Source organism: Aricia agestis, chromosome Z, assembly GCF_905147365.1.
Source record: "Aricia agestis chromosome Z, ilAriAges1.1, whole genome shotgun sequence".
In the NCBI taxonomy this organism is placed as follows: domain Eukaryota; kingdom Metazoa; phylum Arthropoda; class Insecta; order Lepidoptera; family Lycaenidae; genus Aricia; species Aricia agestis.
The window spans coordinates 4,276,676-4,565,033 of NC_056428.1; the positions used below are offsets into that span (position 1 = coordinate 4,276,676).

The 288,358-nt window shown below is 35.2% G+C and overlaps 19 protein-coding genes and 4 long non-coding RNA genes across 35 annotated transcripts; 11 read left to right on the plus strand and 12 right to left on the minus strand.

Moving 5' to 3' along the window:
• Window positions 1-6,900: 6,900 nt before the first annotated feature.
• Window positions 6,901-16,160, plus strand: LOC121738387 (opsin-3-like). The gene is made up of 8 exons (XM_042130399.1): window positions 6,901-7,040; window positions 8,606-8,797; window positions 11,037-11,252; window positions 11,794-11,924; window positions 13,078-13,217; window positions 13,885-14,078; window positions 15,111-15,212; window positions 15,798-16,160. Exons 1-8 carry the CDS (start codon window positions 6,991-6,993, stop codon window positions 15,901-15,903), a joined length of 1,131 nt encoding a protein of 376 aa, XP_041986333.1. The 5' UTR covers window positions 6,901-6,990; the 3' UTR covers window positions 15,904-16,160.
• A 3,151-nt stretch (window positions 16,161-19,311) lies between these two features.
• Window positions 19,312-35,711, plus strand: LOC121738386 (opsin-3-like). Its single transcript, XM_042130397.1, has 9 exons — window positions 19,312-19,470; window positions 19,721-19,912; window positions 24,051-24,266; window positions 24,979-25,109; window positions 26,826-26,965; window positions 30,460-30,567; window positions 31,333-31,415; window positions 34,093-34,194; window positions 34,981-35,711. Exons 1-9 carry the CDS (start codon window positions 19,421-19,423, stop codon window positions 35,093-35,095), a joined length of 1,137 nt encoding a protein of 378 aa, XP_041986331.1. The 5' UTR covers window positions 19,312-19,420; the 3' UTR covers window positions 35,096-35,711.
• Window positions 35,712-56,638: 20,927 nt separating this feature from the next.
• Window positions 56,639-58,532, minus strand: LOC121738388. Its single transcript, XM_042130400.1, has 3 exons — window positions 58,353-58,532; window positions 57,763-57,940; window positions 56,639-57,518 (listed from the first exon to the last, which is right to left on the minus strand). Exons 1-3 carry the CDS (start codon window positions 58,370-58,372, stop codon window positions 57,363-57,365), a joined length of 354 nt encoding a protein of 117 aa, XP_041986334.1. The 5' UTR covers window positions 58,373-58,532; the 3' UTR covers window positions 56,639-57,362.
• A 2,943-nt stretch (window positions 58,533-61,475) lies between these two features.
• On the plus strand, window positions 61,476-63,875 carry LOC121738383 (mucolipin-3-like). Its single transcript, XM_042130391.1, has one exon. It carries the CDS (start codon window positions 61,680-61,682, stop codon window positions 63,483-63,485), a length of 1,806 nt encoding a protein of 601 aa, XP_041986325.1. The 5' UTR covers window positions 61,476-61,679; the 3' UTR covers window positions 63,486-63,875.
• A 4,892-nt stretch (window positions 63,876-68,767) lies between these two features.
• On the minus strand, window positions 68,768-145,716 carry LOC121738384 (facilitated trehalose transporter Tret1). Of its 5 annotated transcripts, none has more exons than XM_042130395.1 (3): window positions 145,567-145,716; window positions 71,443-71,554; window positions 68,768-70,387 (listed from the first exon to the last, which is right to left on the minus strand). In XM_042130395.1, the coding sequence occupies exons 1-3, from the start codon at window positions 145,621-145,623 to the stop codon at window positions 69,021-69,023; spliced, it is 1,536 nt and encodes a 511-aa protein (XP_041986329.1). In that variant the 5' UTR covers window positions 145,624-145,716; the 3' UTR covers window positions 68,768-69,020. The 5 variants fall into 5 exon arrangements, with proteins under 5 accessions (XP_041986329.1, XP_041986327.1, XP_041986330.1 ...); XM_042130393.1 differs by lacking the exon at window positions 145,567-145,716 and adding an exon at window positions 134,619-134,908; XM_042130396.1 differs by lacking the exon at window positions 145,567-145,716 and adding an exon at window positions 89,745-89,950.
• LOC121738382 lies at window positions 75,665-78,960 on the plus strand. 3 transcript variants are annotated; one of them, XM_042130389.1, is made up of 5 exons: window positions 75,665-76,068; window positions 76,163-76,234; window positions 76,316-76,399; window positions 76,788-76,871; window positions 76,964-78,960. In XM_042130389.1, exons 1-5 carry the CDS (start codon window positions 75,978-75,980, stop codon window positions 78,823-78,825), a joined length of 2,193 nt encoding a protein of 730 aa, XP_041986323.1. In that variant the 5' UTR covers window positions 75,665-75,977; the 3' UTR covers window positions 78,826-78,960. The 3 variants fall into 3 exon arrangements, with proteins under 3 accessions (XP_041986323.1, XP_041986322.1, XP_041986324.1); XM_042130388.1 differs by having other exon boundaries at window positions 76,163-76,399; XM_042130390.1 differs by having other exon boundaries at window positions 76,163-76,399; window positions 76,788-77,046.
• A 10,481-nt stretch (window positions 145,717-156,197) lies between the features above and the next one.
• LOC121739482 lies at window positions 156,198-156,725 on the minus strand. The gene has a single exon (XM_042131969.1). The coding sequence runs from the start codon at window positions 156,723-156,725 to the stop codon at window positions 156,198-156,200; it is 528 nt and encodes a 175-aa protein (XP_041987903.1).
• A 6,677-nt stretch (window positions 156,726-163,402) lies between these two features.
• LOC121739086 (protein PF14_0175-like) lies at window positions 163,403-172,674 on the minus strand. Of its 2 annotated transcripts, XM_042131408.1 has the most exons (6): window positions 172,473-172,674; window positions 171,978-172,190; window positions 167,502-167,549; window positions 165,790-167,181; window positions 165,404-165,523; window positions 163,403-165,319 (listed from the first exon to the last, which is right to left on the minus strand). In XM_042131408.1, the coding sequence occupies exons 1-6, from the start codon at window positions 172,510-172,512 to the stop codon at window positions 164,325-164,327; spliced, it is 2,808 nt and encodes a 935-aa protein (XP_041987342.1). In that variant the 5' UTR covers window positions 172,513-172,674; the 3' UTR covers window positions 163,403-164,324. The 2 variants fall into 2 exon arrangements, with proteins under 2 accessions (XP_041987342.1, XP_041987341.1); XM_042131407.1 differs by having other exon boundaries at window positions 163,403-165,523.
• Window positions 172,675-175,691: 3,017 nt separating this feature from the next.
• Window positions 175,692-179,972, plus strand: LOC121739341. The gene is made up of 3 exons (XR_006037430.1): window positions 175,692-175,862; window positions 176,658-177,146; window positions 179,804-179,972. It is a non-coding gene; the product is annotated as an uncharacterized LOC121739341 (long non-coding RNA).
• Window positions 179,973-182,477: 2,505 nt separating this feature from the next.
• LOC121738703 lies at window positions 182,478-183,600 on the plus strand. Its single transcript, XR_006037324.1, has 2 exons — window positions 182,478-183,167; window positions 183,395-183,600. It is a non-coding gene; the product is annotated as an uncharacterized LOC121738703 (long non-coding RNA).
• Window positions 183,601-186,364: 2,764 nt separating this feature from the next.
• Window positions 186,365-187,613, minus strand: LOC121738697. Of its 3 annotated transcripts, none has more exons than XM_042130915.1 (2): window positions 186,604-187,613; window positions 186,365-186,512 (listed from the first exon to the last, which is right to left on the minus strand). In XM_042130915.1, exons 1-2 carry the CDS (start codon window positions 187,583-187,585, stop codon window positions 186,439-186,441), a joined length of 1,056 nt encoding a protein of 351 aa, XP_041986849.1. In that variant the 5' UTR covers window positions 187,586-187,613; the 3' UTR covers window positions 186,365-186,438. The 3 variants fall into 3 exon arrangements, with proteins under 3 accessions (XP_041986849.1, XP_041986850.1, XP_041986851.1); XM_042130916.1 differs by having other exon boundaries at window positions 186,680-187,601; XM_042130917.1 differs by having other exon boundaries at window positions 186,895-187,599.
• Window positions 187,614-189,058: 1,445 nt separating this feature from the next.
• Window positions 189,059-190,840, minus strand: LOC121738698. The gene has a single exon (XM_042130918.1). It carries the CDS (start codon window positions 190,759-190,761, stop codon window positions 189,709-189,711), a length of 1,053 nt encoding a protein of 350 aa, XP_041986852.1. The 5' UTR covers window positions 190,762-190,840; the 3' UTR covers window positions 189,059-189,708.
• A 6,271-nt stretch (window positions 190,841-197,111) lies between these two features.
• On the plus strand, window positions 197,112-211,881 carry LOC121738701 (protein FAM166B-like). Of its 2 annotated transcripts, none has more exons than XM_042130920.1 (5): window positions 197,112-197,222; window positions 209,318-209,419; window positions 209,717-209,860; window positions 210,476-210,684; window positions 210,865-211,881. In XM_042130920.1, the coding sequence occupies exons 1-5, from the start codon at window positions 197,170-197,172 to the stop codon at window positions 211,095-211,097; spliced, it is 741 nt and encodes a 246-aa protein (XP_041986854.1). In that variant the 5' UTR covers window positions 197,112-197,169; the 3' UTR covers window positions 211,098-211,881. The 2 variants fall into 2 exon arrangements, with proteins under 2 accessions (XP_041986854.1, XP_041986855.1); XM_042130921.1 differs by having other exon boundaries at window positions 210,476-210,672.
• On the plus strand, window positions 205,648-206,543 carry LOC121738702. The gene is made up of 3 exons (XM_042130923.1): window positions 205,648-205,776; window positions 205,849-205,950; window positions 206,312-206,543. Exons 1-3 carry the CDS (start codon window positions 205,692-205,694, stop codon window positions 206,527-206,529), a joined length of 405 nt encoding a protein of 134 aa, XP_041986857.1. The 5' UTR covers window positions 205,648-205,691; the 3' UTR covers window positions 206,530-206,543.
• Window positions 211,882-214,151: 2,270 nt separating the features above from the next.
• On the minus strand, window positions 214,152-220,338 carry LOC121738700 (RAB6-interacting golgin). The gene is made up of 4 exons (XM_042130919.1): window positions 220,137-220,338; window positions 219,564-220,035; window positions 217,435-217,575; window positions 214,152-214,500 (listed from the first exon to the last, which is right to left on the minus strand). The coding sequence occupies exons 1-4, from the start codon at window positions 220,207-220,209 to the stop codon at window positions 214,227-214,229; spliced, it is 960 nt and encodes a 319-aa protein (XP_041986853.1). The 5' UTR covers window positions 220,210-220,338; the 3' UTR covers window positions 214,152-214,226.
• Window positions 220,339-227,594: 7,256 nt separating this feature from the next.
• LOC121739268 lies at window positions 227,595-230,154 on the minus strand. The gene is made up of 4 exons (XR_006037418.1): window positions 230,025-230,154; window positions 229,375-229,601; window positions 229,091-229,250; window positions 227,595-228,281 (listed from the first exon to the last, which is right to left on the minus strand). It is a non-coding gene; the product is annotated as an uncharacterized LOC121739268 (long non-coding RNA).
• Window positions 230,155-230,388: 234 nt separating this feature from the next.
• LOC121739269 lies at window positions 230,389-231,783 on the minus strand. The gene is made up of 3 exons (XR_006037419.1): window positions 231,734-231,783; window positions 230,625-230,822; window positions 230,389-230,453 (listed from the first exon to the last, which is right to left on the minus strand). It is a non-coding gene; the product is annotated as an uncharacterized LOC121739269 (long non-coding RNA).
• Window positions 231,784-236,753: 4,970 nt separating this feature from the next.
• On the minus strand, window positions 236,754-262,573 carry LOC121739263 (eukaryotic translation initiation factor 3 subunit L). Of its 2 annotated transcripts, XM_042131627.1 has the most exons (12): window positions 262,430-262,573; window positions 262,092-262,187; window positions 261,817-261,981; window positions 260,984-261,207; window positions 257,908-258,040; window positions 256,566-256,706; window positions 255,583-255,870; window positions 252,795-252,980; window positions 250,745-250,978; window positions 250,337-250,478; window positions 243,727-243,732; window positions 236,754-236,764 (listed from the first exon to the last, which is right to left on the minus strand). In XM_042131627.1, the coding sequence occupies exons 1-10, from the start codon at window positions 262,454-262,456 to the stop codon at window positions 250,344-250,346; spliced, it is 1,629 nt and encodes a 542-aa protein (XP_041987561.1). In that variant the 5' UTR covers window positions 262,457-262,573; the 3' UTR covers window positions 236,754-236,764; window positions 243,727-243,732; window positions 250,337-250,343. The 2 variants fall into 2 exon arrangements, with proteins under 2 accessions (XP_041987561.1, XP_041987560.1); XM_042131626.1 differs by lacking the exons at window positions 236,754-236,764; window positions 243,727-243,732 and having other exon boundaries at window positions 250,112-250,478.
• On the plus strand, window positions 244,757-250,115 carry LOC121739262 (pentatricopeptide repeat-containing protein 1, mitochondrial). The gene is made up of 4 exons (XM_042131625.1): window positions 244,757-246,277; window positions 246,366-246,535; window positions 246,981-247,152; window positions 249,858-250,115. The coding sequence occupies exons 1-4, from the start codon at window positions 244,796-244,798 to the stop codon at window positions 250,095-250,097; spliced, it is 2,064 nt and encodes a 687-aa protein (XP_041987559.1). The 5' UTR covers window positions 244,757-244,795; the 3' UTR covers window positions 250,098-250,115.
• A 632-nt stretch (window positions 262,574-263,205) lies between the features above and the next one.
• On the plus strand, window positions 263,206-263,929 carry LOC121739267 (thioredoxin, mitochondrial-like). Its single transcript, XM_042131633.1, has 2 exons — window positions 263,206-263,467; window positions 263,583-263,929. Exons 1-2 carry the CDS (start codon window positions 263,286-263,288, stop codon window positions 263,845-263,847), a joined length of 447 nt encoding a protein of 148 aa, XP_041987567.1. The 5' UTR covers window positions 263,206-263,285; the 3' UTR covers window positions 263,848-263,929.
• On the minus strand, window positions 263,918-264,656 carry LOC121739266 (uncharacterized protein C7orf50 homolog). The gene has a single exon (XM_042131632.1). The coding sequence runs from the start codon at window positions 264,605-264,607 to the stop codon at window positions 263,936-263,938; it is 672 nt and encodes a 223-aa protein (XP_041987566.1). The 5' UTR covers window positions 264,608-264,656; the 3' UTR covers window positions 263,918-263,935.
• A 3,823-nt stretch (window positions 264,657-268,479) lies between these two features.
• On the minus strand, window positions 268,480-271,998 carry LOC121739264. The gene is made up of 8 exons (XM_042131628.1): window positions 271,964-271,998; window positions 271,547-271,910; window positions 270,706-270,840; window positions 269,759-269,839; window positions 269,277-269,664; window positions 269,145-269,199; window positions 268,667-269,056; window positions 268,480-268,565 (listed from the first exon to the last, which is right to left on the minus strand). The coding sequence occupies exons 2-7, from the start codon at window positions 271,836-271,838 to the stop codon at window positions 268,904-268,906; spliced, it is 1,104 nt and encodes a 367-aa protein (XP_041987562.1). The 5' UTR covers window positions 271,839-271,910; window positions 271,964-271,998; the 3' UTR covers window positions 268,480-268,565; window positions 268,667-268,903.
• A 3,395-nt stretch (window positions 271,999-275,393) lies between these two features.
• Window positions 275,394-286,888, plus strand: LOC121739265 (ABC transporter F family member 4-like). Of its 2 annotated transcripts, none has more exons than XM_042131630.1 (5): window positions 275,394-275,753; window positions 275,917-276,390; window positions 276,721-276,858; window positions 284,442-284,532; window positions 284,772-286,888. In XM_042131630.1, exons 1-5 carry the CDS (start codon window positions 275,547-275,549, stop codon window positions 284,831-284,833), a joined length of 972 nt encoding a protein of 323 aa, XP_041987564.1. In that variant the 5' UTR covers window positions 275,394-275,546; the 3' UTR covers window positions 284,834-286,888. The 2 variants fall into 2 exon arrangements, with proteins under 2 accessions (XP_041987564.1, XP_041987565.1); XM_042131631.1 differs by having other exon boundaries at window positions 275,395-275,741.
• The last annotated feature ends 1,470 nt before the right edge of the window (window positions 286,889-288,358 follow it).

The following is a 288,358-nucleotide window of genomic DNA, read 5'->3' on the forward strand; positions in this document are numbered from 1 at the left end:
GTTGGATTAGACATAAAGAGAGGGATCGGCCTTAGTTTAATTTTCGGTTCCCCGTTTTGTCCGCGGGCTAGTAATTGTTGGGTTTGCTCTAGGGTCGGCTGTGTTACAATTTCGGTTGAAACTGCCCGTTGTATTTCTGTGTGTGCCTGTGATTGTGTTGGCGCATGTATTTCTCCTGGCCTGTGGGTTGATGTGAAGTGTGTCTGTGTGGACGTTGGGGTTTGTGATCGTGTGCGTTGTGTTTGATTTCGTGTGTGTTGTGTTGATGTGTTTGTTATTACTCGCCTTGGTGTATAGTTTAATTTGTTGTGGCCTGTGTATAACGTTGAGCCATTTGCTGTGGCTGCACTGGAGACAACTTTGCTAATGAATACCATCAACGGTTCTCTGGTGGCTTTTTCCTCCATGATGGTAGGGAGGGTTGCCTGACTTAGCTCCATTTCCAGTTGTATTTCTAAGTCAGACCTGTTACTACCAAACCTTGGGCATTCAATGAGCAGGTGGAATATTGTCTCGTCCTTTACGGGGTCACAAATGCAGGAGGGGCTGTCTTTAAGGTGGAAACGATACAAGTATGCTGCGAATCCTCCATGACCGGTCATGGCTTGCACGTGTGTAGGCGTTATTGTAACGTGCCTTAGTATTTCCCACGCCTTTTTAACAGTGGGGAAAAAAACTTTTGTGACCGATCCGGTTGAGGAGGATTGGTATCTTTCCTGCCACTTAACTGTTGTCCCCTCCCTTATTTTTCTCCGTATATAGGACATTGGCACTCTGTTGTAATCTGAGGCCGTGTTTATGGTAAGTGCAGCCTTTTTTGCCAGTTCATCCGCTCTTTCGTTTCCTGGAGTACCCGCGTGCGCTTTTAGCCAGAATAGCCGCACTTTTCTGCCTTCCTCTGTTATAGCTCTTAGGTCTTTCTTCATTTCGATCGCAAGTGGGTGAGTCACCAAAGGATTTCTCAGCATGTTTAGTGACGATCTGGAGTCACTCATGATGTTAATTAAGCTTTCCTTTGATGTCCTTGCCAATTGGATCGCTCTATAGAGTGCATAGATCTCAGATTGGAAGACTGTATTGTGCGGTTCTAGGTGGAAAGTGGAGTGTCTGGTTTCCCGGCCGTTATTCCACCACGTTAGAGCAGCTCCGGTTTTCCCCTCTATTTTACTTCCATCCGTGTATATTTGGGGGCCGGTTATTTGGTGTTCCTCGGTGGGGCTTACGTCTTCCAGGCATTCGTACTCAGTTATGATGAGTTGCGATGGATGTGGGTTTTGAAGTGGTCCCACTTTAGCTTCCACTTTCCTGTTTGGTGGTAGGTATTCTTGTGAGTACCCTTTTTTTATTTTAAATAGGGTTGCCGCTTCCTGGATTCTCAGGTCTAGGGGCAACAGGCCGGATAAGATTAGTGCCGAGGTCAGAGATACCGTACGGTACGACTTACAGATTTTTTGGGCGAAACCTCTTTGCAGTGCATTCAGTTGTTTTTTTATATACAACTTTTCTACCGCAGGGGCCCACGCACATGCTGCGTAAAGCACGATTGGTTCGACCACTGACACATATATGGTTCTGATTATCTCCTTGTTTAAACCCCAGTTTATCCTCGCTGCACACGCCAGCTGTTTGTATATGTCAGCTGCTTTCCTGCAGGTTTTGGATACGTGCGCAGCGAAGGTCATTTTGTTGTCTATAGTTAGGCCCAATAGCTTGATCTCATTTACTAATTGGATTCTAACGTCAGCCATGTGAATGTTGGGGGTGTCATATTTTCGTTTATTTGTTATTAACATCGCGTTGGTCTTTTGCGGTGCAAAACGAAGTTTGTTTTCCAGCCCCCATTCCGAAACAATTGCCAAGATGTTGTTAGCTATTTGTTCAATGGTTTGACTGTTATCACCTGAGATAACCAGCACCACATCATCCGCAAAGGCCTGTACATGTATGCCCATTCTTGCAAGAGTTTGCAGCAGCGAGTCGAGTATGAGGTTCCAGAACGTCGGGCCTGCTATTGAACCTTGTACACAGCCTTTCGTTGTCCCTCTCTCGCTCGTTGCTCCAGCATAATTCACTCTGATCTTTCTGTTTTGAAGGTACGACCTAATAAGGCCGTAGATGTTTTTAGGGCAACCCTTTTTTATTAGTTGAACATTTAGAGCTGGCCACCACGCATTATCGAAGGCACCCTCTATGTCCAGTGAAATCATCAGCACTATCTTTTTAGCTTTTACTTCTGCTTTGATGTGTTCCACTAGGTCGTAAAGGGCGTCCTCGGTTCCGCGTTGGGGTGTGAAACCATACTGGTTTTTATGTAGTGTAGGTAGGAGACGCCATTGTAATCTGGTGACGAAGAGTTTCTCTATGATTTTACCCAGTACCGAGAGCAGGCCGATTGGTCTGTAGGACTTGGGATGGGTGTAGTCCTCTTTGCCTGGCTTCCGGAGTATGCATACATGGGCTGCTTTCCATTGTTCTGGGAAGTATTTTAAGTCTAGGCATTTATTAGCTATTGCCAGGAACAGCTTCCCATCACTTTTTATAGCAGCTGTGCATATGTCTGCCGTTAATCCATCCTGACCTGGAGCTTTCTTTGGATTTTGTCCTTGCAGGATCAATTCCAGCTCCGGCATCGTGAAAGGTGGATCGTCGTCAGACAGGCCTTCAATTTTCTCCGGATCTGACTTGACCATGATGTTTCTGAGCCTTTTATGGTGTTCTTGGTCGGTTTCGACAGAGTCCTCAGGGTAAAATGTGCTTGCGAGAAGGTCCGCTGATTGCTGTGGGTTGAGCGTATTTCCTACGCTGTCCCTAAGCAGCGTCGGTTCTTGCCTTTTCGCTGTTCCCCTCAGTACTCTGTAGATCCCATCCCACATGCTCTCGCGGTCTTGGGTTGAGCAGAATTCTTTCCAACTTTCTGTGGCTGCATTTGCTGCTGCCCTGTTGTACTCGTCCTTTGTTTTGAGATAATCCTCAATTACAAAGGACCTTCGGCTCGGTGCAGCGTTTCGAATTCTTCTCTTTTTTCTTAGAGTTTCCTTTTTTAGCTCTTCTAGGGTAGGTGACCACCAGGGTGGTGTTGTTTTGTGTTTTTTTCTGTTTAGTCTTGGGATGGTGCTTTCGCATACATCGTGGATGGTACTGATGTAGATAGCTATGATCTCTTCCAAATCTTGTGGGTTACTTATTTCCGACACTGTTTGGGGTGTGATAGATTTTTGGAACAATGTGTCCTTAAGCTGGGTTCTAAATTCTGACCAACGTGCTTTCTTGGTATTATAGATTCGGGTCGACGTTAGCTTAATTGGTTCTAGCTCTTTATCGAGCCGTATCTTGAAAGCTATAGCATTATGGTCAGAGGAAGTTAAACTTCTGTCAACTTTCCAGTCACTTATCCTTTCAAGAAGTGGCGGACTACAAACGGTCACGTCTACTACGCTTTCGTACAGCATGCCACCTCTATAGGTTTCAAATGTCGGCGTTTTCCCGGTATTAAGGATTTGGAAGTCCATCTCGTTCAGAAATGCACTGTATTCTTGTCCCCGGCGGTTTTCTATTCTGCTTCCCCACCATTGACTCCAAGCGTTGACGTCTCCTCCTATTATGATGTTTTGTGTGAGCAGTTTTGGGCAGATGTCTTTTATTTGTTGTAAATATGGGTCGATGTTTTGATCAGGCTCTAAGTAGATGGACAGCACTCCTATTCTGGTGTTTCCAGCTTTAATTGTGATGGCTGCAATATTTTCGGTAACCAATTGAGAGTCGTGGGTGATTTCCACAAAGTCACCGAAGATAATTATTGCGGCCTTCACCGGCTTTTGGCGATTCAAGGTGCACTGGATTATTTGCGTGCCTGGGTGATCCTTCATTACACCTGTATTCCCAACGTATGGTTCTTGGACAAGTGCAATTGAGGTTTCTTTTTCCTGTGCCGCCTTAAACAGTTCGGCTGTTGCCAGTTTGGAGCGTTGGAGGTTCGCCTGGATGATATTGAGCGAATTTTTCTGCCCATCTTTTCTATTAGAATATTTTGACCCATTTTCCTCTTCGTTGCCCTTAGCAGTAAGATACTCGCGACCTTGCTATCCTGTCCCACTTTTGTCGCTCCTGGCATTCTTCGCTGAATGCAGTGTGTGTCAGGTCTTCTCCTCCCTTTTTCACATTTTTGCAATTTATGCATGTGGGTGGTTTGCCCTTGTTTTTCTCCGGGCATTCGCGTCCGGAATGATTACCGCTGCAGTACCCGCAAGCGGATTCCTCTGCTTTGCAGAGGGTCTTTGTATGGCCATATCCCAGGCATCGTGTGCACTGAACCAACGGTGATTGATCCACGATGGTGCTGCGCCCGAAGCCCAGATGGACTTTTTCCACCTGCATAAACCGACCATAAAGTTTAGGGGAAAGTTCTATGACCGGGTGTGATTCATGAGGATTGCGTGCTCGCTTTCTGTATCTTACTGTGACTGTTTCCCTTGAAAGGTCGATGTCCTTTAGAAGATGTTTATTCTGCGCAATTAAGAGGTCTTCGATCTCCTTATTCGAGTGTGAATGCAAGACATTACGGATGCAGACCAACGGGTTGTTCGGTTTTGGTTCCTGTACCGTTAGACCTTCTCGGACTTTGACTTTGTCTCGGACCAGATTCAAATCTTCTCTGCTTGCACAGCTGATAACGATATAGGTACTATATTTGTCTTACACCTTATTATCAACCTAGTATCAGATATGCAAGTGTTAAATCTATTTTATATTATACTTATAAAAATATTTATACAGCGGAAATCTTAAACAAGGTTTTGTCACTTAAAATCAAAGAAGATGAATCAAATAGGGATTGTGTAAATATTAATTTATTATTATTAAAGGACAGTGTTGCCAGACGGCCAACTCGGTTTCTCCCCAAGTCTTCCCCGAAATCCCCCCAAAATTCGAGATTTCAAGAAAAATCCCCCCACAAATTATAAAAGAAAATTTTTGTTCATTATAAATGGGAATTTCACAAATGGATACGATGAATGTACACTATTTCTGCAATAGCGTCCAATCTTTACAGAATCAGCATCTTCGCGAGCTCCTTGATCATTTTTATGGTTCCGTAAGTCGTAACCAAAGGGTGAAAACGGAACCATAGTACTTAGATTTCGCCGTCTGTTCCCAAACTTTTTCCTCCAACAATCCCCCCAAAAAATTGTTCCCCCAATTTTCCCCCCATCACCTAAAAAAAACCCCAAATTTGGGGGGATTCCCCCCAATCTGGCATCACTGTTAAAGGAGTTCAAATACAAACTTTTGATGAAAGATAAAAACGATATTATAATTTCAGACTTTTATTTGGCAAACCAATAACAATTAGAAACTGCATTGCAAGATGCAACTATGGGAAATTGCCTGGGATATCTCAGACAGAGAGCGGTCAAGGGTTTAGTGTTCTTTGTGTTGTATTATGTTGTAGAATGCCTCCCGTGTGAGTATCTCTATATACTCACACAGGAGGAGTTCTGAATGTGTCAGAATTGCTCCTCAGTCACACACTGACTGCTCCAACGCAAATGCTTCAACGCGTGACCACTCTGTCTGATATTTGTATTAGTGTACACTAATACAAATATCAGACAGAGTGGTCACACACACAGAAAATAATGTTATTAATTGATCCAATTAGAGGAAGTATTCGGTATCAAGTTCTACTTAATACGTGTGACTGAACAACAATTGCTTCCAAACATTTTTTTCTTGTTTGCAATAAAAAGAAAAGATATTATGGTGAAAAAAAATTGAAAATCGGTGAACCTTTACTAGTATATTTGTTTCTCTCCCGACTCTTACCTCGTAAAGCTATTTTAAGAAGATAATATAGACTTTGAGTACAGAAAATAAGAGTTTTTATCCTAGAAAAATGTACGGTTGCCATGCGATAAACAAATTTGGGTATAACAAAGTTGTCGGCTACATCTAGTTTATGTGATAATCGCGATGATTGCCAAAACTCCATAAAACATCTCGCAATTTTGTTACAAATTGTAATCATATTCTGGTAGTAGGCGGCGCCGATCCGTCGAAATGAAATAATCTTATATTGCATAACTTTAATAGCGGGCTTTCAGCGCGGCGACCGAATCAAGAAATTCCGTAACGAAAAAAACCTAACACCCTAAGATAAATTGTTATGCTATTATTATAAATTGTTCGCTTCACATTGTGTGCACAATTACAAGATTTAAATATTATGTGCATTAAAAATGTATAAGCCGATTATATTTTAATACTTGACGATTCATAATACTTCCCAGCTCACCGCAATTGCGTACGGGCGCCACACCGCGGGTGCGTTTCTTCAATAGCAGATGAGCATCATGAAATAAAACCATCAAAATGAAAAAAAATCATCAAAATTTTATCGCTGACTTAACATTCGCTTAGATAAGTCTATAAAATGGTAAATGACATCAAAATAATTATTTTCTGAAAAAAAAAAAGTGAGATAGAATCTTTTTCTTTAAGCACAAACTAAGCACTAAACGAAATAAGTACATTTTAACTATCAAAAGTAATATTATATCGCATTTGAGGAGCTGAATATAATTCTAACGAACGTACTCTTGTAGCAAGTGCTACGAAGGTGCTACGAATATTTTTTCAAAGAAAAAATGGCTAACGACGTTTTTTTCTTTGTTTTTTTTTGTGAATACGTAAAACTCAACTGGTCACAGATCAAAGACTGCGAATGCAATTTTTTTTTTTTGCCTTTGCTGGTGTTCACTTCAGTACTATCGGTAATACATACGGCTTATTGTAATTACGGTACCCTAAAAAACAATCAAATTAAACGATCACCGATTGAGTTGGCTGGCTTTATTAAATTAAAGAATTAAGTGGCACGCAAAGAACGATATAAAGGTGTGTACGCCCTCCGCTCTGGCAAGTGAGAAGCGACGTGTGTCGGACTACTCACTTCGTTTTTATTTTTTAAATATAAATGTATATACAGTGACTATGGCGTTCAACCTGACCGACGACTTCGGCCCTGTGGCCGCACTTAAGATGTTTGTATACTTTTGTGTGCTTTTTGTTGTGTGTTTTATGTAGATTTTTGTGGTAAAGGCGTTAGATACACGTTTTTAAAAGTTTTTTTTTTTTTTTTTTTTGTCATATTTTTGTAGATTAATTAAAGTAACTAAGAGAAAAGATATTTGATTTTTAAATAAGTACTAATTTTAACCAAAACTTGTTATTAAAAAAACGTTTAGAAAATAGGAGCCAACATACTTCACAGAATAAATTTATTTTACTTGCTAGAAAACATTCACCTACATAGTGATTTCCTATTGCTTGCAGTGGCATTGTGATTCATGATGGGTATTTAATCTAAATTGCTGTAACGTACAGGTCTGAGAATATTTATTATATACCTATACCGTGGGAGAGCCATGCTTCGGCACAAATGGGCTGGCTCGACCGGAGAAATACCACGGACTCACAGAAAACCGGCGTGAAACAGCCCTTGCGCTGTGTTTCGCCGTGAGTGAGTTTGCCGGAGGCCCAATCCTTACCCTTTTCCCTTCACTACCCTCCCCTATTTCCTTCCCAACTCTCCCCTATTCCCTTCCTTACCCTTCCCTACCCTATTACCCTATTCCCTCTTAAAAGGCTGGCAACGCACCTGCAGCTCTTCTGATGATGCGAGTGTCCATGGGCGACGGAAGTTGCTTTCCATCAGGTGACCCGTTTGTTCGTTTGCCCCGTTATTTCATAAAAACAAATTTGGGTCAAAAATTAATATTATGAAAAAAGTAACTTTTTAATTAAATGCAGTTGAATAAACTAAAATATCAACATTTACTTACATCTTCAACTCCAATTACCAATTCACTTCTTAAGGAATCGAAGATCGAGTAACAAAAGTCATATTTATCATCTTTGTAAAGTAACTTATATTTAACTAGTTTTTTATCTTTAAATCTCGCATAAATCTCTAAACTAGGTCGATGGGTCCAATAGTCTAGAATAGAAATATGTCAGGGGCTTATCTACTGAAAAAATAGATACAGATTTCGATATAAAAGCTGAAAAGACCTTGAATGCATCGTGTATTATGTTGATTAAAAAGTTTTTAAAATATTTTTATACCTTATTTTTTTTTTTAATTGTTTATTAGTATAGTTGTTGTATAGTTTCCTTGTATGATAAAAAATATTTGGACAGATAAGGACAAAACTTTGTGTAACTTTAACGTACTTATACATACATGGTACTTGGTGTAACTTATGCAAAAAGGAGTTTTGTATTATCTCTCTTAATGTCGAACTCAGAGATTTTTACCGATTACGTAACTCAAATTTAATGAATAGGTATATTAACATAAGGTCGATGAATTTTCTTTCAAACTCATCATTAAATAAAAGTTAAGTAGTGATTAAATGTCTATGAGTGCAGCCGTACCTTGTATCTATCTCTCACTTAAAAGAATACAACGCACGCAACGCACCTACACCTCTAATGTTGCGAGTGTCCATGGGCGACGGTAGTTGCTTTTCTAGGGTGATCCGTTTGCTCGTTTGCCCCCTTATTTTATAAAAAAAACGTCCCTAACATTAATATTTGTTACCAGGGTATCAGACGAAGCGGAGGAGCACATGCTCGGCTGGAACGTGCCGGAGGAATACCAGTACTTCGTCCACGACCACTGGCGCGCCTACCCGGCTGTCAGCAAGTGGTGGCACTACGGACTGGCATTCATATACACCATACTCATGTTCTGTTCCTGTTTGGGGAACGGAATAGTTATCTGGATTTTTAGCACGTAAGTATATTTGTCAAACTTCTCGATAAAATGTGAAAATTGGAATCAAGAACGTAATAATTAGTGAAGGCGGCAAAGCTGAAGTGGGATTGGGCGGGATAGGTAAGCCACATGTATTCCGACCGGTGGGCTCTCAACAGAGTGGACACCGGAAGATGGACGCCGCCGCCGTGAGGCTGGCCAGCAGGGGGCCGGTGGCGCGGGAGCGAGCACAATGGAAGACCTTCGGCCTTTGCGCAGCAGTCGAACAGCTTAAGCTAGAAAAAGAAAAAAGCTAGTTGAAACCACGTAGTTTTTAGTATTCCGTCCATAGCAAAGTAATTGTTCGTAGCACACAACATTCTTTGTAGCATTTCTTAGCGATGCTACGCTACGGTATGCTACGCACGTATACAACGAATAATTATTCTTGAATGCGTGCTACGTATGTATATTTTGTATGCTGTATACAACAAATATAATAATTATATACCCTTGTTGGCCAAATAGTCGAAACAAAATACACTTACAACGCCATTATAAATTGTAAAAAACCCTAATAAAAATAGAAAAGCGTATAAAAAATCAGATTTGTAAAACAAAACCTACACGGAAGGGCTATGTATAAATATCAACCAACATCTAGTAAACTGTTAAAGGCTTAAATGGCTATTACTGCGCCTTGGCAAGGTGTTAAAGAATGTCTTAGTTCATGGGCGACAGAAGACTGCGTAAAAGATTATATAAAGAGGTGAAGTCCAGGCGTTAAGTACACCTTCTTGACATACTCGTAAATAAAAATAAATAACGTTACGTGCATATTTATGTACTATCAGAGAAGTCGATTCCAAGGCAGATGGCAACTTGTGGTCAAGTCGTTCAACACTTGTTGATGGAATGTGCCAAGTATCGGGCCCAAAGATTGTCTCTTTTTGAAAAAAATAATTTTAACCTTTATGCGATGGGGCTCGTGCAGTACATTCTTTCTGAGCCAACTTCCGAATAAGCCTATTAGTTTTTCCGTATTTTTGCCAATATCGACTATACAGTGTAAATTTAAATATAAGTGTAAATTTAAGTAAAGGGTATAATGGGATTGACATATCTTCGGATAAAAATCCCTATTTAATTATAAATAAAAAAAGGCAGACGGCGGACCTAAGTAATAATATTTTGGTCGCATTATGCCAAACCCAGGAGACAGATCACGATTAATATTGAATTGATATAAGCCGACCAAACGAAGTAGGTCTGCCTAGGAATCAACTTCTCTGATAGTACATATTTACACACACGTACACACACAATAAGAAACATGTTTCTCATGTTTTACACCACGTACAAAATAATGGCGAAGAAAATGCGATTTATTATTTAATAATTTTCTACCGAGTACGGCAAAGCCTATGGGATAATGATTTTAGCAATCAAAAAAATGCTAATCCGTTTTTAATGAGTATTATATCAATAGATTCTTATTATCTCGGTTACTTAGCCAAATTTGCGTAATCGGATTATAAACGCTTAACATTTTATCTTTATCTTTGTTTGAACGGTGCTATGATCGTTGTTTTATCGTGAGAGAAGATGCAATTAAAGTTAAACGTCCATTTCTATGAAATTCCGTGACTCTTGTTTTTCATACAATATCATTGGTAGTAATGTTAATACTGTAACGCCTCCGTGGTCTGGTGGTACAGAGCGCGGCTATTGACTCGGAGGTCGTGGGTTCGATTCCCGCGTTGGAAACATGTTATTTCCAAGTTTGGTTAGGACAATGCAGGCTGATCACCTGATTGTCTGACAAGTAAGATGAGAGATGTAAAAAGTCGGTCCTGCGCCTGATCTTTCGCCGGTCGTGTCGGTCTGCCGTCCCACTGGGTTATGAGAGTAAAAGGAATAGAGAGTGCTCTTGTGTACTGCGCACACACTTGGGCACTATAAAATTACTCCTGCGTAGCTGGCCTGGTTTCAATGAAACCGGCTACCGTCACCGAAACCGGTGTGGGAGCTATTATTATTATTATTAGTACAGTGTAATGTCTAAACGCTCATTAGATTTCAATAAATAACATATCAGTACACTTGTATATAAACACTTCGTACAATTTTGGCAGTTGGATTATAAACACTATTTCAAAGGTAGACGTACTACCTGTTTTTATCGTCCAAACCGAGGCACCAAACTTACAAAACATAACCAATTTCCACGTCTCATTACAATATTATGACTATAACTTACAACTTTCTATCTTTTCAGATCAAAATCGTTGCGGAGTCCAAGCAACTTCTTCGTCATAAACCTGGCGATATTCGACACTCTCATGATGTTTGAGATGCCGATGCTGATAGTCAACTCCTTCTACCAGACCATGCTGGGCTACCAACTCAGCTGTGATATATACGCGGCGTTTGGCGCGATGTCCGGCATAGGAGGAGCTATGCAGAACGCGATCATAGCTTTTGATAGATACAAGTAAGTACTGAGTATATTGAAGGTTGATATAACTGCACCGTAGCATCTGCATCCATAAATCTATATAAGCAGTATACCCAAGCTGCTTATTGATGCTGTCGACAAACGCCAAAAAAGATCCATATTTTGGTTCTTCACTGTTGACTTCTCCCAAAACAGCAGGCTACCCACCTCAACTGCGATATAATATATAATATGCGGCATTCAGGAGCTATGCAGAACGCGATTAACTTTTGATAGATATATAAGTAAGTACATAGATAAGGATCTAATTTTACCTTAGCATATTATGTGGATGATGGGTATGTCGCTTATAGAAAAAGAAAAAAAAATGAGCTTTATCGAAGGTCAGATAGACCTTCAGAACTAGATACCTCCTAAAATTACCACGACCAAAACTCCATAGTTGCTGGTCATTCTTACCTTTATAGGGTTCAACAGCTTTTATAAAATGACGAAAATCTGACAGTCGCTGGATCTTAGGCCATAATCATTTCATGTCCTCATTGCGCCCATTATTGATTTGCACCACTTTGTTTAGGACCATATCGAGTCCTTTGGACGGACGTATCACGAACGTGCAGGCGATGATCCTGATCGTGTTCACGTGGATCTGGACGCTGCCTTTCACCTTTCTGCCGTTTTTCCGGGTCTGGGGACGATTCATACCAGGTGAGAAGTCTCAAATAGATTCTCTTTTTAGGAGAAACAAACCGAGAGAATGGTTGATCTTAATACTCGTATGGATACTAATTACATTCCATTAGTAACTAATCCATCTGGTAACGTGTAACTTGTACCTGATACCTAGACAAAACTAGAAAACTAGAAGTAATAAAACCAAAACAACCGAAAATATACTTAAACATGAATCAAACCGCCATATTCCTAAGGTGATTATAATATTTTAGGAGCTTAGCATTAACACCTCATAAGCGTATGCCCAATTATTATATTAACACAAATTAACACATCATTTTAGGTGTTGATTATTTGGTGTCAGATTACTAATGATTTGCCGTAACTACGTGATACAATCCAATTAGGTTCATAACGTAGTGTTTGATTGGTTTGGCCTTATTAATCAATTTGGCGTGAAAATAATTATTTACTTACGCGTTCTTTTTTAGGGGTTCCGTACACTAATGGAAAAAACGGGTTGGCCAATTACTAAAATACTAAAATTGGTCTGTCTGGCTGTATGTCACGAGGTTGTACGATGGCGACTAAATTGAAATTATGCGTCACAAATTTGAATTCATGTATGTTGCTTCTATAACAATCATTACTAAGAATGAAAATTTAAGGCGGTTCAGGTCCCAGCCTGAAATTTTGGGGGAGGACGGGAAACACAAGAGATTTTAAGGAAATCATGAATAGTAGAATAATTAATAAAAATTGTTTTATTTCTGAATTGGTTTTAAGAAAATGTTTTCAGAATGTTGATACTACTGGTGCCTACCACCGATTCGAGAACTAAACTAACCCAGCGAGAAGAACCGGCGTAAGAAACTCGCACGGCCACTTTTTTACCAAAGAAAGTGAGATAAAAATATTATTTTAAAATAAAAGTTACAATTCTGTAAAGGCAAAATTTATAATTCTGTGAAGGCGCAATTATAGCTATGTCTAGATATATAATGATAAGAGTCTTTATCTAGAGATTTTACGGAGGCTCTGCCATGCCGGCTCGGAGACAGATATCATTATTCATTACCCGACAACGGCAAAGCAGAAAGAGGCTTATGATTTTGACCTGGATTGGATAACCTAGCTTTCGGCAGGTTTTCCAATCCACTCAAACTTCCTCTTCCTCTATCCACAGAGGGTTTCCTGACGACGTGCTCGTTCGACTACCTGACGGAGGACACGGACACGAAGGTGTTCGTGATGTGCATCTTCCTCTGGAGCTACGTCACGCCCATGACATTCCTCTGCTTCTTCTACTCTAAACTCTTCAACGCCGTAAGTTTTGAAATTAAATAAATTGACATTGCATCTGTAAAGTAAAAAATATGTACGTATTAGTGGAAATTGCTGTTAGTTAAGGCGTTTGTAGCGATATCGATTTTTCTCAGCAATGACTAAAGCTAAGAAATTAAAGTTCATTGTCAGTATTCATCATGTGTGTCTTTGAATTACCCATAGCATAACACGATTGGTCAACTTTCATAACACAGAAAAAGGACAGAAAAAGGGATTCTAATTATGCCAACAGAGGAGAGTGATTTAAGCTTCCAAAATTTGTACATAGATTAATTCAAGTATACACTATAATTTGCCCATAGCTTATATGAAATATATCTATGGTTTTTAAACTACGCGACAAAAACCTTTTTGTCGCTTACGCCCTTTCCATTTTTTGCAAACATATCCAATACGGTCTTTTACTTCAACGCGGCGTCACCTTAAATGTTGTATTATAAATGCGACAGTCGAATTCGGATAAAAATTATTATCCGGGAAAAGTATCATAATTTTCATTGCAGCTAAGTGTACGGTTACAATTAATTAGAACACAATAAAATTGCATTTGGACAGTAGACACTTCTAAAACATACGTTTGACATTAGTCGATTTCGGTTTCAGCAGAGTAGCTGCTACATTTTTAATCCCATGACTTTCCTACAAGGTCCGAGCGCACGAGAGGATGCTGCGAGAACAGGCCAAGAAGATGAACGTGAAATCCCTGGCCTCGAACAAGGACGATGCCGGAACTAGCGTGGAGATCCGCATCGCCAAGGTCGCCTTCACCATATTCTTCCTCTTCGTGTGCTCCTGGACGCCTTACGCCTTTGTAACTATGACCGGAGCTTTTGGAGACAAGTGAGTGGAATAAAGGCCCATGGCTTAGCATAACAATAGAAACGGGAGAGAATGGACATACTGACAAATTTTTGTGACAAAAGGGTGGATTACCTTTGTTAATCTGACAATTTTCTATTCTTCCGTAGAAAGAAAACTGTTTCTCTGGTGACTATGCTAAGCCTGCTTTTTTTAAGTTATCTTAAGCAGAGAACGGGATAGAAAAAACGGAGGTATTGCAGCTTACCCTGTCTATTCATTGTGTTGAGATGGGAAGCTCATTGGAAATCGATATGTTATTTAATATTATGTGTCCTTTATATGGAATTCAATGTTAAAGTAGCAGCGCTGAAAGAGCAAAATTTTTAGTGTTTTGTATAGGCTAGCGCCCTGGCGTCATGGATAGCCTATGTAAATTTAGAAAAAAGTTACTCTTTCAGCGCTGCTACTTTTACAATGCACTCTATACACTGATACTCAAATACACCCTAAATTATTCTCATTTAGTTTCGTTACCAGCGTTAAGGGCTACGTCAAGAGAGCGTTCCTAAAGATCCAGTAGTTTATAATAAAAGTTCAGAGCATAATAAGTTTTGACGTCTTGTCTATACAAGAGATATTGTGTTCTGAACTTTAGGTTAGGTAAAAGCTCCTGGTTTCCTCCAAGACGTTGTCTATGTGGGCGGTATGACGCGGTTTTCTAGAAAACGGTAATTGACACCGTTCTCTAGGAAACCACGCCATATTGCTTAAATGGGCAACGTTCTAGTGACGTCATTTGCCGCGGTATTGCGGCCGCTGCATGAGGACGCCGTTTTTGGAGGAAACCAGAGCTTAAGTAAAGATCGGGGTAGAAAGAACGGTCCGTGATCTAAAGATAATATAGTAGATATTTATATAGTAGATGAGCCTAATAAGTTTAAAGGACTTGTCTGTATGACCTAATTGTGCTCTGTACCTATCTTTGCCACTTAAGTTATCATAACCAGACAACAGGGTAGAAAAGCAGTTAGTACCCACCTTGTTTATCCATATTCTGTTTGTTTTTCTTAGGGGAATTTTAACACCAGTGGCTACCATGGTACCGGCGGTCGCGGCGAAGATCGTATCATGCATAGATCCCTGGGTATACGCGATTAACCATCCTAGATACAGGTAATATAATAATATTAATTCAAAATATTATTAAATCAAGATAAGGCACAATTAAAAATGTAATTGATTACTGTTATAGTTCTTGCAAACTACGAGCGCGCGTAGCCTTTATTTGTAGTTGTTAATGTAACATTACATACATAGACATTTTCGTTAGTGTGCGGACCTGACGGAGCAGTCAGTAGCGAGCGAGCCATGTACGCGTGCATAGATATGGTCAGTGGTCACTCACACAACTAAGGGCGCCGCGTGCTCGTAGATTGCAAGATCTGTACGTGTGTTTCCCCCTCCTCATCCTATTGTTGGCCCATTATTGACCAATGCGATTAGGAACATGTTCGTTTATGATTTCTCTCTATCGGCGGATTCTGTGTACTTCGCAATCATGATTATGTACACTATGGCCCAACATGAAAAAAGACTTAAAGAAAAATTTAATACAACCTTTCAAGCTGGATTACACTATCAAAACACAACCCATCTTACAACACCGGACAAAAATGTTCATTGTTCAATCGTTAGATATTAAATGTTTTTTTGTTTTATTACTAATAGCTCCTTAAATCCTCACATTTCTTGTTCCAGGGCTGAGCTAGAGAAGCGCGTGTCCTGGCTGGGTGTGAAAGAGCCCAGCCCCGACACGGTCTCCCAGTCCAGCACAGCGACCTCGCAGGTCCCCCAGGAAGCGTAATTACCACTAACGAAGACGGACACACACAACGGACCATAGTCTATATTTTATTATGAGCATGTAAAAAAAAGAAAAAAAAAGAAAAAAAAATTGATATATTGAAAACGACTGAGGCGCGACCACGGAACGATCTGCCCTCGCTCACGGAGATGATGACGAGATTTTGACTTTTTTATTTTTACTTCGAGCAAATTTGAGAAAATAACAAAAAAATCTGAGACTTTGTAAACAAACTCTTAATATAATTTTGATGAGTATCAATATGTTTTATTATTTATCATTTTCTTTATATGGCTTTTCGTTTAATTTTCGTCTTATACAATAAATTGAGGCTTAACTAATTTAAATGCTACACTGGATGGTGCTCTGAAGTTGACCTTTAATTTATGGAAAAATACCTCGTTGTTGACGACACTTTGAGAATGGGCATTGTCCAAAAAAAATCACATGTACTTTTTATATTTTTTCGTTAAAATAGGGTATTTTAAGAATATAAATTAAATAATTTTGAAATTCATTGGCCAGTTTTTTCTCAATCAATTTTTAAAGTTTTGCTCTGACGTCATCATCGGCGGTCAATAATTGACCTCTGCAGTATGTTTTTTCCTTTCAATCTTATTTATAATGGCTGGTTCGTCAAATGCAAGTTCTGATTATGTGAAAGCTGATACGAGAAGCTTACCAAAAGTTCGAAACGTAATGTTGGTCGAATTTATTGCTAATTTAACGCCATTGAAGGTCAAACAAAGGTTAAACATATTTGTTCAAAAATATAAGTAACTAATGGGTATTTTTTTCGTTTATATACAGAAAAACGGTCACTGACCTTATTCCTCGAAATGTTTTTGTAATGAGCAAAAATAAAAAAAAAATGGACAATCCCCATTCATGAGACAGAAAATCCACATTTTGATATACTTATATCTATTTTCAAATAAATACACAAGGACAAGCAAACAACACGCGTTTACTACTACATACATTTTAATGATATTATTGTCAAAAACGCGCGTTAGCACGTACGTGTACGTCTGAATAAAATGTAACTTCATTACCAGACGTCTTGTTAAATACTAAACATAACTTTACGAAATGATTGCCAACGATGGCCACTCAAAAACAGCCTAAGCTTTGCCTTTACAACCTACACATAATTTGTCAAATATCGGCCATTCCGGCCACGTCCGCTGAGAATTTAGGGTTGCCACCCGTACTTTATTATAAAGTATTGTACGTTATTTCAGGCAATTGTACTTTGTACTTTACGAAAATAATAAAGTACGCAAAAATACTTTATTTCAAACTAGATGACCCGATGAACCTCTTATCACCTATCTCCCAACATAAACCCTCCCTGGGCTTCGACGAATGTTTCAAAACCAAAATAAGCCAAAGCGGTTCAGCCGTTCTCGAGTTTTAAAGAAACTAATAAAGTACAGAATTGATTTTTATTTATGCTTACTGATAATTTTATAAATTGTACTTTATTTTTATACTGTGTACGTTTTTTTTCTCACCTAAAGTAGCCGATGTACTTTATTTGCAAAAAAAAAAGGTGGCAACCCTAGCTGAGATCGACCTCAATCTATGACGTAACGAGCTTGACTTATTACTCTCGCGACGTAGTTTCAACATAATATTTTTACCTTTAACAAGGTCTTATAATATAACGATATAGAGTTTAATATCCCGTGGCAAAGTCACTCGCGACGCCAACGTTCGAACTTATTTTACTCCTGACCGTATCTTATGTCGATAACATTAGGATCAATATCCCGTAATAATAATATAACTTCAGGATGTAAATACGATCCATCCACGTAATTAGGTTGTTACGCTCGGAATATTCTGGAATATTTAATACAAATACTAATAAGTGGCGATAATGATGATTGATAGACTTGCATATTATTATAAGCTTCGTTTTACTCAAATACATATATTGTAAATGGGTAAGTGTGTCTGTCTGTCTATTACATCCTCGCCCTTAAACTTATGAATCGATTTGTCCGAAAGGACAAACCGGCGTGGTTGTATGTATTTCGGACGATCGTCCGAACCCGAAAGGACATAGGATAGTTGGAAGTTTCGAAAAAAATACGATCACTTTAGGTATAAATATTTTGAAAATCTATAGACTTCTTTACTAAGGAAACAACTATAATAGGTCTACCAGGATCTGATGGCAAATTTGGATGGCATATTTACAAAAAATATCCTATGAAACATATTCATCCAATGGGATGAATATGTTTCATCAAAATATTTTATTTCAATTATCCCGGTATTGCTAGAGTCTTTCACTTCACTTTTTGATCAGATCCTGGTAATATCCTATAGCAACTTTCCTACGGTTGAGTCACTATAGTATTATACAGTATCGTGTATATTATTTAAACTTTTAATAAACTTTTCTGATTAAAACAAACTATGCGTCAAAAGATTCGTTAATGTACTGTACGTTAAACAGCGCATGTAACAAAATATGATACAATATTATGCTTTGTAGTCTTTGAATTAATTAATAAGTAATAAGTATGTCTTACTTGCAAAAGTTGGGACCACTTAAGTATAAATATTGAAAAGTGCAGATTTTATATAACATTCTTTTTAAATTACAAAATACATATTCAAAATAGAACTCACCAAAACTCCAAAGCGTCGATAGAGTAAACATTTTTCCAGTTACCTGCGGCGTAGGAATCAACTTGTCTTTTCAGAAATCAGCTTTTCATAAACTCTTTCTACATTTCTTCTCAGTTACCTTTAGTTTTTCTGCTACTTTTTTTCTTTTTGCAATAAAAAACTGAATAAAAGTATTAAGTACTGAAAACCTGGTTCCTTGGAACGGCGGAGTGGTTGTATTGCAAATAGTGAGGAATTAAGAATCACAGTTTCATAATTTAATAAATTTTCCAAGCCCGAATCGGTCTGTACGAGAGGTTCCGCAGATTATTTTTTCTTAGTTACTAAAATTAATATTGACTTTATGCTGGATGAATGGTAAGTAATTTCTCCAGATCCGATTGTAATATATTTTGTATAAGGCAATTAAAATTACTAAGCCGATTTTTATAAGATCAGTATAGAACTATAAACAGCAAACCACAGCGCAGAACATAGGCTTTTGACTGTCGGAAAATGTACGATTTTCGCATAATTTTATTATTTCCCGATCAAGAAGCGAAAATAAACTAATATCATAATATAATAATTTATAATTTACCTACTAAATTTAGTTCAATGTCATTTTCTGCGGAATTCTAATCAATAACTCGATTAATAATTCAATTTGTGCAGCTTATTACAATTTATTATGATATTTTTATTGAATTATAATATTAATAATCATGCAATGCTTTGTATATAATGGTACAACTGGTACCAAGTTGGTACAAGTGAGAAGCGACCGCCTACGTCGTACTACTCACTTCGTCAAAGTGAAATCAACTTTATTCCAATGTAATAGTGGTGGTTTTTGAGTAGGCGCATAATTACCACTATTAAGAATTAGGCAATGGATAATTCTACAGGGAACATTGGGCCTATGGCCTACGCGTTTCAGATGTAAGTTGAAAAAGTAAAACCTCTTGAGTAGTGTCGAAAGTGTTTTTTTTTTTTTTGCTGAGACGAAACAAAGCTTAGTGTTAGTCAGACTTGTACACAACCGTACCATTTATTAGTATAGGGCGAGATGGATGGGAGCCTCTCTTTCATATTTATTTTATTTTTACATGACAAAACATCCAACTTGAGTACGGAATCCTAAAAATATGAATTTGAGATAAATTTAACACACGAACATATTGTCTTCTAGGGTCGAAGAAGAAACTAAAGAGAACATTCTAGGCTACAACTACCCAGAAGAATACCAGTTCATGGTGCAAGACCACTGGAGGAGCTACCCGGCCATCAACAAGTACTGGCATTACAGTCTGGCACTCATCTACACTATTCTCTTCATTGCCAGCATCACTGGCAATGGCATCGTTATATGGATTTTTAGCACGTGAGTATAGCTCTTATATTGATGGTTATTTACATAGATACAGTAGATGGCGCAAGCTGCTAGGCAGACTGGATTAGACTTTAGAACATCATTAAATACAGCTTAATACATATCGTTTTTGGCATCTGAACTGCCCCGGGATAGGATGGGCCGACGAGATGAAAACTTTAAAGCCGAAATTTAAATTAAGAACATAAACTACGTAGTTTCTGGTCTTAATTTAAACTTCGGATCCTGTCAGCCCACAGTGCCCCGGGACCTGTTCAGATGCCGAAAACGCTATTAGATGCTAAGTATGTTCGGTGTTCAATAATACAGTGCTCCCAGTTCATTGATATTAGCATATATACGTGGGAGAGCCATGCTTCGGCACGAATGGGCCGGCTCGACCGGAGAAATACCACGTTCTCTCAGAAAGCCGGCGTGAAACAGCGCTTGCGCTGTGTTTCGCCGAGTGAGTGAGTTTACCGGAGGCCCAATCCCCTACCCTATTTCCTTCCCTACCCTCCCCTATTACCCTATTCCATCTTAAAAGGCCGGCAACGCACCTGCAGCTCTTCTGATGCTGCGAGTGTCCATGGGCGACGGAAGTTGCTTTCCATCAGGTGACCCGTATGCTCGTTTGCCCCCCTATTTCATAAAAAAAATATATCAATTTAAATCAGGAATAAAATTGTTGAATAATACCTAACTATGCTAAATAGTCGTATCAGCTTTTTTAGAACTATGACTAAAGAATTTTATTTTCACTTACCAAGATTTCTAGGCTTATAAGCATGTCTATTTCTAAAGTTTATTTTAATAGAAATCTGAGAATTTCCAGTTGTCATTACTAAAGAACTAGCTATGAAATTAATATCTTAAACCACCCAAACAAAAAATCGAATGTCCAAAATAAGCGATGTCTGAGTGCCCTTTATGTGAGTGAGTGGGAGTGTAATCAGGTGGAATGAGTGGATCGAGAGCTTCCCGTCACTTGGTGATTTAATTAACTTCTAAACCACCCGATGGTTTAGGAAAAGGCCAGAGTTGCTGATATTCTGACAAAATTTTTCAAGATATTATGCCTAATCCACTGAAAGGATTAAATTGCCTAAGATATTTTCAAAATTGGGAATGTTATTAATAATACGATAATACGATAAAATGTTCGATTGTACCATCTAGGAAGTTGATTCCTATGCAATTAGTCGAATATGTCAATTCAATGTTAATTGTGATCTGTCAGCTGGGTTTGACGTAACGCGACCAAACTACTTAGGTCCCTGATTTGCGTTGGAATCAACTTATCTGATAGTACTACCAGAGAAATTGATTCCTAGGCAGGCAGTAGTTTGGTCGCGTTACATCAAACCCAGCCGACAGATCACAATTAACATTGAATTGACATGATCCGACCAAATGACGTTGGTCTGTTTTCTCGATGGGTCAACTGCCTAGGAATCAATTTCGATGGTGCATTACATTATATTACCTAAGTATATTATTTCAAGGGGCTTGAAATCTACCAAACTGTAGTAGATACTAAACACAACTTACCTTAGTTATCTACCTCATTCACTCGGTGAAATTCAATAAAATCAATTGTTTCGGGTTTATGTGAGAACATGTATATACCATTCGTGCAAGCATTATACTCTCACATTATTTCTGGTTAATCTACAAAGACATTATTAGACGATACTTACGATATTAAGAATTCTTTTAAACTTTAGTCGCTATACCTAATTCTATTGTCAAATTAGTTTCTTTCCTCTCCGAAACTCTGGAATTGTTTATATTTATCGCCATATCTAAACAGCTCGTCGCTAAGTGTCAGCGGCAAACTTCGCCGCTTACTTGAAAAACGTTTTCAATGTTCATCGCAGTTCGCCGCTCGTTCTGTAAAAACTTCCCGCCAACTTCGTATTTGTGTCGACAACTTTGTTCAAGTGGATCATCCGATGATATAAAAATATATTGCGTGAATTATTTCGAAACGTTATTAATTATGGTGGAGGAAGTTAATTCCTAGGCAGTTGACGGACCTACGTTATGTGGTCGGCTTACGTCAATTCAATGTTAGCTGTGATCGGTCGTATGGGTTTGAAACAAGTTTGAAATTACTTAGTCTCCCATCTGCATAGAAATCAACTTCTCTGATAGTAGTAGTTCAATGTTGTTCGTAATCTATCGGCTGGATTTGACATAACACGACCAAATTATATTGTACGAGCTGTTGCCCGCGGCTTTGCTCGCGTTAAGAAGTATTATTATTATATACAAACTTTTATCCCCTATTTGAACCCCTTGGGGTTGGAATTTATCAAAATCCTTTCTTAGCGGATGCCTACGCCATAACATCTACCTGCATGCCAAATTTCAGCCCGATCCGCCCAGTGGTTTGGGCTGTGCGTTGATAGATCACTATGTCAATCAGTCAGTCACCTTTGAGTTTTATATATATAGATAGGACCGCAAGGGGAAAAAAAAAGAAGGAAATACGCAATCAACATCTCTGATAATACAAGTGGTAATACAAGTGAAATGTAAAGAAATTATGTAGGGTAAAGAAGGTATGGTACGTGTTTTCACGTTTAGACCAAGTTTAGGCCATAATTCCTTTCTTGTGCTTAGATTATTATCATAACATCTTGACTTATCTTATACTGTTAAACGTATTTAAAAGAGAAGAAAGAAAATAAGTTTTTAAAAGGACCAATTTTACTTACATTTTGGGGATTCAGCAGTTTATAAAAATAATGAAATGATACGATAGAGAGATATTAGATTAACTATCAACAGTATTTTCTTAGAGAACACTACCCTTAGTTTCGATAAAACGTAAATGTAAAATAATAATTTCTTAAAATATTAACGGATTCACTAAAAGCCATCTAAAAGCTTAAACTCAAAATTATTATTCGTGTAAATTGCGCGTTCCATTTTTAAATCCGGAGCGTTACAAAATTTGATTGTGGAATTATTTAAATATTCCAACGTTGATCGCGAAGGAATTTCAGGAAGAATTTATCTGTTCGCGGAAACTTGAAACTATGTCATGGTCCGTTTTTATCTCGGAAATATATAAAGAATATAATTATATTAAGATTACCTACAAAAATATTAATATAATTAAATAATTATTGTTATTATACCACTATTTAGTAATACCTAGGGTACCTAAGTATATAAATTTATCTTTGTCATTTGTTTAGAAATACTAGTAATGCCAATAACTTATAATGAAATTAACTGTAAACTCTAAAAGTTCCAATAATAAAATCGGCGTTTTACCCTATTACTGCGCGTTTGGTGAATAAAAATATTAAATTTACTTACCACGAAAAATAAAACTGAATTAATGCGGAAATGATCGAAGATCTAAAATTTAAATTTGAATAATTGGAACTTCGTAATTCTTCAGTTTTTTTTTATTATTTAATGTCGGCTATGATCATATTCTGAATACGCTGTTTCAGTTTTTGTACCTCGAAATACCTATTTCAGAAATTGTTATTTACTATTTAGTAATAAGGCCGCTTTTTACAATCTGGTTATTTAATACCTATATGTGTGTTTAACTATGTTTCTGCACAATAAAGTTCATTCGAAGAAATTGATTCAGAGGCACTTGACGGACATGCGTAATTTGATCATGTCAAACCTTACCGACAGATCACAGCTAAGGCCGTGTTCAGACGACACGCGACCGCCCCGCCCACGCCACGCGCTTCTGCACCCGCGTCAAACTCGCTTTGAAATTTGTTGATCTTATTTGAGTCTTTAGGCACATCAATAGATCTCAAATTGCATTTATTGAATTCCACCCGCGTACGCCACGCGCCCGCCCCGCACCCGCCTCGCGCTCACCCTGCATACGCGCTGCACATGCCTTGCGCCCGCGCTGTGGCTATTCTACTGAACGAAGTAGTCCAGTCACTAGTAGTTTATGCGTGCGCTGGAGGTGCGCGAGGCGTGCGCGTGGCAAGCGCGGGTGTAATGCGGGCACTACGCGTGTGCGGGTCCTGCGCGTTGTCGACGCGTGTCATCTGAACGCGGCCTAACACTGAATTGACATAATTCGACCACGTGACGTAAGTCCCTCAACTGCCTATGAGTTAATTTCTTCGATGGGACATTTCATTCATTCGTTCAGGTCCAAAGCCCTGCGTAGCCCCAGCAATATGTTCGTGATCAACCTGGCGGTGTTTGACGTGATGATGATGCTGGAGATGCCGATCTTCGTGTTAAACTCGTACCACCACCACATCATCGGGTACCAGGCGGTGTGTAACGTGTACGCGATCCTCGGCTCTATATCAGGCTTCGGGGGCGCCATCACGAATGCGGTAATCGCGTACGATAGATACAAGTGAGTTTTTTTTTTGTTTTAGCTGAACGGAAAATTACATTTTTTAAATTGTGAAGTCGGTCAAAAAGTTGAAGATTCTAATCTGTAACTTTTTGACCGACTTCCAAAAAAGAGGGTATAATGTGTTCGGCTGTAGTTAGAACGAAGTTATTAATCACGCGTTAGGCGTAAAGGAGGCTAGACAGAACGATATTTAAACTCGACACTTTTTTATTAGTACCTGCATGGTAGGGGCAGAAGGCGTTGATAGTATTCCTGGTATATATATATATATATATATAGTTAGTATTCCTGGGCGTCAATAGATGGGTTTTTTATTTAATTTTTTTGAGTGTATAATATTGTGTATACAGGTTTTTTGAACATAAGAAATAACTTCGTTCCATTCGGGTGTCCCGTGACACCTCTCAAGTTTTTTATTTGTTTATTATCAAATTGTTTAGTATCGAACACTTAATGCGACAGACGTAGATATTATATCTTTAATCTTCTTGTTTTATATTATTATTATAAAGGTGTTTACGAATCTGTGGCGCTAAGATATCAACATCTATTAAGTTCTTATAATATAATTATTGACCTACTATGTTACATTTTTTCATATTTTTTATTTATTTTTATTTTATTATATTTAGTCAAAGGTTAATATAAACTTTATTAACCTTCGACTCGCCCAAACGCTTATAATATGAATGCTTACCTGTCTATTCAGAACCATCTCATGTCCCCTCGACGGTCGTGTGACGAAGTCGCAGGCGCTGGCGCTGATAGTGATGACGTGGGTGTGGTCGCTGCCCTTCACTATACTACCCGCCATCCAAGTGTGGGGCAAGTTCGTGCCAGGTAATATACGACCTAAGAACTGAGACGATAGGTGTTATTATTGTTTGATTAGTGACCTGCTCTTGCGCCGCACGCTCTTCTATGTGAATGTGAATAAGCCATTCTCACACACTCTCTCGTTCTTCGTAATAAATAAGCCAACATGATTATTTGAATATTAATAATAATACCCCCTACATTGATTTCATTGAAACCAGGCCTGCGACGCAAGAGTAAATTTATAGTGCCCAATTGTGTGCGCACTGCGCAGTACACAAGGGCACTCTCTATTTCTTTGCAATTAGTAAGTACTAAATAAGCAATAAACAAAACTGGCACAAGTAATAATATTACGGTAATAATAAATATTAAATAACTAGCTGTCCCGGTGAACTTCGTGTCACTTTAAAACCTTCCCTGGACTTCTACGAATATTTTAAGACTAAAAAGTGTTGTTTTTAGACTTCAGGAAATTAATTTATTTTTTAGAATTTTTCTCTCCGTAAGAACCATCCTCGTACTTCAAGGAATATTTTAAAAAAAGAATTAGCGAAATCGGTCCAACCGTTCTCGAGTTTTGCGCTTAGCAACACATTCAGCGACTCATTTTTATATTATAGACTAGCTGTCCCGGTGAACTTCGTATCACAGGTCACTTTATAACCTTCCCTGGACTACGAATATTTCAAGACTAAAATCAGCCCAATCCGTTCAGCCGTTCTCGAGTTTTGCGCTTAGCAACACATTCAGCGACTCCCGTCGCTGTCCCGGTGAACTTCGTATCACAGGTCACTTTATAACCTTCCCTGGACTTCTACGAATATTTCAAGACTAAAATCAGCCCAATCCGTTCAGCCGTTCTCGAGTTTTGCGCTTAGCAACACATTCAGCTACTCATTTTTATATTATAAGATAATACTTTCGTAGCACTTCGTAGCATCTCTACGCCGTAGTCGTAGGCGCCTACGATTTGTGCTACGATTACTATGGCATTGCGTCGTAGTTGCTATGTAGTTTACATTCTCTTTGATCGTATTTGCCACAACTTGAGATACGCTGTTGATGCCATAAATAATCCCCGAAAAAATCCCGGAATATTTGGCATCAGGTGCCACAAATATTCCGAGTAATTATAATAAGAAACTAGAATCTAGATAGAACGCTCGCAACTCGTTTGCGTCGAAATTCGTTTATCGTGGATAAACTATACATTTTCGGCAATAAAAACTTTCCTATGTCCTTTCCTCTCAACATATATTTTTTTATGAAATAAGGGGGCATTCGAGCAAACGAGTCACCTGATGGAAAGCAACTACCGTCACCCATGGACACTCGCGACATCAGAAGAGCTGCAGGTGCGTTGCCGGCCTTTTAAAAGGAAATACGGATAATATAAACAAGGATGGGGAATAGTAGTATAATATAAACTAGCTATTTGATCGAGCTTTGCTCGGTATTCGATAAAACACGAATAAAATGACATTTTCTGAAAATGATTCCTAGCTAGATCGATTTATCGCCCCCGAAACCCTACTATATTAAATTTTATTTTAAATATATACTAAATTTCGGGAAAATCGTTGGAGCCGATTCCGAGATTCCAATTATATATATATACAAGATTTGCTCGTTTAAGGATATAAGATAAGTATGGGGTGCACTAAATGCACTTACGCGTGGAACATAGTTAACTTCTTCGAGGCGACTTCTGACAAGAACTCGTACTCATTATTCCAGAGGGTTTCCTGACGACGTGCTCCTTCGACTACCTGACCGAGGACTATGCCACGCGGATGTTCGTGCTGGTGTGCTGCATATGGAACTACTTCCTCCCAGTCTTCATACTGTGCTACTACTACGCGCTGCTGTTTGGCGCTGTGAGTATGTCACCTGTGGTACAGAGAATTATTGTTAAATAAATTCTGTTAGGGCGGGAAAAATATATCTACACTCATACACACTACAATCTGGGGAACGAATAGAACCTCTTGACGAAGGAGAAACATATAAATATTTAGGTTACCATCAGTCTCAACAAATTCTATCTAAAGATACTAAATGTAAATTAAAACAAAACTTTCAACATCGGCTTAACACAATACTGAAATCTAAGTTATACTCTAGAAATATGATAAAAGCCATAAACACATTTGCTATCCCAATATTGACCTATTCTTTTGGCATAATTAACTGGAACAAAACAGAACTCATAGGAATACAAAGAAAAATTAATACAACGATGACCAAGTACCGTAAACACCATCCAAGATCATGCATACAGAGACTGACGTTGCCAAGAAAAGATGGTGGAAGAGGCATCATTGATATTGTAAACCTACATAACAGACAGATCTTAAATTTAAAGCAGTATTTCTTAACTAGATCAGAACTTTCTACAATACATAAAGCAATAGTTACAAATGATAATAATTTTACACCTCTCAATTTACAGGATTTACATAGCAACAAACATAAAATAACTGATGATAAAACCAAACTTTCCGAATGGGCTAAAAAAGCTCTCCATGGTAGACATCTGCACGACCTTTGCCAAACCAATGTGGACAAGGAAGCATCGAACACGTGGCTGAGTCGTGGAGATCTCTTCCCGGAGACTGAAGGATTTATAATTGCAATACAAGACCAAACAATAGAAACAAGGAACTACCAACGATACATTACTAAGACCCTTACGACAGACAGTTGCAGAAAATGCCATAGTTGCCCGGAAACCATCCAACACATTACAGGAGCTTGCAGAACAATCGTACAGACTGACTATAAACACCGACATGACCAAGTTGCAAGTATAATGCATCAGAGCCTCGCCCAACAACGAAATTTTATTGCTGACCTAGAACCATATTACAAATATAAGCCTCAAACTATACTAGATAATGCCGCCACCAAAATCTATTTTGACCGAACTATACTTACTGACAGAACTATACATTACAACAGACCAGATATTACAGTAGTAGATAAAATAAACAAAACTGCATATCTTATCGACATAGCCATACCTAACACTCATAACTTACAAAGTACAATAGCTGAAAAATTCACAAAATATATTGAACTTAAAGACGAAATAGCCCGCCTCTGGAACCTGCAAAAGGTAACAATAGTACCAATAGTATTATCTACTACAGGTGTAATCCCTATTCAGCTATTTAAGTCTCTTGATACCCTTCAACTACCCCATAATTTAGTCTATTTAATGCAAAAAGCTGTAATATTAAACACTTGTCGTATAGTAAGAAAGTTTTTACAAACAGATGATGAGCTAACAACATTACATACTCCACAAACACAACCAAATTCACACATTCATACATCACACATAATATCACAACCTGATCATACAGCACATCACCCTTCGCCTGACACACCTTCGTCCATTCATACTAACAATTTAAATATTTAATTTTTAAGTACTTACCTGGTATGTACTTGGCTTCGGCCCGTACATACTAGTTTGCCGGTGAGAACCGAGAGATTTAGAATTAAAACATAATAATAATAATAATAGCTCCCACACCGGTGTCGGTGACGGTGGCCGGTTTCATTGAAACCAGGCCAGCTACGCAGGAGTAATTTTATAGTGCCCAAGTGTGTGCGCACTACACAAGAGCACTCTCTATTCCTTTACTCTCATAACCCAGTGTGACGGCAGACCGACACGACCGGCGAGAGATCAGGCGCAGGACCGACTTTTTACATGCCCATCCGACGCATGGATCATCTTACTTGTCAGACAATCAGGTAATCAGCCTGCATTGTCCTAACCAAACTTGGAAATAACATGTTTCCAACGCGGGAATCGAACCCACGACCTCCCGAGTCAAGAGCCGCGCTCTATACCACTAGACCACGGAGGCGTTGAACTAAAGCAATATTGTTAATAGTTTGACCATTTTAATCTTTGTCATAGTATTAAGTTTTGAAAAATGTACTGCTACATCTTGCTGTCTTTCAAATAGTTAATTTGTATGTCATATGGCACCGTGATTCGTAAATTCCCAAATGGATAAATCGTATATAATTTCATTGCTAATATCAACTAAAGGCTGTCTCGATACTCAAATTAAGTGCCACTTAATCTGAGTAGCCTTTAGGTATATTAAAACACCTACTATTGGATTTCATCTCATATCTAACGGGAGCTCTCATTTGCAGGCCGCGCTCAAAGCATCCCCTAATCTCACAATCCGCTTACCCGCTTACATTTTTACCCCAAAAATTTCCCCGACAACTTCAGAAAATATGTGCCTTTGGTGTGTTTTAATTGTTCTCTTAAAGATTTTTTTACGTAAGATTTAGTGTAGTGTAGTACACATTTTACTTTCTTCTTAGCTTTTTTTGTTGGTAAACATATTATAATTATTTATTATACTGGTAGTAAGAGTAAGTAGATCTTAACTTTAAACTTGCTTGATTTTCTCTTTCAAAATCCGTCCGGCGTCCAGTATAGTTTCGGAGTAAAATTTATTACAAACAATGTTAAACAAAGAAATAGTTCCTTTTTAAACTTAGTGTTTAGTGTTTCCGTACGTCCTGCTTAGTACCGATTTACTAGACAGACCTTTAAGGAAAGTTTAAAATTCCATTTCCTTTTAATTCAGTGGATTAATGTTTAGTTAAATCACTGACTGGAACAGACGTTTCACAAGGGACTCGGCCTCAGGACAAAAAACGTCCAAAAAGAATTATAGGGGCGATCCAGACTTAACTAAAGTGTATTTAAAAAACAGATTTGGATGGGACTAAGGATTTGGTATTCTGTATTCAAATCATAAACAAAAAGTCGTTTTTAAGGTTCCGTAGCCAAAGGGTAAAAACGGGACCCCATTACTAAGATTTCGTTGTCTGTCCGTCTGTCTGTCTGTCGGTCTGTCTCCAGGCTGTGTCTCAGGAACCGCTTTAACTAGACTTTCGAAGTTTTCAGATTGTGTATTGTCTGTTGCCGCTATAACAACAAATACTAAAAACAAAATAAAATTAATATTTAAAGGGGGCTCCCATACAAAAAATACAATTTTTGGTCTATTTGTGTCCTATAACGGTACGGAACCCTTCCTGCGCTAGTCCGACTTACACTTTGCCGATTATTTCTATCTGTAATTTCCATTAAAAGCGAAGATTTTACCTTCTTATTATTGGTTAGCTGTATAACAACCGTCTTGACCAAAATACGAAAGGTGTGTAGAAAAAAATCTGCTCTTGGGCAAGCTTAGAACAATTACTATGATAGGCCCCGCTAATTAATTTTCAGTAGCCAATCAAATCATCAAATCGCCCAATTCACTGTAAGAATTTTGAAACACACACTATATTAAATTAAAACCTATAAAGTATTATTTTTGGCCAGGTCCGCACTCACGAGAAGATGCTTCGCGAGCAGGCCAAGAAGATGAACGTCAAGTCACTCTCGAACAAGGACGACGGCGGCGCCAGCGTTGAGATACGGATAGCCAAGGTTCGCTGAGAGTCATCTATGTAAATCAGCTCTGGATTTATGTACAGGCCGTATAGGCCATAGCCTATAGGCGGCAGGCGGCGTCCTAGGTGGGTGGCAGTGTCCTACGATGGCGGTAGAGTTCGTACATGGGGTGGCGAAATTAAAGTGGCCTATTACCACAGTATAGCAATATTATATGTCATATTGCTATACTGTGCTATTACTCATTAAAAATATAAATCCGGCTGATGTGACATTAGAATCATTACTAATCTATGATATTCTATTAATAAAACATCATTGTTACTAATATTATAACCTAGCCCACAACGTCGTTGCGCTAAAAATCATTTATCGGGAACCGTACATTTTGTCGGAATAAAAGTATCTTATATCCTTTCCCGGGATTCAAAGGTTACAGACAGACGGACAGGCAGACAGACTGACAATAACAGACACACTTTCGCATTTGTAATATTAGTATGGCTGAAGCTAACGCAGTTGTTCATAGTTAATGAAGCAGGCAAAACTAGGATAATTTTTTCCAGAATCTGAAGCATTAGGACTCCTATCTATCTATCCTAACTATCCTCCAGACTTATAATATCTATCTACAGTGTGATAACATAGGCGACAATGCTTTAAACGTGCAGGTAAAGGAGGACTGTCAAAAATTGCGTTTTTACATTAGGGCGGCGTTAATTCCTTTTTTCCTAAAGCCTTGTCGCACTATACTGATATTACCAATGGAGATGGATATACTTAACAATTTTTATTTCCTAGGTCGCGTTTACCATTTTCTTCCTGTTTGTGTGCGCGTGGACGCCGTACGCCTTCGTCACACTGGTCGGGGCTTTTGGTGACAGGTAAAATCATTTTACGATTCTTTTACATTTTCCACGTAAATATAATATAATACCTATTAAAAATAATAATAATATATAATATTATTTATTAAATCTATATATATAAAAATGGATTTTCAAATGTGTTAGTCGCGCTAAAACTCGAAAACGGCTGAACGGATTGGGCTGATTTTAGTCTTAAAATATTCGTAGAATTCCAGGGAAGGTTTTAAAGTGACACGAAGTTCACCGGGACAGCTAGTATTATATATATTTTATTATAATATATTTATTTAATACTATATTTTATTAATAATATCATAGAGGAATAAATATAATAACATATAATAAAATATAGTAATGTTTTAGTTAAATAAAAATCAATATTTACAAAACATAATATTTTTTTTAATAAAATAAGGGGGCAAACGAGCAAACGGGTCACCTGATGGAAAGCAACTTCCGTCGCCCATGGACACTCGTAGCATCAGAAGAGCTGCAGGTGCATTGTCGGCCCTTTAAGAGGGAATAGGGTAATAGGGGAGGGTAGGGAAGGGAAAAGGGTAGGGGATTAGGCCTCCGGTAAACTCACTCACTCGGCGAAACACAGCGCAAGCGCTGTTTCACACCGGTTTTCTGTGAACCCGTGGTATTGCTCCGGTCGAGCCGGCCCATTCGTGCCGAAGCATGGCTCTCCCATGGAAAACAAATATTACACCAAATAACAAATAACCAAAAAACAAGACGTAACCTTCCCTTAAAAAAGTTGGTTAAAAACCGACTGCGATGTAGGCAACTAAAATGTCATGACATTAGTTACATCGCAGTTGGTGCACTTTTACAACCAAGACGAATATCATTATAATGATACTAGATCACTCCCGCAACTCCGTTGCGCCAAAATTATTTTATCGTGTGGGAACCGTACATTTTCCCGGGATAAAAAGTATCCTATGTCCTTATCGGACTCAAAGTATTTCCATACCAAATTCCATCAAAATCGGTTCAGCTGTTTAGACGTGAAGAGGTAACAGACAGACAGACAGACCCACGCTTGCATTTATAATATTATAGTAATAATATGGAGCTACGATCTACCTTCTAAAATAAAATCCAACAACCCGCTTAGGCCTTAGATGAAGCCAAAAAATCCCATACCCTCGAAAACTGACTTTAAAAGCACCATAAAGATTACTCCGAAATAATGGCAATTTTTCAAATCTTTCGCAATCCTTTACAAATTACCAAAATGAGCTGAGGAAAATCCAACACTTCCTTTCCCCGGGTGCTCGCAATTGAATTATTTTCACGATTGATTCCAACTCTTTATTCGCACCCCTTCGGGGGCTTAATAAAATGTTTTCACGCCCTTCCATCGCGCATCCTATTATGATTCTATTTTTATAGTTTAGGCAGCGTACGCGAAAAAAGTAACATTTCTGGTTGATTTTTTACACCTTGCGTCCGAAAATCCCAAATATCTTACGGAACCCTATTTTTTTCCAAAATAAAATTTAGCCTATGTTCAGCAGAATTAATGTAGGATTCCAATGGTAAAAGAATCTTTCAAATCGGTCCAGTAGTTTCGGAGCCTATTCAAGACAAACAAACAAACAATGAAATCTTTCCTCTTTATAATAGTAGTGTAGATTTACAAGTTTTTTATTGCATAGTCAAGAGCTCGTGCTCGCGTAGCTTTATACATTGAACTCTGTACTGTCACAGAATATTATATAATATGTATATAGTACTATAAGATACTGTTGTTATTACAATCGCTGTAGATCATAGATGTAAGGCTCGTAGTACAAGTGAAAAGCTTCATGTGCTGTCGACTTTACCTACAATTATTCATACCTACTTTTCTCATTCATAGAGAATGAGAAAAGTATGAATTGTAGTAGGTAAAGTTAACTTGCCCCCCCCCCCCCCCTGCGCTATCGGCTGCGACGCCCTTGCTATTGGCCGTATCGAATATTCAAAATAAAGAACACTTGACGATAAAAATCGCTTTGGTAGGCTGTTTATTTATTTGCGATTTTGCGATATAGGTATTATCGGAACTGGCCACCCTGACCGTATGTGAAATTACGACGACGCCGTTAAATGACGTTTTAAATATAAAGAAAAACTTGTATCTATAAAGAGTCAGGAGTTCTCTCAGCACCTTCTGAACCATGGTATACCTTGGTGCAAAATCTTACTTGTTGATAGCATATTATGCTTAGAATATACTGCTCACGAAACCGAAGTAACAACATGTTTCCATATAAAGTTTGAGGAGTTCCCTCGATTACTTATGGATTCCTTCACCAAGTCACCACTTTTATGAATATGGTACCAAAATGGGATGACTACCTATACACCAAAATAAAAAATTTGAAAATCGGTTTACAAACGGCAGAGTAATCGTTGAACATAAAAAAGCGAACATAACACCTCCTCCATTTTGAAAGTCGGTTAAAATTGTAGCCTATTTATATTATTCTGATGTATAAGCTATATTATCGCAAAGTTTCATTAAAATCCGTTCAGAGTTTTTGCGTGAAAGAGTAACAAACGTCCATATACACGTCCATCGGCCTGACCGAACATAACATGTAACACCTTGCTCGGTCGGAAAATCTTCCTTTGCGGTCTCCACGCATACCTATTCCATCAACATCATAATATTATAACCATCATGACGACTCCCCAGGAGTATTCTGACGCCGGTGGCGACGATGGTGCCGGCGGTGTGCGCCAAGACCGTCTCCTGCATCGACCCATGGGTGTACGCCATTAACCATCCCAAGTACCGGTTAGTATTACTACCAAATTCTGCAACACCGTTTTGAACTACCTACGAATTTCTTCAAGTTTGATACTTCGATTGAGTCCCGATTTCGTATTTCAAAATCAGGACTCTAGCTACCTGCTAGGCCAATGCTATATCTGAATATTATAGAAGCCTCCATAGTCCATATCATAGAATTTTGTTTCGGGTTCAAAATTTGCGATTTTAGGGAAGATAAATAATTTTACCTTTAGAGCTATTAGAGATAAAATCTAATTTATTACCAAAAATGTGTCAAAAACTGCTGCACCATTTAAAACAATATATTTGTTGCAAGTAGCGTATATTTTATAAATAAGTGCAAGCTACAGAATTATCAAGAGTAGAAAAGTTTGTCAGAACCCTGATGACCATATTTTGAGTTATCGAAACCTACATTAGGAATCCAATACCTATCCATGCCCTTCTTGACTGTATATTTTATATACTGTTGCTCTATAGCCGGCGCCAAACATGGGCTTCAAAGTTTGAGCAAACTTTGCACAAATAGGCAAATGCCAGCAATTAACTTTGCACAAATAGGCAAATGTCAGTGCCACACTTGGCGAATTTGCGTATTTGATCACATGTCTGGCCTGTTTCACCACTTCCTGATAATTGCCGGATATACAACTTATCTGACAGATGCTCCATACTCTATATGTTAGATAAGTTGCGGATAGCCTATCCGACACTTATCAGGAAACAGGTCCTTAGTGTGCTAAAATATTTGTTAACAATATAATACTCAACCCAACTTCACATTTCCAGGGCGGAGCTAACGAAGCGTCTCCCGTGGCTTGGAGTCCGGGAGAAGGTCCCCGACACCGCGTCCAGCTCGAGCACAGCCACCTCGCAAACACAACACCCTACCGCTGAAGCATAGACCGTTCTAGATAAACATGACCAAAGCCCCTAGCCAACACGTTTTATTATTATTAATAATTTCTTTATAGAATCGCCGATCTAAATGTATGGAATCATGACATGAGTCGAATATCGACTTCATATTGTCGAATGCTTATGCCAATTCCGTACATTTTTGTTCTACGATTATTAAGAAAGCGATTAATAAAACGTGTTGACTAAACGCCAATCACTCTTTTACAAAGTAACGTTAGAGATGATTAGAGCAAGCGCTCGCTTGAGACACGACAGTTTTAGGACAGACCTCTACAATACGACGACTAAAGAAAAATCTAAAAAAAATTTACCTAGTTAATAGATCATACCGTACTCAGTAGATAAGTAGACACTAAAAATGCGCTCTTTCAAGGACAAACAGATATTATAGTTTATAGTTTGATATGACGAACAATTTTATACGACGCGGCAAGTTAAACGGACTCGAAATATTTTTATATCTTTTTTTATAGCTGAATTAAAAAATACAAAAAAAAACAACGATACCGACGACTAAGGCAAAGCAATAATGGACAATGGGCCTCGATAAAAATTGTATTATACTATTAACTGCAGAATAAATAACATGAAAATGTTGAGTTTTGTTTCCCTTCTGACTTCCGAGCACAAAAAAATTAAGAACTATATAAATCCTCTTTTTTTTAGCCTCCGCTCCTAGCCTACCTAATTTAAATATTATGCCCCGGCCTACCTAAGCTATAAGGCATTCTACAGATCTAGAATTAAGATTAGAACCCTATAATCTAGGTCACCAAATGGCGGACCGCGGTCCATTTCCCAAAGCATTTTCAAGCATTTTCGAAGATGAATTTCTTTAAAAATAAATTTCGGTCTCGACTTACTGATGAACATCACCAGGATTAAATATCAATAGCTTGCACCAATTTCACTCCAAACTTCAGAGATAATTAGCAACAAAAATGATATCTAAATAAATACCTTTGTAATCTCCATAATCACCTATGTTTAATTAATATTTTTTTATAAAATGTGTAGACCGCGAAGGCCATTTCATTTCTTAAAATGGACCCGAACGAAACTAATTGATGCCTCCTAATCTAGATTCTAGATTGAGTTCTATCATAATAATCATCGTAATCATTTATTTGCAAAGACACACACATTTGTTGTTTAAAAAAAAGTACCTACTCATTGGAATCCTTTAACCAACTCAGCAATATGAAAAAAGTGCTAACAAGCTAACACCGGTTTTTCAACAGGCCGGGGCATTCAGATCGGAAATGAAACGGCTCTAATTATGCAAACATTTATAAAGAATGAAAAGAGCGAACGAACTCGAAGGAGTCAATATTGAGCGCCTATTTTTCTAACTAGGCGAAATTACTGCGTCAGGATTTCCAATAGTTCCGATTCACGAGAGCGTCAAACACAATATGGCCACCTAAAGGCTGCACAGTGCGCATAACTTTAAGACTGCTAAGCAAAATTGGAGGGCACAATAGGGAATAGGTAACGATTACGCAAAGGCATTCTACAGAAAAGAGGGCGCTACTAGCACATAGGTACAGTCATGGGCGTACCGAGGGGGGGGCAGCTGACCCCCCCCCGCCCCCTGGATCATGTTGATGTCCCTACTAAGTATATTATCTAGTACTTTTATCTATAAAAATTAAAAAAAACGAATTTTTGCCATTTGTTTGCAAAACAATATTTTTACGACTAAAAATTATTACTTTTTTATTCTTTATAAACACCTAGCTTATAAACATCTGATTTGCCCCCGCTGGCCCAGAACCTGGGTAGTGGGTACGCCCATGGGTATCTACAGTACTTAAATGATACCACCAAGATCCGACGTGTTGCACACCGCACACGTCATATCAGAATATTGGTAGAAAGTAGAAACCACAATAAGGTAGAAACGTTGTCAAACGTCGAAACTAGAACGAACCTTTTTGTTTACTGTGTGTGCTTGTGCTGCCGTCTAGCGTGAAAACAGTGTAGTAAGTAGTTGCAGTAATTCAATGCATTGTAGCATATCACTGCATAATATCTACCAATGACTTTTCACCGTCTGATCACGATTTGGCAATAACGACGGTCTAATTAAGTGATTACTAATCTAACAATAGCTACTTGTCCCCACTACCCGTCCCTGCTAGGGATTGCAAAAAACGTATTTTGAAAAAAATCCGGATTTTCGGTTTTTTTCATCCTCAAATCCGGATTATCCGGATAATCCGGATTTTTTGTAATTTTTAGAATATTTTTGATAAACAGCTTTAGATGCGAGTTATTTTCTTATTATTTCTTTACTTAACATTCATTTTAAAAGTGCAAAATAAAACGTCTTAAAAAATTATAATTTTTCATAAGTTAGCGATTTTCACATGGGTGTAAAAAGGAAGAGAAACAGTATCTGGTACTTCAAATATTATTACCAACTTAATTAAATACCTTGATTTTTTTAACTATGTATTTAAAAATGTTAAATTTTAGTTAACAAGAAAATTCTAAGCAACCTCCGCTTTATCGACGACTTCGTAATTTTTGCGCCTACATCCGTCAGCCGCACATCATCAAATTATACTCCAAGATCTGCAAGCCTAGAGGTGGAACTTACAAAAAAGAGGTGGAACTTACAAAAAAGCCTAGAGGTGGAACTTACAAAAAAGTGGAACTTTCAAAAAACTTACAAAGACACAATGATCTACAGTACGAGACGTACGGTCGAGGTAGACGAGCAAGGAATTCACTATGTCAACGAGTACCTGTACTTGGGCCAATTATAGTTCTACGAGAATCTGATGGCAAAAAGTGAGAATTGGAATTGACTCTAGCAATACCGGGGTAATTGGAATAAAACATTTTGATCCTTTTTTTCCTTATACCGGCTGATTCTGTGTGTGAACGTGCAAATATAAAAATTTATCCGATGGTCACGGATATTTTTTGAAAATCTGCCATCCAAATTTGCCATCAGATCCTGGCAGACCTATAGTTTCTTATGACGACAGAAAGGCAGAAAAACTGGTCCATGAAGAATGGTGACTTACCAATCTCCCTGAAGCGCAGACTTGTTGATATGTGTATTTCACTCGTCATAACCAACGATGCGCAAACTCTATCATTGGCCGATTTACGATTTACAAAAATTCCAACTGGGGGTCTGCCAAAGAGCAATAGAGCTCAAATCTCAACAAAACAAAAAAAACTTAATGTGCTCCCAAACTAGAATCAGAGACGTAGGAATCAAGACGGCCAAGCTAAAGTGGCATTGGGCTGGTCACGTTGTCTGCATAAATCTAGGCTGCATATCGACTGAGTGGATATCTAAAGATAGCGCTATGCTCTGGAGGTGTTTTTTTTTTCCTCCGAAGGCAGATCACTGTAATCCTGACGTTACGGCGATCCTTGAGGATCTAATTGTGTTCCTTCATATTAGTGTACCGTCCCCAACCCAGTGTGAAATTGATAAGCAGCAATTTAACAATGTGATTGGGATTTGTGCCACAATTTTCCTCTTTAGTAAATTAGGAGAGTTTTTGCTCTGTAGTAGAGGAGTAGAATCAAGTAGAAGGTGAGTGAATAGGTGTGTCACAGAATCTGCAGATCGTAATGCTATTAACACCTATCCTGTAAAGGTGCTTGTTGAGCTTTCATTGTCCAGTTAGGTTTCTGGCAAGGATTCTATTTTTTCCTTACTAGCCAACTCGTCAGCGGTTACGTTACCATTTACCAATGAGGAACCAAGGATTGCGAAGACTTTAAAAACTGCCGATTGGAGCAAGATAAGTGAAAGATTCGGGCGGCGCCTTTGCCCAGCAGTTGGATAGTATATTTATATTTAGGCTATTGCACAGAATAATAACTTAAAATAATAATTTAAACTTTAAATCAACATTTCGTTATATTATAAACTTACTATATTCCTTTATTTAATTAGACATAATCACAAATCAGCATTGTTTACGTAAACAATGATAATTTATATGTCCTTATTTCTTTTAAATAAAATTAAAAATGTAAAGAAATGTAATTACAACCACCAAATAACTACACAATGGAATATAAGACATACGAAATTCCGACTTTGGTACGTGTAGACAACGCAAAGTTGTGATAGCGCCTTTAAACAAATGTGAATTTGTATGTCAGATATTACACGATACATTTAAATTAATTTTATATTAATTAAAAACTTCTACTTCATAATTTTATCTACTATTCGAAAAAACCGAAAATCCGGATTTTGAAATTTAAAAATCCGGATTTTTCAAAGACCCAAAAAATCCGGATTATCCGGATTTTTCGGATTTCGAAGTATCCGGATTGCAATCCCTAGTCCCTGCCCATTGAGATACTATAGACTGGAGAGATCCTTAAATCGGTATATAAGCGTCAAAAGCGTGTAATGTTATGTCCTACTTACTAGGACATAACAAAGGAGTCGGTCTGCATATTTCATGTAATAAAAGTGTTAATAAAGGTTTTTAGTGAACATTTAATGCTAGATATTGTTGAGTTTTGTGGTTCCGCTAAATAATAAACCATAAGAATGGCCAAAGAATGCCTCAAACTAGGGTTGCTGAGGATTCCTCTTCCTCTTCCTCATAATGAGGAAGTTCCGCAATTTTTTGGGTTCCTCAACCGTTACCGCATCCTCATAAATAAAAATACAAAAATCCTCTTCCGCTATCGCTTCCTCAAAATTTAGGAGGAATTTATGAGGAATTTAACTGCGCGTGCGCGTCGCGTATCCAATCATGGCAACCTGGCGTGTGCCAGAGCGCGATGCCGGACCGAACGGGCGAGCGAGACCTCCCTTCTCGCCACCCGCGCTGTTCCTTACTTGTTTGTTTTAAGAGCTCACCTGACTCTAAAAATCAAACATCGTCCTTCTCTCTTCACACTCACGCCCGTCTTTCATATGCCAGGTGAAAAAGGACGGCGCGGAATCATCGCCGAGTTAGTTTTACTTGAATAAAAGACGAACTATAATGATTATGAAAAAAGCGTTTTGAGCAAATTTAGATTTTATCAATACCTTTTTAGATATTAAAAAATATTAAGGAAAAGACAGCAAACTTCGAAGATCCAAGCAAAAATGTGTCTAAAACAAGGTTTTTTGTAAAAAAGAAACTATCGAGCATTTTTTGAGTAATCGTGTTTTCGTCTTGAGCATTTAATCTTTATGAACTGAAGTTACTTGTGTCAAAAAATCAGTTTTCTAGACCTTACAGATTTTGAGATCTAGGTTAAAGTATGTAGTCAAGTTAGGGTCATATGAGCTCTTAATTTTATTGACATAATATATCAAGCGTTGTTTTGTTTACGTGTGTACGCAGAGCGCTACGCTGTACGCAGTATGCAGTGCGAATAATCTAATAATTTGATTTCTTTTATCGAAAATCGAAATGAGACCGAAGTGTAGTGCTATATCAGGGGTTCTCAGACTTTTTTTATCCACTGCCCCCGCTTTGAGAACAAAATATGTTTTAGCGCCCACATTGTTTCACCTACTTTCTTTTCCTAATTTAAATTAAGGGGCTTTTGCCACAAATTTGTCGGTATTATTAGCCTCCCCAGCCTCTACAAAACGCCGCCATTTTTTCTGAGTCCCACACTGCCCCCCTCTAGAGCTTCAGCGCCCACAAGGGGCGTTATCGCCCACATTGGGACGATGTACTATATGGACGTACTTCCTCTTCCGCTTCCTCATCCGCATCCTCTTCCTCAAAAAAATATCCTCTTCCTCATCCGCATCCCCTTAATTTGCGCGTGACAATTCCTCTTCCTCCTCCTCTTCCTCATAATCACTTCCTCAACGACCCTACCTCAAACACGTGGATTTAACATTATATACGTAAGTTTTGAACAACGTTTTTTGGGCTTTTCAATCGGTATTTTTGTAAGCTAAAAAGATAATTTATAAGTTTATTAACCCCTTATTCGTGCTATTTATGGCATTAGTGCTAAAAATGTCACATCAATAAAAAAAAAAGCTTTTTACGTGTGTTTACGGATTCTCATCACTTGAACTATAGTTAACTAGCTGTTGCCCGCGACTTCGTCCGCGTGGACTTCTGTTTATAGCGCGCGATGTCAACAAAATTGGTGTCAAAAGCTTTTATAAAAAAAACCCTGGTACCCCTTAAATCAATACAGCTGTGCAGTGTGCACACAATAAGTATTTCATTTTTTTATATTAAACGTTTGTTTTTGACAACGAATCGAAGATTTTCTGTTCTTTTATTAGAACTTTTGTCGTGTTGTCTCTATCGCGCTCTGCGGTGGGAGATTTGAAATTGGTTAGACAGCAATACATTTTCAAATACCTATTTTCAATTTCTCTCGCCCCTGGTGTATCCTCTTAAATGTAAGATGATACCACGTCTTATAGGAAGACTTTTGAGCAAGCGTCAGCGCGATGTAGAAGACGCACGGCGCCATCTATTATGAATTGTTGCAACTAACTTAATTTGAACAAATTTACGCATTTTCACCCCCTTACAACCCTTTCTTCTAGTAAAAAAGTAGCCTATGTCCTTTCTCAGGCTTTAGACTATCTGTATACAAAATTTCATTACAATCGGTTCGGTAGTTTTGGCGTTTGGCGTGAAAGCGAGACTGACAGACAGACAGACAGACAGAGATACTTTTGGCGTTTGGCGTGAAAGCGAGACTGACAGACAGACAGACAGACAGAGATACTTTCGCATTTATAATATTAGTATAGATTATGTGCACACTGCACAGCTGTTTTTGGGTATTTTGATTAATTAAGGGCCGCGCTACACCGGAATGGCAGCGGCGAGGCGAGCACTTTCAGCGCTGCCATTCCGGTGTAGCGCGGCCCTAAGAGGGGTACCACTTACCAGGGTTTTAAAAAGTTTTTTAAATTTGACACAAATTTTGTTGACACCGCGCGCTATAAACTAAAGTCCACGCGGACGAAGTCGCGGGCAACAGCTAGTTATGAATAAAAACAATATTATATAGTAAAGTAGGTATGATTAGTTCTGTTACAATAATTAAGTAAAAAATAAAACGCCATCTGTTTTCATATATTAGAATTAAAATGTTGATTGCATTGATATATTTTCTGGATGGAATATAGGCCAACACGGTACACTCGAACTCCTTTATTTTAGAGCGCCATCTGTTGTCAACTTGTCACATATATTAGAAATGCAGTAGGAGTTCTATAAGATAAGATAGATTGATTATTATTATACCAAGTGATTATATTATTAAACATAATATTCTAACGTATTAAAAACTATAAACAAAAACTACTAACTAATAAGTATGATTAGTTCTATGTTACAATAAAGTAAAAAATAAAACGCCATCTGTTGAATCGTATTAGAACTAAAATGTTCATTGCATCGATATATTTCTGGATTTTTTATAATATTATACACAAATTAATACATTTAAGATTTTTGAAATATTATTTTAATACACATCCAAGACCCAGGAACATTGAAAACTTTTTGTTCCGCCTGCGGGACTCGAACCCAGGACCCCCGGGATGAGCGCTGCCCACGCGCAATGCGAATTAATTTTCATCGATATTTTCATGGAAATAAGATATTTTCCCACATCAAAATGTAGCCTATGTCCTTTCTCAGACTCTAGAATAACTGTGTACAAAATTTCATTGCAATCGGTTCAGTAGTTTTGGCGTGAAAGCGAGACAGAGAGACAGACAGACAGACAGAGATACTTTCGCATTTATAATATTAGTATGGATAATATGGATAAGACGCCTCCGTGGTCTAGTGGTATAGAGCGCGGCTCTTGACTCGGAGGTCGTGGGTTCGATTCCCGCGTTGGAAACATGTTATTTCCAAGTTTGGTTAGGACAATGCAGGCTGATCACCTGATTGTCTGACAAGTAAGATGATCCATGCGTCGGATGGGCATGTAAAAAGTCGGTCCTGCGCCTGATCTCTCGCCGGTCGTGTCGGTCGTCCGTCCCACTGGGTTATGAGAGTAAAGGAATAGAGAGTGCTCTTGTGTACTGCGCACACACTTGGGCACTATAAAATTACTCCTGCGTAGCTGGCCTGGTTTCAATGAAACCGGCCACAGTCACCGAAACCGGTGTGGGAGCTATTATATTATAGTATGGATAGTATGGATTAGAAATGCAGTAGGAGTTCTATAAGATAAGATAAATTGATTATTATTATACCAAGTGATAATATTATTAAACATAATATTCTAACGTATTAAAAACTATAAACAAAAACATAATAACTAATAAGTATGATTAGTTCTATGTTACAATGAAGTAAAAAATAAAACGCCATCTGTTGAATCGTATTAGAACTAAAATGTTCATTGCATCGATATATTTCTGGATTTTTTATAATATTATACATAAAATATATTTAAGATTTTTGAAATTTTATTTTAATACACATCCAAGACCCAGGAACATTGAAAACTTTTTGCTCCGCCTGCGGGACTCGAACCCAGGACCCCCGGGATGAGCGCTGGCCACGCGCAATGCGAATTCATTTTCATCGATATTTTCATGGAAATAAGATATTTTCCCACATCAAAATGTAGCCTATGTCCTTTCTCAGACTCTAGAATAACTGTGTACAAAATTTCATTGCAATCGGTTCAGTACTTTTGGCGTGAAAGCGAGACAGACAGACAGAGATACTTTCGCATTTATAATATTAGTATGGATTGATATTATTAACTAATTGACTTTCTTTCCTGTATCATAATGTGCTTCGAAATAATCGACAAATAGAAATATTCAAGAAAATAAACGCACACTACTTGTATGAAAATAAGCACAAAATGGCCACGCGATGACGGGCTAAGACTACATCTATACTATAATACTTTATCTATGTCCCTGCCCTTACTCTTCACCTCACAAAGTTACAGAATAGATAATAGTCTAAAAGTCAAAAATTGCGAGACAAATTATTATACACTGGAATCACTCTGAGAAATGAACATGAATGCAGAACCTAAAGTACTAATGAGAGAAGTTTGCCGTTTACGAAAATTTCGATGCGCATTATCACTTTGGGGGTACTGTACAAAATGTGACCAGAATACATGCATCCTTTATGCATGTATTCGGTACACAATTTTGTGTAAATGGCCGTGTTCGTCGGCGTATTTTTTAGCGCATTCGCTGCAAAACCTAGTTATTGCGCATGTCCAAATCATAAACCTACGACAGTGCCCGTGTTCGTCGGCGTATTTTTGGACAAACCTTTTATTGCGCATGTCCAAAAGATGTCATGGCAACGCCATAACAAGTTGCTGGTCAAGTCGTAAACAACGTCTTAATTGCACGGACGTAAAAAAAGTACGGACGTAACCTTCTCTAATCACGAGTGAAGCCTAGTTATGGCCGCCCGTGTAGGACGTGTGCGTGATATGAGGGTTGCCATATAAATCATAAATTTGTAAAATTTCCCTACTTGTTTTTGTAAACTCAGACAAGTTAAATGTTATTTTTTATACTTAAACATATTTTTATGTTTTTTCGCTTCAGAAATGTAAGCGGTTGTTAAAGATGTCATAATGAAAATATTATTTTTATGACACTATAGATAGAAAAAAAACACATATTACGTACAGAGAAGTATATTATTTTCATAACATTATTAGTAATAATGATTATGTACAAACATTTACAATAATAAAATTAATACTAGCTATTTGACCGAGCTTTGCTCGGTATTCGATAAAACACGAATAAAATGACATTTTCTAAAAATAATTCCTAGCTAGACAAATTTATCGCCCCCGAAACCTATATAAGAAACCTGTATACGAAAAGATATAAGATACTTAAGTCCCGTAACCCGTTTCATCAAACAATCAAGTAATTTTAAATAAATAATGGCTTGTTAAATCAGTTAACGGCCTGTTAGAGCTATCGAGAGTTCTACCATGCGCTAACGTCAAATCAAATCACCTAACATGGTGTTAAATTTATTCCTGGTCTAGAGGTATTATCATTCCTACTAGGTCTCAATGACGCTCGGGTGACTACACCGATAGCACCTTCCCTCCCTTACTACTGAAGGAAATCTAAGACAACAATTTTATCTATGGACGCTTCACACCACGTCAGTCTGACCCCGTGCTAAGTACCTGAAGGACTTGTGTTACGGGTACCAGACAACGGAAATATATTTAATACTGTTATACTATACATATATTTAAGATTTTTATTATATGATACACATATTTAATACACACCCATGACCCAGGAACTTAGAAAAATTTTTGTTCCGTTGGCAGGATTCGAACCCGCGACCTCCGGCTTGAGCCACCGACAGCCCACCCACTGAGCCACAGAGGTCGTCAAACAACAATTATATCCACTTTTGTAAATTTAATAGGGGTGTAGACTATTTTTAGGAAATATATTTATTTTACAGATGTACCATTAAGGAAGTTGATTCCTATGCAATTGACAGACCAACGTTATTTGGTCGAATACTTATGTCAATTCAATGTTAATTGTGATCTGTCGGCTGGGTTTGACGTAACGCAACCAAACTACTTAGGTCCCCGATTTGCATAGGAATCAACTTCTCTGATAGTACATAAGTATTTTGTTACACCTAAAAATATGTATAAAAAATAAATACACTCTTATTTCAATTAAAAAAATCACTTATTAAATATAAAAAAATATTATAAAGTTATTAAGTAAAATATGTCCATTTTCGGTAATTCTATAATGCAAACTCAAAAAAACAATAATTTGTATTAGATTTCGTTTACTGTCTACACCCCTATTATTGTATTCCTGCCTAATTACTGGTCAATAGTATGCTAAATACTTACATGACACTAATAAAAGACAATAAAATTAATTATTTTTTATTTAAAAATAATTTAAAATTTTCCCCGGTTTGGGGAAAATTTCCCCACTTTGTTATGGACATTACTGACCTGTTGAAGTTGAATTAATATTTACATTATTTTATCAAAATACTTTAAAAATATGTTATCTTACCTATGAAATATTATTCCTTGATGTTTTTTGTGTAAGGTTGTATTGTTCTTGCACCATTTTACAACACAAGATGGCATATTTATTTTTATTTATGAATGACAAAGATGTGTCACCGCGATGCAGTCTAATTGCGTAATGGCGGTACGATCGGCTTATTACAGTGCGAGTGTTAGTGCAAGATGTGTACATATGATCGCCTGGGCTTATTAAGGGTGCTTCACTCATTTCTTAATGGCGATCCGTCCGTATTTTTTTTACGTCCGTGCTTAATTGTTTATACATATTATACATGATTAAAATAATAAAAGCTAAACATAAATACATAAGCCTAAATTGTCTAAAAGCCGCAAAAATAATTTATTTAACACTATGATAGTGTTTGATTATTTAATTTTGGAAAATATGGGTATGGATCACTTGGAAAAATTTAAAAATTTAACTGTTTTTTTATGAAATAAGAGGGCAAACGAGCAAACGGGTTACCTGATGGAAAGCAACTTCCGTCACCCATGGACACTCGTAGCATCAGAAGAGATGCAGGTGCGTTGCCGGCCTTTTAAGAGGGAATAGGGTAACAGGGGAGGGTAGGGATGGGAAGGGAAGGGAATAGGGGAAGGTAGGGAAGGGAATAGGGTAGGGGATTGGGCCTCCGGTAAACTCACTCACTCGGTGAAACACAGCGCAAGCGCCGTTTCACGCCGGTTTTCTGTGAGAGCGTGGTATTTCTCCGGTCAAGCCGGCCCATTCGTGCCGAAGCATGGCTCTCCCACTGGTTTGTTCATTGCAACGCCACCAACAAATTGCAATTGGGTTAAATGTCAAGTCGTAAACAGTTGTCGTTGCCATGGCATGACATGATTTGGACATGCGCAATATAACTAGGTTTTGCAGCGAATGCGCTAAAAATTACGCCGACGAACACGGCCAGTATATATTAAGTCTATGGCCGTGTTCGTCGGCGTATTTTTGGACAAACCTTTTATTGCGCATGTCCAAAAGATGTCATGGCAACGCCATAACAAGTTGCTGGTCAAGTCGTAAACAACGTCTTAATTGTTTATTCATGATTAAAATAATAAAAGCTAAACATAATTTATACATAAGCCAAAATTGTCTAACAGCCGCACAAATAATTTATTTAACACTATGATAGTGTTTGATTATTTTATTTTGGAAAATATGGATATGGATTACTTGGAAAATTTTAAAAATTTAATTTTTTTTTTATGAAATAAGAGGGCAAACGAGCAAACGGGTCACTGATGGAAAGCAACTTCCGTCACCCATGGACACTCGTAGCATCAGAAGAGATGCAGGTGCGTTGCCGGCCTTTTAAGAGGGAATAGGGTAACAGGGGAGGGTAGGGATGGGAAGGGAAGGGAATAGGGGAAGTTAGGGAAGGGAATAGGGTAGGGGATTGGGCCTCCGGTAAACTCACTCACTCGGTGAAACACAGCGCAAGCACTGTTTCACGCCGGTTTTCTGTGAGAGCGTAGTATTTCTCCGGTCGAGCCGGCCCATTCGTGCCGAAGCATGGCTCTCCCACTGGTTTGTTCATTGCAACGCCACCAACAAATTGCAATTGGGTTAAATGTCAAGTCGTAAACAGTTGTCGTTGCCATGGCATGACATGATTTGGACATGCGCAATAACTAGGTTTTGCAGCGAATGCGCTAAAACCCAATTGCAATTTGTTGCTGGCGTTGCAATGAACAAACCAGTGGGAGAGCCATGCTTCGGCACGAATGGGCCGGCTCGACCGGAGAAATACCTACCACGTTCTCACAGAAAACCGGCGTGAAACAGCGCTTGCGCTGTGTTTCACCGAGTGAGTGAGTTTACCGGAGGCCCAAACCCCTACCCTATTCCCTTCCCTACCCTCCCCTATTCCCTTCCTATCCCTACCCTCGCCTGTTAGGTACCCTATTCCCTCTTAAAAGGCCGGCAACGCAGCTGCATCTCTTCTGATGCTGCGAGTCCATCGGGGACGGAAGTTGCATTCCATTAGGTGACCCGTTTGCTCGTTTGACCTCTTATTTCATTAAAAAAAAACCAAGTGATCCATATCTATATTTTCCATAATAAAATAATCAAACACTTTAAATTATTTTAGACAATTTAGGCTTACTAGAGATCGCCCAATGGTCGAAATTCGACCTTACTTGCAACGACATTAGGACTACTACCTATCCCCTCACCAGTGGCATGCAAAATGGCAGATTTTGGCACATCTGTGGCTCCCTGGGGGGGGTTCCGCACAGTCCGAGGTACCTACACGACCAGCATACACTAAAACTGCAATTTATTGTTCCTTGGTCTTGCAGGAGCCCATAAAAGGATCTAAATCATTTTTTAATTAAATTTTCTACCTAGAAAATAGTACTTTTATGTTATATTTGACGGGTGTTTGACGGCAATAATGTTATACAGCTGGTATAATTACTGGGTACCAAAATGTTCAGTAGATTTTGGGTCATATTTTAATAATAAACCACTATGTAGCGAGCCAAGAGTATTTATTTATAACCTTATAGTACTACTTACAAAATAATATCACTCAAGTCATGACTCTCATACAAATATTTTATAAAATCAAAGATTTAAGTACAGAACAAAAATGGAGGCTGCCTTTCAAACAGCTTCAAGTAGGCTGTGTATTACATGATATCTTAAAGTAATTTCATACTCTAGGCGTTACAATACTACATAAACAATAAATTAAGGTTATTATCTGGGTGGTACAAGAGTATCAATATTGTAGGTTCAGTAAATAATATGTAGGAGTTACACAAAAAGATATCTGTTTTGTTCATGAAAAAACCTACTTTGATACTAATGCAATTTACAAAATAAGTACTAACTTTTATCCACAGAAGTTTGATTTTCTTATAATTATAATTAACAAACTACAAAATAAAATCCTCCAAATTACATGAATTAAAGGAAAACTGAGTAGAAACATGAAAAGAAAACTTGCAAAAATGCTAAAATTTTCATAAATGAGTGTAAGATTAGTATGGATAAGCCCTTTTTCATCCAGTACTTGGATGCATTGTGCAAGCGTTTGACCATCGCAGACAAAAAAGAAAATTTTATCTCTAGGATAGCGTACTTTTAAACTACCCCCTAAAAATAAAAAAAATAAAAAAAATAAAAAAAAAAAAACTCTGCGGCTATTATACTCTGAAGAAAGTTTGACCCGCTTGCGAAACTCCGGTGTTCTTGATCCGCAAATATCTAACACCAGGAAATTATCAGAGTGATGCAGCGATTGCTAGACCACGGACAGTTCACTGCACCGACGCACGCTCAAGGCCGAGGAGGTAGAACTCCCTTGGCAGTGAAGATGGAAGTTAAACGATATTCGCGTTCTTCGAGGAAGACCCCAGGAGGAGCACCAACGACGCGCCACGGCGCTTCTGCGTTAGTCAGTACATCGTGGTCAGTGGTGCGGAAATTATTAAATACGGCAGGCATGCATCCATACCACTACCAACCAGTGCGCTTGCACTGGTAATTCAAGCGTTCATAAAGTGAAAAAATACAATTGTAATAAAATAGGTAAATTAATAAAAGTGGAAAAACTGCATGAAAAGTGTATATTATTACTGTGACAACATTTTGAACACTTTAAACATAAGTATGTGAATTAGAACGAGAAAAAGGACTCCATTATTATTTAGGTATGTAGGTGAGGTTGCAATCGTTGTACATAAAGTTGATTCCAATTTTTTAAATACGCCTGAATGAAGAAAGTTGTAAAATAAAACTCGTCATTCTTCACACAAATCAACATTCTTTATTTTGACGGTCGGTCCTAAGCCCGTGTAAGTATGAAGGAAAAATTGGGATCAAGTAAGTTAGATTTTTTCTTCGTCACGTCACCGGCACGGCGCCGCCGGGCGGCTCCGGGCCACCGCTGCACTGTCCGCACGCAATGCACTATACAGCTGATGTTAGCAATTCGTGCGTTTTGCGTACTACTTATAAGCGTAATGCAATCCACGTTTTTTAGTAGTTTAGCGGATAAGTCCGGGGCTTCTACTTTAACGTATGTCGATTTATTGTACTGGTGAAAAAATAATCCTGTATATTTCCTATACAGTGTGTAACAAAAATAATTAGTGATAATACTTTAGGGTGTGTACGTGTTCCTTGTAGAGAGTTCACTGTGAAAGTAGCAGCGCTGAAAGACGAAATTCTTTTTCACTTTTGTATGGGCAAGGGAATGAGCATCACAAGTTTCCCCATCCAAAAGTGAAAAAAAATTTTGATCTTTCAGCGCTTCTACTTTCACAGTGAACTCCAACAACAAAATGATTCGGCTATTCCATGTTATGCGAACATTCTACTAGCGGCCATTAAAACTCAGAGGAGGCGTCTGTGAGGCCCCCCGATACGGGATGTCACCTGTCTGTGACAAAACCCTATTCGGGGCTCTAATCGGACGGTACTAGTTTTCGTCATTATTTAGAAATTAAAGAATGTTTTATTAGTGTTAGAGTTTAGTTAAACGAAACTACGTTAAATTATCATTACAGTAAAGTAATATGAACTGCATAAATATGTTATTTAATGCTTTAAAAGCCAAAATCAAGTGCGAGTAAGGGCCATGCACGGGTTAGATTGCCGTTTCAACTCTTTTTTTTTTTTTACTTCTATTTGTTAAACACACACTTCATTCTAATAAAAACTGAAAGATTACTTACATAATATGCACTTCCCAGTTCTTCTCAGCAAATAACTCTGTTTTATAACTTTTTAAAACTCTTTTAAACTGCGCTGTCCTTACTCGTCGCGGCCGTTTTTTGAAGTGAGATTTCGCATTCCGTCCTTGTCTACCGAGAACTCAAATGACGCTTGCTAGCTGTCTTGTTCTACTTAGACGCGTTTTAATAGGATAGACAAAGACAAAAGAAGTTTTATCGCTGTGTTTGCACATTAAACATGTGAGGGTACCCATCGCCCCGGAAAGGGATTGCGCACAGTATCGAAATTTTGAAGTGCGCCCCCTAGCGGGATTCGCCACTGGTGAGGGGATATATTTTGTAAAAAATATTGACTTCATCATAGTTTTTTCAATTCTTGTCTCTGGGACTCAGCTGATCTCAGACTGGCCGTTTAAGCATTGTCTAATAGTATCTAAAATTAAATAAAAAAAAACAATGATCCATTTTCAATTTGTCAACTTGTTGTCAACCATAGACATAATATACATATACTGTCGTAGCATTATAGGTTTATGTTGTCAACAGACTTCAACCATAAATTAAAGAGTATAATTCATATGTATAGGCTTGTCACTCAAAAATCTGTCATTTTTCCTAGTAGTAGTGTCGTAGTGTGTGTAACGTTTTATTTGTTAAAAATATATACGATAAAAGCATAATTTTAAAATAATATTAGCTCGATGCACTCCTTCACCATATAAACTATAACTGTGCGAAATTTCATGCACCTACGTTTCCTCATTTTTCGTAAAAAGGGTTACAAAGTTTTTCTCTCACGTATACAGGGTGTAACGAAAACAAGTGATAATACTTTAGGGTGTGTACGTGTTCCTTGTAGAGAGTTCACTGTGAAAGTAGCAGCGCTGAAAGACCAAAATTTTTTTTCACTTTTGTATGGGGAAACTCGTGACGCTCGGGCCCTTGCCCATACAAAAGTGAAAAAAAATGTTCGTCTTTCAGAGCTGCTACTTTCACAGTGAACTCTCTACAAGGAACATGTACACACCCTAGAGTATTATCACTAGTTTTTGTTACACACTGTATATAGATGTATTTATGTTTAGCTTTTAAGAATAAGAATAAGAATAAGAATACATTTATTTTGTCAACACACAACATACACAAAACAGAAGAAAAAATAATAATAAAGAGAAAAGCCCTAAGCTACATTTGTATATATTATGTGATGTCAAAATTGGCCCCAGCTCAGCTATACGCAGCAAGCAAGCCCGCTGCACTGGTATTCTGCAAGGGCCAAAGAGTGACTCCACCACATAATAGAATTTATTATTTTAATCATGTATAAACAATTAATACGTTGTTTACGACTTGGCCAGCAACTTGTTATGGCGTTGCCATGACATCTTTCGGACATGCGCAATAAAAGGTTTGTCCAAAAATACGCCGACGAACACGGCCTATAAGTGACAATTAATGTCAACGGCTTTATTTCGTAAGTGGTTTCGTTGCTATTGTCATATTTTAGTGTGCGAAAAGTAACCAAATTCAAAATGGTTGAAGTATGGGAGTTATGTTTCCTTAGTTTTTAGAGTTCCGTGACCAAAGGGTAAAAACGGGACCCTATTACTAAGGGCCAACACTAGAACACGGGCGGATGCGGGCGCGGGCGCACGCGTCGGAAGACCGCCGCGGGCGAGCGGGCACCCGTCGCGTGCGCCAATCTCATTTAGCGCTGCTATAACAGTTGTCTTATGTAGACTACCATGGATTATTTACTAATTTATTATCTGCCAAAAATACGTCAACGGAAACAACGTCAATTGCGAAAAGCGTACGCCCGCGCCGTGTGCCCGCCCGTCCGTCGAGACCCGAGATTGTTCAGTGTTAGTAGTTAGTTAGTTAGTTAGTCGGGCGTCGCCCGCGTCCGCGCTGAGTCGCACGCGCCTGCGCTGCCCAATGCCCATACTATTTTTCACTATACACAGTACACACGCGAGCGTGCACCCGCGTGAGTTTTAGGGTTGGCCCTAAGACTTCGTTGTCTGTCTGTCTGTATGTCGCCAGGCTGTAGCTCAAGAACCGCTATAGCGAGACTTCTGAAATTTTTACAGATTTTGTATATCTGTTGCCGCTATACCTAACAATAAATACTTATTAAAAACAAAATAATATTATATATCTAGGGGGGGCTCCCATACAACACACGTGATTTTTTTGGACTTTTTTGCTCAATATCAATAATGGCAACAGGTAGGCACTTAAAAATTTCACAAAGACCTTAAATATATTATGTGGCCGCTGCGGCCTAGCCGCCTGGCCTTAAGAGGATTCCACACCGCCGTTTTTCCATACAAACGCTGTCCCCTGTTTCCTTCCTGGATAATGCCGGTAGAGTTATGATTTTTTTCCTGAATATCTATGGCCACTATCAACAACTTTTTAGCAACTTGACAATTTTTTAGCATGTCCCTATGTTTTCTTTTTTTTCATAATTTAATTATTAAAAAAGATAAGAACGTCCAAAAACCCAAAAAAATGGCCAGATTTTCCTCTGTGTTCAAACACCCAGAAAACAAAACTGGCTAGAATATACAAAAAAAATAAAACATAGGAACACAGCTCAAGCTTTGCTTTAATTTTTAATGAAAAAGTTACTTAAATTGGTTAAGTTTTGGAGAAGGAATCAGCGGACAACGAATCGAAGATTTTCTGTTCTTTTATTAGAACTTTTATCGTGTTGTCTCTATCGCGCTCTGCGGTGGGAGACTTGAGATTGGTGAGACAGCAATACATTTTCAAATACCTATTTTCAATTTCTCTTGCCCCTGGTGTATCCTCTTAAGTAATTATGTTCCACTCTGAGTGCAGTTAGTTAGATAAAACCTTAAACAATTTATAACAAGACGATGACGCCCGCAGTTCCGATGCGCCAATATTCGTTTATCGCAATGTTTATCGAGCGAGAACCTTACATTTTTCCAGGGTAAAAAGTTAAAGTGTCTATCATATAAATAACAAAAAAAAACATTAAAGTACCTAAGTAATAAAAAAATGTTTGAATTAAAATCCGTGATCTATTCTATATATCTATTTAATTATTTACAAATTGTTCTCATGTAAGTACAGACAAAATGGAATGTCATTTTATTGCTGCAAGACATGGAATTGAACTGCGGGGCTAAAATGGTAACATTTAGCAATTCCTTTCAATCAATTCAGCAAATGAATTGTGAAAACTGTCAAACTGACAAAAGTCAAATCCGTACGAATTACTAGACATGAATTGCCAGCAGAGTTGCATTTTGCGATTTAAAAAAAATGAATCATAATATTATGATTCATATAATTCTCCAATGCGACCATTTTAGCCCCACTGAGCAACTCTACAAACAGATAACTAAGGAGCGTCAAAATATTATGTTCTTTTTCCTGAATTCGTAAAAGATTACAAAAGTTTGTCGTTTTATAGCATACTTAGTCAACTATGACTTATTGGTACTGAACAACAAAATATCGTCCTTCGGGAATTGTCGTCCAAATACTACAATCTCTGAGGGACATTAGAAAATTTAAGTGAACTCAGTACATTCTCATATCTATAAATATTCTGTAGTAAAAAAACATTACCCTTTCTTTTGGCTTCGCCTTAATCGGGTATTAACCTGTTTGGTGTTCATTTATTTCAGCAAAAAATCTGCTATTTTGGTACAAAGGAGTGTGACTAGGCACTATTTTGGCTGATCAAACTGAAATCAAACGATAACGAACAACCAAATTAGGTAATATTAATAATGTTAGGTTCATTTTTTTTTAAATAAAAAGTATTGTTATTTCCCAATTTAACACTGAATTCATTAAATGTTATCTAATTAGCCATTTGTCGCATTAAAGTACATTATCAAACAGGCCATTCCAAACTGTAAAATACAATTTTTCAAAAAGAAAGTCAACATTTTCAATTTTGTAAACTGTGATAGGTTTATTACGTTGCCTTGTATAGGTACAAAATATAATATAACAAACAATAATAAATAAGAACTAGCCACATTTAAATAATTTCTATGCAAATACACTTCCATATTAGAGACGAAAACTGTAGTTATTGCTTTTATCATGGTACATATTTTTAATCTAAATGTAGATAATTATATTAATATGGATGTGCAAAAAATGCTTTATACGCGGGAAATATTTTTAAATGTCTACAATGCAGGGTTGCCAGATGCAATTTTACGACTTCCCCCAAACTGATTTTTATATTTCCCCAAAATGATTTTTTTTACGTTTTCAAAAAAAAATCCCCAATCGCTTTGTTACAGAAAAAAAAACGAATATAAAATTGAAACTACTTTTATTCGATTTAGTAGTTTCAATCACTCGACAGTTAAATAGATACACAACACATGGTCGCTCGCTCGACCAAAGAGACAATTTTTTAAGGGGGTGACGACGTGCGTACGAAGTACGCGGACTATGGCTCGACGATCTTAGGAGTTAGGCTGGTATAAATAGTCAATACTTAAGATGCGACCCGGACTCAAGACTCGGTTCGGCTCTGTGATTGGTCCAAATTTTGACAGCCAACCAATCACAGAGCCTAAACCGTGTCTTGAGACCGAGATGCATCTTGAGTACCGACTATTTATACCAGCCTTAATCGCCTGTGTCAGCAAAGAGCCGCGAGCCGCGAGCCTGGGGGCATGGTAATCCAGTGTGAGCGATTCTCGTGTGTCACCAACGCGAGCCGAGTAAGTTCGCGAACTTAAAACCCGCGTAATTTAAGTTCGTACGTCTGTCAGGCCTTTTACGCACTCGACCAAACAAACCAAAACAAACAAACAACAAATTTGCCAGGATGTTAATCGAATGAAAAGGACGTTGGTTTCATTTGTTTGTTATGGTTTTTAGAAGTGCTAACCCCCAAAAAATCCCCATAGTGTATTTATTTTCCCCAAACATTTCCCCAAAGATACTGTTTCCCCAAATTTTCACCTAGAGTCAAAATTTTCCCCAGAATTGCGAAAAAAACCCCCAATCTGGCAACCCTGCAGTACAATGCTACTTAATTCATAGAGTAATTTTCTTTCTGGTTACAATTTTTAAGTTATTTTTTTATTTTTTATTACATAATTTATTATGCACAGACTTCACAGGTAGTCCACCTTAAATGATTAGCAAATCCTATTGAATATTTTTAAAACAAGTCAAGGCATACAAATAATCAAGAAAGACTAGATTAATGAAATAATTATTTTTTGCCATCATTCAACATAAATAATTACTTACATTTCAAATAATCCACCATACTCAAGTTGTGTATGGTGTCTTACATAACTTTACGGAAAGTTGGCTATTATTTACTTCACAGTGAATTAAGAGTGAGAAAAATATACTTAGTTTTTTGTCATACCCCAGTTTAATTCCTGTATAATTTGAGATAATGATTTAAAATCACCAGCAATCCTAGCATGGCCACAGTGGAAATGTTAAAGTATAGAAACACTGCGGATATAAACTGAAGATACCCTTCCGATCTTTACAGCGGCTAACCGCAACCGACAAAAATTCAAATAAAATGCCACTTTATGACATAGACTATAGTCTATGTCATAAAGTGACATATTATTTGAATTTTTGTAAATATACACTAATAAGCCACTTATAAGTACCTAATTTTATTACATAATTATTAATTATAATGAGAATCGAGTACAGAGTACTCTCCTTAAGTATTGAACATGTCTCACCAGTCATGTTGTATTATGTATATGCAAAAAAATGCCACTTTATGACATAGTCTATGACCTATGTCATAAAGTGCCATTTTATTTGAATATTTGTCGGTCGCGGTTAGCCGCGATAAAGATAGGAACGGTACCTTCAGTTTATCTCCGCTGTGTTTCTATACTTTGGCATTTCTACTGTGGCCATGCCAGGACTGCTGGTTACCATTTTAACTGTGTTACATAGATGGAACTGGGTATGGAATAGCTCTAAAAATGATTCAACAGAATTTGCAACTTAAATGCCATAGTAATGTCAAATTCCTAAATCAAAATTACAACTAATAATAACCCACTGTTACTACATATCTACTGGTCTAATATTTAAACAGCCTATCTATAATTATAATCTTTGTATTATTATAATCTGCAAACATAAATTACAATTATTTTTTTTTTTAATATTTACTTGATTAAATGACAAAGTTAATCCATATTACTGTACCAAGCAGTGACAAATTTTGTGCAAGACAGATGATTGTTTTATTAAGTTATTATATAATATATTACCTTAAGTCTCCTTTATTATACAGTAAATTCATTTTGTGGATACATATAATTATGTGTATATCTGGATTATCTGGAATTCATATTTCATAAGGATATTGTTAGCAATTATAATTATGCACGCACAAACTTTGTACTAAATACTATTTACTGGTATATGAAATTTCATACAACACTACATATTGAACACTGAGCAATCTATTAATTTGGGGTCAAATGGGATCGATAAGTATGGTAACAATGAGTTATTATTATTATTTTATTAATAGACTAAGACCGGTGCTTATTACGAGAGACACTCTGTACTACGCGGCGACCCCAGTACTCTTCGAGATTGAATGGTCTAAAGTTGGCAAGCTGATGCGGAGCCAGCACTTCCTGATAGTATTTCGCGTCTTCACTACCTCGGTCTAGTTCGCGGGTCACCTGGAATATTATAAAGGTATCTTATGAAATGATTTAAAGAAAGAAATGAGTAAATAAATTTTCCTTGGAGTAAACAATACTATTTTACATATTTCTTCATCTTAATACTATAATAATACACTGCTCATCTCTAATTGCTACATTTAAGTCATACTTTTCTTTACAAAGTCTTAAAAAATGTCTGTTAAGGAAAAATGTCAATACCACAGTAATTAGGAATGCTAGAAAAATTGATTAAAATTACCTTATTCCAAGATTCAAATATATAATTAATGAGATCATCATGTTGGTTATTATTATTATTTGTGTTGGTGGCAGGCATTTGTGCAGGGGGACTCAGTCGAGAGCCATTGTGATTGCCGTTGTGTCTTTTGTTACCCATGTGAGGCAGAGACCGAGGCCCGTTGTTGACATAATTAGATCTGAAATTGTTTTAATGCCAATTAAAATAACTTAAACGTTGGGAACACCTTCTATGAGTTTAAGGTGATTGACCTAACTCTGACTGACATGTCACATGAAAATACTATCCCGTCCCTACATTTTAATTTACTTTATGATTGCGTTATAACTTATGAAACTTCTACTAAATTACTTTAACTATTTCCGAAATCATCTACGCAATGCGGATGACTGCTTAGTTATAAAATTTCGATAAAACACGATATATTTTTTGTAAATCAAACGAGACTTTAATAATCTGTTTTGGTTTTTTGCTTTTGTTTTTGATTCCGTATTTTCGATTTTATTGTTAGATAAAACAAAAACAATAATAGGACCACGTAGATAATGTGAAAGTTTTGTAACCATACGTGACAGACAAAGAAATCTTACCTAATATTATTTCTGTCCATATTTGTTAAAGAGATGTTTCGTCAAAAAGCGCACTCCTAATAATAAATAAATACTACTTTTAAATATAATTGTAGCAATTATTCTAAACAATAACAAAACAAGAAATACAGATTTTATGAATTATCAAAAAGAATGATAGACACACAGGACGCCACACATTGACAACTGACAGTTAGTTTTTTTAACTTCCAACTTTGGTTGAAACCATAAACCTATAATGATATATTAAGTCTATGGTTGAAACCACTTTTATACAACTGACGCTGTTTTAAATCATAAAAAAATTACCCGCAACTCGCAAGTCGTAACTGGCTGAGTGTATTATTTTATAAGTAGGTAAAAACCTACGAATAATAAAAACTAGTAAAAACGAAAAGATATTTAATTCACCAAAGATAATATTATGTTAGTGACGTGTGACGAGTAACGACTGACGACTGACGAGTTTTGACGACTGAGAGAGACCTAGCGACTAAATTAGCATTAGCATAAATTAGCATTATCTAAAATGTCCAAAAAACATATGGCGATTGTGCATACAAAATAGCACACAGGTACCTACCTACATATTGTGCAGATTGTTTGGCACCAAAAGATGGCACAGGGGCTTATAATAATACAATATAGTATATAGGTACAGGCAAAGCAGGGGCTTTCTAGCTGTTTCTTGGCCTTTGGCCTCAACAAACATGCAGTACCCTGCACCTGTAGATTTCGATGTGAACCGACAAGAGTGTGAAGTGTGTCACGTGACCGTAAACACACTTCACACTCGGTGTTGCCGGCCGGAAACACCGAGTGTGAACCAATCAGTGAGGCCCATTCACTGCAGGACTGCCGTGAATGGGCCTTTTAACATGACATTCCGATTCCGAGTTTTGCCGGGAATGTGTGTGTGTGTGTAAAAGAGTGATGTTGTGTTTTTGTATTATTTTCCTAAAGTTGTATTATCTGCGGGGCTAAAATGGTCACATTTAGCAATTCCTCTCAATCAATTCAGCAAATGAATTGTCAAAACTGTCAAACAACTGTCAAAAATGCAGAAATGAATTGCAAGTAGAAATGAATCATATTATGATTCATATCATGATTCTTTAAAGCGACCATGTGTAATATTGGTAGGATATTGACCATTAGATAGGTATTCCCTCCAAAACTCCGTCGAAAGTTTCAGTAAAACGTCTACCACTTTACTGAATTAACCGACTTGACTTCTTGACTGTATTGACTTTTACTGACTTTAGTCCTAGACTTTGGACCTTTTTTTTTTTTTTTTTTTTTTTTTTTTTTTTTTTTTTTTTTTTTTTTTGACGATATAGAAAAATTAAGCTGAAAATTGTATATTAAAATATTGTTTTCCCGCCATATTATAGTATATTATGGCGGGAAAACAATATTTTAATATACAATTTTCTCATTTTAAAACTCACTTTCGAGAGTTTCGACTTTCGAGTATATTAAATATACTTGAAAGTGAGTCGAAACTGGCCATGGTTATAAAGGTAGCTGAAGCACTTCATAATAAGAAAAAGAAAAAACACATTACAATGACAATTTGTGTATTTTGACTTTTGACAGTTGTGAGTTATGTATAGTGCGCAGTGTTGCCATATATACAGATTTCTCCGTATTTATACAGATTTTTGGTGAGTAATACAGATAAGTACTGGATACAGATATTTATACAGAATTACAGAATTTTGTAAATATGATTAATTTTGTAAAAGTTCAACAACGAAACAGACTAAATCGGGCACCATTGAAGGTCTTTTGCATACAAAGTAACTGATTGGTGCAAAAACATGCTATAATCTAGATGTTGATGAGCACTTGCTGTCGAAATTTAATAAAAAAAATTAATGAAAATAATATTTCTATCTTATTGCCATGTTCTTTTTATTATGTTAAGGGCCTGTTTCACCACTTCCTGATAAGTTCCGGATACTTAACTTTCTCGACATGTCAGTATGGAGAATCTGTCAAAAAAGTTGTGGATAGCCTATCCGCCTGTACGTTAATCAGGAAGTAGTGAAACAGGCCCTTAGTGTGTTTAATTTTTTTTCTATTGGATTTTAAAATTTTATAAATAAAAAGTTACCAATTTATGTACGAGTATATTTTTATTTATTATACGAGTATCACCTTATCACGTCAATACATATTCCTTTTTTTTTTCATAAAAAAAAGCGTGGATAATGATTAAGAGGTATTTTTTTGTTGACTTAATACAGATTTTATACAGAAAATTGAGACAATATGACATACAGATTTTATACAGATTTTAGCAGTTCTTACTACAGATAAAAGATTGAAACCATCTGGCAACACTGATAGTGCGTATCGTACAGCGTTGCCATTTGGCAACTTTGGTTGCCATTTTGGCAACATTTGACCCTTCGTGGCAACCAAATGGCAACCGAGCTCAAATGGCAACTTTTTGGCAACTTTTCGACTTGTCGCGCGATCATCGGTAAAAAAATATCGAATAAATAGCTAGTAGAGATAAAAGTAATTAAGTATGTAAACAAAAATGGAAGAAACTTTGTGCAGAGCAGATAATTAATACGTAGTGTTTTAAATAAATTCTTCGTGTGTGACTGTGTGCAGTGTGCACTGTGTAGTGCGATGCAAAGGAATTTTTTTCGTGGTTTTCTAATACTTTTGTTTTTAAATCTATTGGTAAGTCCTCTTTATTGTATTAATCGAAGAAGCTACCTATAGACCTATTTGAAAAACCAATTTTACTGATTGAAGACTCAACAAGTGTGTTGTAAAATGGAGTCTAAATTAATTTTTTATTTTAATTTTTATCTTTTTATTTAAATATTTTATAATAAGTACTTTTATTTTCAGGAAAACATGATTTTAAATTTATGAGGAAAAAAAATTATGGAATCAATTATTTATCAACCAAAAGGATTAACATTTTTTGAAAACATGTTTTTTTTTCGATTTAAATTTTTATCAACCAACATGCAGAGCAATAAAACAGTACTCAATAACGTTTTTTTTACAGGTTTTTTTTCTGATGGCAACATTTGGTTTCAGATGGCAACATTTGAACCTACAAATGGCAACACTGGTATCGTATTTTAATTCCGAAATCCGAATTCGTATTTGTAGGTATTTTGTAATTTTGGTTTGACGCGATAAATATCTGCAATAACAAAGAATGAGTTTTTTTCCCGAAATCTAAATAAATATTTTAAAAATCATAAAAAGTATTAGAAAGAAGCATAACGTGGGCTACATTTTATACTGGATCAGTTTCCATTGTTACTCCTTATCACAGATAAGGATTATACAATGAACGACGTTGCTTCTTCACACGATGGCAATGGAGCAGTGGCTGTGGAGGAACCTAAGTCAGCTGGAAGCAGCCAGGGCACTGTCGACGCGGAAGTGTTTTTCTCGAGGTCGACGGCAGACGCAGCCGCGCGAAACCAACTCGAGGAAAAAATACGACGAAAGTTAAAATTTTTCTTCATGAATCCCATAGAAAAATGGCAAGCTAAACGTAAGCTACCTTACAAATTTGCAGTGCAGCTCATCAAAATTGTGCTGGTGACCTTACAGCTTTGTTTATTTGCACACAACAGGTACAATCACGTGGACTACACTTGGGACAATCGAATCAGCTTTTCCCATCTGTTCCTACTCGGTTGGGACTCGACTCGGGAAATAAACGCGTATCCACCAGGAGCAGGTCCTTTGGCTATATACAAAGCTGATGAATTCTACAACACATTGGATTACGCATATGAAGGCTACTCTAATTTATCAAATGCTATAGGTCCATACTCGTACAACGACGAAAACAATAATAAACCTGACCCTGTATTCTGTCAATTCAATTACAAGAAGGGGATCATAAATGGTTTCAATGAAAGTTATGAATTCAATTCGGAGGTAATCGAAACATGTGTAAATTTTACCAGGAATGAGGGTGAACTATTCAATTCTCGAAAGTATATTGCAAATGCTGGCCTTAATGTAAGTTTCGCCTCAATGGTCCGAGCGGAGTTGAGGTTTTCAATAAAGACAATAAACTTTAGAGCAGCAGGACCGATAACTCCTCCGGACTGCTACAGATTTGATGTGAAACTAATATTTGATAATGAAGACCACGATGGACAAATGTCATTAATTTTGGATGCTGAACCCACCAAACTAGTATGTAAAGGAGCTCAGGATTACATCACCGATAACGAAATAGATCAAGTCCTGAGGAGTATATTGAATATCCTAGTTATCCTTATATGTTCTGTGTCACTTGTGCTGTGCAGTCGAGCAATTTATAGAGCTCAACTATTAAAAGAGCTTACGGTGAAATTCTTTCAAGAAGTAAGGAACAAAAGCTTGAGCCTTGATGGTAGATTAGAATTTCTAAATGCCTGGTACATAATGATAATAATTAATGATATTTTGATCATTATGGGTTCGGCAATCAAAGAGCAAATAGAACGTAATCAATTTACCAATGACCAATGGAATGTCTGTTCATTATTCTTAGGTACTGGAAACTTATTGGTTTGGTTTGGAGTACTTAGATATCTTGGTTTCTTCAAAACCTACAATGTTGTTATTCTCACTCTGAAAAAGGCAGCTCCGAAAATATTCAGATTTTGTTGTTGTGCCCTAATAATTTATGCTGGCTTTACTTTCTGCGGTTGGTTGATATTGGGACCTTACCATATGAAGTTCAGATCTTTAGCAACCACATCTGAATGTTTATTTTCATTGATAAATGGAGATGATATGTTTGCGACATTCTCAATAATGTCAAAGAAATCTCCAATGCTGTGGTATTTCAGTCGTGTGTACTTATACTCCTTCATAAGCTTGTATATTTATGTTGTACTCAGTTTATTTATATCTGTAATAATGGATGCTTATGATACAATCAAACAATACTACCAGGATGGCTTTCCTAAGAGTGATCTACAGGAGTTCATTGGTGAGGCGAGTTTTGAGGCTGTTTCTTCTGGTCTGTACAGAACAAACAGCTCAACATCACTTAATGCCGTTATGAATTCCTTATGCTGCTATAATTTTACAAGAAGTCATTATTCTAAAATAGGAGAGGACCAATCTAATGTAAATTTAATGTAAATTGAAATTTGTAAATATGTGCAAGTCACAGAACCTTAACTAAGTTACCAAAAATTTTTTAAATATATCTATTTTATGCTATTTACACACATATTTTCACAAAATGATATGTAAGTACTCTTTTAAACTTTAAAATTTACTTTTTTAAGCCTTTTCTTTCTGTTTTACTCTTTTTTAGTTTAAATACTATATATTTAGTATTATAACCAACTAACATTATTTAAATAGATCTGTACATAGGTAAATATTAAGGAGCCGGGAGAGAGTAATAATAATTTATGAATGTACTTATATAAAAGAAAATATTGTAAATAATTAAAATTATAAACAAGTTAATGACAGCTGTTGAATTGATCATAATAAGCTAATAAATATACTGATTGATATAAACTGTTCATTGTTCATTTGTATTATTTTTAGTCTGATACCTAAGGTCATCGTCTCCATGATAGTATGTTTATCATAACAAGTTGATAAAGAATTTTCAGTGAAAAGTACAGTAGAAAAATGGTTAATATGTTTTATACACCATTTTGTCGGCATACTCAATATTATGTGCATTCATGCCGAATTACAGCTTTGTAGGACCTATAGTTTCTAAACAAAACCATGGACAGACAGACTGAAACTATAAGGGTTCCTTGTTGACTATGGAACCCTAAAAACGCTCTTATTATTGTTTTATTCAAATTCAAATTATTTATTAAGCATGCCTACAATAATATACAAAAGTATAAAAGCTAGATAGCGTACATCATAGATATTAGCGTATTTATCAGTTTTACCTAACGGCAAACAATGATGGTCAAAAATGTATGGGCTCTGGTATAGGGCTCAACAAGAATGGATTATATATTTTTAGGAAGGTATAACCTGAAAATCGCGAATATCACTTAGCGGCCTTTTTTCTTATGAAGGCAGGGTAGGCGTATTAGTGTCAGAGTAGACAGATTAGTGTTCTGTGGGTACTTATACTCATGTAGTACCTATATACCTACGTACATTAATGACCAATAGGGCGCTTGTCAAGATTCGTTGTAACTTGTACTTTTCGAGTAGCCACGTTAAAGGTGAACGCACACTTATCGGAGCCGAAAGAATGGAACGAGCCGAAAAAACCGAATTTTAGAATACTTTATATATATAAAATCCTATGAAACCTCGCACATTTGCCCGCGTCTAGTCGGTCGAATCTGGCAGGACTCCAGTAAGGCCTTCTGGGAATTCGATTCGTTCGGTTCGGCTAAGTGTGCTTTCACCTTAAAAGTGACATCAGCGCTTGTACATTTCATGCGATAAAGCCGCCATTCCACCGCTGTGCACGGCCACGCGGCGCACGGATTTATTAGGCCGGTATAAATAGTACTCAAGATGCATCTCGGTCTCATGACACGGTTCAGGCTCTGTGATTGGTTGGCTGTCAAAATTTGGACCATTCACAGAGCCGAACCGCGTCTTGAGTACCTACTGACTATTTATATTATGGGCCAGTTTGACTACGTGGGTCAACGTTTCCACTGCAGCACACGCTATGCACACGGCCACGACTATGTACAACTGTAGCGCAGCACAGTTGAATACTATGTACACGCTTCCGTGTATCCCGTGCACACTGCACAGCATGCGTAGCATGACCAGCGTTAAGCTACGCGTGCAACATTTTCGAGCAAGCTACGTGAGTCAATTCGTGCGTAGCGTGTCCGTGGTTTGCAACTTGCAGTGGACACAGTCACATATATTTTCTAATAATTAGTACACTCTACTTACAACACAATCACCACACACACTGGTACTCGCATTCACAAATACCCACACGAAACACACCATAGTTTAGTCGTTCAAAATGCAAATCATTTACCATACGTGTGTTTTCTTTTACTGCACTCAGACACACATCTCACTGAACACCCCATTCATTATAACTAATAAGATATGCAATAATAAGAATATGCAATACGCATATCTGCATTAAATGTGTAAGAAAGAGTACAGTACATTTAATGCAGATATGCATATTGCATATTCTTATTACTGCTAATACTTTTTTTAGATAGGATAACCTTTCGATTTATAATGATACTTACTTATTATGTTAGATTTTGTGGTTAAAATAAGAAGAGGAATACTTTTTAAGTTTTTGAAATTTGAGATGACATAATTATTTTTAAACATCCTTTAACTTCAAGTGAAGGTAGCAATGACCGATTATTTTGCAATTTGTGCTAAGTACAATGCAGTTTTGTTCTAAGTCCACATTTCGTAATTTTGTTAGTGGTATTTTGTTCAACCTCCATTCCATTTTTAAACTTAAAAATAAACGAAATCTCATCATATTTTGATTTTGAAGAAGTAGTTTTAATTCCACTTATCATTATAAACATAATGATAAGTGTAATTTTTCGTTTAAGTAATTAGTGGTCTTGCATGCATGCATCACAAAAATAAACTTAAAAACCTGTCTAGTGAAAAATTTGGTCACTGGTCAATTTAGCACTCAGGCACAGAATATAATATTATATTAGTTGTACCAAACTCAGGCGACGTAGTGGTATGTTGTGAATTGACATAAATACATAATACACAGAAATGTGCCGTGATCGGTCGGATGGGTTTGAAATAACGCGACCAAATTACATATTACATATAATATTGCATATTATGGTCTATTTTATACTCTGGGTATTGTATCTCAACTCCTCATGGATTCGAGAAAATAAGAATATAATTTAACATTTATATTTTAATTTCAATAAGTAATAATAATCTATACAAAAATATTCAACATGTTATTGTGTACAAGATTGTAGAGTATTAGAAACTGAAACTGTAAAGTTTGTTGTTGTTGTTTTATTACACAAATGTAAAACAATGTACTTACTTATTTGTTGTTTGATATGTTCTATTAATATTTTTATAAATTTTATAGTAAGTATAAAAATGTGCTTATGGCAACATTCTTCATTCTCTATGGTAATACCCAACATATTTGATATTGTTTTTTTATGATTTACATACAGCTCGACAAGGCTTTAAATGAACGTGGCGAAAAAAGGAACTAACGCTGCCATCATACAAAAACGTCATTTTTGACAGTCGTCACTTTACGAGCAGCGCCACCGCCCACGTTCATTTATAGCCTTGTCGCAATGTAATAATATTGATGTTAATAAAATTTTTCATATAAACATTTAGGCTGATTTTCCTGTCACGCTGACCACACGCTGACGGTCGGCGCTGATGGGAGGTATGTAGTTAGATGTTGCGTTTTCGAGTTGCGCAGATCGATGACCGTCAGCGCTGAGCGCTGGGCGTACGCGCTTCCACACTCAGTGAGCGTTTTTGTGTCGCTGAACGCACGTACCGTCTACCGACCAATACAATCATGGTCGATCGTGATATAGACACCGGTCGAGTAATTGACTGTACTTCACGGTGATCAACGCGAGACTAAGGCTTCTTACAGTCGACGGCAGCCGTCGACAGTTTATTACGCTTGCAGTTGTGACGTACCGCGTAAAGCGTCTACAGGTTGTACGCAACGGACGTTTAGCATCAAACAGATATATTTTTTTACAGTACGTCCGCTGTATCGGCAGCGTACGGATTACCGACTAGCCAGTATGTTTATCTTCAAATTAGTCCAAACAAAGTTCCTAAATCAAAATTTCTGCCGTCGACTGACGCCCGCACGTGCCGTCGTCTGCCGCTGACGCGTGCCGTCGATACGTGCCGTTCGTCTGTAAGCGCTCTAAAACGATCCGAGCTGACTGATTAGCGCTGACTATCAGCGTGACAGGAAAATCAGCCTTACAAAGTTTCAAGTTTCTATACAAATTTGTAGATAAAGGTTTCACAATAATTTATTTATAAAAAAAATGTTATGTTAATGTACCTAAACTAAAAACGACACAGGCAAAATAGTACTGATCGTTGTTAATGTACTACAGTAATAGTATAATAAATGCAATTACACTTTCACAACTTACAACTTCACATATTTCTACAAGCTGTTGATAAAACCTTTTGTCTTTCGTAGAATAAAACTAATTGACAAAATAAATTCGACTAAATCGTAAGAATCTAGTTATCTCTATTTACTACAAACAGCCTTAGGGAGCTTTCTCGTAAGCGGAATGTTAAAGAAAATTAAATAGATACATTTAAAAAATATAATTCCCGCTCGCCTTTACTACCATAATATATCACAAAATCATACTCTATTATAAATATGGCAATTCTTATAATTACTACGTGTCAATTTTCTCTAACACGTGTACAATAAACTTGTAAGTAATTATAACTTCACATTTGTAAAAAAATTGTCAATTACTAGATTTTATCTTCTATATTTTAGTTACTTACTGGCTTTTTGTCTTACAAAAATTCCGCCATTGATGCTGAAAAAGGGTCCTGTTTGATATAACTAAGGTGGTATATTTTTTTAGTCACTTACATTAATAAGTAGACATTTAAAATAATAACTGGATCATTACATACACCTTACTTTGATTTCAATCCACATAATATAAATATTACCATACGATGATACGACATAATATGTTCTACAAAGAGATAACATAGCTTATTTTATAACTTATTGTACACTATCTAATTACACAGGTCAACAATAAATTTGGTGCCTGAAAACCAAAAGCTGTTTCTGTAAGAACTGTGTGCCCCGATCACATGTTTCTAAGAAATTTTCTTTCTATCAGCTCAGGTTTTTAAGATATTTCATTCCAAAGTTTCAAGAATCTAGAATTTTAGTCTTTTTCAGAATCGCTTTACAACTATTGAAATAATTTATTTTCATGAGTTTTGATAAAATATGTTTAGTAAATATACACAATATCTATTATTTAGATCTCAATTTAAATTGCATATTATATTTTGTTATTAAAAGAGAGTTGTAAACTTTCTTTTTTCATACAAAAATTGTTACTCCACGTAGTATGAGCTAGGTAAAGCATTTTGAAAACCGTCATAATATTGGGGAAATTAGTCATAACTCATTGAAACAAGTTACATTCTCAATAAGAAGTGTCTCCCTCTGGCATACATATTACAAAACTAATAAAAATGAATACTTTCAACAGCAATGTGATTCTGAAATGGGCTAAAATGCGAGATTTTTGAAATTTTGGAATGAAATATCTTAAAAATCTGAGCTGATAGAAAGAAAGCTTCATAGAAACATATATCGTGCACACAAAACTCTTATAGGAACTGCTATTAGTTTGCAGGATACAAATTTTTTTCGATTTTGTTGACCTGTGTTATTATTCTAAAAATCATTGTCACAAAATTTAATAAATATAACTGCCATTCGACATAAAGTTAAATAAACATTAAATTATTTGCACTTCAACGGAGGTGACAACAAACAAGACAAGAAATAAATACAGACGAAATTATCTTTGGTATTTACAAATAGTAACTTAGATTGCACTGATACATTCACGATACACACCAAAGATATATGCCAACTACAGACCTAGGAAGTCTTTATACAAAATACTTAGTCTCCATGATCAATTATTTCTTTTCATCTGTATTGTTACTCGTCTGCTCTGGTTCAGCCCCCAAAAGATATTGAATCTCATCGACACTCTTGCCTTTTGTTTCTGGTACGATGAAGAATATAAACACGAACCCGATCAGCATAATGCCAGCGAACATCCAGAATACTTGGCCGGATCCTATCGCTTTGTTTAAAGAGTTGAATGTACTGGTAACAGCGAAACTGAGCAACCAATTCAGAGTACCAGCGGTGGAGCCCACGAAGGCTTTAATGTCAATAAGACAGAGCTCTCCAGCCATCATCCATGGAATGGGACCGAAACCAATCGAGAAGGCAATAATGAATAGGGACAGAGAAAGCAGGGGTAACCATGAAATAGCTTCAACGATGGACGAATTCTGTCCATGCGTGTCTTGTAAAAAGAAGAAAACGCCCAATGCCGTTGAACATACGCACATCACCAGAGCGGAGAACAGAAGCAGGATACGCCTTCCTAATTTATCAACGATCAAACTGGATGTGAATGTGGCCACAACCTGGATCACACCGATTATGATAGTCGCGATCGCAGACGGAATCGTTGCTCCAGCGCTGGCGAAAATGGATGACGTGTTGAAGATCACGGCGTTAATACCAGAAAATTGCTGGAATAACATCAGGGCGTAACAAATGATGATCGCTTTAATGGCTGTCTTTTTTGTTATGGCAGACAGGAATGATACTGGGTTGTCTTTAGCATCCACGGCTTTCTTCTGAAGAATGTCCAATTCGTAATCAACGTCATAGTTTCTTCCACGCAGTCTAATCAAGGATTCTCTAGCCTCGTCGTGTCTGCCTTTTACCACTAAATAGTTAGGACTCTCGGGCATAAAGAAGAATATCAGTCCGAAGATTAGAGGAATGACGGTGCAGAGAATGTTGAATACGAAAATGCTGGTGGAACTTCCGACAACGTAGGCGAATAGGATACCGACGGTTATCATCAACTGGAAGTAGCTTCCCAAGCTTCCTCTTATAGAGTCCTGTGCTATTTCACTCGTGTACGCTGGCGCCGTGACACAGAACGCTCCGCCGGCTACACCGGTGATGAATCTTCCGACCATCAACATGGCAACATTCGATGCAAAGGTAATAAGCAACCAGCCCAATGTAAATGGTAGCACGAGCATCAGCATAGTATTTTTTCTGCCAAACGAGTCCATTATGAGACCGATTGGGAAACATACTGCTGCTGCTCCGAGGTTCACTAACGAGGAGATCCAGTCGCCTTGGGAATCCGACACATCGAAGTTGTAATCGGTGCTGTTAGCTTGTTTAATCGCAAACACTACTGGGGATGACCATCCCATCATCGTACCAGCGGCGAGAGCTCCGAGGGTTGCTGAAAAATAGAAAAATAATTGATATAGAATAAGTTTTGTTGCTTCACGTTGTAAAAGTAAAGGAAATTAACATTATGAATCATTACATGAAAGACCTTGTTCATGATAACAGTACTGCAGGCAATTACTTGCAACTTAACCTTCAAATTAACTACTTGCATTACTGAATTCAATTTAACTACTAAAAGTGCAAATATCCTTTACATTTTACAATTATGTTGTAAACACTAAACTCTATAGAATTTTTTAAATTATGCATAATGTGTTTTGTAATGCTTGCCACTATGCTCTATTATACTTTGTTTCAAAATAATTGTGTTAAATACATATTCCCCCATACTAATGAACGCTGTTTAAGCTTTTAATAGTTATACAGTGTTTTGTCTTCTTCAACCCAATTAAAAATATCACTTGTGTGACAGTAACAAAACACTGTATAACTATTCAAAGCTTATACAATGTTTATTAGTAAGGGGGTTAATATTTTAAATTAGCTTGAACTAGATAGTGACAAATCCACTATACTTTATAAGCTTTAAGTTGTCTATCACACTTGTGTGTCAAAGTAGCTGAAATTTTTTCAATTATTATTATTTGTGTAACCACACTAGCAGCCATTAAGCTGATGCATGTGTGTCAAATCGTTTGAAGATTTCATCTCCCAATTGGTCCAGTTTGTTTTTAAAGCAGTTGACAGAGGTTGCCATTACAACACTTTCAGGAAGTCTGTTCCAGACCACTTCCACTCGGTTAGGTAAAAAGTGCCTTCTAGGTAACTTTTTGCTGCGATTTTGGCATAATTTTAAAGGATGTCCTCTTAGGTGCTTATTCGTATTCAGGGTGTAAAGTTCTCGGAGACGAGGCACATCATAAACTTCGTACAGTATCTTATAAGTCTCGATGAGACTTCCCCTCTGTCGATGCTGTTCGAGTGAGGTAAGGCCAAAGATTTCGAGTCGCTGTTCGTAAGACTTATTGCGTAATGTGTTTATCATTTTTGTAGCTTTTCTCTGTTGTTGATTATTCTAAATGTTACATAAACAAAGAAATTTACCTGATATAGCGGCGATGTATTGAGGAAGTTTACGTCCCTCGCCCCTTGGCTCCACCAGGTCGGACTGAGACACACCAATGTCTGCCATGGCTCCGTTGTTTGCTCCCGTTGGCTGTAAACAAAATAAAATCCTATTATGTTTTATCATCGTAAGCAACCAAGTAAAAGTAAGAAATTGCTTTGTAATTTGCAAAACTTTGTTGTGATAATAATATTGTGTTTACATTTTTACAATTTGAAAATGACAACTCTCAGGGCTTTTGCTGCGTTGAGCGTATTCCCGGCGCGGCTGCCCGTCGCGGGCGCCCGGGCCGTGCGCTCGCCATAGCGGCTGACCCGCTCACGGCTCAACGCAGCGCTGCTCTATAGGATGACATGAAACAAGCACGCCTCGCGAGTGGCCGCGCAGGCGCACTTAACGCAGCGAACGCCCTTAGTCTTAACTCTAAAGCCTTTATAATAGATGCAATTTTTAATATGTTAAAAATTAGTTTCAATAAAAGTAATTCATGATATTTTTTATAAATTTAATTCAATAATATTATGTTTTCATTAAGGTTGATATTATATAAATATGAGAATACTAAACCAGTAAGCCATTGATTAGAATACATACAAGTAGTATTTACTTAGAAGTGTGGGGTTTTTAAAGAGAGTATAATTTAAGACATTTTTCAATATCCATTTTATATAAATGAGACATAGGTATTTATTCAGTTTTATATCCTTTCTTGTTAGATATTCGACTTCGACTATAATAACTCTGCTAAGTTTGTTCAAAACAAAATAAAGTAAATTAATTATAATGCAAGAAAATACAATATAATTCTACTTAGTTAATCACGAACACGTAATAAAACGTTACGTTGAAGGTTGAAAGTAGTTTAACAATATATTTACCCCATATTGGTCTCTTGGCAAAGCTATAGCAGGTAAAAGTGGCTCCCTTTCAGAGCTATCGTAACTATCTCTTCTGTACGAACACGACTGCATTTTGTTTATTTGTTTAATAATAACACTGATAAGAATTAAGAAGTAGGTACGCTTCACAGATTTGAGAATTTCGCAGTGTTGCCAACACGTCTCATACAAAATTTGCTAAACTGCTGTTAAAATGTTGCCAAAATTATGCCAATTACTATAAAATTATGCTAAAAAATGATGCTAACATTTTTCAAAGTCAAATAAAACGTTATTTTATCCCTCGATCGTGGATTCTTGGAAATCTATTGTTATTCTATTGTTATCGCGGTCGAATTCGACCGATTGGTTGTTGGTAGGTTTGTTTTAAATCTCAATTTATTTTATGTTTTAATCAATTACGTCATCGAACAAAATATTAATATCTTTGTCTTCATCGATAGTAGCTGAGGCTGCTGATATTTCTTCACTTTTTTGAGAGACTTTACATGTAGACATAGAAGATTCATTGTCCAAACTATAACTCTCCTTGGTACCTATGAACTGAGTAAGAATAACAGCATTTCCCTGTCCTCTTTAGGGCGCGTTCAGACGTGCGCGTGTTCTGCACGGGTTCTACTATAGCGCATGGGAACATACGCGCGCGGCCTGCGCGCATTGCGCGTGTTTTCCCATACGCTATATCCCATAGTAGAATACGCGCAAAACACGCGCACGCGCGTCTGACCGCGCTCTTAGGCCGAATCTGATGTATAAAAAATATTAAAATGGCATTTACAGTTTTCATCGTCAAACGGTTCCGAATTTTGGTTTTAACTACATTCATTTGGCTGAAAACGTGTTTGATTTCGGCATTAGAATGTGGTAGTGATAATAATGAGTAATAAATACTTGTCAGAGCAATTTTATTACTCTGTTTTAGAACACACGCTTTAGTAACTAAGTCGGATCGTTTGTTTCATGGTTCAATTTTTATAAAATAATAATATGCTAAAAATATGCTATTTGCTAAACAACAAATAAATATGCTAAACAACGTAAAAATATGCCAAATTTAGCATAAAATATGCTAAGTTGGCAACACTGCATATGGCGCTAAACTAAACGAAATTCAATTTCGTTTAGTTTTGAACCACAGATTACTAGTACCTATATATATTTGTTTTGAACTTTTGACCAGGGTTGCCAGATGCAACTTTACGATTTCCCCCAAACTGATTTTTATATTTCCCCAAAATGATACGTTTTCAAAAAAAATCCCCAATCGCTTTGTTACAGAAAAAACCGAATATAAAATTGAAACTACTTTTATTCGATTTAGTAGTTTCGATCACTCGACAGTTAAACAGATACATAATTACATAGGGTCGCTTGCTCGACCAAAGAGACAATTTTTTTAAGGGGGTGACAGACGTGCGAGTAAGTACGTGGACTTATGGTTCGACGATCTTAATCGCCTGTGTGTCAGCAAAGAGCCGCGAGCCGCAAGCCGCGAGCCTGGGGGCATGGTAATCCAGTGTGAGCGATTCTCGTGTGTCACGGGTCACCACTCACCCACGACGCGAGCCGAGTAAGTTCACGAACTTAAAACCCGCGTGATTTAAGTTCGTACGTCTGTCAGGCCTTTTACGCACTCGACCAAACAAACTAAAACAAACAACAAACCCAGCCAGAGACAGTCACAGACAAGACAGAATCAGTCATAGACTAGCTAGACATTTTTTTTAATGGCTCTGAATTCTTGCATATTTGCCAGGATGTTAATCGAATGAAAAGCACGTTCGTTTCATTAATTGTTTGTTGTGTTTTTTAGTAGTGCTAACCCCAAAAAATCCCCATAGTGTATTGACGACCTCTGTGGCTCAGTGGTGAGCGCGTTGGTAGCTCAAGCCGGGGGTCGCGGGTTCGAATCCCGCCGACGGAACAAAAAGTTTTCAATGTTCCCGGGTCTGGATGTGTATTAAATATGTGTATGATATAATAAAAATCTTAAATATATGTATAGTATAAAATATATTTCCGTTGGCTGGTACCTGTAACACAAGTCCTTTAGGTACTTAGCACGGGGCCAGACTGACGTGGTGTGAAGCGTCCATAGATATTATATTATATATTATTTTCACCAAACATTTCCCCAAAAATACTGTTTCCCCAAATTTTCGCCTAGAGTCAAAGTTTTCCCCAGAATTGCGAAAAAAACCCCCAATCTGGCAACCCTGCTTTTGACAGATTTGGCAGCTGATCATCGTGTTTGACGTTGACATTAATTTTAAGTGTTGCCCTTTCTTTCTTGGGAAATTTACTGTTGGTAGTTTTTCCTTATCAATGAGTTTAGAACACTGAGGTAGTAAGTACTACGTAGGGTTTTTGGGAGAATGTGAAAGAGTGATGTTGTGTTTTTATATTATTTTCCTAAAATTGTGTTATCTGGGTTTTTAATGTGTAATATTGGTAGGATATTAACCATTAAATATTCGTTATTGTGCACAAGTGTGGGAAAGTGATGTTGTAACCAGAAACGTGCTCTTTTGTGTTCCCTCCAAAACTCCATCAAAAGTTTCAGTAAAGCGTCCTACCACTTTACTGAATCGACCGACTTGACTTCTTGACTGTATTGACTATAAACTTAGACTTTGACTAGACTTTGGACCTGACTGACCTGACGATAATACTTATATAAAAATTGTATTAAAGAATATTGTTTTCCCGCCATAATATTATACTCGACAATGGCCATGGTTATAGCCGAAGTGCTACATATACAGCTGAAGTACCTATATTAAAAAAAAAAAAAAGTACTACGTACGTTTAGAATTGATTGTTTTTAATTAGTTCTTCGAGGATAAGATCATGATTAATTAAAAAAGTACCTATGAGTAAAAAGAAAAAATAATATATAAAATACGTAGGTATTAATAATTGAAGGGGTGAGTGGACAAAGGTGTTATCTGACAAAATTTAAAAAATATACTTTTTCGAATGAACATAGGTTTTATGTGATGATAAACCGAATGATGAACTAAAAAAGCGCAAATTTTCATTCTTTTCAGAAATACAGATCTTGACAAAGGTGATATCTGACAAACACGTAACATTACCGAACTGCAAATGTGGTATGAGCTGATACATTTTCGAAAGATCAATAACATAAATACATTTTGAATAATATAAGGTCATATCTACCAATGTGCCTATTGCATATTCGCACGCATAACACGATTTTAAGTTTAAAAAATAAACAAAGGTGTTATATGTTCTTTATTATCTTTGTTCATACTAAATTAAATAATATTTTTTTAAAAATCCTTATACCAATGGTGATTTTGTCTTTAAATTCCATTGTTGGAATTTGTCTAATTAAAAAATTTTTTTTATTGTTTATGGTTGAAGCATTTTACAACCTTTGTCACATTTCCGATCACACTTTTTTTGACAATGACATTTCGTTCGATATCCCGCCTTGGTTTGATCCCATCCCGCCAAACGGAACGAATTAACGAATGACAGTTTGATATTGTCAAAAAGTTTCATAACTTCGTGAGACGTGAGATTGTTTTTTATAGTTATAGTTCTGTTATTATTTGATTGTGTAGATAAAGTGTAGATAAACCACTATGTCATTAAATTCACGTTCACGGCAAATATTGAGTTTAGTGTTGAGCAATGAAAATACAAGGAATACAGAAAATGTGAGCTGCGAGACAGGTTTGTACTACTTCAAAAAACTAATTTAGTTTATATAAAAAGGCATTAGTGTTGTATTTTACATATTTCTGTCCTAAAATATTATTGCTTTCAGCTTCCGTCGATCAGAGAATTAGTCATTCAAGTGATTTACCAAATACGTCCAGTACAAACGACGTTGCAAACAGTAAGTATGGAAACTTAATTAATTGTAGTATTCTGTGGCAAAAAGACATATTTTTTCACTACCTTTGTTGCTTACTTTCAGATACTGAAAATATTCAGAATGATTGCTATGTCCCAACGAAGTGCCATTCTCCATCTATTTTAGTTGTCGATCACATTGAGCAAGGTTAGTAAAAATGTAGTGAATTTGACACATAATATGTGTAGTAGTATATTAGTAGTTAGTATATTATACTAATTATTAGCCATTGTCTGTGACTTTGTCGCGCAGGATATACCTATATAAAAATGTATTTGCTATTCTGAAGTATAAGCTACCACTGAAAATTAATGAAACTACAATATTATTGAACTTTCATTAATTTTTAGTAGTTTTGTGTGAAAACATAATAAACATCCACACATTCTATACTTATAGGGGTAGGTATAACTATATTCAGGTATTTGGGATTATATTGTATTAAGTATCTAATTTATTATTACTAAGAAAATTAATTCTAAATGACTTTGTTTAAACTATTTAGTGATTATAAAATTGTTAACTTTTTTTATAGGTAATGAAGACATTTGTAATAACCAGGATACACCACAGGAATATGGTTCCCAAGATAGTGATGATAATAATAATTCACCTATTTGTAAGTATTCGTTCCATTTACCATACTAAAAGTATACTTTATTGGTATGATTTGTTGAGCAGGATTTAATTTGTACATCAATTTCATTTTAGCACCAGAAGAACCCTACAGTCCTGCTAGTACCGATCATGAATATATACCATCATCTTCATCAAACGATATTTCTGCAACTGAAATTCAGGAGGAATCTCCAATGACCAACAATATATTGCAACCGAGGAAGAGAAAAATTTTTCAGTTAAAAGAAAAGTTATCTAAGAAGAGATCAAGAAATGAAGCTGAGTGGAAACAAAATAGGAATAGTATTTTAAGACAGGAAGGCAAAGCTTATGTTACAAGGAAGGGTAAAACAATGGAAAGTAAAAAACCAAGGTTTGGTATATTATGCAAGGAAACATGCAAATATAAGTGTTATGAAAAATTTTGTGATATTGATTGTGCATCTCTCTTTTCCCAATATTATAGTTTAAAAAATAATAATGAAAAGAATATGTATCTTTCAAAATTTATAACAGTTGAAAAAGTCAAAAGAGCATTAACTAACCCAAAAAGGCAGAGATGCACAACTTATACCTATGTTCTACCAAAAGGAAGTACTAATATAAAAGTTTGTAAGACTGCATTTTCTAATATGTTTCAAATCGGTTATAGAAAGTTAGCAGTTATTCAATCAAAAATTAAATTAAATAATGTTGAAGCACTAAGAGATCAGAGAGGAAAAACTCATTCTTACAGGCACAAGGTAGATGTTGATGTAGAAAATTATATAAGCAGTCATATTAGAAGTTTTCCATCTGAAAGTTCTCATTATTCTAGAAATCAAAATATCCACAAACAGTACTTAAATCCATTACTTACAATTAAAACTATGTATTCAATGTACACAAAAAAATGTGAGGATGAAAATAAACCTACCAAATATTATATAAAGGAATGCACATATAGAAAAATATTTAACACCAAATTCAATCTTTCTTTTAGGCAGCCAAGAACAGATGTTTGTTGTAAATGTGATTCAAATACTCAAACTGAAGAACATATTGAGAACTATAAAAGAGCATTTGAGCTACAAAAACTGGAAAGGGAGATGGCGGTGTCTGGACAAAACATGACATATATTAGTTTTGATATGCAGCAGACACAGCCGCTTCCTAAAATTCCAGTATCAAAAGCTTTTTATTTAAGACAAATTTGGTTCTACAATGAAGGTATACATATAGTTGATAAAAATGGACATAGGTCCTATTTCTGCACTTGGACTGAAGACTGTGGAGGAAAGGGCAGTGTAGAAGTTCTTAGTTCGCTTTTTTACTGTTTAAGCAAGTTAGCTAATGTAGATAGTTCCCAAAACTTGTTGCTATGGTCAGATTCTGCCAGTGGCCAAAATAAGAATCAATACTTAATTGTTTTGTATCAGTACATGATTGCACAGAAATTATTTGTATCCATTGAACATAAATTTCCAGAGGTAGGTCATACATTTCTTGATTGTGACAGAGATTTTGGCCGTATAGAAAAATTATTGAGAAAGCATGAGAAAATATTTACTCCTAATCAGTATAGAAATATAATTAAAAGGGCATCTAAGAATAACTCTATCATAGAAGATATGAATCATCATTTTTATGATTTTACCAAATTAAAAAATGATTTGGGCATAGTTATACCCAATACAAATACATTAAAACAAAAAATTAACTTTAAAGGGAATGTAAAATGGATTCGCCATGAAGATTATGGTAGATATTTTTATAAGACCAACTATGACCCCTACACACCATATTTAGAAGTTTCTCTGGTAAAAAATCCTAATATTATCCCGGAAGTTGCCTTGACATGTAATAACCAAAAGGGTAAAATCTCTAAAGAAAAAATAGCTGATATAAAAACACAGCTTGAGTACATTGAAAAAGAGTCTCAATGGTATTATATAAACATTTTGAATAATGATTAATTTTTATTATTGATAGTGTTACTTGCCAACAAGTTGTAACTTCACATTTTTGACCTAGACCTTCTAAGTTGTAACGTTTTATTTATTTAAATAAAGCTTTTTCAAGTAATAATCGTTAAATTCTTTTATTTCTAACATAAGACCTTTTTAAGTTCATATAATTTAAATATGATTTATATTAAATTAAACAAAGGTGTTATGTTCCTAATTTATCAATATTTATAAAACTAAAATAATAAATACCTTTTTATGTATATTATCTAATAAATAATGATATATTCAAGGCAAATAAATACTTTGGTTTTGTTTAAAACTTAAACCATATTAGTTACATCGATTAAATATTTTACAATTTTCAAACACCCATAATCCTATTTGAACTTTTTGTTAATTAACACCTTTGTCCACTCACCCCTTCAATTACCTAGATAAGCTTTATAAATACATTGCAATAACACGACAGCTAAATTGCGCATATTATTTTATTAGGCGTTTATATAATCTTCTTAAATAATATTATAAAATTTTCGTGTCACAAATCACAATGTTAGTTACCGTACTCCTACCGAAATGGCTTTACCGATTTTTACCAAATTTTATATGCATATTCAGTAGGTCTAAGAATCGGCTACTGGCTACTTTTTATACTGTTAAGTGCATTTGTTAAATAAATAATGGTAAATTATTACAATTCACAACTCGAGACTGACGGCGACCGCATTGTTTGTGCGTCGGCCGATGGGATAGCGATGGACATTGCCATGGTGTCATAACTCATACTTATAATAGCTTTGTCCACACTGTGCCTTTTTCTGTTCGTCAAGGGCATGCGTTATAGCGCAGTCAACAGCGAACGTGAGGCATAATATACGTGGGAGAGCCATGCTTCGGCACGAATGGGCCGGCTCGACGGATAAATACCACGTTCTCACAGAAATCCGGCGTGAAACAGCGCTTGCGCTGTGTTTTGCCGAGTGAGTGAGTTTACCGGAGGCCCAATCCCCTAACCCCTACCCTATTTCCTTCCCTACCCTCAACTATTCCCTTCCCTTCCCTACCCTCCCCTATTACCCTATTCCCTCTTAAAAGGCCGGCAATGCACTTGCAGCTCTTCTGATGCTGCGAGTGCAGTCCATGGGCGACGGAAGTTGCTTTCCATCAGGTGACCCGTTTGCTCGTTTGCCCCCTTATTTATAAATTCACGGCACGTATTCACGGCAGGACTGCACGGCAGTCCTGCCGTGAATGGGCCCTTTTAGGGGAGTCCCCAAAAATTTTTGATAATTTTTCCATTTTTGTATCAAAATCTTAATGCAGTTTACAGATTACATCTACTTACCAAGTTTTAATAGTATAGCTCTTATAGTTTCGGAGAAAAGTGGCTGTGACATACGGACGGACAGACAGACAGACAGACATGACGAATCTATAAGGGTTTCGTTTTTTGCCGTTTTTACCCTAAAAAGGCACAGTGTGGACAAAGCTAATGCGCCAAAACGAAAGTTGAATGAAAGAAGATAACGAAAATTAAAGATGAAAGTCTTCAATTTTCGTCATCTCCTTTCATAGCTAATTAGTCACTTCAATAAAATAATATGGGCGAATTATTACTTTATATGGCAAAACAACATTTGCCGGGACAGGTAGTATATGTATAAAAAAACTTTTGATCTTTACAGATGCTATCTTACTCTTAGCTATCATCGTAGTGAAGCTTTTGATAAAATAAACAACATTTTTATTTGCGAAAAATCTTGAAAGTGGTAGCTAACAGAGATAGAAAGGATTTCATACTTCGATTTGATGGTCCTAATATATGGATTGTTCTATTTGTAGGACAATGTAACTCTTAAATTATGTATAACTATTAACCTATGCCCCCCCCTAGAAGAAAGAATAAACGTCAATTTTCCTGGCAAGTGGGAATTAAAAACGTGTTACCTACTTTGCGAAAAATGAAGTGTTGGAAACAAAATATCATGAATTTTTTGTTGCAATATAGGTACCGTGACCGACCATCTCCTCGAAACAGGTATGCCTCCCCCCCCCATCTAAAATCCTGGGTACGCCCATGTATATACATATTATTATTAAGTACAAAATAATTATTTAAATATTATAGAGATGAATAATATGATGTTTAAATTTACTCTCATATCTACGTAGTTATTTCATTATTTTAATAAGAATTTTTTTATTCAAGCTTAACTTTTTATTTTTAATATCAAAGTATAATCAATAATCATCATCCATGAATATGTTAACTTAGATAGATAGAAGTATATAAATATATCACAGAAGCTATGAGTAATCGCTTACTCTATAATATTCAGTATGTAACTTGTCCATAATTATAGTCAACAATGGTGCAATTTTCAAGACCTTGACAATGACTGTTTAGCATCACCCAACCAGATCTGTGACGTTAGCAATCGAGATTCACAATAAACATTTGTAACGCCTTTTACATTGTATTCATAAATAATGATATTGTAATTTGTAAGCGTGCAGTCAATAAGATAATACCCAAGGTATTCAAATGATGATAATCGCCGAAACAACTTTACGGGCACGACCGTTGAAAATAGCTACTAGAAAGATATACTGCGTCGTTCTAGTAGATTAAAACATTATGTAGAACTGTAGGTGTTCATTAATTATATGTTCATTTATATGATCAATGATCTCGGCCATTTACCGTAACCATATTTTTTTTCGTTGATTTGACTTGAGCACATTGAAATATTAAAGAAATTAAAGATACGAACAAAATAATAATTGAGGCATGTTATAACAGTTACTTAAAGTGTTTCAGATAGACTTAAATTTTTTATGGGTACGGTAATTAGATTAAAAATATAATGTTTTACGTAAAGGTACAACGACACAGTTTGCAAAAACTAGCTTATGGCAGCGTACGTAGGTAAATAATGTAATTTAAACATAATATGCATAATAAAAATCTAATTTTAACATAATTTAAAAATAAAGATTACGGTAATTAGAAATGTTTGTAACCAAAGCTACGGTAATTATGTAGATACTCACGTGCTTTATCGGCGGCACACTAACTTTAACGACGTGGGACCGCTGATGGGCCGTGGGCCGTGGCACACACTATAAGGAGAAGCGACCCATGCACTTGTAATGTGCCAAATCCTTTTATTTTTGGGTGGGCATCCGAAAACAGCACGTGTTCCGGTAATTAGAACTTTTGTTCGACAAGCGATTATTTCATGAAAACTATTTATAGGCTGGGCCTATTGAGTCGATATTTTGCAATGCGATAACCAAGCTTAAAACGATGAATACATTAAAGTAAATATTATTATGTACTTACGTTATAAAAATTACAAGCCAGTTTTGAGATCAAGTTGGCGTGGGGACACGTTACGGTAATTAGAAAAACACGGTTTTCGAACACGGCTTCAATTAATTTAGCCTTAACTACTTAAATTAGGAAGCCTGTGTTTAAGTTTGTAGCTAGTTACCGATGCTATCTACCGTTTAAAAATATTGCATACTTCTTGAATAAGATAATATTACAGAGTATACAAGCCCGGGACATGAAAATTTTGCTCTCCGGAGAATGGTCGATCTGAGAATTCGGATGCAGTAGCTAACAGCGTAGTTGAATAACCATTTACAAGTGGATACCTAGATCATAAATTTAAAAAAATCTACGTGATAACAAGCTGACATCTCATAAGGTATCCAATGAATTATCCATTGTGTTTAAGCATGTTTGGCAGTCAGTCTATTTATCGCTCGTATAAAACTAAGTTTATGGCGGTACAGTCCGATAAGTTCTTGTTTTTAATTAGCTGCTAGTTAATAATTACTGTACCTACAGGCTAAACTATAACGCTATTCGAGTGTGGTAGAGAATAAGTCAGCAACTCTACTTAGGTGTTGATTTAAGAAGCATTAAATTAGTACTAATAAAAATACCTTGTTATTTCGCGGCGGAATGAAAGTAGATGGTGCATTATAAAAGAAGTCCTTGGCGATTATGCCCGCAGCGACTGTCGGCAGAACCGGAAACAGTCCTACAGCCAATACACTATTGCCCACTTGTGACCCGAACATTTAAAAAATTAAATTGAAAATAAGAATCACTCGCCGGTCCAGCGCCAGTGTTTGTGATAGAAATGTCAATTCTATCTTTAAATGAATGGCATCATGCAAGTGTTATCGTTTAAAATCAAATGTTATCTTAATTTTCACGATAAATGTGTCTCAATGTCGCCTGTCAAGAAAATGAAGATTGCGCTGTGCGCAAGTCCATCTAAAATAAGTACCGTGGTAACTGATTAACAAAGATCGTTTGGCACTTTTCCATACCATCAGTTTATTAAGTACCAACAACTTACTATTTCTCATATTATATTCAAAACATTTTCCGTGATTCTTCAGGAAAATGGAAAAACTTATATTATGTTCGAACGAACATAATATAAGTTTTTCCGCTTTCCTGCTTATGATTTCCTTGCAATATATAAGTAAATGTTACATAGAGTTATTTTCTTTACAATACGTTATACGAAGTACTTACAGATAAGAATGTATTTTATAGACTTAAAGATATTTATGTTTATGTAATAAATATTTACACTGTAGTTTTAACATTGCTATTTTTCGGTATTACACAATACAATTTTTTGTTAGTTTGTTAAAAAAATGTCTGTGTACTTAATTAACTAAATACTTACTACCTATTTATTTAAAATATTCGCAAATAGTTTATCGCGTTGTAAGTTGTAACATTACAAATTACAATACTTTTGAAGTTTACGTAATAAAACTATGTTTCTACCTAAACTCCTAAACTGCTAATCCGATTTTAGTCAATGTCTGTAAAATTCGTAGCGTGTAACATTAATTTCTGTGATTTTCGTAGTCGTGTCAGGGCCGGATTAACCCATAAAATATATCACTTGTATTGTAGCACGTGCTACGGGCCCCGCGTTTTGGAGCCCCGTGCTCTAACGTCTAGTTTCTCAGCTCGCGGTTACAGTTATCGTTAAGATTGTACATTTCGTGTTAACAATGCTGCTCATAAAAAAATAAAATTATAAAATACACAAGATAAATGTTTTTGTTGGACCTCCCCGCCCTTAATTTGATATAATTTGATAATCGAGAAAAGTGAGGCCCCGCTCCAAAATGTGATATACTTAAAAATAGTTCTTACTTTTTTAACGATGTCAATCTTTGTCAATCAGTACCTTGCCTATTTACCCACGAACTATGCTGATGTAGGAAACCATTAAAGCCTCACGTGTAGGTAATAACTTTTTATCGGCTGCAATCACAGCTCGTTATAAACCCAGTTCACTTTAATTATGTGTGGCATGTGGTATGTGTATATTTTCCGTAATAATTGTTTAAGTAATTTTATTAAGTTTCTACATTTCTGCATAGGCGATGGAAGTCAATAATAAATATTGCATATTTTTAAACTTCATACTTATCGAGTTCCTTTTAATTTATTTTATTAATTTATTGGAATATTACTGTCTGTATTATATAAATATATAAGATACCTTTGTCACATTTGTGGAAGTCCCGCTGAAATATATTTTGAAAACATTTATTAATAAACATTAATAAAGTATATTTATAATTGAAATTTATTTTGTTTTAAATAGTATATTTTTTTATTAATACTTAAATAAGTATATAATTAATAATTATGCTATAATTTTTAAGCTATTGTTTTTAAACTGTTACACAGAGCGACAGCTAACATATTTTAACAATTTGCATTATCACGTCTAAAATATATATTTTACCGGCTCGACCGGAGAAATACCACGTTCTCACAGAAAACCGGCGTGAAACAGCGCTTGCGCTGTGTTTTGCCGAGTGACTGAGTTTACCGGAGGCCCAATTCCCTAGGCTCTACCCTATTCCCTTCCCTACCCTCAAAGTGGAGGGTAGAGAACCTACCCTCCCCTATTACCCTATTCCCTTTTAAAAGGCCGGCAACGCACCTGCAGCTCTTCTGATGCTGCGAGTGTCCATGGGCGAAGGAAGTTGCTTTCCATCAGGTGACCCGTTTGCTCGTTTGCCCCCTTATTTCATTAAAAAAAAACTGAAAGATGTATATTTAAAAGGAAGAAGGATGTCATTATTATGCACGAAATGTACCTACGTCTAGTACTTACTATCAAGTATCACATACAGTATCAGATCAGTGAGATCAGTTCCGAGTGACATAGTGTAGTCTTCCCGCTTCCGTATCCGCATGACATACCCCAACTGGTTTTCGACCATCACGGAAACTATATTGTACCATAATTTCACTTAACATCAAATTCAAGGAAAACGGGAGTAAGTACTGCAGTAGTTGTCATCTTAGTCAGAGGCGTAGCTAGGAACCGCAATGAGGGGGCCACTAGTCACTACAAAAATTTTGCGATACCAAATTTTATGCATTTATTGCTGTTATGAAGATTAAATATTATCTTACGGTATCAATTTCGATTTTATTTATATTTTCTCAATAAATTACTTACTATCACGATTCACGAACATCAATAAATACGCTGAATTCCATTAATTATCTTCCATTGTTGTAGGTTGCAACTTTCGAGTTTCGAGCATTAACAAACATAATATATTATATAGGTACTAACAAAACACATAAGTACAATAATTATCTTATTTACTTGGCGGTGGTATTGTAGGGATTATGTCATATCTACACAATAAAACACTTCGTTCGCAATGCAACAATCACCTCTATTTTGGAGTCAGTTAAAAATAAGTAGGTGTGTATTTAGTTAATAATTAGTATTCCTAGAAATTAGGAAGTAGACAAGTATGACGTCATGTATTTTAATGTTTAACATTTTTCCGAACAGGGGCGTATTTAAACTCCATTTTTGGGGGCAGCGTTAGAGGCAAAGCTCGAACTTTATGCTAATGCGTGAAATTTTTTAAATAAAAAATATATCACAAATCGAGAATTGAACACACAAGTGTCTTTAGTAGTTCCACTTGAACTTAAATTAAAACAAACAAAAGTTGAGAAATAATGGAGAAAATGGAAAATGTACTATTCCTTTTTGTAGTATGATGCTAAAGACAAATGAGTTGAATGAAGTAGCTAAAATAAACAATTTAACAAGAAAAAAACAGTAAGAAAAAAAATTATTGACATTTGACGCCCAGGAATATTAACAAGTAACAACGACACTTTTGTGGAATTGTAATAAAATTTATATAAACGTCCGGTAGATTTCGCTGTTTATTCTCAAAAACGCCATCTAGTTGACGCACAGAAATACTAAGTACCACTTAATATACTCATCAACGCCATTTGCGCCTACTTCGCAAGTAAGTACTAAAAGGAGTGTCGAGGTCAAGTGTCGTTCCGTCTAGCCTCCTTTCGCAACGCCATAAGGAACTTCGTTCCTACATTTTTTGTTTTGCTTTCTTTAAATAAACTTTGAAACTACACTGGCCACACAGACTACAGGGAACAACATACGGCGGGGCTAAAATGGTCACATTTAGCATTTCCTCTCAATCAATTCAGCAAATGTATTGTCAAAACTGTCAAACTGACAAATGTCAAATCAGTACAAAAATAAAGAAATGTTTGCAAGCAGAGTAGCATTTTGCGATTTTAGAAAAATGAATCACGTTATGATTCATATCATGATTCTTCAAAGCGATCATTTTAGCCCCGCAGTGTACCTACGTTATTTTTTGCATAATGTACGATGTCCGTGGCATTTCCCAGATCCCGGACAAAATCATGGGTAGCACTGAATGAAATTGAATGAATCTCAATAAAAATTTTATGACTAGTATTACGACTTATTTATAATAACTGTTAATAGAGAATAAAAATCCAATTTCCTATTTAAAGACATAAAAACAGAATCACTTATGAAAATATTTTATAAGTAGTTAAAACTGTGAATTGTGATATAGAACTTCATTAAAATTCGGAACTTGAAAAATATGAGACGAAACACAAAATTTTATAAGAAGTCCTATATACCTCGTTTTGGTTATAATTTCTATTTAATGTACGTACGCTACATACATGTACCTTCCTAAAAATAACTTTTAAGAATTTCTAAATCCTCCTCGCACTCGAGTAACGGTCTACAGATGTAGATAATGTTTAGATAATACAGTTTATCTTACAATCGTACATGTTGGATGAACAAATAACTGTCAGATACAATATCTAAGTACATGATAAAGAAACACAATATGTTTACTATTCGTTTAGCGCAGAGTATTTTTTGGTGTTTGTGCATTTGTCTAACCGTCTAAAACTCTAACGTATTAAGTGCGCCTATTTATATTTAAATATTTTTTTTTTTTAATTTTTAAGTGTGGAATAACAGTACTTATATTATTTTTATGTACGCACACTAAGGTTGGGTTGCACCACAGGCGTGGTTAAAGTTTAAGTTATGGTTATAGTTAAGGCTAAAAACTTTAACTTTAACTTTTACCGGAGAAATTGACAGATAACAGCTGGTCCAACAAGATTATAAATGAACGTGGGCGGGGGCGCTGCTGGTAAAGGAGAACTGTCAAAAATGGCGTTTTTGTATGATGACAGCGTTAGTTCCTTTTTTCGCCACGTGCATTTAAAACCTTGTCGAGCTCTATGGTTATGGTTAAATATGGCGTCTTGATGGCGTCAATTTTTACACTTTAACCAAAGATTTGACATTTTGCATTGCAGTTAAAGTTATAGTTAAAGTTAATTGGTGCAATTCAACCTTAGTGTACAATTCGTTTGGTACACCGTACAGGGAGAAAGGTAGTCTGTGACTTTATTTTTTGCCTGACGTTTATCCATACAAAATTTCATCCAGACTCCAGCATAAAATAATATTAATCTAAGAAGTATTGCATAAGCAGGAGCTATACCACATGAAAAAGTATCTGCTTTCGATGAAGATATTTACCTGATAAATTAACCTTCAATTTCATTAAATAATTAATGTTAATGCTTACTGTGACATAATCAATTTAAATTTTATATGATAAATGAAGTAAAATGTATATAAGTCTAAATTACTATTATAAAACTTATCTAACTTATATAATCCTAATCATTTTATGACCCGTTTATCGTATTTTTATCTTTATAACGGCCAGCGGGAGTCTATATTGTTGGGTGGTGAAAGTGAAAAATTCATCCCATCAAAAATATTAAAAAAATAGGCGTAATTCCATCAAAGTTTGTATTTAGTCTATTTGTCACATAAACCCATAGACATAATATATACTCATAAACCATACCGCAGCGTGAATGACGCTTGGAATACCGCAAGGGAAAATCTGATGTCTGTTTGTTCCATGTAACACGTAATCGGTTATTTATTACATATTTTAACCGACTTTCAAAAGGGAGAAGGTGTCTCAATTCCGCCGAATATTTATGTTTTATGTATTTATTACTATAAAAAATAAAGGACTACAATGACACTTTTTAAAAATGTTTGAAAAAAAAAGAAAAGAAAATAAGTACGCAGAAAGTCTATAACCTGATAAATTAGCAGATATTTTACAGACTTTCTACGATTTAATTGTACTCAAAGATACAGACTAAACTGCCAATTACAGCATAAGGTTAACAACTTCACCAAAACTGACCGTGACCTCAAACAAAATTAGATGAATAACTACATAGTCACTTTGTACATTTATAATATACAATCATATATTTTATTTTTTTAAATAGTCGTTTTGAATATTGAAATAAAGATAAACTAAAACAACACGTAGTACTTAATCTAAAATTTCGTATGTAAATATAGTCTAGGTAATGGGCATTAGAACTTCCCACAATGATGAAAAACTCAAAGCAGATATGTTACTACCGCGCGCGTTGTGAAGATTCAAATACGGCCCAATTGGGCCGTCTGTTAATTAGTCTGCATCGAGAGCAGTCACGAACGTGCCGCGTCTTGTCTTAGAAAATGACGTCGTGCGTGTTTCGAAAATGTACCAATTATGACTCGAAAGTAAACAAACACATGGAATCTCTTACCACATGTCTTGATTGCAATAAATACCTCGATTATTTACATTTTCAAATAATTTTTCGAACAATCTGGAAAAAAACGAATTTTCGTCATAGCTCAGGCGAAGAAAGAGACAGCGATACGATTCGACGTTTAAAAATAGAACTGTCTCTTTTATGTAAATGGTTTTTCGTATCTTTTGTTTCACTTATCTGTTAAATTTGTCAATTGTTCGGAAGAGATTTAAGCCCAATGATATTCTATGTTACTAACGTAACTAGATTGGAAGTTTACGGTAGCAACGCGTTGCCACTTCGAAGATGCCTGCAGGCATATCTCACATACATAATGACATAACGAATATATGACTTGACATTGTCTTTAGAACAAAAAAGTGGTTACGCATTTCTGAGAATCTTTTGTAAGACATTGCTACTCTAGTATTTTAAAAACTCATTGTTTAAGCCGAAAAATAGTATGGACGTAACATATCTGTATATGTAGAATGTCATTGACTTCCCATGAATATTTTACATTAATTCAATAATGTATATTTAAAGTAATTACATTTTACATAAATTAACTTAATTGTCATGTTAACACTAATTATTTTAATATTTTATGCAATTATAATTAAATTGTTCTTTGACGGCAATTTGTCTTTTTAATTGTATAGTTACTACGAATTAAAATTTCATCACAGCAATAAATCTTATTTAAGTAAGTACTTTTAGTTTTATAGTTATCTTTTTAGGAAAAAGATTATACGCGAAAACAAAAATGTCTCTTAAAAATATAATATTTTTTAATATTAACACTTGAGCAAATCAAAAAAAAATAAAGTGTTTCGGCAAATATTTTTTCATGTTTATTAATTTTTAGAAAAAACTTTTTTGATATAAAATATCTTACCTTCGATAAAAAAATCTCCAATATTCCCACAAAATTCGAAATTCAAAAATCAAAAAACCGCAGCACAATAACTTAGCGCGTAAAATTCGAACTAGTCATAAACAATTTCGATTATTTTTCACGTAAGGCTGCGGCCTATTTTTCCGAATAGCGCATCGACACTGACAGCTAGTGCGGGACTCGCGCTGTCTTCGACATATAAGATATATAAAGCTGGTAAAACAGGAAACCGCGCAGGTTGTGACACATAGTGACGTTTCTAAGTACTGTGGTTTTCTTCAACCTGGCGTGGCGCGCGGGTACAAACTACAAAGTGATCGTTTTATTATTTTATATCGACCATCAATATATTTTATTGGCGGATGAAAATTTACATTATCCTTTATGGATGGTTTTAAAAATACATACTATGCAAATACCAACCCCAGAAAATTATTATTTTTCCAATTAAGGAATTTTAAGTACCTTTTACTAAAGGAAAAAATATATTTTCTACTTTATAAAATATAATAAGTAGCTATAACTCGCACGTAAGCATTAAATATTATTAGTCGCCCACTGGATAACACGTAACTACGCCTCTGAAATGTTAGGTCGTACATTTAGTAAGTATACAGGGTGTAACAAAACTAAATGATAATATTTTAGGGTGTGTATGGGCTCCTTTTAAAGAGTTCGCTGTGAAAGTAGCTGCAGTGAAAGAGTAAATTTTTATTTAATTATAAATTCTTTATTTGCACATAAGGTAACATACAAAATGAAGAACACAACAAAAGATACATAAAACAATGACAATACAATTACAATAAAACTTACAAATTTATAAAAATGTGCAAATTAGCGGCCTTACCGCTGTAAGCGGTTTCTACCAGGCAACCGTCAATATAAAATAATTGAAAAAAAAATAGTATAAAACTATTACTTACAATACTTAATATGAGATAAAATAAACTACTTATACTTTACATAGATATAATAAGGCAAAAATATGAAAAAATTACAGGAGAAAAGAATTTTATGAAGGTAATTAATATTAGTACTAACACTAAAATGTTCATATTGAAGGAAATAGGTCTAAGTAGTGTTTCTTGACACGTTTCATAAAGATATTTATGGATTCAGAGTTTTGTATAGAATCAGGTAAAGAGTTCCAGAGACGAATAGCGGAGATGGTGAAAGAAGAATCATAGAACGAAGTTTTATGGGAAGGGAAGGCAAGCGTAAGTTTCTTTGCAGAACGAAGAATAGGATTGCAATGACCTAGAAAATTGAAATTTGATTTTAGGTAGGCAGGAGTTGATGGATTAAAAAGGATATTGTAAAGTAAATGCAGGACGTGAGAATTTCGAGTTTCGACGCATCTTGATCGGAAGCCACTTGAGCTGAGAAGGGTATTCAGATTCAGGTACCGGTTTTTTCACCTTCCACAAAAAAAATTTTGCTCTTTCAGCGCTGTTACTTTCACAAGTTTCACAGTGAACTCTATAGAAGGGCCATAATATATACTCCCTAAAGTTTTATCACTTACCTATGGCCTGTTTCACCACTTCCTGATAAGGCTATCCACCAATTAACTTGACAGATCAAGTATGGAGAATCTGTCAAAAAAGTTGTGAATAGCCTATAATTAAGCACTTTATCAGAAAGTGGTGAAACAGGCCCTTAGTTTTGTTACATCTTGTATATCCTTTTGTTAATCGTATAATAAAAATATTCTAAAAAACTTTAGAGCTAAGTATTAATAATTTATAACGAATAATATTTTTGATAATAGATTGTATGCTATACTAAATGTAGGTATATGTATATATTACCTATGTAAAATGAATGTTGGCAATTGGCATCTCTTTATAATATTCTTTAAGGAAAAGGATTTTATGTGGAAAATTTAACGTGTCGTAACAGCTTCAATAACAGATATTATTGCTTCAGTAATAATATTTATCTATCGAAGATTCGCTATTATAATTTTCCATTGCGATTTTGCAATTTTTATCTAAACAGTCTAGTATAGATTACTTAATTATATCACGTGAGATTTTTAGACCTTTTTTCATAATTTCATGAAAGTACAACATTTTCAGAGTATATTATTCATTGCTCAGAATAAAATCCTTTGTTACATTACATATTAATAACATATTCATAAAGTATGAAATATGATTAAATATAAATATTAGTATAATAATATTTTACGAAAATATTATGTATTATGTAATGAGTAATGACTAATGAGGTCAACTATTCGCAGCAGTGCTACGAAAAGCCTACGCTACTACGCCTAATAGTGCGTGCCTGTCTTCTTAATTATTAATTAATTAATTATTATTAGTTATTACATAAAATAGGGAAGATGCGATATTTTAATTTTTGTGTTTATTTTAAAGAACTCCATATAGAATAGACCACAAGTATATTAAAAAATTAAAACCTTGGAATTTACTGCAAAAAATGAGGTTTAAAATTGTCAATTAAAATTTTGGCGCAAAAACGGATCTATAGTCTGTATGACGTCACTACTGTTTGACAATAATTATTGTCAATGGCCCCAGATCGTACGTCTCTCAGAAAGTTGTCATGCCCCGCGTTCTATTTAGGCCCGATTCGACCAAACTTGAAGTTACACGAGTATAATTATCACTTTAATTTACTCTAGGGTATTATCGTTTGCATTTTACCAAGTTACTCAAAGAGTATGAATATAATTACCTCATTCTTGGATTAGAAGTTGGAAAAACGCAAAACCAGCTTTCACTTAGATTAGGAGACAGTTATACTCGAGTAAAATTTTACTCCAGTTTGGTCGAATCCGCCCTTAGCGTTAAAAACGATCAAAACGCTCAAAAATAAAAATGGAGGCATTTTTATCGTTTTTAACGCAAAATGGAACGCGGGGATAGCATGTGTGACGTCACTGAACGCTGATTGGTGTTTTGAAATCCGTTCCGTTTCAAGTTACTTTTAATTCATAATTTTTGTAAAAAAACAATATTTTATAAAATATTAACCTAGAAGTGGCTATTTTCTTAACGTTTTAATAGCAAAATTTTCATAAATATTATATTTGCATGTTCCCTATTCTCATGTCACAATGTAATACCGTACGTACTCCTTCAAAACGGCTTTACTGATTTTTACCTATTTGCAAATTCCGTGGGTCTGAGAATTGGCTACTGGCTACTTTTTAATTTTTATATTGATAAGTGCATATTTTATTGAATAGATAATAGTAAATTATTACAACTCGAGACTGACGGCGACCATTATATTTTGTGCGACGGGATAGCGATGGACGTTGCCATGATGCCATCAGCAATACTTATTTAGTCACTTTAATAAAATAATAATATGGGCGAAATACTTTTTATTATTGCAAAACAACATTTGCCGGGACAGCTAGTAATATATAAAATTCTCGTGTCATAGTGTTTGTGTGCGAACTCCTCCAAAACGGCTCACCGCTCAACCGATTTTAATGCAATTTTTATACGGTACATTCGTTAAGCCTGAGAATAGGTTTTTATCTATATTTTTATATAGATACTTACTAGAAATAATGTATATGGCAAAACAGCCGGGTCAGCTAGTTAAATTTACTTATATATATATATATATATATATATATATATATATATATATATATATATATATATATATATATATATATATATATATATATATATATATATATATATATATATATATATATATATATATATATATATATATATATATTATGTTTTATTGCAGTTATCAATAATTCCTTGCATAATTTAATCAAGTAAAAAAACAATTCAATCTTTGAACTGATTTTATTTTCCTCTGAGCCATCTGCACCAGCAGTGGAATCGCGAATGTCGCAAATTGAAGTATATTTAAAGTTACTTGTACAGTGTACTATTATCTATTCTGTGGTATAGTGTATACTTATGTCGATTTAAGCCTGGCTCAGGGCTCTAAAACCATGCTCATCACTTTAGACTTTAGAGCCTTGATCTTTCTAAAATTTAATGTCTGACTTCTAGTACATATCTGATTTACTGGAGTCCAGAAATTGTAAGATAATTTAGATTCAAAACTTTGTCATCGATAGTATGATTCGGACGCGGTACGTGTCGTATCATCATTATAATTTGATAAGATATCGTATTTCACACGACGTGTTATAATTAGCGATGTGATGCGAAGATAGAGCGGTGGCTCACCTGATAATCCTCAAGTTGGAGCATTAGTAACTTAAAGGCTCCATTCCACCGCGGCGTACGCACGGATTTATTTATTTGACTACGTGGGTCAACCTTTCCACTGCAGCACAAACACGTTACTTACGACTATGTACACGCTTCCGTGTATCCCGTGCATACAGGTCAGTTAAGTCTGCGTAGCGTGGCCAGCGTTAGGCTGCGTTTCCACTGAAGCGGAGCGGAGCTTAGCGGTGCCCGAATTGACCAATCGCGCTATTCCAGCGGAATGACAGCGAAGATTTCGAGCACGGTGATTGGTCAATTAGGCACCGCTAAGCTCCGCTCCGCTTCAGTGGAAACGCAGCCTTAAGCTACGTGTGCACCATATTCGAGCAAGCTACGTGAGTCAATTCGTGCGTAGCGTGTCCGTGGTTTGCAGTGGACACAGTCACATATTATATTTTCTTACAAAGCGAAGCTTGACGCACATGCGTAGTATCTCCGTGCGCCGCGGTGGAATAGCCCTAAGCCCCAATTTCACCAACCACTGTTAAAGTTAACGCTCGTATTAGTGTCACGTTGCTTCTTTCGTATTTCTTATGATTTAAAGAGAAGCTTTATTTGATCGAAGAAGAGAACACATGACATTTTAACATTACTAACAAAGGTTGGTGAAATCGGGGCTGAACTATACAGGGTGTATCAAAACTAAGTGATAATACCTACCTACTTTACGGTGTGTATGGGTCTCCTATAGTTGGCTGTGAAAGTAGCAGCGCTGAAATAGTAGCTTTTTTATTTTTTGTATGGAAAAATTCATTCGCGGCTGCTACTTTTACAGTGAACTCTATAATACAAGGAACACAAACACACCCTTAACTCTAGCTGTTTGACCGAGCTTTGCTCGGTATCCGATGAAAATGACATTTTCTAGAAATGATTCCTAGCTAGATCGATTTATCGCCCCCGAAACCCCCTATATACTAAATTTCATGAAAATCGTTGGAGCCGATTCCGAGATTCCAAATATATATAATATATATATATTTGGAATATATAATATATATATATAATATAGTATATATATATATATATATATATATATATATATATATATATATATATATATATATATATTGCTCGTTTAAAGATATAAGATATGAGTGACAGTTTTCATATTCCTTGCTACGGGTTTTTTTACAAGAAAACAAAAAAAATCAAAATGTAATAAATTATATTCCATCTACAAAAACAAATGTTTCCTATAATTGTAAATGAATAAAAATGAAAAGTTGCTAAATGCTAACTTATTAATATAAAATTATAAATATTAACTGTGAAATAGGAATATAAAATTATTGTTACGAAAACATTTGAAAAATGTCAGATGCATGAAACGGAACTTATATCAATAGAGATTGACTCTGTTGAATCGAAATCAAATCGAAGTGATTCGATATTTTTAAATTATCAATTAATTTTTGTTAGGTAACTTCCCTACTATTGTCAATTATAAAATGTCACGCATATCATCATAAAATGCACAAACTAAATTATTAGATTATTTTAAATTTAGTTTGTGCATATATGAATTAAATTATTAATTATAGAAATAAGCAGTTCCTTTGTGTCGTCTTTCCATGTCAATTGTGTTAGAATAAGTTTCTTGTGTACACTAAATGTTAAATAAAAAAAAAAAACTATATATTGTCTACTGTGGCTAAGCAATATCATTACCTACGTATGTAGCTACTTATTGATATTCATCAAGTGTATATTATAGAGTATAAGCATTAAAACCGCAGAAACCACAAATGTACACCGGAGCAGTAAACTTAAATTAAATCTAAGGGATTTCCGTCCTGTTTATAGCACTTTCCTCAAGATCAGATCATTTTTGCTACAGGGTAAATTCCCTTTCACATATTTGTGAAACTTGTTGCTATATTTGCTCCAGGGCAACTAACGCCAATTTGGGTTATTGCTGAACGTTTGTTGAATATTATGTCTTCTTCGTGACTACAAAGAAAGAAAGATGTAACAACAATAACAGCAGGCAGGGCGTGCCGAACGGATACGAAATGAAACCTAATACAACAAAATAAAAATTTCGAAAATCGGTTCACAAACGGCGGAGTAATCGTTGAACATACAAAAAAAATATCTCCACAGCCGAACATAACCCTTTTTGGAAGTCGCTTAAATAGCCGAAGTTTAAATTAAGAATATAAACTACGTATTGCACTAGTACTAAGTCTACGTGCTTCGTGTTTTGTTCGGCTAGAAACGCACATAGCGACTGCCGATCTATCAAATGCAATTGCTATCAACATAGACAAAGTGCTATCACAATAGACATAAGTACTCTGTCTACTCTGGTGCTATCACCGATCATCATTCGTGATAATGATAAGTGATAGTGATGATGTGATAAGGAATCACGGAATTGGCACGTTTCGGTAGCCGGTTTTTACCCGATTCAAATCTGAAATCATGCGACGAGAGGATGAATATTTTCGGCCTTTCTTATAGGGATGATGACAAGGTCAAAGATTAGCAAATTTTGTTAATAAAATAAAGAAATCACGGTAAAAAGTAAGTGTTCCCAAATATTCAGCTTGATAGCATTTGTTTTTTTTTTGTTATGCGCCTTCAAAATTGGATATTCAAGTCGATTTTTTTTTTCTATTAAATTTCTTAATATTTATATACCATTCGATAACTTATGCAATTAAAAGCAACTTTTGTTATGAAACCACTTTCATAAACGCAATATTTAATATACCTATCGAACAAAGTTCTCTCCCGCTGTGTACAAACTACGAAAGAGTAACGTCATACTTTCGTAGCACTTTGTATGGAGCGTTTCGGGCAGGTCTATTTTATGAGATGTTTGAATTGTCATATCTTGGTGAATTTTTAAGCTATCAGAGTCATTCTTTCAGCGATGTTTCTATTTTTAAGGGCCTTTCAATTACCAATAAGAAAAAAAAATTGTCATCATGCCTATTGACACACAGTGGACACTGGACGTAAGTACCATAACAATGGGGATTGTCCATTTTTTTTTAATTTTGCTCATTACAAATACATTTCGAGGAATAAGGTCAGTGATTGTTTTTCTGTATATAAACGAAAAAAAATACCCATTAGTTAAGTACCATCGAGGAAGTTGATTCCTATGCAATTGACAGACCAACGTTATTTGGTCGAATATGTCAATTCAATGTTAATTGTGATCTGTCAGCTGGGTTTGACGTAACGCGATCAAACTACTTAGGTCCCCGATTTGCATAGGAATCAACTTCTCTGATAGTACTTATATTTTTGAACAAATATGTTTAACCTTTGTTTGACCTTCAATGGCGTTAAATTAGCAATAAATTCGACCAACATTACGTTTCGAACTTTTGGTAAGCTTCTCGTATCAGCTTTCACGTAATGAGAACTTGCATTTGACGAACCAGCCATTATAAATAAGATTGAAAGGAAATTTAAAACATACTGCAGAGGTGAATTGGCCGCCGATGATGACGTCAGAGCGAAAGTTTAAAAAATTATTTAGAAAAAACTAGCCAATAAATTTCAAAATTATTTAATTTATATTCTTAAAATACCCTATTTTAACGAAAAAAAATATAAAAAGTACATGTGATTTTTTTTTGACAATGCCCATTAATGTACGAGTATATCATTGATATGAGGGTTTTTCATATTCCATTTACGACCAGTTACCGCTATGTAGATTGTAGCCTAAGGTCTATCGTGTGAAATAGACATAATATTATGACAGCTACATCGTGAAATATGACAACGGTTCTACACGACCGGCTGCGTTTCCACCAGAGCTGAGCGGAGCTGTGTTGCGAAGAATGTGTTTTTGAGAAGCAATAGCATCGCCGCGCTGAGCGATGTCATGGCAAACGCAAAGTCATGTCGATGAAGTAATTCTATTGGTTTTCAAAAACACACTCCCCGCAACACAGCTCCGCTCAGCTCTGGTGGAAAGGCAGCCTAGGCGGGTCCTTCCCGTTTCATACCACTTATTTTTCATACCGCGATATGAAACAGCGAAGTACTGTTTTTGAATTGCCTGTTTCGTACCGCGGTGCTTGGAGTGGTATGAAACGACGAATTCTTTTTTGGTATGGGTGGATTCGTACCATGAATTTTATTAATTATTTTTAGTCTAGTCACTTATTTATACTGGCGTATAGAAAAGTGGTAACAAGAGGAAATAAAAAAATATTTTGTATATAGAAATGTCATTTCTTTCCAAATCATAAAATATGTATATTATATACTATCAGACTTCTAACAATAGAATCACAGTTTGATTATAAATAGAACTTTAAAATTAACCTAACACTATATAATTAATTTTAAATTATCAAAAAGAATATAAATGTACTTATGGTCCGTGAGCTGTCAATCTCAAAAGTGCCCTCATAGTGTGCATTGATTTTTTTGATGAAAATAGATAGTTTAGAAAATACAAATAAAAAAACCGGCCAAGTGCGTGTCGGGCCACGCGCAATACAGGTAGGGTTCCGTAGTACCGCTAGTTTTTTTTTAAATTTTTGTATGGTTGTGACGTGGGAGAGTCATGCTTCGGCACGAATGGGCGGGCTCGATCGGAGAAATACCTCGGGCTCACAGAAAAACGGCGTGAAACAGCGATTGCGCTGTGTTTCGCCGAGTGAGTGAGTATACCGGAGGCCCACCGCCCAATCCCTTACCCTATTCTCTTCCCTACTCTCCCCTGCCCTATTACCCTATTCCCTCTTAAAAGGATGGCAACGCAACTGCAGGTCCTCTGATGTTGCGAGTGTCCATGGGCGACGGAAGTTGCTTTCCGTCTGGTGACCCGTTTGCTCGTTTCATATTCTTTGATTTATTTCAATTGAATCTGTTGATCTTTTTGAATTTTTTACATCATCAGGTTTTTTTAATAAAGCACAACAATACTTAGTCTTTTCGTATACCATCAATAAATTGCTCAATATGTATTTGGTTTCTCTGAGATGAATTTATTTAATTTAAATAAGCAAATAAAATAATAATATGTAATAAATAATAAAATAAAATTAAATAATTTATTATTTTATAATTTATATAATATGTATAGATATTTTGAGCTTGACTGTACTAAAATCTGCGCTGCGGTACGAATCGACTAATTCAAAAAAGGTATTCACTGTTTCGGACGCCGGTATGAAACAGGCAATTCAAAAACAGTACTTCGCTGTTTCATACCGCGGTATGAAAAATTTGTGGTATGATTTATGAAACGGGAACGACCCCCTAGGCTACATAACAGCACCTAGTGGACAGTGGCAAATTAAATATGAAAAACCCTAATAGTGGTGGTGGGAAAATCCCAAGTTCCAAATCTTAGAACGAATTTTTTTACACGGAAGAATGGCCACAAAACCATAACAGTCCGTGACCAGAATTCCAGTTTAGGGGAAAAACAGCGTACGTGCGCCCGCGCAGGCTGCCTACGTGACTTACGAAATACTATTTTCCTTAGTCTATGGAAATACTAACATTTTAATACAATTATTATGAAATATGTAACAATTTCAGCTAGCGAGGTCATCAGAAAACTTGGCGGTCAAGCTGTAAAAATTACTGGGTATGCTTTGAAGACTGATTGTCTACGTATATTCAGTACTGAGAAACGAAAAAAAAGAGGCTCTGCATAATAGCGGGCTACAAGTTACAACGTACAATGTGAAATTCCTATTATACGCGGGCGAAGCCGCGCGGAACGTCTAGTATAAAGTAAAACTCCTTAGAGTATCTATCTACTACTAATTATTATAAATACGAAAGTGTGTCTGTCTGTGTGTCTGTTACTTTTTCACACCCAAACCGCTGAACCGATTTTGCTGTTTGGTATGGAGATACTTTGATTCCCGTGAAAGGATATAGGATACTTTTTATACTTATCGGAAAAATGTACGATTCCGGTACGTTACTTTCATATTGATTAATTAATTAAATTTATTTATATCGTTCAATAAATTAAAAAAGGAAACATGAAATTCGATTTAGTCATTGGATTTTGCGGTGACGTAATTTCGATAACAATTAAATGACCGTTTTTGGTATTATAGTTCATAAAATCATAACGGATTTACTTTATCAACCTTTTTTTTTTTTTTTTTTAAATTGTTTATGTTATTCGTAGTTCTTAACCATAGACTTATTATTTTAAGTTTATGTTATCAACACACTGAAATGTATGTATGGGAATGCCCTAATCAATATTGTAAGCTTCACTTTTTAGGGTTTTCTAAATGGCAAAATCGAGACCTTCTCAAGTCTTTGCTATGTGTCTGTCCTCCTGCAGGTTCTAACTTCACAATTAATGTTTGATGAGAAGGTCTCCTTTTCACTTTTGGGCATGATAGATAACCATGATTGTCACTGTGATTACAAAGCATTAACAATCAGTTTTAGGGTTCCGTAGCAAAATGGCAAAGCCTTTGTTAATTCGTCATGTCTGTCTGGTCGAATTTTTAGTATGTCGACGTAGTAACAAAAGTATAGTACTTATATATATCAAAGTCACATCTTAAGTTTTTTCTACGGTAATGAATAATGACTAATGAGTAACAACTACATATTTAGTTGCGCAGTTGCCCGGTAATAGCCGGAAGTGTCATTATGTCATTTGGATCAAAACAGCAACTATTGTGTCAAGTTATAGTACAAAGTTTATATATTTAGCTTCGTAATGCATTTTCTAGTATTTACTGCAAAATTATATATATTATGTACTTACATAATATTTTAGTGTCGTATGAGTCGTCTAGGCCATTTATCTTTTTTTTGCCTCTGATTCGTCACAAGATGCCAAGGGCGTTGCTACCCGCGCTTTATTTGCCGTACCTACCAACTATACAAGGAGTAACAAAACTAAGTGATAATACTTAAGGGTGTGTATGTGTTCCTTGTTGAGAGTTCACTGTGAAAGTAGCAGCGCTGAAAGACCAAAAAAAATTTTCACTTTTGTATCGGGAAACTCGTGACATGGCGCTTGCCCATACAAAAGTGAAAAAAAAGACTTGGTGTGGAGAACTCTTTACAAGGAACACGTACACGCCCTAAAGTATTATCACTTAGTTTTGTTACTCCTTGTATAGTTGGTAGGTACGGCAATCTTCTTACGGATACGGTACGGGTCTTGTGACGAGTCAGAGGCAAAATAAAGATAAATGGCCTAGACGACTGGTACTTGGCCCCCAGGCCACGGGAGCCCCAAAGTGCCTTAGCAAAAACAGGCGCGGTCGCAGCCTGAAATTTTGGGGGGGGTCGCTCAGTAGTCACTACAATATTTTTTTTTATCTGCGCCCTCGGACGGTTCTGGGTTTTATATTATTTTCAATTATACCTTACATTTTGGGGGGGGTCATGTCCCCTGTGACCCCCCCCCCCTTCGGACCGCGCCTGAGCAAAAATTTGTGAGCCTTCATAAGAGCCCCCAAATATTTTATAGCACAAAACCCCAAAAATTTTATAGCACAAACTACAAAGTAGACCGTATAACATAAACAAACATTTGATAAATATTAACAGAAACGTTGTCAAACGTCGAAAAAACTTTTTGTTTACTGTCTATGCTGGTGTGCCTCTAGCAGAGTAGACAGAATTATATGTCTATTGTGCCTCTAGCGTGATAACATTGCGTAGATTATTTCATCTAAATCAAGTGAAATGAACCATTGTAATGATCTGGGATCGTTTTAAAAGAATATCAATGTTTAATTGTCTATTGTTCGTGTTTCCGCGACAAGATGTCATCAGCTGCTAATTGGTGCAAACACCTTATTTATATCCGGTTACAATTAAATCCATTCTTTAATGTGTCAGCCTGTTTGTCTGTATGTCACCTCTTCACGCTTAAACCGCTGAATCAATTTTGCTGAAATTTGGCATGGAGATACCATGGAGAGTCCCGGGAAAGGACAGAGGATTTTATTCCGGAAAAATGTACGGTTCCAGCTCTAAGTATAAATAAATTTTGGTGAAACGGAGTTGCGGGCGTCCTTTAGTAAATAACGTTCGCAGTTATTTTATTTGCGAAAAAATCTTTATGCCAATGACATAGATAACGTTTTATAAATGGGGCCATATTTAAAAAAGAAGAAGGGGAAACTCATTTTTTTAAAGGAACAGGGAACGATCCTACGGATCTCTTTGAAGCAAACATTAAAAAGCAATTCATTTTGACATTTACACTAATGACACTCTGCAAACTTCAAGAAGAGAGCGTATTCCCTCTTAAAAGGCAACGCGCTTACAACTCTTCTGATGTTGCGACTTGCAAATGTCCATGGGCGATGGTAGTTGCTTAATTCCATCAGGTGACTCGTTTGTAATGTTCTATGTAAAAAACATATAAACTAATACTTCTAGAAGGTTTAGCTTGAGCTCAGAAGAATGCTGTAGCTTCAGAAGCTGACCGAGGCAAGCAATGAGTTTCTAAAATACTAGAGTAGCAATGTCTTACAAAAGATTCTCAGAAATGCGTAACCACTTTTTTGTTCAAAAGACAATGTCAAGTCATATATTCGTTATGTCATTATGTATATGAGATATGCCTGCAGGCATCTTCGAAGTGGCAACGCGTTGCTACCGTAAACTTCCAATCTAGTTACGTTAGTAACATAGAATATCATTGGATTCAAGGGACAATATGACAGATTTCTTATGTCAGTCTGTCACTTTGTATATCCTTCCGTAGCTTTCTGCCATAGACAAAGTTTCTATAAATACTATGAAGTATGAACTTTATGCCAAGGGGAAAGTAGCTTTGTTTACATCCGCTTGTCAGTCCTGGGCCCATAACCTGGTTTATAAAAGTCGTCCTTCATGTAATTACTTGATCTCTGACATAGCTATCTGTTGCCATGTCACTGAGTGCCAAGGTGCCGATACGAAGGTTATCTTAATTTAATTCCAAACAAAATGTAGATAAAATGCATATTAAATTGTAGTCATATTGTATTATACAAGGTATTGCTGAACGCAAGAATTTTTTATGAAATTTTTTGTTAAATTGAAACTTTTTTTGAAATGCACGATGCTCTTCGGGACCATCCATGATATATTTCGTTCGAGAAACACATAATAATATTATTATGGTTTAGTTAGTCCATTTCGTCAGTCTATCTGCCTGACATACAAGTAAACGCTTTAGAGTTTAGAGGAATAATTTTCATACTTGAGTAAATATTTACTTACATTTTCTCATTACCTAAATTAAATAAAAATATTTCAGTGTCTCAAAAAAGATACAAATATTTTATTTAGCAACAATCCGTATTCTTGTTAAGAAAAAGTAAAGAAACTAGAGACCGCTTGTTTGGAATCAATTGACCTAGAAAAGCTAAAGTAAATTGTATCTAAAGCTTTCAAATCTAGACTAGAAATTTATTTTTAGCTAAAATCAATTAATTAGTACAAACGTTTCCACTAAGTTTATTAACAAAATCTAAGGATTGAGCTTAGCACGAATTTATAGCTACGTGTTCGTAACGTTATCAAAAATTATTTTTTAAATATTACTGCGACAGTACATTTTTACGCAGCTGGCAATTTTTTGTGCTACGTCGTGTTGTAATGACAACAAATCACAAAAATATGTACCTAAAACTTGAATCTGTGCCATTAAGCAATCAATATTTCTAATAGTCACATAAATCCGGGTAAACTCGGAAAAGTACTGACTTTTAGAATTATTTATAAATAATTAATTTCGTAACATTTAAAGCTGTTTCGTCAGTTCATACTTCATACACGTTCCAAACTAAAAATACCCGGGCAATAGCCTTATAAAATATTTAAATTTGCCTATCTATAATGATAGAATGTCCACACATCGACTACTAAAAATATTATAACTTAGTAACTATAAGTTGAGTATGAAATTATCCTACTAATATTATATTTAGGCGAAAGTTTGTTTATACATCAGAATAACACATAGGCTACAATTTTAACCGACTTTCAAAATGGGGTAGGTGTTATGTTCGATTTTTTTATGTTCAACGATTACTGCGCCGTTTGTTAACCCATTAAAAAAATCTTTTAGTATGTAGGTTATCATCCCAATTTGGTATTATATTCACAAAAGTGGTGATCTGATGAAGGATCCATAAGTAATCGAAGGAACTCCTCAAAATTTATAGGGAAACATGTGGTGACTTCGGTTTCGTCAAAGTATTCTAAGCATACGCTACCAACAAGTAAGATTTTGCACCGAGGTATGGTATACCGTAGTTCGGAAGGTGCTGAGAGAACTCCTGATTCTTTATAGATACACAAGTTTGGGAGTTTCAGCGTTGTTTTAAGAACGGAAAGCATATTATGCTACTATGCAAATTATATTCATCATCATCATCATCACTACCATATTATACCATGCATCGTCCCATGATTATGAGCCTATTACGGCCCTGTTATTGGTACTTTTCATAGTATTTTAGATCGAGACTCGAGTTTGTCAAGCGATAATTTAAAAAAATCTATACTTAATATAATAAACCTGAAGAGTATGTTTGCTTGAACGCGCTGATCTCAGGATTCCGAGGAGGTCCGATTTAAAAACTTATTTCAGTGTTAGATAGCTCATTTATCGTGTAAGGTTATATATTATCACGCTAAGACTAATACGACCAAAGAAACTCAGGAAAAAGTGGGAAAACAGGGAAAATATTAGAAAGAGAAAATCTCACGAACTACTGGAGCAATTTTTATGGCGATATTTGGCACAGATATAGAATAGACCACGTGAAGAGAGGATAGCTATTTTTTAAGGGAAAATGTACGGTTTGTGTAAAATTCCTACCAAATTTTTACCAAAATATTTTTGAAGTTTTAATTTATCTTGAACCTTGACCGATGTCAATAAATGTTTTTATACAAAGCAATTTTATTATTATATCATTGATACAAAGTACTTATTTTGTTTTTTATTCAAATCTACAACTTTTTTGCTGCAACGGACATAAATCCGACTTCGCAGCCGACAGTCATAAAAAATAATTACTTGGGACCAATCGCTAGATGAAAAAATGTCAAAAATTCATATTTAGTCATTGAACCTTGAGGCCAATCGCTTAAGTACCCATTAGCCCACTGATCTCCATTATTGTATATTGGAGGTCAGTGCATTAGCCTAAGCATAAAATATCATTTCTGACATTTCCACCGGATTCATCGCGCATAATAAATGGAAATAAAAATCCTTGCATGATGCAAAGACACACCCGCACGACGTCACTGACGAAACCAGTACAAAGTCATGGTCACCGTAACCGGTTTACCTGATGCGGTTACATTAGTTCGTCCTGTGGAACTTGCCAGGGGAATTTCGTCCCTAAAACTACTAAATGGGGTTTAAAATCGTGAACGCTGATATTCAGAATTTTGTTACACCGAAATTCGATTTTGTACCTTATTTTATATATTTTTAGAGTTCAATTTGGAGTAAGTCGTGTTTTCAGCAAGTCGCCTTATGTAATTGACTCGTTATCTTAAATGAATTAATAATTGACATTTACTGAATTTAATTTGGCAATGGAATATTACCAAGGATTGGCAAATAAAATTCTCGTTTTTTGAATAATTTATATATTTTTCATCAAGTCTATGTACAGAAATCCAACAGAACTTGGTTTTCGACTTACTTTCCTTATCCTTTGCAGTCTTATTTACAACGACTTTTATATTTTTCAAGAATGTAAATTTAACATTCATAAAATAACGTCACTTTCCATGCTTACACTTTTCATAGAGTTTTGTTGTCTATGGCCGGGAAGTCCCTTAGATCACTTCAGTATTTTAACTCGAATTGTGGTTTATGAAAACAACTCGATAAACTTGTAAGAATATAGAGAAGTGAACTATAGACTATAATAAATAATCATACAACATGAAACAATAGATTGCTGAATTCTGAAAGAGGGAGAGAGACATAGTAGATATAAGTGGAATTTATTTTATTTAAAAAAATATAAAGTTACGAATACGTAGTTGTAAATTACTACTGCTAAGTCCACTGATGTTCCCGGATTCGCGTATTATACCTATGTGAAGTTAGCAACCGAGTTCAAGGTAAATGATTTTTATATATGTCATTCGATTGTACCCGGAGTGTACCCGATTGTACCGCAATTAAAATCGTTTGTACCTCAATAGGGTAGAAATGGGGGGGTGGTAAAATTTGCTTAGCAACCGACATAAAGATACCGGAATTTCAATGATGCCATCTGGAAGAGTATCGTTTGTACCGGATTGTACCCGTTTTTAAAGTTAATTTTTTTTTTTATTTTACGAAAAAAAAAACAAAAAAAAAATTTCCCTAAAAATAAGGCTTTGTATGGAGTAGAAGGAAAGAAAGTATATAAAGCAGTTCAAATGTGTAAAAGAAGTTATTTTTGAGGTAGATTCGTTCGTTCTTGACGAATTTTCCAATATCTTACTATAAAAGTCGGAGTTATATTTTGCAGCTTTTGTCGTTTGTACCTCGCCAAAACAGAAAGATTATAAAAGAAGATACTATTCTCTTTAAATTCACACAAACTTTTTGAGGTACAAACGATTTTTCATATAGTAACAACGTCAGAAATTCGATCGGTCTTGACGAATTTTCCTATAACTTACTATAAAACATTGAGTTAAATTTTGCAATTTTTATCGTTTGTACCTCGCCAAAACCGAAAGATTATAAAAAGAGATTCTATTCACTTCATATTCACATAAAAAAATTTGAGGTACAAACGATTTTTCATATAGTAACAACGTCAGAGATTCTATCGGTCTTGACGAAATTTCCTATAACTTATTATAAAACTTTGAGTTAAATTTTGCATATTTTATCGTTTGTACTCTGTACCACGCCAAAAACGAAAAATTATTAAAGAAGATACTATTCACTTCATATTTAAACAAAAAAAATTGAGGCACAAACGATTTTTCATATAGTAACAACGTCAGAGATTCGATCGGTCTTGACGAATTTTCGAATATCTTACTATAAAACTCGGAGTCAAATTTTGCAACTTCTATCGTTTGTACGTCGCGAAAACCGAAAGATTATAAAAGAACATTCTGTTCACTTCATATTAACAAAAAAAAATTATAGGTAAAAACGATTTTTCATATAGTAACAACGTCAGAGATTCGATCGGTCTTGACGAATTTTCCAATATCTTACTATAAAACTCGGAGTCAAATTTTGCAACTTTTATCGTTTGTACCTCGCCAAAACCAAAAGATTATAAAAGAAGATTCTATTCACTTCATAATAACAAAAAAAAATTATAGGTAAAAACGATTTTTCATATAGTAATAACGTCAGAGATTCTATCGGTCTTGACGACATTTCGAATACCTTACTATAAAACTCGGAGTCAAATTTTGCAACTTTTATCGTTTGTACCTCGCCAAAACCGAAAGATTATAAAAGAAGATACTATTCACTTCATATTTACATAAAAAAATTTGAGGTACAAACGATTTTTCATATAGTAACCACGTCAGAGATTCTATCGGTCTTGACGACATTTCGAATATCTTACTATAAAAACTCGGAGTCAAATTTTGCAACTTTTATCGTTTGTACCTCGCCAAAACCGAAAGATTACAAAAGAAGATACTATTCACTTCATATTCACTCAAAATTTTTTGAGGTACAAACGATTTTTCATATAGTAACAACGTCAGAGATTCGATCGGTCTTGACGAATTTTCGAATATCTTACTATAAAACTCGGAGTCAAATTTTGCAACTTTTGTCGTTTGTACCTCGCCAAAACAGAAAAATTATTAAAGAAGATACTATTCACATCATACTCATTTAACATTTTATGAGGTAGAAACAATTTTTCATATAGTAACAACGTCAGAGATTCTATCGGTCTTGACGAAATTTCCTATAACTTACTATAAAATTTTGAGTTAAATTTTGCAACTTTTATTGTTTGTACCTCGCCAAAACCGAAAGATTATAAAAGAAGATACTATTCAGTTCATTTATACACAAAAATTTTTGAGGTACAAACGATTTTTCATTTAGTAACAACGTCAGAGATTCGATCGGTCTTGACGAATTTTCGAATATCTTACTATAAAACTCGGAGTCAAATTTTGCAACTTTTATCGTTTGTACCTCGCCAAAACCTAAAGATTATAAAAGAAAATACTATTCACTTCATATTTCCAAAAAAAAAATTTAGAGTAAGATATTCGAAATGTCGTCAAGACCGATCGAATCTCTGACGTTGTTACTATATGAAAAATCGTTTTTACCTATAATTTTTTTTTGTTAATATGAAGTGAACAGAATGTTCTTTTATAATCTTTCGGTTTTCGCGACGTACAAACGATAGAAGTTGCAAAATTTGACTCCGAGTTTTATAGTAAGATATTCGAAAATTCGTCAAGACCGATCGAATCTCTGACGTTGTTACTATATGAAAAATCGTTTGTGCCTCAAAAAATTTTGTGTGAATTTAAAGTGAATAGTATCTTCTTTAATAATCTTTCTGTTTTGGCGAGGTACAAACGATAAAAGTTGCAAAATTTAACTCATAGTTTATAGTAAGTTATAGGAAAATTCGTCAAGACCGATGGAATTTCTGACGTTGTTACTATATGAAAAATCGTTTGTACCTCAAAAAATTTTGTGTGAATTTATAGTGAATAGTATCTTCTTTAATAATCTTTCTGTTTTGGCGAGGTACAAACGATAACAGTTGCAAAATTTAACTCATAGTTTATAGTAAGTTATAGGAAAATTCGTCAAGACCGATCGAATTTCTGACGTTGTTACTATATGAAAAATCGTTTGTACCTCAAAAATTTTTGTGTGAATTTAAAGTAAATAGTATTTTCTTTTATAATCTTTCAGTTTTGGCGAGGTACAAACGATAAAAGTTGCAAAATTTGACTCCGAGTTTTATAGTAAGATATTCGAAAATTCGTCAAGACCGATCGAATCTCTGACGTTGTTACTATATGAAAAATCGTTTCTATCTCAAAAAATGTTGAGTGAGTATGAAGTAAATAGTATCTTCTTTTATAATCTTTCGGTTTTGGCGAGGTACAAACGATAAAAATATTGCAAAATTTGACTCCGAGTTTTAGAGTAAGATATTCGAAATGTCGTCAAGACCAATCAAATCTCTGACGTTGTTACTATATGAAAAATCGTTTTTACCTATAATTTATTTTTTGTTAATATGAAGTGAACAGAATCTTCTTTTATAATCTTTCGGTTTTCGCGAGGTACAAACGATAGAAGTTGCAAAATTTGACTCCGAGTTTTATAGTAAGATATTCGAAAATTCGTCAAGACCGATCGAATCTCTGACGTTGTTACTATATGAAAACTCGTTTGAGCCTCAAAAAATTTTGAGTGAATATGAAGTAAATAGTATCTTCTTAAATAAGTTTTCGGTTTTGGCGAGGTACAAACGATAACAGTTGCAAAATTTAACTCCGAGTTTTATAGTTAGATGTTAGAAATTTCGTCGAGACTGATAGAATCTGTGACGTTGTTACTATATGAAAAATCGTTTGTTCCTCAAAAAATTTTGTGTGAATTTATAGTGAATAGTATCTTCTTTAATAATCTTTCTGTTTTGGCGAGGTACAAACGATAAAAGTTGCAAAATTTAACTCATAGTTTATAGTAAGTTATAGGAAAATTCGTCAAGACCAATCGAATTTCTGACGTTGTTACTATATGAAAAATCGTTTGTACCTCAAAAAATTTTTTGTGAATTTATAGTGAATAGTATTTTCTTTAATAATCTTTCTGATTTGGCGAGGTAAAAACGATAAAAGTTGCAAAATTTAACTCATAGTTTATAGTAAGTTATAGGAAAATTCGTCAAGACCGATCGAATTTCTGACGTTGTTACTATATGAAAAATCGTTTGTACCTCAAAAATTTTTGTGTGAATTTAAAGTAAATAGTATTTTCTTTTATAATCTTTCAGTTTTGGCGAGGTACAAACGATAAAAGTTGCAAAATTTGACTCCGAGTTTTATAGTAAGATATTCGAAAATTCGTCAAGACCGATCGAATCTCTGACGTTGTTACTATATGAAAAATCGTTTTTACCTATAATTTTTTTTTTGTTAATATGAAGTGAAGAGAATCTTCTTTTATAATCTTTCGGTTTTCGCGAGGTACAAACGATAGAAGTTGCAAAATTTGACTCCGAGTTTTATAGTAAGATATTCGAAAATTCGTCAAGACCGATCGAATCTCTGACGTTGTTACTATATGAAAACTCGTTTGAGCCTCAAAAAATTTTGAGTGAATATGAAGTAAATAGTATCTTCTTAAATAAGTTTTCGGTTTTGGCGAGGTACAAACGATAACAGTTGCAAAATTTAACTCCGAGTTTTATAGTTAGATGTTAGAAATTTCGTCGAGACTGATAGAATCTGTGACGTTGTTACTATATGAAAAATCGTTTGTACCTCAAAAAATTTTGTGTGAATTTATAGTGAATAGTATCTTCTTTAATAATCTTTCTGTTTTGGCGAGGTACAAACGATAAAAGTTGCAAAATTTAACTCATAGTTTATAGTAAGTTATAGGAAAATTCGTCAAGACCGATAGAATTTCTGACGTTGTTACTATATGAAAAATCGTTTGTACCTCAAAAAATTTTGTGTGAATTTAAAGTAAATAGTATTTGCTTTTATAATCTTTCGGTTTTGGCGAGGTACAAACGATAAAAGTTGCAAAATTTGAGTCCGAGTTTTATAGTAAGATATTCGAAAATTCGTCAAGACCGATCGAATCTCTGACGTTGTTACTATATGAAAAATCGTTTCTATCTCAAAAAATATTGAGTGAGTATGAAGTAAATAGTATCTTCTTTTATAATCTTTCGGTTTTGGCGAGGTACAAACGATAAAAATTGCAAAATTTGACTCCGAGTTTTAGAGTAAGATATTCGAAATGTCGTCAAGACCGATCGAATCTCTGACGTTGTTACTATATGAAAAATCGTTTTTACCTATAATTTTTTTTTTTTGTTAATATTAAGTGAACAGAATCTTCTTTTATAATCTTTCGGTTTTCGCGAGGTACAAACGATAGAAGTTGCAAAATTTGACTCCGAGTTTTATAGTAAGATATTCGAAAATTCGTCAAGACCGATCGAATCTCTGACGTTGTTACTATATGAAAACTCGTTTGAGCCTCAAAAAATTGTGAGTGAATATGAAGTAAATAGTATCTTCTTTAATAAGTTTTCGGTTTTGGCGAGGTACAAACGATAACAGTTGCAAAATTTAACTCCGAGTTTTATAGTTAGATGTAAGAAATTTCGTCAAGACTGATAGAATCTCTGACGTTGTTACTATATGAAAAATCGTTTATACCTCAAAATTTTTTATGTGAATATCAAGTGAATGTCATCTTCTTTTATAATCTTTCGGTTTTGGCGAGGTACAAACGATAAAAGTTGCAAAATTTGACTCCGAGTTTTAGAGTAAGATATTCGAAATGTTGTCAAGACCAATCGAATCTCTGACGTTGTTACTAAATGAAAAATCGTTTGTACCTCAAAATTTTTTGTGTAAAAATGAACTAAATAGTATCTTCTTTTATAATCTTTTGGTTTTGGCGAGGTACAAACGATAAAAAATGCAAAATTTAACTCAAAGTTTTATAGTAAGTTATAGGAAATTTCGTCAAGACCGATCGAATCTCTGACGTTGTTACTATATGAAAAATCGTTTGTACCTCAAAATTTTTTTTGGAAATATGAAGTGAATAGTATCTTCTTTTATAATATTTCGGTTTTGGCGAGGTACAAACGATAACAGTTGCAAAATTTGACTTCGAGTTTTAGAGTAAGATATTCGAAATGTCGTCAAGACCGATCGAATCTCTGACGTTGTTACTATATGAAAAATCGTTTTTACCTATAATTTGTTTTTATTAATATGAAGTGAATAGAATCTTCTTTTATAATCTTTCGGTTTTCGCGAGGTACAAACGATAGAAGTTGCAAAATTTAACTCTTAGTTTTATAGTAAGATATTGGAAAATTCGTCAAGACCGATCGAATCTCTGACGTTGTTACTATATGAAAACTCGTTTGTGCCTCAAAAAATTTTGAGTGAATATGAATTAAATAGTATCTTCTTTAATAAGTTTTCGGTTTTGGCGAGGTACAAACGATAACAGTTGCAAAATTTAACTCCGAGTTTTATAGTTAGATGTAAGAAATTTTGTCAAGACCGATAGAATCTCTGACGTTGTTACTATATGAAAAATCGTATGTACCTCAAAATTTTTTGTTTAAATATGAAGTGAATAGTATCTTCTTTAATAATTTTACGGTTTTGGCGAGGTACAGACGATAAAAGTTACAAAATTTAACTCCGAGTTTCATAGTTAGATATAGGAAAATTCGTCAAGACCGATCGAATCTCTGACGTTGTTACTATATGAAAAATCGTTTGTCCTTAAAAATTTTTTTTGTGGAAATAAAGTGAATAGTATCTTCTTTAATAATCTTTCTGTTTTGGCGAGGTACAAAGTACAAACGATAAAAGATGCAAAATTTAACTCAAAGTTTTATAGTAAGTTATAGGAAATTTCGTCAAGACCGATCGAATCTCTGACGTTGTTACTATGTGAAAACTCGTTTGTGCCTCAAAAATTTTTGAGTGAGTATGAAGTTAATAGTATCTTCTTTAATAAGTTTTCGAGTTTGGCGAGGTACAAACGATAATAGTTGCAAAATTTTACTCCGAGTTTTATAGTTAGATGTAAGAAATTCCGTCAAGACCGATAGAATCTCTGACGTTGTTACTATATGAAAAATCGTTTGTACCTCACAATTTCTTAGGTGAATATGAAGTGAATAGTATCTTCTTTTATAATCTTTCAATTTTGGCGAGGTACAAACGATAAAAGTTGCAAAATTTAACTCTGACTTTTATAGTAAGATATTGCAAAATTCGGCAAGTCCGATCGAATTTCTGACGTTGTTACTATATGAAAAATCGTTTGTACCTTAAAATTTTTTATGATAAAATAAAGTGAATAGTATCTTCTTTAATAATCTTTCTGTTTTGGCGAGGTACAAACGATAAAAGTTGCAAAATTTAACTCATAGTTTATAGTAAGTTATAGGAAAATTCGTCAAGACCGATCGAATTTCTGACGTTGTTACTATATGAAAAATCGTTTGTACCTCAAAAAGTTTGTGTGAATTTAAAGTGAATAGTATCTTCTTTTATAATCTTTCTGTTTTGGCGAGGTACAAACGACAAAAAAACTGCAAAATATAACTCCGACTTTTATAGTAAGATATTGGAAAATTCGTCAAGACCGAACGAATCTACCTCAAAAAATAACTTCTTTTACACATTTGAACTGCTTTATATACTTTCTTTCCTTCTACTCCATAGAAAGCCTTATTTTTAGGGAAAATTTTTTTTTTTTTTTTTTCGTAAAATAAAAAAAAAATTAACTTTAAAAACGGGTACAATCCGGTACAAACGATACTCTTCCAGATGGCATCATTGAAATTCCGGTATCTTTATGTCGGTTGCTAAGCAAATTTTACCACCCCTCCATTTCTACCCTATTGAGGTACAAACGATTTTAATTGCGGTACAATCGGGTACACTCCGGGTACAATCGAATGACATACATAAAAATCATTCACCTTGAACTCGGTTGCTAACTTCACATAGGTGCGTATTATGTGTTGTCACGTAGAACGTACGTAGTTTGGTCTATAGTTAGCAGTTAGCACGTACAATAACAAGAGTTTTATTAGTGTCATTATCTATATATTAATACGTGAGAGAAAAACTTTGTAACCCTTTTTACGAAAAATGGGGAAACGTAGGTGCATGAAATTTCGCACAGTTATAGTTTATATGGAGAAGGAGTGCATCGAGCCAATATTATTTTAAAATTATGCTTTTATCATATATATTTTTAACAAATAAAACGTTACACACACTACGACACTGCTACTAAAAAAGATGACAGATTTATGAGTGACAAGCCTATACATACGAATTATACTCTTTTACTTAAGGTTGAAGTCTGTTGACAACAAGTTGACAAATTGAAAATGGATTATTGTTTTTTTTATTGAATCTTAGATACTATTAGACAATGCTTATACGGCCAGTCTGAGATCAGCTGAGTCCTAGAGACAAGAGTTGAAAAAAAATATGATAAAGTCAATATTTTTTTTACAAAATATAGGTAGTAGTCCTCTTGTCGTTGAAACTAAGGTCGAATTTCGACCATTGGGCGATCTCTAGTATTAGCAATCTCGCTAATTTGTCTTAACCAACTTCTAAAAAAAGAAGGTTATATCGACATGCTGTTTTTTTGAATTGGTTGCAACTTGCAGTTCTTATGTTAACTTTTAAGTGCTACTTGGTTTAAGAGCCTCCTAAGAGTTTACTTGACTCAATTCAAACTATGTAGAAGCTTAATAAAAAATCAGCCAAGTGCGAGTCGGACTCGCGCCAAAATAGTTCCGTACCATTTAAGAACGAAAATAGGCAAAAAATTGTATTTTATTGTATGGGAGCCCCCCTTAATATTAATTAATCATTTTTTTTATTTTATTTTTAGTATTTGATGTTATATAGCGGCAACAGAAATACACAATCTGTGAAATTTTCAGAAGTCTACCTATAGCGGTTTTTGAGATACAGCCTGGAGACAGACAGATAGACAGACGGACAGACTGACGGACAGACTGACGGACAGACATCGAAGTCTCAGTAAAAGGGTCCCGTTTTTACCCTTTGGGTACGGCACCCTAAAAAATAGGTACCATAAATCAGAATCTTATAATTATGGTAAGTAAGTATTTTTTTACTTAATTTAAATCAAAAGACGAACAAATAAAAAAAAGTTTTTTGGTTTTGATGTTAAACCTTTTTTTACTCGTATTATATTGAAATGTATGATATTGGTATAACCAATGTATTTTTCACAAACATTCATTTCATTTTCCTAATGTAGTAGATCAATTACTTAATTTTGTTTACATAAAACTTCCCCTGCTATTTCTTGTTATTGTTTTGACACCATACTTTGAAAATAAACATTTCTTATGAAATTATTAATACTTATTAAGATGATAATAATATGATAATATGTTTTCGAACAATGTTTTCTGCACTGAAACAAGTTCTGTCTACGCAATATTTCATAAAAACAATTTTGTATTATTTCCGAGATCCTAAACAGGAAAAATTTAGTCTTCAAATGGGTTTTTAGCAAGTGGTATTATTAATAATTAGGTATGTACGTCAAAATAACATGTATTTTAGTTGTAGGCATCTAATCTACGTAAATAACAATATTATAATATTATATTATCATCTTTAACAAATTTTTCAAGAAAAACATTTAATTTTTTTTTAAAGAGATATGATTTATTTTGAAAGATATATCGATAAAGTAGGTATTATCGACTTGTTTGAGAGTATTTAGCCAGGCGCGGTCGCAGCCTGAAATTTTGGATGTCACTAATATTTTTTTTATCTGCGCCCTCGAACGGTTTTGGGTTGACAGCTGTCTAAGGTCGGACGCAGTGGTGGTTAGGGGATAGCTAGAAATTTTCTTATAGATTTTGGGGGGGTCATGTCCCCTCTGACCCCCCACTTCGGGCCGCGCCTGTATTTAGCACAGATTACTATTTGGTTTAGTATAGAGTTTCGTATACTTTTCTTAAACGAAGGTGTTTAATTCTGTGTAGTATCGATTAATCTATAGAAAAAACAAGTTTAAAGTATGAAGCCTAATATTTATACTCTAATGAGTAATAAGCTTAAATAATATATACTCTGTTAAGTAATAAGTTTAAATGTATGAGATAGATAGTAATTTAAATAAAGTTATGCAATAAATCTTTTTGAATATCGAGAATTTGCTTAAAAGGTATTTACGATGCAGTACTTTTCTGAGCTTCAAGGAAAGTATTCCAACGCTTAGTATTTTTAAAGTAAAATAATTATTATTATTTATGTAAGCGAGACTATTATGATACTCATTAAATTATCATACCTATTTTATGCAATGAACTTTATTAAAGTGATGATATGATATGTCACTTTAATTTGGTCGAAATTCATAGCTACTTTGTGAAACAATTTTAAAAAAAATTTAAGTTAAATGGATCATTTTGGTGAAAGGCTAAAATAACGGTCCCTAGCACTAGTAATAAAATGGCCACAGCGTATTATCGATATCGAGTTATCGACAAGCTATTTATCGATATCGTACACAACACTATAATTTTCTGTAATCAACTTGTGGTCGGGTATACTTAAACTGATTGAAAATGGCGATTCGATTATCGCAAATGGGATTTTGTTTGCAAGACATGTTTATAGTCATCTTGTAGTTTACTTTCAAGAAGTCGTTTGTATAATTCGTTTTTTCTTGCTATAGTAAAACTTAATAAAACGATAACATTCAAAATCACAATTCGGGTTGAATCGTTATAAAAGGTTATAACGATTCAACCTGAATAACTTTAGGTTGAATAACGAAAACTTACTAATTTTATGCCGTATACAGGTTGTTCGGGTGAACAACGTTATCCTTAAAACATTCAAATGAGCCCGTTAAAATGAACAACTTTTTCTATGAGAACAATGCTGGGAACTCAAAAAAATCCGTCGTCATACACATACAAATTGCCAATCCGGGAATCCGTATAGGTACTCGTATGAAGACGCATTTTTTTTTGAGTTCGCAGCATTGTTCTTATAGAAAAAGTTATTCGTTTTGATTTTTGACGGAATCATATTTTGATGGTTTCAAGGATAACGGTGTTTACACTAACACACTGTATAAGTACTCAGTAACTCGGGTACAGTTCTAATTTTTTATCCCCTTCTCACCTGAATGACTTTACTGTATTGTATTATACTGTACTAGCGAGGTGTGTCTAGCGCAGGCCGCAGCAGACAGCTTGGCGGCTTGCTGGACTGGTTTTGATGCAATTTAGGTCTCACCCGTATAAGGACGATGTCGCAAAACGCATGCAAAATGATTTTACCTGGAACAAAGTTGATACTTTTATAAACATTGCATTCGCTATTTTATTTTTAAAATACAAATAGTATACAATATATACTTAGGTATAGTCACAGAATATATTATATTAGTTGTACCAAGTATAGTTAAACCACAATATATAAAATGTGTCCCTTAACTCGTGGTTAGGCCCGATCTAAGGGGGGGCGAGCCGAGCATTTGCCCAGAGCGGCAAAAATGAGGGGCGGCGAAATTGACTTATTCCTATCTTCCAAGCTAGCCATCCACCACTTAAGTTTGAGAATTTTACCAGCTAACCTACCTTAAGTTTGCTAGTGGAAATATTTGAGTATTTTACTTAAATATTCCTCCCATTTTCCCCCAACAAATATGTTTCCTGTATAATATGTACGGGCGGCGAAAATGATCTTTGCCTGAAGCGGCTAAATGGCTAGATCGGGTCCTGTTTGGACCATAGATAATACAATATAATATACCTGTTTGGAGTTTGGACTATGCAGGTATACAGTACATACATAATATTATGTAAGAGTAGACTGTAATATTTCGTATAGCCAGTGGCGTAACTATATCTATACCATCATTGACGACCTATGTGGCTCAATTGGCAGCTCAAGCCAGGGGTCGCGGGTTCGAATCCCGCCGACGGAACAAAAAGTTTTCAATGTTCCCGGGTCTGGATGTGTATTAAATATGTGTATGATAATATAATAAAAATCTTAAATATAATATGTATAGTATAAAAGTATTAATTATATTATGTAAGTATATTAAATATACTTACATAATATCCTACTAGTCCTACTAATATTATAAAGGCGAAAGTTTGTTTGGATGTATGGATGTGTGGATGTGTGGATGTATGGATGTTTGTTACTCTTTCACGCAAAAACTACTGAACGGATTTTAATGAAACTTTACAATAATATAGCTTATACATCAGAATAACACATAGGCTACAATTTTAACCGACTTTCAAAATGGGGGAGGTGTTATGTTCGTTTTCTTATATTCAACGATTACTCCGCCGTTTGTTAACCGATTTTCAAAATTTTTCTTTTGGTATATAGGGTATCATTCCAATTTGGTATTATATTCACAAAAGTGGTGATCTGATGAAGGATCCATAAGTAATCGAGGGAACTCCTCAAAACTTATAGGGAAACATGTGGTGACTTCGGTTTCGTGAGAAGTATTCTAAGCATATGCTACCAACAAGTTAGATTTTGCACCAAGATATACCTGGTATACCGTGGTTCGGAAGGTGCTGAGAGAACGCCTGATTCTTTATAGATACAAGTTTGGGAGTTTCGGCGTTGTTTTAAGAACAGAAAGCATATGCTACTATGCAAATTACATTCATCATCATCATCATCATCATCATCATCATCATCATCATCATCATCATCATCATCATCATCATCATCATCATCATCATCATCATCATCATCATCATCATCATCATCATCATCATCATCATCATCATCATCATCACTACCATATTATACTATTTCATAGTCTTTTAGATCGAGACTCGAGTTTGTCAAGCGATAATTTAAAAAAATCTATACCTACCTAATATTATAAACCTGAATGTATGTTTGCTTGAACGCGTCAATCTCAGAAACTACAGGTCCGATTTAAAAACTTATTAGCACGGGGCCAGACTGACGTGATGCGAAGCGTCCATAGATAATATTTTTATTATTATCTGGGGCCCGTGGCAAATTGATGGGGCCTTATCAGTAAAAATCGTCCCGTTAATAATAAAACGGGTACAATCAATGTATAAAAAAATTCTGACATTTGGGTCGGGGCCCGTGACATTTTGCCACCCCTGCCACCCTATAGTTACGCCACTGTTCGTAGGTCAGTATTGAAAGACAAAAATATAATACCCAGAAAATATGCCAAGAGTCGAGACCCCAGATTACTTAGGTTAGGTTGCACCAACTAACTTTAACTATAACTGTAACTTTAACTATAACTACAGTGCAAAATGTCAAATCTTTGGTTAAAGTTGAATATAACGTCCAAGGACATCATATTTAACCTCCGCTCATACGTGAAAAAACCTGAAAAACTATGTTTTACAGTGTTATATTTTTCCTGTCGATTTTTTCAGATAATTCAATTTTTTATACCCTCAATCCCGTTACCTGTAGCTTCAATAAAAAAAATAAACGCAACAGACATCTGTGAATTTCTCCGGTTAAAGTTAAGGTTAAAGTTAAAGTTAAAGGACGCCAAATTTAACTATAACTTTAACTTTAACCACGCCTCTGGTGCAACCCAACCTAAGTAGTTACTACGTAGTAACCAAGACAGAATACCTAACGGCTGTATTAAGCCTTTTTTTGTCGCAATGTTTTTTTGTAAGTACTTATAAAAGTGTTGAGCTTTAAAAAATCTTCAAAGTTTCAAGTTTTTTTTAAATATTATCTAAGTTGTGACTTTGATTTATTTTAACATCATTAACCGGATATATAATTATTCGAATTGATTTGCGTTCTTTTCTCATCTCTTACTTAACCTTGACAATTAAAAAAGCTCTTAAATTAGTATTAGGCTAAGAAAAACATATTTTGGACGTGTTTTTATACTCTCCGTGGAAAAAAACCGTTTTTATCGAATATACTTTGCATTCATTAACACTAGAAAGGCCGGGCTTCATGTTATACCTTCAAAGACCGCAGCGGTCAATTTGACGGTACTAGAGATTAAGTCAGAATTCTTATGTAATTATTGCATATTTTGCTTACAAAAACTATAAATTTATTTTTTTAGTAACAGTAAACAATTTCAGCACTAAACTGAGTAACATTTCTAGCAAGTAATAGTTTTTTTGTAACTCTTTTGTACATTTTTCACACAGAGCTTTTTTACAAATAGAGCTGTTTTCAAATATATTTTTTTTACAATTACATACTATTGATTTAACATTACTGTCTCTTATTGTTTGTAGTACATAGTTCACTTGTTTCAGAATTAGTTTCTTGTCTTTGAATCGCATTTGAAGTGGTTTTTTTTTCACATACTCTGCACCTACTTTGCTCACTAGTTCAAGGATAAAATCATAACGAAAATTTTTATTTCTATGACTTTTTGATATAGAATTCACGGGTTTATAGCTGATAAATCAAGTATTTTGCAAAAAAACGTGAACAAGCCAGGCCAGAAAGTATATTTTGCTGGCAACGACGTCCTACTCCACTAGCGTCTGGAGGAATACAAGTCCATTCTGTGCCATCCACTTGTTATTTGTAACATACTGACCTCCGGTACTGAAGATTATATGATGACTAGCTGATCGTCCACCGCATGCTGTTCACAAGCCGCTAATGGATCTATCAGATTACAGATACCATTCGCGCAAAGGACGCGCCTTTGCGCGAATTTACAATAATATCTACATTTGTAGCAGATAAATCTACTTCAAAGTCTTCTGATGAAGAAGTGACCAGTTATGGCTGAAATTCTGCATAACAGTTTTTACTAGCACTGCCTATTATATCATCACTACTTTCATCACCCGACACATATTCTTGTATATCCATAAATCGCAATATTTCTTGTTCTATTTGAGAACTTCTGAGGCGGCGACGCATTTTTTATGACTGCTCGAATATGTACTGTACAATATTTACTATAAAATATATACAAGCTAGGCAGTAACAACTTACTCAGAATTCAATTCAACATAAACAAAAACAAATATACCCACTTTAGTTTGAAGAGATCATTGTTCACTATTCTCGCTGCCTCTATACATATATATGTATGCCGTCACATTGACGGTGCGCGGTCTTAGTAGGTATTTGTAATCGAATCTCTTAAACAACTTATAGTTAATTTTTTTAAATATAGATCTAGCCTAACAATAGCAAATTAGGAAAAGTCATAAAATACGAAAAGAAACAAAAACATAGTTTGTGAAATATTTAGGAATGAAATTGCCTTGCGGTCAAATTGACTGCCTTGGTCTTTCTAGTGTTAAATCGAGTGACAGGAAAGCGAGAATCGATATCTAATCAACTAAGTATACTTAAATATTATACAACAATAATAAAATAAATTATTATTCTAATAAATATTAATATGTTTACTCCCATTATTATTTTCCAATTAAAAAGGATCTATGAATATATTAATACAGTATTACAATAAAAAAAGACGACCTCTGTGGCTTAGTGGTGAGCGCGTTGGTAGCTCAAGCCGGGGGTCGCGGGTTCGAATCCCGCCGACGGAACAAAAAGTTTTTCAAAGTTCCTGGGTCATGGATGTGTATTAAATATGTGTATCATATAATAAAAAATCTTAAATATATGTATAGTATAAAAAGTATTAAATATATTTCCGTTGTCTGGTACCTGTAACACAAGTCCTTCAGGTACTTACCACGGGGCCAGACTGACGTGGTGTGAAGCGTCGATAGATATTATTTTTATAATTATAATTATTTATTATTATTAATGTAAGTAATGCAGGAATTTAAAAAATTATCTATATTATACTTACTTATGTTTTTTTAAATATTGCATTAATTAGAAAAAAAAAACATAAGTACTTAATTTAATCTTCTAGAATTTGGTATAGCAGGTACCTAGCACAAAATTGCTAGATTGCTAGGTTGTGAGCACGTTTTTTACATGGCCCTTGGCTATGAAAGATGGCTATATACAGGGTGTAACAAAAATAAGTGATAATACTTTAGGGTGTGTACGTGTTCCTTGTAGAGAGTTCACTGTGAAAGTAACAGCTCTGAAAGACGATTTTTTTTTTCACTTTTGTATGGGCAAGCGCCCGAGCGTCACGAGTTTCCCCATACAAATGTAAAAAAAATTTTTGGTCTTACAGCGCTGCTACTTTCACAGTGAACTCTCTACAAGGAACACGTACACACCCTAAAGTATTATCACTTATTTTTGTTACAATCTGTATAATATTATAAGCTTCCATTCAAGGTCTTCGGTGTACATGACCAAATTAGACACACTTAAAAGCTTTTATTTAAATACTCTAAAAAGAATAAAATAAATTTCTACTTAAAAATTCTAACTTTTAAGTTATAACCTCAATATATTATACAATTTGCACGATAATAAAAGCTGATTTTTGAATAAACTAGTACCAATTTGACCGAGTAAATTGATACATTAAAGTAATTAAATAGTAACGAGACAAGCTTTCATTATCATGCAAATTTACTTAAGTAATAAATAATAATAATATTATGTTGATATTATAACTTAATACTTGCTTAGTTAGAATTTTTAAGGAGAAATGATGATGGGCAAAAATGTATGGGCTCTGGTATATTGCTCAACAGGAATGGATTGTATATTTTTAGGAAGGTATACCCACGATTACACACATTAGTATTAGTACATTAATGACCAATAGGGCGCTTGTCAAGATTCGTTGTACTTTTTGAGTAAAGCCATGTTAAAAGTGACATCAGCGCTCATACATTAATTCATGCTGATAACATCACGTTACATTATAGCATGATTATTTTAAGGGTTCCGTAGTCAACAAGGAACCCTTATAATATGATACTCCCCTTTCCCCCTCTCCCCTACACATCATTTTATTTAATACTTAATGCTCTTGTCCCTTATTTTAAGTTGAGGGATTTATGTTCTTAATAATACAATTTATGTAATACTTATACAGTCTTATGTCTACACTTATCTTCTATTTATATTTTCTGTTCTGTCATCGTTACCTGCTCCGCCGTCCAAGGGTGAGCAGTATGAGGGAGGGGTTAAACTACTACTGTGAGCGTAAATCTAAGGTGTACTGTCTAAGACAAGACAACCAACAAGATAACCTTTCTAAGCGCAAATAAATCTTACCACATAGACGACAAAAACTACGTCGGTAACGCCGGCCTTGTACGTTGACTGTACATTATTTCAAAAAGTACAGTTGCTAGGGGCTGGGCGCCATATAACTTTTTACCTACTCACTAAGAGCTATCTAATTGTATATATTTTATCTCTGTTGAGCAATATACCAAAATGCCCATGATCCTTTATTTTCTTCTTTTTAGGGTAAGTATTTAAATAATTAAAGCATAAACATTTTAATCGATATAATTAATTTGTTATTGTTTAAAATAACACATCTGTTTTTATTCTTTGTTCTCTTTTTATCGATAAAATAAAAATACATATTTTATTGATATGAATGAGATGCAATATAAAACTAGCAATCTGGTACAAGGGTCTGTGAACTGTATGATGTACTTATACATATAAATAAGTAATAATATTATGTTGTTATATATTTTTATTGTTCTCATACACGAACAAAGAACGCGCGAAGTGACGAAATTTCATAATACATAGGTACATCTATACATATAAATAAAATTGAAGTGTCTGTTTGTAATATTGAAAGAACCGTTTCTTACTACATGCGTATGAATGTACTTACGATACATATACCAAAATATCATTTTTTACAATTTTTGTCTGTCTGTATGTCTGTCTGTTTGTTTCGGCTAATCTCCGAAACGGCTGGGGCGATTTTGACGGGACTTTTTTGGCAGATAGCTGATGTAATAAGGAGTAACTTAAGCTACTTTTTAACTGACTTTCAATAAAGGAGGAGGATATATTTTATTTTTTTATATATATTTTGTTCGGAAAAATTCTCTCTTTTTTATTATCTTCGTTATCACATTTTGCTGACGCGGACGAAGTCGCGGGCAACAGCTAGTACATACATATAAATAAAATTGGAGTGTCGGTTTGTAATATTGAAAGAACCGTTTTTTACTACATGCATATGAATCTATAAACGATACATACACCAAAACAATTGTTTTTACAATTTTTGTCTGTATGTCTGTCTGTCTGTTTGTTCCGGCTAATCTCTGAAACGGCTGGAGCTATTTTGCCGGGACTTTTTTTGGTAGATAGCTGATGTAGTAAGGTGTAACTTAGGCTACTTTTTAACCGACTTCCAAAAAGGAGGAGGTTATATTTTACTTTTTTCAATGTAGTCGCGGACGAAGTCGCGGGCAACAGCTAGTGCTTATTATTTATTATATTATATATAATTTATTTAATATATTTATCTATCTGTAATCGTGTATTTAGATGGTAAAATTATTTAATATTCATAATAAGAATATTAATATGGAAATGATCACCGTGTTTGGGATCTTTTTATTAGTGATAAAGTTTTTTTCCAACTTCAGGCAACAGTGAAAGTTAATATGGTGGAAAACTTTTTGATTTTATGTAATTTTTATTAAGTACAAGTTTTGAAATTCATTAGAAAATATTATTTTATTGCGCTTTTATTTTTAAAGTTACAACTTAAACTAGTTTGAAAAGAAACTTTCTTTATTTTTATTAATAAACATTAGTAAAACACAAATCCCACCAAAACATTAAATGTAAAAAGGAGCCAAGCAAAATATTGCATAGCCATGCAATATATCTATCGTAAAAAGTTTTCAGATCACATTCAAGCCAAGCCTTCAACTTATTTTGTAATTTAAATCAACATTCAGTGAATTTATCAATAGTTTAAGTCCAAGCCACTATAATAATTATAAAATAAATAAAACTATTGATAAATTCACTGAATGTTGATTTAAATTACAAAATAAGTTGAAGGCTTGGCTTAATGTTTTGGTGGGATTTCATTTCTTTTTTTAAGGTTTCTTTTCAGGTTACGTTAAAACTTTTCTGTACTTAGCTTAGCACCCATTCTCTATCTCTAGGTATATATTCTAGGTCGTAAAATTAATTGATAATAACAGGTATAATAACAGTAGGATAATAATAACAAAGTACAAATTCTATGACGATAGCCCAAACACTTTTGAACTTTCAGGAGGTTATTCGTGCACCGATGTTACTTTCGATTGAGTATTACGACCTATCCCGGATTTTTTTAAACCATAATAATTATACTCCGCAAACAAGAAATACCGCGATATAAAGGGAGTGCTACACCATCTATCGAGCGAGTATGGAGCGTACATCGTAATTCGCAGTTCTGATTTCATTTATATTTTAATCGAATTTAATTGGTCGCTGTTAAGCATTAGTGTCCTAACCCACAATTTTTTGGGTCGTTAAATTTTGAATGCAGTCTTGTTCTAAATCATCTAAAGAACATAACTGCATTCATAACTCAATGCACAATTTTTATGAGGGTTAGTACACGAATACTTAACAGCGTCCAATTATCATAGTTTCATTGTTAACTTTGTTAACACTATTTTTCCTTAAATAATTATTATGAAGTCGAAACTCATTTTTAATGTTCTTGCAAAGCTACAAACTAAAAAATCTTTTCTTTTATTTAATAAAGTTATATTATACTTTTCAGTTTTTAGGTTTCCTTGCCCAAAGGATGAAAACGGGAGCCTATTCCTAATGAGTTTAGACTTCGCTGTCTGTCTGTCGTCCGTCCGTGTGTCACGAGGCTAGGTCTCGAGTACCGCAATAGCTAGATATTTTAATTTTTTACAAATTATGCACTTTTTGTCGCTATAAAAGCTAATATAAAACTCCAACTAAAATAAAATAAATGATTAATCGGGGGTCTCATACAACAAACACGTTTTTTTGCCCTTTTTGCTCTATATCCATAATGGTAAAAGTAAGCTTTTTGAAAATTTCAGAAAATGCTTAATTGTAGTTCAACTTTAATAATAAGTAATAAAAAGTACATAAACTTGTGATTTAAGGGGGGCTCCCATACAAATTTACGGTACGGAACCCTATTTACGCCAGTCCGCCTCGCACTTGGCCAGTTTCATATTTTTTCCTTTCATTGTAGATAACGACCTACCTTATTGCCAAATTTCAAGGTTCTAAGTCTGCTAGAAGTACCTTAGAATTTTGATGATCTGTCAGTCAGTGAGTGACAAAATGTAGTAACTTTGATCATCCGTAACTATTAAACTATTTATCGAAATGTTATGTAATTTGGAGGTTAAGCTAGTTTTAATACTTGCTCCTAGTCACCGAAATTCTAAATCCCTAGCTTTGTTAACATCGAAGATAATGGGGTGTGAAAAAGCCGCGAACCGCTTCGAGAAAAGTATGCTACGGCCGTGCCTTTGCTAAAAAGCTTGGCTGGAGCACTGCCGTGCTCCCAGATCATATTTTTACGCTAAGTAGACCGTAAGTATTTACATAGAAATATAACAGACAGAAGCCTTTAATACGCTTTTAAGAATAAAAAACACGTTATTTGAATTGAAAAAAAAAACAATCATAAAAATTTGCAAAGACAAACTCTACAAAAACATTTGTTTTTGTAGAGTTTGTCTATGCAAATTTTTCAGAATCACTAATCAGGTGCGATGGACATTGTAGATTTACTCGCTGTAACACGTCTTATGAAGACGGTATCGTTTTGAACAATATTTACTTTGTTACAGGGGCGTAGCCACAACTCTTTTAGCCGCATTATATACGGCTCCGGCCGAAGGGGCAACCCAAACCTGTGTACTTACAGAAAAATCCAACCGAAAAAGAAACTCTTTATAAAACAGCATAATATGATTACAGAACAAACTAAAACATAAAGTTAATTCTTCACGCTCTTTCTGAAAAAAAATCAAAATTATGTAGTAGGAGTATAATGGTACTCACTAGGTACTAGGGAGTAGGTACCATACTTCCAGATTTTTTACAGCGTTGAACTCTTTTACCGCGCGGTGAAAATGTATGCATGTTTTTACTTCTGTCACTAATATATCTTACTTTGGATCCCTTTTGACGAAAAATGCGGAAACGTAGGTGAATGAAATTTTGTACAATTATAGTTTATAATTGTTATGGTGAAGGAGTGCATCGTGATACGAGAGACGATAGAAGGGAGGGACTCTTCTATCGTTCTATCAGCTAAACGGTTGCTTCTGGAAATGTGAAAAAAATCACGGGAGTAGGAAATATGCTGAATTTAAAAGGAAAACTATTACGGCTAAGAAGACTTCATAAGTTATTGAGTAATAGTACTTGTACTATTATCTATTCTGTGGTAATAGTCGATCAACTAAAAAAAATGTATTCGGCGAAGTAAAAAGGAACTTTTCGTTCAAATTCCTTTGAAAGTAACTGAGATGATGTTGTTAGTAGTGTAAAACACGTTATAAATAATTGTAAGTTCATTGACCATACAAACATTTTCATAAGCGGTACTACGGAGCCCTATATTGCGCGTGGCCCGACACGCACATGGACGATTTTTTAACAAAAAACCAAAAAACATTAAGGCGCGATTTCACCGCAGCGCACGGAGAGACTACGCACGTGCGTCAAGCTTCGCTTTCCAAGAAAATATAATAATATGTGACTGTGTCCACTACAACACACGGACAAGCTACGCACGAACTGGCTCACGTAGCTTGCTTGAATATGGTGCACATGTAGCTCAACGCTGGCCATGCTACGCATGCTGTGCACGGCATACACGGAAGCTAAGAAATTGTAACGTAACGTGTTTGTATAGGCCTCTTGGATATCTCTAGTGGTGCGGCGTGTGGCAGATTCAGGCAACATGTGGGTGTCAGGGTGCGATCAGCTGTAAAATACGGTTTAGTAGTTAAGAATGAAAACACGTTGAAAACGTTAAAAAGTGCTCTGGCCTCTGAATAAGGAAAATATGGGCGGTACGAGGTACTGTTGTGTTGTAGGGTGCAAAAATCGTGAATTAACGTTTTATTCGTTTCTGAGACGGAATTGGGAAACGTACCGAAATCAACATGCCGATTATTAATCATGCTTAAATCTAAATCTCGCATGATTATTTCTAAAATATCACGTGCAAGTTATTTTTAATAGGTATTATTGTTTCATTATGTATAATAATATATTGTGATTAAAAAAAAGATATACTTAGTAAAAAAAAAACTAAGTACTTACTTAATATAAATAAAATTATTGTCGGTTCAATATTTCAGAACAATACTTTTTCCTTCAATATTCACTTTCGCATTTATAATATTATCATACTAATATACTGATATCACTAATTTACTAATAATATTATAAGTACGAAAGTGTGTCTGTCTGTTACCTCTTAACGCCTAAGCTTCTGAACAGATTTTGCTGAAATTTGGCATGGATAAGAGTCCCGAAAAAGGACATAGACAGTGGCGTAACTATAAGATCCGGGCAAATTGATGGGACGATTTTTACTATCAGTAAAAATCGCCACGTTTATAATAAACAATATTATGTACTTAAAAATTTTTGCCCATTTGGGTCGGGGGCCCGTGGCATTATGCCAGCTCTATATTTACGCCACTGGACATAGGATACTTTTTGTCTCGGGAAAATGTACGGTTCCCGAATCCCGCGCGATCACTCCGTTGTGCAAGAGTTATGGCACAACGGAGTTGCGGGCGTCATCTAGTAAATTTATTATATTACATATTAATCATAAAAATCAAAGAAAAATTTCTTTGATAATGAAATACATCTGCATTTTCCATTTTTATTTTGCATGTATGGTTGAAAAGTTGCTGAAAATATATTTGTTTAGATTATTCAATACATAGCTCCACTTTCACGTCGTACAGTCGATTACCTACTCTGGTCTGTGGTATGTATTACTTTTACACGGATGATTCGTTGATCGTTCTCCATCATCATGGATTTCGAAGACTTCATGAACATGATTGCTTTGGAATTAGTTTGTGCTCTATAATTTTTAATTAGGTGAACAACCTGTTTTTAGTAATAAGTAATAACTAAGAAGATGATCTTACAAATAAATAAATACAAAGTAAAAAATCATATTCAATGAATTTGAAAGAATATTTCATGATCGTGTATATTTAAGTAAATATAGCTTTCGATAAGTACTGATTTTCCGCGAAAAAAGTCTGCGGAAATATTATGAAGTCCACAATCAATAATAATTTGGCTCATTACTTTTTATTGTGCTAAAAATATAAACAATTACGAAAAAAAAGTAGTGACTTGTATGAGAATCATATTATGAAACAAGCGCCCGTGAGTTTGCGCCGTCAACCGACCCGCGGCGTTGCCGTAGCTTAGCAATGATATCCAAGAGGCCTATTATAGCAGCCTATAGCGTGTGCTGCAGTGGAAACGTTGACACTTGACCCACGTAGTCAAAGAAATAAATCCGTATTCCGTGCACAGCGTGCGCTGCGGTGGATTGGCGCCTTCACACACTACAGTCTACAACACACACACTAGGAGATTTTGATTGACAAGTCACACACAAATTGTACTACCTATTTTATTTATGGCTGAAGTATGTTGTCAAATTGAAAATAGATCTAGTTTTTTTATTGAATCTTAAATACTGCATTAGACAATAATTATTACACGGCCAGTCTGTCATCATTTGACTTTATTAATCTGAGCCTGTTGCTGGAATTATGTCTATCCAAAAAATAATAAAGTCAATATTTTGACAATAGAATATCAATAGAGAAGCGTTGCAAACTTATACCTAATTGAATTTTTTATTTGAACTCAAATTTCGACCATTGGGCGATCTCTAGTTTCATTATAATAGGATAGGGCGCAGAGAGTCTGTTAAATGAAGACCTGGCTTGATATTATTATGCGTCCATGCGAACGCGTATTTTGGCGGCTACACCGCCAGATCACAAGCAACAACGCGTGACACTAAAGTATTTTGTAATAATTAAATAAATTCGCCGAACAGGTTTTTGAGTCATTACAACAAAAATGCAATCGCACGAGTTCATAATACTTGCAATTCATAATTAACTGCTTAATTGTCCGCCAAATTACTGCTGTAATGGTGAAATATATTAAGGTTATTCACATTACAGCGATTTTTAGGAAGTGCACACCAAATACTGTAAATTTTGTTTTACCATACTTCAAAAATGTTTTTTTTTACTCTTTTGGGATTGCGTTATTTCGTTACTTTGGGTCTATTTGGTAATTACGACTACTTTTTAACTTTTTGAAACGTGATGATTAAAGATTCTTTTATTACAGAAAAATCTTACTTACATACTTATAATTATGATAGTTTTCGACATCTGCAACTGCCCCGGGCCAGGGCAGGCAGGGCAGTCCGAATGGATACGGAAATAGCCGAACAAAACCGATGGTTCATGAATCACGTGGACTTAGTACTAGTGCAATACGTAGTTTATGTTCAATTTAAACTTCGGCTATTTTCGTGCCTGCCCCTGGGCAGTTCTAGATGCCGAAAACGTTATATATTACATTCTTGTAGAGATTTGTTTTTTTTTAATTTACATTACTCTAGAGTCTAGACAGCTTCACAATCATAGTTATCCATCAACCCAACATGGAGCCCTCTCCATGTTGGGTTGATGGATAACTATGATATGTTATATCATGCCCATGCCCATGTTATATTATATTATTTGACATCTATTTTTTCGACTATTTACTTACCCGAAAAGAAAATAATTTATAAAAATTATTAACGTACCGATTAGCGGGTATATAGTTAGTAGTTACTTAATATATTATAACGATATTTTAAATTGGAACATAAAAGCCACTTCGTAGCCTTTTTTATTTCGTAAAACTAGTTGCACATATTTTACTAAGTAGGTAAATATAACAAAATGTTAATCTGTGCATATTTTCATTAATTTATTCCTAAACTCCTTTCAAATATGTAAGTAGGGAATGAGGACTAGGTTGACATAGTAATAAAAATATTCGAGGCACTGGAAATTTAAATCTTCCTGCACATGTAAAAATCGCACTACCTACGCGCCCTTCAAAGTGTATGTGTGTGAAAGAGCTTTAACAATGCATTATGCATCATTCTTATCAATTATCATGATCTCGTGTACTTAATTTACTATCTCAAATAAATAAAAGTCCCTGGACCGATTTTGATGAGATTTTGGGTGCTTATTAGGGTATGTCGTAAATATGACCTACCCGATAAGTATATTGTTTAACATACCTGGCAAAATACCATTTGCCGAGTCAACTTATATATTTTATACCAGACTAGATGACGCCCGCAACTCTGTTGCGACAAAAATCGTTTATCGCGCGGGAACCGTACATTTTTCCGGGATAAAAAGTATTCTATGTCCTTTCCCGGGTCACAAAACATCTCCTGGATACCAAATTTCAGCAAAATCAGTTGAGCAGTTTGGGCGTGAAGAGGTAACAGACAGACAGACAGACAGATAGACGGACAGACACACTTTCGCATTTACCTATAGTATTAGTATAGTATGGATGACGCCCGCCACGTCTCGCGCGAACCGTACATTTTCCTGGATAAAAAGTATCCTACTTGTGTCCTTTCCCGGAACTCAAACTATCTCTATACCAATAACCAAAATTTCATCAAAATCGGTTCAGCGGTTTAAGCGTGAAGAAGTAACAGACAGACACATTTTCGCATTAATTATATTAGTATGGATTGAGGATTTCCGATTTCGTTTCATTCAATGTCAATTAAGTGTGGATGTGTGCATCGGATCTCTCTCAAATAAAAGAAATTTAGAATTCAAATAAACTCGTTTGGAACAGATTTAGATTCAGCCTAATGAGGCTTCGGGTTCGAATTCATGCATTCGGGTCATTGACCCCATTTACTTATCAGTTTTACCGACATTGGAAAAAGGAGAACTCGGGAAAATGTAAATTAATAACTATACTGTACTCGGCGAAACATGGCGGTAGCGGTAATTGACTCCCTGTCAAAAACTCGTCATTTTCCATATTATAAATCGCGATTGACGATGAAGTATCAGATGTTGTCAATCGCGGCTTTGTATAGATTTTTTGACAGGGAGTCAATGACCGCTACCGCCATGTTTCGCGGTTCGCCGAGTACAGTATAGATGTTGCGCCGAAATTCGTCTATTGCGAAACCGACATAATATTTCTAAAACAAAAAGTATCTTATTTAATGTCCTTTCCTTTCATTGTCTCCATATGAAATTTCAATAACGTTTATTCAGGAGTATAAGCGTGAAATGGTAACAAAAACAAATAGACAGATGGATCTGCAGACAGACCTGCAGGACAAGTAGTTAAATGCAATACGGTAAGAGCGCCTTCACATTACGTCGCAAGCAGTGCGGCTGCCGCGGCCGCACTGCTTACGACGTAATGAGAAGGCAGCCTTTAAGTACAATACATTATTATATTACAACTAGCTGTTTATAGTTGTTCCCGTACATCGATTGAGTCGTTTACGCGCAAATCAAAAAGTATATTGTGTGAGAACCGCACATTTTTCCGGGACAAAAAACATTCCTTGTCCCAGATTCAAATTAGTATCTCCATGCCAAATTTCATCAAAATAGATTAAATAGTTTAGGCGAGAATCATAAAAGTTTATTGTGCGGGGCCGGGAACCCTATATATTTTCCGGGATAAAAAGTATCCCTTGTCCTTTCCCGAGACTCAAAGTATCGCCATACCAAATTCCATTAAAATAAATTGAATAGTTTACTCGCACATCATAAAAGTATATTGTGCAGTAACCGTACATTTTTCCGGGACAATGTATCCTATGTTCTTTTTCGGGACTCAAAGTATCTTTATTCCACAGCAAAATGGTCCAGCCGTTTTGCGCATGATGTCGTGACCACGCGAAATGTAACGTTCCGCGCAGCTTCGCCCGCGTAAATTTGATATTTCACAGACAAATAATTAGTCCACAAAAAAGTAGCATATGATCCTTCACGTGGTCTACTTCTTATCTGTGCCAAAAAACAGAAAATTTGCTCCAGTAGTTCGTGAGATAAGCCCTTTCAAATAATTTCCTCCCGTTTTTTTCCACAATTTTCCCTTATCTCAACTATTTCTGTACATACTACAGTCTTCATTACTTTGAAGTCGGTACCAGTCGCAAAAGCTTCAGATATTCTGACATTGACTGAACTCACGATAAAATTAGCTGGTACCGACTTCAAATAATGAAGACTGTAGTATGTACAGAAATAGTTGAGATTAAGACGAATTCTGAAAAAGGCACTATTATAGAGTAAGAGTTATTTAATACTTTTTAGTTCGGTCGGTTTTAATTTTTTGTTAAAAATAATAATTTCACTCTTTTTAGTTATCTACAAGATAAGGCTTTATGCGTAAATAACCACTACGAATGTTAACTATTCACATTATGTTACTGTAAGCGAAATTGTGGCAAATGCTTGCAGTTATCTAAGCGATGCTGCAATTTAAAAACTTTTATCTTTAAAGGTTCAGGAGTTCTGTTCAGTGCCTTTGGACCAAGAGACACCTTCATATGAACGTTCTCTTATTCGTAACATATGTTTAAGTTACTAGAAACAACATTTTAATCACTATGAGTCTTTTGATAAATTTCAAGGATTTCCCTCGATTGCTCATAGATCCCATCATCAGCTCACCACTTTCGTAATTATTATACAAAAATTAAGATTATATCCTATACAACAACACAAGAATTTTGAAAATCGGTCCACAAACAGCGAAATAATCATCAAAAACATCTGCTTCGATGCAAAATATCACGAAAAGCATCAATAATTGGGTCATAATGTGATGACCCATGGCATAATTATGATTTTGATGATGATGATCAAATAAATTGATGTGTTATGCTTATGCTTATGCTTATGCTTTCAGTTGTTTAAACAACGCCGAAATCCCCGAACCTGTATCTATAAGGACTCAAAAGTTCTGTTGGGTACCTTCGGATCCAGGGTATAACCTGGTGCGAAATCTTACTTTTTGGTAGCATTTACCTCGAATGCTTCAGAAAAAATTGAAATCACTATATGTTTCCATACAAATTTCAAGGAGTCCCGTCGATTTCTCCAGGATCCCATCATCAGATCACCACTTTTGTGAACATGGTACCAAATTCGAGTTATACCCTATACAACACAAATAGAATTTTGAACATATCGAAACATGTAGTAACAAACTATGGTTGTTTCAATTTTCTTTGCAGGATACATAATAATATGACGAATTTAAGATTATAAACCTTAAACAACTTGATCAAAATGATATTACTTATAAGAAAAAATTATACTCTGAATTTGAAATTAATAGTTAACTATAAGTATCCATGTTACGTAACTAGTTTATTATATTATCCTCTTTGTATCCAGTTATTATATTGACATTCGACGAATTCTGTGGATCGGCTTTGTAGGATTTTTTTCACTTTTTGTACCGTTCTTACTTCTTACAAGTAAGTTATTAACCATTATCACCTAACAGTAAGATAATAAACTACTAGCTATTTGACCGAGCTTAGCTCGGTATTCGATAAAACACGAATTAAATGACATTTTCTGAAAATGATCCCTAGCTAGATCGATTTATTGCCCCCGAAACCCCCTATAAACTAAATTTCATGAAAATCGTTGGAGCCGATTCTGAGATTCCAATTATATATTTATATATATACAAGAATTGCTCGTTTAAACGTATTTCAATATGAAGTTATACAACATAATCATTGATACAATCCGTTATGCATGGAAAAGCACGACTACCGAACAAGGTTAGGTTAGTTAGGTATAAGAAACTTACCCTTTCATTTTGCAAAACACTTAGTAACTAAGTAATATATTTTTAATACAAATGTTAGAAATACCTTAGACATCCATAGATTTTTCTCAGTCAACGCAAAAGCTTCATTATCATACGCACACTTCTCCATATCAATTTTCAGTTTACTCACTTTTTCATTAAAACTCATGGTATCTTTTAATATCAATATACAACTTAACACAATGTACAAAACCTTGAAAGCGAATGGAATGTATCGTGACAATCTATGCAATTAAATAGGTATTGTTCATAAAAAATAACAGTGTTCGTAATATTTAAAATTCGAATTTATTCTGTTCACTTTCGCGCCAAAAGTGGGAGAGCGGAAAACCTCTCGGTGAGTTACACTGCCGAGTACTGGCCGACGATATAAAAGTTTACCCAAATAAATACACACCACAGCACAAAGTGTAACATTTATTTTAGCTGTGTTCTGTATCAATTCGCTCCGGCAGAGTAAATAACTATGTATAACGATTAACGCTATGTACTCATGTATTTAATACTCGTAGTACGTAGGTAAGTACCGATCAAAGATAAGTATATTTCCTGTACATTTTGAGTTGAATTTAAATTTTAAGATGCTAAACGTAGTGATTACATTCTCTTTGATGTAGAGTTCGTGATGTAGTGTAGGTAGCGATTTTCGGTACGGGAAATATTTTTGGCGCTGCCTAGAAGAAGGTAATGAGCACTTTATGATTTCAGAATGATTTGGAATTTTGGATGCGTTCCTTAGTACCATTTTTTTTTCTTTATTTAATTACTTTCTGCTATGATCTTGATTCTATGAAACAGTTTATGAAGGACAATCGTAGAGGCTGTAGTCTGTACCACAATTGGTAGGGCCCAACGCGGATGTCCGTAGTTTCCGGCCGCATTATACTTAGAAAAGTGAATGTAAACAAAACTGACAAGTGACAACCTTAGCAAACAACACGACTTATTTATATTACCCGACTAAAATAAATGCACAATATATAAGTGGCGCAGGCTGGTTCTTTTTCAGGGAAAGGACCTAGAGCCAATATAATTGGTAGAGATTTGGGCGATCTTTAATGTTGGCCGTGTTCGTCGGCGTAATTTTTAGCGCATTCGCTGCAAAACCTAGTTATTGCGCATGTCCAAATCATGTCATGCCATAGCAACGACAACTGTTTACGACTTGACATTTAACCCAATTGCAATTTGTTGGTGGCGTTTATTTCCTTCCCTTCCCATCCCTACCCTCCCCTGTTACCCTATTCCCTCTTAAAATGCCGGCAACGCACCTGCATCTCTTCTGATGCTACGAGTGTCCATGGGTGACGGAAGTTGCTTTCCATCAGGTGACCCTTTTGCTCGTTTGCCCTCTTATTAATTCATAAAAAAACAATTAAATTTTTAAATTTTTCCAAGTGATCCATATCCATATTTTCCAAAATAAAATAATCAAACACTATCATAGTGTTAAATAAATTATTTGTGCGGCTGTTAGACAATTTAGGCTTATGTATTTAGTTTAGCTTTTATTATTTTAATCATGTATAAACAATTAAGACGTTGTTTACGACTTGACCAGCAACTTGTTATGGCGTTGCCATGACATCTTTTGGACATGCGCAATAAAAGGTTTGTCCAAAAATACGCCGACGAACATGGCCGTTAAATAAATGGGATGCTTTAATTTTTTTATGTAGCGGTTAACGGGGTAGTAATAGGTAAGTACGTAAATCTACGCTGTCATAATATTTTATTACAAATTAAGTAAATTTCATCGACAAAATATCAACACAATGCTATCAGCTGTGCGAGCTGTTTGACGCCATGTTTTAGTGATTACTAACGCCACAGTGGGAAAAAAGTGAAATACGTTCAATTACCTGACTGATTTCATGTCCGCTATCTTCAAATGGCTATGTTACAAATCGCTAACTAGTTGGACGTTGAGTGACGATCGTCCAATCGACGTTCGGTCGAGTCATTCAATTGATAATAATATAATATTTTGTCTTTTATGTTTTAAATATTAATTATTGTTGTGAATCTTTTTTATCTAAATCATAAATAACAGCTAATTTAAACGTACAAAATAGAAAGGTTTCTTCTTTATTACAATAATTATTTAATTTTGCTTTCCATGTAATTCTTACTACGTTTTCTAAGCGCAACTGTGCTTTATTGCTTAGGCCAGTAATTAGTATGAAAGTGGGATACACTCCAGTCGCTGGCATGAGAAAGTTGTATGAGATTTCCCTTTTTCAAGTAGTAGGTAGGCTAGAAATGAACAGAGGGGTTAGTGCGAGTTTTATTCGATCCGAAGCATCGAGCACGTTTACGCGAATTTATATGGGATCAAAGCAGTATCCACGTTAGCCAGTAGATGGCGCTGCTTTGATTCCATATAAATTCGCGTTAACGTGCTCGATGCGTATGATCGAATAAAACTCGCACTAACCCCTCTGGAGTGAATAGACCATAAAGTTAATATACCTAGCGGAAGAGAGAAACAAGGGCCTGAGCAAGCAAGATGTCAGTAACACTGCGTGGAACAGAGACGTGTGATACATGACAGCAGAACCATTTTTTTTTCATCTTTTTTTTTACGTCCAGTCGGCACTTATCGGACGTTGACAATTTAATTTCTCAGAAAGATGCTTGTGTAAGTTTACACGTAAACAAATTTTCACATACAGACGTAAATCAAATTCGGTTTCGTTTGACAGCTCAAGATTGTTGCTCTATAATTCCGCTAGGTATATTAACTTTATGGTATAGACATAATAAATTTATTTTATTATGTCAACAACGTGTATAATGGCCGGTTTACACTACTTAGTCCAGTGATCCAATTCAACGCTAGAATGCACTGAATTGCATTCCAGTGCTCGTTTACATTATTCCAGTAGCAATCCAGCGCTGGATTGGATTACTAGATTGGAATCTCAAGTCCAGTGTCTATAGTGTTCCCAACCAAACTTGCTATCGTCAATTTTGCCTGGATCTATGTTATGTTTATATTTTTATCTGTATATTATTAGAACAGATACACAAAACACATTAACACGAATCACGATGTCAACGCGTGCGCACGTACAGCTCCTTAGTTTTTACCAGCCTTTTTTGGCTATTCATGATACAGAATCATTTTTCCTCGAAGTATTTCAACTTTTCAAATCCTTTATAAAGGAAGTTTTCAACGACTTTATTTATTTTTACTCTTATAGTACTTAGTTATCTGTTGGTTGTCGAACTTGTAGATAATATTACATAATACACCTAACTGGAAAGTAGTTATCTACTTATCTCGTTCCCACTAATGTAAAAAAAGAAAAAGTAGTTGACTTGTTTTTAGCCTGAGTTCTTCTTTCCTAATTTTTTCTTAATTATGTTTTATTAATTTAGTTTAATATTTTTGTTTCTTATAATTAGGTATAACTTGGTCAAGCAGCCTGATTCCTGACCAAATTATCGGTTTAAATAGTTACGAATTAGGTTTGTAGCGCTCGAAGGACCATGTATTTTCTAAAAAATAGTCAAGAATTGTACCCAAATAATAGTATACACCAGTCGAAAGTATGTAGTAAAATATACGCATATATTTCTATCTTCGATCTTAAAATCTACGATCTTTTCAATACGGTGATGGATTTTTCCTTGCCGCTTTATGAGACAGACAAACAAACTAATAAAAACTGCACTCGCTGTCACTCAACGTTATTATTAATTAATTATTGTCGTGTCATTATTAACATTAATTTTAATATTTACGAGCATTTCCTTGAAAGCATCTATTTATTTATATTCGTAGAAAACTGGATGTTGAGGTACCATAATTTCTACACTGAGCCGTTAGCTAAAATTGTATACTATATTGTGTCATTTGCGATTTTTCCTACAATAAAATTAACAAAACCATATTGGCTAAGGGTGAGGTTTACATTGCAGGACCAAGGACCTATGTGGATCATTTAGCCTGCATTTTAGATGTCCTTCTACGTCGTAACCCTCGGAACTTTGTTATACTTAATAAAAACTTGGGTAGGATTTAAAATTATATTTAGGGGTTAGCATTTATTTTATTTTTATTTTTTATTTAAGCCATAAAACAATTTTCAAGATAATTCTATAACAAAATGTCACAACAACTAACAAGTGAATCATTGATATCGTGCGTGTGGTTAATTTAAGGAAAAAATATTTGCCCGAGTACTTTGAGGAGCCATCGTCGCGGTCGCAAAAAGTATCATTGTACTAACTGCCAGTATTATCTAAATAAGATTGAGAGGTAGTAGGATATTGATATTTTGGTAACTACATGATACCTGAAAGAGTTTTTTGAATAATGCAGGTGTGCCGTGGCTAACTAGTAGGTACGTAGAGACTAGTGACTACCATAGAGAACGGAAAATCTTATTAATCTTATAATATATATAAAATTCTCGTGTGTTCTCTCAACTCATAATATTTCACAAATGGATCTGTAAATCGGAAATTGATCTATGAATAGTCTTAATATTTTCATTAAAAGACCTATCCAACGACACGGGACACCACACACGGTGTGTTGGACGCGAAATAGAAAAATCATCCCCGCTTCAAGTGTAGGGGAGGTACCATAAAAAATATATTTTTAAAGTTTTATACACCATTTTGTCGGCATCCTCAATAATATGTGCATTCATGCCGAATTACAGCTTTATAGGACCTAGGTATAGTTTCTGAGCAAAACCGCGGACAGACAGACGGACAAACAGATTAACTGTATTATATTATGTAAGTATTTAATATTTATAAAAGCTGTAACTCTACTACTACCACAGTGAATCCAAAGACTAACAATCTTGTTGGCATGTTACCTGTTCCTGTTCCCACCAAATACTTGACTGGTACACAATCATAGGGATGACATCAGCCGAGAGATAATTAATAATTTTATGTGTGGAGGACATTTTTGTCCCAGGTTTGGGTCCATAAACATGGACCAGATTTGGCCCTTAGGGTAAATGACCAGTGGACGATGCACCCGCTTATCTCTCGGTATGTCATTACTGTCATAGTTGAGCCGATAGTTAACTGTGGGTAGTTAATACTTTAAGCTTTTCAAGCTTACATATTTTTAACTATCAGTTAGGATTATGTGATTACTGATTATATTATGTAGTATGTAGTATTTAGATAATTGTCGCTATAGTAGGCAAGGAAAATAGCTTAGTATGTGTAGTTAAATCACAGTTTACTAAATAGTTGCTGAAATTTCAGCAAAATCGATTCATCGGGCGTGAAGAGACAGACAGACTAACTTTCGCATTTATATAATCTAAATATATAAAACTCGAAGGTGACTGACTGACATGGTGATCTATCAACGCACAGCTGCAGCCTAATCCACTGGACGGATCGGGCTGAAATTTAGCATGTAGGTAGCTGTTATGACGTAGGCGTCTGCTAAGAAAGGATTTTGATCAATTCGACCTCCAAGGGGTTAAAATAGGGGATGAAAATTTGTATATAATAATACTTCTTAACGCGAGCGAAGCCGCGGGTAAAAGCTAGTACATTATAATATTAGTATTGATAAAGAGCCAAAGATATACACACCTTCTTGTTGAAAGTCGGTTAAAAATAGTCTTTAATCTTAAAGATTATTTAATTTGAAACACAGCTCAGTATAGGGTTGCCATCCGTCCGGATTTCCCCGAATTTGTCCTAGTTTGAAGGGCGTCCGGGAACCGTCCGGCCGGGTTTTTGAAAAGCGTCCGGGTGAAATCCAAACACTTTTGATGAGAGAAATTTAACTTTTAAGTCATGCAGCAATAAACGAAAGATAAAAACTCGCTAAGCATACACACGGTTTCTTGCACGGACTCGAGTTAGTCAGATTTTTACAAATTCTTGTTAGAAAAGCAAAAATTGGCAAGACGTTATCGTAAATACTGTTTAAGAGGTGTCCTGGGAAATAACCACATTTCGGCCAAATGTCCGGGAATTTTGTCGTGCCCGACCGGCAAAGGGAATTTGGGTGATGGCAACCCTAGCTCAGTAGGTGTAGCTTGGCAGGATGTACTTAATCTATCTAGTTAGGGCATTGCGTTGAAAGTAATTTTATAACTAAGTTTATTTAATAATAGCCCTTGTGTGGTCAGCATAAGGTCCTGTAGAAGGTAAAAATAATCGTGAACAATCTGTAGTTAGAGTACAATGGAGCTATATTAAGAAGTAACTGACCCGTCGGCCATCTATCTCTGTTTTGTCATTACATCATTGCCTTATCATGTGCGGTCCTAGGAGAGGGTCACAGGTCCCTCACAGGGTACAAAAAGAAAAAAATAGTAGTAATTATTAGTACTTATGTACTTAAGTTTTTTGACATAGCATATTGCGCAATATGTGAAAGTGTATCTGTCTGTCTGTATGTCTGTTACCTCTTCAGTTTTCACGGCCAAACCGCAGAACGGATTTAAACTGGACGTCAAAAAAAGAGTGCTGCTGTCATGTATCACACGTCTCTTTTTATCACGCAGCTGTGTTACTGATAGTGACATCTCTCTTGCTCAGGCCTTTGTTTCTCTATTCCGCTAGGTACTTACATATTAACTTTAGAGATCGGTCGGATGGGTTTGACATAACGCGACCAAATTACTTTGGTCCACCATTTGCTTAGAACTCAACTTCTCTGATAGTACATCACACCAATAACACAATATATAGGACCAAAATATTCGTAATCAATTTTGTAATACTACATACACAAGACGTATTATCACTTGCGTCAGTCCATAATACGGAAGTGCCCAAACGGGGCTTTTGCGTAGGGATGTGTGACGTCAAACCAAATTGAATTGAGAACGCGTGGGCCGGGGCCCGGGATTACTTGCCTCTTATATCTTTAAACGAGCAATTCTTATACAGGGTGTAACAAAAATAAGTGATAATACTTTAGGGTGTGTACGTGTTCCTTGTACAGAGTTCACTGTGAAAGTAGCAGCGCTGAAAGACCAAATTTTTTTTCACTTTTGTATGGGAAAACTCGTGACGCTCGGGCCCTTGCCCATACAAAAGTGAAAAAAATGTTTGGTCTTTCAGCGCTGCTACTTTCACAGTGAACTCTCTAAAAGGAACACGTACACATCCTAAAGTATATATATATATATATATATATAATAATCTCGGAATCGGCTCCAACGATTTTCATGAAATTTAGTACATAGGGGGTTTCGGTACGAGCAAAGCTCGGTCAAATAGCTAGTTTTAATGTAATAAGAACTTCTTGAAACAGTTTTTCTATATGAATAGGACCACCTTTGAATTAATGTCCTCTTTTCAACTAAAAGGAACCATGAAAACTACAAAACATTAAAATCTAGATTATATTAATACGCAAGCGAAAAACTTTGTACTTAACCCTTTTTACGAAAAATGGGGAAACGTACGTGCATGAAATTTTGCACAGTTATAGTTTATATGGTGAAGGAGTGCATCGAACTAATATTATTTTGAAATTATGCTTTTATCATACATTTTTTTAACAAATAAAACATTACACACACTACAACACACACACATGAGAAATGACAGATTTTTGAGTGACAAGCCTATAACATATGAATTATACTCTTTTACTTATGGTTGAAGTCTGTTGACAACGAGGTGACAAATTGAAAATGGATTATAGTTTTTAATACATAATTGTAAAGCGAAGAATGCTTAAGACTTTGAATAACGCTTCCCTTATTTACTTTCTAAAGGGGACTCTTTCTTATGCCAATGCCCAGTTGTTCCAAAAATTCTGTCACCTGGCCAAAGCCCCCTAGGTCTCGAGACAAGAGTAATAATAGGGAGTTTAAAGGGTGACAGACGTGCATTATACGTAGGGACCGTCGATATTGTGTTCAGTGCGACCCCGTTCTAATATTGATTGATGGTAAAGTATGCCAATCCTCTACCCTACAAGCAAGTAAAGAATGTTTGGCCCATTCAAGATTCCTTGAACTCTTTGAGTTCATATTTTGATAAGTTTCTTTTTTAAATGGTGATTTTAACCAAGTAGGTACAACTATAATTTAACGTGCTTAATACTTTGTTCATAAGAGGGCTGTAATATGTAAATGACAAGCGACATAGTTTTTTACAACTGCAGTAAACACAGCATTTTTTCTTGACGAGGAATAAAATGCCCAAAATCTAGAGAATGGCTGAACCGATTTGGCTAATTTTAGTCTTGAAATATTTGTGTAAGTCCAGAGAAGGTTATTAGAAGGGAAATGATATGAAGTTCACCGGGTCACCTAGTTGATACATTGAAACCCCATTATCGCGTCTACAATCAATAACAATTAAATGGCAATCCAAAAAAATACCTTTAAATACTCGCAGTTCACTAAAATCATAGTTAATATGACATAATATCATTAACTGGGCGTAAGTAGTTTTTAAATTGGTACAATTTATTATTTAAAACATACTTAGTTATTATATATTTTCTGCTTGGCGCCAAGGCGAATTCTAAAAATTAGCAAAACTCGCCTAGCGGAGAGGAAATACAAGTTTAATGCGCTCTAAATATCAGAATTTATATAAAATGCTCGTTAAATTTTATTAATATTCACAAATTGGCATATCAAATTATATTGCATTATTTTTTAGCAAAAAATTTAAACTGACTTCCAAGGTAAAAACAATTATATATATTCTTAAAAATATGATCTAAAAAAAAGATATATACAGACGAACGTATTACCTCCTCCTTTTTGGAAGTCGGTCAAAAAGTATGAAAATATATTTCTTATTCTTCATTAGCGCCTTTTTCGAAATTCGACTAAACCTTAACCAATTATGTTCTCGATTTTCATTCGTTTGAAATCGGTACCAGCCCAGAACTGAGATACTTGACATAGAACTTAGCCAGTAGGTACCGAATTCAGAAGAATGAAAATTGAGCACAGAATTGGTTGAGGTTTAGTCGAATTTCGAAAAAGGCGCTAATGAAGAATAAGAATTATTTCATACTTTTTAGATCATATTTTTAAGACTATTGTTTTTACCTTGGAAGTCGGTTTAATTTTCTTGATTAAAAATAATAATTTTACTCTTTTTAGTTATCTACATACAAGATAAGGCTTCATGCGTAAATAACCACCACGAATGTTAACTGCATATTCACAATATTATGTTACTGTAAGCGGAATTGTGGTAAATGCTTGCACTTATCTAAGCAATGCTGCAATTTCCAAGCTTTTATCTTTAAAGGTTCAGGAGTTATGTTCAATGCCTTCGGATCAAGAGGCACCTTTATCTGAAATTTCACTTATTTGTAACATATGTTTAAGTTACTAGAAAAAACTTCTTAACCGCCATTTGATTTAAGTAAATTTCAAGGATTTACCTCGACTGCCCAACATCAGATCACCACTTTCGTAATTATTATACAAAAGTTAGATTTTAACTTAATACAACAACACAATAATTTTAAAAAGCGGCCAAGTGCGAGTTGGACTCGCCTATGAAGGGTTCCGCAGCAGCAATAAGGTTTATTTCTATGAAATCAAAAGATTTTTGATTTATTTTTATATTTCAGTTGATTTAATGAAAGTTAAATTAAGGTTTACCATTTACGACGTATAAAAAAATCTACTTGCTAGATCTCGTTCAAACCAATTTTCGTTGGTAGTTTTATAGTAATGTACATCATATATTTTTTTTTGAATTATCATTAGAAGTTAGAGGGGGTGGACACACATTTTATCACTTTGGACGAGTCTCTCTCGTAAACTATTCAGGTTAGAAAAAAATGATATTAGAAACCTCAATATGATTTTTGAAGACCTATTCATAGATACCACACACGCATAGTTTAGATGAATTTTTTTTTTGTTTCAGTTGTACCTATGGGGACCCCTAAAATTTTTAATATTTTTTCCATTTTTGTGTCAAAATCTTAATGCGGTTCACAGACTACATCTACTTACCAAGTTTCAATAGTATAGCTCTTATAGTTTCGGAGAAAAGTGGCTGTGACATACGGACGGACAGACAGACAGACAGACATGACGAATCTATAAGGGTTCCGTTTTTGCCATTTGGCTACGGAACCCTAAAAATCGGTCTCCAAACAGCGAAATAATCATCAAAAACATCAGCTTCGATGCAAAATATCATGAAAAGTACCTACTAATAATTGCGTCATAATGTGATGACCCATGGTGTAATAAGGTTGTGATGATGATGATTAATCAAATTGATATTATATTGGCTTATGCTTTCAATTATTTGAACAACGCCAAAATCACCGAACCTGTATCTATAAGGTTTCAAAAGTTCTGTTGCGTATACCTTCGGATCCAGGGTTTAACCTGGTGCGAAATCTTACTTTTTGGTAGCATTTACTTCAAACGCTTCAGAAAAAATCAAAATCAGTATATGTTTCCATACAAATTTCAAGGAATCCCCTCGATTCCTCATGGATCCTATCATTAAATTACCATTTTTGTGAACATGGTACCAAATTCGAGCTAAACCCTATACAACACAAAAATAATATTAAAAATCGGCTCATAAACGTCTGAGTAATCATTGAACATACAAAAAAAAGATACTGTATACACTGTATACTATACAGCATACACTGTATACAGCCGAACGTATTACCTTCTCCTTTTTGGAAGTCGGTCAAAAACTAATAACTTTCCTAACCTCACTCTTAGCAAATGCGCGCGCTTGTAAAGTCGTTCAGAGTTCTTCTCTATTTTCCATTCATTTTTCCTACTCTACATTTAGACGAATATTTATTTTAACGTTTAGTGGAGAAAAATATTATGACACGCTTCACTAACAAGCTAGGCAAATCACAGCTACTTATTTAGCAATAACACATGTGCGATAATATTCCATATAAATAACTATTGATTTGAAATGTTCCAATCGTAAACCAACGTTCTAAGATAGTCAAAATAACCTTTGACCTCGCAATGTCATGCACCAAAATTGTCAAACTCGTGGCCGAAAAAACTAACCTTTTTATCCAGTAATCCTATGGTCTCCGGCGCGGGGGCTTCCTGTTTTTCAGCCATTTTCGTTCACAAACTCGTAATAATCGTTGGGAATAGGCTTCTAACCTCGGCAACGTGTTTTAACCCCTCGCGGTGCGTGACTGATGGCCGAAATAGTACGCCTGCGCGCTAAAGGTCCCCTACGCGACAGATGTTGTACTGGGGCTGTATCGAGAACCGAGAATCGAGACCTCTATTGCCTCTACGATGACGTACGAGCTAGGTCAATACTGTGACCACACCGCAACATTTTATTTTATTTGCTTACAAATAAACTAGCTATGATCCGCGGTTTTCAGTAAAAGTATTGTATACGTATTAACGTAGGTATTAACAGTACTAGTTAGATGATTTTTTGTGAACTCGTTTTCAATGATTTTTCTCATAAGAATAAAACATGTTTTCGAAGTAAAATGTAGCATAATAGGTATGTGTTAATCCAGGATGTCAGCTAACTCCTTGCCAAATATAAATCGCTGCAGCCGTTTAAGCGTGATGGAGTAACAAACATATTGTAACAAACTCAATAAGTTCGATTTTTATAATAAGTATTAGTATTTAATTGTTCTCTATAATTTGATTTGAAGAATACAAGGTATAGTACTTAGTTTGTAATTAGATAGTGTCATGAAAAATTACTGTAAAAACTAAAACTCTACAAGACATTTTAAGGGGGTCTTTTATAAAGGCTGTGTGGGGAACGATACTATTCCGTCAACTAGTAGAGACTTCAAGTGGTAGAGGCATGCTTCGGCACGAATGGGCCGGCTCGACCGGAGAAACACCACGGGCTCACAGAAAACCGGCGTAAAACAGCGCTTGCGCTGTGTTTCGCCGAGTGAGTGGGTTTACCGGAGGCCCAATCCCCTGCCCTATACCCTTCCTTACCCTCCCTTTTTCCCTCTTAAAAGGCTGGCAACGCACCTGCTCTTCTGATGTTGCGAGTGTCCATGGGCGACGGAAGTTGCTTTCCATCAGATGACCCGCTTGCTCGTTTGCCCCCTTATTTCATTTTAAAAAATGTGTATCGCGTGTGAACCGTACATATTTTTACAGATAAAAAGTATCCTATGTCGTTTCCCGGGACTCAGTGAATCTTCATACTAAATTTCAGCTAAATAATAATAATACACATAAGTGGTGTGGGCGTAAACGTAAAGATAAAAGAGGTAACAGATAGACAAGACACCCTTTCGCTTGCATGGCTAACAATTATTAAGTATTATTAATAGTTATTGTTCTTTTTAGCTCTCTTTCACTTTACGGCCGGATAAGTTTGCTGTTTGGCGATTTTGTTAATAGCTGTGCTCTTTTTTTGTCTCTCCTTTTGTTTCTAAGTAAAACTTATTAATTTTTAAACGAATTAAAAAAAAAATTGGGCACCACATTCGGCAGCGTCACTGATAACCTCTTATCACTCGACCGCCGGCGCCGTGCGGACCGGTAAACAACTTGTCAAAAAAATATCCACAGCCGAACATAATATTATTATAAGCTCGCTAGTCGCGGTTAAAAATCCCGCTAAACTTGTTAGTTGTTATACATTATACTGTACTCGACGAAACATGGCGGTGGCGGTCATTAACTCCCTGTCAAAAACTTTGTCATTTTCTATAAATAAACCGCGATTGACAGTGAAGTATCTGATGTTGTCAATCACGGCTTTGTATAGAAAATGACAAGTTTTTGACAGGGAGTCAATGACCGCTAACGCCATGTTTCGCCGATAATAGCTGCGACGACAGACGTTGTTTAGCTATATCCATACCAGCACCCGTAGCATGGCTACAGTAGAAATACGAAAGTATAGACAAACAGCGGAGATACACTGAAGGTACCGTTCCGATCTTTATCGCGGCTAGCCGCGATCGACAAAATGTTAATTATATAATGCCACTGTATGACATAGGTCATAGACTACAGTCCAATTTTAAATAAAATCCCACTGTATGACGTAAAGTGTAGACTATAGTCTATGCCATAAAGTGGCATTGTAATTAAAACTTTTGTCGATCGCGGCTAGCCGGGACAAAGATCGGGACCAGTACTTATCTCCGTTGTTTGTCTATACTTTCGTATTTCTACTGTAGCCATGCTACGGGTGCTGGTACTAATATTATAAATGCGAAAGTGTGTGTCTCTGCAATCTCTTCACACCCAAACCACCATATTTCGTTGTTTGATATGGAAACATCAAACACTTTGAGTCCCGGGAAAGGACACAGGATACTTTTATTAGATGCTTATCCCGGAAAATATTTCCGCGCGATAAACTTTAAAGTTAACCTACGCAGTTTTTTTGTGCATCGATAAAGAAGGTTTAAATAAAAAAAATATATTCATAAATTTATTTTACACCATTTAAATAATTCTGTGTAGTGTGTACTTACAATAAGCAGCATACAATTATCATTATACTTACAATACTATAGGTACTTATGTTAATTACTCGTTTGAAGAATAACTTGTGGGAATCCCCTTTGCTTTGCATGTGTTACATATTTTTTTCTGATCTTCGTCTGATACGACGGAAAAGCCACTTATCAAACAACGACTGGCCACATGGAGTAAATAGGTAAAGTAGGCACGTAAGTGTAAGATAAATATTTCTATCATTATGAGGATATTTACAACTTTTTTTTCAGTGGGATGTTATAAGTTTGACATGTCCTTGTTGTACCGTGTAAGCTGTATACATAATGTTTGTTTTTTCGCTGAAGGCAGGTCATGTAGCCCTGGTACTGCGACCCTTGAGGATCTATAGTTACTCCTTCGCATTAGAGTACCGTCTCCAACCCATTACCCAATGCTGCTCAAAAACTGAACGATGTGGTTGGGGTTTGTGCCACGAATTTCCTCTGTGGATGAGTATTCGTAGCAACCCAGGTGCCTGTTTCTGCTCTGTAGTAGAGCTGGACAGTCAAGAAGAAGGTGTATTATATAGGTGTCTCGTCCTCCTCGCAGAATCTGCAAGTCGTTAAGCTACTAACACCTATTCTGTTAAGGTGCTTATTGAGCTTGCAGTGCATAGTTAGGCTTCTGTAAGGATTCTTAATTGACCCATGGTACCACTATTTCTGACAGTTTCTTGTTGAAGCCAAGAATTAGTGCCTTGGAGTGTTCAAGGCCAGGGGTCTCAACCCATTGCTTTCTGCTTAGTTCGCGAACCCATTCCTCGAGCACTTGCTTTGTGGTACTGGGAAATATTCCGCTGACCGGTTCTAGGCCATATACCTATGAGACTCTCGGTCCCAAGCCTAGCCAGTTCGTCTGCGGTTTCGTTGCCGGGGACGTTACTGTGGCCCGGGACCCATACTAGACGTATTTTGTTGTCCCTTCCTAGCATGTCCAACGTCTCAATGCATACCAGAACCAACTTCTGCAGCAGTCAATGCTTTAAATGCAGCTTGACTATCAGAGAAGATAAAAATATTATTGTTAACTAGTGCCATCTCTAGGCTTTCTAGAAAGCAACCGATAATTGCGTAGATCTCAGCCTGAAACACGGTCGCAAACTCCCCCAAACTGGCATGTTTGCCTCTTGGTGGCCTGCCCCTGTAGAATCCGGCTCCCGCACGGTTGTCTTTCGTTGATCCATCCGTGAACCAAATTATATCGCTGGGGCGAACATCAATTGGGATTTTTCGTTACCAGCCCTCCCTGGCAGGTATAAGAACCTAATATTGCTTCGAAAAACTATTCACCTTGATCATGGCATCTGCTGGCATGTCCATGATGGGTGATTCACGAAGAGACTGTTCCAGCTGTCTAAATGGGGTGGAGACTGAAGGCCCAATTCATCCTGGCCCTGAAACCGCTTTTCTGGCCTCCATCTGAACAAGCAAAGGAAGCGGAGTTAGGTTGATCACTCAGGGCCTCGAGGGAAACGGTAGGTGTTGACGGAAGCGCACCCGTGTGATTATTAGACACGACAGTCTCTGAACGCTGTTCAGATTTTTACGACAGTTTAGGTACTTGTTCAGCCTTTTTAACCGACTTCCAAAAAACGAGGAGGTTATATATTCGGCTGTGGATATTTTTTATTTTTGTATGTTTGACCACTACCCCGCCGTTTGTGAACCGATTTTCAAAATTTTTGTTTTGTTATATTAGGTTTCACTCCAATTTGGTCCCATTTTCACAAAAGTGGTGATCTGATGATGGGATCCATGAGTAATCGAGGGAACTAATCAAAATTTATATGGAAACATATGGTGATTTTGGTTTTATGAGAAGCATCCTAAGCATATATGCTACCAAAACGCAAGATTTTGCACCAATGTATACTATGGTTCCGAAGATACTAAGAGAACTCTGGATTCCTTATAGATACAAGTTGGGGGTTTAGGCGTTGTTTTGAGAACCGAAAGCATATGCTACTATGCAAATTACATTCATCATCATCATCTACCATGTCAGGGTCACCGATGTTACAACTCACATGGTTGTATATGGATACAATATACATGTCGCAGGGAAAAGAAGATATCAGGGATATCCCGAAATCCCTAGGGATATCACGAAATTGCGGTAGATACCGAATATTCTTATTTCTTACGTCTTCTTACTAAACAAATCTAGTGATATGTCATTTCACTAAACTAAATCTAGTGAAATGTCAGAAAAGCGGATACCGCCGAATAAAAATCGAGCTACGCATTTCTCTTGCTCGCTCTAATACCCACACGGGCACTAGTGGGAGTGAAACAAATGCGTCGCTCGAGCTGGCGCGGCTCGTGTGATTTTAGTCGTTAAATTATTACGTGTACGTTAAGTTTGAATGCGATTTTCTAAATATCACCTTTTACGACTCTCGAATTTCAACATTTTTTAATATTTTCCAGACTTACGCGCATGTTACTTGCATGGTTCGATAGCCTGTTAAATGTATGTTATGGGGATATTAATAACTCAATACCGATAATAAGATCCCTTCACGCTGATAATGCCCCATTCGCGTTAAGAGGGCGACTAACGCAAAAAATCGTCCTTCGCTCTTCACACTCACGCCCGTCTTTCATATGCCAGGTGAAAAAGGACGACGCGGATTCATTTAAATAAAAAGAAAATTATTTTTTTCCTAATAACTCGATAAATATGTAACATTTAAAAAATCCGCTAGATCAGTTCCTCAATGATAGAATTTTATTACAATGTGTTAAAATATTAACTTAGTTTAATGCACGGTTAAGGCAATATATGAAAAATTCGTGAAAATTAGATGCGTCTTTCTGATCGAGAAAATTTTAAGATATCGTGTTTTTGCTAGGTCTGATTCTCGGAAATATAATGTAGTATCTATGTCTACAAAATGAAACAATTCGGTGCTTATTTTCAAGTATAAAAATGAATTATAAAATCATCAATTTAGGGTTAGTCGCCCCATAAGATAGTGATAGGGTATTAGAGCGAGCGAGAGAAATGCGTAGCTCGATTTTTATTCGGCGGTATCCGCTTTTCTGACATTTCACTAGATTTAGTTTAGTGAAATGACATATCACTAGATTTGTTTAGTAAGAAGACGTAAGAAACAAGAATATTCGGTATCTACCGCGATTTCGTGATATCCCTAGGGATTTCGGGATATCCCTGATATCTTCTTTTCCCTGCGACATACACACAACACCATAATTATATCATCAGTCATCACGTTATGTCCCTTATTTATTAGGTACATTTCATAGCGATTTAAAAAAATATATACTTAATGTTGTTTCAAAATACATATTTCAAGTACCACAAAATTGAACATAAGTAACAAATTCAACCTTAACTCCAGAGCGTAAGACACACATTTGACATTAAAAAATATAAATTTTCTCGTCGCACATGTTACAATAAGCTGACAGACTTTTCAACTGAACAAAAAAAATTACAATGTTGGCGTTGCGTTCTTTGACGCATTCAATTATTGAATGCGCCAATACGAAAGTTGAATGAAAGAAGATGACGAAAATTGAAGATGAAAGTGCAGTGTAGACATACATAGCTAATCTACATCGTAATAGGAATAAGAAACACAATCGCAATTAGTATAAAAAATACTTCGTTTATATTTACACGATTTTGATACATAATATACAGATCGAATTCCTATGCAAGTTTATATGTTGTATGTTTGTTCCAGCATCACACGAAAACTACTGATACGATTTGAATGCGGTTTTCGCAGATATATTTGTCTTCTTCCAACTTAACATCTGGTGTACAAAATTTTTTCCCCCCACTTCTCTAAGGGGTCAAAAGAGGGGGTAAGATTTTGTACCAAACTTTTTTCTTTAACACGAAAACTACTGATCCGATTTGAATACGGTTTTCGCAGATATATTTATCTTCTTCCAACTTAACATCTGGTGTATAAATTTTTCCCCCCTCACCCCTCTAAGGGGACCAAAGAGGGGGTCAAATTTTGTATCAAACTTTTTTCTTCACTGGACTGGACTAACTTCATAATATTAACTGTATTTTCCAATTTAACATCTGGTGTATAAAATTTTTCCCCCACCCCTTTATGGGGGCCAAAGAGGGGGAAATTTTGTATCAAACTTTTTTTTTTAACATGAAAACTACTGATCCGATTTGAATATGGTTTTCGCAGATATATTTGTCTTCTTCGAACTTCATGTCTGGTGTCTGGTATATAAAATTCCCCCCTCCCCCCACCCCTCAAAGGGGACTAAAGAGGGGGCAGATTTTGTATCAAACTTTTTTCTTTAATAAAGTTACATCATATTATAAACCGTATTTTCCAATTAAATATCTGGTGTAAAAAAATTTCCCCCCACCTCTCTAAGGGGACAAAAGAGGGGGCAAGATTTTGTATAAAACTTTTTTCTTTAACACGAAAAGTACTGATCCGATTTGAATACGGTTTTTGCAGATATATATATGCCTTATTCAAACTTAGCATCTGCGCCGCGACAATTCCCCCCCCCCCCCCCCCCCCCCCCTCCTGGTAATTTTGCTAATTATTGGGTCGTTAGTGTCGAGTTTTAAATCTAACCAAAACTAAACATGCAGAGTTTGCGTGTCATTTGATAAATATGCGGGAGGCTTTGCGACTGCCCTGACTTGGGGGAGGCTGGGAACCCCCAAACCCCCCTCCCCCCCTCCTGGTAATGTTGCTAAGTAACTCAACACTAACGACGCAACACTATTTTGAGTGTTGCGTCGTTAGTGTTGAGTTTTAATTCTCCTACTTTAGAATCAACGTAAGTTATTTATTAAATGTGAAATTAATCTAACCAAAACTAAACATACAGATTTCGTGTGTCATTTGATTAATATGAGGGAGGCTTTGCCTGGATATGGACAGACGGACAGGCTGGTATTATATCTTTGTAATCGGGTTCCGTTTTTACCATTTGAGTAAGGGACCATAAAAAGGAGGGAATTATCCATTTCCGTTATTATACTACGCTAACGCCTACGAAGTCGCGGCAAACAGCTATCCATACCAATATTATAAATGCGAAAGTGTATTTGTTTGTTTGTTTGTTTGTCCTTTCTTCGCAGCCTAACTTTTGGCATCGACTTAGTTGAAAGGATGGAGAGTAACATAGGCTACTTTTGGTCTTGGAAAAACATCATGTTTCTAAAGGAGATATGCAAGAATATTCGTATCGTACACGATCAAATTCCACGCGAGCGAAGCCGCGGGCAAAAGCTAGTACTTATTAAATATACGCGATGGTTTACTAGGTAACTAAAAAGAGTGAAATTATTATTTTTAACAAAAAATTAAAACCGACTTCCAAGGTAAAAACAATAATAACATCCATATAATATTAACTAAAATGTATTACTAATTTTTCTTATCTAATAGTGCTTTTTTCCGAATTCGGCTAAACCTCAACTATTTCTGTACTCAATCTTCATAATTTTGAAGTCGGTGCCAGTTCCAAAAGTTTCAAATATTCTGTCAGAGAACTGAAAATTTAGCTATCTGGTACCGACTTCAAAATGATGAAGATTGAGTACAGAAATAGTTGAGGTTTAGCCAAATTCGGAAAAAGCACTATTAGATAAGAAAAATCCATACTAATATTATAAATGCGAAAGTGTGTCTGTCTGTCTGTCTGTTACCTCTTCACGCTCAAACCGCTGAACCGATTTTGCTGAAATTTGGCATGGAGATACTTTAAGTCCCGGGAAAGGACATAGGGTAGTTTTCATCCCGGAAAAATGTATGGTTCCCGCGCGATAAACGAATTTTGGCGCAACGGACGTTACGGGCATCATCTAGTTATTTAATACATTTTAGTTCATATTATATGGATGTTATTATTGTTTTTACCTTGGAAGTCGGTTTTAATTTTTTGTTAAAAATAATAATTAACCATACTACGCAGCCATATGTGGTAATCGGTGTCACTACGACTGTATATAGCCATAGCATTGCCTTCGGCCGAATACCCCATTTAGAGCTGATAAGCTTCCAACAGGAACATCTAGCTTTTTCGTAATATACTCGATGTGCTTATTCCGAGTGAGTCCTTTGTCTACTCTTAAATATTTTACTTCACCCGCAAACTTAATAGTTTTCCCGAAGAGTGTTGGGGGTCATAGTCCCTCCAACTTCCTCTTTTTTGTGAAAGCTATCAGTACCGTCTTATACTTAACTCATAAAAACATAAAAGACAAAAAGGTCGACTCTTACAGCGCTGTTATTTTCACGGAGAACTCTGTAAATCTACATACGTGACATATTATAATAATGTAATGATAAATTATACTTACTTATTTTATTTTCACTTAGTTTTACTGTTGATATAGCTTATCATCAGTATCTATGAAGAATTAAAAAAATAAAGTTATTAAAAATATTTGTTGCCATCTAAAAATAACGTGAACTTAACCCAGATAAGAGATATTAATAAAATCCTAAACATCGGAATCGTACCCAAATATTTCCGTTATGGTGCATTGACTGCGTAAAAATAATGAATTAAGGGCGTCACAGACGGTGACGATTATATAAAATATATGTATACCCTATCTTAGAGCATATTTTAGAATATCGCTCACCATAAAATCCTATGATCCATAACACACGACGAAGTTAATTTATATTTCATTTTTTGTATCTTAAGATACCGAGCGATATGGAAATATATACTTATTTCGTATCTTAATATGTTATCTTAAGATGCGAAATATATACATCTTTATGAATACAGGGTGTTTTTTAGTCGGGCAGCAGGCTCATCGATGATCGGACGCACTAAATATAGTGAGATGCTCCGTGCCGCGTCCAAAAGGGAATACTCCTGAAACTTCGTCGTTGACAGATCTTGATAAAGGTTAAATTCACCGCAGGTTTTTATTTTTTTATGTATATCACTCGTAGTCAATCATTCTATATACAGGATATAGAACTCTAACAAGGAATACGTGTGGCACCAACGCAAACTCGTAAGGAAATGATTTTTAACAATATCGTATCTTAGCCGTGTGTGATAGCCTAAGATACTATAATATTTTATATTTCGGCATCCGTATGTGATGCACTTAAATAGTCGGTATGGTCTGCGGGGCTAAAATGGTCACATTAAGCTTCGTAGCATTTAGCACTTCCTCTCAATCAAGTCAGCAAATGAATTGTCAAAACTGTCAAACTGATAAATGTCAAATCAGTAAAAAAATACAGAAATGAATTGCAAGCAGAGTTGCATTTTGCGATTTTAGAAAAATGAATTATAATTATTATGATTCTTCAAAGCGACCATTTTAGCCCGCTTTAGAACCGCGAGGCGTATCACAAAAAATAATTCAATGATTAATCTAGAGAGTTAGAGCTCAGTTAGAGACTAGTTTCTAGGCTTGGACCACAATGTGACAAGTATATAAATATAACAGCGTTGGTTCGAACCTATTGATCGCGTTGCGGTCTGAATTGATCCTTAGTTGGTAATTAAGGTACTGATTCAGGGCCCGATCTAAGAGGGGGCGAGCCGGGCATATTTTGCCCAGAGTGGCAAATGAGGGGCGGCAAAATTGATTTATTCCTATCTTTTAACTTTTTTTTTACATGGGGAAATGCATTACGCATCCCCGGCGGATTTGGGACATCGGCCGGGGTATGTGGAACTCTCCGAGGAACTACCCACTAAAATCCCATGGTGCTCCACTCACCGCTTAGGCAAAGTTACGGGCACGATCAACCCACCGCAACTTCACCAACGGTTGTCTGTGTCAGACCCATCAAAACATGCAGGCTTTTCTAGGTCTCCTCGCGAGGTGGCCTTGAAAAGCCCACACGGTGGCCGCGATGTGCAGGAGCACCATGTGCATCACGGCTCTCTCTGGAACTCGGTGTAATGGGCGGCGGTATCCCCACACTACCACCCCGAGTATCCTAGCTAAAGCAAGGCGCTGCGGCCATCCCGTGGTGCGCGTCTTCTCCTCGGCCGTCTCAAGGGGTCGAACGCCTCCCGTTCTCTCCTGCGCTCGGCCTCCTCCTTTGCAGTGATGACATCCTGGGCAAAGTCATTCACCGCCTGCCACGCAATCTCGCTGCTCAACATTGCCCGGATTATTGCTGGCAGGGAGAGATCCACTCCAATGGAAGCCGTAAAGGCGGCGCGTTGTTCCATCTAAGATGGACAGGTCGACAATGTGTGTTCGGCCGTGTCCATTTCGTTAAGGCAGTGGTGACACCTTGTGTCACTCTCTCTCCTCGCGATCTGGCACAGGTACCGACCAAAGCAGCCGTGCCCGGTCAGCATCTGTGTCAGATGGAAGGAGAGTGCTCCGTGTCTCCGTTTTACCCACTCTTTAAATAGTGAGCGGATTGCTTCTATCAGAACGACGCTTATCAGCGGTTCCTGCAAACGCTCCGCCCAAAGGTCTAACGACCTCTCGCTCGCCTCAGCCCTCCACCGACGCACGACGTCCGGGAGGGGGTTGCTGCCCCCCGCGCGATCCGCTGCGCAACGCCAATAAACGTCGGCAAGAGCTTCTACGTCAATGTCCCACGGGACACTCCCAGCGAGTAGGCATGCCGCATCGCAGGAGATGGTACGATGCCCACGCACCGCTCGCGTCGCCATCACTCTTTGCAACCGCCCCAGTTGACGGCCGACAGTCTCCCAGCCCAAATTGGAGCTCCATACATGGGACATGGAGCGGATAACGCCCATGTACAGGCGCCGACATGCTAAATTTGGGCCTCCGAGGTTCGGGAGCAACGATGCCAAGGCCCCTGCGGATTTGGTCACCCTGTCAGAAAGCTGACGAAAGTGCTCCTTACCTCACATATTTGGGACTCATCCTAGAAGGACCATCGACCGTCTAGGATGAGTCCCAAATATGTGAGTGTGGGAGTAACTTTTATAGTAGTTCCACTCACAACCACAGCCAAATCCGGTGGAGGCAGATTCCTTGGCCTGTGAAAACACAGGGCCTTGGATTTATCTAGGGCCACCGTTAGGCCGAGTGCTCTAACCGATTAACCACTTGCGCCACAGCCGCCGTAGCAAGTATCAACAAATCGCGGTAGGTTTTGCCACGATAAACGACGGCTGCATCATCAGCGTTGCCGACCAACTCTATGCCCCGGAGGTAGGTGCCTCTCAATACCGGGTCGTATCCAATGTTCCACAAGGTCGGACCAACAGCGGAACCCTGCGGAACACCACAGTCAACCTCTTGCTCCTCCCAACCCTCCTGAGTCGCGAACTGCACTGACCGCTCCGAGAGGTAACTGCCAATCGTCCTTTGCAGGTACTTTTTAACGCCGTGGCGTCGTAGGCCAATTTTTCTTGTGGACCAGGGCAGTGAGTTAAAAGCGTTTGATATATCCAAAGACACAACCAACACTACACCACCCTGGCTCACCTCCTCTTCCGTAATATCTCTCAGACGAGCGACCGCCCCAATTGTAGACTGGCCCGAGCGAAAACCGAATTGGGACGCCTATTTTTCTTAAGAAGCACTAATTTACCCGTCTTCCATAATCGGGGAACTCGGCCCTGGACCAGGCAATTGGTCAAAACCTTAGTAGTACCCTTGACTCTAAGTGCTTCATCGCCAGGGCCCACGCACGACCTGGCACGCCATCGAGACCGGGAGCCGTGTTTTTACGACTCATCCTAAGTACCGCCGCCGCTAGCTCAGCCGGCGTTGCAGTCAGCCGCTTCGCGGCCTCGACTAGACACTTGACCCAGGCCATTCCTCGACCACTTCGGTTTAAGCGAATCTCGCCGACCTTTACTTCGTTGACTTTGCAGCCACCCGATAGGTACTGCAATGGCGGCTGCAATCTTATCCGCGGAGGCCGAGTCATCCAGACTTGTGACACGCATCTCGGCGCACTTTTGCGGTCGGGAAATGCGTACCTCCTCCTCTCCAAATATCTCCCTCAACTTGCCGGCGAGAGCATCGGCCTTCTCTTCCTATCTTTTAACCTAGCCATTAGGTATAGCCATGCATCACCTAGTGATTGAATTTTACCTTTCAACCTACTTCAGGCTGGACAGTGGAAATATTACAATATTTTACGTTTAAATATTCCACCCATTATCCCCCAACAAACCTAGCTCAGGCACATTATCCGAAATTACTGATCAGAAAAATTCGGACGCCCGCCGGAACCCACTCTGTTCATACATTTTGTTGAGGACCCCGCAAACTATCAGAATTCTGACGTGTCAAAACGTATGAGCAGGGCGGGGCGTCCGAATTTTCCTGATCAGTAATTCGGATAAGTTGCGGCCGGGGTAAATAACTATAGTTTTATGTAAAGGAAGGCGAAAATAATCTGCCGCTTCGGGCACACAATACACATATGCATGGATCCAGTGCCTCAGAAAGGGGCTTTCAGATGTCTCATGTCACTCCGTTTTGTGCTGCCGACTTTATGTCCTACTGAGTAGGACCTACTCTCTTCTTTAATGCTATTTTGGTCGGTACTATGTTTGGTCAATTCATTTCATTTTACACCACCCAGTGAAAAGAAATTAGTGCTCCTTTCATCCACTCTCCATAGCGCTTCCTATTCCCCAGGTACTATCAGAAAAGTTGATTCCTACGATCTATCAATGGGCAACTAGGTATTTTGGATTGCGTGATAAGAACATCGTTTGAAGTAGCACAAAATATATTTCGAACAGTTTACTTACATATATTACGGATTACCCATAAAGTTAATATACCTAGCGGAAAGGAATATTAACTTTATGGGATTACCTACATTCTACATCTGTATCATTGTCTATACGCACTCGATTTTATTTTCTTTTTATTGTATTCCTTCGGCTAACTCATGAGGATTTAATTTTGTTTGCATTGGGAACGTACCATGTCAAAATCGCCCGTTCCTATTGCAGCCATATTGCAGCGAGCATATTAAGAGAACGGGTGTATATTAAATGGAAGTTTTTAAATATCCGAAGCGCGTTCAACTACAAGAGCCTCAGTAAGTAGCCCTAGCATGGCCACCACTCACCAGTAGAAATGCGAAAGTATAGACAAACTGTGGACATAAACTTAAGGTGCCGTTCCGACTTCCGATCCCATCAAAATTTTTCGACTCTATAGTCTACTCAACTACTATACTCAAGACATGCTACAAAAGCAATGAATAATAATTACATGAGGGAGTTTATCTTAATGTCATTGATAATTTTATCTTAGCTATAACCGCTTATCGCTCTGTATAACTTTAAACTGAATTATGCATAATGCAACACATATAAATAAGCCCCACCCTTTTGTTTTGATGAACATGAACTTCATTACTTAAGGTCGAAATTTTGACTTTTGAATTTTTAAAGACATTATGAAAAATGTAATAAATAGAATAGAGTTACTTAATTGGGGGCTGCCTGGTATGCCTAAAGTAAAAAGTTCGTTGCGTAAATATTAGGGTAATATTGCCGTATACTATTGAAATGTATTTAGTATTTAACATTGTGACGTCACATCTCAATCATGGCGTGTTTATAAGTCACATGACTTTATTTATATTTCATGAATTTTTAATGAGGGATTTTCATTTATATTTTTTAATTTTAACAATCTTAACTAGATGGCGTAAGGATAGACACTTCTAGATTTTCTATTGGTTCCTCACCGATCTGAAATTATCTGCAGGTTGGCATCACTGACTACATATGGGTTGTGTTCAATGATATTGTACTTAAACAGATATGTTACATCCATACTATTTTCCGGCTTCAATCTCTTCCGAACAATTTTCAAATTCAAAATTACAAACATTGACAAATTAAATGAAACAAACGATACGAAAAACCATGTACATAAAAGAGACAGTTCTATTTTTAAACGTCGAATCGTATCGCTGTCTCTTTCTTCGCCTGAGCTATGACGAAATTCGATTATTTCCAGATTGTTCGAAAAAATAATTGAAAATGTAAATAATCGAGGTATTTATTGCAATCAAAACATGTGGTAAGAGATTCCATGTGTTTGGTTTACTTTCGAGTCATAATTGGAATATTTTCGAAACACGGACGACGTCATTTTCAATTTATTTAGGTAAGACAAGACGCAGCACGTTCGTGACTGCGCTCGATGCTGACTAAACAACAGACGGCCCAATTGGGTCGTATTTGAATCTTCACAACGCGCGCGGTGGTAACATATCTGCTTTGAGTTTTTCATCATTGGGTGTGTTTCCAAAAAATATCAGTGTACTGTCAAGTGTGACATAAATCAAAATATCTTAAACCTAAGCGGTCATTGGCCTAAGCGATTAGGCCAGTACACTGGTAATAGTTTAGGAACACGCTGACATAATAAAAACTTGTCAAACTGAAACTTGACAACTGAAAGAGTTTTGGTGGGCATGTCACTTTCAAACTTCTTCTACTTTTTATTGTTGGTGTGGTTTTTATTATTTTTTCCCAAATTGTGTTATTTGGGTTTTTGATATTCATTATTGGTAAAATATTAGCCATTAAATATCCGTTATCTTGCACAAGTGCAGGTAAGATGTTGTCAAAACCAAAATGTATAATTCCTGTGACATTTGGTGTGAATATCGGTAAATAGGGCTATTTCTTCCGTGAATTTTATCTAAAACATCGTTATAATAACTTTATTATCCTATTCATTATATTATTGCGTCTTTTTCAAGTTGAAATGTATCAAGTTTTACATTCTTTTGCCCAGTTTTGTAGCAATTATTGATGGTATTCCCTGGTATTACCGATAGTTGTCTATCGGTAATACCACCACCGCCATCTAGTTACTAAAAAGGAAACTGTTTGTCAATCAAATTAAAAATATAGGAAAATCCCTCATTGTTTATAATTAATTGAAAAAACATTTTTTAAGGTTCTTGCATTAAATATCAATATTATTGATAATAAGGTTTCAAAATACTTACATTAAAAAATCAATAATATATTTTTTAAATACTTACCTAATTATTGAATATGCCAAACGAAAGTTGAATAAAAAGATGATAACGAAAATTGAAGATGAAATTGCATAATGTGGACATAGCTATACATCATTTTACGTGTGGCTGTCTGGCTGAAATAAAAACTAACAGACAAAAACCGATAAAGGTATACACTACACTACAATACGTGTACCTATTTGGTATTGGTCATATTTGTCAAATAAGGCCTATATTTGTCAAACATACCGTTTACACATGGTGATTGTTTGGCGAATACATCAAATGCGCAAATACAAATATCCATGGGAAGTGTCTCCATTACATTTGCCTATTTGTGCAAAGTTAATTGCTGGCATTTTCCTATTTGTGCAAAGTTTGCTCAAACTTTGAAGCCCATGTCTGGCACCGGCTTTAGACTAAGCCTCATGAAGATGTCATCCGCAAACTTGTTTAGTATGACGCCGACGTCTCCACTGCTTGAATTTACCCACAATATTAAACATAAACCAGGATTTATAATTACAAACAGATACATATTTATCACAACTTTTATTTTTATGACATTATTTCAATTCAGTCTCATAAGTTTTGAGAGATAAGTTTTCCTTTTAAGGCCTTTTTTTTGAGACTCATGTGTGCTCCAAATACATACTGATGAAAACCCTGAAAATGTAACATAAAATTAATTAAATAAATATAAACGTTTATTCCCCCTTTTTGACCATTACACCACAAGAATAATACAATTAAAAAAAACACAATACTTAAAAAAATATAACGTACAGGACAAGATTAAGTACAAATAATTTTGACAAATCGCACCTTTAAAGTAATACCGTTACTAAACGAAATTTTTCATAAATTGAGGTATCAATGCCATCTATCTAAAATAAACGTAAACTACAAGATAAACTTGGTTTTTTTTTTTGCAAAATATTGTGTTTTGCGCGATTTAGCGGTAAATCAAAGCGTTACTAAGCCAAGTTATGTTCGGGTCGATAAATACAATATTGTGTCCATACCAATAAGAACATGATCGTGATAAAGTGATGACGGTAGTTTTAAACAACAGTGTGATTATTTGGATAAACACGGCTTTAAGTCATAAAATATTTCCTTTTTTGAATAGATAAAGTGTTTCAATTTGTTTAGACACATTTTTCGTGTAATGAAATAACGCAATTTATAATTCAATTTCATTGGATGAAATTTTACAGTTTGTATAGTCACAGTTTGCCTTTATTTTTTTAGAGATTAATCCAATAAGGTTTATCTCTAGAGTGTAACATTTTTTTTATTATAATCAAAAAATATTATTAACATGCCAGTAGGTTTAACTCATTATTCTTAAATTAAGTGATAGAAGTGAACATTACTTTTGCTAGCTCAAAGTAGGTAGTTACCTCCCGTGGATAGAGAAATGAGGCTGTGATCGTTACTATGTTTATTTTTTTTTATTGCTATTTCCAGTTGATCTGCTTTCAGTCAAAGTGTTTTAAAATGTAAAAGGATAAGATAGTTAAAAGTTAAGACGGTTATATACTGTCTTAACTTTTAATTATGTTAAATTATGAAGTTTTAATAGTTTTTTGTTTTGTAACATTAGTTGCACTTACAGTAATGAACAAAAAAATTTGTGGTAAAGTGTTACTATAAATCAAAATAAATAAAGCTGTAAATATAATAATTAAATTTTTTAAATGGCATGTCATAATATAAACAGAGATCTATCATATAAACTCATTAAATATCTTAAAAACCCTGAACTCAGATTTTATTTAGAAAAAAACAGTGACTATTTTCTAATATTTGCTCCTGTAAAATTTGATAATTTCATTTAGTCACGGTATTACTTTAAGCCCCAATTTCACCAACGTCTGTTAGTGCTAACAGCTTGTTAAATGTCAAGTCTTCTCTTTCATTCATAAGAAAAACGAAAGAGGTAACGCGATACTAATTCGAGCGCTAACTTTAACAGTCGTTGGTGAAATTGGGGCAGGTGCGAAATGGTAGGTACTATCAGAGAAGTTGATTCCTATGCAAATCTAAGTAGTTTGGTCGCATTACGTCAAATGACAGATCACAATTAACATTGAATTGACATATTCGACCAAATAACGTTGGTCTGTCAATTGCATAGGAATCAACTTCCTCAATGGTACAAAATAATCCACATTCCACAGTACTGGACATGAATTTTATACGAGGATGTAAGAGGTGCCTCTTGTTTTCGTACTGAGCCGGTTCAGTGTCCCACTACTCCCACTTCAATAGAGGCGAGGCGTTTGAGGCGTAGCAGTACCTAAGTTTGAATTTTGACGTGCCGCAATGGACAATTATTACTCAAGGACTGTTTTAGAAAATACTCACGCAAGCATTGATGAATGAAACGAGCACATATAAAAGAAATGAAATAAAAATTATTACCTTTGTCCACCGACTGACAATTCACTGGTTTATGTTGACATTATTCTTCGTGAGACCTTCCTAAGTAGCACTTTTTAAAGTTTGATAGCCAATAGTTAAAAGCTCTTTTCGCAGTGTTGTATTTTTCAAGCAAATAATAATTTTCAGCAAAACACTTAGCCTGGGATTAGACTATGTGATAGACACTGTTTCATTATAAATTATAGCATATGTTGAATAAAGAATTTGAATTCAATAATCAACCTCCGGTGCTATATCCAATTTCAAAATGGTTTCCATTCCTTTACAAAGATTAAATTATTTATTAATTGGACCACCGGAAAATATTATTCTCATTATACTGTTTCCCAAATTAAACTCACTATACCAACATTTTGCTTATTCTAAAGACAGTTTCCCTCTACCGTATTTCTCGATAATTTCCTCTACAGCTTCCTTGGAAGTTTTCCCTTCTTGATATTTAAATTTTAAAGCATAAGCAATTTCAAGTCTGAGGTCTAGATCATCATAGTATCTGTCAACAAAACTGTCTAACAGATGTCTGCTGTCTTTTTTAAAGCTCATATTGTCTTCTACAGTGCTCATATTGTCTTCTACATTGCTTAAATTGTCTTCTACAGTGCTCATATTGTCTTCTACACTGCTCATATTGTCTTCATCACATCGGGTTTTCATCACATCGCATCGGCTGTCAATTTAATTATTGTCTTTGTTTATATTGACGTTATTCTTCTTTCGACGCATTTCAGCGCCTTCTTATGACTTGATTAGCCTTCAGGGTAAGTTCCTTTAGCAGTATTTATTAACATCAAATAATAATTTTAAGCAAATTTTACTAACACCTTCGTGACTAAGTATAATTTACTAAATTATTTCGTTTTTATGAAGGTTATTAAATATACATTCCTTTTCATAGGTAAGATAATTATTTGTATACTGGACCACCAGAAGATATTATCCTCATTATATTGTTTCCCAATTTAAACTCATGGTACCAACATTTTGCTTCTTTTAAAGTCAATTTTCCTTTCCCGTATGTCTCAATAATTTCTTCTACAGCTTCTTTGAGAGTTTTGTCTTTCTTGTACATAAATTTTAAAGCAAAAGCAATTTCAAGTCTAAGGTCTAAATCATCATTACATTCTTCTCTGTGAACAAGATCATCTATACAGTGTTTACTATCAAGTCTATCTACCAGATGTTTGGTGTCTTTTTTATAGCTCATGTTGTCTTTTTTAGTGCTCATATTTTCTACAATACTCGTACTGTCTTCTACATCACTTAAATTGCCTTCAACATTGCTAATATTATCTTCTATATTGCTCCTATTGATTTCTATAATACTCATATTGTCTTCTACATCACTTAAATTGCCTTCAACATTGCTGATATTATTTTCTATATTGCTCATATTGATTTCTATAATACTCATATTGTCTTCTACATCACTTAAATTGCCTTCAACATTGCTGATATTATCTTCTATATTGCTCATATTGATTTCTGTAATACTCATATTGTCTTCTACGTCACTTATATTGCCTTCAACAATGCTGATGTTATCTTCTATATTGCTCATATTGTCTTTTATCATACTTATATTGTCTTTTACATCACTTAAATTGCCTTCAACATTGCTAATATGATCTTCTATATTGCTCTTACTGATTTCTATAATACTCATATTGTCTTCTACATCACTTAAATTGCCTTCAACATTGCTGATATTATTTTCTATATTGCTCATATTGATTTCTATAATACTCATATTGTCTTCTACATCACTTAAATTGCCTTCAACATTGCTGATATTATCTTCTAAATTGCTCATATTGATTTCTGTAATACTCATATTGTCTTCTAGGTCACTTATATTGCCTTCAACATTGCTGATATTATCTTCTGCATTGCTTATATTGTCTTTTATAATACTCATATTGTCTTCTACATCACTTATATTGCCATCAACATTGCTGATATTATCTTCTACGCTGCTCATATTATCTTTTATAATACTCATATTGTCTTCTACATTGCTTACATTATGGTCTTCTACAACATTTATATTGTTTTCTACAGAACACATCATACTGTCGTCATTAAACGCTCCACTGTCCTTAATACCTGAAAAAATACGAGGACAGACGAGGATAATATTTGGGACTTTTGATTACATTTCATACTACTTATACATAAACAATTATTGAAATCGCCTTGAATAAATGAAATTCTCTTTTTAATATTGTACGATCGAGTAAGGTACTTTCGTGGTTATACTCGTTAAACTGTTCTATTACTGCACCAGTAGATGAGTACCGTATTATTCAAGTGAATATTGTGTAGGTTGGCTCATTACTAATAGTTGGGATATTTAATATATTATGACTCACCTAAATCTGGACTATGAATGGCCAACGGATCTTCTACCGGCTCATCATCATTTGGCTCAAAGCCGCCGTATACAATTGTAGTACTTCCGACATCGACATCTAGCTCGCTTACATGAAGTTTTGCTGGTTTTAGGCTTACGGGGCCAGCTGGGTTTACACAATTTTCCTCACATATTCTTACTGATACATGCCTGTCAGGGCTTGTACAAAGAAGTCGTTGAATCCCATTATTCAGAGTATGGATGTCTGATAAACAAAGCTCATTATTTGGAATTGATTTTGATTCTGATATAATGTGCCTGTCAGGATTTGTAGAGAGATAATCTTGAATGATAGCATTATTCTGAGTGTAGTTGTCTGATAAACAAAGCTCATTATTTGGAATTGATCTATATTCAGAATTTGCTTGCTCACAAATCTCTCTTATACTCTCTTCTCTAATTGAATTGACATTAATGTTACGTCCAGATTGTTGTAACGAATTTTTGCCTTCCAATTGGTTTAAGTCATTAGCATTATATTCTTCAAATTTCAATGAATTGCGGTCCTTGTTTTCCAAATTAAGTAATAAACTTGCATTTAAAACTTTATCTCTGCATTTAAACGGAGCAAAATCAACGAAAGCAGAGGGAACAGATTGTTTGTTAGGAGTATTGTTTTGGGTGTTGAAGAAGGATATTGAATTTATTAAAAGAGGTTTTATTTTATTTACTTTAGGCTGTGTCTTTTTGAATACAGAGTTTTCATCGAAACAGATATAAGCCTTGTGAGCACAATTGTTTCTTTTGGTAGTTATTTCTGATATTTCTCGCTTAGAAATAATGGCAGACTGCCCTGATTTTGGTTGGATAGGATAAAAAATATATTTCCTTTTCCTTTTGTAGCCTGCATTACTTTCATTTACCTTATTAACATTACCATCATTCAAAACATGTCGTGTATTTTCTGTGTATTTTGTGGTTGCAATGCTTACTGAATTTTTTGTGTTTATGTTTTGACATTCTTCTTTGTTCGATAATAAATCATCGCACGACAACAAATCACAGTTAGATATAATATCTTCTGAGTTTTGTAAAGTTTCTCTTATCTCACTCTGGTCTTGTGAGGCAATATTCTCTTTATTGTCTGCGATGCTTGCAATTTCTATTACTTCGGAAACATTGAGATGACTTATTAGTTGTTCAGCATCACTGTAACATGTTTGTTCTATATTATAAGAATCTATTAATTTCGTTAAATCGACTTTCGTTGTGTTTCCAATATTCCCATTAGTATTTACTGGTGTGTCATCAACAATCATAATTGTATCTTCCTTTTGCAGTTCGCCATTAGAGTTTCTAGGTGTAGCATAGCTATGTTCGTATTTAATAAGTTCTTTTATTTCCCAAACAACTGAAAATTGTTTACATAATATTATAGATTTTTTTTCAGTGAACTTGCAAAAAATCATGATAATCATTATCTTAAAAAATATACATAATTTTAGTTTTTAAAATATGTTCTTACTGTTTGATACAACTCTACTAAAAAGTTACATTTTGCAGAACTCACCAACAAAAAAGTCAATCGGAATTTTGGGACCACGAAGTGCAAGCTCTGGTTTCACCGCTGTATTGCGGCCGTGTCATGACGGCGCCGCTTTTGGAGGAAACCAGAGCTTTACAAGGAAATATAATTAGGTACCTATTCTTAAGAAACAGTTTCATACTTACTTCCATTACCATTTAATTCCTTCGGAGAATCGCAACTATCGTGTGCATCTTGAAAAGTAAATGAATATCATGTTAACATTGTACTTACATACTATTATAATAAATAAATAAAGTTAGCTAGGTATGTATTTAAATAAAATACAGTCAAAATAAATGAGCACCTCTAACCCATCAATTCCCAAGCGGCAGCCGGATGCCAACAATAGGCTACTTGACCTATATTCAATTTCATTGAACAAATGCATATTTTTTATAGTAGAACTTGGCCTAGGAAATCGTATTTCACCCTTAAGCGCTTATTCATCAAATAAAAGCTTATGATTGATAAATAAAGTCGATTTGAAAGTATGATTTTATGAAAATAGGATTTGTACTGACGAAAACGCTTTTGCGGTATTTCCGATTTGGATGTGACGTCATCATACTCGTCATTTAATATCTTTTATTTATCGCGCTCGTTATATGTAAGTTTATTTGTACATAAATAATAAGAATAAGCCTAGAAAGATTTGTAAAATATATTTTCTTGAATAATTCAAATAAAACATCAGTTTTATATATTATCTCCATTTATTGTAGACGGGAAATGTAATGGCCAAAACTTTTCTCCAAAAGTTTTCAACATTACAAATTATTTCTAATTTCTTATTTTATTCTTTTATAATTTTTGGGCACTTTTAGACATTTACACTTCGTACATTTAGCACATAAATTTTTTTTCAATAAAGAGAGTCTAAAATACAAAACGTATGACATCACACTATGGCGGACAGTGTTTTCGGCGCCATTTATAAGGCATATTTTTCAATCAACATTTTTATGGGTTTCTACTGTGTAAAATATTAAAATATTTTTTTTTTTGTGAAAATGAATGATTAAGAAGCGATTAGCATGAAGAAAAAAATTAGGTCAAGTAGCCTATTGAAAATCTATTGTCTACAGTACCCACGATGGAGGTGTTAATGATTTATTCCTAGTGTCACGGAAGAATAAAAAAGAGGATGAGTAAGAGAGGCATTTAAATAAAATAAAAGCGACCAAGCAGTCAATGGGCAAAAAAAAACTATCAAGAAGATATAACCTATCTCAAAAACTCCAATCAGGTTAAGGCTTCATCACAAACGAGCTTAGCAATGGAAGCTTTCTGCACAAAAATTACAAGCAAAACAGAAGATAGGGCCAATTTCGGGAAAGTGATCCCGCTAAAACAGACTGGCCCACAGCCCCGCAGACCATAAAGCGAATGCTTTCCTCGAGTTCCAGGTAGTAATGTATAACTAAGGTCATTATCAAAATTTCAAGTGAGAGATTCAAGAAACAGTTGAGCCTACTTCGTCTAAATCGAAGGGCAATACTTCTAAAAATAACAAAAAGACGAAAGGTAAAAAACAGAAAGACAAGATTGAATCTTGTGAGTTACAGTTAACATTAAGTTCAGATGAAGACAAAAGTATGGAGTCAGAGAAAGAGGAAGAGAGTAGAAACACAAGAAATCCTTATTTTCACAGTTTTTGGATCGTGTTTGTAAGATAATTATTTCAGATAATGATACTTCAAATAAAATCAATATGGTGTTCTAGTTATAGAGTTCTGCAAAAGTTATTTTAGTGCAGAATACATATTGAAGTTAATAACTGAATCATATAATGTCACAAACAAGATTTAATAAGAAATTAGATGGTGTCATGAACATTCTTCAGTGGAATGCAAACAGTATTTCTCCAAAATTACGTAATTTAGAAATAGTTTTGAATCGGGAAAAATTCATTTGGCATTAATTAGTGAAATCCGGCTTTCGCATGATGACTATATTAATATCAATAACTATCACATACAGCTCTGAAGCTGACCGAAGTGACTCATATGGTGGGGTTTGTGCGCTTGTACATAAATCTGTTAAGTCAAGTCAACAAACTTTTAGAATGTCAAATACAGATTTTCAAGTTTTAATTTTACATATCTACAATGTTCCTGGTTTGAAGCATGTAATATCCATATACTGTCCGGGCCCCCCCCTCTGGTAACACTAGTCAAGATGACAGGAATGAAATTTTCAATTTATTTGAGTCCGAGACCATCATAGTTGGTGACATGAATGCACATCATACACTATGGTCTGTGAAAAGTGATCGAAGAGGCGAACAAATTTATCAGGCAATGTTTGAAAACGATTATGTGTGCCTTAATGATCGAATTCGAGTCGAATTGAGTATGGTAGCTTCTTATATGGAACTGCAGCAAAGACACATTTGAATAAACTTAATTTGGTACAAAATAGAGCATTGAGAATTTGTGGCGGTTTTATAAGAAGCACTCCAATTAATGTGATGGCAAGCGAGCTAAGTATTGCACCATTGCACATCCGTCAACTTTGGCTCGGATGTAAATATTGGTTAAAGTCGGTGTCACTTTGTAATGTAAATACTAAGAAGATAGAACATTTATCACTCTTTAGTAACCTTTGGAGGGGGAGGAACACTCCTAATTTAATTGAAATTTGTAACCTTTTTAAGGATAGACCTTTGTATACAGCTTCTAGCCTGGAGATGTTCCAAATGAATGTGTGGTTGTCCTACATTGACATTAAAAGTATTGTGAGACTTCGGGTCGAAGGAGTAACCCACTCTAAACGTAATTTTAATATTTCATTATTAAGATCTCTCACTGTAAATAATTTATATGTCACATATCCCGGTTATCACAGGTTGTTTACTGATAGGTCTAGAAATGATGAGGGTGTTGGTGCCGCATTCATTGATGTACAAAGGAATGTTTCATCAAAATTAAAACTTGGAGGAAACATTTCTATCATTAGAGCTGAACTTATTGCAATTCTGGAAGCACTTCGTTATGCTCAGAATAATGGTTTATGTCGGGTTGTTATTTTATCAGATTCAATGTCTGCACTTCAGCACCTTATTTGTTGCGGGAGCTAGAGGAGTACCTATTGCATACGATATTCTTAAAATATTAAATGACTTCAATGAAACATCTCGCAAAAGACTGCAATGGATACCCACCCATATAGGTTTATTAGGCAACGAGATGGCTGACCAACTGGCAAAAGAGGCTATCTGTGATGGTCGGGATGTGTCTTCTCATATACAGCCATACTACACAGAATTTTTTCATGTAGCTAAGCAAATTTGTATTGATAGGTGGAGGAAATTGTTTATTGATTGTTCTTCCTCTAAGGGTATTTGGTATAGAACATTAAATTGTGAACCTTGCCATGGTTTGAGGGCACTAATATTATCAGGACCACCTTGGTTACCGCTATGAGGATGCGATCAGGACACGTTCCACTCAACAAGTTTAATCACATAATAGGAAAGAGGGAGTCCCCTCTTTGTGTTCACTGTGGGGTTGCAGAGGACTTAATGCACTTGTTGGTGGATTGTGGACGGAATCATGGTCTCAGGGGCCGGTTGTTTTCAGGAGGTTTGTTTGGGGGGGAAATTAATATTATTTTGGCGTCACCTCTTTCGCAAGAGGCCCGCACTTTAATAATATTTTATTTATTGTCAATGAAGGGTCGCATAGTTCAATTTTTAATAATTTTGAATAATACTATGAGGCTGGCATAGATGCCAAGTGCATTTTTAAGCCTCGTTAAAGATTTGAAGGAAAAAAAAAAAAAAAAAAAACATATATATATATATATATATATATATATATATATATATATATATATATTTAAATGTCGTAGGATGATTTGATAAATCCGTGTTTTCGCGAAATCCCTAGAATTTTCGCGAAAATTCGATTTATCAAATTATCCTACGACATCGTAGGATGATTTGATAAATCGAATTTTCGCGAAAATTCTAGGGATTTCGCGAAAACACGGATTTATCAAATCATCCTACGACATATATATATATATATATATATATATATATATATATATATATATATATATATATATATATATAATCGTGTCAATAGCTGTTTTAAATTCGCGACAGATGGTAAGTAAAATTAAGATGGAGGCTCTAGAATTTTTTTTTTTCCCAAAGTGAGCAAAATACGGTTGAGAAACTATGATCTACATTATCCATTTCGACATTTCGAGACAGTCGATATTTACTTTTAATTTCACCAAAAAACTCTTTTACTTTTCGCTGCCCAAACGCGCGTCATAAACTTGTTTTTTTTTTGTGCCAAATAACAGAAAAATGGAGCAACTTTTCTGTTATTTGGCACAAATAAAACCACGTGAAGGATCATAAGCTATTTTTTGTGTGAAATATCTAATTTACGCGAGCGAAGCCGCGCGGAACATCTAGTTATACATAAGATTTTTAATTTGCAAAAAAGTTACTCTATCACCCTCACAATGTTATTGTGTTATCCATACCAAAAAGTACTCGATCGTGGAGAAACCAGACACAATAGCTTATCTATTGTCATCGTGGCAGCATGCGACTGCTTGGAAATTGAAGCATTATATGGCCTGTAGTAGTTAATACTTACCAACTGGGGTAGGTAAATGCAATTTTGGAACTGCCCATCTTTGAAGGCGATGCACTCCATACTTCGCTTTTTCTTCAAAATGTCTATCGCAAATTCTATACCTGCGATGGTCAAATTTTTTTTTATCATATTTGCTTGGGATGACTTTTAACCAATCTTCATATAGCTGAGGATATATATTCGGTGATGGAAAATGATGTATGGTCTTTGATCCTAAAAGATGATGGTGGATATTAAATGTATGTACTTATAGAAAAGAGTCGGAACATAGCATAATATTATGAAGTCTGGATTGTGTAGTATTTTTATAATAATATAAAATGTCAGTGGACAGTGACGGACGGTTCCGATTTTATTTACAATAATTATTGTTAAATAAGATACCTTTAATTATTATTATGACGAGGCTGCGAGGTTATTTAAGTACTTACTTACTTCAACAAATTGAATATAATCACTAAGTTTTATACTTACTTCAATAGACACGGTACTTACTTTCCTGTGGGGAGCAGCCGAGAATGCAACGGCTCGACATTGTGATTTCTGATTAATGATCACAGAGACAGACAATAATTAGTAATGTTACAAAACTAAACTTGTTAATTTATTCTAGGATTAAGTTAGTGCATCTACGAAGTCGTACGTACACACAGCTCGTTTTATAATATACAGTTCGACAAGGCTTGGAAGTTGGACAAGGCTTTATTTGAATTTTGAACCGTGAACGTGGGTTCCAGTATATAATAAATACTCTGTGACGAGGGTCCACCGTCCAAGAAACTTAAAAAACACCGTGGGTCATGGGCACAGGACACTCATGGGTGACAATTATTGAGATGAGTTTTTTTTTTTTTTTGTTGTTTTTGGCACTGACACTGGCGGTGTACTTTGCCATATACAAAGGTAGGGAATAGGCGGTGGAAAAGCAAAATAAGTACGGAATTCAGGATTTCGGATCTAGTTAGGAAGTTTCACTACAAGGTATAATAATATACTAAAGGTTAATGGAGTTGCTACGTAAATATTGAGATAAACATGAATAAACTAATTTGTTACATGAATTTAATAAAGTTGGTACGGAAGTAGGAAAGGGTATAGACATAGAGGAGAGACTATCATAAAGGTAGGAGTGGTCATACAGAGGACAAGAAAGAATAATATGATTCAAATCACCCACTTCCAAACCGCAATCGCAAGCATCATTGTTGCGAATTCGTATCCTTTTTAGGTGGGCTGGAGTCAGGACATGTCCTAACCTCATTCTTATTAAAGAAGAAGTTGTGCTTTTTGATAATTTAATTTTGAAAAACCAAGGTCTGAATTGAATCTCAGGTTGTATTAGCCTATATTGTACACCTTTTTTATGACTCGTTCGTGCCCAGTCCTTACTCCAATCCTGTTGGAGAAAGTTCTTAGCAAGGGAAGGCAAGTCATGACAGTAATTCATATACGGAAAAACATCTCCACTAAAAGCAGCATCTTTGGCCAAAGCATCCGCTTTTTCATTTCCAAGAATGCCGCAATGACTCGGTATCCAGACAAACGTAACAGATAAGTTAGCAACAATACATTTCTGCAAAAGGTTTCTAATTTGAATTATTATGGGAAAACATTTTGACTTAAACGTAAATCCATTTAATGCTTGAAGGGCACTTAAAGAATCGGTAAAAATGACAGTTTTATTAAGTTTCGCTAGTAAAATGTAGTCGACCGCTTTAAATAGGCCATAACATTCTCCAGTGAATACGGAAGTTTGCGGCGGAAATTTGACTTTTTGGACTATGTTGTATTGGAGATGGTATATACCAACTCCAACACAATTATTATTAACGATTGATATTTTAGAGGCATCTGTGTAAATGTGATGCCAGCCTTCCCAATTATTGGTTGTTAAATAATTGAAAAATGGTTTTGCATAATACTTATCTGATTTTTTTATACCTATGTCGTAACGGATATCCGGATCCAAAATAAGGGATTCAAAGGAAGATTGAAACAGAGGATACACCGGTAATCTAAGTGTAGGGGCGTCAAGGAATGAGTATCGCACATAACTATTTACTAAGCAAGGGCGAGATTTGTGTAGCCAAAAATTATCCTTGTTTACTAAATCTAACAGTTTTTTCAGTTTCGGAATAAGAGGATGGTTTGAAAATTGCAAACAGCGAATGAAAAACTTGTCAGCCAGATATTGTCGCCTGAGGTAGAGCGGTGGTTCACCACATTCTACCTGTAATGCATTTATTGGGGAGGAAGCCATGGCTCCACAAATGATTCTCATAGCTTTTGCTTGAATCTTATCTAACTGTTTGAAACCAGCTACATTACAGGGTTCAAGAAGGAATGTTCCATAATCTAACACACTTCTAATCAATGCGTTATACAGTAATTTTAAGTTAAACGGATGAGAACCCCACCACACTCCTGAAAGGCACCTTATTATGTTTAAAGTTCGTTCACACTTAGACGCAACATACTCATTATGAGCATTACCATTGAGTTTTGAGTCTAAAATTACCCCTAAAAACTTTGCCTCCTTGTCGACTGGAATTTGCATTCCATTATATTTTACCACCACAGGCGGAGGTAAGCGCATACGGGTAAATAGAACAGCGGTACTTTTATTAACTGAAAGATCTAATCCATTTGCATCTAACCATATTTTTAGTCTTGCTAGACAGCGCGATAATCGAATAGAGGCTCTTTCAATTGATTGGTCTATGATATAAATTGCTAAGTCATCGGCGTATTGCAAAAGATATAATTCATCATCTACATACTCTATATCTGTTAACGTAAATGTTTCCAAATCTGAATTCTCGCCAATAACTGCTTCCTCTAAATCTGATGTATAAATATTGTACAAAGGTGGACTTATTACTGCGCCTTGGGGAAGCCCTTTATCTACAACCCGCAATTCCGTTGACGTTTCATTTTGCAAAGGCAGAGCAATAAATCTTTCAAGTAATATGTTTATGATAAAATTACTTAATGTTATGGGAACACCTAATAAATGTAGCTTTCGTCGGAGTATATCTATTCTTACGTTATCATATGCTGCATTTACATCTAAAAAAACAGCTAAAACAGATTTGTTTTCTGTAAAAGCGATACGAATATCTGTGGTAAGAAGTGCGATATTATCTATAGTACCTTTTCCTTTGCGGAATCCATATTGACTTTTCGATATGAGGTTATATTTTTCAACATACCATTCTAAACGATTCTTTACAAGATGTTCTGAAATTTTTAGTAACACTGACGATAGAACTATGGGACGATAGGAGGAAGCAGAAGAGGGAGATTTACCGGGTTTTAAAATGGGAATAACCTTCTGGGTTTTCCATGAATCTGGGATATTGCCTGTCAACAACATAGAATTAACTAAATCCAAATAATAACATAAAACTTCGTCGGAAGCGTGTTTAAAAAAGGAATATGGAATTCCGTCCATCCCAGGAGCCGAATCATTTAAGTTTGAGACAACACCTTTTAGCTCTTGAAGTGAAAAGAGCGCATTAAGGTCTTTAAGGTTAACTTCGCCTAAAGGTGATGGACGGAGAAGTGACACAGAGGGAGGTGCTAATCTCTTTAAAAAATCATTGGCTAGAGAGTCTGGCATAGGGTGAAAAGGGGGCTTGTATGCAGACCTATACCTTCTAATATTGTTCCAAACTATGGAACCAGGTGTGTCCGGGCTAATAAATTCGCAAAACTTTTTCCAGCTTGCGGACTTCTTTTTCTTAAATAATTTTTTCGCGTCGTTAACAGATTTACAATATATAGTGTAGTTTTCATATGTAGAATTATTGTTATAATTTCTTTCAGCCTGTTTTCTTTTATTTATAGCGGCTGAACAGTCAATGTCCCACCAAGGAGGTGATGGTATGTATTGCTTAGATGTTTTCTTAATAGGAAGAGTTTCATCTGCAGATTTGATTAAAGCAGATGCTAAAGCATCAGCACAAACAGACTCATTTCCTGGTGATATACTAGGAAGAAGAGACAGTTTATTTTCTAGTGCATGATGAAACTTTTCCCATTCTGCATTTTTTAAATTACAACTCGGGCGAATTAACATGACACCTGGTTCAATTGACGTTTCTCTTAAGTACTGAGTGCAAAAAAAGTTTTTTTATTTTAAGTTATTTCAAAAAAAAAAATACGTTACCGGAACAAGTTATTTTTATAGGGCTACACTAACCACAGTATTAACCAAGTACGAGTTGGACTCGCCCAAGGGTTCCCCAGCAGGAATACGAGGTTTATAGATGCGTCCGATAATTTGTATCTAGCTTCATATTAATATATTCCGTGAGTAGCTAATTCATACCACAGACGCACGGCAATGTTCAAACGTTAATACGAATAACAAAAACTTAACAAATTTAACGTTCAAATGTAACAACTAACAAATAACACAACAAAACTCAACAAAAATCCAAAAACAATAACCATTAACTACTAACAAATAACTCCGAAACGCAAACTCAATAACACACGTGTAACGGTAACCGATATAATATGCTAACGCTACTGGACGCGTACGACGAGAGCGGGGTGCTGCGCGGGGAAGCGAGGGAGGGGTAAAATTTAAGCCAGGTGTCAAGTTAACTCGCCCGAGTTGTATATTTTAATGATGAAGAATTAGTAGGATGATTCTGATTTTTATTTTTACAGGGGAGAGAAATGAGAATGGGAAAGTGATCACTACCGTGACTATATGATAAAACTGACCAATGTAAAAGAGATGATAGATTTGAAGTACAAATAGATAAATCGGGAGCACTATAACCCTCATTGGGTGCAGTATGCCTCGTTGGAAACCCTGTATTGAGAATGCATAACTTGTGGAAATCTAATAAATCTAATATTTCGAAACCCCATTGATTATTATTACTGCTACCCCAAGACAAGTGTTGAGCATTAAAATCACCAAGAATTATAAAAGGTTTTGGTAAATTGCTTATTAAATTTCTAATTTCTAAAAATATAGAATAGGATGGATGAGGAATATACAATGACACAAAACAGATGTTATTTACAGATGCAGCAATTATAGAGACATTGGGATTATGTAATGGAAGTGAAATATGTACATATGAATGATGATGGTTGATGAGTAAAGCGGTACCGCCAAACCCATCGGATCTGTCCTCTCTTATACAGGTATAGCCAGGAATCTTAAAAAGAGAATCTGGCTTGAGCCATGTTTCTTGAAGAGCAAAGACAATTGGTTTATATTTGTTTATTAAATGAATAATTTCATTTTTTTTGCTCGCTGCACTGCGACAGTTCCATTGGATCAGATAATCCATAATGGGAGATGGTTTTAGGCTTGGTACTATTAATAGAGGCTACGTTGGACGGTGTGACTGATGTAGATATAATATTTGATTGAGTTAAGTAACTTAATATAGCTGATATCAATTCTGGTACTGAAATATTATTGTCGCTGTTTGCTATTAATGCTGAACCATTTGAACCCATTGGTGGATTATAGTCTTTAATTAAATTAAAATGGGCTGTTTTATCATATCCACTTATTGTCTTAGGTGGTGTCCTAGGTTGTCTGAACACAGTTTTCTTGTATGATTCTGTGGTTGTTTTATTTACAGAGATATTTCTGGGTAAATTTTGTTTTTGTTGGTTTATGAAAGCTGGTGGAGAACTAGGAGAAGATAAAACAGTTGAATACAGTTTTGAGATAGGAGGGTGGAGTTTTGAAGCTTCAGCATATGATAAATTTTTGTGAGCCATAGATTCTTTAATTGATTTTTGTCTGTGAAACTCAGGGCAATTCTTACTAGTAGCTATATGAGAAGCTTGGCATAAACAACAAAACACAGAATCCTCATCTACTGAACATTTGTCACCCGAGTGACTCTGACCACAACGAAAACATCTGGGAGTCGATCTGCACTGTGACTTAACATGCCCATACCTACAGCAATTGTAACACTGTATGGTAGGGTAAATGTATAAGTCAACAGGCAAAGAGTTATCTTAATATATATATTTCTTGTGTGCGTGTGTATGTGACTGAACTCCTCCTAAACGACTGGACCAATTTTGATGAAATTTTTTGTGTGTGTTCGTGGAGATTCGAGAATGGTTTAGATTTACAGTTTGGTCTACTGGAAAATGTTTTTTCAATTAATTTCTTATTTATAAGGAGTTGTTGATTTTGGAATGTTTTACATTAGATCCGGCGGACGGCGCTATCATCGCATTCAATATTATTCTATTTCAATTTTAGTTTGTCCTGACAGATGGTGCTACGATTAATTTGAAAAAAATTTTGTTATTCAATTCATGTGCTGATCAAAATATTAAATAAATAACACATAGGCTACAATTTTAACCGACTTTCAAAATGGGGGAGGTGTTATGTTCGTTTTCTTATATTCAACGATTACTCCGCCGTTTGTTAACCGATTTTTAAAATTTTTCTTTTGGTATATAGGGTATCATCCCAATTTGGTATTATATTCAGAAAAGTGGTGATCTGATGAAGGATCCATAAGTAATCGAGGGAACTCCTCAAAACTTATAGGGAAACATATGGTGACTTCAGTTTCGTGAGAAGTATTCTAAGCATATGCTACCAACAAGTAAGATTTTGCACCGAGATATACCTGGTATACCGTGGTTCGGAAGGTGCTGAGAGAATTCCTGATTCTTTATAGATACAAGTTTGGGAGTTTCGGCGTTGTTTTAAGAACAGAAAGCATATGCTACTATGCAAATTACATTCTTCATCATCATCATCATCATCATCACTACCATATTATACCATTTCATAGTCTTTTAGATCGAGACTCGAGTTTGTCAAGCGATAATTAAAAAAAATCTATATCTACCTAATATTATAAACCTGAAGAGTATGTTTGCTTGAACGCGTCAATCTCAGAAGCTACAGGTCCGATTTAAAAACTTATCTCAGTGTTAGATAGATCATTTATCGAGTAAGATTCATCATTTATCGAGAAGGTTATATTATATTATTACTCTAAGACTAATACGACAGAAGAAACTCAGGAAAATGTGGGAAAAACGGGGGAAATATTTTTTATGGGAAAATGTACCTACGGATTCTGTAAAATTCCTAATTTACGCGGGCGAAGCCGCGCGGGACATCTAGTAGCATATAAAAATTCTTTTAGGTAATGTTTGGCCATCAAATGTAAAAACTACTGACTTAGTATTAACAAACTGTGCAGTATTATTTACAACGCTTTTTTTCTTTAAACGTCTTAATTTTAAAATTTCCCCACAACCATAAGGCAGAGTAACGTTAGCCAGAATGTCATCCTCAGTCCAATCTGCTGGTATACCTCGAACCAAGCCTACTCGACAAACTTGGAAAGAAGGAAGGAAAACCTTGTAATTATTCTGCTTTAAATTTTCATTATTAATAAAATTATTGGCATCAGAAAACACTGAGAAGGATAATGATAATCTATTTCTGCCAATCCTTTTAAGGCTGCCGTTCTCCACATTTTTTATTTTATTATTTTTAAGAAAACGACCAAATTCTACAGGATGTAAGGAGCAATTTCCGTTAGAAGTTGAAATCTCCTTTTGAATATGTACTATGTAGGGTGTAGAGTCAGTGTCTGTGTACAATAAACGACTAACACGGAGATTAGTCAAGCCCTGATGTTTCTCTATAATACCAACTCCTTGTGTTTCTTGAATATTATTTAAGCTTTCTTTGTTTTCTGTATCACTTAAACACAGGCAGTTGATATCTGGTTTAGTTTTATTAGGATTTTTCTTAATTTTCTTATTACATTTTCTGCAAATTCGTCTGGATGTTGCAGGGCGTTTGCGGTTTGAAGATGAATTATTATTAATCGAAGAGTCAGTGTCCATAGAAGAATCATTAATTTCTGTTGTCTGAACAGTTATAAATTGGCCAGCAGGGGGGCACTCCGGCCCCCCCGGGTCCACATCCATATTTACAAAATACTATATACAAGAGACTTACCAAAATGCGCAAAAAACAATAAAAACTAAAAGAAACTAAATAAATATAAAAAGAAAACTAACTAACTAAGATATTTACAATGAATAATTCGAAAAATTAAATTTTCCCAGAAAAAACACGACCGCCCTTTTTGGAGATTCCCGCGCTTTTTTCGAGATGAGTTTTTTTTTTTTTTTTTTGTTTGTTTTTGGCACTGACACTGGCGGTGTACTTTGCCATATACAAAGGTAGGGAATAGGCGGTGGAAAAGCAAAATAAGTACGGAATTCAGGATTTCGGATCTAGTTAGGAAGTTTCACTACAAGGTATAATAATATACTAAAGGTTAATGGAGTTGCTACGTAAATATTGAGATAAACATGAATAAACTAATTTGTTACATGAATTTAATAAAGTTGGTACGGAAGTAGGAAAGGGTATAGACATAGAGGAGAGACTATCATAAAGGTAGGAGTGGTCATACAGAGGACAGGAAAGAATAATATGATTCAAATCACCCACTTCCAAACCGCACTCGCAAGCATCATTGTTGCGAATTCGTATCCTTTTTAGGTGGGCCGGAGTCAGGACATGTCCTAACCTCATTCTTATTAAAGAAGAAGTTGTGCTTTTTGATAATTTAATTTTGAAAAACCAAGGTCTGAATTGAATCTCAGGTTGTATTAGCCTATATTGTACACCTTTTTTATGACTCGTTCGTGCCCAGTCCTTACTCCAATCCTGTTGGAGAAAGTTCTTAGCAAGGGAAGGCAAGTCATGACAGTAATTCATATACGGAAAAACATCTCCACTAAAAGCAGCATCTTTGGCCAAAGCATCCGCTTTTTCATTTCCAAGAATGCCGCAATGACTCGGTATCCAGACAAACGTAACAGATAAGTTAGCAACAATACATTTCTGCAAAAGGTTTCTAATTTGAATTATTATGGGAAAACATTTTGACTTAAACGTAAATCCATTTAATGCTTGAAGGGCACTTAAAGAATCGGTAAAAATGACAGTTTTATTAAGTTTCGCTAGTAAAATGTAGTCGACCGCTTTAAATAGGCCATAACATTCCCCAGTGAATACGGAAGTTTGCGGCGGAAATTTGACTTTTTGGACTATGTTGTATTGGAGATGATATATACCAACTCCAACACAATTATTATTAACGATTGATATTTTAGAGGCATCTGTGTAAATGTGATGCCAGCCTTCCCAATTATTGGTTGTTAAATAATTGAAAAATGGTTTTGCATAATACTTATCTGATTTTTTTATACCTATGTCGTAACGGATATCCGGATCCAAAATAAGGGAATCAAAGGAAGATTGAAACAAAGGATACACCGGTAATCTAAGTGTAGGGGCGTCAAGGAATGAGTATCGCACATAACTATTTACTAAGCAAGGGCGAGACTTGTGTAGCCAAAAATTATCCTTGTTTACTAAATCTAACAGTTTTTTCAGTTTCGGAATAAGAGGATGGTTTGAAAATTGCAAACAGCGAATGAAAAACTTGTCAGCCAGATATTGTCGCCTGAGGTAGAGCGGTGGTTCACCACATTCTACCTGTAATGCATTTATTGGGGAGGAAGCCATGGCTCCACAAATGATTCTCATAGCTTTTGCTTGAATCTTATCTAACTGTTTGAAACCAGCTACATTACAGGGTTCAAGAAGGAATGTTCCATAATCTAACACACTTCTAATCAATGCGTTATACAGTAATTTTAAGTTAAACGGATGAGAACCCCACCACACTCCTGATAGGCACCTTATTATGTTTAAAGTGCGTTCACACTTAGACGCAACATACTCATTATGAGCATTACCATTGAGTTTTGAGTCTAAAATTACCCCTAAAAACTTTGCCTCCTTGTCGACTGGAATTTGCATTCCATTATATTTTACCACCACAGGCGGAGGTAAGCGCATACGGGTAAATAGAACAGCGGTACTTTTATTAACTGAAAGATCTAATCCATTTGCATCTAACCATATTTTTAGTCTTGCTAAACAGCGCGATAATCGAATAGAGGCTCTTTCAATGGATTGGTCTATGATATAAATTGCTAAATCATCGGCGTATTGCAAAAGATATAATTCATCATCTACATACTCTATATCTGTTTCCAAATCTGAAGTCTCGCCAATAACTGCTTCCTCTAAATCTGATGTATAAATATTGTACAAAGGTGGACTTATTACTGCGCCTTGGGGAAGCCCTTTATCTACAACCCGCAATTCTGTTGACGTTTCATTTTGCAAAGGCAGAGCAATAAATCTTTCAAGTAATATGTTTATGATAAAATTACTTAATGTTATGGGAACACCTAATAAATGTAGCTTTCGTCGGAGTATATCTATTCTTACGTTATCATATGCTGCATTTACATCTAAAAAAACAGCTAAAACAGATTTGTTTTCTGTAAAAGCGATACGAATATCTGTGGTAAGAAGTGCGATATTATCTATAGTACCTTTTCCTTTGCGGAATCCATATTGACTTTTCGATATGAGGTTATATTTTTCAACATACCATTCTAAGCGATTCTTTACAAGATGTTCTGAAATTTTTAGTAACACTGACGATAGAACTATGGGACGATAGGAGGAAGCAGAAGAGGGAGATTTACCGGGTTTTAAAATGGGAATAACCTTCTGGGTTTTCCATGAATCTGGGATATTGCCTGTCAACAACATACAATTAACTAAATCCAAATAATAACATAAAACTTCGTCGGAAGCGTGTTTAAAAAAGGAATATGGAATTCCGTCCATGCCAGGAGCCGAATCATTTAAGTTTGAGACAACACCTTTTAGCTCTTGAAGTGAAAAGAGCGCATTAAGGTCTTTAAGGTTAACTTCGCCTAAAGGTGATGGACGGAGAAGTGACACAGAGGGAGGTGCTAATCTCTTTAAAAAATCATTGGCTAGAGAGTCTGGCATAGGGTGAAAAGGGGGCTTGTATGCAGACCTATACCTTCTAATATTGTTCCAAACTATGGAAGCATGTGTATCTGGGCTAATAGATTCGCAAAACTTTTTCCAGCTTGCGGACTTCTTTTTCTTAAATAATTTTTTCGCGTCGTTAACAGATTTACAATATATAGTGTAGTTTTCATATGTAGAATTATTGTTATAATTTCTTTCAGCCTGTTTTCTTTTATTTATAGCGGCTGAACAGTCAATGTCCCACCAAGGAGGTGATGGTATGTATTGCTTAGATGTCTTCTTAATAGGAAGAGTTTCATCTGCAGATTTGATTAAAGCAGATGCTAAAGCAGCAGCACAAACAGACTCATTTCCTGGTGATATACTAGGAAGAAGAGACAGTTTATTTTCTAGTGCATGATGAAACTTTTTCCATTCTGCATTTTTTAAATTATATTTTAATGATGAAGAATTAGTAGGATGATTCTGATTTTTATTTTTACAGGGGAGAGAAATGAGAATGGGAAAGTGATCACTACCGTGACTATATGATAAAACTGACCAATGTAAAAGAGATGATAGATTTGAAGTACAAATAGATAAATCGGGAGCACTATAACCCTCATTGGGTGCAGTATGCCTCGTTGGAAACCCTGTATTGAGAATGCATAACTTGTGGAAATCTAATAAATCTAATATTTCGAAACCCCATTGATTATTATTACTGCTACCCCAAGACAAATGTTGAGCATTAAAATCACCAAGAATTATAAAAGGTTTTGGTAAATTGCTTATTAAATTTCTAATTTCTAAAAATATAGAATAGGATGGATGAGGAATATACAATGACACAAAACAGATGTTATTTACAGATGCAGCAATTATAGAGACATTGGGATTATGTAATGGAAGTGAAATATGTACATATGAATGATGATGGTTGATGAGTAAAGCGGTACCGCCAAACCCATCGGATCTGTCCTCTCTTATACAGGTATAGCCAGGAATCTTAAAAAGAGAATCTGGCTTGAGCCATGTTTCTTGAAGAGCAAAGACAATTGGTTTATATTTGTTTATTAAATGAGTAATTTCACTTTTTTTGCTCGCTGCACTGCGACAGTTCCATTGGATCAGATAATCCATAATGGGAGATGGTTTTAGGCTTGGTACTATTAATAGAGGCTACGTTGGACGGTGTGACTGATGTAGATATAATATTTGATTGAGTTAAGTAACTTAATATAGCTGATATCAATTCCGGTACTGAAATATTATTGTCGCTGTTTGCTATTAATGCTGAACCATTTGAACCCATTGGTGGATTATAGTCTTTAATTAAATTAAAATGGGCTGTTTTATCATATCCACTTATTGTCTTAGGTGGTGTCCTAGGTTGTCTAAACACAGTTTTCTTGTATGATTCTGTGGTTGTTTTATTTACAGAGATATTTCTGGGTAAATTTTGTTTTTGTTGGTTTATGAAAGCTGGTGGAGAACTAGGAGAAGATAAAACAGTTGAATACAGTTTTGAGATAGGAGGGTGGAGTTTTGAAGCTTCAGCATATGATAAATTTTTGTGAGCCATAGATTCTTTAATTGATTTTTGTCTGTGAAACTCAGGGCAATTCTTACTAGTAGCTATATGAGAAGCTTGGCATAAACAACAAAACACAGAATCCTCATCTACTGAACATTTGTCACCCGAGTGACTCTGACCACAACGAAAACATCTGGGAGTCGATCTGCACTGTGACTTAACATGCCCATACCTACAGCAATTGTAACACTGTATGGTAGGGTAAATGTATAAGTCAACAGGCAAAGAGTTATAGCATATAAAAATTCTTTTAGGTAATGTTTGGCCATCAAATGTAAAAACTACTGACTTAGTATTAACAAACTGTGCAGTATTATTTACAACGCTTTTTTTCTTTAAACGTCTTAATTTTAAAATTTCCCCACAACCATAAGGCAGAGTAACGTTAGCCAGAATGTCATCCTCAGTCCAATCTGCTGGTATACCTCGAACCAAGCCTACTCGACAAACTTGGAAAGAAGGAAGGAAAACCTTGTAATTATTCTGCTTTAAATTTTCATTATTAATAAAATTATTGGCATCAGAAAACACTGAGAAGGATAATGATAATCTATTTCTGCCAATCCTTTTAAGGCTGCCGTTCTCCACATTTTTTATTTTATTATTTTTAAGAAAACGACCAAATTCTACAGGATGTAAGGAGCAATTTCCGTTAGAAGTTGAAATCTCCTTTTGAATATGTACTATGTAGGGTGTAGAGTCAGTGTCTGTGTACAATAAACGACTAACACGGAGATTAGTCAAGCCCTGATGTTTCTCTATAATACCAACTCCTTGTGTTTCTTGAATATTATTTAAGCTTTCTTTGTTTTCTGTATCACTTAAACACAGGCAGTTGATATCTGGTTTAGTTTTATTAGGATTTTTCTTAATTTTCTTATTACATTTTCTGCAAATTCGTCTGGATGTTGCAGGGCGTTTGCGGTTTGAAGATGAATTATTATTAATCGAAGAGTCAGTGTCCATAGAAGAATCATTAATTTCTGTTGTCTGAACAGTTATAAATTGGCCAGCAGGGGGGCACTCCGGCCCCCCCGGGTCCACATCCATATTTACAAAATACTATATACAAGAGACTTACCAAAATGCGCAAAAAACAATAAAAACTAAAAGAAACTAAATAAATATAAAAAGAAAACTAACTAACTAAGATATTTACAATGAATAATTCGAAAAATTAAATTTTCCCAGAAAAAACACGACCGCCCTTTTTGGAGATTCCCGCGCTTTTTTCGAGATGAGTTATGACTTAAGACATTTTTTTTTTTTTTTTTTTTTTTTTTTAATTTATTGGGAGCTGGAAACGAGTCCTTTGCTCCAAAAAAAATACAATAATAATACAAAATACAACAGATTAAAATTAAAAAAAAAGGAATGTCTTTCTTCTATGTTGGTTCTCACCACAGGCTCTCACCAATGTTCACACTAAGCACTATTTACAAAAAAAAAAAAACAAAACACTACGGTACCTATTTACAATTATTTTTAAACTTTTTCCATCGTTGAGCATATATAACGGTATAAACATTTGAAGAAATTGTAATTAGACAGTAAATCTTCTGGGCGGCGGGGTACACTTATATCTTCATCTTTACAAATTTTATCTATTTCAGAGCAGAGTAAAATTCTGTCCAGACCTAGTGCTTTGCAATCAAAGATTATATGTTTGAGGTCAGCATCATTTTCTAAGCATTTGGGGCATTTTGCATCATCTAAAATTCTTAATTTATGGAGGTGGGAGGGGACCAAGCAATGTCCAAATCTCATCCTTGTTATTACTGATGTGAATTTTCTTGATTCAAACTGTACAGTGTAATACCATGGGACTGAAAAATCTTTCTTTATGTCACTGTACCATTTACCCTTATTACCCTTTACTATATTCCAGATTCTTTTCCATAGCTCAAACATTTCATCTTTGACAGTCAAAAAGAGGTCTGTAAATGGCACTTTTATGATGTCCTTATGATCCTCATCTGGTGGTCCTCTAGAGGCTGTATCCGCCCTCTCATTTCCAGCAATTCCTCTGTGGGAGGGAACCCATAGAAATTCAATATTAATGTTATTACTGACTAATTCATGTAGAATGTTTTTGATCTTAAAAATTAAATAATTACTTTTGAAACTTAAATTACTATTATCTAGAGCTACTAACACACTTTTACTATCTGATATTACAAGAAAATTATTTACATATGACAAAGTTTTTATATATTGTAATGCCATATAAACAGCATAACATTCGGCTGTGTAGATAGAACACATATTACTGATTATAAAACATTTGGTAACATCCAGAAATTCATCATAATAAGCCGATTTAACCTCATCTATAGTTTTCGACCCATCTGTATAGATTTTGTAAAAGTCTGTTTTCTTTTCTATAAAACTGAGAAAGTCGGTCTTACCATAGATGTCTCCAGTTGTTACCAAATATTTTTTCTCTAGAGAACCTTCAAAGTTGTCATAAATTGGCCATAGATCACTAGAATAAATGTCATTTGTCATATTTAAAACCAACTGTAACAAAGTCGGCATCTGTGGCAAAATCCTTGTAGAAATAATTTGTGATGTTATTACAGAAGAATCTAATAAACTAGTTATTTCCTCAGATACTTTAAGTTTTCTTACAGGAAGTGAGGACTTAATTGCAATCATCTTAACAAAGTATTTCTTAGCTAACATGAGTCGTCTCAAGAATAAAGGAGGAATATAAGTTTCAACTTCCATTGAGTTTATAGGGGTGGATTTCATCGCACCAGTTATAATGCGCAGTGCTTGATTTTGAATGATATCTAACTTTTTTAGAAGACTAGCGCTAGCATTAATATATGCTAAGCAACTATAGTCAAAGTGGCTCCTAACTAAACTTTTATACAACATTGAGAGAATTTTTGGATCAGCACCCCAAAAAACTCCTGCTAAACATCTCAATATATTGAGTCGCTTGTAAGCTTTATTACATATATAATCTATATGTACATTAAATTTAAGTTTGTTATCTAAAACTATACCTAGAAATTTATGTTCATTTACTAGTGAGATGATTTCATTATTACATTTAACTTGAACATTACATTGACTTTTACCAAAAGTCATAACTGAGCTTTTTGAAGAATTAATATTTAGTTTTAGTTTGTTATTATAATAATTTAACAGTTGCTTAAGAGCTAAATTAATATTACAATTGGCCGAGCGTAGTAGACGATTAATACAATAGATAACTATATCATCAGCATATTGTAGAACATTAACACCTAATACTTTTACATATTTACAAATTTGTGATGTATATAAATTATACAGGATTGGAGACAATATCGCTCCTTGCATTAAGCCTTTATGTGCAAATTTTGGACCATGTAGTATATCATTAAATTTCACATAGACAAGACGGTGATTTAAGAATCTATATATCCAATTTAAAAACCTACCAGGAATCCCCAATTCACTTAAAACCTTAATAAGTACAGACAAATTTACATTATCATATGCACCTTGCACATCTAAAAATACACAAATTGCATTTGAATGAGCCATTATAGAATTCTTAATATCATTTATAAATGAAACAAAGCCATCAACTGTACTTTTTCCTTTACGGAAACCTAACTGAAAATCTGGTAATATTGAATTAGTTTCTGTAAAATAGTCTAACCTAACTTTTATCATATTTTCAAAAACTTTTCCAATGCATGAAGTGAGTGATATTGGACGGTAAGAATTATGATCATGGATTGGCTTATCTTTTTTCAGAATGGGCAAAACACACTGAGTTTTCCACTCGTCGGGAATAACTTGTTTGGACCATAGGTGATTGTAGATATTAAGAAGAACTGCTTGTGCATTTTTGTGTAAGTTTTTAATCATTAAATATGGAAAATTATCCAGTCCAGGAGTAGAATCTCTTCTTGACATTAAGGAACTATAAAATTCATCCCAGCTAAAATCTTTCATAAAGAAGTTGAAATATTCACTATCATTATTACTTTTAAATATATCTTCTAATGAACTTTCACATTCTTCATCATTTGTAAATTTGTCTAAAAATTCTGGTACAAAACTATCACATTTACTATGTATGCTAGAACCTACACGCTTATATTTTTTGATAAAATTCCAAATATTCGTGACTGGGGTGTATCTATTAAATGTAGAGCATAAATTTTGCCAACTTTTTCTCTTTTCCTCTTTTATAATCCTTTTTTTGAGTGCATCTAATCTCTTATAATTTATATAATTTTCCATACTTAAATTACTTCTATATTTTTCCAAAGCTTCTCTACAATCCTTTACAGCCCTATCACAAATATCATTCCACCACGGAGCAGGTACCTTTTTTTTAAATTTTTTAGATGAATTAGTTATTATAATTTTTGGAACACATTCATCTCTTAAAGTGTTTAGTAGATCACAGAAATGATTATAACTTTCTAAAGGATTTTGTAAATTATATTCAAAATCTTGAAATAGATCTTTTGACATATTAAAGAACTTATCCCAGTTAGCTTTTTTGAATAAATACTTATTTACATTTTTATTTATGTCATATTGCATAGGAGAAGTATTAAGTTTTGTAAAAGTTGGAAAGTGATAACTTCCCAACGGATCGTCACCGACATGCCATTCACAATAGGGAGCCAACTCTGGACTCACTAGTGTAACATCAATTGCAGAAGTGTTATTGTTTGGTCTGCCTACTGTAGTAGCACAACCTGTATTTAAAATACATAAATTATATTCATCTATAACTTCATACAAGTCTCGTCCTCTTGTATTATTTATTGTACAACCAAAAGCTATGTGATGGGCGTTACAATCACCCGATATGATAATAGGTTTAGGAAGATTATTAATTATTCTTTTTAATTTTGTTTTATTAATTTTGTTTCTAGGTGGACTGTAAATGCAAAGGATTGTAATGGAACCTATACCTGTTTCTATGGTTATGGCAATAGTCTGTATATCTTGATAATTTGGAGTCGGATGCTGCACATACTTTATAGAATTCCTAATAATTATTGCCACTCCTCCGTGTTCATTTGTAGCATTTTTATAAATGAAATTATACCCAGGGAAATGAACCCGAGGACTTGAAGTTTTAAGCCATGTTTCATTTAATAAAGCTATATCTATTTCTTTATCTATTAAGAGTGATTGAAGTAAAGGTTTTTTATTATTTAAACTCTGGATGTTATGCTGTACAATATTAATACTATCCATTACTTATTAAAGTTTTTAATGAATGTTTCTTTAATATGTGTTGTAGTCTTAATCTCATTAGAATTTCCTATACTTACAATAGTGCTTATTATGGCTTCTAAAATTTTTTGATTATTAATAATGTCCTGGGCTGATATCTTTTCTGGAACAATTTTAACATTTTGAGGATTAGCTTTTGTAAGAGGTGGGAAAGATGTTAAATTATTTGTTATGTCTGCATAAGTAGAATTATTAACTCTCAAAGATATGTTTTTCTTAATTTTAGAAGCCTTAATTGGGCACTCCTTAGAAATAGCTAGGTGATTACCTCCACAGTTTTTACATTTTAAAACTTCTGATGTGCATTCTTTATAAGAATGATTCTCTGCACATTTAGAACATGCTTGTTCATTAAAACAATATTTTGCAGAGTGATTGAAAAGTAAGCATTTAAAACATTGTAAAACTGGAGGTATATAATTATGAACCTTATATCTCCATCCATCTAAGAAAATGCATTGTGGTAATACAGTGCCAGAAAAAGTAACAGTAATAGTATTTAACGGAACAAATGTATTATTTTCTTTTTTCATAAATCTACGTATACCAATTATGTCAATATCGCTACTTATTTTTTCAAACAAATCCCTATTACTAATTTCCTTAGGAATGTACCTAACTACCCCAACCCTTTCCACAGAGGCTGCTGGGATATATGCTCTTAGATTGTTTTCTTGAATAAATGATGCATTGAGGAAATCATTAGCTAATGCCGCTTGTTTGAAAGTTATTTTTATTTTGCGGGCGCTTATTCTAGCTCTTTCATAAACTCCTTTTGCGTTTTTGAAAATTTTCGAAAGGCTAAGGGGGTTCATGTTTCCTATTTTTGTATCCTTATTACAATGTTCGACAAATACAATAAAATCTCCGTTGTAATTATTGTCAGGATATTTTCTTGAATATGAAGGTTTAAGAAAGGGTTTGTACTTATCGCCTGAGTTTTCAATTATTTTCCTTTTCTTCGATGACGAAGATTTATAGTTAGGATCATCTCCGTCGCTCTCGTCCTGCATATTATCTACTTTTAACTTACTTTTAATGTATAAAAACTATAAATATAATTTTTTGCAAATTGTTATTCAAAAAAGGCGCCTTCCTCTTCCCGCCAAAAAGAGCAAGTCCGACTTAAGACATTGACGGGCAGTGTTGCCATATCTTAAACCTCGAAATCTGAATCGCTATGTCTGAAAATCTGTATTAAATCTGTATACGACGAAAAAGCTAAAATCTGTATTTAATTATACTATTAATAAAGTAGTAGACAAGTGAAAAACATATTTATTGTTGATACATCTACTTTCATTCATTTTATTAATCATATTTTTACTAACATTTAGTTTGAAACATGGCTCGTTTTTAAATAATTGTTTGATCAAGACTAATCCTTCCGATAATCGAATCCGTCTGTACCTAAATAGTTGCGAGTTTTCGTTTTTTATAAAATTAATTGAAGAAAATATTCTTTCTACTGTTTCACTAGAGTGGGGTAGGCCGTAGGCATAATAAGGCTAAAACTATCTCTTTAGGACCAAAACGTATTAAAGTATGAGCCATTTACTTATATTATTTGATTTATTCTCACATGAAAATTTGAATTTAAAAAATCTGTATAAACCTTAAGTGAAATCTGTCATCTGTATCAGGATTCAGGAGCCAAAAATCTGTACCAATACAGATAAATCTGTATATATGGCAACACTGTTGACGGGAGGCGAGCGCCGCGCCGGCCGCCGCGCTGCTGAGGTAGAACTGTCAAACACATGTCAAAAATGACGTTTTTGTATGTCTTTCATTGATATAAAAACAATTAGGTAGGTAGGTACCGTAAACTACCAGTCATTGGACAGTTTAGGATTTTTTTTACAGAAATAACTGTAAAACATTAAATACTTCACATGAAATAGGAATAGATATTATATTTGTGTTCATAAATTATCTAGCTAAAGATACGCAAACATAAAAATGCGATGGTTTTTCAGTTTATATTGTTTTTTTTGTAAAAAATGAATGGTAGGTAAATTACAGTACAATACATATTTTGACCAAGTTTGAAAATTTGGTCAAAATATGTATTGTAGTAGGAAACATTACATATACTTAATTATTGTTGTATTCACATATATTTTTATTATTTATTGCAAAATAAGGTATTTCAATTAAATATTTAACAAGAACTGACTTCAAAAAATTAAAATTCTTACCAATATTACATAGTACTGTTGTAACATATCCATACTAATATAATAACTTTATAAGTATGAAAGTCTGTTCATCTGTCTGTCTGTCAATTACTTCTTCACGCTCAAACCACTGAGCGAATTTTGCATAAATTTGGTATGGAGACACTTTGAGCCCCGGGAAAGGAAAAATAGTACTTTTTGTCCCGGGAAAATGTACGGTATCCACTCGATAAACGGACTTTGACGCAATGGAGTTACAGTCATCATCTATTAATATTATATATGTAAAAGGATGTCCGTCTGTTTCTTTATCTGTATATTACATTGTTCAGGTAAAACGTAACTCAAATATTTAGAGATTTCAGATTGTCCTCATCGAGCCAATCGGCATGCTCAGACAATATTTAAATATGGAGCACAATGCAGAGCAGCTCATTTGCCTGTCGCTGTGGCCGTACTCTACTTTTAGGAGGGAGTTGGTCTTGTCATTCCATGCACGTAACGATTGTGCGCTAACAATAATATTTTCTTATAGGATGTGAAATAGATCCCACAGGTTTGAGGTTGCACATGTTCTTGAGTTTGGATTATAATGATGAGTATTATTGTAAGTATGGCATTTTTTTAATTTGAATCATTATACAATATAAAGTCGAGAGATTTCAAACTAAAGGCTTTCCATTTGCCTACTTCAGCGACAAAAATAATTGGAACGTACTTCACAATCCAGGGATTTCCTAATAAAACATAAACGAAAAGGGTAACTGATTTTGAAAATTCTAATTCCTCTATAAAAACGAAAAAAAAAATTAACGCGTTACTTAAATATCAGCCCTTGTGCAACGCACCATAGCATTTTACAAGGCCCCCAAATTGCGTTACGTTCCCTTATTCATTCCATACAACTAACGGCAACAAGTAGGTTCTTGAAGTACCTATTCAGAAGACAGCTTCAAATTAACTTTCGTAATTAAATAATACTCTCATCTTTCGAATATATATCAAGTAGATCAGTATTATTTCATCTAATAACGTTCAATAACTGTTTTTCAGCACTTTTACAATACCAGTAGTAGGACAGGCCAAAACACCTATAAAATATGAGATAAAAGGTTATTAAGAATGTACAAAAAATACTTAATAGATTGTTATTTATATAACAAGACGTTTATAATAACTTACACAATGTGTTTGATAAATAAAATTATTAAAAACTTTAGCATGTTTCTTAATTTTCTCTTTTCATTTGCAAAACAAATAGTCTAAGCGATAAGTTGAGAATGGCGAAATGTAGAGATAAGGGTCCTAAAATTACGTGCGATAGCTCATTAGATTCGGGAAGACGTCTAGAAAAATGTATCGGAAGCGTGTATTAGCACACAAAAAATTGCAAAAGTTATAAACAAATTAGGTTGCAAATGGTTGCAAAAAAAAAAGGTATTACGATTTTTGTTAAAAACTCCTAAACTATTAACATTTAAAAAAATTTAAGTAAAGATTCTTTTAGAGGAGGAAATTTCCATAAAAAAAACTCCCGACTCCCGGAATTCTATCTCTATTATTTATAATTTTAATTTAACGCTGAAAGTAGGCCCCCGCGCGGCATTTTTAGGTAGCGAGCGCGGCTTCAAATAGGGTTGTTGAGGAAGTGATTATGAGGAAGAGGAGGAAGAGGAATTGTCACGAGCATATTTAGAGGATGCGGATGAGGAAGAGGATATTTTTTTGAGGAAGAGGATGCGGATGAGGAAGCGGAAGAGGAAGTACGTCCATATAGTACAGCGTTTCCCAATGTGGGTGATTACGCCCCCTTGTGGGCGCTGAAGATCTAAATGGGGGTAGTGTGGGACTCAGAAAAAATGGCGGCGTTTTGTAGAGGCTGTGGGGGCTAATATTAACGACAAATTAAGGGGCAAAAGCCCCTTAATTTAAATTAGGAAAAGAAAGTAGGTGAAACAATGGGGGCACTAAAACATATTTTGTTCTCAAAGTGGGCAGTGGACAAAAAAGTCTGGGAACCCCTGATATAGCACTAAACTTCGGTATCATTTCGGTTTTCGATAGAAATCAAATTATTAGATTATTCGCACTGCGTATATAGATGCGTGGTGCGTACACGCGTAAACAAAACAACGCTTGCTATATTATGTCAATAAAATTAAAACAAACAAGCAAGGAACAGCGCGGGTGGCGAGAGAGACAAGGAACAAGGAACAGCAGCGCCCGTTCGGTCCGGTATCGCGCTCTGGCGTGTGCGTTGCCATGATTGGATACGCGACGCGCATGCGCAGTGAAATTCCTCATAAATTCCTCCTAAATTTTGAGGAAGCGATAGCGGAAGAGGATTTTTGTATTTTTATATATGAGGATGCGGTAACGGTTGAGGAACCCAAATTATTGCGGAACTTCCTCATTATGAGGAAGAGGAAGAGGAATCCTCAGCAACCCTAGCTTCAAAACCGAACACGTCACACTTATTTTTTTTTAAGGTAAGTATTAAAATTTAATATTAATTTAAAAATTTAAAAAACTTATAGTGTATTCCGAACACTTCAAAGAATTCGCTCCCCTTGGAAATTTAACTTAAAGTTAATTTTTCAACAAATTAGACAAATGTATAACTAACGAATTTTTTTCGTACTTCCGTCCTCATTGTACATAAAAAAAAAATGTTTAAATAATGTTTGTAAAAAATATTATTAAAATTTTAAAATTATTTGGGCAGTTCCATGTAAAAGTCTACCACAAACTAAGAAAATAAATACCTGATTTTGGTTTTAAATATACTTAATTATAGTCACAACATTATGGTACTATTAAGATTTTATAGAAGCAACAATTTCTAAGCATTACTTTTCTAGCAAAGCTGCCATTTATGAGATGATGTCGTGAGCTCGGCTGAGTGTGGTTTTGTGTGATGAAGTTCTGACTTAGTTTTTACGTTATCTATTTTAAATTCTTGTCATGTTTTGTTACACACTGATTGTTCACACAGTTAAATACCGATATAGCTTTTGAGATTCGGGAAAATTCATTTTAAAAAGATATAATAGGCTTGTAAGATCACAGTGTCGAGTTGTAGTGTCGGTCACATAAAAAACATTACTTTTGTCTTTAACTACAGTAAAATTACTTTTACATTAATAAAATTAGAAACTTTCCTACGTGACGCCGTTACTCAAATGATACTGGCATTAATAATTTGTCATCTTTCTTTATAACACCTAAACTCTAAAAAATATTTTTGTAGTGTCGGTCACATTATAGAGTTGATCACGCCCAAAAGTAGCGTTTTGGTTGTTAGTTTTGATGATAGATGGCGAAAATAGCTATAGAAAGCAGAGAGAGAGAAGCAGAAAGCTAAATTATTATTTTAAGAACCTGCCAGACCACCTCAAAGTCAAATATAATCCAAAATTTAGCGATGTCTGGAAATGGAAAGCAATTGTCACAAAAATTTGGCAGTAGAACATGAGATTCTTACAGATATCGCAAGAAAATAAGATAAAATTATTGATGATTGATCTTTAAACTTTATTGAACGTAAGGTAGATCTGCAGAACTGGAAACCTTCTAAAGTAATAGCAACCGAAACTCCATAGTGTCTGGTCGTTCTTACCTCTATAGGGCTCATATAAAGGAAAATTTTTAGCTTCAAAAATGACGAAAGTCTGCCTATCGCTGCCTATTGGGTTATTATGTTAATAATTTTTTAGAAGATTTCGTGTTGAGTTATTTTTTGACTAATTATTAGTGATTTCGTTTTTGTGATGTTTAAGTTCAAAAAAGTATTTTAATGAATTAAGTAATTACTGATTTGCTTTTATATAATTTTAGAGTTCATATTGTACGTGCTGAGATACATAAATTTTAAGGTGTCATGTAAAACTACCGACTTTTACCTGCCCAAAGTGAGTGTAGTGTCGGTCACGTTTTCGGCTGTATTGTCGGTCACAATTTCTTTTGCTAATAAATATTTTTTTAAATAACTTACAGGATATAGGTAACCATTTTATAATAGTTTGTTTCATGCACTTTCGATAAAAATACAAAGTAGAGTTATTTAGCACACAGAGAGGAAGATTACTGGTGTTTACAAACACTCTCGGAAACGACTTCCTTTTGCATGTAGTGTCGGTCACGTTTATGTTTGACTAAATAAATGCTATTTGAAAACAACAGTGTACACCATTTTTTCTGCACAAGTTAGCTTATTTAATCAGCTACAAAGCCATCTTAAAATTAATATTAACAGCATGATAGTAACCATAATATATTACAAAATAAAACGCAAGTCGTATCAAATGTAGAGTCAGTCACATATGGAATTGCCCATTTAATACTTACCTTAAAAAATAATTAGTCTGACTTGCTCGGTTTTGAAGCCGCGCGCGCTACCTAATCGAAAAGTGTCTAAGGTTGGGTTGCACCAACCAATTTTAACTATAATTGTAACTTTAACTATAACATTAACTTCAACTACAATTCAAAATGTTAAATCTTTGGTTAAAGTTAAAAATGGACGCCATCAAGACGCCATATTTAACCATAACCAAAGAGCTCGACAAGGTTTTAAATGCACGTAGCGAAAAAAGGAACTAACGCTGTCATCATACAAAAACGCCATTTTTGACAGTTCTCCTTTACCAGCAGCGCCCCCGCCCACGCGCATTTATAACCTTGTTGGACCAGCTGTCATCTGTCAATTTCTCCGGTCAAAGTTAAAGTTAAAGCTAAATTTAGCCTTAACAGCTATACTTAACCATAACTTTAACCTTAACTTTAAATTTTAACCACGCCGGTTGTGCAACCCACCCTAAGGCTGCGTTTCCACCAGAGATGTTTTGCTAGGAATTAATTTAAATTAAATGTGTTTATAAGATCCAATAGAATCGCTGCGCTGAGCGAGGTCACGTTAATGAAGCGATTATATTGGTTCTCAAAAACATATTCCTTGCAACACATCTCTGGTGGAAACGCAGCCTAACGCCTAGGTGCAAAGCATGTAAATTATAAAACAAAGGAGTTTAGTGTTCTGTGATGTAAAAGCGCGGTAAAAGTGCGGTTTTGATTTGCAATAAATATTGTACCAAAACCAACCATGCGTGCGCAACTGTTATTTTCCCACGACACGCACCGAGTCGCGTGCCGCCTGCCGCGGCCGGCCCGGCCGTAGTCGCCACGCCAGTAGTCGCGAATGCCACACGGCGACTGCCGAACGCGATGTCGCGATGAGAAAACATGAACGAAGTCAGACATTATTATAACGAACCGAACACCTCGTTTATTCCTGGGTAAGATAACTTTTAAATTTTCACATACCGGTATACAGAGTGTTACAAAACTAAATTATAATAAGTACTCTAGAGGGTGTGTAATGTGTATATTGTGTCCATTGTATAGAGTTCACTGTAGGTAAATGTAGCACTCACTAAAACAGCCTTTTTTCGTGAAATTAAAAAAAATGTTTTTGAGCGCTGCTACTTTCACAGTGAACCTTATAAAAGGGATACATACCTACACATCAGTCACTTAATTTTGTTTCACCCTGTAGATAGCGCTAAGCTAACATTTAAAGAATTTATAATTAACTAGTTATTATCTATTGTTTGTTGGGAAAAGCAGACTAGTGTGTTGGACAAAAGTGTTGGAAAAACGTTAGTACTATTTTATTTATTAATATACATAAGTGCAACGGAAGTGTCTTGGCGGAACCAGAAACGGAAACAGATGTCAAAAGTAAATTTTAGCAGAAACGGAAACGGATGCAGAAACGGATGTTGAAAATCGCGCGGAACTTCCGCACTTGCGGAAACAGAAACAGAGATCCGTTGCATGACTACTTACTACGTAGGTAGGTTAAATTTTTTGGAAAACTTTTTTTTATGTACCCATTTTTTGTTTAAGTGCATTTATAGCACGAAAATTGAAAATTTATAAGTACCTACATAACCTTTGTAAACATTTGTAAACGTTTATTGCGAATAAAATATACTTAATACTTACTTATGTCAATTTCTATGATACCAGGGTCGGATATGACAAACCATGTGTGATGTGGGACAAAACAACAACTTTCGAAAATAGGTACTCGCGTGGTGAATAGGAAAATATTCCGTGTACGACAAATTCCTATAATATAAACATTCCAATAATATTATTATAAGTTCCAGAATACATACAAAAATCATGAAACAGCATGCTAACTTTCGTTTTATAACAATAACAATCGTGGGATTTTTCTGAAGGTGAGGGATAATCTTTATCCAATATTAGGTATATCAGTTATTTATAAGCCACAAAGCCACAAATGTAATACATACTTATAGGCTTTCTTAACGTATTATTGTACTGAAGAATTAAGTACCTACTAAAATTATATATTCGCGGGTTTTAACCAAAAGGCTTTTTGTTTCTTTGTTTTTTTTTAGGGTTACGTAGAATTAAGTACCTACTAAAATTATATATTCGCGGGTTTTAACCAAAAGGCTTTTTGTTTCTTTGTTTTTTTTAGGGTTACGTAGCCAAATGGCAAAAACGTAACCCTTATAGATTCGTCATGGCTGTCTGTCTGTCTGTCCGTACGTATGTCACAGCCAGTTTTCTCCGAAACTATAAGAGCTATACTATTAAAACTTGATAAGTAGATTATGTAGTCTGTGAACTGCATTAATTATTAAAAAAGCAAACGTCAAACGCAAACGTCAATAAACTTTCATGTTTCTAACTCAAGAAATGACGGACTTTCATTGAAACTTTCTACCCCAATTTCACCTCCTTAGGGGTAGAATTACCAGAAACACTTAAATACGTATCCATTCATTTTTAATCAGTAGCACAAAAATAAAGTTTCATGTTTCTAACTCAAGAAATGACGGACTTTCATTCAAACTTTCAACCCCAATTTCACCCCCTTGGGGGTAGAATTTCCAAAAACGCTTAAATACGTATCCATTCATTTTTAATCAGTAACCCAAAAATAAACTTTCATGTTTCTAACTCAAGAAATGACGGACTTTCATTAAAACTTTCAACCCTTATTTCACCCCCTTCGGGGTAAAATTTTCAAAATTCCTTCCTAAATGGGTGTCTACTTAATAAAACAACCCTACTCACCAAATTTCGTGGCTGTAACTTTTACAGTTTTTGCTCAGCGATGATGAATCAGTCAGTCAGTCAGGACATGTAATTTTATAAGTATAGATGTACTACATTAGACTACATTACTATGAAAACTACCAACGAAAATTGGTTTGAACGAGATCTAGCAAGCAGTTTTTTTTATACTTACGTCATAAATGAGGAGTCCACACCGCCCTTTTTTCATACAAACGTTGTCCTTGTTTCCTCCCTGGATAATGCTAGTAGAGTTATAATTTTTTTTCCTGAATATCTACGGCCACTAATACAACGACCGACCCTATGTTTTCTTTTTTTTTTCATAATTTAATTATTAAATATAAGATATGAACGTTCAAAAACCCAAAAAAATGGCCAGATTTTCCGCTGTGTTCAAAAACAGATTTGGCTAGATTATACAAAAAAAATAAAACAGAGGGACACAGCTCAAGCCTTTCTTTAATCTTCAATGAAAAAAGTACTTAAAACTACGGTTAAGTTTTGGAGAAGGAATCAGGGGACAACGAATAGTTGATTTTCTGCAGTTGTCTCTATCGCGTTCTGCGGTATAGGCTTGAGGTAAGGGAGCTATAGAAATTACACGTAGTTTTTTAGGGTTCCGTAGCCAAATGGCATAAAACGGAACCCTTATAGATTCGTCATGTCTGTCTGTCTGTCCGTCCGTATGTCACAGCCACTTTTCTCCGAAACTATAAGAGCTATACTATTAAAACTTGGTAAGTATATGTAGTCGATTTTGATATAAAAATTTGTTTAAAGCGTTGTTTAAAGAAGCAAAGATATTGTCTTTAAATGCTACTATGCAGATCACATTTATCAGCATCTTCATCATCACCACCATTAACCCATCCAAGATTCAAGCCCCATACGAGCACCGGTGATCGTGACAACAATAGAATAGCATTTCCGAGAATCCCCGATCAAAGGATTCAAATAATTATGCATCCTTACAATTATTATGACCTTATTATTTGTACTTTTCATAGTCATTTAGCTCGAGTCTGATGTTTTTGATCAATATTCTGTTTGACAAGCGATGTTTGTCGAATAGGCGCCGGCAGCCTATTCGGCAAACATCGCGTGACTTCGGCAAACTTCGGAGTTCGGAAAACGGCGCCGGCAGCCATTTTGGCAACCGGCGCCGGCGCCGGCGGAGGCAGTCCCTAATACTTTTTATTACAATTATTTTTAACCGACTTCCAAAAAGGACGGTTTACGTTAGACTGTGGATATAATATTTTTTATGTATGTTCAACGATTACTCCGCCGTTTGTGAACCGATTTTAAGGTAAAGACAATAGTAATATTATACTTAAATGAACTAAAAAGTATTAAATAATCCTTATTCTGTATTCAGTATTTCTGTTCTCAATCTTCATAATTTTGAAGTCGGTACCAGTCCTATTAATAAGTATAATATAAGTTGCAGTTATACCTATTCTGTCAGAGAACTGTCTATTATATTATTGAAAGCTACATTCAATGAGTATTAGATTCAAGTGACTGATCTGTGAAACCTTGATTTTATACTAGGTAAGTATGTCAAAAGCACAAAAGATAATTATTAAGTACTTAAAAATAATCGTTAAAATAAGATAATATGTCCTTTTTAAGGTGATAAATATAAAGGTAAATGATTTTTATTTTAGTTTTATGTTATTGTAAAATATCGATAAGCATATCGATAAATTTGATTCAAGCACTAGCGTATATGTAAAAAAATGTAATGAAAAATTTTTCTTTAAAATTTGTGTAATATAAGAACAATAGTAACTTTAGGTACGCAAAATATGAAAGTAAAAGGGAGGATTCACAATATTTTATTTGAAATAGAGAGCTAAAGACAGAATAAAGCAAAAATAAACACATCGTAGCAATTAGGACATGAAGATATTTATACGTGGGAGAGCCATGCTTCGGCACGAATAGGTCGGCTCGACCGGAGAAATACCACGTTCTCACAGAAAACCGGCGTGAAACAGCGCTAGCGCTGTGTTTCGCCGAGTGAGTGAGTTTACCGGAGGCCCAATCCCCTACCCTATTCCCTTCCCTACCCTCCCCAATTCCCTTCCCATCCCTACCCTCCCCTATTACCCTATTCCCTCTTAAAAGGCCGGCAACGCACCTGCAGCTCTTCTGATGCTGCGAGTGTCCATGGACGACGGAAGTTGCTTTCCATCAGGTGACCCGTTTGCTCGTTTGCCCCCTTATTTCATAAAAAAAAAAAAAGATTAATTACCTGTGAAATGTATATTTTTCAGAATTATTCTTATGATTTACACTGCAAACAAGTACAGAACAAGTAAGTAACCATTTTTAAATATAATAATATTTATTGAAAATAACAAACAAATTGAACAATTTGGAAATACCGAAAGGGCATAAAAACGATTGACGACTTTTGACGACCTGTCAAATAAAAGTTGTTACAATTTTCATTAGACTGCCTCTCTCTTTTCATCTTGTTATAATTCCATAAAGGATTTTCTTCTCTCTCGCACTCTTTGTTGGTCTATGCATTATAAGTTTATGCATTGTACAGTCATCAAACAATTGACGACGTGTTTTAATATATTATATAAATAACTACATTCCCACGTATTTTACTTTTTATTTCACTTTCAACTGCGATACTATGGTCTCCGCCTTAGTTTGGTCTTACTGTGTATTTTTTTCATATTATTAACTACTTAAATCTTCATTTTTGCATTACCTATAGGCATCGTTTTTATAACTTTAGGGCCTAGATTCTAGAAATAACTATTTACAACCCATAGGTTATACCTAGGTATTAATTAAGTTTAACCTAGATCTGTAAGACTGTAACCCCTTAATACACCACTGGGAAACCTATAGGGCACCAGTCTCTTGCGATAATTTGTTACTTACTACATCTTGATAACTGTACTACTTTCTTTTGTATTGTGGGAGAAGTTATTAAAGATTTTTGATTAAAAAAAAAGATCTGTTCACTGTGGAAATTGGCCTTTCAGTCACATTGTAGATTATTCAGGTTAAGCACACATAGAAACACTGAAGGACATTCTAAATATTAAACACCTGAGCAGTTAACACAGTAAACACAAACAATAGTCACGGAATACAGTAAAAATGTAGCGGTATTAGAACTTAACCTTGTAAAAACCATAAAATTATGACGATTATGACGAGCATTTGTTATTTTGATCGGTTCCAAACATTTGTAATTTGTATTGATTATTTTTGGAATGGCTCAACAATTTTGGTATGACGAAAAAGAGGGACAGCATTGTTCGCACGATAGCTATAAGGCCGAACAAGCTTGCACGCGAACAATGGGATATATTAATGCAATGTTTTCACTCTAGACGGCAGCACCAGCAGAAAACCAAACAAAAGGTTTATTCGACGTTTAACGTTTCTGTCAATACTTATTCTGATATGACGAGTGCAACATGTCGGATTTTGGTCGGCCAGCGGCCTGTTTACTGTATGTGCTGGTAGCGCCCTCTGCTCTGACCTTTGTATAACATTTCTTACTTTGACTCGAGTCTCAGCATTGGAAAATGGATATGCTCGATATAATGAACTATGAATGATTGATGATTTCCTTATCCTATCAAGCCCCATAAGGACTCCGGTGACCGCGACAACAATAAAATAACAATAGATTTCCAAGAATCCGCGATCGAAGGATAATTCATACAATTTACATCCATAATCCAATAACTTACATAAAGATTGTTTAACCTCTCAACATTTCCCCAAAAGGACAACGGCGACCGCGATAACAATAGTAATCACTAATCACTAATCAGTAATCACATTCTGATATCTATGATAGAAATCTATTGTCTCGTTTTTCGATCGAGGGATTAATTGAGGATAAACTCAAAACCGTAACTGTGTGCAACGTACCGTAACATTTACAGGCGTGTGACAAATACAATCGTTTCTAGAATTACAAAGACACACTGTTCTATGCTCATTAATCGCACTAGTCGCTATACAATCTACAAGACGTTTAATATACGTCCTACATGATACCTACCTGCCAAAATCCTGTTAGTAGTAAAATAAAATTAAAAGTAGGTACCGTAGCATTACTTTTGTGGAAAAACTTTGCATTTCCTTGTAACTTATAGAGTAATCGAAGCTAAATAATCCTTGGAAACCTTACATTAAAGTTTTATCAGAGTCATGACCTAGCCCAGGGGTCACCAAATGGCGGACCGCGGTCCGCATCCGGACCGCGGACCCATTGTGTGCGGACCAAGCATTTTCGAAGATGAACTTCGTTAAAAATAAATTTCGGTCTCGACTTACTGAGAACATCTCCATGATTTAATATCAATAGCTTGCAGAGAGATAATTAACTATAAACATTGGCACTTTTCTAATTGATAATATGTAAATACCTTTGTAATTTCCGTAATTACTTTTGTTTAATCTCTTTTTAGTAAAATGTGCGGACCGCGAAAGTCATTTCATCTCTCAAAATGGACCCCGAGCGAAACTAATTGGTGACCCATGACTTAGCCTATGTGCCAGGAACGGATCGCACGGTGCGGCCTTGCTACGTCGAATGTGATAACGCTTAATGATCACAGGATCGACAACACGATAATTGTCGTAAGTCATTACTTTCTGAGGCTTGATTTTAGAATCTTGAAAAACTGTTTGGATTTAAAAAATGAGAATTTAATATAAAATACAATAAAATGATCAAAAATATATGAAACCTTTAACCTAGCCCCTTTCTCGAAAATATGCATTTTGCTTGTTTCGATAGCGAAGATGTGAAAATTGTATGTGATTTGACATAACGAAGCTTTACTATTGTATTACATACAATTTACAATTCAGGGACAGCCCTTTTATGAAACGTAATTTTTAAACGGCCTGTAAATAGGAGGTCCTAAGGTTATTTCAAAGGTCCTATGTTCATCTACATGGATTTTTCTAGATATCAAAAATTATTCTTTTGTAAAGCAGCTTCCTTCAAAACTATTACTTATTTGAGGAGTAATTACACAGCGCCTTAGTTTAACCTAGTCACCTGTTTTATAGAAAAACGAACGTTCGTGTTCTACAACAGTTTGTAAACTTTTGCTAAATCGATGTTATTTAAAAAATAATAGCCCTAGAACAATTTTTTTATTACTATCAAGCTAATTTTTTGTGAGTAGCTTCATTTTGATAAGACAAACAACTTTTTTATCTATGAGTAGGTATATATTTTAAAAATGTTACTCTTAAATTATATAACTATTAAGTTTAACCTACCAATATACAAGAAATCAGCTGGTTAGGGTTCCGTTTTAGGGTTCTGTAATCAACAGAACTTGGTTGACTACGGTACCCTAAAACGGAACCCTAACCAGCTGATTTTTTGTAAATTGTAAATAAGTATAAAATAGGTAATTATAATTGTCCTACAAATAGAACAATTCATATTTTAGGACCATCAAATCGAAGTATGAAATCCTTTCTATCTCTGTTAGCTACCACTTTCAAGATTTTTCGCAGATAAAAAAGTGGTCTTATCAAAATGAAGCTACTCACAAAAAATTTGCTTGTTAGTAATTAAAAAAAATGTTCTAGGGCTCCCTGACTATAAACTTTAACCGCAAAAGTCTACTGCAATAATTGGTGGGTCGAAGTTTTCTTTGTATAAAAATAAATTTTCAGGGGCGGATCTAGCACGTCACGCAAGTGCCACCTGTGCTCTAGAGGCCCCAAATCTTTGATGTATAAATTATAAAAGTTATCGCTAGGATGCCATAAAGCAAAATTCCTCTTATTTAATGTACTTATTCGCTTTGTTCAATTATGCTTTTTGCAATAATGACATTTGTTCTATCAGTGTGTGATAAAGATAATGTTAAATAAAATAGACCGAGGTTGCCCACTGACTGACCTTTCTCCCTTTACGGGTCGTATTTCAAACAGCACGGTCAATTCAACTGGTTCACACATTGTACATTCCAATTTATGAATCAATGAATTGGAGTAAAGGATAATTAATATTTGTGATTATTGTGGCAAAGTCAAGCTATTTCAATTGTACCACATATTATTCAAACCATTTATGATAACCACATAATAATATAATTATCTTTGTGAGGTTTGATTTTGCATTACGTTTAATTATAGCTTTGACTACTACTAGTAGTATTGAGGTACTTCAATATTAGCTGCTCATACTTACAGGATAGATTTTATCTATAAAATATTCGCCATAATGTGATGGATGATTTAAAGTAATCCATGGATAACCAGGATCGTGGCGGTAATGCAGTTATTGGCTGGGGAAATGGGGTTTCCGCATAAACGACTTCCGTTTAGGTGGAAAATGATGAAGCACGTTCTAAATTCAAACGTCTGCGAATCATTGTCGATAATCGATATATCAAAGAATATAGTGCATTTTTCTCAAATCAACTTTAGGCTAATCAGGCTAGGGGATCTGATATTTTGACAAAAATATGTTTGCTAATTGCTTAATCATTTTTAATGGGAGTTTTAAGACATATTTTACAGAACCCTAATTCGTGTAACGCTTATGTAACATGAACGGTGTTATACGGCGGATGTTGTCGTGATAGCGTTTTCCGCGTTCGTGAGAAACCACAAATGGTAAGATGGTGTCGCGTCTGTGGGTCTTGTTCCTAATGTATGTTGCCATCGCACAGTTCCACCAACGATGCATATTTTTCAATGGCAAATGTGAGTATCTAGGCAAAAACAATCCTACTGCTATAGCATATGTTATTATTGTTTATATTATTATACTTGCAGGTGTGTCTTTTTGTCCACAAAAAATGCATATATACCATACTAGATGCGATGGGCGCACGAAATCGCAGAGAACGTGCGACGAACCACATCAATATATCCTCGGTAACTAGAATCTACTAGCATCTATTTTCTTTTTCAAATAAAGATATAAAAATGAGACCCTTGCCTCTATCGTGACTTGTGGCTGATTTGAAAAAATCCAAAGGTGAAGGAATTATTAAATCTAAATTGCTTGCTACACATTAATTTCAAGTTTTAATAGTTTCTCCAGCCCATACGAGATTTTCTCAATACAGGCTTAGTCCAGACTTTCAGCACACTTAGCAAATAGCATGCCCAGTTGGTGTTTCTATTATTTTGCATTTCTACGACAACTATGGTAAGCCTGCTAAGGAATGACTGGTCAACGTTCTACTTGATAAAGTTGAGACTGATCAACATACTTAATTATATAATCTTTCAGGTTACACCTGCGGTTGGTCCAGATGCGATTGCAGCGGGGATCTTGTACTAGACGAGCAAACACACAACTGCGTGGATATTAAAGACTGTCCTACCATGGTACTATCACGTCGGAAGCTGGAGAAATACAGATACAAAGAACAGAAGAAGAATCGAAAATATCATAAATCGAAGCGAATAAGAATCACAGAAAACCCGTTGGCGGAGCTGGAACCTTGATTCCTAATATCTCCGTTATTTAGTTAAAAATTATGTTTTGTTACAACTTATAACAATATCTATAAAATACAATTTATTATTCTATAAATCATTTATTGTTTAATTTTAAGTTTCAAAACTTAGTTTTTTGTAATATACCTTAGGCATATTTCGAAGAAATGTGTGTCAAAAGAAATGTTAAAGTATCCAGAACACGAACTACTTAATTCAAAGTTTAAAAGCGCAAACCAAGTAAACCAGTAATGTACTTTTGAGTTCCCGTATTTGCTTTCTTGAGTAGACTTTAAAATTTACATTATTAACTCCACTCGGGCCGACCTGTACCAGGTTGGGTTAAATTATCGTTATTTCTCTTCTGCTTCGTGTTTGTAAAAGAAAGGTTAACAAACGCTTAACTTCAACTTTGATTGGCAAAAGGCTTTTTGTCTCTCTTTTTAACCGACTTGCAAAAAGGAGGAGGTTCTTTATGAATAGGTACTAGGCGAGCACACAGTCCACAGACGAACTTGACAAAGAGACTACAGTGACATAACATCTACTTATCTATAAGTTCCATAGACTGTGCTACTAGTTTGGTACAATAGGGTTAAAAATAGTTCGTATGTAACTGTACAAAAGATTGCTATTATTTACCGAAGGTCATGGGCATTTGGGCACAGTTTACTAACAACTAACAAGGTATATTAGGTAAGAAGTACACGGTATTATGTTCAAGTACATCTATATATTAATACGTGAGAGAAAAACATTGTAACCCTTTTTACGAAAAATGGGGAAAAAGTTATAGTTTATATGGTGAAGGAGTGCATCGAGCTAATATTATTTTAAAATTATGCTTTTATCATATATATTTTTAACAAATAAAACGTTACACACACTACGACGCTACTACAGGAAAAATGACAGATTTTTGAGTGACAAGCCTATACATACGAATTATACTCTTTTATTTATGGTTGAACACTCTGTCTGTCTGCTGACAACAAGTTGACAAATTGAAAATGGATTATTGTTTTTTTTATTTAATTTTAGATACTATTAGACAATGCTTAAACGGCCAGTCTGAGATTTTTGGTCGGAGATTTTTTGAGAAAGGTTGAGTAATTTTTGTAATGTTTAAAAAACTTGTAGCAACAAGTGCCCCGCGATTATTATTGCCACAAGACCCTGTAGAGTTTAGACCTATTTACTTTTGTAAAAGTGGACTAGACATTAGAGTGTCTAGTGTCTAAAAAATTAGAGCGGTGCCATCCCTTCGCGATGTCATGTGTGTTATGTAAACAAACAATAGCTTATAACACGAAACAATACATAATATTGTGTTACCACTGGTTTCGTACCTCTACCGCATTCGCTTGAATGATTCGCATTGATAGATTTCGTGCATCTCTCAATTTTGTTAGTCATCTTTCTATTATTTTGTTATTAATTTAACCGAAGTTTACAAGTTTTGGACTGAATATGATCTTTATTTTAATTTTATTTCATGGGATAAGTATATCGGACACGCTATATTATGCGCAAATAGGAACTAAAGGGTGCTTGTCCTATAATAACACCTGTGAGTATTTAAAAACTTTTTTAGAAATATTTTAAGTTGAAGTTATAGTGCCACAAAAATGAGGTACCGTTGGGATTTAACTTTAGTATGATATTTTTTTCACTTATAATACTCAAATAAATTTCATAATATTTAAAACAAAGTTTGAAATTACGTAAATGAAGAAAAAGCCTTTTCAATGGCGCCGTACATATATCTAGCGCGGCCAATGAGTTTCTAAATATCATTGAGCGCGGCCCAAGTGGCCCAAGAGGCCCAAAATCTGTCATCATGTACAGCGGTAGATAAGATATATGCCCCTTCTTCTTTCAGGTGTAAATGATTGCCCCGTCTTTATGCATAGAGTAGACAGCGAGTGCAGACCGACGCCCTCGCAGAGAACCTGCGATGAGCCGGTTGCTGTGTCTATGGGGATCATCTGTTATTGGTCGAGATGCGATTGCGATTTCCCATTCGTCCTGCACCTTCCATCAGGATACTGCTTTTTATATGAAGATTGTCCATGAAGTTTTGAATAAAATTATGTAGAGACTAAGAAATTGTTTATTTGCCTTACTCTTTACAATTATATCAAAATACATATGTGTTTAATACTGAAGGCAAACTTTAACCGGTGTAGCTATATGTTCCATCAAGTAATAAGTAATGACACATTTTTTGGGTGACTGACATCAATTTCCCGAACATCTTCACGATGGATATATTTAAGAATATCTCCTGAATTTTTTCCAATTTTCCCAAATTCAATTTGTAAGCAATTTCATCTGATACTTATCTAGCGTTTCAGATTTCAGATATAGAAGATAGTAGCAAAAATATATTATTATTTATTATATTACATATTTTAATTTTTAGGTTTGCAACACCAGTCTAAGTACATAAAGGAGTAGGTTCACATATTTTTAACTGACTTCCAAAAAGGAGGAGGTTATATTATGTTGTTATAAGACCTTTAACATACTGTTTTCATACAATTATTTAGCTCTGAATAATGATACCTATGTTTACTTTCCTCAGGGCCGGTTTTAGCGCTATCAGCGCCCTGGGCGAGATATCTTCAGCACCCTGGGTGCTGGTAGTGTTGAAAAAATTGGCGCCCCTTTTGTTTGCCTTCGGCGTCCCTTTTAAACTGGCGCCCTGGGTGGTCGCCCCTCCTAACACCGCTACTGACTTTCCTCATAAAATATTAGCGAGGTTCGATTATTTATTTAACATTTTTCATTCCAGGTACACGGGACATTGCCCTCTACTAAAGTTTCGGTATGGAAAATGCTACGGCGACAACACGCGACAAATATTAAAAGAAATACGAGCGAAGGGTTTATTCAAGTATGTATAATATGTAGCATGCAACTCCCCAACAAACATTTTTACCTAATGGTACAAAAGAAATGGCCTGATGTTCAGTCAAGGGACCCAAATTCCAAAATTCCAATTCCAAATACAAACACTTGAGCTAACGACATTGAAACTGATTTTCTTGCTTGCTTCACTCTACAGTCATAAGGACGAAACACGCGCCTGTTATTCCTCTGTAGATATCATTACTCATTAGTCATTAGGCAATAATGATTATAAAATAGCTATGTGGATTTTAACTATTATTCTTCCATTTTTTTTAATCAGAAAGCCCCTGCAATACCGTCCCGGTGACAATTACGAACTGACCAGCCAGCAACCGCGACCACCGATAGAAACTATGCGACCGCGAGGACCGAACTCCGGGTACATGATCGGCTACACGGGATACGTACCTGGGATGAACTTTACGTAAATATCTCGTATTCTATTCTACATGTATGATTATCTTATATCTTTAAACGAGCAATTGTTGTATATATATATATATATATATATACAACAATTGCTCGTTATATATATAGGGTTTCGGGGGCGATAAATCGATCTAGCTAGGAATCATTTTCAGAAAATGTCTTTTTATTCGTGTTTTATCGATAATCGATAAACTGAAAAATATGACTCTTCCTGACATCTATTGGCGAATAATAATACTATTTTGTTAGCAACTAATTGTTTTAACGACCAGCAGATGGCGTTATTAAGTAACACGAAGTCAATGAGTGTTTGCTATACCGAGCTAAGCTCGGTCATCCAGGTACTAATGGTTAAATAGAGGTAGATATCCAAGAAGATATTTGTAAGTTGTATTACCCTATATAAGCTAATATAAGCAGCTTTAATTGTAATTTAGCAACAAACTTTGATCATAAGATCCCCAAACCACATAAACTGAACCCATCAATTAAACCTAATCAACAAATCCGTTTTTTAATAATAAATAGATCCGAGCCTAAAGGGGGTGTAAACTTTAAGCGATTGACGCTGATAATAATGAGCTAAAATGATCTTGTAATACTTTCTCAGGTATGGTAAATCATACGGACGCGCAGCAGACGACTGTATGGCTAACTTTAACGTTAGTCAGAGCGAGTTGCGACGACAGACCGACTTAAATCGAAGCTACATCAGAACGAAGAGCGCCCCCAAAATGGAGACCGTGCACTCCAGAGACGAGATACGAAGAGACCTCGACCGATTCGTTGAGATCAACAAATATAAAGGCAAGTTATACCGTAAGTAGGAATGATTATAAAGTCGAAGATACACTACCCTAATAAGATATTGCGGCAAAACTATCATTTGCAAAAATAAAAATCTAATTCAGAAATTACAATGGCAAAAATAATTTTAGTAAGGACCTTATTAGAATTAATTTTACCATTATCCTTATAAAACCAACCTTTGTGTTTCAGAAAACACAATCTCACCAGAATTCCCCCCAATAGCGGGCTATACTGGTCACATACCACGTATAAAAGGCTCAGAGGCGTCGTTAAGCCAACGGTACCACTGCGCTGCTAAGCGGGGCCTCGAACTTATCAAAATGGAGAAGGCGAAGCGAAGAGAACTAATAGACGCCGATAACAACGTAAAGGCCATTCTAAAAGAACAAGGAAAGAAGTATTCTTATTGGAATTGGGGATAGCATACGGGTCGAAGGATGTTCTTTAAAAAGTGCCGTTGAATATCCTTCAGTTATTTGGGCATATGTGGTCGGGGCCCCAGATTGAAGTTATGACCCAGAGGCCCCAACGCGAAGGTGTCTCGATAGTCGATAGTCTTATGAAAAATTAATAATAAACATGTAGATATTATAAAAGTAGAGATCTAGTGTTGTATCATGTCTCTGAGTGTTACAATTTCTAACAAAGTTTAGATGTATTTAAATATTAATTACTTAATGTCGTAGTTTGGGCACTTTTTCATATTGCCCCTTTTTTCAAAACTAGCTAACTACGCCACTGATGTCCATTATGTAATTTTATTTTGCTTAATATGTACTAGAACTAGAAGTTAGAACAACCAGACAAGTCATAGGTATAGGTATTATTTTTCATGTCACCAAAAGAAAAGACGAGCCATTGGCAATATTATTGGGATATTTTTGAATGAATGTGCGCCAAGTTACGTGAGGTGTTTATGAGATTTGACATGAACCCCTCCCGGGTTCGAGTCAAATCTCATCTAATCTCACATTGGGGAGTGTGGTCTCGGCAAATCTTTTCTCAACAAAATAATACTATTTTGGTCTATTTCATCCAGATTGTACGTATGCTTAAGTTTTTTTCTTAAGCGTAATCGTTATACTATTAAGAGCATTCACAAATTCGTTTGAAAGAAAATCTACTGACTGTCAAACCAAACGTTTAGGTACGTAAGAAACAGAAATTTTGAAAAATCTTACGTGAGATTGGTGGGGGGGTTGAATAAAATCTCACGAAATCTCACCCGGGGGGTTCCGTACCATTATAGAGCAAAATTAGGCCAAAAAATGTTTTTGTATGGGAGCCCTCCTTAATTTCAAATATTAAATTACACATAATTATATAACTAAGGACTTTGAGAAAAATTTAAGTACCTACCTGCTGCCTTTATTGATTTTTGTTGTATAGGAGCCCGACTTAAATATTAATTTTATTTTGTTTTTAGTAGCTTTGTTGTTAATATAGCGCCAACAGATATACACAATCTGTAAAAAATTCAACTCTCTAGCTATTACAAAACAAAATGGGGAATATGAATCTTCTAATTATTACTGATAGAAGCGATTATTCTCACTCCAACATACACCAGCAGAATTTAAAGTGCGTTTGATGCGAAATAGGCTTTGGTTGTAAAAAAGAGATTGAATATAATGTACCTTTGGAAGTTAAAAATTTCCTCTCGGATTTCTTGTTAAAACCCGATTAAGAGATGTGTTGTGTAAATACTAAATAGTATGGCGAGCATTTCAAAAGTATTCTAGAATACTTCAAATTGTTAATGCTTTGCGTAGGATGCACATGTAGGACGGTAAAATCATCACAAATTTTAGACAGAAATAATTTTAACCGACTACAAAAAGAAGGTAAGACCTTATAGAATTTTATTACTCTTCTCTTGCCACCAGTGTCTGAAAGGTACCGTATACAAAAATATGTTTTTTTTACCGACTTCCAAAAAGGAGGCGGTTGTATGTATTTTTTTATGTATGTAAGACGATTACTGCCTAGCATTTTGGCGTCTGATTTTCAAAAAATTTTCAGTTATTAGTTTACAGGTAAATTAATAGGAATTAGGAAGTGATAGAGTCAGTATTATAAGAATAGATACGGACATAGTAGGAGTCTACGTAGTACTTACTTACTTAGTTTCGAAAATACGATCATAAAAGTGAAACACTATTTAAAAAACCGTAGGTTTAGAAATTGTTGCAATAAAATATATTTTAAACAATTACATTGTTTTATTGAGTGTTACTCTTACTTAGTTACAATAAAATCATATAATTAATTTGTTTTAATGCTTTGTATAAAGGCTTGATTAATTAATATTAAACTAAGCTATAAATGAATCTTAAATCTATGTGTAATTGACACATTTTTCATAACAATAAGGTACGTTAAGGCATAATTTTAAAATAATATGTAATATGTAAGTATGTAATTAAAAACATTATTGCACTATGTCATGTACTAATGAGCACTGTAATACTTAGTTAAACATTTGAAACAGATAATATTATAGTAGAGGAGGGGACTATTTTTGTAGTTACTCGAGCGTCATGGAGACTTAGTAGGTTTTGTACATTAGACAAAACTGATTAAAAAATAATAAGAGTGTTTTTTATTTTAGATGTGGGTTCAGAAACTGCACAGCTATTTTAAAGTTTTGAAAAAGAAAATATATTCAGAAAATTGCTAATTTAAGTCAGTTATAAATATATTTTAGACAGCAAGGACTAAATCATTTAGTTTAGTGCAAAATAAAATATCTGCGAAGCTTAGTTAGGAAAATATGAAGCTTTACTTTTCATATTTTAAAATGTACTACAGGCTTACCAAACCTTCGAATCGTCAGTGCTTTATATGGAAGCTTCTTTGGGGTATACTAAACATCCAGTATCTTAATCTGACAGATCCGATGACATTTCAATGTAAAAAAAAATTAACCCACCACATGAGAAATCTGATTTCTATACCATGATAACTAGACACATGTCGGAAGCCTACACAAGCTTAATTTGACACGCTGGAGCTACTCCCGAAATCCCCACTTCCCCACCTCAACTATTATGTTTGTCATGAAATATTGACCATGTACCACACGTCATTGCTCAGTTTGTAAAATAATTTTTATTCAACACCTCTAAGGCTTGGTTCACACGGCACAATCCTGCACGTTTTTTGCAGTATACGACATACGTCTTAACTAATACATCTTATATCTTAAGTAATTGTACTGCAAAAAAACGTGCACGAAACGTGCAGGATTGTGCCTTGTGAACCAAGCCTTAGCCCGGGCGCGCACTATCGGCCAAGCCGCGGCGGCCAGGCCGCTGCGGCCATTGGGATATATACCTTAGTATGAAACCGCCATAGACGACGCGCACCTGGCCGCAACGCGCATAGCGGCCACACCATACTTTCGATGGCCGCCGCGGCCTGGCCGCTAGTGCGCGCCCGGGCTTAGACAATATTATATTTAGTAGATCTTTAGAAGTTTAGGTTAGTATGCTTAAAAAACCAAGTTCGGAATATTTCTTAGAGTCATTTCAATATTAAAAATAGTTCTGTCAACTATCTGGCAATGCCACAAATTTTCCTGTTTTTTCATCTACTCCATCTATAATGATCGGACTCTCATCTAAGGAAGTATTACTACTGTGAACATCGATTTTGGAACTGGCAAGTTCTAACATTAGTGTTTCTAGTTTCTCTGCTTTCCGGGTCTCATTATGTGTGATCAATGTACATAAATGTTCTATCAGCAATTCTTTTTTTTCTTTCTCCTTTTGAAGATTTATTTTTGCTTGTAAAAACTCCTTCTCTACTTTGAGGTATTGTTTTCTGGAAAATAAAATGACTTACTTATTTAAGATAAAATGTGATTGATGTTCATAAAATAATAAAAGCTACAGACTATCTACTATTTTATCCGCTGCACTCAGGGACATTTTCATGATGATTAAACTTAAAGAACAAGGGGCATTTTTGTATGGAAGCCGTACCTAAGCTGAACATTTTATTGTATGACGTTGACGTAAAATCTCTAAACCGTGGGAGAAAAAAGTTAACGAGGGTAGAAGGTAAAAAAAAATCACAAAAAAAACAACCTGTATTATTGCATCAGTTTATAGTGTTGACTGATAAGAAATCACTTCTGTTAAGTAATGGGGATTGTCCAATTTTTTTTGATTTAGCTCATTACAAAAACATTTCGAGGAATAAGGTCAGTGATCGTTTTTCTGTATATAAACGAAAAAAATACCCATTAGTTACTTATATTTTTGAACAAATATGTTTAACCTTTCTTTGACCTTCGATGGCGTTAAATTAGCAATAAATTCGACCAACATTACGTTTCGAACTTTTGGTAAGCTTCTCGTATCAGCCATACAACATACCAGCCATTATAAATAAGATTGAAAGGAAAAAACATACTGCAGAGGTCAATTATTGGCCGCCGATGATGACGTCAGAGCGAAACTTTAAAAATTTATTGAGAAAAAACTAGCCAATGAATTTCAAAATTATTTAATTTATATTCTTAAAATACCCTATTTTAACGAAAAAAAATATAAAAAGTACATGTATTTTTTTTGGACAATGCCCATTGTATATTGCAAACTTGATTGCTTCATATTTTAAAGGAATGTAATGAGAAAACAATAAGATGCTAAAAATCTAACCTTTCCTTTATTTAATCGTATATTATCACTTTGGAGAAATCCTACTTAATACTAATATTATAAAGGCGAAAGTTTGTTTGGATGTATGGATGTGTGGATGTATGGATGTTTGTTACTCTTTCACGCAAAAACTACAGAACGGATTTTAATGAAACTTTACAATAATATAGCTTATACATCAGAATAACACATAGGCTACAATTTTAACCGACTTTCAAAATGGGGGAGGTGTTATGTTCGTTTTCTTATGTTCAACGATTACTCCGCCGTTTGTTAACCGATTTTCAAAATTTCATATTCACAAAAGTGGCGATCTGATATCCGTAAGTAACCGAGGGAACTCCTCAAAACTTATAGGGAGACATTAAGGCGAGGATAAAGCCCAATTTGTTATTCCGTGACTCCCGGTTTACCTAGTTCCAATATAATAACGAAGTGTTAAAAAATATGAGATATAAAGCACAATATTCAAAATACCTTAAACCATAAACATTTTAATAAAACGTAATACTTTGGCTGTAATTAATTTACAAACTTACCTCCGAAAAAACTCTATTTCATCGAAATATAAGTATTAACTAGGATAATTGTACATTTTATTTGAATAAATTGTTAGTAAATCTATATTAAAAATTCTTTAACCGAACAATTTTGTTTCTTAATATTTATTTCCAAAGATATTTAAAAAAAACAGCAAAAATAGAGAAGATCCGCCCGAGAACCTATAGTTTTATGCTAAGCTAAAATGAATCTTATTGCGATGCGCATACGCTTGGTCTTTGGTTGTGTGCAAGGTTATCGTTTTTGATTGAGATTAATCCCCGCCTTAACAAACAGTGACTTCGGTTTCGTGAGAAGTATTCTAAGCATATGCTACCAACAAGTAAGATTTTGCACCGAGATATACCTGGTATACCGTGGTTCGGAAGGTGCTGAGAGAACTCCTGATTCTTTATAGATAAAAAGTTACGGAGCTTCGGCGTTGTTTTAAGAACAGAAAGCATATGCTACTATGCAAATTACATTCATCATCATCATCATCATCATCACTACCATATTATACCATTTCATAGTCTTTTAGAACGAGACTCGAGTTTGTCAAGCGATAATTAAAAAAAATCTATACCTACCTAATATTATAAACCTGGAGAGTATGTTTGCTTGAACGCGTCAATCTCAGGTACTACAGGTTCGATTTAAAAACTTATCTCAGTGTTAGATAGATCATTTATCGAGTAAGACTATAGGCTATATTATATTATCACGCTAAGACTAATACGACCGAAGAAACTCAGGAAAATTTTAAATATAAAACACTATATTAAAATAAATTGCTGTCCTCAGGTTTGCCATATACGATTACTTTCCAGAAATGATTCCTTACCAGCAACACTATAAATTGATGCAATAATACAGGATGTTTTTTTGTGATTTTTTCCTACCTTCTACGGTCGACCGTCGTTAACCTTTTTCTCCCACGGTTTAGAGATTTTTCGTCATACAATAAAATGTTCAACTTTTCAAGCCCTTTTGTTTGATATATGTCTCAAAGTGCTACATTAGTGGGTACGAAGTGCCCCCCTTCTTTATTGAAGAGTTTGACAGTTTTCGCTGCGCCCGGCGCGGCCACCCGCGAGGCGTGCTTGTTTCATGTCACTGCGTTGAGCGGGCAGCCGCACCGGGCACACGCTCAACGCAGCGAACGCCCATTAAAAAATTACAGTTAAGTAATTAATATTTGTCTCTGAGTGCAGCACATATAAACTAAGCTATGAATAATAAAAACTGAGGAAACGTAACTCCCGTACTATTACCGTTTTAAATGTTCCTTTCGAACTGTCATGTAACGTCAGTCTGATGCCGCTCAAGGCCACCTAAATATTGCAAATGTATTGAAATGTGTACCTAAGGTACACTTTTTTTGTCAAGTATTGTAGAGCATGTTTTTTGACGGAGTTACTTTTCCTTAGTTTTTATTATTCGTAGCTTTAAAGTGATTTGTATTACAAACTATTTTTCATAACTTTTGATAACTTTCGGCGCAAGTTCTAAAATATCATAAGAACTTAAACAAAACAAATTAAATACTTACTCAGCTTCAGAATATTGAATACAGGCTGCATCAATCTTTTTCCTTAACATCGCAACATCTTTAGACAACTGGCCATCTAGAACTTCTAATTCCTTTTTTATTTTTTCTAATTTCATAACCTCCTCCTCTGTTTGTTTTGTCCTAAAAATATACAAAACCCATTCTAAATAATGGCATTTATTTAACAACCTTTTTTGTTAATACAATGTTTTACCATATAGGCTTCGATATAAGTTTTAAGAATTTGTTTGCCATGTTTTGTTACATGTTTAGAGCAGAACTGACGGTTATCTAATGGGATATAGATAACAGAATTTCAGAGATAAGGATTATAGTAAGTTGATCTACTGATCAGTACTACATAACCAAACTCTTGTGAAAGAGATAAAAATGGTTGTATAGACATTTTCCTAGTTCTATGAACTAGGAAAATGTCTATACAACCTTTACACTACATACACTATTTCAATTAATTTTGAACTAAATGTAAACAAATGTATGGGCACTAATTTACCTATCACTTAATATTAACCATGTTATTTAGATGAAGCGTAGTGGCGCTTAATATTAACCATGTTATTTAGATGAAGCGAAGTGGCGAAGAGTCCATATAACCCGATTCCCATCGGCTTCCCTTTTGGAAAATCTAATCCATGGGCCAAATACATTTTTATCTAATAAATATTTTACATACCTACTTAAAAAACTTTGAATTCACTAAACGCCTACAAAATTTTATATGCAATAAATTTTTCTTTCACTTGAAATAGTTTGAATTAATAATTAATCACCTACAAATTTATATAGGCAATGCAGGCCATCTCCGATAGAAGCCGATAAATTAGCGGGTTATTTCTTCATACAACGATATTTCATAGTACGCATCTGTCCTTTTCATTCCTGTGAACTGATCGTCATGTTCTGTCTCGTTCTACCACGCGCTAATATACTCGGAAATAAGCCGATACAGCCGATAAGAGAAAGATGAACTTCATGAAGTAAAATTGTTATGAGTCAAATGGCGGATGAGTGTTTGTAAACAACTTGTTTGTTTTGTGTTTAACTGTCGAATGTAATTTGTTTTAGCGTTAAGAAGACTGCAGTGTCGCGAATTTAAATAAATTTGTATTGTGATTTGTAAATTGTGACTCGTACAGCTGAGACTGTTGTCTGACAGATTAGTTGCTGTCGAAGGAAACTTCGTTTTCCAAACTTAGTTTTGAATGACCGTATGTGCCGTCACGCATACAATTTAACTCAGAAGACATTTTTCAAAGTTTACAAACTTTAAACTCGAACATTGTTGAACATCAGTGCTGAGCGTTTTGGTAAGTAGATTTTTTACTCCGGCTTCCCTTCCGAAAATATTTACCCTTCGCCACTGATAAATACAATACTAGAAACACAATAATTATACTTACCACGGGCGTAGCCAAGTTTTTAGTTTCAAGAAAATAAAATTAATAAAAGTACATAAAATAACCCTTATATTCATAAGAAAAATATTAAAAATGTAAAAATATACATCTTTAAAACCACATATTTTTTTAGTGCAATAGTTACTAATAAATGAGATATGCCGCACACCTGTAACTATGTGTCCTTATTTTAATTTTATGAATGTTAATATCTTAACTTTTCGGAGGTGGGGTTTGAACCCCCAAAACCCTCCCCCAGGCTACGCCCGTGATACTTACATAGACCTACATAGACTTATACTGGACTAGACCATTTACCCAGTTTAAAATACACAGTAAATTTTTAAGCTAACAGATACATTTATTTTTTATTTTGAAATCTAAATTTCTAAAACTACAAGTTTTAGAAGAGCAAGCTTTTATTTATAATTATTACATTCCACAAGTGATTCAAATGAAGGATGTTACTATCTATGACTCATGGCTAATATTAGATACTACTGCCTACTGTATATCAAATTTGCTAATAAACTTTAACATTCATGACAATTTAAGTTCAACTATTGAATACTACAATTATACTTTAATTTAACTTGATCTAATATTTAGAGAATCTTAATAAATATGCATTATATACATATACTTAATAAAACTTAATAAATATCCATTATAATTCTATAATTGAATATAAAGAATTAACAGTTTTCTTACCTATCAGCCAATGCCTTGGCTAGCATTTCTTTTCTCTTCTTGTTTTGTTCCTCCATTAACTTCTGCCTCAACTGTAAGTCCTCCAGCTTGGCTTTATGTGTCTCCAACTCATCTTCTGTGTAATTATCTACACATCTAATAACATCAGGAGTTACATTTGTGCTGCTTCTTCTACTATCTTCTTTATTCTCAGCAAGTGTATCTTCTTTGTTTTCTTTAGGGAGAATTTTATTTTCTTTATGATAATCATCTTTTTCTTTAAGAGAATTCTCATTTTCTCCAAGAGAAACCATATTTTCCTTAGGACTTAGTTCTTTTATTGGTGTAGGTGTTTTCAAACTTAGTTTGCACTTATCAAATGTGGAGTCAAAAGTTTCATCAGCATCCAATGACAATGATGATGGTTTAGTTTTCTTACGCTTGAACCCTAGTTTATCAATCTTCCTTACATTTTGAGAGTTGTCTAGTGAAACTGTAATAAATAATCATAAGTTATAGAATAAATATTTGATAATGCCTCTTGGTCTGGATTTATTTGTTAAGTATTCAGTAAAGTTTATATAGTATTTATACCATTATTTAGCTCTGCTTCGGATGTTTTCAGTCGCCTCAAATCTTCTTCACTAAAGCCGGTGAATGTATTCATTTTTTGTGTTCTTAGAAGACTTTTTCTATAAACCTATTTTTCTAGTTTCATTGGTATAATTTCTGTTATTTAACGATTAGTAGAAAAAACTTTAATGAGGTACGCTAAATAAAATGATTTTTATCTGCCTAATCTAAACGCTGACATAATAAAAACTTAGAAAACGCTGACATAATAAAAACTTGTCATGCTGAAAACTGACAACTGAAAGAGTTTTGGCGGCCATGATACTTTGAAACTTCTTCTACTTTTTATTGTTGGTGTGGTTTTTATTATTTTTTCCCAAATTGTGTTATTTGGGTTTTCGATGTTCATTATTGGTAAAATATTGGCCATTAAATATCCGTTATCGTGCAAAAGTGCAGGTAAGATGTTGTCAAAACCAAAATGTATAATTCCTGTGACATTTGGTGTGAATAACTGTAAATAGGGCAATTTTTTCCGTGATTTTTTATATTATTGTATCTTTTCAAATTGAAATGTATCAAGTTTTACATTCTTTTGCCCAATTTTGTAGCAATTAATGATGGTATTACCGATAGTTTTCTACCCATACGCCATCTAGTTAATAAAATGAAAACTGTTTGACAATCCAATTAAAAATATAAGAATATGCCTCATAATTAGGGAGTGCCTCCGCTGCCGGCGCCGGCTCCCAAAAATATCAGTAATGGGAACCGGCGCGCGGCGGTAAGTATACTGCCGGCAGCCGAGATATAAAACAGCGGCTGCCGGTGCTGGCACTCAAAATCGGAACCGGTGAAAATTTGTAAAACGGTTCCAGTGCTGATAAACAAATTTTAAAAAGAAATAAAGTACAGCTCCCAACGCTATTTACTGATTAATCTATTGATTGATAAAACTCATGTACAGTTCGACAAGGCTTTAATTGAATGTGTCAATGGGCACTGCTGATAAAGGAGAACTGTCAAAAATGACGTTTTTGTATGATAGCAGCTTTAGTTCCTTTTCTCGCCACGTTCATAAAAAGCCTTGTCGAACAGTAAAACCGAAGTTATATAAATTTTATTATTATTATTATTATATGCATCCTCACATTATGACCTTATTATTTGTATTATTCAAGTCTTTGTCTTTATCTCAAGACTGATGTTTTTGATCATTATTCTGTCATTTGACAAGCGATGAACTAGCCCAATAGGCGCCGGCAGCCTATTCAGCAAACATCGCGTGACTTCGGCAAATTTCTGAATACGGCGCCGACAGCCATCTCGGCGACCGGCGCCGCGCTGGCAGCGGAGGCACTCCATTGTATTTAAAATATAATTCTTATTTAAATAAAACCAAAAACCGACATGGACCCAAAAGTACTGTTACATAAATATAAAGCTTAGGCCAAACCCACGCGACCAGGCGACTGCGAAGCGGAGCGTCAAGTTGTCAAATGTGTGTTTTGTATACAAAAATACAAAACACACATTTGACAACTTGACGCTCCGCTTCGCAGTCGCCTGGTCGCGTAGGTTTGGCCTAAGCTTTATAATTTATCATCATAAAATCCTTGATATTATATGATGATATATAATATTAATATCATCGGATATAGCCATAGATAAAGTATTAGACCATGCGCGCACGGGCAACTTAGTTGCTCGGCGATTTATTTGTCTCTTTCGAAAAAATAATTGCCATGTCGTCGGGGTGCGCGCACGAGAGCGACAGCAACTCGACTTTTAACAGTCATCAACATGGATTTGGTCGAGACGGCTGTGGTCGTTGCATTCGCTATAAAAACCGAAGAAAGCGTCGAAAAATAGAATATTGAGTGCATCCACTATGGAGCGATCGGCTGACTCTCGGGAAATTTTATACTAGTTTTATGAAATTGAGAGCAAACCCAAAAACAATTTTAGTTACTTTAGAATGAGTGTCGAAAGTACTCTAGTATTTACTCTAGTATTTTAGAAACTCATTGCTGCAAGTACACACAGACTCACGCAGCGGCGGTCGAGTGGCAACTGGCCGGTCGGCAACTTTTTTGTTGCCCGTGCGCGCACTTGCATAGAAACCAATAAGGAGGGAGACAGTTGCGTCGCGGGCTCTGGGCAACGAAAAAGTTGCCCAGAGTTGCGTCGCTACGTGCGCGCACTTTCATACTAGCTGCTAGACTTCATCAAGAGACAAATAAATCGCCGAGCAACTAAGTTGCCCGTGCGCGCATACCCTTAGGGTATAATAGTATAGATGTAGGTATTAGGGTCTTATAGTATAGATGTAGTCTTAGCCCGTCATCGCGTGGCCATTTTGTGCTTATTTTCATACAAGTAGCGTGCGCAGCGACTGATCAAGAGTTCTGACCGCCCTAGGCTAATTATGAGGATTTGCCCCCGCTAGGTGTGTTATGGACGGCCTAAAAAGTAGTAACTGAGCAGAGTAGTAGTGTGAAAATTTTAACATGGTTTAATAATAACTAGAGATCGGGCGATCTCGACCGATCGGGTCGAAATTCGACCTTAGTTTCAACGACATTAGGACCACTACCCATGTTTTGTAAAAAAATATTGACTTTATCATATTTTTTTCAACTCTTGTCTCTGGGATTCAGCTGATCTCAGACTGGCCGTGTAAGCATTGTCTAATAGTAGCTAAGATTCAATAAAAAACTATAATCCATTTTCTATTTGTCACCTTGTTGTCAACAGACTTCAACCATAAATAAAAGAGTATAATTTGTATGTATAGGCTTGTCACTCAAAAATCTGTCATTTTTCCTAGTGTGTGTGTTGTAGTGTGTGTAATGTTTTATTTGTTAAAAAAATGTATGATAAAAGCATAATTTCAAAATAATATTAGCTCGATGCACTCCTTCACCATGTAAACTATAACAGTGTAAAATTTAATTCACCTACGTTTCCCCGTTTTTCGTCAAAGGGGATACAAAGTTTTTGGCTCACGTATTTTAACATGGTTTAATAATAATAACTCCCACACCGGTTTCGGTGACGGTGGCCAGTCTCATTGAAACCAGGCCAGTTACACAGGAGTAATTTTATAGTGCCCAAGTGTGTGCGTAGTGTTCGGTTGAACATAAGAGATTAATAAAAAACTGTACTTTTTATACTTTGCTATATTCTAGATACCTTTACAATTTTGAACTTGATATAATAGAAATTTAAACTATGAGCGTCCACCTCGGTTGTAGGTATGGCAGTAGTTCGCGGCGGACCTCGTACCGCGCGCGAATATTCCCGTGCGTGTGAGTGGGACGGAAGAGAGCCGGTTCGTAGCTAACGCGCGAACATGCACCCGGTCCTGGAAAGCTCACTGCTTTCCAGCATCTTCGTCATGATTAGGCAGTCAGCAAATCCTATTTAGAGCTCGGCGCACGATGCCTCGCGAAGTAACAATGTCGGCTACACGTGTAGCGCCATCTGAGCCAGGAAAGGTTTTCTCTACCCGACCGAGTCGCCAGTGCAAGGGTGGAGTTTCCTCCTTTAGTATGACCAGATCGCCCGCCTGCAGGTCCCGCCTTTTCAAACGCCATTTGGTGCGGGCTTGTAGCTCGGAGATATATTCCTGGCTTCAGCGATTCCAGAAGTCTTGCTTGATTTTTTGTATTCGCTGGAAACGGTTAAGATGGTTAATATTGGTCTCTACAATGGATGGAGATGGTAGCGCCTTCAATGGTCTTCCTATAAAAAAGTGGCCCGGGGTTAAGGGATAGAGATCGTTTGGGGAAGAACTTAGAGGGGATAAGGGGCGGCTGTTTAAGATAGATTCTATTTGAGCGAACAATGTTGAGAGCTCTTCGAAAGTTAAGTGAGTCTGGCCTAATATCCGCGCCAAATGAAATTTAGCTGACTTGACACCGGCTTCCATTATTTAGGCCATTGAAGTGAGGTGCGTAAGCTGGTGAAAAACAAAATTCTAAGACATCAACATTAGATTCTATGAAATTCTTAATTTCTTTAGCAGCCGCTACATAATTGCCACCATAGTCACAATAGATTTTGCGTAGAATGCCTCGTCGAGCAATAAAACGACGGAGACAAAGTATGAAAGCATCCTTAGATAGCTCAGACACTGCTTCTAAATATATACATTTATACTTGAAACAAACAAAAACACATAAATAACATTTAGTAATTTTACAACCACGACCCTTACGATCCGTGATCATAAATGGCCCAGCAAAGTCAGTTCCAACAATAACAAAAGGAAAATCTGGCGTAATTCTGTCGGACGGTAAATTACCCATTATATTCTTTGCTACTTCACCTTTAAACCTTCTACAAATGTTGCATTTTAACACGGTCCGGCGCGCTAAGTCTACCATTGATAGGCCAGAAATGAGTGCGTAGAGATGCTAATAGAGCTTGAGGACCAGCGTGTAAAAGCTTATGGTGCTCGTGTTCAAATAATAATTTGGTTACGTGATTTTTTTAACTCAGTAATATAGGATGTTTCATATCAAAACCATAGTTAGAGTCTTGGATACGACCACCTACTCGAATCAATCTATCATGAATAAATGAGTTAAGTGATGCAACATTAGATTTAGGAGCTTTCCCTTTTAATAATAAATTTAATTCCTTTGGAAACGACTCAGTCTGGGAAATAAAAATAACATATTTTAAACCTTGGTCAATTTCAGAAACTGTTAAAGAACCAGTAACTTTGTTTTTAGGATAATATATAATAACCAAAAATATTTTGTATTGTGCTGAGCTTTGAGTATTTTTCGACCACGGACGTACAAAAGTACGGACGTAACCTTCTCTAATCACGAGTGAAGCCTAGTTATGGCCGCCCGTGTAGGACGTGTGCGTGATATGAGGGTTGTCATATAAATCATAAATTTCCCTACTTTTTAAATTTTGTAAACTCAGACAAGTTAAATGTATTTTTTATACTTAAACATATTTTTATGTTTTTTTCGCTTCAGAAATGTAAGCGGTTGTTAAAGATGTCATGATGAAAATATTATTTTTATGACACTATAGATAGAAAAAAAACACACATGTTACGTACAGAGAAGTATATTATTTACATAACATTATTAGTAATAATGATTATGTACAAACATTTACAATAATAAAATTATTACTAGCTATTTGACCGAGCTTTGCTCGGTATTCGATTAAACACGAATAAAATGACATTTTCTAAAAATAATTCCTAGCTAGATAGATTTATCGCCCCCGAAACCTATATACGAAACCTGTACACGAAAAGATATAAGATACTTAAGCCCCGTAACCCGTTTCATCAAACAATCAAGTAATGTTAAATAAATAATGGCTTGTTAAATCAGTTAACGGCCTGTTAGAGCTCTAACAGGCCGTTAAACGTTAACGTTATCGAGAGTTCTACCATGCGCTAACGTCAAATCAAATCACCTAACATGGTGTTAAATTTATTCCTGGTCTAGAGGTCCATTCAATATTTTCATTCCTACTAGGTCTCAATGACGCTCGGGTGACTACACCAATAGCACCTTCCCTCCCCTACTACTGAAGGAAATCTAAGACAACAATTTTATCTATGGACGCTTCACACCCTAATAGCACATTTACATTGGTCCATGGTTGGGCCTCGGTTATTGGCTCGGTTGGCCAACAGTTAGATTTGGCACACCTGATTGCAAAGCAGCCAACGATGGCCTAATGGTTGGCCCATCATTGTTTTCTTTTGTTGGGCCTACGTAGCATTTTATGAAGGTAGTTTGTTGGGCCTGCCGCATGGTTGGCCAACAGTTAGATTTGGCACACCTGATTGCAAAGCAGCCAACGATGCTGGCCAACAATGGGCCAACATAAAGGCCGTCAAAAGGCCTACGGTTGGTATATTTCATGCTTACTTGTGTAGGACCAACATTGTTAGGTTAACGTAGGGCCTACTGGATAGTCCCACGTAGGGCCTACTAGATAATATGGTTCGTTGGGCCTACTAGATATGGTTCTACGTTGGGCCTACTGGACAGTCCCACGTAGGGCCTACTATATATGGTTCTACGTTGGGCCTACTGGATAGTCCCACGTAGGGCCTACTAGATATGGTTCTACGTTAGGCCTACTAGATATGGTTCTACGTTGGGCCTACTAGATATGGTTCTATGTTGGGCCTACTGGACAGTCCCAAATAGGGCCTACTAGATATGGTTCTACGTTGGGCCTACTGGATAGTCCCACGTAGGGCCTACTAGATATGGTTCTACGTTGGGCCTACTGGATAGTCCCACGTAGGGCCTACTAGATATGGTTCCACGTTGGGCCTACTGGATAGTCCCACGTAGGGCCTACTAGATATGGTTCCACGTTGGGCTTACTCTGCATAGTCCCACGTAGGGCCTACTAGATATAGTTTAACGAAGGGCCAACTGAAAATTAATATGTGTAAGGCCAACATTGTTCATTGACGTAGGGCCTATCGAAGAAATTGTATGTAGGGCTAACGTAATGCTCATAATGTGGGGCCAACTTTATGTTCAGAACCATATTCCCACTGCAGGTTAAGGGTTGGATCATAATACCGGACATGGCTGTCATCCCATACAAAATGCTGTGGTCCGGTATTGTGCTCTGTATTGTAACCCAACCTTTAACCTGCAGTGAGGCTATGGTTCTGAAAATAAAGTTGGCCCCACATTATAAGCATTACGTTAGTCCTACATACAATTAAAGAGAAAGTAAATAAATTGACAAAATGCTTCATTACGAATTAAATTAATAGTCGATTGACAATACAACTTGGCCTCACACATAAACAAATGTATATAAAAAAAAAAAAAACAAAAAATATAATGGTTACAGTAATTTATTTGAATTATTATGCCTAAGTATAAAAACTTCGAAGTCATAAACTACAATTAAACCAAGTAGACATACTAAACAAATAGTGGCCAAAGGAATAATTTCCTCTGACGCCTAGAGATATAAAGGCACTGAAGATAGGACAGGCATAAACAAAATATTATCTCTTATTTGCAACTGGTCAATGAAAGTGACCCTAGCATAATACCTTTTTAGCCAGACAGGAGACAAATGAACAAACTGATACAGCAAAAAGTAAGCAAGAGATTGTAATGTTGATGCATTACAATCTCTTGCTGCATGGTGTTGCACCACTAACCGTATTGTTAGTGGTGCAACACCATGCTAACGAAAGGGAAACAGATGAATTGTTCGTCATTATTGAAACGGGGCAGTAGTAAACATTTTCTACTTATATCAGAAGGACTAAGATTCACGCTTTTTACGCAATTACTGACCATATATATACCCAACTTGCTGCTATGAATGGGTTCTTTGTAAAAGTCAGTTTTGTTTACAAAGCAGTTGCACCTCAAAGTATAGGAACTTACATCAGTTTCCACAATAGATTTAACAATAACAATATCACCATTTGAAGTAACAAAACAGGAATCTCTTTGTGAGGTACCAATAACGTAATCATTGTAATGTATTTTTCTTATCTGTCCATTTTGTTCTTTAATAGGTTTTCTTTTAGTAATATTCTTTTTTTCAGAGTTACAATTCTCACCCATTCTTTTAGCAACCTGCTCTAATGGCATGTTATGACCACGAACCATGTTCTTTATTTTAGACATAAAATTCTCAAAGGGAAATGCCGAAAAGTTATCAAGATGGCCAAAGTTATATGCGTCATCTGCCAAATGGAGCAGATTGTGGACGTTATATACAAGAAATTCGTTGCTGTACAAATCTGACATGTATAGAACAAAACAATGTAGCAAGTCGCCGGCGTACTGTCGCCATTCATCATGTTTACAAATATTTGCAGTGCATAATATGTAAATTGCACAGTGCAATAAAAGAAAATGCGCGTACAGTGTTTTGCTTAACACACCACGTAAAACAACAGGGCCTAAATACAAAATGAAAGCTCTGAACTCCGTAGCTTTCCAATATTTGAACATATTGATAGGTCTAGGAACGTTGATTATTGCTGGATAGAAGTTGGCTCAATTGTCCTGCGTCTGCTTTCTCGACCTCCATCTCTATCTTTGGAGAAGCGGAACCAGTTGCTAACCACGGTCTTTATCTCGTTTTCTGTAGCCGTTTCGGCGACTTTGTGCCGACGGAGAGCTTCTAAAATAACAAATTTATCGATTTTAGACGCGCTTTTATCCTACTATACCCTATTTTATTTAACATTAGAGAGTTACAAACTTAAATAATTAACTGTAAAAACAAGTTAGCTCTACAACCTTGCTTTTTGCAAATACTGTCGACGTCACCGCGATTGAATACCTCTTTTAAGGAAAGCAAATAAAGTTTGTATAACTTTTCTAATGTTAAAAAAAAACGAAGTTTAGATAACATTACAAAATGTGACTTTAGTCGCATTTGGTCCACTACAAAAAAAATTTGGTCCACTTCTCATTTGGTTAACTTTTGTTTAATATTTTTTATAAGACCTGTCATGGCATTCAAGGATGCAAAGAAAAGAAATTGAAATTAAAGACAAACGGTATTGCGGGTTGTACAGATGTGGACTCACAGGTGCAAATACAAGAAATTTATATTAGAGAAATTACACGGTTACATACACAACAGACCAACCGCAACCAGATAAGTCACAGGAGAATTTTCATTAAAACAAATATTTTTATTTGTGATTATCATAATCATAGTTAGAATTAAAATATTTTTGTAGTTATACATATAAATAGAATAACTAAAAAATATACTTATTTTTAGCTGTTACTCTTTCACAGATTGTCATGAGTCATTACAAATCAACCAAAACCAAATGTCCTTCAAATAAAAAAATTATACATACAATATTTAACCAAAAAATTAATACATATATGTTAGCAGAGTTAGAAAGGTAACCTGTTATTTAAACTTTATATAGGTAGTTATATTACTTACGTTTTTAGAAGAGGCTTACTTACCAGTAACAACTTTAATTAAAAGGTGATCTTGTAGCTTATGTTTTCCATTTTTGCCTGACCAATTACAGATTTCCGCAAGTTTGTTTGAAAACAGTTTTTCAAGAATCCTCCTTAATATTGCTGATGTTTTGTTACCGCCTACATAGCTCAAGTGGTTAACCTACAACAAAATATTTTGCACATAGTGCTTGCACATACATACATTCCAGACAGCCAAAAGATAAATAGCGTAATAGGTACTGCCTAGTGTAGTCAGTCATTATAAAAATAATTAAAAAGCTTACAAGTAGCATGTAATTTTCGTCCACTGTTAGCCAGACATCAATCTTTTTAATCTCTTCGATCTGGGTGCATGGTAAATTGACTCCTTCTGGCAGGGACAGGGCTTGATAACCAACAGCTACAGCCGTCGCAGTTGCTCCAGAGCGTAGTCTTTCCAATATTTCTTTTTGGTTTAATTGCAGTTCCTTGATGCCTTCCTCGAGTTTGGCAAGGTGTCGAGCAATCACAGCTAAAATTGTGAAAAATATCGATTAACATTACCTACTGATAAAGCTTATATCTATCTATCTATGTGACTATTTGTAACTACACAATATGCCAACGAGTTAATGGCGGTTAGGGATTAAGGTAGGGTTAGATGTTTTATAAAATTATTAATACCATATTTTAGAGCTCCTGGTCTCTCTAAAATAAGGCGCTTTCCCTACTAATATTATAAATAAAATTATTATATATAAATAAATAAAGTAGGGAAAGCGAACAGCTGAACCAATTTTGATGAAATTTGGTATCGAGATAGTTTGGCACTCAGGGATAAAAAGAGGCTATTTTTACTGGTGTCCATGGTGTTAATGTAAAAGGGTTTCTATGCGGCCGAAGTCACGAGCAACAAGAGAGACCTCATGTAATGTCTTATCAAATTAATGCTCACCATTTGATGCAACCACAGAAGATGTCGAAATATCTGAAGTTTGTCGTACAAGTACACCTGGAAATTGATGTGGTGTTGTTAAGTGTTATCCATCTCTGCCTCAGTCTCCTCCGCTATTTGTTTTCTGCCGGGCTCTGTAACAAATAAACATGTACTTAACTAGTTTTCCCAATCAGTGCTTCATTATGTAGATGGGGCACAATAGGGGAAATTAATGTTCCCTCTATTGAACACTGATATACTAGATATCAACAAAAATACTTGCCTTTTGGTGGTTTTGGAAAATTCATTCAATGGCCATCATCTTCTTCACTGGATACTGACAGATATCTTGTAGTTTTTTGTGTTTTCTTTTTAGCTTAATGTCTAGTTCTACTTCGGAATTAAGTTCGGCTTCTTTACATATATTTCTAGCACTGAGAAGGTCATCTAAAATCATACGAATAAAACATATTTTATTTCATGGAAAATCTATAATAGAAATGGAAGCAGAGCTAGGTACCTACTGTGTCTGTTTGCCTGCTTACTTATCCAAAGGTAGGTATTTGGGACTTTAGAAAACTCCCTTACATACCTAGTATCATTACATTACTGACTTACCAGTTACATAAAAAATGCGTCGAATTCCAAAAACATTCCACGTGTCATCATCTAAAATTGTGCCCGTAAGACATTTCTTGATCTTTTCGGAATTTTTAAATGGAGGCCAAGCACTATGTTTCTTAGTGGGTGAAATCCAAGACGAGCGCACAATAGCGACGCTGTCATCCTCACTAAATTCAACGACGCTATACATTTCTGAAATGAGTAAACCAATTACCTAACCTAGTAGGTACCTATCTATCTTGGGAAATGAACGTAAATCGGGCTATTACAATGATTAATATGATATATTATATAATATTATTGTATTGACTACCCCGTAAGTACAACTCGGGCGAATTAACATGACACCTGGTTCAATTGACGTTTCTCTTAAGTACTGAGTGCAAAAAAAGTTTTTTTATTTTAAGTTATTTCAAAAAAAAAAATACGTTACCGGAACTAGTTATTTTTATAGGGCTACACTAACCACAGTATTAACCAAGTACGAGTTGGACTCGCCTAAGGGTTCCCCAGCAGGAATACGAGGTTTATGGATGCGTCCGATAATTTGTATCTAGCTTCATATTAATATATTCCGTGAGTAGCTAATTCATACCACAGACGCACGGCAATGTTCAAACGTTAATACGAATAACAAAAACTTAACAAATTTAACGTTCAAACGTAACAACTAACAAATAACACAACAAAACTCAACAAAAATCCAAAAACAATAACCATTAACTACTAACAAATAACTCCGAAACGCAAACTCAATAACACACGTGTAACGGTAACAGATATAATATGCTAACGCTACTGGACGCGTACGACGAGAGCGGGGTGCTGCGCGGGGAAGCGAGGGAGGGGTAAAATTTAAGCCAGGTGTCAAGTTAACTCGCCCGAGTTGTATAATACTTATTTCAGTTAGGTCCTTACATAAGTTTTTGAGGTTTTGTCATGATTTTGTTAGAAAATTTTAAAGAACATGGCGGTTCGGCGTCCCCCGCCTTAGCGTCTCTCTTTCACTACAATACCTACTTTCTTTCCTAGTACAATAATCTCTCTTTGTTTGATACACACTGTAAACGTAGCTAATCTTAAAAATATTACTTTCTACTTACTTTAGGAATAGATATTCCGTTTTTTATCCTCTTGAAACCATGAAATTACATGTATTTTCTTTTCTGCATCCAAACACTACGAGCACAAAATAGAAAGAATGCTAACGCTAGGCTTGGGTAAAAAAAATATATATATCAAAATATCGATATTTTTTCAGAAAATAATCGATATATTATATCGGCGATTTTTTATTCTTTTATATATCGATTTTCGATATTTATTTTCGGATATCAAAAACGATATTATTTCGCTTCGAATTTTCATTTTTTATTATATAATTTTTGAGATTGCCAACTATACAGGGTGCAATTAAACCTTCCTGCCAAATTTTTTCCAGGGCTTAGGTATCATTAGGAGAATCCATTTAACCAAATAAAATTGGGTGTTATTTTTTTGTTAATGACATATTTTATCCCATTTAAAATCGTTGCAGAATGCTCACTCGCGGCGGTGGGTGTGATCGGGGGTGACGCGGGGCGAGGCGCGCGCGCGGGGGCACGTCACGCGCGGGCGACTCGTAGGCCGGTATAAATAGTCAGTACTTAAGATGCGACCCGGTCTCAAGACGCGGTTCGGCTCTGTGATTGGCCCAAATTTTGACAGCCAACCAATCACAGAGCCTGAACCGTGTCTTGAGACCGAGATGCATCTTGAGTACTGACTATTTATACCGGCCGTAGTGTCCGTTGTAGTGTTTTTTAGGATAACTTTCGGAAGCCATTTCTCAACATTTTAGTACTGAGTGATTATAAAAGAAAAAATACGTGTATTTTTATTTTTGACAAGGATCAATAAATATATCAAAATTTGGCAGGAAGGTTTAATTGCAGCTTGTATTAGTGAGGGAGCCCTAGAACAATTTTTTTTGTGATTATTAACAAGCTAATTTTTTGTGAATAGCTACATTTTGATATTTAAGATGAACAACATTTTTATTTTAGGTCAAGGACAAGGACAAGGTTACTTTTAATTTATATAACTATTAACCTACAAATATTATACAAAAAATCTGCTGGTCAGGGTTCCGTTTTAGGGTACAGTAGTCAACCAAGTTTTGTTGATTACAGAACCCTAAAACCTTGTCTTACAAATAAAACAATCCATATTTTAGGACCATCAAGTCAAAGTATGAAATACTTTCTATCTCTGTTAGCTACCACTTTCGAGATTTTTCGAAAATAAAAATGTTGTTCGTCTTATCAAAATGTAGCTACTCACAGAAAATTTGCTTGTTAGTAATCACAAAAAAATTTGTTCTAGGGCTTCCGTAATACGAGTATTTCTAATTAGTCTGTGCTTCCGTACTATATAGATAACCTTCTCGAGGCTCGAGGCTTAAGCAAAAAATATCGATATATCGGAATATCGATATTTTTAAAAAATATATATCGATACATTTGAAAAGTATCGATACGATATATATCGATATATTTTTTCCATTTGCCCATCCCTAGCTAACGCATCAGACAGCTCACAGCGCTCTTCCATAGTGAAAAGATGTGCTTGTGCCATATAACCGCACATGTTGATTTTGACATTTTGTTTTTTTTATAATGGGACTAAAATTATTCACGGAGATTCTTTCATAACCTTAATGGCATGAATTACACCATCAATACAATCACGATTCCGTGATAATATTGATGGTGTAAGCGGCCGAATCGCAGAATTTATTTATTTATTTTTATTAGGAACAACAACAGCCATCATTCTTATATCACTAATGACACTTGTAGGTATAGCTAATATTATTTTGTAAGCTATAATACATTTTAGGCAATTATAAGCTATACTTAACAGTAGGAAGTAGGGCCAATAATAGTTGTTCACTTATTACAATCTTAAATAGATGTTATTAAAAACTTAATATAACAACTTGTGTAAGAAATTTTTTTTTTTATTAATCATGATTTTTTATCAGAGATTCTTGAAATCCACGCGATACTGGGGGGCGTGGCTTCCACAGATTATGCGATCTCGTTGGGCCTATGTTGGGTATTTGTACATATGTGTTGTAGGCTACACAACCAAAAACACTTAAAGGGCCTTCGTTGGCAGATTGTTGAATTTCACTGTTGGCAGCAGAACGTAAAATCAATGTTGGGCCTATGTTGGGTATTTGTACATATGTGTTGTAGGCTACACAACAGAAAGCCACAGTAGGGCCTTCGTTGGCCGGTTGTCACCAATCACTGTTGGAAAACTATAACAAAATATATGTTGGGCCTACGTTGGGTATTTGTACAGATGTCCTGTAGGCTAGACAACCAAAAGCCACAGTAGGGCCTTCGTTGGCAGGTTATCACCAATCACAGTTGGGAAAATAAAACAAAATATATGTTGGGCCTATGTTGGGTATTTGTACATATGTGTTGTAGGCTACACAACCAAAAACACTTAAAGGGCCTTCGTTGGCAGATTGTTGAATTTCACTGTTGGCAGCAGAACGTAAAATCAATGTTGGGCCTATGTTGGGTATTTGTACATATGTGTTGTAGGCTACACAACAGAAAGCCACAGTAGGGCCTTCGTTGGCCGGTTGTCACCAATCACTGTTGGAAAACTATAACAAAATATATGTTGGGCCTACGTTGGGTATTTGTACAGATGTCCTGTAGGCTACACAACCAAAAGCCACAGTAGGGCCTTCGTTGGCAGGTTATCACCAATCACTGTTGGGAAAATAATACAAAATATATGTTGGGCCTATGTTGGGTATTTGTACATATGTATTGTAGGCTACACAACCAAAAACACTTAAAGGGCCTTCGTTGGCAGATTGTTGAATTTCACTGTTGGCAGCAGAACGTAAAATCAATGTTGGGCCTATGTTGAGTACTTGTATAGATGTTCTGTAGACTACACAACCAAAAGCCACTGTAGGGCCTTCGTTGGCAGGTTATCACCAATCACTGTTGGGAAAATAAAACAAAATATTTGTTGGGCCTATGTTGGGTATTTGTACATATGTGTTGTAGGCTACACAACCAAAAATACTTAAAGGGCCTACGTTGGCAGATTGTTGAATTTCACTGTTGGCAGCAGAACGTAAAATCAATGTTGGGTCTATGTTGAGTATTTGTATAGATGTCCTGTAGGCTACACAACAAAAAGCCGCAGTAGGGCCTTCGTTGGCAGGTTATCACCAATCACAGTTGGGAAAATAAAATAAAATATATGTTGGGCCTATGTTGGGTATTTGTACAGATGTCCTGTAGGCTACACAACCAAAAGCCACAGTAGGGCCTTCGTTGGCCTGTTGTCACCAATCACTGTTGGAAAACTATAACAAAATATATGTTGGGCCTATGTTGGGTATTTGTACAGATGTCCTGTAGGCTAGACAACCAAAAGCCACAGTAGGGCCTTCGTTGGCAGGTTATCACCAATCACAGTTGGGAAAATAAAACAAAATATATGTTGGGCCTATGTTGGGTATTTGTACATATGTGTTGTAGGCTACACAACAGAAAGCCACAGTAGGGCCTTCGTTGACTGGTTGTCACCAATCACTGTTGGAAAACTATAACAAAATATATGTTGGGCCTATGTTGGGTATTTGTACAGATGTCCTGTAGGCTACACAACCAAAAGCCACAGTAGGGCCTTCGTTGGCAGGTTATCACCAATCACTGTTGGGAAAATAATACAAAATATATGTTGGGCCTATGTTGGGTATTTGTACAGATGTCCTGTAGGCTACACAACCAAAAGCCACAGTAGGGCCTTCGTTAACTGGTTGTCACCAATCACTGTTGGAAAACTATAACAAAATATATGTTGGGCCTATGTTGGGTATTTGTACAGATGTCCTGTAGGCTACACAACCAAAAGCCGCAGTAGGGCCTTCGTTGGCAGGTTATCACCAATCACAGTTGGGAAAATAAAATAAAATATATGTTGGGCCTATGGTGGGTATTTGTACAGATGTCCTGTAGGCTACACAACCAAAAGCCACAGTAGGGCCTTCGTTGGCCTGTTGTCACCAATCACTGTTGGAAAACTATAACAAAATATATGTTGGGCCTATGTTGGGTATTTGTACAGATGTCCTGTAGGCTAGACAACCAAAAGCCACAGTAGGGCCTTCGTTGGCAGGTTATCACCAATCACAGTTGGGAAAATAAAACAAAATATATGTTGGGCCTATGTTGGGTATTTGTACATATGTGTTGTAGGCTACACAACAGAAAGCCACAGTAGGGCCTTCGTTGACTGGTTGTCACCAATCACTGTTGGAAAACTATAACAAAATATATGTTGGGCCTATGTTGGGTATTTGTACAGATGTCCTGTAGGCTACACAACCAAAAGCCACAGTAGGGCCTTCGTTGGCAGGTTATCACCAATCACTGTTGGGAAAATAATACAAAATATATGTTGGGCCTATGTTGGGTATTTGTACATATGTATTGTAGGCTACACAACCAAAAAGACTTAAAGGGCCTTCGTTGGCAGATTGTTGAATTTCACTGTTGGCAGCAGAACGTAAAATCAATGTTGGGCCTATGTTGAGTACTTGTATAGATGTTCTGTAGACTACACAACCAAAAGCCACTGTAGGGCCTTCGTTGGCAGGTTATCACCAATCACTGTTGGGAAAATAAAACAAAATATTTGTTGGGCCTATGTTGGGTATTTGTACATATGTGTTGTAGGCTACACAACCAAAAACACTTAAAGGGCCTTCGTTGGCAGATTGTTGAATTTCACTGTTGGCAGCAGAACGTAAAATCAATGTTGGGTCTATGTTGAGTATTTGTATAGATGTTCTGTAGGCTACACAACAAAAAGCCGCAGTAGGGCCTTCGTTGGCATTTTACTGTTGGCGGCGGAACGTAAAATTTATGTTGGGCCATTGTTGGCTCTTCGTTCGGAATTTTAGTGTAGGAATTTACGATTGGCTTTTTGTAGGCCCTTTGTTGGGATTTTCTCACACCATTCCCCGACAGTTTACCAACCGTTGGCAATCGTTGGCCAACGGAGTGTGCTACTAGGGCACCATGTCAGTCTGACCCCGTGCTAAGTAGCTGAAGGACTTGTGTTACGGGTACCAGACAACGGAAATATATTTAATACTGTTACACTATACATATATTTAAGATTTTTATTATATGATACACATATTTAATACACACCCATGACCCAGGAACTTTGAAAACTTTTTGTTCCGTTGGCAGGATTCGAACTCGCGACCCCCGGCTTGAGCTATCGACAGCCCACCCACTGAGCCACAGAGGTCGTCAAACAACAATTATATCCAGTTTTGTAAATTAAGAAATTAATAGGGGTGTAGACTATTTTTAGGAAATATATTTATTTTACAGATGTACCATCAAGGAAGTTGATTCCTATGCAATTGACCAACGTTATTTGGTCGAATACTTATGTCAATTCAATGTTAATTGTGATCTGTCGGCTGGGTTTGACGTAACGCAACCAAACTACTTATGTCCCCGATTTGCATAGGAATCAACTTCTCTGATAGTACATAAGTATTTTGTTACACCTAAAAATATGTAAAAAAAATAAATACACTCTTATTTTAATTTAAAAAATCACTTATTAAATATAAAAAATATTATAAAGTTATTAAGTAAAATATGTCAATTTTCGGTAATTCTATAATACAAACTCTCAAAAAAACAATAATTTGTATAAGATTTCGTTTATTGTCTACACCCCTATTATTGTATTCCTGCCTAATTACTGGTCAATAGTATGCTAAATACTTACATGACACTAATAAAAGACAAAAAAATAATTATTTGATTATTTAAAAATAATTTAAAATCATGAAAAAATCAATACCTTACCGACAAGTTACGTGAAATAATTCATTTTAAAATTTCCATTTATCATACGTAATGTTTGCCGGAAGTGTTACAATTTTTGAGAATTCGTCAAAATTTGGAACTTTGTATCAAAGATAAACAGCTAAAAAACTGCTTATCAATTTCTTTATACGATTTGCGATTTTTTAAGCCCAAAAAAAAGTGGGTTCACCGGTAATTCTGAGGAAATATTTCAAATTGAAATTTATGAAAATTATCCATGGAGGTATTATACTATTGGCAGTTATATTTTGACAGTTGATAATGTTACTCTTTCTAACAACGCAGTAAGTTGAGTGAAAGAGAAAGCTCATATCGGTGTGTAAACGTCAAAAGCCTGTAATGTTATGTCCTACCCAGTAGAACATAGCAAAGGAATCGGTCTGCATATTTCATGTTTTAAAAGTGCTAATAAAAGTGTTTAGTGAACGTTAAATGCAATATCTTGTTGGGTTTTGTGGTTCCGCTAAATAATAAACCATAAAAACGGCCAAGGAATGCCTCAAACACGTGGATTTAACTTGTCATATGTAAGTTTTCAACAACGTTTTATGGGCTTATCAATCGGTATTTTTGTAAGCTAAAAAGAAAATTTATAAGTTTATTAATCCCTTATTCGTGCTATATAAGGCATTAGTGCTAAAAATGTCACATCAAGTAATAATTTGGCTACAAATATGGCATAGATTTTTACGTGTGCTTTAGGGATGCACCTTGCTTGAAGTATATATTTATATCGATAAAAATATTGTCATGGACTAAATGTTTTTTTTTCAGGATTTGAAAATGCTTCAAAATAGACGACGAACAGAATATTTTTTAGACGCAAGTTTCATGCAAGTTTTTAATCCTTACTCCCTTATGAATACATCACAATATTGGGATAATCATTTTAAACGTAAGTTTGAAACAATGATTTTATTGAAATAAAAAAGTTCTAACGGAGAGTAAAATGATCAACAGCTCTTACACCTCCCCCTGTAAGTACTCAAATCATTACTTGGATTTACTTTTTGAAAATTTATCCTGGCATTACTCTTTTTTAATAAATACCAGACACAATAGATATTCAGTTGTTATGCGGCACCTGGGTTCCGCTTGGGGCTTGATGGGTTAAGTATGGAAAACAAACATAAAGCATATTGCCCCGTAAACAATATTATATATACAGTATATCTTTTATAGTATTAAGTACATTTAATGACACTAAACCAACTATTTTTTTAGGTTTTTGGAATGCTTCTAAAGAAGAGTTCAATATGATGGTGATGAAGGAGAGACCTATAATGAAGATAATATTATTTTTAAGTTTAGATTATAACCGAGTATTCTGATGGTGAGATGGAGTGAGGAGGGAATAGGGATAGTTTATGTAAAATCCCCCTTATCACTACCCCCCCGTTAAGGAGACTGTTGTCAACTGTTTTCAGTATAATTTTCGAGGCATACTAAGGTTAGCTAAAGTTTATATTTTATAATATGAATTTAAGTATTCAATACTCGTATACTCGCGGTTAACATTAATTGTGGATCAACCCACATTTTTTTAAGTTATGGATGCCATTTTAAATGATCTAAAGAACATGACTGCATTCATATCTCAATACGTAATTTTTTGTAGCATGATATCTATGGATATCATATTAATATCTATGGACGCTTCACACCACGTCAGTCTGGCCCCGTGCTAAGTACCTAAAGGACTTGTGTTACAGGTACCAGGCAACGGAAATATATTTAATACTTTTATACTATACATATATTTAAGATTTTTATTATATATGATACACAAATGCAGTCATTAAACAGAGTCTAATAATTATAAAGCAGACAACCTTCCCCGTAAACCATATTTAAAAATTGCTAATTTCATATTTTTTCATTTAAATCTTGACATATCCAAATTTTGTAATGTGCAAAAAATGGAATATTGATACTAAACAAAATATTTTTTTAGGTTAAAGAAATGCTCCTAGAGAAGAGGTCAATGTGATGATGAAGACAATTGAGAACCTATATGGAAGTTAATATTATATTTACTTCATAAGCTGCGACTAAGAACTTAATATTCAATAAAACCTTATGTTTGAATATTTTTCATTTTCATTTAATTTCTAATTTTTGATAAGTGTGTAATGTGTAATATTATACAATGTGTCCTAATACCGGTGCCCGATTATTACATGCTTGTTATGAATTATGATGTATGGCATATTTTATTGACTGAAGGATCGGACACTGTTGTTGGGACAGTGGACACATTATATTATTATGTGTCCCGTCACCAGTATTCAATGCTTTAACGTCTTTATTTCTTCGATAATACATAATAATTGTTATTTTACAAAATTGTTGTTTAATAGTAATTAAGTATAATAAAGTATTTTTGTTCTACTGTTGCTTTTTTATAAAAACTGTTGATTTTATTGATTACACTCCGGACAAGCCTTCGTGGCTTATAGAGTATACATAATTATTATGTATATTTTAAACTATTTGTGTAATTATATACTTAAATATTTTATTTCTATAAAAGTATTTTCATATACTTTTAAACATACGGGCCGAATTGATAACTTCATTTTTTTGATGTTGTAAAAATCTATATTAACGTGATAAAAATCTATAACATAAAATTATGGTCGACTATTGGTCGATAGCTGTAGTCTAATTTTATATTTTTATCGATATACGCCCATCCCTACACGCACACTACGGCAATTGCACACAAGCATAAAATGGCCACGCGCTGGCGAGCTAAGAAGCCATCTACCTATATCCTTAATCTATGTGTCAAAGTGTCATGCCCGCCAAAACTCTTTCAGTTGTCTGTTTTTAGTTTGACAAGTATTATAAAATGTCAGCGTCTTTCTAAACTGTTACCAGTATACTGGCCTTACCAATGATCGCTTAGGCTCTTCTAGGCAAAACTTGTTATTTATTTTATTTTTAATTATTTACAGGTGCCCGCTAAACAAGAGGATAAAGAAGCTAATGCCTCAACTGAAGCCCAAGAGCAAGCTGGGCCAGTTTTTGATGAGCTCGGAGGTAAGCTCTTTTGTTTTTTTATTATTTGATAGTGTGTTTATGCAAGGCAATTAATTTAATTTAGTTTGTAAATATTATGTAAATAAAACCTTTACTTTTCATATTATGTCTATTACATTAAAAAAATTAAAAAGTGTATATTTTATTATACTTAATAGATAAGGATTCAGGGTGTAATAATTATTATGTAACTGCCGTTAGTCATTTCATGTTATCTAATATATTCATATCACATTACAGATACATGGGCGGATGCCAAAGTATCTAAAAAGAGCAAGAAGAAAGCTCGTAAAGATCAGTGAGGATTTGAGGACAGGGTCCGCAAACAATATGTATATATTGTTTGCGGAAGTTAATATCAGTTGGCGCAGTGTAGCCATCAATTCTCATTTGTGTTTTGACAAAATTCTGCAAGAGGGCTCTCTATGCCCCCGTGTATTATTTTCCTCTATGCTCTCTCCAGTCTATAGTACCTCAATCATAGATTAATTATACAGTTCGACAAGGCTTTAATTGAATGTGTCAATGTCAGTCAATGTGCGCTGCTAGTAAAGGAGAACTGTCAAAAATGACGTTTTTGTATGCTTATAGCGTTAAGAAGCCCATTCATTATCCTGCATTGCAGTCCGCCGTGCAGTCCGTCGGCTAATGCAGGATAGTGAATGATGTTGCAGGCCTGCAACACCATTCACTATCCTGCATTAGCCGGCGGGCTGCACGGCAGTCCTGCCGTGAATAACAATGGGCGTTAATGGGCTTTAAGGGATGTATATAAGGTCAAATTCCGTACTACATCCAATTAAATTATGAAAGTTCTAAATATGTAAAAAATTGGACACCCAGGCACTTATTTTTAATTATAATGATTTTTTATAATTGATTTTTAAATAACTATTCGATATTAAATTGTTATTGAAAAAAAGTTGTTGTAATTTGACTACCGCAAATGGCAGCGAAGAAAGCTCGGCAAAGCTTTAAATGAAGGTGGCGAAAAAAGGAACTAACGCTGCCACATACAAAAACGACATATTTGACAGTTCTTCTTTACCAGCAGCGCCCCCGCCCAAGTTCATATAAAGTCTTGTCGCACCCTTCGAAGGATAATTTCATAGATTAAGGATATCTAAGGTAGATGGCTTCTTAGCTCGCCAGCGCGTGGCCATTTTATGCTTGTGTGCAATTGCCGTAGTGTGCGTGTAGGGATGGGCGTATATCGATAAAAATATAAAATTAGACTACAGCTATCGACCAATAGTCAACCATAATTTTATTTATAGATTTTTATCACGTTAATATAGATTTTTACAACATCAAAAAAATGAAGTTATCAATTCGGCCCGTATGTTCAAATGTATATGAAAATACTTTTATAGAAATAAAATATTTAAGTATATAATTACACAAATAGTTTAAAATATACATAATAATTATGTATACTCTATAAGCCACGAAGGCTTGTCCGGAGTGTAATCAATAAAATCAACAGTTTTTATAAAAAAGCAACAGAAGAACAAAAATACTTTATTATACTTAATTACTATTATCCATATAATATGCCATACATCATAATTCATAACAAGCATGTAATAATCGGGCACCGGTATTAGGACACATTGTATAATATTACACATTACACACTTATCAAAAATTAGAAATTAAATGAAAATGAAAAATATTCAAACATAAGGTTTTATTGAATATTATGTTCTTAGTCGGAGCTTATGAAGTAAATATAATATTAACTTCCATATAGGTTCTCAATTGTCTTCATCATCACATTGACCTCTTCTCTAGGAGCATTTCTTTAACCTAAAAAATATTTTGTTTAGTATCAATATTCCATTTTTTGCACATTACAAAATTTGGATATGTCAAGATTTAAATGAAAAAATATGAAATTAGCAATTTTTAAATATGGTTTACGGGGAAGGTTGTCTGCTTTATAATTATTAGACTCTATTTAATGACTGCATTTGTGTATCATATATAATAAAAATCTTAAATATATGTATAGTATAAAAGTATTAAATATATTTCCGTTGCCTGTAACACAAGTCCTTTAGGTACTTAGCACGGGGCCAGACTGACGTGGTGTGAAGCGTCCATAGATATTAATATGATATCCATAGATATCATGCTAAAAAAAATTACGTATTGAGATTTGAATGCAATCATGTTCTTTAGATCATTTAAAATGGCATCCATAACTTAAAGAAATGTGGGTTGATCCACAATTAATGTTAACCGCGAGTATACGAGTATTGAATACTTAAATTCATATTATAAAATATAAACTTTAGCTAACCTTAATATGCCTCGAAAATTATACTGAAAACAGTTGACAACAGTCTCCTTAACGGGGGGGTAGTGATAAGGGGGATTTTACATAAACTATCCCTATTCCCTCCTCACTCCATCTCACCATCAGAATACTCGGTTATAATCTAAACTTAAAAATAATATTATCTTCATTATAGGTCTCTCCTTCATCACCATCATATTGAACTCTTCTTTAGAAGCATTCCAAAAACCTAAAAAAATAGTTGGTTTAGTGTCATTAAATGTACTTAATACTATAAAAGATATACTGTATATATAATATTGTTTACGGGGCAATATGCTTTATGTTTGTTTTCCATACTTAACCCATCAAGCCCCAAGCGGAACCCAGGTGCCGCATAACAACTGAATATCTATTGTGTCTGGTATTTATTAAAAAAGAGTAATGCCAGGATAAATTTTCAAAAAGTAAATCCAAGTAATGATTTGAGTACTTACAGGGGGAGGTGTAAGAGCTGTTGATCATTTTACTCTCCGTTAGAACTTTTTTATTTCAATAAAATCATTGTTTCAAACTTACGTTTAAAATGATTATCCCAATATTGTGATGCCTTCATAAGGGAGTAAGGATTAAAAACTTGCATGAAACTTGCGTCTAAAAAATATTCTGTTCGTCGTCTATTTTGAAGCATTTTCAAATCCTGAAAAAAAAACATTTAGTCCATGACAATATTTTTATCGATATAAATATATACTTCAAGCAAGGTGCATCCCTAAAGCACACGTAAAAATCTATGCCAAATTATTACTTGATGTGACATTTTTAGCACTAATGCCTTACATAGCACGAATAAGGGATTAATAAACTTTTAAATTTTCTTTTTAGCTTACAAAAATACCGATTGATAAGCCCATAAAACGTTGTTGAAAACTTACGTATGACAAGTTAAATCCACGTGTTTGAGGCATTCCTTGGCCGTTTTTATGGTTTATTATTTAGCGGAACCACAAAACCCAACAAGATATTGCATTTAACGTTCACTAAACACTTTTATTAGCACTTTTAAAACATGAAATATGCAGGCCGATTCCTTTGTTATGTTCTACTGGGTAGGACATAACATTACAGGCTTTTGACGTTTACGCACCGATATGAGCTTTCTCTTTCACTCAACTTACTGCGTTGTTAGAAAGAGTAACATTATCAACTGTCAAAATATAACTGCCAATAGTATAATACCTCCATGGATAATTTTCATAAATTTCAATTTGAAATATTTCCTCAGAATTACCGGTGAACCCACTTTTTTTTTGGGCTCAAAAAATCGCAAATCGTATAAAGAAATTGATAAGCAGTTTTTTAGCTGTTTATCTTTGATACAAAGTTCCAAATTTTGACGAATTCTCAAAAATTGTAACACTTCCGGCAAACATTACGTACGATAAATGGAAATTTTAAAATGAATTATTTCACGTAACTTGTCGGTAAGGTATTGATTTTTTCATGATTTTTTGTTATCAATCGATGCAGGATGTTATATTCTACTATATACTTCGAATTTAGCTCAAAATCTTTGAATTTATAAATGTTATATAGGGACATCCTTATATAAGTTCCTTTTCTCGCCACGTTCATAAACAGCCTTGTCGAACTCTACCTTCATGACCTCAATGGTCCAATGTCCATAATCCATTTTTTTTAATCATCCCGGTCGGGACAGGCAAAGGGAGCGTTGCCCACAAGAAGTTTACACCCTGTAAACTTCTTGGTTGCCCATATAGCCATTTCCATAATCCATTGACATGCCATTGACATTGCATTTGACATTTTTAAATATAACCTAAAAACATTGTTTTACAAAAATATAGTAGCCTGTATTAAAATAAAAAAAGTGAAAAATGAACTCACGTTACCTAAGATCTTTTACGATATTACGGACCTTAAAACAGAGCAATCGCTACGTTACAACTTTAAGCAATTTTCCCCTAAGCCAAGAAAAACATAATAAAAAGGAATTCAAGACGGAAAACAATAATTTAAACTATTTAGGAGACCCAGATACATTTGGGACCCTCTCAAAAAAGGTTGTAGAACATAACTTCGAAGAAGATGAAGATGATATTAAAGAAGAAAAGTTTCTGCAAGACTTGCCTTTACAGTCACAAAAGCTAACCATTAAACAGTATGCTGATCTAATCAAGCAATATGTTAAATTAAAACGTTTAAAAGAAGCTATTGACATTCTCGAAGTGAGAATGTTAAAGGAAGATCGGGTTAAACCAGATAACTACATATACAATATATTAATTGGTGCATGTGCCGAGCTTGGGTACACGAAAAAAGCATTTAAACTTTATAATGACATGAAAAAAAGAACTTTAAAACCTACTGGGGATACCTACACATGCCTGTTCGAAGCCTGCATCAACAGTCCCTTTCCAAAGTATGGATTGAAACAAGCCACCAATTTAAGAAACTTGATGATAGAAAAGGGAGTAGAGCCGAATTTGACCAACTACAATGTCATGATCAAAACTTTTGGCAGATGTTCTGACCTGCCTACCGCTTTCAAAATTGTTGATGAGATGATTTCAAAGAAAATTAAAATAAGAGTTCAAACATTCAATCACCTGCTACAAGCCTGTATCACAGATAAAGAAAATGGGTTAAGACATGGCCTAGTGGTTTGGAGAAAAATGCTGAATATGAAAGAAAAACCAAATATTTACTCATTCAATCTTATGCTGAGATGTGTTAAGGAATGTAATTTAGGCTCTAAAGACGATCTAATACAACTGATCGAAGCTTCTCAAATACAATTACAACCGAATCCAAAACCTCTGTTTATTGAAGGAAAAGCAGAAACTAAACATAATAACATACAAAAGTTAAAAAGCCCTAAAAATTCAATGGAAGAAGTTTGTATAAAAGAAGACAGCAATAGTGATGAGTCTAGCAGCTTACCTAATAATAACAATGTGACACAATTACAAAACATTACTTCTTTAGCCACTGCAGAACCAACCTTACAAATAATTGATAAGCCTAATAAAATAACCACCTCGCAAAGAACTGTTCCGAATCTACTTTCAAAAGTTATAAACATAGATGAAGTGTTATCCCTGCAAGAAGTAACTACCCCACAAGACAAATTTGCCATTATAGGAGGCCAAGATGACTTCCTAAAAGAAATGAATGTTTATTCAGTGCAGCCAGATATAAAAACATTTACACAGATGCTACCCCTTCTTGAAAATAGTACAGAGGCGGAAAATAGACTTCTAGAATCAATGAATGCATTAAACATTAAACCAGACATAGATTTTTATAATATGCTCATGAAGAAGAGGTGTTTGAGATATGATTATAATGCTGCCCTTGTAAGTGTAATATATTGTGCAATACAATTATCACATATTTTATGAATTCTTTTTTTGGTATTATTTTTTAATTTTGTTTTTTTTTCAGGCAGTAAAGAATATAATTGAAAAAGACAGGAAATCTAGAAAGAGGCATCCATTAAGTAAAAAACACAGTTTAAAATTGAATATCATGACTTATGGTATACTAGCACTAACCTGCAAAGATCGGAAACAGGCTGAGGAACTTTTGAATGAAATGAAAGAAAAGCAACTCAAGTAAGTCATAGTACAGTATGTACATTATTGAGTAGGTAGCTGTAGAACAAAAAGAGATGTAAATAAAAAATGTAGTTCTTTAAACAAAGTATAACTTGAAAAATTTTAATTCATAATGTTGGTGTAACATTCATAATTTAAAACAGAATTACAAAATGTATTAATTCTGTTTTAAATTATGAATTTTATACCAACATAAATATATAGTGGAGGTCTGTGTGTGTTTAGCTACCGTATATAACTTACTAGTGACCCGCCCCGGCTTCGCACAGGTATAAAATATAATAATATCTAAGCCACTCACTGAAAAAATGATTAAAATCGATCCAGTAGTTTTGATGACTTATAAACTTCTAAACTAAGGCAACTATTGTGATATTTCTTGATAAGTAATGAGTAATGACGAATTTTAATATACTTTCATCTTTTAATATTGTTTTTGCAGATTAAACATAGAAATTCTAGGAACTTTGCTCCAGAACGCAACACATGACATGCAGTTTGGATATATTCTGTTTGTTATGAGTTTGGTGAAACAAGATAATTTGAGGGTTAATGGTGTGTTCCTGAAACACTTGGAAAAATTCAATAATAAGTGCCTTTCTATTCTTGAAAAGGTAACTGATACTTATTTTAATACATCACCACCTAGAAATATCATAGAAATTCCTATAATAACCTACTGCCTACTCAGGCTTTCAATCACATACAAATATTATATTGCTTTCTAATTTCTACATGTGACTTTGTATGCGAAAAGATAAGTAGTTTGGTTAGCATACTTTTCAGGGTTCCGTAGCCAAATGGCAAAAAACGGAACCCTTATAGATTCGTCATGTCTGTCTGTCTGTCTGTCTGTTAGTCCGAAAGTCACAGCCACTTTTCTCCGAAACTATAAGAGCTATACTATTGAAACTTGGTAAGTAGATGTAGTCTGTGAACCGCATTAAGATTTTGATACAAATGGAAATATTATTAAAAATTTTAGAGGTCCCCATAGATACAACTGAAACAAAAAAATAATATGTTTACCCGTACCATTCTATGGTTGGTATGAAAGTTGAATTGGCTTATTACTGTGACATCTTGGAATGGTTTGCAGTTGTTGGTTCCTATATAGTCTATTTCGTTTTTGTGTCGGCTATCTGGAGATATCCAGGTCCACTTCATTGATTAATTTTTCTTATAGGTGTTCATGAACGAGAGTTTGTGTTCGTGAGCTAGGCTTATCATTCTGTTGCCGTTATCATTTCTTTGTCCTATTCCGTATTTTCCAATTACAGAATCTTCGCCTGGGTTCTGGTGTCCAACTCTACCATTGAAATCGCCCATTAGAATAATGTTTTTATTTTTAGTGGTGCTAAGGGTTTCGGTAAGTATTCCGTATTCGTCTTTTGATTTTTCGTCAGAGATTTCGGTAGGTGCATATATCTGAATGATAGACCATTTATCTTTGTACCCAGGGAGACCCCAATTCAGGATGGCCATTCTTTCGTTTATTCATTGGAATTCGTCAATATATTTCTTTAGTTAATTCTTGACCATAAATCCGACTCCGTTATGACCTTTGGTTTGTCCTTTGTGGTAGAATATATAGTTATCATGTTCAATGATTTTTTCTCCACACTATGGGGGATATTAGATTATCATATTTATTATATTGGATCCGAGATCATTGAGTCAATGATATTGGATAATGTATTATAGACATATGATTCATTTCTTCCTTGATCATAGATTTTTGACATTTGCTGAGAGATTGGATCCAATACGGTCATAGAAATAGGTGCTGCCAGTTATTTAATATAAAAAAGAGTTTTTAATTTCTTGTTCGTTAATATGTTTCAAATAATGTAATGCAATTATTTTTCTAATTATATACTTGGATAATCTTGCTGAAATAACAAAAAACAAGTCATATTAAAAATGACGATGTCTTTTGACAAATCGAATTCTCTGAGATCTAGTAACCCTGACGTCAATACCTGTCAGTGTTAGCGCTCTCCATTGGCTATTGAAACCACATATGACGTAAAATAGGATCAATGAAATATGATAATGTAATATGCAGATATGATCAAATGATCATATATATTGGATCCTATATATGATCATAGCAATGATCCAATATAAATGATAATGTAATACCCCCCTAAGACCTGGTATGTCCCATTTTATATGGGTTAGCGCCTCTTCTATTTCTTTGAGTTTTTCGTCAGTTAGGGTCAAAGTATTCAGCGTTGCAATATACCGTACTATCAAAGAAGTTGATTCTTAGGCAGAAGGGGGACCCAGCCGACAGATCACAATCAACCATAAACTTATAATATACTATAAGTTTATGCAATTAACATTGAATTGACATGATCTGACCAAATGCCGTTGGTCTGTCAACTGCCTAGGAATCAATTTCCTCGATGGTACATTAAGTTGTCTCTACGTTTTTCTTTTGTAGGGATATATTTTTAGGGTTCTTTGGGTAATTTTTATCTAGGGGGTATTGGTCTAACTCCTCCACGGTGACCAGCCGGATTGGGGAGTAATTGATTATCTTGCCGCAATCAATCAGCTTCTTACATAATGTTTTGGTTACTTTAGTGGTATTTGATAATGGATGTTTTTACATATTGGTTTATTTTCACTTAGGGGGATATTGGATTATCATATATATTGGATCCGAGATCATTGAGTCAATGATATTGGATAATGTAATATAGACATATGATTAATTTCTTCCTTGATCAAAGATTTTTGACATTTGCTGAGAGATTGGATCCAATATGGTCATAGAAATAGGTGTTGCCAGTTATTTAATATTAAAAAGAGTTTTTAATTTCTTGTTCGTTAATATGTTTCAAATAATGTAATGTAATTATTTTTCTAATTATATACTTGGATAATCTTGCTGAAATAAAAAAACAAGCCATATTAAAAATGACGATGTCTTTTGTTAAATCGAATTCTCTGAGATCTAGTAACCCTGACGTCAATACCTGTCAGCGTTAGCGCTCGCCATTGGCTATTGAAACCACATATGACGTAAAATAGGATCAATGAAATATGATAATGTAATATACAGATATGATCAAATGATCATATATATTGGATCCTATATATGATCATAGAAATGATCATATATAAATGATAATGTAATACCCCCCTTATATTTGTACAAATAGCGTTAGTTGTGGTGGCTCCGTTGTTGTGTTTTGCTACTGTTGGTCTGTGGTGTTTTTGTGAGGTTTTTGTGACGAAAAATATGGAAGTTTTTGTTTATTTTGCTTGGTTAGCATACTATTCTCAAAAAAATATTATGTTGCAGAATAAACAAAATAATGTTGAAAGTCCCGTGTTAAAAGCTGCTTACGAGAGGTTCTATAAAATATACATAAATTGGTTGAATGATATTAACATAGAAGAAGTGCTAAAAGAGGAACACCCTTGGCAGCAGTTCAAGGAGCCACATCCAGAGACACTACAGAGGGAGAACATAAATATAATACAACCAAAGAAGTTTTATAAAAGAAGCCATAGATTTGTTAAATATGTGCCAAAAGTTTGAATAAAAAACTGTTACCAATAGATGGGTTTATTTGTAAAATGGTTTAAGCCCTGCACAACATTAAGATTGGTAAAGTTCAATGGATATGGCGCAGCCTTAAAATTTTAGATGTTTTTGGTAGACCATGGGGTGCCAGATGGTTTATAAGAAGGGACCACCAGACACGCTTGGTGTGTTGGGGTTGGTAGTTCAGTGATCAGGGGTTATTGATAGATTTTAAAGTTGTGCGTGGCCTTGACAAATCTCTTAGATCTTAATATGATGCAGCTTGCGGTTCAACTCCTCGAATTTGAGGATTTTGCGTATGAAGAAGTCGCCGTAGCGATGCGCCACCTTCGTGTCCGCGATATGTATCATGTCATTGTCAATATAGAAGTCCAGCTGTAATAGAAATAAAAATGCTATCATTATATTATAAAGCTAAAAGATATTTTTTTCAACACTCTTATCTCATGAACTACTTACTAGACCGTTTTGAAATAGTTTGGCACAGACATAATATGTACCACGGAACCTTTCCTGTGGTCTAGTCTACATAATATGACATACCATTTTTCCGAAAAGAAAAGCATTTTTTTTTCACTACCCAATAAAAAGAAATACAATAGCACCTAGTTTACTATTAGTATTCAGACCATCCAACCCACCTCAGACCCACTCTGGAATTTCCCGTCCAGCCCGCTAGGGCCTTTAGTCCACACCACATTCTTCATCTTGTGCTTGAAGCACAGTAAGTGTATCGCGAGTGCTGCGTGCTCCCTCGCTGCGTCACGCTCCCCGCCCCGCGCCGCCGACATGAACGCAGCCAGCTTCGCCATTGGCAGCGTAGTGTATAGCTTCAGATAGGACCGGATGGTCGGTAACATCTTTTGTTGACGGACCTGCAACACAAAAGTATACAAATTTAATCAATTTCTAGGCACCTTTTAACACTAGAAAGACCGGAGCGGTCAAATGACCGCATTTTCGTTTTTAATTTGCGATATTTTTGTTACCGTTGCATGAAATTCGTTTTCCTCTTGTAACATTTAATAATTTTAGATTGTTTAAATTGTAATAACGTGTTTTTAATGATTGCTCAATAATTATAGGTTTTAAATAACAAACTACCTAGAAAGACCGCAGCGGTCAATTGACCGCTTGAATAAATTTTGTAAAGATAGTGGGGGTTTCTTGCCAGTTTTAGTTTTCTTTTAATTTTTTTATTATTATTATGTTTTGTTTGTGTATTGTATTTGATTTAAAATTTATAAAAAACTACTGAAAAAGTCAATGTCAATAACTCATAGGACAAAAGTGAAATAAATACTTTTATGTACATAAATGGTCTAAAATTTCACATTTTTAAATGTAAAAATAATGGTCGTATATTTACAAATATAGTATGTGCACAAATAAAATCTTTGGCCTTGCCTATTTTGATATTGTAACGTATTTCAAGTTTTTTGCCTAATGAAACCCCGTTTTTTGAAAATTATCAACGTTAGTACAAAAATATGTGTCAATTTTCATAGCATTGTTGTCTGAGTTGACCTAACACAGCCAGGGTTTATTAGTAGTTCGAATTTCAATAAAATATTTATGCTGAATTAATTTTTATTTTTTGTTTTACCTACACAAACGAAGCAAATAACAAACTAAAGGTTGCGAATTGTAGTTCTATGAAAATATGATAAAAATATTTATGCTAATTTTAAAGTATATTTCATTTCTTAAGCACATTTTTTGTACTTTTTTAGCTTTAATGATAAAAGATATTTATATTGTGACCAAAAATACGACACGAAAAAATAATATTTTTGTCCTCCAATAGGGTATTTTCATCAAGATGTTCATGGCTTCTACTTCTAGACGTGAATTATTGTACATAAGAGTAACTTTACAATTCTATTGCTAAAATGAGAAAATATAAAATCTGAAAAAACGGTGTTTTATGCTCAAGTACAGGAACAAAACCAATAAATCTTGTGGAGTCATTATAATGTCATTACTTATATCAGTAGCAGGTCTATAAAATGCTATCTAAATAATTTTCTTGAATATTTGTTCTATAATTTAATTTAGTTACATTTATAAATAATTACATGATCAATAAAATGCAAAAGCAAAATAGTAAGACACACACAAAACTGTTAAAACATACGATGGGTCATTTGACCGCTCTTGGTCTTTCTAGGAAGTTCAGAATTCCGGTCTCTCTAGTGTTAAAAGAAACTATCTTTACGGCGCATTCAGGTGCGCGTTTTCTGCGCATACGCGGTTGGAGAAAATGTAAGAAAATAAGCTTTATGTAATTTAGAATAGAACCTCAAATGCTTTAGCGATTGGGAAAATACGCGACGCGCGCTAAAACCGCCCGCGCAGAAAACGCTAACGCTAAAGAACCTATTAGAAACGTAACTTGCAGCAAAATTACAAGTTGTTTTTGTCATTTCTTCAATTAACTATGTTACATGGATCTCATATTATTTGTACGTATTACTAGCTCACCCGACAAACATTGTTTTGTTATATAAATTATGTTTTCTAGTATCAATATAAAAAGTGGATAAAAACCTATTCTCAGGCCTAACGCATGTATTTACTTACATACAAAATCTCATTAAAACCGGTTGAGCCGTTTTGGAGGAGATTGCGCACAAACACTGACACGAGAATTTTATATATTAGGTACTGGTAATAATACATATCACTTACTTCATCCATGAACACCTGGGTCTGGTGTTTGACGGCGTCGCGGGCGTAGTTGGAGCCGGGTTCGATGGGCGGCGGGCAGGGCGACAGGAACTTGGGGCAGGCGAACGTGAAGCAGCCCTCGAACTCCCCGAGGTCACCGTACTGCATCTTGAACATCTTCTCGTGGTAGTTCTTCTCGCGGAGCACCTGGAAATGAATGTAAGAAATGTTACGTTGGAATATTTGTCACTCTTCATATAAGTTCAACCCATTGGAATAATACTGTTACGGACCTACGACATATAGTGCCATCTAGCGTCAAACCAGCGAAACTTATCGAGTGAACACAGACAACAGATTTGATGAAAACCTCAAGCATAGATAAGGTATTATTCATATATATTATGTCTATGGTATTATTTGAATTTTTTTTTTTATTGTTTGACACTGACATTAGACGATTAAATGTAGTTTTTTTTTCTCTGGATAGTAAAGGCAACTTTTTTCTATTATGAATTGTGATTAATGAATGTGTATTCTGTAGCTATCTTCTAATAAGGCTAATATATAAAAATGATAATGTAAAATTGCTGTTTTATCTAAATATCTATATATATAAAAATCAATTGCTGTTCGTTAGTCTCGCTAAAACTCGAGAACGGCTGAACGGATTTATCTTATCTTGGTCTTGAATTATTCGTGGAGGTCTAGGGAAGGTTTAAAAGGTGAGAAAAATTTTGGATGTGTGGCGGTACCCACAAATCGCCTAATATTCCTGCATCGCGCTATCGAAGTTTTCTGAGCGCGTCGGTATATATACGACAGCTGAAATGTATCACGTGGGCTTCGGCCTGACCGAGCATAACACCTCGCTCGGTCGGAAGATCTTCCTTTAGCGTCGCCACGCATTATCCCACAGATGTATAGATGCATGGATGTATATGTAGATGTATGGATGTTTGTTACTCTTTCACGCAAAAACTACTGAACGGATTTTAATGAAACTTTACAATAATATAGCTTAAACATCATAATAACACATAGGCTACAATTTTAACCGACTTTCAAAATGGGGGAGGTGTTATGTTCGTTTTCTTATGTTCAACGATTACTCCGTCGTTTGTTAACCGATTTTCAAAATTTTTCTTTTGGGTATCATCATAAATATAGGGTATCATCCCAATTCGGTATTATATTCACAAAAGTGGTGATCTGATGAAGGATCCATAAGTAAACGAGGGAACTCCTCAAAAATTATAGGGAAATATGTGGTGACTTCGGTTTCGTGAGAAGTATTCTAAGCATATGCTACCAGCAAGTAAGATTTTGAACCGAGGTATACCTGGTATACCGTGGTTCGGAAGGTGCTGAGAGAACTCCTGATTCTTTATAGATACAAGTTTGGGAGTTTCGGCGTTGTTTTAAGAACGGAAAGCATATGCTTCTATGCAAATTACATTCATCATCAACATCGTCATCATCATCACTACCATATTATACCATGTTATTGGTAAGTACTTTTCATAGTCTTTTAGATCGAGACTCGAGTTTGTCAAGCGATAATTTAAAAAAATCTATACCTACCTAATATTATAAACCTGAAGAGTATGTTTGCTTGAACGGAATCGGAGGAACTACAGATCCGATTTAAAAACTTATTTCAGTGTTAGATAGCTCATTTATCGAGTAAGAACTAAGACTATAGGCTAAGACTAATACGACCGAAGAAACTCAGGAAAATGTGGGAAAAACGGGGGAAATATTAGAAATTACGAACTACTGGAGCAATTTTTATGGCAATATTTGGCACAGATATAGAGTAGACCAAGTGAAGGGAGTAGGGACATAAGAGCTATTTTTATGGGAAAATGTACGGTTTCCGTAAAATTCCTAATTTACGCGGGCGAAGCCGCGCGGGACATCTAGTTTATAATAATTTTGCATGCTTCAAAAGCAGAGTGTTTGATACTGTATATATATAACTATAAGATCTTTGTAAACAACATTCTTTGCAAATAAATGATGATTAAATGATTAAACGTGAATACTAGATACTAGATGGCGTTAGGTGCGCGAGTACATGCTCGAACTTTGTAGAAATAATTCAGTTCGCTGTTCGATACGACCTATCATAAAGGCGACTTCGTAGTAAGAAACAAGTGATCAAAAAGTGGTTCTAGTGAAACCTACGACTTGGCTACGACCTAGGACAGTGATAGTGCTTAGTATTTTGGACCTAGTGCTTTGTGTGACCTAGTGTTTATGAATAAAGTCTTCAATAGAGTCCGCAGGTCTTTCTCTCCTTCGAACCTTAGCATGTAACAATACATTAGCATAATGCAAAGGGATACTATATTAATTTATACTGTGTACCTATGCAGATAGCAGATGTTGTAAGATTGCGTGTATTGTCCTTTATTACATGGAAAAATGACTTGTCAAACCTGGACATTCAAATTTTGGGATTAGTATAGAATTAATACCAAAATTTTAATGTCCTTCACATTGCTAAGTTGATCAAAATCCTCTTAGCAAAAAGAAGCTTCTCTACGCAAAAACGCGTAGAGAAGTAACAACATACACACTCTCAATATTTATAGTATTCAAGAGAAGTACAATCATTTTGTTAAATGAAAATTACATTAAATGAAATGTGTTATGGATTTATTTTATTACATAACAATAAAATCTAATTACGTTAAAATTGTTTTTTCTATTGATCTTTTTGGTGAAATACATATACATACAACAAAATTACAATTTCAAGGAAACATAAATTTAAAACAACAACAACTGTCACTTTACATACCTGCTGGATGGATTCGTCAACGCACTGCGGATGGAGCACAAGACAAATGGCTAGCAGATGATACATCTGTTCTGTTTGCTTGTTAATTTGGTCGTTCTGGTATGACCGGGACGAGAACAGCTGCTTGGTGCGCTGCATGTACAGCAGAGCGGAGGACAGGGTCCGGATGGCATCCGAGTACCTCCTCATCATCATGTATGCGAACCCTACGTAATAGGATGTGGAAATTTGGCACGCCGGCACGTGTGAGTATTGAGACTTCTTGTGGAGCTCAATGTTTTCTAGTACCTGTAATATACATTCAAATAGGATACGTTTAGGCACTATGATGTAGTGTGTACATCAAATTTTATAGTTGAATGGTATATGGAATAGAATAGTGAACACTTTATTTTCGTATTACGTAAAAAAATTGCATATTGTGTTTTTAGGGTTCCGTACCCAAAGGGTAAAAACGGGACCCTATTACTGAGATTTCGATGTCTGTCCGTCTGTCTGTCTCCAGGCTGCAACTCATGAACCGCTAAAGCTAGACTTCTGAAATTTTCCCAGATTATGTATTTCTGGTGCCGCTATAACAACAAATACTAAAAACAAAATAAAGTTAATAAATATTTAAGGTTGTATTTACAACAAATGTTATATTTTCTTTTTGGCTCGTAATCTATAATGGCAACATAGATACTTAAAATTTTCACAAAATCCTCAATTATATGTGTACTTTATTTTAAAATTTTAAAATTAAAATAAAATAAATAATTAAGGGGGGCTCCCATACAAAAAACACATTTTTTCCCCTATTTGCGCTCTATAACGGTACGGAACCCTTTGTGCGCAAGTCCGACCCGCACTTAGCCGATTAAGATCTTTTTACAGGTAAGGTTTCTTGACAACCATATACCAATAAACAGGTTTATTATATAACAGAGGAAAAAAATAGGGTGAAGTATTTTTTTTTTATAAAATATTGTTTGACATGTTACCTTAATGGCCTGGTAGTAATCACCGAGCAGAGAATGCAGACGGAGCAGACCCACGAGGGAGAAGTAACCTAGCATCTTATAAAGGGAATGTCGGCCGAACTCTCCCGCCACTGAGTCCGGATCTCCACCAGCAGCATACACCTGAAAATAATGAATTTAATAGAAATTAAAAAAATTTGCTTAAACAAAAAAAATTAAGAAGTATTTATTGTTATCATTATGCATTGAAAATGTTAGAAAAAATTACTAGATGAAGCAATAAAAAAATCACCACTTCTTTTACTAAAGTAATAACTTCAAAACAAAATTGGAGACGCGATCTCGCGACATAGGCGGTAGTGGGCGTACCCAGGATTTCAGCTAGGGCCCCCTCTAGCTGAAATCCTGGGTACGCCCTAGCTCATACCTGTTTCGAGAAGATGGTTGGTATATTGAATCAAAAAATCATGAAAATTGACTTTTATTAATCTGACTGTAAAGATATTTTGTCTCCAACACTTCATTTTGCGCAGAGTTGGTAAGACGTTTATTTCTACTTGCCAGGAAAATTGACGTTTATTTTATCTTCTAAGGGGCCCCACCTTGCCCCCTGAGAAGTCCCCTGCCTGAGTACGCCCATGGCGCGGTAGCACATCTCTACCGTCACTGTTCAAAACATACAAAGATCAATATATCTTTATTTAGTAATATATCTAAATAAATATATATTGATCTTCGTATTGTACCATCGGGGAATTTGATTCCTAGGCAGTTTACAGACCAACGCGACGTCATTTTTTTTTAATGAAATAAGGGGGCAAACGAGCAAACGGGTCACCTTATGGAAAGCAACTTCCGTCGCCCATGGACACTCGCAGCATCAGAAGAGCTGCAGGTGCGTTGCCGGCCTTTTAAGAGGGAATAGGGTAATAGGGGAGGGTAGGGATGGGAAGGGAAGGGAATAGGGGAGGGTAGGGAAGGGAGGGTAGGGGATTGGGCCTCCGGTAAACTCACTCACTCGGCGAAACACAGCGCAAGCGCTGTTACACGGCGGTGTTCTGTGAGAACGTGGTATTTCTCCGGTCGAGCCGGCCCATTCGTGCCGAAGCATGGCTCTCCCACGTATAAATTATTTTTTGGTTGGATCATGTCAATTCAATGTTAATTGTGATCTGTCGGCTGGGTTTCATGTAACGCAACCAAACTACGTAGGTCCCCCAACTGCCTAGGAATCAACTTCACTGATAGTATACACATAATTATAATGTGTTCTGTTATAATGTACAAGATGATAAGCATAAAGAACTCAATAATACTAAATTTACAAATGTGTCAGTCTTCAATCATTAGTAGAATCAATTACCTCAAGCTGGCGCTTGATGTTGGATTTCTCAACGAGAGAGTGTAGCACATTGAGAATGCAGAGAACGTTCCACGCTTTGTTCTCCGTGTTCAGAGCATCAATCTCAGCTGGACTCAACTTTGATGTGCGTGACCTTAAAGTAGAAAATAAAAAGTATTAGTCTCAACAGTGCCGGTTTTAGCACTACCAGCGCTCTGGGCGAGATTTCTTCGGTGCCCAGCCCACGGAACTGGCGGTCGCCCAGCGTCGCCCCCTCCTAACGCCTCTACTCTGTTTCCACCACAACAGTATTTGGCTAACTTAAAAACAACAAGGGATGGCTGAAGTGTACATTAATATCATACAACAAATATACATCAGTACAAGTAAAATTAGGTTGGAAAGAGCAGGCAACAAATACTCTATACAACAAGGTGTAAAGCAAGGTGACCTACTTTCTCCTAAGCTATTCTCAGCTGTCATTGTTCAAAACCTAAACTGGGAACAATTCGGTCTTAAATATTACCAGCTTTCGCTTGGACCATCTGAGATTTGCTGATGACATTATTGTATCGAAAGAAGACCCTGACAAATTGCAATTTATGCTGAGTGATGTAGCAGCTGCCAGCAAAATTATCAAATGAACAAAGAAAATATAGAAAAAAGAATAGCACATGTTTGGAACAAGTTTTGGTGACTAAAAGAGATTCCTAAAAGCAAAGACGCCTGCATATAAAATGCAAGACTTTGAATACATGTGTGCTCCCTCGCCTACAGCCTAACTTATGGCTCTGAAACATGGTGCACAGTGCACACACACACAACACATTAATATTTTTTCTCTTTGTGCTTTGGAAACAAAGCACATAGAAAATATTAAAGTTACAATATATAATTTTATATGTATAATTATTAACTGTATCCTTGATATTGTTGTTGCCCTTTCTTGTTTATCTGTTTAACCCTTTAACCGCCGAGCTTAAAATCAATTGTCGTGCCCCTAGCGCCGGCACCATAAATCGAAAAATTTGTACCTACAACAAATAGTGATGTGCAATACTTATCTTTTTTGATGTCGATAATTTATTTCTTAATTTTTAATTTATATAAAGTACTAGCTGTTGCCCGCGACTTCGTCCGCGTGGACTTCAGTTTATAGCGCGCGATGTCAACAAAATTGGTGTCAAAAGCTTTTATAAAAAACCCTGGTAAAATTCTTAAATCAATTAAATCAATAAAGCTGTGCAGTGTGCACACAATAAGTATTTCATTTTTTTATATTAAACTTTATATTTTATGCCAAATTTTAAAGCTTATTTAGCCCCCCAATTACACAAATTTACCCATAAACTATTTATCATTGATAGGTTTAAGGTTACGTCACTGCACAGATAAAGTACTGAGTTATTTAATACCGTAGAATAGATATAACAATCGAAAAAAATCGAAACTCAAATGTAAGATGATACCACCTCTTATAGAAAGACTTTTGAGCAAGCATCAGCGCGATGTAGAAGACGCACGGTGTCATTTTATCAAATTAAGTAACTAACTTAATTTGAACAAATTTACGCATTTTCACCCCTTTACAACCCTTTTTTTCCAGTAAAAAAGTATCCTATGTCGTAACGTCATTTGTTCAAATATATATATATATATACCAAGTGATAATATATATATATATATATATATATATATATATATATATATATATATATATATATAGAAAGACCAAATTTCTTTTTCACTTTTGTATGGGGAAACTCGTGACGCTCGAGCCCTTGCCCATACAAAAGTGAATTTTTATTTTCGTCTTTCAGCGCTGCTACTTTCACAGTGAACTCTCTACAAAGAACACGTACACACCCTAAAGTATTATCACTTATTTTTGTTACACACTGTATAACCTACTACAAATATAGATTTTCAATAGTAGATCGATATCCCATCCCCTTTACACGCATACAATTTCATCAAAATGTCGTAGCAGCCAGACAGATATGAAAGAATTACTTTGTAATTTATTGTAATTTTATTTCTAATTTAAGTATCCACTACAATCACATTTATCGATAGCATCATCATAAGCACAACACTAATGGAAAATTCTAGAAGGCGGCACTCGCTTATGACGTCAGAAGCGGTCATCTTTTTCCGACCGTGGCGCAGGGTGTGCTGACAACATTCGTTTGTAAACATGCAGGCTAGGGATGGGAATCGTCAATTCAATCACTGAAATTTTTATACTATATTTATTATAAATTAAGTAAAACAAACACGTTTATTTGTGCAGTAACCATTGCTTTATTTGTTTTATAATAAATTAGTTAGTAAAAACAGAAATGTTTTAATTTATGCGGATTTTTGTATCAGTAAATCATTGCTTACGTCCCGTCCCTATTGTCGGATTTTTCCGACTCGGGCGTTGGACATCAATACACTTTTCTAGGAATATTTTCGGTAATTTATTTAAATTTAGACATTATTTTTAGGTCTTCTAATTAAGAAACTAAAGTGTAATCAATTGTAAATGATTATTTCGTTAACTATTTACCAAGTATGAACATTATTTACTGTGCTATCAAACAAAAAAGGCAGATTAACCGAGTAGTGATACAGGTCGTAAATATCCGACCTTGGCGAAATGGGCACGAAAATATTTGTCGAATTATTCCGACCTTGGCGGCTAAAGGGTTAAAAAGTAAATAGACAGAATTTTTTTTTACTTAATATTATAGGACAGGCAAAAGCGAGGAGTAATAAATAATTTTAATATTCTCTTTGTACTTGTTTCATTTGTTCTTCTGTAGCATCTGCACCATCTTAAAATTACTAATTCCAATTCAATAAAGGTGTGTATTAGCAGCAGCTCAGTTAAAATATAATAGGCACAATTTCACCAATATCTGTTAGTGTTAACAGCTTGTTAAAATGTCATGTCTTCCATTTCATTCATATGAAAAACGAACGAGACAATGTGACATGTAATTGAATCAAAATGTAATGTAATTGAATCATTAACTTTAGCAATGATTATTGTTTGTAACTTTACAGATTGTATAATTCACATCTAAGAAAACATATAAAAAAACCATACCTATATTGAGCAAAAGACTGGAATTGGTAGACAAATTCATCAATCAGCTCCCACAGCCACTGGTCGGGCAGCTCCAGAGGCACCGGCGTGGCCGCGGACAGGATGTAGTTGAACAGGTCGCAGTAGTTGTAGAACGACAGGAACCGCTGTTCCGGCTTCGGTCCTCCCGGCACACGGGCATAAATGTCCCGGAAGTAGAGCTCCTTGTACAGGATCATGAATATCTACAAGAATATTTCATTTGTAACTTATTTTCTCACAATTAAAATAATATTATAATGTGGGAGAGCCATGCTTCGGCACGAATGGGCCGGCTCGACCGGAGAAATACCACATTCTCACACCGGCAACTGGTGTGAACCAGCGCTTGCGCTGTGTTCCGCCGAGTGAGTGAGTTTACCGGAGGCCCAATAGGTAGGTAGGTAGGGAAGGGGTTCCCTACCCTCCCCTATTACCTTCCCTACCCTACCCTACCCTCCCCTATTACCTTCCCTACCCTCCCCTATTCCCTTCCCTACCCTCCCCTCTTCCCTTCCCTACCCATCCCTACCCTCCCCTATTACCCTGTTCCCTCATAAAAGGCCGGCAACACACCTGCAGCTCTTCTGATGCTGCGAGTGTCCATGGGCAACGGAAGTTGCCTTCCATCAGGTGACCCATTTGCTCATTTGCCCCTTATTTCATAAAATAATAATAAAATTGCGAATACCAAGCCTGTGTTGTTAATGTTGATTGTAGATCTTTACATTTCAAATTTTCGTAAGAACATAAATATGTTGTTATTGATCCAAAGCAAAGTGGGATGAGATTATAAACATTTCTAAAAAACTTACATTATCATTGTCAACCAATGGTGAAACTTCTTTTTCATCTGGCCATGGGGTGTTGGTAAAATACTGCTCTGTGAGCTTAGGGAAAGTATTTTCATACAAGTTCAGTATTTCAAATGTTACTCCCTCATTGATCATATTGCGAAAGTACACTAAGAACTTTTTCACCTACAAAAATAGTGTTAAATAGTAAACAATTTATAAATAAAAAAATACTATGTAAGTAGGTATATGAATTATTTCAATTCAGATTTCAGAAATAATTATGTTATACTAACCATATCTGGCATTTGATAGTATGATCTGTCATACTCCAAATCATACTGTGGGTCTCCAGTATGAGGCTCATAATCACCATAAGATTCATAGCCGCCCTAAAATAAAGAATTATTATTTTTATACTGATACACAAAAGTATATTTTTAGCCATGTATAATCCGAGTGAATATACCTCTTATACACTTTAAGCAATCATTTTCAATAAATAAAAATAATTGATTGGAATATGTATAATATCAACGAGTAATATAAAGAATTTAAGGACAATTAAACATGATATAGGTTATGATGTAGTTAAGATGTAAGAAGTGATTATAATTGTTATATTTATACAAACCTCATTGTAATCGTCACTTGAATACATTTTGGAATACTGATACTGAATTAGATATACATAAAGTACCGTAACTCAACACAAAATTAGATTTATTTTTCCAACCAAACGGAAAGGCCACACACTCAACAAAAATGGCAGATGAATTACAAATTGACAGTAACAACTGACAATAGTGACAAATGACATGACAGCTTATATTTTTTTCTTATTTACGAGACTACAGCACAAATCCAAAAAGTTCCTCGAAGTCTGAAGTCTGAACTCTGAGCATATAGAATAATATTTAGACTTTAGAGTCTAAACATAATGGTTAGAGTCTAAATTTTAGACTTTACAGCATTTAGCAAACCGTATAGTCTGTCAAGAAAGTGAAGAAATTAAAAAGTGGCAACATCGTAGTGTCATCCCTTTCAAATCAATTTAAGAAAAAAGGGATGACACTACGATGTTGCCACTTTTTATATTCTTCACTTTCTTGACGGACTATACGGTTTGCTAAATGCTGTAAAGTCTAAAATTTAGACTCTAACCATTATGTTTAGACTCTAAAGTCTAAATATTATTCTATATGCTCAGAGTTCAGACTTCAGATTATAAATTATTACAGATTATAAATTATAATGAAAAAATATAAATTATTATAAATTATAATGATTAAAGTTGAAACTTGAAAGATTGATGTCTCTTGTTGTTATTACCTAAAAATTAAAAAAATATATTATGACAAATGTGAAATGTCAGTACTCATTTATTGACATTTGACAATTTAGTCGATTTACGGGAAATTTTTGCATTCCCATTTCCCATTTTCTTAGTTGCGACTTACAAGAATTAACATTAAATTAATATCCAAGATATGAAAATGCTTCTTAAGAATTTATCCCCCCTGCTCCGTTACTCGCAAGGTCTGAAATTGACATCTAGAAACTTATCGGTATCGTGTGTGCGAAATGATATTGTTAAAATTCAAAGCACAGAAGATTTTAAAGATAAAGTTATCAATAGCAAAGTTCCAGTAGTTGTCGACTTTTTCGCAACGTAAGTATCCTATTACATATTATATTAAAATTAACTACTCTCATCAGAATCAGAATAGAAACAAATACACTAGGAATGTTATAATTATTTCAATGAAATTGCAATTTTTTTGCAGATGGTGCAATCCATGCAGATTGTTAACCCCCCGTCTTGAGGCTATAATTTCCGAAAATAAGGGCAAAGTTGTGTTAGCTAAAGTTGACATTGACGAGCAAACTGACTTGGCTTTGGATTACGAAGTCAATTCTGTGCCAGTTCTCGTAGCCATAAAAAATGGCAAAGTCCAACAGCGACTGGTGGGCCTCCAGGATGCTGACAAACTCAGGAAGTGGATTGACCAGTTTGCATCTGAAGAATCTGAAGTGAAAGTCAAAGCCTAAAGTGTCAAATATTACTATTGTTAAAAATGCACATTACCACTGCTATGAGGAGTAGTTAATAAAATAATAGTTTAAAATTAAATATGTTTTATTCTCCCAGACACTGTATAAGGCTCCTGGCTCTATTATAAACTGCATCATCGGGTTTTTTTAAGCTTGAATCTTCTTCGTTTTCTTCGCCCCCAGCTTTTTCTTGTGCTTCTGTCCATTCATCCATCTGTTTAATTATTTTATTTGCATCCTCTATCAGCATATTGCGTATATTGCCTTTAGCGGATTCAAAGTATTCTAAAAATGTTTGCCATGAGCTTTCCGGAACGAGATTAACTGAGAATTTGTTTTTGTACAGCCACACTTGCTTTGCTTTCATGAACTTCCAGTTTTGTCTATCGTGTTTCCACTGTGATAAATATGTAACACACTGTGCTTTTAGTTGGTCCTTAGCCGCTGCTTCTGCTTCAGCTTGTCTCTGAGCATGCTTCTCTTTTTTCATCTGTCTAATGGATTTTTTGCCTTTTTTCTCTGTAGAATCCACTGGCGTCTTCTTTTTCTTTTTCTTAATTTTCTTATGACTTGCGTCGTCTTCATCGTCACTATCAGATCCTTTTCTCTTTTGTGCACTTGTATTTTCGTACTGTACATCGTCATTTTCTTCTACGTACTCTTCTGCCTGCTCGTGTCCGATATCCGAGGTGTTATTTTCCGATGTACTTTCATCGGTCTGCCGCTTTTTATTCTTCTTTTTAGATTTTAATCCCATTTTAATTTTGTTTCACGTTGTTTACATAAAAATAACCTCAAAATTAAAAATAGGGAATGACATACGTAGTATCCCTAAGTAGTCTGTGGGAATGACGTTTTAGGCTTGTCGAATAAATATCGATATATCGATATTTATTCGACAAGCCTTTTATTTTTAATTTGATATATCGATATTTTTGGGCGATATATTTTGTATAAATTGTACCAAAAACGATATTTTCTGCTTTTTAACTTGGTAGTTAAGTTGGCAATTCTGTCTTAAGTCAATGACACTTGTGTCACATTACTCACATGTGTCATTGACTTTAATGTCAAATGTCACATGACATGTGTCAGTTCAGTAAAGTATATCCAAGAATCTTAAGTATATCAATCTTAAAAGGCCCATTCACGGCAGGACTGCACGGCAGTCCTGCAGGAATGGGCCTCACTGATTGGTTCACACTCAGTGTTTCCGGCCGGCAACACCGAGTGTGAACCAATCAGGCCTTTTTAGAGAAAAGGGATGACACTACGATCTTGCCACTTTTAAATTTCTTCACTTTTTTGACGGACAATAAATTAATTAAAAAAAACAAATTGGTCGAAAAATTTGACCAATATATCGATATTTTTTTCGTGATATATCGATTATCGAGACTGATATTGATATTTTTTCTGACTGATTGGTTCACACTCGGTGTTTCCGGCCGGCAACACTGAGTGTGAACCAACCAGTGAGGCCCATTCACTGCAGGACTGCCGTGCAGTCCTGCCGTGAATGGGCCTTTTTAGAGAAAAGGAATGACACTACGATCTTGCCACTTTTAAATTTCTTCACTTTTTTGACGGACAACAAATTAATTTAAAAAAAAACAAATTGGTCGAAAAATTGACCAATATATCGATATTTTTTTTGGCGATATATCGACTATCGAGACTGATATTGATATTTTTTCAAATATCGATATTTTCTTTCATTTTCGACATCCCTATGACGTTTCTCCTTTTTTATTGCAGTTATAATTAAAGGTTTCAAAAACTTACAGCCACAGATTTTATAGGGTACAGTTCTCAGACTAATAAGGGCAAATTAAGGGGATACTACGTATCAGACAGGAATCTTAGAATAGCCAATACAAGAACGGTATTTTACAATTTGACATTGTTTATTTTTTAATACTCCTTCTTCTTTTTTATATAAAGTCCTTCTCACAAGAGCGGGAAATTTAAATTTTAAGTCCTTTCAAAAAGAGCGGGAAATTTAAAAATGATTTTATGCCTGGAATCCGGATATAGTATTATTTTAGAATTTTTTGTGAAGAATTATGATTCAAAAAATTTTGTTATTCTTCAGCAAATAGATTAAGCAATAACATAATTTTTTGAAGAGATAAACCTGAAACAAAATATGAATATTACTAACGTAACTTGAGGGCTAGAAACTCGATATCACAAAAATATTATTATGCATAATCACTAAATAGTATAAAACAAAGTCGCTTTCTCTGTCCACCACTTAAACTTGCCTGTATTCACTGTTTAACTATAAGAAAAAGTGTGGTTTACCCTTATGCTACAGCTAATAATATCTACAGTTAATAATATAGTCGCTAGTAATATATATTATGTAATAAAGGAGAGAAATTAAACCAATAAACTCATTTGTTAATCTTTTTATTTCTTAATTTCTTTTTAAATTTTGACAGAGCTTTGCTTTGCATATTTGGCAGACCACCAATTCTCAATCGACTAACATCCGTGCCTTTTAAAATTTTATTTATTGTATTGCACCAATTACGGCCGTTCCCAATATTTGATCTATCTCTGGTTTTGCCCTACTAGAGATAGGAATAGCTCATAATTGACATAAAATATATGTCTCTAATGTCTAATGTGAGCTATTCCTATCTCTAGTAGGGCAAAACCAGAGATAGATCAAATATTGGGAACGGCCGTTAATCACACATAATGTCACTGTGATAATTACAAAATATTGTTGAAAAGCCTTTTTATGTCTTAGGCAATTGAAGAAATCAAATGAATATTTGGCCAAACCCTTTATTATTTCTTTAGAAATATTTTCTTTGCTTGGGTGTGATTCCAAATATTCATTTGGTTCCTTTACAATATTTGAAAAATACCTTAGTGCATTTTCTGTGGGATAGGTTAATTTACGTTTGTTCTTAAAATCTTTAAATTCTCTATGTGAAATCCATTGATGAATTGTAGACTCATTACTTTGAGTTAAAGATTTTTTACACTCAACACCAATGGTATTCTATGTTACTAAGTATTTTAGAAACTCATTGCTCAACACACTGAAATTTCTTTATGCATTTCCTTATAACCCATCCCACAGTGTATGCACGAGAGTGTACAGTGTACACTTATTCTTTCTTTCCTAGCCGCATATCAACAATATTTTCAATTCCTTCAGGAGACTTCTCTGTGATTGGTATTTCTGAAGACAAAGTTAATGTAGATTCATTAACTTTGTCTTCGGAATTATTACTGGTAAATAAATTTTTTAATTTTATTATTTGGTATCTTCACAGTTAAAACTTTGAGAATGGAAATTGATAAATCGTGTGATTAATAATGAACGGAATATGTTCTTAAACGATTGACAGTTGGGGTCATTATTTCTATACGAATATGCTCGAACTTGGCCAAAAAATTTTTCGATAGGGTCAGAATTAAAATATTTAGGACGCATTATTTTAAAACCTTTTTTTTCGAAAAATTGTGAAATACTCATTAAACTTTTTAGGGTTAATATAAAGTTTTTTTGAGAAGGCACCATTACTTCTCAGCTTTTATTATTTATAAATTTCATTTTCTCTAACTTTTCTATTGCCGACTTCCAGAAAGTCACATGTTCAGATTTTTTAGTAACTGCCTGCCGTAAAGGTTTGCTGTTGTTTTTGCTAGAAATATTTGCACCATTACACGAGTCGAAGAGGTCAAAGAATGATACTGTTTCGGATGTATGTTTCAATGTGTCACTTACTGGATTTCCATCAGCATAGTGAGCTGTGAAAAAAAAGAGATTATTTTAAAATATACATCTTTATAAAATAAAAACTATTTTATAAGCTATCAACTGATACTAATTTTTATTTATCAATGAGAATATTTATCCATAGCAAAGAATCTTTTTCAGCAATAATAAGTATTTTATATTATGTCATTCTATTCTACAGACTATTATATGTACCTTTATTATATGATTTTATAAAAAATATTAAGATTCAGTTAAACAATTTGATAAGTTTGATTTTCCAACAAATACTTACAAAAATTTGCTGTGTATGCCAAAGCACTTGCAACATTCTTGCTTAATACACGAGTACAATTCCATACCTAGAAAATATTATTTTGATTATTACACTAACAAAGTATACAGAATTGAAAGTAACACAGTTAACATAATAGGAATATTATAATAATAAAATAAAGTATTTTACTTATAATAATGTTGGTGTCATAATAGTTATATAAAATCATCTTATAGACTTAAATATATCATATACTTTATTATAACAATATAGAGATAGTGAGGTTAAAAGTATTGCAACCCCTCTCTTACTAAAATATATTATCTCATAATAATATACAATAATGTATGCTTTATTAATTATAGTATGATTGTTTTGAGACAAAAATAATGTGGTAAGTATAGATATTATAAGAGTAAAAAAAGTAGATTTTAAAATATGTATGTATGTCTATATTTTACTTACTTTCATTTTCTTTATTTTTTCAGGAATGACATGTTCATCATTCAATTTGTGAAGCATGCGCATGTTAGCATGCTTGCAGTCTGTATTATATACATCAATGATGTCACTCCACTTTGAAATGTTGCCCCCATATTTTATATTTTTCGTTAAAAAATTATTTCTAATTCCTTTAATAAGGTGTGGGGGATCATAGATTACAAACATATTTTGCTTGCCTATTTTTACTGTTATCTGAAAAAATATAAAAAATAACATTAAACATACATTAAGTTGTACAATAAAGTGTTTAGGTTATGTACTTTTAATAATATAATTTATGTTTTTTAACTTACCTATAGCCTCATTCAACAATATTTGACTTCTTCTGGTTTCTTCTTTTAATTTATTGATAGCAGATTGAAATGCTGTCCCCTGATCACATACTATTGCCACAGGAAGTAAACCAGTGTTTGTAACTGCATTAACTACCTCTTTTAATATATTTTTTAAATATTAGAGGAAGTAGCACCTTCACAAAAATAAAATCCTATAGGTTGCCACTTGTGTAAAGCACCTCGCACCATAAATGCTTAAGCATGGTCTGCATAATTGTTTGTTATGGTGTTCAATTCCACAAAGCCACTTATTTTATCCTTGTGTTTGTCATAAGAAAGACCAGGCTCTAAGGCCACTTCATCAAAAATTAAATTACAGTATTTTTTTGATGCTGGCCAGTTTTGCACCTAAAAATAACAAGGTTACATATGGTAATAATGATCACTCTGTTCCCTTTTTTTAACAAAACATCACAATATTAATATAAATACTTACTTCAGATTTTATAGCATCAAATATAGCAGTGTTGATGCCGGAGTCAACTTTTAATCTTTGTATTAACATTCTGAAAGTATTTTCTTAAAATCTACTCAGAAATAAAACATTTTTTATTTTATTTATTTTATTTTTTGTATCATTTTATTTATAGTCCTCACTGAAGGTAGAATAAAAATTCTTCTTAAAAATTTATATGTCTTGGGACCTTGCTTCATAATGGCTAGAGCTATTAATTTTTCGTCATCAGAAAATCTTCTTCCTTTTGTTTCCTTTGTAGCTTGGCTAATCTGCATCCAAATTATCTTTTTTGTTAACGGATGAACACCAGCTGTTAATTTTTCAAACAATCCCATTTTTGATACTTTCATAGCTTTTTTAGCATAGGTCAAAAAATTTAACTTCCTCTTGGCTTTTTTATATTCTGCTAGTAATTTTAAAGACACAGGATTTAATTTCTTTTTGTTTATGTAAGGTTTCCTGGAAACCTTTAAAGTTGTACTGTGTGGGACTGTTGTTTCTGAAAATAAATAAATAATTTATTCATACTCATGTTCAGTAAATAAATAAATATTTATTTATTGAATGTCAATATAATCATTGATATAATTTACCTGTCAACATATTATTGTGTTTGAACTCATCATCTGCACCTTCTGTGACTGGTTTTGAAGATGTAGATGGTTCATTGATGTCTGAAAATATATAAAGTACATACTTTAAAAGATACAAAATTGGTGACTTCAAGAAAAAAATGTATATCTACACTAATATTATAAACAGGTAAACTTTGTTTGTTTGTTTAGTTGTAATGAATAGGCTCAGAAACTACTGGACCAATTTAAAAAATTCTTTCACTTAATGTGGGGCCAATTTCATATTATTCAAACTTCTGAGCGTAAGTAATTTTCTACCATACAAAATTTTATGAAAACAGTGCAATAGCTTTTCAAAAAAGTGTAGAGTCTGTCAAGAAAGTGAAGAAATTAAAAAGTGGAAACATTGTAGTATCACCCCTATCAAATCAATCTAAGAAAAAAGGGATGACACTACGATGTTGCCACTTTTTAATTTTTTCACTTTCTTGACAGACTATAGCATCTATTACTTGAGGCCGGGTGCCATCGAAATTCTCATACATACGTAATACCAAAATAATTTTCTCATACAAAAATATTTAACATGTTTGAGTTATTTTTCAGCTTAAAATAGGAATTACCTAGGTTCCATTTTGAAAATTTTGATGGCACCCAACCTCTTAAGCCACCCTCACCAAATATTCACAAACTTTCAATAAATAATATTTATTTAATATCAATAATATAATCATTGATAATACTTTACCTGTCTATGTTTTTTACTAATTTAGTATTTAAAAACATGAGAGTGACTACAAGTAGTATGTAATTAAGAATTGAAATCTCTATCTCAATATCTACTAAACTGATTTTGATGAAACTTGCATTATTCCCTAAGTTAAACAAAACCAAGTAAAACAAAAAAGAATTACTTTTTTGAAGTAAATTTAAAAACAAATTGTTAATATGTACCAAGCACTTACATAAAACTGTATTTTCTTGTGCTAGAAGTTCTCTCAGTGGTGATCTTCTTTGTTTGCAATAGGCATGATCATTATGTTTTTGTCTCTCTACACTCTGTGTGTAATAATTATGATCCAGTAAATGGGTAACATTTTCTGAAACAGAAGATAATATCAATTATTATCTCTAGCTTTTATTATCTCATTTAACAAAATGTTTTTAAGGGTCTTTATAAAAATAAAATAGAAAATTGGCCTGTGCAAGTTAGACTCGGGCACTATGGGGTCAGAACTGTAAATAATTATAGAGCAACAATTAAAGGCCAAAAATTGTGTTTTTGATGGGAGCCCCTTAAATTTTTAACATTCGACTTTAATTTATTATTGATTTAATTCTTAAAGAACAAAATAAAGAGTGATTTTGTAAAAAAATCAGTGATAAGTTCAGTAGCCTGTTGCTATTACTGGTAATAAGCAAAAAAGCATGTTAATTGTATTAGTCTCCCTCCTGAATATTAATTTTATTTTGTTTTTAGTAAGTATTTGTTGTTATAGTGACAACAGAAATACACAATTTGTGAAAAATTCAGAAGTGTAGCTGTTTTTGAAATCTGTATATAGAGACAGATGGACAGACGCACAGACATTAAAATCTCAATAACCATTTTTTCCTTTCAGGTAAGGAACTCTAAAAAAAATATTTTATTTATAAGACAAATTCTATTTTTGCAGTACACAGTTCAGACTAAAATATATTACATAGGTATTATATACTAAATGTAATAGCCACAAGTTAATGTAGCTTCTATTCTGAATCATTCAATATTGATAAATATTGTAAAAATGTAAAATGCCTTCTTACCACTGTCAATTTCTTCAGCAAGAGGTATTCCCGTATTGATTTCTTCAAGAGAAAATAATGTAGGATACGCAGACTGGCGAAGGCGTAATTTAGCAGTCACAAATCTTTTTTCAAAATGTTTGTGACAAACAAACATTTTATTTAGCTCCTCGGAACTAAACTTCTTAAAATCACCACTTTTGGAACACTTTTGCAACCACTTATTGAGTCCTATCTCAGTCTTTGGAAAACGATGAAGAATAACAGTATTACGCTTGCTTTCGCAATGCGGAACACAGCACTTATTCTTCATATTGTTCAACACCCACGAATACCACACAAATATCACAACTTTGAAACAGGAGGTAAAGCACGGAGAATTAACCACAGATTACTAGTAGAACAATATATACTAGTAATCTGTGTAGTAGAATTAACTCGACGTCTTCACTCAACCGCTACAAAATTGCAATCAAAGAGAATGTCATATAGGTACTACGTAAGAAGAGGTCGGACTTAGAAGAAAAAAAAATAACATTTATTATTTTTTTAAATTGAAACTAAAGTTAAAATTTTTAAGTGCAAAACCTTCCACTCTAAACATACCAAAAGTTAAAAAAAAAAAAAAAAAAGAAATAAGCTCAAATAAATGTTTTATTTCAATAAAAATTATTGTACATAGCTAAATAAACACAAAACAATAAAACAGATTTTAATCCACAAGGTTTAGGCAACAAATCCGTCCGCTACTTATGCTCCGATTCCGATCCAGTGGATGCGCATCTTTATACATATTACATACACACTTAAGTATTATCACTTTGTTTTGTTACACCCTGTACATACGACAGCTGAAATCTATCGCGTAGGCTCAGGCCAGCTGTATACCACCTCACTTGATCAGAGGATTTTTCCTTAGTGGCCGCACCTCTCATAATCCCATATCTTCCTTCTCCTCCTCCTTAAAATATCTCCTTAACAACCATTTCCTGCAGACTAAAATGTTGCAAACTAGTACAGGGACCTAAAAATCTGAAATTAATGAAAAGTTTTTCATTTACTACATTTCCATACATAAATTATTATAGTTAATGACCCGTGCAATTAATTACTACAATAAATCAATAGACACATTTCAACATTTTCGAAATTAACTGCATACATATTGATAAATTCTAATATTTTCCATGAAATAATAATCTATCTTTTTCATATTATTATAGTTTATGTTGTAAATTATTATACAAATATGCAAATAATCACTATGACATACTTTGTATTAGAACACGGTATGACATAGTTATGTTTTGCTTCAATTTATCAATTTACGGTTATATTTACATTTTACAATGGCTTACCTTTTGTTTTTCAATAATTAATCCACTAATTTACAATTTTTGAAAGAGTTGCTACAAAATAATTTTCACTAACTGAAAATCATTATATAATAAGTCTATGCTGAAAATCGAACTTTGAGTTTTAAACTTCTTCTTCGTCTTTTTTATCAACCAATCACAGTCGATCTTGCTTAAAAATTGCACAGATTATCCAACTTAATTTAGTTGCTACGTTTAAATTTGGAACCCAACTTTTTTTTTGTTCGAAAGTTTCACCCACTGATTCATGATCACAGATTACTAGTATTATTTGTTCATGATTTGGACATTTTGACATGCTTTGTTTTGTTTCCGATATCTGTGGTATACTTTAGGTATAGACGTCACGTTCACGTCCAGAAAAAAATAATTTCTATGGTTAAAAATTGGGTTTAATTTTTTTCTTCGAAGATTCACCCCCGTGGGCCGTGGTACAGTTTATTCATAAGAAAAAAATATATTATAATGACCTAAAAAAATATATTATAATTATTTTGTCGACTAAATTTAGTGAAAGTAGACCGGTACGTTAGTTATATCTAATAAAATAAAAATAAAAATAAAAAATAAAAAAGCCTTTTATTTCACGTTTGTCTACAGTTTACATGATTTAGAGTTCCAGAATAGATAATATTGAAATTGTTATACATTGATTAATAATATATTTATCAGAATAATTACAATTGACATTCATGCAAAATTGATTGGTAAGTATAAACATTAATTAAATTAAAATATATTAACATAAGGATTTTGCTACAAGTACAATATTTTTTATTATATTGATTGTCAATTATTTTACAAGTTTTTCTACGTGAACCCCTCTTATTTGAGGGTGAAGGCCTCCTCGAGAGATGTCCAATAATCTCTATCTGTAGCTTTTGTCATCCATGAACTACCAGCGGTTTCTATGATCTCATCTGCCCACCTTGCTCTAGGTCTACCTCTTTTTCTGATGCCTTTGGGTCCTGTCCATGAAGTTAGTCGAATTGTCCATCTGTCGTCGCTCATTCTCGCCACGTGGCCTGCCCAGCGCCACTTCAATTTCTTTGCATAAGATAGTGCATCTGTTACCCGTGATATCTCTCGTATTTTGGAGTGACGTATTCTTTGTACTCTTCTTATGTTCAGCATGCTGCGCTCCATGCTCCTCTGGCAAGTCGATTTGTAAATTTCCATGTTTGACAGGCGTAAGTGAGCGATGGTAAGATACAGCTATCCATGACATTTTTATTTACTTTCACTGGCATACTGCTTTTAAAAATTTCCTTGAGTCCCCAATACTTCTTCCAAGTGCCTTTTACTCGTCTATCTATTTCTAATTCATTGTGGTTTTGTGTCAAGGAAATTTGCTTCCCGAGATATATATATGAGTCGACATACTCTACAATTTTATTATCGATCTTAATTTCATTTTTGGCTGCATTAGTCATCACTTTGGTTTTATTAAAGTTGATATCTAGTCCTGACTGTCTACTTAGTGTCAGTAGTTCAGTTATCATATGTTCCAGCTCTTTGCTGTCTTCAGACAGTAGGACTAGATCGTCTGCAAATCTTAGGTGGCTGATATATTTTCCGTTGATATTCAGTCCGGTTTTGCTCCAATTAGCTTTTCTTATTATGCATTCTAGTACAGCTATAAATATTCTCGGGGAGAGCGGGTCCCCCTGTCTCACACCTCTTTTGATAGGAAATGGAGGTCCTGTAGTTTCCAGTCTGACTCTACTAATATTGTTTTGATACAAGTATTTTAGTACCCTAATGTATTTAGTCTCTACATTTTGTGTTTCTAGGGCTTCCCATATTGATTGGTGCAGTACAGTATCGAACGCTTTTTGGTAGTCTATGAAGGCGGCATAGAGTGGTCTTTGAAATTTTTGGTACTTCTCGAAGATGATTTCTAATGAATAAATATGGTCCACTGTAGAGTAGCCTCGTCGAAATCCCGCTTGTTCAATAGGCTGGTGAGGGTCAAGAGATGTAGTTATCCTTTTTTCTATGATCGACGAGAACAGTTTGTATAGTGTTGGCAAAAGGCTAATGGGTCGATAGTTACTTATATCGCTGGGATCGCCTTTTTTGTAGAGCAATATTATGTGCGATTCTGACCATTGCTCAGGTGTTTTTTCGGTCTCTAGTATCTTATTGAAGAGGATCGTTAGGGGAGCGGCCAGCAAAGTACTAGCAGATTTTATAGCTGCATTTGAAATTTTGTCGGGCCCTGGACTTTTATAGTTATATCTACATAAAATGAATTTATTTAGGTACCTAACTAAGTCCTAATCAACCTTTCTAACCAAAAGTAATAATTTTAGAATTTTAATCTTAGACGTTAACATTTTTTAATAAGTATTTTAGTTTTAAATGTATAATTTTTCAACTTATATTTTATGTTATTTTATGGGTTTTAAACGATTATCTATTTTATTTATTTATTTATTTTTTACTTTGAGGTAAAATGCTTGTATCCATAGCCGACAATAAAGAAGTAAAAACATCGCAATTTTTGGCACGTCACAGCCGCGTCATCATGTCTCCGTGTCTGCTTTTATCGCTAGAGAATTAATTATTCGGCTTTATCGCGTCTTATCGATACATTTTTATGTCGGCTGTAAAGTTAATACTGAGAAAAAGTTTTTTCTAAAATGGAGCTGCTAAGTCAAGTGTCCCAGACACAAATTTTATTTCCCGCTGCTGCCGTAGCCGTTGTTTTAGTATGTGCAGCTCTCGTATTTATGTTCGGATTCCACACGGCGGAGCAACCACAGTTCGACAAACTCTCGCTGGTCCTAGACGATAGAAAATCTTCAAATAAGAAGAGGAAAGGAATCAAGGAAAAAGTTGGTACCGAAGTAAAGGTTTCCATTGAGCGCTCATTTTATTTTTAACCTGAAACATATGCTTAATTTTTTAATTGTATTATTGTGATTACTATCGAGTAATACTAGCGATAAAGTAAAGTTTAAGTGACATTGTTTATGTTATGTAAGTAATCCTAGCATTAATTTCTTTCAGAAATCCTCGCCGAACCGGGTAACGAGCGACGACAGTAAGTCAAAAAATGAAGCAAAAAAATCCCCAGCCAAGGAGAAGAAAGAGGAAAAGGTGAAGGAAGCGGAGAAGCCGAAACCTAAAGAGAAGGTGGAACCCAAGGCGGCCAAGAAGCCCGAAGTGCAGGCCGAGAAGAAAGGAAAGAAGAAGGCTGGTACTGAACTCGACAAACCTGCGGACTTCGATGACGGTGTTTGGGAGGAGGTTCCCAAGAAGAGTGATAAGAAGAAGGTGAAGGGCCCCGAGGAAAAGAAGGACAGCCCCACCAAGACTAACAAGAAGAAGAACAAGAACGTGGAAGCCGAAGTCAAACCTGCTCCTCAGGAAGCCGAGGTGGAGACCATCAAGGTTGTGAGTGCAGTAGGACCTGACGTTGATGAAGATGCAACTCGTGCTCTTCAAGCCCAAGTTGAGGAGCTACAGAGAGTTCTCAAGGAGGTAAATACTTGAAATATTAAAAACATTTAAGCCTTGTGTTAAAATTAGGATGCATTAGCTTCATTTTTAGTAATGCTTAGTAGTTACTGAGCATTACTAAAAATGAAGTTAAAATCTGGTTCCAGAAGAATAGAAAATACTTTATATGCAGCACACTAAATATACTTGAAGGAGCTGTAAAAATCTCTGGTTTTACTGCTTACAGCTTCTTCCAGGAAACCTAAATACTTAAAAAAAAATAGCTTAGCAATGATTATAGTTATTCTTGACCTTACAAAAATGTATATGAACTTATTTATCTTCTACATCTTCTATACTTGTTTTTGTCAGGCGGAGCGCCGCGACAAGGTGCTGGCTGGTCTAGTTGATGAGGAGGAAGAAGAGGCAGCTGCCGCTGAACTGACTGATGTGAAAGATCTCAGGAGCAACAAGAAGAAGGAAAATAAGGAAAAGCAGAAGAAGAAAGAGGTATTACTCTTTTAGGCATTTTTTTCTTCCTAGCTTATTGTAACTTAATGTTGAACCAGCCTTATAAAAATAGTTTACTATTATATTTAGGTCCTTACATAATAAATTGGAGTTTTGTTGTACAGGCCACTTTGATCTCAAATATCTCCTCTTTGGTTAATAATTCCAAATTCAAATTTATATATTCATTTATTTGGTACATTTCAGTTTCCAAAACAGTCATTCATTTGTTTTTTTCTTGATTATTTTTTCTTTGGAGTTGTTCATGTCGCACAATGGAAAAATTTTAACATCGCTTTATTTACGAATATGAGTTCTACCGTGGCACGAGTGCTGCGGAAAATTAAGGTGCCAGTTGGCAGCGGACGTCACGAAGCAACCGCTGACGATGTGTCGTCGCGACACGTCATTTCTATTTATTTCCAGAGTAGACAGAATTATAGAGTATACCGACTTAGAACTGATGTTGAAATTTTTAAATTTGACGTATTATGACGAAAATCGTCGCTAGGTTTGTTAAATTGTTACCTACCTACGAATTTAAAACTATGACATATTCGGTGGACGTGTTCCTCTTTGGTCGTATTGTTGTTTGTGTTTTGGCACATGCGATTAAAATTGTCAGAATCCAATTTTGAAATCATTATTTTAAATATTTAAAAATAAATTATATCAGCCAGCGCGAGGCACATTCCGTTCATAATCCTAGTGAAACCTGACGAATTTGACAGATATTGAAACCTGTCCGTTTCATTGTAGTCGAACTACTGGTAGTTACGTCTATTGTGTTATTTCTATGAATGTGTCGTTAGCTTTGTGTTGCTAGCTGTGCAGGGTATTTCATAGAAATATGTACAAACCAGTAGTGTCTCTGCGACACGTCGTCTGCAGTTGCGATGTGTCACTCGGTTCCAACTTGTACCTTAAGGCTGGAACAACATTAAGTTTTACGACATTGACTTTATTTTATTAATTTTAATATCAACATTATAGTCTAAGAAAATTTGTTTCAAAATTATTGATCAGACCAAGTAATTCATGTAGTTTTCTAAGTTGGTACAGTTCCTAAAGGTGTGAGTGTGTTTGTGGTGTGATCAGTAATTCTTAACCTTTTAGTCATGACTCATGAGGGACCATTTTACCAAATGTTTGTGTTTCCGGGGACGACCAAGTTGGTTTACCTGTATAGTATGGGTTGTTTGATAAAGAAAACAAGCACAACTTTGGCAAAAATCTAAAAGTTACAGATTTAATGTGATTTTTGTGACTGCATACTCTTTACTAACTTCTGAATTCTCACATAATTGTGTATTTTAGGAAGGCTTTGCCAGTGGTCCGCGGTCCACCGGTTAAGAACCACTGATTTAGATGAATTGCATTTCCTTTATCTAGAAATTGACACGATCAAGCAGTTTTAGAAATTAATGTACCTACACTATCTATATCATTAAAGTTAATATATCTTCCTAGCGGAATAGAGAAACAATCTCGAGCTGTGAAATGTAACCAAAATTGGTTTCATCTGTGTGTAAAAATTTGTGTACGTATACACTTACACAAGCATGATTGAACATGATTTCTATGAGATTAAATTGTCACCGTGCGGCACGTGCCGACTGGACGTCAAAAAAAGAGAGCTACTGTCATGTATCACACATCTCTTTTTACCACGCAGTGTTACTGATAGTGACATCTCTCTTGCTCAGGCCTTTGTTTCTCTATTCCGCTAGGTATATTAACTTTATAGGTCTAAACTCATTAGGCTGAATTACGCCGGCGTAAATTCCGCCGCGTTTACGCCGCGTTTAAATTGCATACAAAATACGGGCCGAATACGAGGGGTGACACACTATTACGTCGCGTTTTGTATGCGTATTTTACACAGTTATAGTTTACTTATATTATGCTGAAGGAGTGCATCAAGCTATTGTTTTGAAATTATGCTTTTATAATACATTTTTTTAACATATAAAACATTATTGCGGCTCTACACGATGGGCCAGCGTAGTGGGCCAGCGTGGGGAGGACGTAGTGGCGTAGGATGGCCGATGGCGCCAGCGCTGGCCGTGGAATGGCGGCGGTGTCGGTTTTTCGGCCGCACATCAAAGGATGATGGCCCAGTTATGGCGGTACGCCTCTAAACGTGGTCGATACGACAGTCGGTGCCTTACCGCGGTCGAGCGAGGACGTCGTAATTCGTATTACAATTTACGAATTTCATTCAAAATGACGAGTACGTGGTCTCATAATGAATGAAGCTATATTAATATGATAAAGGCGAAAGTTTGTATGGATGTTTGTTACTCTTTAACTCAAAAACTACTGAAAGGATTTTAATGAAACTTTACGATAATAATAGCTTATACAATACATAACTCCTGACTGAAAGATACAAGTTAGGGAGTTTCTGCGTTGTTTTAAGAAGGGAATGCATATTATGCTATTATTACATTCATCATTATCATCATCATCACTACCATAAACCATTATTTTAATTTTAGGCTCGAAATAATTATTCACAGAATTCAAGAACCGTTCATATTAGGAGGGAGGTCATACGAAGTTCACCGGGTCATCTGGTGAAGTCATAAATTATTAAAAATGTACGTTTTGCATTGCCGCAATGGCTAAAGCGCTTATTCCACTTGTCCTATTTAGAAGTCCTAGCTAGGATCCTACATAGCAGACTAATTAATTCGCTTCTTATTCCACTTGTCCTAATTTAGTGACTAAATCAGTTGTCATTTTGGTCAGACGTCTTCTTAATTTAAATTTAAAAAAAAAATTAGCTGTTGGCTCAATGAAAATAAAAATAAATAAAAGGCGAAAAAGATGATTGAAATAATTTTTGTTCCACGTAAAATTATGAATTATGAACTTTCTGAACTACTTGGAACCAGCAGACTTAAGAAATTACCTACGAATGGATTCCAGATTTTATAACATTAATATAAATTGACTTTAATACAGATTTAGCAGTTCCCACTACAGATAAAAGGTTGAAACCATCTGGCAACACTGATTTAGTCATTCAGGAGCCACATTTTTTTCCGATTTAGGATCCTAGCTAGGACTTCCTAAATAGGACAAGTGGAATAAGCGCTTAATGCTTACTCGTCCATCTTGTACGACGTTTAGATCACAACTGAACACGGCCATCATGTAGAGGCGTTGCGACCATTGCATAGCCATCGCATGCGCCATTCGATCGGCCAGCGCTGGCCACTCATGTAGAGGGGCAATTACACACACTACAACACACACTAGGAGATTTTGATTGACAAGCCTATACACACGAATTGTACTCTTTTATTTATGGTTGAAGTCTGTAATTGTCAAATGAGGCATTTTCTTATTTTTTAATTTGATTGTCAACAGTTTTCATTTTAGCAACTTGATGGCGTATGGGTAAGCAACTATCGGTAATACCATCATTAATTGCTACAAAACTGGGCAAAATGTAAAACTTGATGCATTTCAATTTGAAAAAGACGCAATAATATTCCAATGAATATAATAATAAGGTTATTATAACGATGTTTTATGCCGGCTCTTGATATAGGCGAACGCGTTGGCCAACGCGTCTGCAGACGCGTTGGCCCAATGTGTAGAACGGGCGTTCGCGCGTTGGCCGTAGGTATTTAGACGTTGGCCGACGCATCTGCGAGCTTGCCGCGCGGGTCGGAAATGTCGGCAAAAGATCAAAGGACATTTGTCGCAAGCTTCGCGCTCCATCCACACATAGGCCGCGCGATCAGTTTGCCCGGAGTTATAATTATGATAATTATTATAATATGTAATAATTTTTGTATGTAATAATTTAATAAATAATAAGTAGGTAATAAAATAATTACTTATATTATTTTAATATTATAAAATATTATGTAAAAGTGAGTTTATTTCTTTGTTTGTTACGTTTTCTCGCCTTTTATTTATTTATTTCCAGAATACTCTTTAAAAACTTTTTCTTGTCCACATTTACAAAGTAATTATAAGCTGTGAATAAATAAACAGCTGCAGCTGTTAGCGACTAAACATCCATTTTGAATCCGTCCGCACATTGGCGCGATCCAAAGCATACTGAACGACCTTCCTATGTGTGGATTACTCACAAACGCCGTTGCAAGCGCACTGCCAACGCGTCTGCAGACGCGTTGGCCAACGCGTTCGCCTATATCAAGAGCCGGCATTAGTTAAAACTCACGTAAGAAATAGCCCTATTTACCGTTATTCACACCAAATGTCACAGGAATCATAAATTTTGGTTTTGACAACGTCTTACCTGCACTTGTACACGATAGCGAATATCAACGGCCGTTCCCAATATTCAATCTAGGTATCTCTGGTTTGACATACAACCGATCGTAGCTAACATTGAATTGACATAAAATATATGTCTCTTATGTCTAATGTGAGCTAGTCCTATCTCTAGTAGTGCAAAACTAGAGATAGATCAAATATTGGGAATGGCTGTTAATGGCTAATATTTTACCAATAATGAACATCAAAACCCCAAATAACACAATTTGGAAAAAAATAATAAAAACCACACCAACATTAAAAAGTAGAAGAAGTGTCAAAGCATGGAGGTATTATACCCTCCTGATACCCGAGCTATAACTGAAATCACTTGCCAATATGGCCGAATGTCCTTTATAAAGCATTAAACTGTTTATAGCGCAAAGGCCGAGACTTTGCAAGTTAAATAAAACATAAACCAGGGGTTTTCGGAGATTTCACTAAAACAAATGTTTTTTGGTATTATTTGATCAAAACATCAAGCATATTGAAGTTTAGGTATTTTTTGTCCTTTGAAAAGGACTTTAGGTCATTATGGCATAAGTAGGTTAGGTGTTTAAGTAATACAAATATTTTTATTTTTTAATATAATCTTATGTAATGTCACAAATTAGGTACCAAACATACACATATTTATTTATTTCTATCGAGATATTAATAAATAGTCATAAGACTACCACAAAGGAGCGTCTTGTGGCCGAGCCGGCCCTCGACTGCGAGTGCCACCACGTGTACGAACCCGACACCCAGCTGCTGCTGAAGATAGGAATTCGTTTATGAAGCGTGTCTCTCAATTAAATCTTCATCCTCACTGAAGTCTTCAAACTCGAGTTATTTAATAATTCCGTTATATTGCGGTCTTGTAACGCTGAAAATAATAATTATATATAAATAGAATTAGAGACTATTGTCTCCTTAACGGGGGGGAGACAACCTTCCTCGTAAACCATATTTAAAAATTGCTAATTTCATATTTTTTCATTTAAATCTTGACATGTCCAAATTTTGTAATGTGCAAAAAATGGAATAATTACTTTTTGAATATTGATACTAAACAAAATATTTTTTAGGTTAAAGAAAAGCTCCTAGAGAAGAGGTCAATGAAGACAATTGAGAACCTATATGGAAGTTAATATTATATTTACTTCATAAGCTACGACTAAGAACATAATATTCAATAAAACCTTATGTTTTAATATTTTTCATTTTCATTTAATTTCTAATTTTTAATATGTGTGTACTGTGTAATATTATACAATGTGTCCTAACACCGGTGCCCGATCCTTACATGCTTGTTATGAATTATGATGTATGGCATATTTTATTGACTGAAGGATCGGACACTGTTGTTGGGACTATAGATGCTGGCGGGAAAGATTCCGAATTATTCCCGTCGAATACTTCGGAAGTATTCCGAAATATTCCGAAACTTTGGGAATATTTTAACTGTCAAAAATAACGAGGAAAATTGCGCTTAGAAGTTGTAAACTATTTATCTTTAGTTGTGTATCTAAGAATATGTGATGCCGGTTACTAACATTATTAGCCAAGCGGCGAGAAACGGCTTTTTTGGTTTATTATCATTACTAGCGATAAATAGCGGCTGGTAACGGCTTGTTACTTTTCTTTGATAATACCTAATCATATAAGTTCGTTTATTTTTTATGGTTTTTATTCTGATTTACTTACAATAGGATATATTAGTATGGATAGTATGGATATAAGTAAGTAATAAGTAGGTAAGTATAGATTAATCAATCCCATTGGCCATTACTAATTTATGATAAAACTAGATGACGACCGCAACTCCGTTGCGCCAAAATTCGTTCATCGCGCCGGAACCGTAAATTTTTCCGAGATAAAAACTATCCTATGTCCTTTCTCGGAACTCAAAGTATTTCCATGTCAATTTTCAGCCAAATCGGTTCAGCGGTTCGAGCGTGAAGAGGTAACAGACAGACAGGCAAAAAGACGTACTTTCGCATTTATAATATTAAACCTAGAAGTAGGTATAGATAAACAATTTATATTTTACTTAAGTACGTAATGTGCCACTGAACAAATAATTCACTCAACCACCACAAACCACAAACAAACACGTATATGTCCATTGAATTATTCCGGCGAAATATTCGACGGAAACATTCGAATGCGGGGTACGAATCTTTCCGCGGGGTGAGGGAAAACTTCTCCGGGGAGCATCTCCCTTCCGCGCCGCCGTCGCCCGCTCGCACGACTCGCTCGCCCGTACGAGCGGGCGACGGCGGTGCGGAAGGGAGATGCTCCCCGGAGAAGTTTTCCCTCACCCCGCGGAAAGATTCGTACCCCGCAATCGAATGTTTCCGTCGAATATTTCGCCGTGGCAGTCGGCGCGTGCGAAGCGGTGATAGCGGCCGGCGGGCGACGCTCTATGCGCGGCGGCGATCGATGATTGATGCAAAATACGATTTTTCAGCATAAATAAAAATTTATATTTTTTTTTTTATTAAATTCATTTTGAATAATTCAAATTTAAAGAAACTTTCCCAGAAGTATTCCGGAATTATTCGGAATTTTTCAGAAGTTTTGCAACTATATTTGGGACAGTGGACACATTATATTATTATGTGTCCCGTGACCCGTCACCAGTATCCAATGCTTTAACGTCTTTATTTCTTCGATAATACATAATAATTGTTATTTTACAAAATTGTTGTTTAATAGTAATTAAGTATAATAAAGTATTTTGGTTCTTGTGTTATAAAAACTGTTGATTTTATTGATTACACTCCGGACAAGCCTTCGTGGCTTATAGAGTATGCATAATTATTATGTATACTCTATAAGCCACGTACATACATATTAACTATTTGTGTAATTATATACTTAAATATTTTATTTATAGCCGAATTGATAACCTCATTTTTTTGATGTTGTAAAAATCTATATTAACGTGATAAAAATCTATAACATAAAATTATGGTCGACTATTGGTCAATAGCTGTAGTCTAATTTTATATTTTTATCGATATACGACCATCCCTACACGCACACTACGGCAATTGCACACAAGCATAAAATGGCCACGCGCTGGCGAGCTAAGAAGCCTTAATATCTACCTTAGATATCCTTAATCTATGTGTCAAAGTGTCATGCCCGCCAAAACTCTTTCAGTTGTCTGTATTTAGTTTGACAAGTATTATAAAATGTCAGCGTCTTCCTAAACTGTTACCAGTATACTGGCCTTACCAATGATCGCTTAGGCTCTTCTAGGCAAAACTTATTTTATTTTTAATTATTTACAGGTGCCCGCTCCAGCTAAACAAGAGGATAAAGAAGCTAATGCCTCAACTGAAGCCCAAGAGCAGGCTGGGCCAGTTTTTGATGAGCTCGGAGGTAAGCTCTTTTGTTTTTTTATTATTTGATAGTGTGTGTTGATGCATGGCTTAATTTAATTTGTAAATGTTATGTAAATAAAACCTTTACTTTTCATATTATGTCTATTACATTAAAAAAATTAAAAAGTGTATATTTTATTATAATAGATGAGGGTTCAGGGTGTAATAATTATTAAATTATTATGTAACTGCTGTTAGTCATTTCATGTTATCTAATATATTCATATCACATTACAGATACATGGGCGGATGCCAAAGTATCTAAAAAGAGCAAGAAGAAAGCTCGTAAAGATCAGTGAGGATTTGAGGACAGGGTCCAGCCGAGCACTCGCCTGGCTGCTAGCTCAATGTACTCGCACCATGCAACTGTACCGAAACTATCATCTTGTAGCGTTTGACACACTTTTTGCTCATTTAAGTAATGAACAAATAATCTATTGTGGTGTAGATTTTATAAGGCCCTGCTTAGTGAAAGCGACAGTGACTATGTGCCAATTTAAATTATGTATCAAAGTTGCTTTAGGAATTTCTCAAAGGTATTTTGTCAGCAAAGTTTTTGTAGGTCTTTTATGGATGTGTTTACTGTTGTTTATTATGTGAATAAAATATACACTGTCTCTTTTGTTAACACGGCCCAGGTACAGTTTAATATGGTGTGATATTGTTTATATTAAGTTTTTAATATTATAACTATTCTTACACATTCACTTACTTACGTCCAAGTTTTCATTGCATATTTTACGTTATGACATTGTTTTTTTCGTTTTAATTTAATTGTTTTCATTGAAGCATAATATTATTTGTTTTATGTGTTGAAAGAGTCATTATATTTTTATATTTCGGAATCTGCAATATTATTGCCGGTATTGTCGATTCTCAAGTTTCATATTTGAATACTCAATTTGTTTATTTAATTGTAGTTCTCTTATTTATTTATACCGTTAAGTTAAAATCCTCTGGTGCTTGTAGTTTTAAGAGTACCACTGTCCTTTAAAATATATTGAACAATACAACAGAAATTAATGAACTGGAATGAAAATAAGTTACATAATTTTCCGTCCGTACAATTTGCAAGCTTCTGTAACATAGCTGTATTCTAACCTAAAAGTTACAATAATGTGACTACATCTATTGCAAAACTCCAACATTTTATTGCAGATTCCTCGCTAGATTTAAGACATATTATGTAAAAAATAGTATCATCGAAATATATTTTTACAAAATTGATATAGATTCAGACATTTTTCATCTGGTAGCTCATTTGGTAATCGACAAGTAGATTAAGTTTTTGGGTTTTCAATATATGGGATTGTTTAAAATATCCAGTAGTAACTTTAGATCAAAACTATGTTTTTGGAAAAGAGTTGCCAATATTTATAGACCTGCCTCAGATATAAATAAAAATCAATTCGACAAAAGTACTTACTACAAACTCTACAAAGTTGGCAATTTTATTTCAAAGCCTGATCAAATCTTTTCCTTGGAGTGAGTTCCTTACATCTTGAAATTGATATTCCGGTGCGTATGACGTGTAATATAATGTTGTTCTTGTTATTAGCTTACCGTAAGGACCCATAGGCTGATTTATCCAATATTTCCATAAGATAGTTGTATGTGATACATTTGTGTGGGTCGATGCAACGACTCCCCCGGGTATGTTAGTAGTAAGTTGGTCAGACTTGTACACATTGAGGTATTATGTGTATAGAGCAGATAATGGAGTACCAACCCCGTATAAGGGGCCTTAATCACAGATATGTGCTTGGTTAAGGTTTGATTTTCGACCGTTTCAGTATCAAAATCTAGCTCTCTCATATGGAATGAAAGAAGGGGGAATAGTAACTACTGCTCTATACAAATACGTTAATGGTGGTTTTATACAGGTTAGTGTTTCTTGCATAGATAAACATTCGGTTATTTTATCTCGGAGTTTCTATATTAAAGGATCACACATGTGATCTTTTAATGTGGTTGTCATAAAGTTTCTGTTACAGGTAAAATAACTTTGAATGAACAGCCCTACAATGATCGTTGGCGTGTGGTCAATACCGAAACTAATTCCGCCTTCTTGGAAATTGTCACTCTACAGAGTATAGACAGTTGTTACGTCATCCAGGATCGTTGTAGTTCTGTAGTAGGATGGAAATAATTTTAAAGTTTGTTTTTATGAAAGTAGGTTACCTACGTTATTCAGTTTTAAGAATCTACGATTAGGGCCTAATGGTATGGATGTTTCTGGACTGAATAATTCAAATACAGATTATAAATTTTACTAGAGATATTTTTGCCTATAGAGCAGTTCTATTTTCAAACTAATATTCAGTGGCGTTCAGAGATAATATCAGGAAAATATTAAAATTAGATTGTAAAATATTTATAGGCTCTAAACCATAATGAATATGTAATAAAATATTTTTTTAAATCAATAAAGAGTGATATTGTAAATTGTTTTCTTTTTTATCATTCTGCTACCAAAGTTACAATAATGAATAGTTAGTAGGTATTCATAAAAATAAATTAATTAGGTAGGACTTAGTATTTATTGTTGCAATTATAAAAACGTACAAAATGAGATTCATAGTGTATTAGTATTGTGGCTACAATTAATGACTAGTTAACTTTAACATAAAATATACTATGTGGAGAGTATGAGTTTTGAGCTATTTTACCCAGGTTTGTAGGAGATTGAACCTTAGGCTGCCTTCACATTTAGTTGTGAGTATTAACGCGACTTAATGTGAATGCAGCCTTATGGCGTTGGTATAAAGGTTTTGTTATAGGTAAAATGGCTCTAAACAGACTTCAACAAAGTAATGAGTAAATGTTTAAAAATAATTAACTTTATGAATATTAACTAACAATGTTTAATTATTTTGAGTCAAAACAAGCAAATATGCTTAAGTAACCAATACTTAAATTACACTGCTAAGTAAAAATATGTTATAAAATAATTTACTGAAACAATACTAAAAACGTATCTGAAATAACATTCATTTGTTAAATGCAGGTAAGTACAACCCCAGTATTATAGTAGGTACTCTGTGGTACAACAATCATAATATTTCACTTGATATAAGTACACGTCGCAGTCATCTGGTTTAATCTGCGATTCGATTGAATGACTAGCGCATTCATTGAATGACACAATTCAATCGAATGACTAAAGGACAACTCGTCAAGACGTTGACTGTAACGTTTAACGTCTTGACAAAAGACATATTATTATAGTGAAGTCGATAAATGGGACGCTGTATTTTTTAAAGTAGCCGTTGACGGGGTAGTTGTGGGTAAATCCACGCTGTCATATTGCTGCAAATAAAGCACTTTAAACGTTAATGTAAATTTAATCGACAAAATATCAACATAGTACTATCAGGTGTGCGAGCTGTTTGACGCCTTAATTGTTAATTGTTATAGAGACTACTAGCGCCGCAGTGGGAAAAAAATTAAAATACATTCAATTACCTGACTAATTTCATGTCCGCTATCTTCAAAGAGCTATGTTACAAATCGCTAACTAGTTGGACGTGGAGTGACGAACGCTCAATCGACGTTCGGCTGAATCATTCAATTGAATGGTGTCATTCAATGAATGCGCCAGTCATTCAATCGAATCGCAGATTGAACCATATGACTGCGACATACATATTACATAATACAGGCTATTTAAAAAGTTCTGCTCTTATATGTAATGAAAAGCCTTAAGTATTGTAAATGTAGAGCCATAATATTAATTAACAGTAATTGTATAATAATAAATGCCGGTTGCGCGATCAGGCCTGACAAAAAGTAACGGTTTATTATACATCGAACTCTTATGGGTA

Bases quoted from the DNA above. Each gene is read 5' to 3' on its own strand.
- LOC121738386 (XM_042130397.1), top strand. From the start codon at position 19,421: ATGGATAATTCTACAGGGAACATTGGGCCTATGGCCTACGCGTTTCAG. The intron at 26,966-30,459 runs GTGAGTATGTCA...ATTTTTGGCCAG, and splicing joins ACGCGCTGCTGTTTGGCGCT to GTCCGCACTCACGAGAAGAT. The intron at 31,416-34,092 runs GTAAAATCATTT...ACGACTCCCCAG, and splicing joins GTCGGGGCTTTTGGTGACAG to GAGTATTCTGACGCCGGTGG.
- LOC121738382 (XM_042130388.1), top strand. From the start codon at position 75,978: ATGTCATTAAATTCACGTTCACGGCAAATATTGAGTTTAGTGTTGAGC. The intron at 76,069-76,162 runs GTTTGTACTACT...TATTGCTTTCAG, and splicing joins AAATGTGAGCTGCGAGACAG to CTTCCGTCGATCAGAGAATT. The intron at 76,872-76,963 runs GTAAGTATTCGT...ATTTCATTTTAG, and splicing joins TAATAATAATTCACCTATTT to CACCAGAAGAACCCTACAGT.
- LOC121739266 (XM_042131632.1), bottom strand. From the start codon at position 264,607: ATGGGATTAAAATCTAAAAAGAAGAATAAAAAGCGGCAGACCGATGAA.
- LOC121738697 (XM_042130915.1), bottom strand. From the start codon at position 187,585: ATGACTTTTGGTAAAAGTCAATGTAATGTTCAAGTTAAATGTAATAAT. The intron at 186,513-186,603 runs GTAATTATTTAA...TCCCTCCCACAG, and splicing joins TAGTAATTTAAGTTTCAAAA to AGGAATTGCTGGAAATGAGA.
- LOC121738702 (XM_042130923.1), top strand. From the start codon at position 205,692: ATGGTGTCGCGTCTGTGGGTCTTGTTCCTAATGTATGTTGCCATCGCA. The intron at 205,777-205,848 runs GTGAGTATCTAG...TTATACTTGCAG, and splicing joins CATATTTTTCAATGGCAAAT to GTGTGTCTTTTTGTCCACAA. The intron at 205,951-206,311 runs GTAACTAGAATC...ATAATCTTTCAG, and splicing joins ACCACATCAATATATCCTCG to GTTACACCTGCGGTTGGTCC.
- LOC121738384 (XM_042130392.1), bottom strand. From the start codon at position 82,914: ATGTTCGGGTCACAAGTGGGCAATAGTGTATTGGCTGTAGGACTGTTT. The intron at 71,555-82,776 runs GTATTTTTATTA...TTTTGTTTACAG, and splicing joins TTCCGCCGCGAAATAACAAG to CCAACGGGAGCAAACAACGG. The intron at 70,388-71,442 runs GTAAATTTCTTT...TCTATTTTTCAG, and splicing joins ATACATCGCCGCTATATCAG to CAACCCTCGGAGCTCTCGCC.
- LOC121739263 (XM_042131627.1), bottom strand. From the start codon at position 262,456: ATGTATTCAAGTGACGATTACAATGAG. The intron at 262,188-262,429 runs GTTTGTATAAAT...TCTTTATTTTAG, and splicing joins CAAGTGACGATTACAATGAG to GGCGGCTATGAATCTTATGG. The intron at 256,707-257,907 runs GTAATTGATTCT...CATTATTTTCAG, and splicing joins ACATCAAGCGCCAGCTTGAG to GTGTATGCTGCTGGTGGAGA.
- LOC121739264 (XM_042131628.1), bottom strand. From the start codon at position 271,838: ATGAAGAATAAGTGCTGTGTTCCGCATTGCGAAAGCAAGCGTAATACT. The intron at 269,840-270,705 runs GTAAGTGCTTGG...ATATATTTTCAG, and splicing joins ACAAGAAAATACAGTTTTAT to ACATCAATGAACCATCTACA. The intron at 269,200-269,276 runs AATAAAATAAAT...GTTAATACAAAG, and splicing joins ATAAATAAAATGATACAAAA to ATTAAAAGTTGACTCCGGCA.
- LOC121738698 (XM_042130918.1), bottom strand. From the start codon at position 190,761: ATGCAGGACGAGAGCGACGGAGATGATCCTAACTATAAATCTTCGTCA.
- LOC121738383 (XM_042130391.1), top strand. From the start codon at position 61,680: ATGAACGACGTTGCTTCTTCACACGATGGCAATGGAGCAGTGGCTGTG.
- LOC121738700 (XM_042130919.1), bottom strand. From the start codon at position 220,209: ATGAATACATTCACCGGCTTTAGTGAAGAAGATTTGAGGCGACTGAAA. The intron at 220,036-220,136 runs GTATAAATACTA...TATTTATTACAG, and splicing joins CGAAGCAGAGCTAAATAATG to TTTCACTAGACAACTCTCAA. The intron at 217,576-219,563 runs GTAAGAAAACTG...GTATATTTTTAG, and splicing joins GCCAAGGCATTGGCTGATAG to GACAAAACAAACAGAGGAGG.
- LOC121738701 (XM_042130920.1), top strand. From the start codon at position 197,170: ATGAACGAAGTCAGACATTATTATAACGAACCGAACACCTCGTTTATT. The intron at 209,420-209,716 runs GTATGTATAATA...TTTTTTAATCAG, and splicing joins CGAGCGAAGGGTTTATTCAA to AAAGCCCCTGCAATACCGTC. The intron at 210,685-210,864 runs GTAAGTAGGAAT...TTTGTGTTTCAG, and splicing joins ATATAAAGGCAAGTTATACC to AAAACACAATCTCACCAGAA.
- LOC121738387 (XM_042130399.1), top strand. From the start codon at position 6,991: ATGGCGTTCAACCTGACCGACGACTTCGGCCCTGTGGCCGCACTTAAG. The intron at 13,218-13,884 runs GTAAGTTTTGAA...CTTTCCTACAAG, and splicing joins ACTCTAAACTCTTCAACGCC to GTCCGAGCGCACGAGAGGAT. The intron at 15,213-15,797 runs GTAATATAATAA...TTCTTGTTCCAG, and splicing joins ATTAACCATCCTAGATACAG to GGCTGAGCTAGAGAAGCGCG.
- LOC121739265 (XM_042131630.1), top strand. From the start codon at position 275,547: ATGGAGCTGCTAAGTCAAGTGTCCCAGACACAAATTTTATTTCCCGCT. The intron at 276,391-276,720 runs GTAAATACTTGA...TGTTTTTGTCAG, and splicing joins TACAGAGAGTTCTCAAGGAG to GCGGAGCGCCGCGACAAGGT. The intron at 276,859-284,441 runs GTATTACTCTTT...AATTATTTACAG, and splicing joins AAAAGCAGAAGAAGAAAGAG to GTGCCCGCTCCAGCTAAACA.
- LOC121739086 (XM_042131407.1), bottom strand. From the start codon at position 172,512: ATGTCGAGCCGTTGCATTCTCGGCTGCTCCCCACAGGAAA. The intron at 167,182-167,501 runs GTAAGTATGAAA...AACAATTTTCAG, and splicing joins GGAATTAAATGGTAATGGAA to TTGTTTGGGAAATAAAAGAA. The intron at 165,524-165,789 runs GTGAGTCATAAT...GTATTTTTTCAG, and splicing joins CATTCATAGTCCAGATTTAG to GTATTAAGGACAGTGGAGCG.
- LOC121738388 (XM_042130400.1), bottom strand. From the start codon at position 58,372: ATGGACAGAAATAATATTAG. The intron at 57,941-58,352 runs GTAAGATTTCTT...AAACAATTTCAG, and splicing joins ATGGACAGAAATAATATTAG to ATCTAATTATGTCAACAACG. The intron at 57,519-57,762 runs GTAATTTTAATC...ATAATATTCCAG, and splicing joins TATTTGAATCTTGGAATAAG to GTGACCCGCGAACTAGACCG.
- LOC121739262 (XM_042131625.1), top strand. From the start codon at position 244,796: ATGAACTCACGTTACCTAAGATCTTTTACGATATTACGGACCTTAAAA. The intron at 246,278-246,365 runs GTAAGTGTAATA...TTTTTTTTTCAG, and splicing joins ATGATTATAATGCTGCCCTT to GCAGTAAAGAATATAATTGA. The intron at 247,153-249,857 runs GTAACTGATACT...ATTATGTTGCAG, and splicing joins GCCTTTCTATTCTTGAAAAG to AATAAACAAAATAATGTTGA.
- LOC121739482 (XM_042131969.1), bottom strand. From the start codon at position 156,725: ATGTCCCATGTATGGAGCTCCAATTTGGGCTGGGAGACTGTCGGCCGT.
- LOC121739267 (XM_042131633.1), top strand. From the start codon at position 263,286: ATGAAAATGCTTCTTAAGAATTTATCCCCCCTGCTCCGTTACTCGCAA. The intron at 263,468-263,582 runs GTAAGTATCCTA...ATTTTTTTGCAG, and splicing joins GTTGTCGACTTTTTCGCAAC to ATGGTGCAATCCATGCAGAT.